Genomic DNA, 224,353 nt, shown 5'->3' with positions numbered 1-224,353 from the left:
GAGCCTGGGCAAGACCTTCGCAGGGATCATCAGGGTCAAATTCCAGGGCTGCTCTCTTCCACTGGGTGGCTATTCTGGGAAAGTAGCTTTCAGGCAGCCGCTGACAGATTGGCTACCACGGAGGCTGGAATCCGGAAAACTCAGAGCTGGCACAGGTAAGGGCAGGGAGAACAGCCCCAGGTAATAAAGGGTGCCCCTGAAACTCCGCTCTGACTGCACACAAACCCACTCACCTGTCTTGGTCCCAGCCCTTCAGGAAGCATCTCTGGGCACCTGGAGTACTGACTGTCTGGTTTGAGAGAGGAGGTCCTGGCTTCATGTGCTAACCGGGGGTGGATGGGCACAAGTTGGCGGGGCTGGTGGCATCTGGTGCAGCCGGCTAGCGTCCTGCCATCCAGGATGAAGAGCTCTTGGCAGCCAGATCTAGTTTCTGGTCCCTTCTGTTCTCTGGCCAGTCCAGCCCAAGTCAATAGCAAGCATGGAGCTCTCCGCACAGGCTGAATGTGAGGTCACAGGTGGCGCCAGAGGGGTGGGCCTGGGCATCCCAACTGCTGTTCAAGTTCAGTTGTGTGCTTCGGAGGTAGCCAATCGAGCCAAGCCTCGGGGAGCCACAGCAGAACAGAAGCACCAATGCCCGAGAGGAGAGCTGTGGGCACACGAGATCTTCCGATAACTAGAGTTTTCAAGTGCAAGGCAGGTGTTAAGATCTAAAGCCCCCACTTGGAAACCAGAACCCATTTCCCTAAGGAGTCAGTGAGGCAGGAAAAGGAGCCCAAAGAGAGGACCAGTCAGAACCCAGCCTTTTTCCTCGGGGTTACAGCCTTGCTCACCAAGTGGGTAGAAGGCGTGGTCTCTGACCTCAGGATTGCATCAGTCCTCAGGGCTACATTGAGCTTTGTGCAGCCCCACCTCAAAGGCAGTAGCTTTCTCAGGGCCTCAAGAGGAGCCCCCAACAGGCCAGGCCTTGCCCAAGGGTCCTGATGCACAGCAGTGGGGTGTGACTCTGGGTGGGTGGGTCCACCTGGAACCTGTCTCTCCTTCCTCCTTCTTCCTCCTCGTCCTCCCTCTCCCCCTCCTGACTCCTCCTCTGCCTTCCTCCCCAGCCAGTCCTAGGTCAGAAGCCTTAAGAAAATCCCCCAAGCACTGGCCAACTCCAGACCGCTCTGGCCCTTAGATCATCTGCTAGTCACTGGGCTAAGGCCCAAATGAATGGGAGAAAAATGCTTGGTGATTTCAGAAAACTGAACTGCAAGGGTACTCACAGTAAAATCTTCAGCAGGAGCCCTGCATGTCCTTGAATGCTGAAGGCAAGGACTTCAGAAGCAGAGCTAAAAGAGAAGTGTCTGCCTCCAATTTAGCAGACGAGAATCTTTTAGATTTACGTACAGAGTCCCATGATAAGTCATTTGGGATCCCCCAACATAGGAAGGCTCTTGTGGTTAGAGCTGGGTGAGTCAACGAAACAAACAAATGAGCTCGATGAGGTCAGCCTTTTGGAAAAGGAACAAAGAAAACTGCACCCGAGTGAGAAGCCGCTCATGATGCCAAGGCAGTGATCGCTGGAAGCCCAATCTGAGTTCTCGAGTCCAGGGGCTCTCAGTAGGGGTGAATCTGTCCCCCGGGGGACATCTGGCAACGTCTGGAGACCTTTTTGGTGGTCACAAGCAGAGGTGGAGATGCTACTGGTAACGAGTGGGTACAGGCCAGGCAAACTGATGCCATCTCACTGCACAGGACAGACCCACAGCAGAGAATGAACCGCCCCAAATATCAACAATGCTGGGACTGGGAAACAGTTCTAATACCACAAAAAAGACTTTCCTCTCTTCTTTAAAAGTCCTGGACAAACGGTCACCTTTAATCACTGGACATGTCCCCAACCCAGAGGGCCACCTGCTACCTGCTAGGCTAGGTGATCACGGATCAGTATCTTTGCAGGCAGCTCTACGTACAGACCCCAGCTTGGGCGAGCTGCCTGGCTGCCCCAGCCCAAGGGTCCCCATCCTCAGAACTGACTCCTACTGTGCAGCTGCAGAGACCTCCCAGTGAAGCCATGGAGAGGGAGTGGTGGCAGTCCTCCTGGTCACAGCACACAACCTCACCGGTGACAGGTGCTTCTCGGGCATCAACGACCTTTCACATACTTTGTCACGCCCAAATAAATAAGAGCCCTGCCCATTAAAGCAGTCTTTCTGCGTTCCTGACCTGCCTGGCCAGTGGGATACCCAGGAGCCACATGTCCAAGGGTGCAGAGGGATGGGGACCTCACAGGAAGGCAGGGGACCGAGGGAAGCTGGGAGCTGAGAAGCTCGAGCCCCTCACCCTGAGCTGAGTCCAGCCAGACTCCATCCTCTGCCTCTGCAGATAGCCTGAGGGTTGGGAGTACCTGAGTAGTAGTTACCAGTCACATGGTGAGCCTCCAGAGACTGGAGCTGGGCTGATCACCCGGCATCTGGGGGTGACCCTGGCTCTGAGCTGCAGACCCCGCAATCGAGGGTCTGGATATGAGTCCAGCAGAGACAGAGGCTCATCACACTCCTGGAGGTTTTTCTACCGCGATGCTCAGCCAACAGTCAATGGAAATCACCCTGAGGGCTGGGTGGGCGTGAAGGACCAAGCCCAGGCTGACAGTGGCCGCCTTCAGGGAGTAGGGGGCCCAACCCACTAACTTCATCTACCTCAGAACAGCTTGACTGTTTTTTTTAAAACGGTTTTTTAAAAAATTATTTTGAGGTGGACCATTTTTAAACTCTTTATTGAATCTGTTACAATTATCGCTTCTCTGTTTCAGTTTTTTGGCTAGGAGGCACGTGGGATCTTAGCTCCCAGACCAGGGATCAAACCTGTGCCCCCTGCATTGGCAGGCGAAGTCTTAACCACTGGACCCCGTCAGGGAAGTTCCTGAACTGTTTGACATTTTATGATCATTACTATTAATTTTATAATTTTAAAAGAACATGAAAAAAGATGATTGAGAGCTGAATATCTGGCGTCCAGGCCCTCTTTTGTGGGAACACACTTTGCCTGCTCAGGGCTCTCTGCATGGCCGTCTTGCAGGGACTCTGGACCCCGGGCGCCAGATCCCAGAGAGCTGCCCTGGCGAGACTCTGTGAAGACCACAGAGAAAGGGCAGAGGCAGTGAGCGAGGGCAGCTCTCTTCTGACAACTGCAGGGAAAAAAGACAGCCCAGCCAGGTCAGCAGCCTGGGTGGGAAGGAGGCTGAGGACACGACACCCCACGTCTCCTGCGACACTCCCTGAGCAGTTGACTGTCACCATGATGGTCTTTCAGACCAAGACGAGGCTCTGGATCCATTGCTCACCCCGAGGTCCACAATGTGGAGGAAAGCTGTGCTCGGTTAAAATGTGTCTCCCACACCCCATTCCACCCCTGCCCCCCTCACACCTCTAAGCTCAGTGTCTCTCCCCACCCAGTCTGCTCGCAACTGGAACAAGGCCCAGACTCCCTGAAATGCCATTTTGACCTTCATGCACCCCACTTCAGACCCACGGAACCCGAGATCTGGTTTTTCCAGGTCCAATCAGTTTCTGGTCTGGAGCCAGCACTGTCACCACCGTTCAGCCCCTCACTACTCTCCAACCCCCAGTTCTGGGGGTGAAAGCGCCTGCACAGCAAACCGCCGACAAAATGAAGACAGCCTACTGAATGGGAGAAAATGTTTGCAACTGATATAACCAATAAGGAGTTAATGGCCAAACTATATAAATAGCTCATTTAGCTAAAAAAAAAAACACATACAATTAAAAATGGGCAGAAGACATGAATAGATAACTTTTCTGAAGACACACAGATGGTCAACAGGCACATGAAAAGATGCCCCACATCTCTATCATCAGAGAAATACAAATCAAAACCACAGGCGAGAGATACCACCTCATACCTGTCAGAATGGCTATCAAAAAGATCACAGATAACAAATATTGATGAGGATGTGGAGAAAAAGGAACTCTTGCACACTGTTGGTGAGAATGCAAACTGGTGCAGCTATTATGGAAAACAGTATGAAGCTTCCTCAAAAGAGATAAAAATAAAACTATCATAAGATCAAGCAAGTCCACTCCTGGGTATATATACCCCCAAACCGAAAAACACTAATTCAAAAAAATACATGCGCCCCAATGTTCCTAGCAGCATCATTTGCAATAGCCAGGATACGGAAGCAACCCAAAAGTCCATCAACAGATGAACAGATAAAGAAGATGTGGTATATAAACATATAACGGAATACTACTCAGCCATAAGAAAGAATGCAATTTTTCCCATTTTGCAACAACACAAATGGACCTAGGGGGAATTATGCTTGGTGAAGGAAGTCAGACTGAGAAAGACAAATATTGTATGTCATCATTTACATGTGGAATCTAAAAAATAAGCAAATGAATATAACAAAAAAGAAGCAGACTCACAGATATAAATTAGTGGTTAACATTGGGGAGAAAGAAGGGGGAGGGGCAAGATGGGGGAGGGGACTAAGAGTTACAAATTACTATGTAAAAAAGTTACAGAGATATACAGCGCAGGGAATATAATCAGTATTTTACAATAACTTTAAATGGAGTATAATATATAAGAATTCTGAATCACTATATTGTATATCAGAAACTAACATAATATTGTACACCAACTGTACCTCAATAATAAAATTATTTAAAAACTAAAAAAAAAGAATATACAGGTGAGAAGGTAAACAGCACCAGTATTCCCAGTGAGTTAAAAGGAAAAGTCACTCGGATGCTATAGCAATGCTGCCCTATTGGTTTCCATAAGGAGGGAGCAGCTCCCTGAAGACCCAGTCTGGGATCTGGACTCTGGAAGTTAACTGGGGGTCTGGGTTTCAGTGGGGAGAGTGGAAGAGATACAGAAGCCAAGCAGACATTAATTCACTGCTCTGGGCAGTAAATTAATGGAGGAACCTACTCCTTGCCCCCCACCCCCGCGCCCAAAGAGAAGGCTCAGGATCGAGGTTGTTTATGAGGCCGGGCAGGAGAACTCAGTGAACCAACATGGTCAGACAGCTCACCCACCACACCACCTGTGTTTGCTCAGTGTGTCTGACTCTTTGCAACCCCATGGACAGGCTCCTCTGTCCACAGGATGTCCCAGACAGGAATACTGGAGTGGGTTTCCATTTCCTACTCCAGGGGATCTTCCCAACCCAGGGTTAGCTCTGTGCTGTGCTGTACTTAGCCACTCAGTTGTGTCTGACTCTTTGTGACCCAATGGACTGTAGCCTGCCAGGCTCCTCTGTCCATGGGGATTCTCCAGGCAAGAATACTGGAGTGGGTTGCCATGTCCTCCTCCCAACCCAGGATCAAATCCAGGTCTCCCACATTACAGGCAGATTCTTTACTCTTTGAGCCACTAGGGAAGCCAAGGATTAGCTCAAGGCTGGCCAAATAGGAATTATAAAGGAGGGATGTTTGTGGACCCCAGTCCATCCACTTTGCTCTTGTCCCCACATATTAATGGCTCACTTTTCACCTATGCCCCCAAACCATGCCTGATCCCTGATCCCTGAGTTAATAACCCTGTCGTTAGAAGAATCAGACATGCTGACAGGCAAACTGGCTGGCTGGGCAAGAAACTCAGCCCATTCAGGGGATTTCGCATCTGAGTATAGAATAAATTTGCTGTTTGGCTTAAGCCAAAAGAATGAAGCTCTAATTTGTAAATTTCAGCCACAAACCAGCTCTCTCAAGGAGACTGGGTCTTGGTGGCAGGCAGGGGGGAGAGTTCCCTGAGATTACACACCAGAACCTTCTGCTCACCCTTCTGCAGGCTCTCCTGCCTCCGTGCCTTACTGGCCAGCCTCTCTATCTTGGGCACCCTCTTTCCAGCTTCAGCAAACGACTTTACATGTCCTTCAAGTCTCAGTCAGCCCTCCTCTCCTGGGGGAGGCATGGTACCTGCCCTGGCTGTAGGCTCCCGCACCCACCCCAAGCATCGTCCATCAGCACCCTCAGCCTGCTCTCAGAGTCAGAGTTTGCATGCTCCACTTGTTAACGACCAGGCTGGGCTGCAGGTGCATTGGCTGTACATGAGGAGGCACGACACAGGTGACGCAGGAGATGGGAAAGTGGTTCAAGAACTTTAAGTGTAAGGAATTGTTTACACGTTAGATCCTCTGAGCGCACCTAATCAGCAAGTTAACGGTGATTTGGGCTCTTCACAAGTTTGTTAGTTTGGTGCCTGAAACCAGGAATGCTGCAGCCCAAAGGAACCACTCAGTCAGCCCAGGCAGGTGCACTGACCCAGACGGGTCAGAGGTAGCGGGTGGGAGGCTGGGGTGGTCCACTTAGCTGAGTGCTCAGACCAGACCTCAGGCATCCAGAAACGCCCCCGGGACTGTGAGAGAATATATTGCTGTTGTTTTAAGCCATCCAGTTTGTGGTCATTCGTTACAGCAGCCACAGGACACTCATATGTCCCTGGGGTCATCAGTGAACTCACTGCAACAGGAAGAGGGAGGGGGCCAGGGCTTGTGGTCGAGAAGAGGCCCCCGAGCAGCCTGAACTCCTGCCCTTCCTCAGGATGTACTGTCACCCCCAATACTGTGCACTTTCTGTTAATCAATACTTTCTTTGGATAAACCTAGTTACCCCAACTTTACAGCTAGCTGAAATTCAAAATCAAGTAAGTGATATGACTAATATTAAATGAAAGCAGTGAATCAAAGTTTTGTTTTCAAATGACACCCACGCCCTTATTCTGATTTTGGGGTGGGGGCAGGATTGTCCTTGAGATCCACTTATTAGCTCATTCTTTAATCTGCCTACAATGCGGGAGACTCGGGTTTGATCCCTGGGTTGGGAAGATCCCCTGGAGAAGGGAATGGCAACCCACTCCAGTATTCTTGCCTGGGGAATTCCATGGACAGAGGGGCCTGGCAGGCTACAGTCCATGGGGTCACAAAGAGTCGGATACCTGAGTGACTAACACTTTACACACAATGTAATCAGATATAGGGGGGTTTCGTGCCCCACAGTAATTTAGAAGCAGCCACTCAGACGGCAGGAAAAGGTTTGCTGAAACTGGATTCACTGGTGACACCAAGCAGAGACAAATGAGGGGTGCAGAGCAGAAGAAGTGGAGATGCTCCAAGACACACTCACCAACACTTAAAAAGAGCAAAGGGAGCACGGCTCCGGGCTCGGTGAAGACCTAGAGGGGTGGGAAGGGGTGGGGGTGAAAGAGAGGTTCAAGAGGGAGGGGATATGAGTACACATATAGCTGATTCACTTTGCTCTACAGCAGAAACTAATGCAACTTTGTAAAACAATTATACTCCAATTTAAAAAATGAATAAAAAATAAAAGAGCCAGGAGCCCTGAGGCTGGGGCCTTCAGGCCATGATTCCATACTACACAGCACAGCCTTGCATCTTCAGAGTGATGATCTGGCTAACAGAAGGTAAAATGGTATTTATTCTGCTTTAAGAAACATACTGTTCCCTTTGTCCGCCTGTCCCCACAGTGAACTCCAGGCTGGTCCCCCCGCCCACGTTCCCAGGCAGAGGGCATCCCACCCTCTCCTCTTGTTAACTCTGCCCTGGATTCAGCGAGGGGACTGGTGAAGAGCTGAGCACATGACCCAGAAGGGGCTCACCAAGCGAGCCAGGATCAGGGACACATAAATGGATGGATAAAGGAACAAGAAGAGATGGGTGAACTTCAGATTTTGATTAAATGTCTGAATTCCTCCCTGGGCTTGGCCCTTCTCTCTGCTGACTCTGCCTCAAACTCCCGCGGCTCCATTTCTCTTTTAGAAAATTCCTGGGACCATTTAACCATGGAAACAGCCATGACGATATGAATGGCCCAGAGGGCAGGTCCTCAAAATCCAGGGGGATCAGGAAAAAATGTCAGAAATGCTGCTAGTGTCCTAACTTAAAAAAAATTGTAAATAGCTGGCATGACAAGAAACTATGAGGACAAAAGGCCCACAAATAGAATTAGAAATGGTTGGGGGGACTTCCCTGGTGGTCCAGTGGCTAAGACTCCAAGTTCCCAATGCAGGGGGCTTCAGTTCAGTCCCTGGTTGGGAAACTAGTTTCCACATCCTGCAGCTAAAGATCCCACATGCCCCAACAAAGACCTGGGGCAGCCAAATAAATAAAATATGTACTTTTTAAAAAAGAAAGAAATGGTGGTGGACAGATCCCTCAGGGCCCATGAGGGTGGCTTCCTGGTGCTCAGGCCCTAATGCCATCTTCTCCCCTTGGGTGTGGACGGGACCTGGGACTTCTGATTGCGAGAAGAGGACTAAGGTGGTGGATCATGGATCTTAAAAGTGCCTTCACACCATCTGGGTTCTGGGATGCCCTGCAGTCTTTCCCACATTGTGGGGGTGGGGGAAGCAGCAGAGTGATCACAGCTGCAGACTGAGTCATGCTACCTGCACTCAAGCCATAACCACACTTGTGCCAGGGAGGTAAACCCTGCTAAGCCTCAGTTTCCCCATATGTAAAATGGGTACAACAGTAGCTTCCTCACAGCCTTGCTGTAAGGATTAAATAAGGTAATCTTTGAAAAGTGCTTCGCACAGCATCTGGCATGCAGTAAGCACTCAACAAATGTTTGCTATTGGTGCATTACTTATTCACCTCTGTTGTCCTGGCTGGACCGTAAAGTCCACGTGGGCAGCAATGGTCTGTCTTGCCTGCTGTGGCACATAGCCTTGAACATGGGGTGGATCACAGAGTACGTGTGAACCATGCCATCCTCTGTGAGGCAGGCAGGACGGGAATGTTTTTATTCCAAGAAAGTGAGTTGAGAGATGTTAAATTCTTGCCCCAAAGCACCGAGGAAATGGAGGGTAAAACAAGGGCCGTCTGGATCCCAAACAATGTTCTTTCTATTTCTCCACCGCCTTCAGCACGCCTTCTAACAAAGTTAATTTGACACATATTTAAGGATAAGTGCTAGCCTCTAGTACAGTAATTAGGCTTAAATGGAAACAATTCACATAAATGAACATAATTAGCACTGTGTGTACACACTCGAGTTTGCATTTCTGGAAGTGTTTGGGAGAAGGTGTGATTCTCTAGTAAAGAGGAGAGACTGAGAGGCTAGGAAGGGTTTGCTGTCCTTTTTTTTTTAAATTTGGTGTAGGAGGATGTGGCTGAGGAGTGGCATGAAGGGAAGTTTCTGAAGTATTCTGGGGTTAAATGGCTTTTGAGGGGATGGGACAGTCCTCAGTGTGGGGGCCAAGGTGGTGGTGGGGTTTCTGGAGACATATCAGGCCCCAAGGTGCAGGCTCGATCTGAAATATTACTCTGGGTCCGTCCTCCCTTCTCCCCTGCTAAAAATCTACCACAGCTGCCCGCTTACCCTAGCAGGGTCTCTCTACATCCCAGCCCACATTCCTCCACTGGCTCGGCCCCTGATCAGGGAGGTGGGCGTTAGTGGCAAGAAGACAGCCAGGTGGTCCCTAGGGGAAGGAAATTCAACACAGACCCCCAACCAGCTGTTTCTCTGCACATTATGAAAAAGTGTTTCTCTGCATCTCCAGGTTGGAGGCAAGGGCTTTGAATTTGCTTGGGGTTTGGGCAGGTAATTCTGGGAACCACCACTCGCCTTGCGGTGATCCCGGGGGAGGAACTGCTCTGTGGCTGATGTCATGGGCCAGGTTTAAACCTGCTTCACCCCATCACGGGTGGTGGGTTTCCTAATCAAAGGGGGTTACAACGGCAGTAGTCACCCACTTTCAAGTCTAGTTTAAATAATTTTGTTGTGAGATGATGTGACAACCTCAGAAAATGTTTTAACGTCAGGTTTAGGAATCAATTCGGCTCAAGTCAACTAACACCCCTCCTCCAGTGTGGACGTCCCTCCCCCACTACAGTCAGGCCAGCTCTTTCGCCTCTGGATGGAACCTCCCTTTCCTCCGCCCACTTTCCCATCTACTGAGTGTCGAAACTCCACTTTCCTCATAGGAAGCTGCGATCAGCCTGGGGCTGATCTGCCAAGTGGAGGATGGGCCAGTCCAGAGGAGGTGATGGCAATTGGGCAGGAGCTGCCCAGACTGGTGCTAAGCTGAGGCAGGGAGGCCGGTAGCAGTGACTCAGCATCACTGGCAGGAAGGGACAAGACGAGCATCAAATGACGGGGCAGTAGAGGTCAGGACTAGACTGGTTGACCATAGACGCCATTTATGGGAGCTGCTGGAGCTCGGTTACCGCTCCAGTGCGTGTGTGCTAAGTCGCTTCAGTCATGTCCAACTCTTTATGACTACGGACTGTAGCCCCCGGGGCTCCTCTGTCCATGGGATTTCCCAGGCAAGAATACTGGAGTGGGTTGCCACGCCCTTCTCCAAGGGATCTTCCCCACTCAGGGATCGAACCCTCATCTCTTACGTCTCCTGCACTGGCAGGTGGGTGCTTTACCACTAGCGCCACCTGGGAAGCCCATTACCACCTGCCCACAGCCAAGGATATAAAGGATATGGGAGCAGAGAGTATTCTTTCTGCATCCACCCAAGGCATTCTGCTCCACTTAAATCTCTGCAACACTAGTTAACAACAACAAAAAGGAAAGCAGCGATTTTGGGGAAGGGGAAGAAAGGGATATCTGCAATGCAAAAATCTAACAAACAAAAAACTTCAAAAACCTCACTACATTCTATCAGTGTAGAGGAAGTTTCTTCTGATTTAGTCAAAGATTAAACATGCTTGATACCTAACAGCCCCCACAGTGCCCTGCTGCATGGCTGATGTACATTATCTAATTGATTTTACACTGTGAAGTAGGTCCTAACACAAGCTCAGCTTTACAGATGAGGAACCAAAACCCAGGCAGGTTAAGCTGTATTTGCAGATTCACGCAGCCAATGACAGAGATGGGCCTGGCAGGCAAGTCCTTGACTAAAATGCCATGAGCTTCATGGACTTTGGGGTCCCAGGGGGAACTGAGGTGCCTTTGAAAGGAGAGAAAAGATCCATACTTGCTAATGGACTGCAGCATCTGGCAGCGTTTGCATGGCATCTACAGCCAGACCCTGAATGGGAGCGGACACCCAAGGTCAGCCATCCAAAGCTTTCACTCCTAAGGACTCTTTTGTCATTGAAACTGGGATTTAAAGTAGTTCTTACCAGTCCTCCTGACTAACACACACATCAGCCCTGGTGGTCGGACAGCCTAAAACAAAATGATGCCGATTCTGTGGGTGCTAGAGCCAGGACTCTCTTCCTCAGGGTGTCTCTGTATTCTTCCTGTGAGACACAGGCAACCCCGACAGCAAAGGCCACCACTGCAGACTCGGCAGGAACTGCTAGAGAGCTCTGGGGGAGCCTACACCCACACCACTCCCTAGGGACCTAAATTCCGAGGTCCTTGTCGCTTTTCAGCAATTAAAAAGGATGATCAGTGATTCCCTGGTGGCTCAGTGGTACAGAATCCCCGTGCCAGTGCAGGGGACACAGGTTCGATTCCTGGTCCAGGACGGTTCCACATGCTCCGGAGCAACTAAGCCTGTGCACCACCGCTACTGAGCCCACATCCTAGAGCCCGGGAGCTCCAAGTACTGAAGCCCAAGCATCCTAAAGCCTGTGTTTCACCACTGCAATGAGAAGCCAGAGCACAGCAACCAGAGAGTAGTCCCCACTCTGCGACCAGAGAAAGCACTCACGTAACAGCAAAGACCCAGGACAGCCAAAAAAAAAAACCAGGATCATAACAGATAACCAACAAGGACCTACCGCATAGCACAGGGAACTGTACTTAATGTTTTGTAATAACCTATAAGGGAAAAGAATCTGAAAATACATATATATATGTACAAATGAATCACTTTGCTGTACACTTGAAACTACCACAACACTGTAAATCAACTATACTTCAATCAAAATGAAACCAAAAAAAATATTGCCAAGATTGATATCAAAACAACAAAAATGAAGATCCTGATCTCCTCGACCTATCTACCCCACAGAGACCAGAGGATGTACTGTCAGGCACTGTACTGTGGCTGGGTGGCGGGAGGGGGCCTGGTTACCCAAGATCTGGCCAGGTGGAGGCCTGGGGACAGAGACAGGGCATGGGGACAGGCTCTCTGTCCTCCAGCCACCCTTGGGGGGCAAAGAGCTTCAGCCAATTCCACCCCACCCACCCCTTTCATAAGAACTCTCCACCCAGTCTAACTATGCCATAACTGCATCAGACTCCTAAATATGTCTCATGGATTCCTAATTTTGCTAATGCCATTCCCTTCAATTTACTTTTCCCTCTCCGCAGAATCCTGGCTGCTCTCCCAGGCTCAGATCATATCCCTTCCACTTCCACAGACTGCCTTGGTGTCTCCCCAGCCCTGTGAGTCCCATTTAAAATCCTGTTACATCCCCCGCTGGGCCTTTAGGTACTCAGCACTGCACAGCAGTCCTACGACATTTCATGTGTCTATCCACCCAACAAACATTTATCAAGCATGTGCCATATTGTTCTGTCACTTCCCTTGTCCATTCTCTCTCCATCTCCCAAGGTGACTCCTTTACCTGTTCTCAAGCTCTCCCCCAAGCCTCCCCAAACCCCCCTCAGCAACCTCACCCAGTCTCAAGGTATTAGGTAGTCACTAAGATTCCCCTACCCTAAACTCTCTCCTATGCTCCAGCTGCCAGCATCAATACCATCTCCACTCGGGTGTCTAACAGATGACCTACTGTAGCCAGATCAGAAGCTTGTAGCCTGTGCCTCCCAGTTCTCCCCGCCTCCATAAATGATTCACCCATCTGTGCAAGCCACAAACTTCAGTCATTTTCGTCTCTTTTTTCCCTGCCCATCCTCCCTTGTCCATCCAGCTACAGACTCAGTTGACTCTACCTTCAACAGCTATGGCCTCTATCCCCTCTGGGCTACAGGCCTCCTGCAGCCACTGTGGTCTCTAGCAGGACCAAGGAATTGCCTCTAGTAGGTACTCCCTAGCTGCCACTCCTGTGTATGTTCTCTACACAGCAGCCTGAGCCATTGTTTCAAAACATAAGATCATGATATTTGTAGCTCAAAACCCTCCAAAGGCTGGGGAACATCACCCTTTGGATTTCATTCTAAATTCTCAGCCCTGCCCAACTGAAACAGTTACCACTCACCTCCAGCCTCTCTGGCTTCCTTGTAAATTTCTCAAACGCACCTTTGCACTTGCTGACCCTCCCACCTAAAAAACGCTCCCCTCACTTCACTGACTTAACCTCACCCTCCCAGGGAAACAACACCCCTCCCAGCACTTCACCCTCCAACTCCTTCACAGCATTTATCATGACCTAACATTATTTGAAATATTTATTTTGTTCATTTATTGCCTCTTTCTTCCATCAGATCAGCTGCGCCACCAAAGCAAGGGTCTGCCTGTCTGGCTCATGGGGGTATTCTCAGTGTTAGATGATGCAGGCACACAGCAAGGATTCAATAATATTTGCTGAATGAGTGAATGAATGGGTGCTGACAAGTCATTTTCTTGTTGCCTACTTTTGACCTCCTCTAACCCGAGGCTTGAGCAGCCTCTAACCAGGGGCAGCATTTTGCACATGCTTTCATTTTCCTGTACCTGCTAGCCCAGGGCCCAGTTACAAGGGCAGGTTCAGGGCTGGGGAAGACCTGCTTGTACCATCAACGGTAAGTGCTGCCTGGCTTGCGGTGGAGAGAAGGACCCGAAGCCAGTCTAGGTTTAGCATCATTGATTTGTGATGGGTGCCAAGGGGTGGGGCGTAAAAGTGCAGTTCTTGGGGACACCCAGCCTGGTAACCAAGGGGTTCTTGGGGCCAGAGAAAGATGGATTGGCAGGTGGAGCAGGACTGCCCTGGCCAGTCCTCAAGGTTGGGAAGCTCAGGAAACAAGCCACTAACCCACAGGGCAGCTGATGCCAGTGGCCTCAGGGCACCAGCCAATGTCCCCATCAGCTCTCTGCTCTTGGATAGATCTTCAAGGGGAATAACAGGGAGTACAGGAGAACCCCCTCCTCCCTAGGCCTCCCATTTCAGCCACTGCCATACAGAGGCTCAGGGGAGCGGCCATTGTCGTGGAGGTCTCTCAGATCTGGGGACAGAGGCAGAACTGGCCCCACATACCTCACAGGGAGCCATTTTGCCTTCCTGACACGATTTCTGGCCACAAGAGCTCCACAGGCACTTATCCAGGACGCCCAGCCACTTCCTGCTGCAGGAGACCAGCGAGGGTGTATGGGGGCCTGGGGGCGCTAACGCCCTGGGCCTGTCTGCCCAGCACGCGGTCCCTTTGCTCCCTGTGCCCCAGCAGCACAGAAACCGTGAAGCACTGGCAGGTCCCCTATGAGGTGCCAGCCTCATCCACCTAAACTAAGGGTGGGCGTCCAAGCATGGCTCCTGTGCCTACCAGGAAGGTGAAATAACTACCGGAAGTGCCATCCTGACCCGGAAGTGCCATCCTGACCTGCGGCCCCAAGCCTGGACAGCGTTTCCACCAGCTGGGGGTGGGGTGGGGGTGGGGGTGGGGAGTAAGGAGAGACTGGGATGGGGAGGAGAAGGAAGACAACCCTCCGGACTGGAAGTTTGAAATCCTCTCTTTAAAACACAAACTGGCGGGCTGGACTTCTTATATAACACTCCTTTAGTGACTGAAGCACTTGTCACAACCACCTTGGGGACCTAGCTTCAATGTCCCCACTTTCAGGAAGTCAAGGTATTTGCTCAGATAGCACGTGGCTGAGCAGCGGCAGTAAAATCAGAATCCCCATTTCCACTCTTAGACCAGTGAGCCCTCCTGCACCCACGACGGAGACTGAGGAGGAGAAAAATAACCAGCCATGCAAAACCCAAAAAAAAAAAAAAAAATCCTTTCAAGATTATGAAATCAAAGAGCATTTTGTTGTTTCTTGGACGTTCTTCTTACTACTCTGAGGCCGCACAATTCAACAGACATCTCTTTATTGTTGTTAAAGTACTTGCTCTATCTCCTGCCTCTGTTACTAACTTTCACACCAACCGAGAACGCAAGCGTTTACCTGGGCTCCATCCTTGGACGGCGAACGGGTCGCGCAGGCTTCCGGCCTCCTCCTCCCTGGGGTTTGGTTCCAAGGCTCCCGCAAAATCTCGAAATCACCCCGGATCGGCGCGGCCACCAAGGGAAGCAGCCCGGCTCTGAACAAGCCCAGGCAAGCCCAGGCAGAGCCCGCTTCGCGGTCCTTCCTCCTGCGCGAACCACCCGGCCCCGGGGCGAGAGACGCGTCTCTCTGGCCCCAGATCCGTGGAGTCGTCTCTCTCCAGAGGACCGGGCGCTGGCCCTCTCCTCCACCTGAGAAGGAAAAGGGAGCAGGTAACGGCGCGGAGGGGCGGGTGGGGGCGGCGCCAGCCCTCAGGGAACGGGGCGGGAGCGCGGCAACCACCCGAGTCACGTCGGGGTGGGGTGTGCTCTAGGACAGAAGACCGGGGTGCCGCGGCGGGGCGCGCTGCCGGGGCACCGAGCGCGCTCCGCCGTGGAGCCGGTCGCCCACAGGCATCGGGTCCCGGCCCCTCCACCGCTGCCGCCTGCGGGGACTGGTGCGTCCTCTGCGACAGCGCGGACAGCGCGGCGCCCCTCGTCTCCTCCCGGGGCGCGCTCCCGGAGCCGACGACCGGACTCCACGGCCATCGCGACTCTTCCGGGAGCTTCTCGCCGCTCCGCGGCGGGACCGAAGCCCAGGCGGGCCGAGGGTGGCCTGTAAGAAAGCAAACGAAACCATGGGGCCCGCTCGCCGCAATGCCCAACCCGCGGGCCTCAACCCCAGGAAGAGGGAAGGAGAAACCGCGTCCCGAGCGCGGATGAGGGAGGTGTCCCAGGTCTGGACCTGTCGTGTCCGGGACATAGCCAGCCTAGAAAGCAGGGAAGGACCTAACAGCCCCGATTCGAGGAGCCGGGGAAGGACTTCTAGCGCCAGAATCAGACACCCGGCAGGGGCCACCGCCCGCCGGCGCCCCGCCCCCACTCACCGCGCCCCCAAGTTCCGGCGCTGCTTGCCGCCGAGGTGGCTCGGCTCGCGCGTTCAGGGGCGCAGAGGCGGGTGGTGGTCATCGCCGAGATGCGGCGCTGGAGCGTTGGGCGCGCCGGGCGGGACCGCGCGGGGGCAGGGTTCGGCTGAGCCGAGGGGCCAGGTGCAGCCCCCAGCATCTGCCTTACAGGTCCCCGGAGGCACAGATGCGGACGCGGCGAGGCGCCGGGCAGCCCGTGAGGTGGTGAGGTACGCGCCTCCCTTTCCTCGCGGTTTCTACACTGCCCTGCGCATGTCGCGGGACGCCCCTGGGGTTGATGGGGACACATGTGCAGCGGTGGCCCCGAAGACGCCCTTCTCAGTTGTGGGGAGGGGACTCCCCAGCCACCACCCTGCCTCCAGCCACCATAGATCCTACCCAATCCGACCAGGTTTGGACCTGGGACCCTTGGGAGACAAACTGCCCTGCGGCCCTCACGGCCTGGTATGAAGGGAAGAGGAGTTACCCAGGCCTCCCCCTGCAAGAGTTCTGCGCTCAGGGCTGTTGCTTCCTCCGAGGCAAACCCTCTTAGCAAACTCACACTTGGCGGTACTCTGCACGTGATGCACCGAGACCCTGCAGGAACTTGTTTCCTCCACAGGGACACAACTGAAGGACTAGGGTCTTCTTGGCCCCATGAGACACCTGCATCTTGCACTGGGAGAAGTTGGTCCTTGGCGGGAAGTGGCTGCTGCCCCAAGCATGTCATCACATGCACACTGCGGGGAGCAAGTGAGGCCAGCTGTGAGCTGACCCCATTTGACAGATGACAGTCCCTAGCTCACAGGGATGAGTCTGCATGGAGCCCACGTTCCCAGCCTTTTCCAAGGATTCTAGAAAAGTCCCAGAGAAGGAAAGAGCCGGTCAGAATGCCCAGATGCACTGGATAGCTACCTTTCCCCACATGGGCAGTGGGGCAGAGGACCATTTCCCACCCACCCTCCCCCCAGGGTGGCCATCACTGTACGGTAGCTTGAGTGGGGAAGGTCTTTGCAGATCCTCAAAGATTCAGGAGGATTTAATGAGGCCAAGGCTTCCCTTGTGGCTCAAACAGTAAAGAGTCTGTCTCCCATGCAGCAGACCCGTGTTTGATCCCTGGGTCGGAAAGATCCCCTGGAGAAGGGAATGGCAACCCACTCCAGTATCCTTGCCTGGAGAATCCCATGGACAGAGGAGCATGGTGGGCTATACGATCCATGGGGTCACAAAGACTGAGCAAGTAACACTTTCTTTTCAATGAGGTCAGTGGCTCTGGAGGTGGCACAGGCGACAGAAGGGAAAAGCTGGTTCTAATTCTGATTCTGTGTGTGACCTCGGGGAATAATAATAATAAAGCTAACTCACACTGAGTGCTCAGTGTGCCAGAAAGAAAGTAAGTGAAGTCGCTTAGTCTTGTCTGACTCTTTGTGACCCCATGGACTGTAGCCTTCCAGGCTCCTCCGTCTATGGGATTTTCCAGACAAGAAAATCCCATAGATGGATTGTCATTTCCTTCTCCAGGGGATGGCTTCCCTGGTGGCTCTGTCTGCCTGCAGTGCGGGAGACACTGTGTGCCAGGCATCAACCTAAATCCACCCTAGATAATAATCTCTTTCAATTCTCTACACAGTCCTGTGAGATACATACCAGTACTACCCCATTTCCAGGTGAGAAAGCTGAGGACCAGAAAGGTAAAACTTGGCCACCATCACGAGGGGGAGAATGAAGTGGAACCAGGACCCATATTCATTCCTTTCTGACTCCCAAGCCTCACTCCTTAAGCAGCTGCATCTGGCCTCAATTTGGCAAATTGCTTAGCCTCTCCACACCTTGGTGTTCTTGTGTGTACAGACAGCATCAGGCTCACGGTATGGACTCAATATGTGTTGGTGGAATGAATGAACGACCCCCACACCCCTCAAGGTGGTTGTAAAGACTGTAGTAAATGGAGTTGCTGCACACAGCAGGCACTTCATCAGCTTACCTAAGGAACCTCTGGAGCCCTGGGCCCAAGGAAGCTATAGTTCCCTGCTCCACACTTATGGACGTTTGGGAGCATTTCCAGCTGAGACCTCCACCCTCACTGGTCCTTTCTTCTCCCTTTCCTTTCAGAGCCACCGAAACGCCTTGACCTGGGCGGCTGACAGATGAAGGAGTACATTTGGGAGACTCCAGACTCCGGTAACTAGAGGACTTGAAATAAGATTTATATCCACTTTTCCATTCAGAGGCCAAACCACATTCAGGCCTCTTTTTTTCCCCCCTTAATCATGTTTGTGTAAGTGAGGACTGGTTTATAAAGGCATCTCCATATGTCAGTCTGTCTCACCAAGGGTGTTCAGCCCATCTGTATTTCCCCTAGAATTCATCCCATACCCAGATGCAGATGTACACACACCCCTGACTAGCAAGCAAGGGCACTATAGAGAAAGGGGGCTACAGAGGTAGCATGCACAAGCTTCAGTTCATGGCCCCCACCCAGACACAGCTTCAAAACAGTGCACTCGGGAGGCATTCATGTCTTGAATTTAACCACAGAAGCCCAAGAAGTCCTACTTCCGAATCAGCCTATGAGGTTGATCTTGTCCAAAAATGTGAATTTAAAAAAAAAAAAAAAAGGCTAGGGACTTCCCTGGTGGTCCAGTGGCTAAGACTCCATGCTGCCAGTGCTTAGGACCCAAGTTTAATCGCTGGTCAGGGAACTAGATCCCACATGCTGAAACCAAAGATCCTGCATGCCGCAACTAAGAACCGACAAAGCCAAATAAATAAATATTTTTAAAAATTAAATGTAAAAAAGGATAGTGATATCCTAGGATTACATCACACTGATGGTTGCACAATTTTGTGAATCTAGTCTCCCTCCATATCTAAGTGGGGGTCAGTTCCAGGGCCCTCTTAAGATCCTCAAATTTGAAGATGCTCATGGTAAAGAACCCGCCTACCAATGCAGGAGACCTAAGAGACTCAGGTTCGATCCCTGGGTTGGGAAGATTTCCTGGAGAAGGAAATGGCAACCCACTCCAATATTCTTGCTTAGACAATCCCATGAACAGAGGAGCCTGGCAGGCTATAGTCCATAGGGCCACAAATAGTCAGACATGACTGAAGTGACTCAGCACACACGCAAGTTCCTTACATAAAATAAGGTAATATTATATTTAAATATAACCTATGCACAGTCTACTGTATCCTTTAAATCATCTCTAGATCACTCATAACACCTGATGCAATATAAATACAATGTAAATAAGTATAGCATTGTGTCAGTCACTCAGTTGTTTCTGACTCTGGGTGATCCCAAGGACTGTAGCCTGCTAGGCTCCTCTGTTCATGGAATTCTCCAGGCAAGAATACTGGATTGGGTAGCCATTTAAGTTTAACGTAAATGATAGGTAAATAGTTGCTGGCCATTGGCAAATTCAAGTTTTGCGTTTTGAAACTTTCTGGAAATAGTTTAATTTTTTTCAGTCAACTGTCAGTGAAATTCATGCAACTGATATGGATACAGAACCCATGGATACAGAGGGGTGACTGTATACTGGAACCCACCAAACTGTACTTTTAAGTGGTGAAATTTACGGCATGTAAGTTATATCTCAGTAGAGGGAAAAAAGGGGGGCACCATTCTTCCTAGTGGCCCAAAATAAATGGCATGAACCCAGCAGGTTTCTGAAAGCCCCATAACTCTTTTTTTCTTTTTTTACTCCAGCACGCTTGATAAATGCTAACTCCCCTGACTCAGAAGATTCCTTGGTGGTCCAGTGGTTAAGACTTTGTGTTCCACTGCAGGGGTTGTGGGTTTGATACCTGGTTGGGGAGCTGTGATCCCGTATGCCACAGGAAACCATAAAAAGAAATAAATAAATTGGGCCAAGATACAAAAGAAAATCTAATCCTGGTGTAGGTAACACAAGGGAGTCGGGCATCCTGTGGCTGTTCTGCCTGGACCCTGGCAGGTACTGACAAGTCCAAAGCAGCCTGTCTTTTATGCCCTCGAAGACAGGACTGTGGTGACACGGGATCTGAGACTGGACCCTGCAGAAGAAAGGGGGCTTGGTGGTGGGGAGGACTTGCCTATTGCAACCCTGCGTCTGTGAATGACAGATGTTGCTGCCATATTGGTAAACAAGGATGCTGCAACTTTCAAGCCACCACATTACCAGCCACATAGACCATAAGCCCTGAGGGAACTCAGGATGGAGGCAGGAAGCATCCACTCCCCAGCTAGAAGTCAGCCGCTGCAGCCACCGCCAGGGGGTACCCTGAGGAGACTCAGGATGAGAAAACACGGTATTCTGGCCCAGAGAGCAGAGGGTATACCAAGGAATGACGTCAGCAAGCCCAGACTTTTGCAACTTTCCCATGCATAGACAAGCGCTAAATTCCTTAACTTGAAATGTCTGGTGTTCTTTAACAGTAAGGTGGCTCAGTGGTAAAGAATCCGACTGCCAGTGCATGAGACAAGGATTCGATCCTTGGGTTGGGAAGATCCCTGGAGGAAGGCATGGCAACCCACTCCAGTATTGCCTGGGGAATTCCATGGACAGAGGAGCCTGGAAGGCTACAGTCCATTGGGTCGCAAAAGAGTCGGACATGACTGAACAACTCAACAACAACAATAGCAGCAATATTTTGATGTTCTGACTACTTGGTCTTTGTTGCAGAAACTCCTTTGTATCCTGGCTCCTCGCTTGCCTCTTTGGAGCAGTCCCACAGGGCTATCTGAGAGGTTATGTCCTGGGCTTAAGTTCTTTAAAGATGTCCGCCAAATAAAACAAAACTCTCAGCTCTGAGGTCGTGCTTTTTTTTTTTCAGTTGATATATCGGAAAGTCATTTGGTGGGCCCATGGTGGATGGGCCAGTGTGGGGACCTATGTGTAACCTGTGGGGGTGCTCCAGGGAGCCTGCCTAGCCCTTGCAAAGCCCTTGTGTCAGCAAGCACACTCTTCAAAACCCCACTTCTGAATAAGGAAGCGCAACTTGACTTGTTGGGTTGGTGAAGAAATCTCCACTGAATTAAAAATAGCAAATAAATGTAAGAAGTCAAAATGCTGTACAAAGGGGAGAATTACTTTAAGTGTTTACTCATGGCTATGCTGACTGGGCATTTTAACTAAATACAGCTTTACGTTTCTCCAGCTCCTAAAGTTGCCCCGTGGCTTGTGCATCAAATTCACCTTTTTTTCTAATTGAGGACAGAGAGAGGTCTAATTATTCTTAGGAGATAGCCCTATGGAGCAGTTGATTGATTGATAGATCAAGCACTTTATTTCTTTTTTAGTTTTTTTTTTTGGCTGTGCTGCATGGCTTGCAGGATCTTAGTTTCCCCAACCAGGGATCGAACCTGGGCCTCCTGCAGTGGAAGCACAGAGTTCTACCCACTGGAAAGTGAAAGTGAAAGTCACTCAGTTGTGTCCGACTCTTTTGCAATCCCATGGACTTCATGGAATTCTCCAGGCCAGAATACTGGAGTGGGTAGCCTTTCCCTTCTCCAGAGAATCTTCCCAACCCAGGAATCAAACCGGGGTCTCCTGAATTGCAGGTGGATTCTTTACCAACTAAGCTATCAGGGAAGCCCCAACCTAACCACTGAACCGCCATGGAATTCCCAGAAGCATTTTATTTCTGATGTAGATAACTACCTTATTCTATTGATTAGAAAGGAAAACAAAAAAAAAAAAAAAAAGAAGAAGAAGAAAAAGAAAAGTCAACCCATGCCAGAAGGAAAAGTGGCTTGTCCTATAGAAGAGAGGGTCATCCTTGGAGGGTTGGTTGAACACAGTTCCATGCCTGGGCTTTGAGGTTGTTGAGTGGGGAATGTTATAGAAATGCCAAGGACATGGGGCTTCCCTGGAGGTCCAGGGGTTAAGATTCTGTGCTTCCAATTTAAAGGGCGTGGATTTGTTCCCTGATTGGGGAACTAAGATCCCACATGCTGCGAAGCATGGCCAGAAAAAAGAAAAAAATGCCAAGGACAGGTTAGGACCCCCATGAAATGGGACAGATGTTAAAGAGATACAGTAATTGGTGGAATGAGCCACCCACCTAAAGTAAGTCTACCCCCAAAGGAATGCTGAAGTCAACGAGAGAGCTGGAAAGCCTCCCAGATCCTAGAATATATAGACATTCCAACATAGGACCATGGGGATGACGCTTATGAATGATGCCTCAGGCCCCTGTACTTACTGGAACCCCTTCTCTGGCCGGCCACACCAACACCCGTCCTCAACCCTTTGGGCGGATGTTACCAACTTCTGTATTTGCAGCCATCACCCCTTTCCCCTTAGTTTGTCAGGTTAGCATCACCTCTATCTCTCTATAAATAGAAAGAATGCTTAGCACAGCCTTCAGAAAATCATGTGTAGCAAGCATCTTGAAGAGATAAAGGTCACTCACAGGACATCTTTGCTGGAGCTGGGTCTCCTTCCCTGGTAGGAACGCCTTGGGAGAGCAGCTGCTTTGGGCCTCCAGGGAGCTGGGGAAGCCAAGAAGCAAAGCAGTTGTGAAAACCAATGCAATTCCAGCACCTGGTGTGCAGGGAGGTGGCCTGCAGGTGCCTGGCAGGCTGTTCAGTCTCCTTCACCAGCCTTCTCTCCAAAAAGGGACTTTGCTGGGAGGGACTTCTCCTTCGAGTTAAGGCATTGCATTCCTCAGGAGATGCCTGAGAGAGCGTGTACCTTCCAGAGACCCGTGGGCACTGGTGTCCGCAACAGAATCTATTAGTACAGACATCCAGAGGGGAAGATAGAGATGGGCAGATGCAACCGAATGTGGTGCTCAGGCCGCTAGGCTGAGCACAAGTGCTAAGCGGAGGCTTAGTGACCTGGAGTCCCTCGGAGCTTCCAAGGTAGCCTGGGAGACCTGTGGGGTGAAGGCCAGAGGGGAGGGAGCATCAGAGACAATCTGGACCCATTTTCAGATTTTTATCCGCCCTATCTTACTCCTCCTGTTTTGAAGAAAAACCTAATTTGTACTTTTCTTTAAAAACCACTTATGTCTGGTCCACTCCCTGTTATCAAATAAGCACATTTATCACACAGACGGAAGCCTGGTATCTCTGAGAACTTGAACGGACTGTTTACAAAACTGGGGCTGCAGGACAAGGTGACCTTCAGATCACAAAAGGGCAGTGCTTTGCGTGCGGTGGGGCCAGTCAGAGGACATGAGGCATCCAGGCCAATGCCGCGTCTAAGGCAACCTGGGAGTTTACAGGATGGAGAGATGTCAAGACAGGATTAGAAAAATGCATTTTAAACATTTAAAATTTAATGCTCTTAGATGTAAGTCATACAGAGAAAGACAAATGTCCTATAATATCACTCATATGAAGAATCTGATAAAAAATGATATGAATGAACTTATAAAACAGACTCACAGATTTCAAAAACAATCTTGTCACCGAAGGGGAAAGGTAGGGGGGAATAAATTGGGAGCTTGGGATTGACACACACACACTGCTATATATAAAATAGATAATGATATTCTGTGATAACGTATATGTGAAAAGAATGAAAATATGTATGTGTGTGCATGTGTGCTAAGTCGCTTCAGTCACGTCTGACTCTTTATGACCCTGTGGACTGTAGCCCACCAGACTCCTCTGTCCATGGAATTTTCCAGGCAAGAGTACTGGAGTGGGTTGCCATGCCTTTCCATCCCCTTTCCTCCAGGGCATCTTCCACACCCAGGGATCAAACACACGTCTCTACATCTCCTGCATTGGCAGGTGTCTTTTTACCACTAGTGTCACAAGAGAAGCCCTGAATATATGACAGTGAAAGAGAAAGTGTTAGTCTCTCAGTCATGTCCAACTCTTTGCAACCCCATGGATTATAGCCCGTCAGGCTCCTCTGTCCATGGGATTCTCCAGGCAAGAATACTGGAGTGGTAGTCATTCCCTTCTCCAGGGGATCTTTCCAACTCAGGGATCGAACCTGGGTCTCCATCATTGTAGGTGGACTCTTCACCGTCTAAGCCATCAGGGAAGCCTGAATGTGTATAACCAAATCATTATGCTGTACACCTAAAACTAATACAACACTGCAAATGATTATGTGAAAGTGCAAGTCGCTCAGTCGTGTCCGACTCATTGCGACCTCATGGAATATACAGTCCATGGAATTGTCCAGGCCAGAATACTGGAGCGGGTAGCCTTTCCCTTCTCCAAGGGATCTTCCCAACCCAGGTATCGAACCCAGGCCTCCCACATTGCCAGTGAATTCTTTACCAGCTGAGCCACAAGGCAAGCCCAAGAAAACTGGAGTGGGTAGCCTATCCCTTCTCCAGTGGATCTTCCCAACCCAGGAATTGAACCAGGGTCTCCTGCATTGCAGGTGGATTCTTTACCAACTGAGCTATGAGGGAAACCCTGTAAATGAATTATACTCCAATAAAATTAAAAAAATAATACAGTAAAGTCAAATGCTTTCAACACACACACAACTCAAATATAAGAGAATTGCACTGTATACTAGAAATTATTTTTAAAAATCTAAGCATCTTTTTTGAACATGGAGCCGAGGCCAGATGTCTCAGCCCCAGCAGACAGACCCTGGAGCAAGTTGCCCCAAGAAAATAAGTGACAGGTATTGACGAGGCACTGCAGCAGGCATCTGAGCCCCAGGACAGGACAGGTCAACTTCTAGGCACACTTATAAACTCAAGTGACCTGGCACACTGGCAAGATGTCTGAGTGCCCACTCTTGACCAGGCTTGACTCAAGGAAGAAGGAGCAAAGGGTAGACCTGGAACCATTAGGTGTCACTGAGAAGTGACCCTGTCCCTCAGTGCCCTGCCACCCTATTGTCATACACTGAAATGCTCTTGATTTTTTTAACTGAAGTATACTTGATTTCCAATGTTTCAGCATTGGATTTCCAAATTTCAGCCAAGTGATTCGGTTATACACATATATATTCTTTTTCAGATTCTTTTCCATTATAGGGCTTTCCTGGTGGCTCAGCTGGTAAAGAATCCACCTGCAATGTGGGAGACCTGGGTTCTATCCCTGGGTTGGGAAGATCCCCTGGAGAAGGGAAAGGCTACCCACTCCAGTATTCTGGCCTGGAGAATTCCAGTCCATGGGATCACAAAGTGTTGGACATGACTTTCACTTTCACTTTTCATTATAGGTTATTACAAGATATTGAATATTGTTCCCTGTGCTATACAGTAGGTCCTTGTGGTTTATCTGTTTTTTATATAGGAGTGTATCTGTTAATCCCAAATTCCTAATTTATCCCTCCCCCCTAAATTCTATTGACTTTTTAAAAAATATTTCCCAAAGAGCCTCAGAACCAGCATTTCACTTATTTACTTATCTATTTATTGGCTGAGCGGCACGTGGATCTTAGTTCCCCAACCAGGGATTGATCTTTCTCCCTGCATTGGAAGTGTAGAGTCTTAACCACTGGACCACCAGGAAAGTCCCTCTATTGATTTTTTTTAATGGCAAGTATCAGGGGACTTCCTTGGTGATCCAGGGGTTAAGAATTCGCCTTGCAATTCAAGGGGTGCAGGTTTGATCCCTGGTCGAGGAACTAAGATCCCACAAGCCTCGGAGCAACTAAGCCCTCTTATGTTAACCACTGAAGGCCTCGTGCCCTGGATCCCGCACAACACAACTAGTCTAAGCGCCCCAGCGAAGGATCCTGCACGAGGCCAACAGAGATGCTGTGTGCCCCAACTAAGACTCCATGCTGCCAAATAAGTAAATATTTAAAAATAAGTAAGCAAAGGCAAGGATCATACCCTCTGTTGTGTGTACCTACTCACAGCTCAGATTTTCATGTCAGTGGATGCTTGTTGGGTTGAACCAAATTATCAAAGAATTCTTTGGGAGAAATAATTTATACCACTAGAGTAAAAAAGTTATGTGTTGTCTACTGGTCCTATTTGAGATGCCCCCAGTCACATTTCTTGGTTAAATTTCTCCACTTCTGTCAAGTTTACCTGCACCTAACCAGGGGTCTGGCAGCTCCCTTGCTCTGCAGCAGTTACATTGACAGGCCCATGCAGTGAGCTAATGACACAGTCTTACACCCACCCCAAACTGGAGAACCAAGAACTCCAGAACCCCTGGGCAGGATAGCATGCCATCTAAAAGCATATTTTACCACAGAGAGCAAAGGTCATCTCATGACACAAGAAAATGAGCTGTCTTTTAGATAATTGCAGTAATTCACCTCTGAGTAGCTGAAGGTTATTAGCAAGAAAAATTTTAGTCTCAAGGGTGTTCAGGTTGGTCTTCCTCACAACTGCAAATCAGCATTAAACAAGTGGGACCACTGGGGGAAACAGGGAACTCACTGGGCGTGAGATGATGAGCTGAGATGCCGAATAGAAATCCCCAAACAAGGACAGAAAGACAGACCATCGGGGGGAGATCAGTGGGGAAAAAATGAGGCCAAACCCAGTGGTTGATTCACGTGGACTCCGGTCTGGGTTTGCTACTGTCCTTCTGTAACATTCCTCAAACAAGAGGTGGGCATAAGGACCCACCTGAAATCCCAGGGTGGGCTGAACCTCCTGCACATGGACCAGCATGCCCAGTGCAGAGTTGCTGGTGGTCCAGCCATCTGTCCTTTGCCACCCTGTTCAAGGATGGCCAGGTCTCCCTGCGAATTTTGTGAGATTTCCTCAGATAACAGAGGCACAAATGACTCATTAAGCCTACTCTAAGAACTGTGAACAAAGAAAACCACAGCATACCCCTCTGTATTGAATTCCCCAAGACCTTTCTAAGAAGCCAAATGAAATGTGGGAGGACCCAGGAGATGACACACATCCTGAATGGCAGGGAAATTTCTAGGTAAACTTTCTGTTTTATTGGTCAAAACATAATCCTGAAAAACTTCTGCCTGAATGCATGCTGCTGCTAAGTTGCTTCAGTCGTGTCTGACTCTGTGCGACCCCATAGATGGCAGCCCACCAGGCTCCTCTGTCCCTGGGATTCTCCAGGCAGGAATACTGGAGTGGGTTGCCATTTCCTTCTCTGGCCTGAATGCATGGGACCAAATAAAAACTCATATCCCCATTTCCCCAAACCGCCAGGACCGCAGTGAGAGGCTGGGTTTTCTTCCTGAGTCCTGGGCTGCCCTCTGCTGGAGGAAGTCTGAGCTACAGAATTAATAACTGAACTGGTAGCCACCAGGCTTCAGTGGCCCCAAATTCCCAGAACTCCAAAGAGAAACAACTAGAAAAGAAGTCCTACATTTTCTCCCCTGGACACTTTGCCCAGTGAGAGCTGTAAACCAGAGGTGCTGCAAACCTGCTCAAAAGCAACATTCAGTTCCCAGAACAACACTGCCTGATGTCCAGTAAGTTTTGCTCATGGTCTTTAGAACCTGAGATCAGTGTCACCTCCAGGTCCCCAATTTACTTACCTTGTCCTGTTTCACTGGAGTCAGGGTGCTCGATGGGTCCAGCGCTGATGACTTTGTCCTTGTTTGACGTGCTGGTTGAAACACATCCCAGGGACTCACAGACGTGCCCTTGTGCTTCCTGTCTCCTTTGGGCAAGTCAGTTAACCTCTCGGCTTCACGATCCTTGTCTCTGAGCTTGGGCTGCCATCAGATGACTTCAAAGTATCTTTCATGTGTGGGGCTAAAGTTCGCATGCATAAGAGGACAGGTAGCTTCTGATCCTTAACCAGATCTGCTGAGAATGGGCACAGCAGAGAAACCGCTGACTCTGCATTGGGGGAAAAGCAAAAGTGGTCAGTGGAGAAAGCACCTTGAGCCAAGATCTGGCCCTGGGACCCCATGATCCCAGCAACACCTTGGAGCCTCTTCCTGTCCTCTCCACCTGCCCCCCCAATCCCCCCCACCCCCGTCTTCGGAACCAGTTGGGCACCACCAGTGTCCCATTTCCAGCTGAAATCCAAGCCCACCACTGGCTCTCATGGCCCTCACCTTTGCCTTACACCTCAGTTCCTGGAGGAGGCCCGGGGACTCGGCTGGCCAGTTGGCTCTGCCTGGAGGGTACAGGCAATCCCTTGGAGAGCTACCTGCCCCTGCGTCCTTGGCAGGAATACTGGCAGCCGCAGCACTGCGCCTGTCCCAGACTGAGCAGGAAGGCTTCTGGTGTCAGTTCTGGGGCAGCCTCCAGCTGGTGCAGGCCCTCAGACTGATGACATCAGCAGGGAGCAGGGTCTGCAGGCCCCTCGACCCTGGCCATCTCCCCCTCGACCCCTGACATCTCCCCCTCCTCTTCCTCTTCTGCCATCTCCTCCTCCTCCCAGCGCAATGCAGGCTTCAAGGGCAGTCTCCAAGGTGGAGACGCTCAAGTGAGCCATGGGAGGGAGCGGCCCCCAGCACCCAGGCTCTCCCTGCAGAAGTCCAGGGCCCAGGACAGTCAGAGGCATCAGTCTCCGAACTGTCTCAGCCCCAGAAGAGCAGGCAGCGTGACATCACTTCCCATCTTGCCAGGAGACAGGTCCCAGGGGACGAGTTGGGCAGCATTTTCATGCCCCTGGTATAAACGAAGACCTGCACGGGAGGCTTCTATTCTGAGCAGAAAGTGCTGCCCAGACCCCCTGGGGAACTTCTCTGTCCCCGGGTCCCTGACTCCTGCCCCCTCAACCCTCACTTCATCCAGGAGGGTCCACAGCGGTCAGACACCACCCATACCTGCTGGTTCAGCTTCCCTCTGCAGGGGAGCTGGACTCCCTCCTCATCCAACTTTAACCTTCTTCAACTAACTCCATGACACTGGGAATAAAAAACCTTTCTCCCATCACCTTTGTGCCTCAGTCCGTCTCCATGGGCTTTCCCAGACATCCTGAGTGGAGCATTCAAGGATATGGTCCGAGAAGGTTCCTCTGCCATCACCCAAGAGGATGCCGGAGTTGAGAATCCCTTCTTACCCCCCAGCTGGAAAGGCAGCCTCACTTTCCAGACCGGTGTCCACGATTCAGAGCAGGAGGTCCAAAGCCAGGGCCCAAACACAGCATCCCTGGGCTCGTCTGAAAGCCTTCACCCTCCCAGCCCTACCGAGGTGCCACACAGTCTTGTTCTTCTATGGAGGTTTCCGCAAATCGCGCCCCACACTTGGTGGCTGCTCCGTACAGAAGCAGGTGAAAATGATCCATCCAAGGATTCACGAAGACAGTCGCTGGTACCAGACCCCGGCTTGTCATCCTTCCCAGCCGGGGAGGAAGGCTGCCTCCGGCTCCAGCCCTCAACTCCGAGGAAGTCGAGTCGTGCAGAAAAGGTTGTATAAATAAAGCCCGAGACTCACTCACTGCACCAATCAGAGGCCGGGTGCTGTCTCGGCGCTGGCTGCGCGCAGCCGCCGGGAGGTGGCCGTCGGGACGAGAGCGCGGCAGAGGCGCGCCGCCCGCCAGCCCGGAGCAGTGGTGCAGGGCCTCTGCGCCGCCCGCTGCTGCAGCCCCGGCGGCGGCCAGCACTGCTGACTTGGCCCCGGGCGGCGGGGAGGGTGGGGGAGGGCCTGCAGCGGCTTGGGTCCCCACCGCCCCTGCGCAAGGAGACCCGGAGAACCAGCAACGCGGGCTCCGCGGGCCAAGGCCGGGGCAGGTGATGGCGGGGGGAGAGAAGAGGGCGAGGGAAGCCCTGAGTCAGCACTGGTGCATCGCGAGCCGCCGGGGAGCCTGGGACCGAGACGCACACCACCCTCCCGGCCCCTCCAGGCACCCTTCCCCCCATACCCCCGCCTCCACCACCTAACTTAGGGACCAGCTCTGGCTTTACTGTTTCCCCGCAACAATTACAGGGCCGGGATGCGCCTGTTGTAAGTGGTCTGGGAGGTGGAAAGAGAATTCTTTTTAAAGATCAGCCCAGTCCCATGGCACATCCTGGAAGTTGTCCACCGGCAGGGAGGGGGAGAGTTGCTTCCTGTTCCCACCCTCCTGCAGCCCCTGGGCTAGTGGGTTTGACAGTGGGGGAGATGGAGGCAGGGTGGTGGTCCTCACCAACGGCACTGATTTTCTTCCTGCAGAAACTGGTCCCTGGCTGTCCAGCGAGTGAGGCCAGCTTTCTCCATACCAGCTCCTCAGCAGCTGGCTTCCCCATCCTACTTCCTGAGAGATGAGGGCCTCCGGGGGCCTGCCAGGGCTAAGACCCTGCACACCTGTCCATCCCAGAGGCTCTCAGTGTCACTTTGCTTACTTCTTCCCCAACTGCCTCGGTTCAGTCGTTTCGGCCCTGACTGCACCCACGTGAGGGAAGAAGAGCTCTCACCATGAGAAGCTTGTAGAAACCCCTCATTTCATCTTGTATTGGCAGCACATGTCATTTGTTTTCCAAGCCCCAGTTATGTGCGTGGCTCTTGGGTCATCTGCTCCCCTCAGGGCACATTTGTGAAGTTCCTGCCTCACCTGACCTCCCCTTTGGGAACCAAAGACCAGTGGACATGGGTGGGATGCTGAGATCAACAGTGGCATTTTCTCTGTAGCTATGGAGGGGTGGCCTTCTTCTTGGCTAATTCCAGATACAAAGGAATTAATTCCAGATGTAAAGGATGCTTGTTTTTTAATCCAGGCAGGGGAGGGAGGCACTGAGTTGAAGAGGAGTTTGCCTGGGGCATGCCAACTCTAGTCTCTTGCTTCGCAGGGTGGGAAGGCCACTGACACCTCTATGACACTGATGAGGGAAAAATTCATCAAGGTTTGTTCAAACAGCACATCCTAGCAGCTTTCTGGGCTGTGGGGGGGGTGGGGGGGTGGGGACGCAAGTTCTGCCTGATGCACCAGTGAGGCTCCAGGGTCAGCCCCACATGATGCTGATCATCAAAGACCCTAGTGTGTGGGACCCCTGTGGCTCATCTGGGTGCCCCCAGGCTCGAAGTCTTTCACATCCAAGGATGTTAGTCTGGAAAAATTAAGTAGCTGTATATCTCAGAGGGTTCTGCAAGCCCACACTACAGATTTATGAGCCGAGGTCAAAGATGGTGTTAAATATACAGGAAATGTATAAAAATGGTTGGAGCAAGACAGAGGGACGGGGGTATTGAAAGTGAAGAAGTATCAAGATGCCCCTAATTTGGGAGGGGGAGCTGTTTTCACCTACAGAAGGCTTTTCCAGTCTAGGCAATTATATAGTCTAAGACCCTACAAAATGTTTGTCTATGAGCCCAAATTTCCCCAAAGGCTTATGGAGGGTTTGATGGGACCACCTCTCACATCCTGAAGAGCTATGGCTGGTACAGCCGCTGCCACAGTACAGGCAGGATTTTCTAAAGATGAGCCCCCAACTCTGACACCCAGCAACCCAAGGAGGTCATGGCACATGGCCAGCCTTAGCCTATTGCTGCTTCAGGGACTTGCCTGGATACTTTATATTTGAGAGGTTTCCTGCACCTTGTTAGAGCAGATTTATTGCCAGACTTAAAGTTATTTTTGTTTGTTTGTAAAAAGATACCTTTTTGCTTTGGGAAGAACCACATAGGAGCTCAGCCTGTCTAGTACCCAGGACCACCTAGGCACATTGGCCCTGCGTGACATCACCCCCAGTGCAGACCTGGATCCAGGCACTCCATGTCCCAGAATGCCATGCCAGCAGTGCCAGCCTTGGCACTCCTCCAACCGGCACCTACTGAGGCAGCAACTGCCTTTGGGGTGGCCTTTCAGCCAGACAGGGAGGAGTCTGGTCCTGGAGACAGAGCTCAGACACCTTGGGCTCCTTGTGTATCTCCCCAGAAAGAGCTGCTGCCCCAAGAGTGCTTTAAGCTGCTCTTGTGCAGTCCCCCTCCTCATTTAAATGAGGTTTCTAGGACCCCCACAACTGCCTGGCACCCTGTGCATCAATCACCATTCAACACTACTACCAGTAACACATCCTTTCTTAAATGCTGCAACCTTGGCCCTGCGGTCGCAAATCATCGTTTGAGTTTCCCACCAAAGCTCATCTCAACAAACCCACAAGAAGAAAACCTCCATCCCCAATGAACAAGGCAGCGAAAGCTGCTTCTGTGTTCCCAGGGTTCAAGCCAGGCTGCAAAGATCACAATAGAGATCAGACCAGAATTCTCCACACGGTTTAAAGAGCCAGTTAACCCGACACAAACGCACACACGCACGCAGGCACGCACGGAGGCAAGGACTAAGCTGAAACTCATCAGTGAGTCTGTGGGGTCTCCCCGTGTGCCCAAGCGTGTGGACCAACCCAGAGTCAGATCCTGAACGCACTTTGGATTTTGCCCAGGGCTGAGCGCTCCCCAGGCTGAGTTACCCAACGGGCTGACCCGAGAGTGGGAGTCCCTCTCTTTCCTCTTCCTTCTGCTGCCTCCTCCTGCCGCTGAGGTTCTGCAGTCACTTGAAGGAGAAAGATTTCGCAGTACGGCATTCTTAAAGCTGCAGTGTCCAAATTTTCCTTCAAACCCCAAGTGTCACAGACATCCACTCACTTACCGGGGTCCTTTGCAGAGGGTGGGTGGGCCAGGAGACATGGGATAGGAGGCTTGGAGAAGCCAGGCAGGTGGGAATCAGAGACTCAGACTCTAGCAAGGGTAAAGAGGAGAGGCAGACTGCACTGTGAGAGCCTCTGCAGTTAAACCAGGTTGCTGGGACTGCAGCAGACTGCAATGGAGTAATTTTTTTTTTTTTAAATCACCAAACCCCCACCAAAAATTTCCCCACAAACTTATATTTATTGTAGCTGAATTAAAACGCAAGGTGCAAACATGAAACCAAATTAAGAAAGAAATCCGATTTTTTTTTAAAACAAGAATTCGCACCTCATTTAACAATTGTTTTGGAAAAATCTACTCTTGTGAGCAACTGACTCAGCTTTCCTTACACAGAAAGCCATGCGGCGAAAGACCTGGATGAACTTCATGGAGCCAGAGTTTCCTCAAAGTGCAGGGAGAGGGTTTCAGCTTTTTAGAAAAGAAAGTTTTTTTAAACCCCCAAGGAAAGGGGATTGTTCTGCCTGGCCATCTAGGGAGTGGGGTGAAATGAACTGATCTAGCATCCAGAAACCCACACACCCCTCCCAGAAAGTTACCTCTCTCTCCTCTGCTCAGCGGCTGCCGGCTGCTGTCCTGCCAGGATGCCGGCAAGTTGCAGACTGCTGCTGGGGAGGCAGGACCCAAAATAAGAAGTGTCAGCTGGGTCCCTGCACCGAAATGATGCCAGGAGTCAACGCTGCAGGCGCGGGGATGGTCTCTCCCCTTTTCCCTCCCCGACCCGGCTTTAATTTAAACCCCTGACACTGCAAGATGCCTGCTTCTACAGAGTCACATCTCCAAAAAGCCTCCTCATCACAAGGTCCAAGGCTTTTGCTCCACCTTCTGCGTTTGTTCACCTGAAGATGATTTTCTGGCAAAAAAAAAGAAGAAGAAGACAGGGACTGCAGAATCCTTAATTCTTTCCTTCTTGGGACTACATTTTGGAGGAGGTGTGACTTGTTTAGAAGTTTGAGAATCGCAGCCTGATGCCCAGGAAGAAGCAGAAGCAGTGAGTGACAAGCCCGCTTTGCTTCAGGCGAAAGTCTACACCGTCACTTTACCCAAAAAAGGGACAGAGGTAGACCTAGGGTGAAAAATATAGGAAAATTCCTCTCTGTCTGCTGGCAAATTTTCAACAGTTTGGGAAATCTCTATTTTTGCTTTCCTTCAAGAAAATCCCATTTTATAAATTAGCAGGCACCTAAAATGTAAAAGATACAAAAGTGTAAATTTTGTCCTGCCACGTCTGGGATTCTTGAAGTTTTTGCTCCTACCTCCGTGCAAGTTAATATTTAAAATGGAGATGGAGATTTAATTGGGAAAATTCCAGGAGCAAGAAGCCCTTTAAATGCAGATATGTTTAAAACAGCACATCCTAACATAATCCACAAGAGATAAAGCAGAAGAGTAAACTGAGAAGGAGAGCAGGGTGGGGGGTGAAAAAGGAATTCCCAGATTTTGCATTTAACGCAAACTCAGAGTCTGAGAAAGGTCAATTAAGGAGAAAGGCTGGGGGACGGGAGGGGAACAGAGATTCTAAATAAATTGGTCAGAAGGACCGACTGCATCAATTTCACATACACTTCATTACCAAAGTAAAGCCTGGTGTGTAACTGGTTTCTAAAGAGACCCCGAGGGAAGGCTCTGCAGCCGGCATTCTGCCCAGGGACACACAGGGCCACACTGCTGCAGTGCACCAGCCACGCCGTGTGCACCACATCCGCGGCTGCCCTCACCCACCTTCCTGGCTCTCGGGTTTTGGCAGAGACGCGTAGGGCTGTGCACCATGGGCTATGCTGGCAGACAGAGCCAAGGACCTGCCACCGTCAGGCTAGGGGCCCCCTCCACGGTGCAGCCCTGGTTGTGGCAGGGGGTGGCCACAGACTCATGGAGGGTCCCAGTGGAAGGGACCCCAGAGAGCAGGCAGCCCCATGCCCCCATTTCACAGACGGGTAATCCTGAGACCCAGGAAATGGTAGGACCTCTCCCAAGGTCACCTGGCCAATGAGAGGCAGAGCCAGGGTTAGAATTGGGGTCCTCCCATCCTTTGTCCTGTGAGTTTCTCACCCTATTTGCCATTTCCCCTGCCCTGTAGAGGAGCCCTGTTCCTCTGCCCCTTCCTCACGTGACCTTGAGGATCACCTCTCTGTTCTGTGGTCAGTCTCCCCTCCCTAGATGGTATGCAGACTTAGGCCAAGGAGTTTCAACTCTCTGGAAGCGGGAAAATTCCCAAGTCATTTTCTCACTTTCAGAGGCAAGACCATACTTAAGGCCTAGGAACCAAAGCGAGGGTTTTTTCAGTCTTCTCCAATTTTGAGACCTACAGGGCCATCTGTGTCGTTCTAGGGCTACTGAAACAAAGTGCCACACATTCGGTGGCTTCAAACAACAGACACTGATCGTGTTGTAGTTCTGGAGGCCAGAAGTCTAAAATCAAGATGTCAGCAGGGCAGTTCCCTCTGGAGAATTCATTCCATGCATCTCTCCTGGCTTCTGCTGGTTACTGGTGATGCTGGCCCTTCCTTGCTCAGTTCAGTTCAATTCAGTCACTCAGTTGTGTCCAGCTCTTTGCAGCCCCATGTACTGCAGCACGCCGGGCTTCCCTGTCCATCACCAACTCCTAGAGCTTCCTCAAACTAACGTCCATCCAGTTGGTGATGCCATCCAACCATCTCATCCTCTGTCATCCCCTTCTCCTGCCTTCAATCTTTCCCAGCATCAGGGTCTTTTCCTTGTAGATTCATCACTCCAACCCCTGCCTCTGTCTTTGAGTGGCATCTCCTCCATGTAACTTCTTCCCTTCTTGTTTGTCTCTTCTCTTATAGGGACACATGTTATTGGAATTAGGCCCCATTCTAATCCAACATCATCTTGTCTTGAGATCCTTAATTACATCTTCAAAGACACTTTGCTCCTGTAAGGTCAACTGCAGAGGTTCTACATCTTTCAGGGGGGAAGGGCCATGCTCCACCGCTCTGCACTGTCCGCTGAAAATTTTCATATGAGACCCAACAGCAATGGAATATCACAGCGCTGATCCCACCCCAATCGCTTGAGGAGCCATAACACAGAGCCTTTTGGTTATAAGGCATCAATAAGAAGTTATGAGAAGTTAATCATGCCATTTGCAGCAACGTGGGTGGACCTAGAGATTATCCTACTAAGTCAATAAGAGGAAGACAAATATCATGTCCTATCTCTTGTGTGTGAAATCTGAAAAACAGGATACAAATGAACTTATTTACAAAATAGACTTTGAAAACAAACTTATGGTTACCAAAGAGGAAGGGAGGGATGGATAAATTAGGAATCTGAGGTTAACATATGCACACTATTATTTATAAAATAGATAACCAACCAAGGAGCTATTGTATGGCACAGGGAACTATATTTAGTATGCTGTTATAACCTATATGGGAAAAGAATATGAAAAAGATTGGATAGGTGTATATGTATAACTGAATCACTGCGCTATACACCTGAAACTGACCACAATATTTTAAATCAAGTATGCTGCAATATATATAAAAATTAAATTAAGGGACTTCCCTGACAGTCAAGTGGTTAACAATCCGCCTTCGGATGCAAGAGGTGCGGGTTCAACCCCTGGTGAGGGAGCTAAGATCCCACATGACTTACCAAAAAACCAAAACATAAAACAGAAACAATATTGTAACAAGTTCAATAAAGACTTTAAAAATGGCCCGCATCAAAACATTTTTTAATTAAATTCTTGAAAAAAGAAGCTAAAAACTATGTGTACAGAATGTTTGGCCTCTAAGTGTCAATTTGGTTAATTTTTTCAACAACCCTCTGCAGCAGGTACTGTCATTATCACCCCATTTTGTGTGCTGTGCTAAGTCGCTTAGTTGTGTCTGAGTCTTTGTGACCCTATGGACCATAGTCCACCAGGCTCCTCTGTGCATGGGATTCTCCAGGCAAGAATACTGGAGTGGGTTGCCATTCCCTTCTCCAGGGCATCTTCCCAACCCCGGGATTGATCACCCTATTTCACTATGAGGCAAACTAAGGCACAAAGAGGTTCAGGTCACACAAGCTACTGAGCAGCAGGATGGAGACCATCTGGCTCAGAACTCTTACTCTTGATCACACTTCTGCTCCCTTGTGCTGGGGTTACAGATACTCTTCTCTCTCTCGGCTCGACATCAATGATTTTCTGTCTAGTCTGCATCTCCAGTTGGTTTCTTTTACAGATATTTTCTGGGCATGTTTGGATGTGTGCTCTGTGCTGGTCCATCTTCCGGTCAATGTCTTTTGTCATCCCTACACCCCTATAGTCAAAGCTGTGTTTTTTCCAAAAGTCATGTATGGATGTGAGAGTTGGACTGTGAAGAAGGCTGAGCAGCACCAAAGAAATAACGCTTTCAAACTGTGGTGCTGGAGAAGACTCTTGAGGATCCCTTGGACAACAAGGAGACCAAACCAGTCAATCTTAAAGGAAATCAACTCTGAATATTCATTGGAAGGACTGATGCTGAAGCTGAAGCTCTAATACTTTGGCCACCTGATGTGGAGAGCTGACTCATTGGAAAAGACCTTAGTACTGGGAAAGATTGAGGGCAGGAGAAGGGGGTGACAGAGGATGAGACCGGTTGGATGGCATCACCAGTTGGATGGCTCAATGAACATGCGTTTGAGCAAACTCCAGGAGATGGTGAAGGACAGGGAAACCTGGCGTGCTGCAGTCCATGAGGTGGCAAAGAGGCAGACACGACTGAGCCATAACAACAACCAGGAACACCTCTGCAGCCTTTAGACACACTGGAGGGACTCAGGAACATTAACTATGTGGATAAGCCCAAGGGGTCATCCTAAGAATGGAATGCACATCTAAAATTGTCACTCCTGATTAACAAAACATCTGTCAGGTCAGTAATTAACACGAAACAAGCATCCACTTTCAAATCAACAAGAAAGAAGAAACTTGGTAAGAACAGTGGTCTTTGGGAGCTGCCAACACTGTGGGTCCTCGCGTTGGGTCTTCTTTCTCAGGCTGTTTTAGTTAATTTGGTGAGCCTTTCCCTTTCTTCTAGAGTTCTAACCCCCGTTAGATTTCTTCTCAGCCCTTAAGTCCTCATAGCTTTGGCTATGACTTATACCTTGAGAAATAACTGGGGCTGTCTAGTTCCTCTTTGGGCTTCCTACACTGGCATGGAGCGGTTTGCATGCACAGGGGTAAAAGCAAATACAGTTCCAGTTTTTTTCACTGGCTGCCTTACGTGGGGTTAATATGCAACAGTCCCACTGTCTCTTACGTGTTCAGTAGCAGTAATAGAAGTCTAGGTTCCAAATACTGCTAAATACATTAGGTTCTAAAATATTACTCTAGATCATATCTTCCCCTTCTTTTTTTTATAAATACAATTTTATTTGTATTTAATTTATTTATTTTGTCTGCACTAAGACAGTTCCCCAACTAGGGATCAAACCCATGCCCGCTGCACAGAGTCTTAACCACTGGACCGCCAGGGAGGTCCCCAATCTTTCCCTTTTAAGGAGAAGGCAGAACCCTTGAAGGCCCAGAGCTGCCTGGAGATAAACTCTAGATGGCCATCTGACTCAGGAGATTCTCTGCCTCTTACATCATAAAAAGTCCCTTGACCTTTACATAGCAGAGCATCTGGGTTGGAACTAGAGAACATTGTAGAGTGCATCACAGTGGCTTTTCTTTCCGGATGAGTAAAGCTTTCTGTGATGACTTCCATGTGCTTGGCCTTTTATCTATCAACACAAAACCACCATCACCAGGGAGGGGTCCAAGAGGGTGGCTTTCGTGTTCAGCGGAAGACGAAGTCTTTGCCTGCCTTGAATTTCCTACAGCTTTGATAGCTGCACTGAGCGCAGCTTGTTCTGCTCTGAGCAATGCCACGTGAGGGCACAGGGAGGGCAGAGTCAAGTGCGTTTTACGATTAGGAAGAACACTTCCACCCTACACGGTCACACTGTTCCCTCCTCCTGCTTCTTCACGGTCAGCTGGGGAACAGCAGTCTCCTACCCTCTTGATCTGCCTCTGAGTCTATTTAAACAAAACCATAAATGCTCAAATATCAGATCTGCCAGCTTACATACGCATTTTGTAGGTTTTCTCAGTTGTTTCTTTAAAAACTCTTGGTTGAGGGACTTCCTTGGTGGTCCAGTGGTTAAAACTCCGTGCTCCTGCTGCAGGGAGTGAGAGTTCCATTCCTGGTTGGGGAACTAAGATCCCACATGGCCAAAAAAAAAAAAAAAAAGTGTTGATTGAGCACCTACTATGTGCAGGGTGGTGGAGAGAAACACATTTTGTCAACACTGGGCTGAAGGCGAGCTTGCGCTCCATAGGTCATTAATGTATCTTTGCTGAGGCATCAGAGGTTCACAGCTTGAGCTGAGATTCTTCCCCAAGATGTCTGTGTTAACTGCCAAGTGATGATGGGGGCATCTTCAGGCCCTGGCTGCCTGATGACACATAGTTCCAGTGTAAGGAAGCCTACCTGGGATCCTTGAAATGGTCACTTCAGCCATGAACATCTTTCACTGTGTCCATGGGATCTGCCTCTTTTGGCCTGTGCCCGAATGTCTCCTTTTCGGAGTCACTCTCTTCTTCAAAACAGCACACCAGCACCACCTCCTCACTCTATTCCCTGCCTTGTGAGCAGGTATATCAGCACTTGACATTGTCCACTTGTTTGTTAGTATCTGTCTCCCCGTGCTGGGAGGCCACCTCCCCCAAAGCAGAGAGGTTGGCTCTTTGGCTCACGGCTGTGTCCCCAGCACGAAGGACAGAGCCTGGCAGGCAGGAGAGACTCCCTGTATTTTTGTAAATGAATGAATAGACGAGCAAACACACCCCCTTTCTTTTCTATTTGCACCCAGTGGATTCTTCAATTTCGGGCAAACCTATAATCACCACCACATTGTGTTGTTCAGTCGCTAAGTTGACTCTTTGCAACCCAATCAACTGCAGCACGCCAGGCTTCCCTGTCCTTCAATATCTCCTGGTGCTTGCTCAAACTCATGTTCATTGAGTTGGTGATACCATTCAGCCATCTCATCCTCTGCTTCCCCCTTCTCCTCCTTTTCTTAGTTTTTCCCTGCATCAGGGTCTTTTCCAATGAGTCGGCTCTTTGCATCAAGTGGCCAAAGTATTGGAGCTTCAGCTTCAGCATCAGTCCTTCCGATGAATATTCAGGACTGATTTCCTTTAGGATGGACTGGTTTGATCTCCTTGCAGTCCAAGGACTCTCAAGAGTCTTCTCCAGCATCACAGTTTGAAAGCATCAATTCTTTGGCACTCAGCCTTCTTTATGGTCCAACATTCACCATCTGTACATGACCACTGGAAAAACTATAACTTTGACTCTATGGACCTTTGTCGGCACCTGGGGACTTCTAATTTTCCCTCATCAGTGAAACCTGGTTTTCCCCAAGCCCATAGGATGGCTCTGCACATCATGGCTCATGGAAGTTACGGCTGTCCTTCCTGGAGACACAGGCCAGGAGGAAGGGCTAGCAGAGCTGGCCATCTCTCTATGATCGTACACCTCCTTGGATCTGCCTTCTCATCCTAAAATGAATTGCAAACACCGTAGCAAGGCCCAGGAGGTTGTGAAGTCCAGCCTGGACCCTTGCCTCCAGCCTCCTTTCTCCTCTTGGCTTACCTCTCTCTCCTGCTCAACCCAGCAGCCCCCAGCCTCCTTGTGGTCTTTCTGGAAATCCCCCTGATGGCTCTTCTTCAAGTGTCAGCCCAGCTCCCCTCTTTGAACAGCCTCTTCTGATGGGCTCCCTGGAGCAGCTCTCAGCTCCATGATTCCTCCCAGTCAGTCACCTCAGCCTGGTGTCTGTCACCATCTGTGATTCTCCGGTACATTTGTTCTCTCGGGAGAATGACAGCGTTCATCCCTGATTCTCTGTGCAGGAAAAATTCCTGGGTCAATACCACCACCGATGTCGACATCAAGAACATCCATTGAATCAAGGGCTGCATGACTGCTCCAGGCGCTTGGTGCCATGTTCCTACAGACTTCTGTTTCCACACCTGTCTGAATCTGCCAAGGCCACCTTAACAGAAGACCACAGACTGAGTGGCTTGCACAACAGCAATGTGTTCCCTCAGTTCTGGAGGCTGGAAGTCCAAGATCCAGGTGTAGGCAGGGTTGATTTCTCCCGAGGTCTTTCTCCTTGGTGCTGGGTCCTCACTTGGTCTTCCCTCTGTGTCTGTGCTTTTGTTTTTTTTTTTGATTCTGACAACTTTTAAAGATTTTATTGCTGCTGCTGCTGCTGCTAAGTCGCTTCAGTCATGTCCGACTCTGTGCGACCCCATAGACAGCAGCCCATCAGGCTGCCCCCTCCCTGGGATTCTCTAGGCAAGAACACTGGAGTGGGTTGCCATTTCCTTCTCCAATGCATGAAAGTGAAAAGTGAAAGTGAAGTCGCTCAGTTGTATCTGACTCCCAGCGACCCCATGGACTGCAGCCCACCAGGCTCCTCCGTCCATGGGATTTTCCAGGCAAGAGTACTGGAGTGGGGTGCCATTGCTTGTCACAATACTGCTTCTGCTGCTTATTTCTGGTTTTTTGGCTGAGAGGTACGTGGGATGTTATCTCCGCATCCGGGGATCAAACCCATTCCCCCTGCACGGCAAGGTGAAGTTTTAACCACTGGACCACCAGGGAAGTCCCCTGTGCCTGTGTTCTAATCTGTTAAGGACACCAGTCAGATCGGGTCAGGGACCCCTAAAGACTTCACGTTAATGTAGTTGCCTCTTTAGAGACCCCGTCTCTAAGTACAGTCACACTCTGAGGTTCTGTGGGTTGGGATATCAGCATACAAATCTGGTGGGGGACACCTAGCAGCACATAGGCTATGCACTCGAACCACCCCCTGCCCCGGCCCTTGTCATCAGGTGCCCTCTGCGAGCTCTCCCACTCTCCTCTGACTTTGACCTTTGGCCCTAGTCTCGCTCCCACCCCTCCTCTCGGTGACCTTAGCATCCCTGTTGCTCATGTTTTACTCATAGAAGGTTTCTCCTCAGATCCTGTTTCTCAGGCTTGGTTATCCGGTTGCTCAGCCCACCACACAGCAATTACTCCATTTGCTGAGTGCTTACTCAGGGCTGGGTGCTGCCCCAGCACTGCCCACGTTTAAGCCTCACAGGAGGCGGCTCTGGCTACCCCCAGTATTACAGGCAGGAACCAAGCTCACACAGGTCAAATGAGCTGCCCCAGGTCATGGAATTGAAAGTGAGGGGACCTGGAGTGGGACCCAGACTTCCAGCTCCGTGTTCCAAATGCCGTGTTTGCCCACAGATTTCCAGAGCACATCATCCACGGGGAGAGGGGCTGAGACAGGCAGACTCACTTAGAGAGCAAAAGACAGGGTGATCGATAAGAAATGGGAACATTAGAAAGAGCAGAATGAGAATAAAAAGCATGGGACTTCCATGGTGGTTCAGTGGTTAAGACTCTGCTCCCAAAGCAGGGGACCTGGGGTTCAATCCCTGGTCAGGGAACTAGATGTCACACACCTCAACTAAGAGTTCAAATGCCACAGCGAAAAAAAAAAAAAAAATAACAGAACGAAAACAAAAAAAGATTCTTCATGCCACAATGAAGACCTGGTGCAGCCGAATAACTAACTAAATAAAAATATTTTAAAAAGGAATAAAAAGTGTGGCAATCTGGGTCTATTTCCACAATGCCTAAGAGCCTTCCACACCTCAGTAGGTCCCAGTGCATCACCATATACCTCATCATAGGTTAGGTAACAGCATGAAAAGAGCCTGTTCAGTTAGGACTGGCAGAGTCAGCAAATAAAAATACAGAACTCTCAATTAAATTTGAACTTCAGATGAACAGCTAACTATTTTTTAGTATAAGTATGTCCCATGTAATATTTGGGGCATGCTTTTACTCAAAATCTATTTCTTGCTTATCTGAAATTCAAGTTGATTTGGTGTTCTGTATTTTATCTCCCAACTTTGTTTACTACATACACTACATGCTTGATTTTAAAAAGGAAGAGGGTACACAATGTATCCTAGAGGGATTTCCTTCCAAAATGGATAAAATAAAATGATGGGTACTTAAGTGATTCTTCTTTATAACAGATGTCACAGATAAGACTTGTGTAAATGATGGAAGCCATAAATAAAGACTTAAAATAGAGTTTTATTTCTCTTTCATATAAGAAATTCCAGGTGTCAAAGGTCTACAGTGTCAGCTAGAGTCTGGATTTTTCCCACCTTTCTCTTCTGCCATTCTTGGCACCTGAATTTCAGTCTTACTGTCACCTCATGAGCCAAGAGAGTTGCTGGAGCCCTAGCCATTACATCAGCATTCCAGGAAAGAAGCAAGGAGCAGGCGGAGGAAGAATATGAAAAAAGCGTATGCCAACTGTCTATCCCCCTTTTCATAAATTCTACTTGGCAACTTCTACTTGTATCTCATTGGCTAGAACATAATCACATGGCCATATTTAGCAGCAAGAGAAGCTTGTAAATGTGTTAATAATTACATACATTGCCACATGGTAAAAAATTAAGGATTTGTTAGTAGAAGAAGGGGAGAATGGATATTAGGTAGGCAGGTAGACCATAAAACACTATATCCTCTTTCCTTACATATTAGGGCACCTGGCCTTTCTGTAGAAGGACTTTAAGGGCCTACTTTTGAAAAATATAGGCAATTTTAACATGACTGATATCTTGCTTTATAGACTTTACTCATTATAATTCTAAGCCACCAAGGTTTACAATTTAATATAATAGAAGAGTAATAAAATAAAGCAGCAGATTGATCTTTTTATATCTCAAATCTAATTAAAAAGAATTTTTAAAGTAGAAGAGCAAATTCCTTGAAGAATAAATTCCAGGTCTCTCTGGATCTCCCCACTTTATCCTTAGATTATGATTCAGTTCAGGCTTTGCCCAGATAGATCCTACTATGCCCGGCATAGTGCAGGCCCAAGGGATAAAAGGAGGGGGGAATGTTGCCCATCAATGGGTTACTTGCTCATGGAGGTTACATATGTGAATGAAATGGTCTGAGATGGTGCCTGGGTTCCTTCCTGGTTGGATTATATGGGGAAATTACTCACATTCCTGACAAAACTCATACAGTGGGGCAGAATTCTGGTCTACTGATACTCCAGGTAGGCTGTAAAGATCTTCATTATCTACTGGAGTTCTTCCTAGTGACTCACGTTTGGGAGCAATTTTCTTTTCCTCTTTTTAAATAATAATTTTATTTATTATTTTTTGGCTGTGTTGGGTCTTTGTGGCTGCTGAAGCTTTTCCCTAGTTGCGGCAAGTGGGGGCTACTCCTCATCACTGTGCTGTCTTCTCATTGCAGTAGCTCTCTTGTTGCAGAGCACAGGCTCTAGCTAGAGCATTTGGGCTTCAGTAGTTGTGGCTCCTGGGCTCTAGAGCACAGGTTCAGTGGTTGTGGTACACGGGCTTAGTTGCTCTTCAGCTCGAATCCTCCCGAATCAGGGGTCAAATCTGCGTGGATTGGCACGTGGATTCTTCACCAGTGAGCCACCTGGGAAGCCCCTGGGGCAATTTTCTGTCTCCTGAAATCACTGTGATTTGCATGAGTCTCTTGAATTCTGCTGAGAATATTTCCCCTTTTAGATTTAGTAGGAAGCAAAGCTCTTAAAAGATGGGTGAGGGGTAGGGAAGAAATCTCTGCTTTGCCCTCAGTCATTAAAAAAGTGTGTATTGAGATGTTCAAAAGGGACTCACGGGCTTGATTTCAACCACGGGTCCAGCCCTGAGAGGCCAGAATTCCCAACTCCAGGGGGTGCAAATATGCAAAGGAGAGGTCAAGCGACTGCTTTGCATCCATCAGCTCAACAACTACTTGGAGGAGACAAAAGATTGCAGCACTTTTGAGATCAGAGAAGAAAACTTGTCAGTGGTCGGTGTCCTGCGAGTATCGCCCCCACGTGGAGGATCGGGGAATTGCTTCCTCTTATCTCCAGCTGGCTGAAGGAATCTTTATGGAGACAACTCAGGGGACAACACAAGTACCCTAGTTGTTGTTTTTTTTTCAGTTGCTCAGTCGTGTCCGACTCTTTGCGACCCCATGGACTGCAGCACTGCAGGCTTCCCTTCACTATATCCAGGTGCTTGCTCAAACTCATGTCTATCAAGTCGGTGATGCCATCCAATCATCTCTTCCTCTGTCGTCCGCTTCTCCTCCTGCCTTCAATCTTTCCCAGAATCAGAGTCTTTTCCAATGAGTCAGCTCTTCAAATCAGGTAGCCAAAGTACTGGAGCTTCAGCTTCAGCATCAGTCCTTCCAATGAATATTCAGGGTTGATTTCCTTTAGGATTGATTGGTTTGATCTCCTAGATGTCCCAGGGACTCTCAAGAATCTTCTCCAGCACCATAGTTCAAAAGCATCAATTCTTCAGTGTTCAGTCTTCTTTATGGTCCAACTCTCACATCCGTACATGACTACTGGAAAAACCATAGCTTTGACTAGACACACCTTTGTTGGCAAAGGTCCCCCACCTGACTCCCAAGTCCAGGTGCAACTCCCATCTGAGAAATCTAAAGGTGGGGAGGAGGCACCTGACTAAAGCACCCCCTGGTGGTGACATTCTTTCCTTGAGAGCCAGTGCAAGGTGGGAGCTTCTGGGGACCACTGTGCATCTGGGAGAGTCTTAGATCCTCCCAAGGGATCACCTGGGGGGAAAAGAGACCTCAGAGGGACAGGTCTGATCTCCGGGGACTGAGGATGGAATTACAAATAACAAAACACCAGCCAGAGAAGGTGTTTTCACAGTAGTCAAAAAGAACAGCAGGTGTCACCTCTTCCCTGTTGAAATCTCCAAAGACTCTCCAAAGTGCCTGGTCGGAGAAGCTTTGATTATTCGCTGAGCCCAGCAAGCAGCTATGCCAGCACCCAGACCTCCCAGTCCAGGTAAACCTTGTCTGTCACCTTCTCATGTCTTCTTCCTGCAGTTTTGGAGCAGGCAGAGATCCCAGCTAGCAATTGCAGGGCTGCCCAAGTGGGAAAACAGGAACTGGGCATGGGAAGATGCTGTACCTTGGAAGGACTGATGCTGAACCTGAGCTCCAATACCTTGGACACCTGGTATGAAGAGCTGACTCATTGGAGAAGACCCTGATGCTGGGAAAGAGTGAAGGCAGGAGGAGAAGGGGATGACAGAGGATGAGATGGTTGGATGGTATCACCAAATTGATGGACATAAGTTTGAGCAAGCTCCAGGAGATAGTGAAGGACAGGGAAGCCTGGCATGCTGCAGTCCATGGGGTCGAAAAGAGTCAGACACGATTTAGCAACTGAACAACAGGACGTTTAAAATCCTGGCTGGAGAGAAAGGCTGGGCAAGTCAGATTTCTATTTCAGATTTCATCCAAAGGTGGAGGAAACATTCCAGCAGATTTGAATCGACAGAAAGGTGAGATGAAGTTTTGTCTTTTGCATCCAATGAGCCCTACTTGTTCAATGCAACTTTTGCTACACGCAAAAGCTTTAAAAATATCCCAGGGTTAATCTCCTAGTTGCCAGAAAGCACAATAAGCAGTGCATTAATTAGGGCTCCATTTAACACTTCCTGTCTCACCTCTAAATACTTGTTTATGTGGCACTGGTTCTTCTAACAGCTGCCTCATTCGTGCTGTATTTGTAATTCGGATTTTCTTTAAGTACCTGGGAGCCATGCTCTAACATTACCCAACTTTCTGGAACTTAATACAGATAAACTCATTTGGGGTCTCATCCATCTGGCACTTAATTCTAGAGGAATTAGGAGGATGTTATTAGCGTGTTACCCAATTGTATGGGGGCTTCCCACTTGGCTCAGTGGTAAAGAATTCTCCTGTCAACGCAGGAGAGGCAGGTTCAACGGCTCTCTGGGTCAGGACAATCCCCTGGAGGAGGAAAGGCAACCTATTCCACTACTCTTGCCTGAAAAATTCCAAGGACAGAGGAACCTGACTGGCTACAGTCCATGGGGTTGCAAAGAGTCGGACTGGACTGAGGGACTGGGCACACACACACCCCATTGCATGGGCTCTGAGAACAAAGTATTTCAGATACCTTGGCATATGTTTGAGTTTCATTTGCCTTCTATTTGGTAACAAGGACTCACATACTCAACATTCTCCCAAATTGGACTAATGATCAAAATGAAGTGTCTGATTTTAGCTAACACATAATGGACCTTTACAATAAGATTGCAATCGGACAGTTGAGGAGGTGTTGAAAGGGATACAGAAGTAAGAGAGAAGATCTGGGCCCTTGGAGAGGCTTTTGCTGTGTGAACATCGGCTACGATCCCAGCTCCGACAAGTGTCAGCCTTGGGGATAAACTTCTGTGTGTCTAGCACTCCCCGTACAAAGATCAAAAAGGATGACCGGGACTTCTCTGGTACAGTGAAGAATCCACCTGCCAATGCTGGGGACACAGGTTCCATCCTTGGTCCAGAAGGATTCGATGTGCCTCAGAGTAGCTGAACCTGAGTGCCCAAACCACTGAAGCTTGCAAAAAGAGAGGCCACCGCAATGAGAAGCCCAGGCACTGCAGCAAAGAGTAGCCCCCACTTGTAACTAGAAAAATCCTGTGCACAGCAACAAAGACCCAATGCCACCAAAAATACATTTTAAAAAGGATGACCAGCTTGTCCTAATCCTAGGACACAGGGGAGCCAGGTAGGCAGGGTATCACAGCCTAACCAACACCACACAAGTTAGACACTTCTTGGATCTTCATCCACAGGAGGCCGCCCCAATGTGATCTTTTTTTTTTTTTTTTCTTTTTGTGATTTTTAAAGTTGTGAAAAGTATACACAACATAGGATTTCCCAGGTGGCACTAGTGGTAAAGAACCAGCCTGCCAATGCAGGGGACATAAGAGATGCAGGTTCGGTCCTTGGGTGGAGAAGATCCCCTGGAGGAGGGCATGGCAACCCACTCCAGTATACTGGCTTGGAGAATCCCATGGACAGAGGAGCCTGCCGGGTCCCTAGGGTCCCACAAGAGTTAGACAGGACTGAGCGACTTTCACTTTCACTTAGTGGGTATGAAGTGGTGTCTCATTGTGGTTTGACTTGACTTTCTCTAGTGACTAATGATGTTGAGCATCTTTTTATGTGCTTTTTGGTCATTTGTAGATCTCCTTTAGAAAAATGTCTATTTAAATCCTTTGCCCATTTTTCAACTGGGTTGCTTGGTTTCCTTGTTGTTGAGTTGAGAGAGTTCTTTATATATTCTAAATATTATAAATATTTTCTCCTATTGTGTGGATTGTCTTTTCACTCACTAGTGTCCTCTGATGCACAATCAGGTAGGATTTTTTACATATATTAAAAAAAAAAGTTTGATCAGACAAAGATCTGCCAGCTGGCAGCTATGTTGCTGTGGGTTTAGTCACTAAGTCATGTCTGACTCTTTGTGACCCCATGGACTGTAGCCCACCAGGCATCTATGTAATATTAATTATTCACTTATTTAACTAACAAGTATGTATTAAGGAGGACTTCCCCAGTGGCTCAGCAGTAATGAATCTGCCTGCAGTGCAGGAGCCAAAGGAGATTCGAGTTCAATCCCTGGGTCCAGAAGATTCCCTGGAGGAGGGGATAGCAACCCATGCCAGTATTCTTGCCTGGAGAAACCCATGGACAGAACTGCCTGGCGGGCTACCGTCCATAAGGTTGCAAAGAGTCAGACATGACTGAAGTGACTTCACACGTATGCATGTAATAAAGAGAGCCTTGTTCTGGGGTTTATATTTACAAGATATAGTAGCCACTGGGCAGCTCCTCATTAAAGTATTTATAGCCTAGTTGACAAGACACTTCCCAGAGGCTGGAAAACAACAATGAATGTTTGCAGGTGACATATGATCATTTCAAACGTGTAAATTCCACTCGGATGTGATGGGAGTGCTCCTGCAGCAAGGGAGGGTGGTCAGGGAAAGCCACACAACTTCACATCACTTGCTTGGAGGCACACAATCACATTTCTCAACAGCAGTCAATATTTCCATGCTCACAGTGGGTGATGGGTGACATGTAAACTAGCAAGAACTTGGGAACATTAACCTTAGGTGTTACAACATCCCCAGCTTAGTCCCTAGCCAGGTCAAGATGATTATATTCTGGGGCTAGAGCTTCTTTGTAGCTTTGCAATAGATATAAATACACCACCAGTCCCTCCTTTCATGGAGGCTACACCATCAAAATTGCAGAAACATTTTTTATTGCGTGCCTATTTTATGTAATTTTATTGTTGTTTAGTCGCTAAGTTGTGTCCAATTCTTGGCCACCCCATGGACGTAGCCCTCCAGGCTCCTCTGACCATGGGATTTCCTAGGCAAGAATACTGGAATGGGTTGCCATTTCCTTCTCTAGGGGATCTTCCCAACCCAGGGACTGAACCCGAGTCTCCTGCATTGGCAGGCGGATTCTTCACCACTGAGTCATCAAGGAAGCCTGTTTTTATGTCACGAGTGCTCTCTTTTCTTATTTGGTTAGATCATTTTAAAAAAAATTTATTTTTAGTTGAAGAATGATTACAATATTGTGTTGATTTCTGCCACAGAGCAGCATGAATCAGCCATAGGTATACATATGTCCCCTCCATCTTGAACCTCCTTCCCACCTCCCACCCCATCCTACCCCTCTAGGTTGTCACAGAGCCCCGGTTCAGTTCCCTGAGTCACACAGTAAATTCCCATGGTTATCTATTTCACATTTGTTAGTGTATATGCTTCCATGCATGCGCTCTTTTCTTAGCCTTAATTTTAAAATAATAATAAAAGTTATTTACGGTTATATACCACTGAATTTAACAGAAGTAGATCTTACAAAACAAAAAAGTTAAAAGGCCATTATTTATACAATCAAAAGAGCATATATTTTTAAAAGCCTTCATCTTAAATTTTTATGAAGAGATTTTCTAAGGCAGATAAGTATACTTTGCCTTAAAACGCAGATTAGTATACCTTGCCTTAAGTGACAAAAATGTTGCTGAAAAACAACATATAATTCAGATACAATATTCCCCTCATGCGCAATATCTGAGTCATATGTTGTTTTTCAGTAACATTTGTTACTTAAGGCAAGGCATATTCTTATTTCAGGGAGCCTAATGCCACTGATTTGAAACTGTCCCTACTTGTAGCCTGGCTCCCCTATGAGAGTTTAAGCTCCTTGAAGGTAGCCGTGTCTCCTGAGCCTTCAGAGACTTGCTTGAGAATGAGGGGACCCAATTGCCTAAGCCAAGGGGTCCCCAACTCCCAGGCCATGAACTGGTACCAGTTCATGAGCTGTTAGGACCTGGGCCGCACAGCAGGAGGAGGTGAGCTGGCCAAGCTTCATCTGTCTTTACAGCCACTCCCCACTGCTTACTTGCCGCCTGAGCTCCGCCTCCTGTCAGATCAGTGGCAGCATTAGAGTCTCAAGGGAGCTTGAACCCTACTGCGCGTGAATCATCCTGAAACCATCCCCTCTCCCAGCTCCCAGTCCGTGGGAAAATTGTCTTCCACGAGACCAGTCCTTGGTTCTAAAAACGTTGGGGACCAGTGGCTTTAATCCAAACAGCCAGACAACATCCTTGATTCTTCCTCCTTCATCACCTACATCTAAAAACATCAGCTAATCCCATCAATTTCCTCTCCTCGCCAGAGCCTCTCCCCACAGAATACAGGTGTCCCTTGGGTGTCAACCATGTGTTTCTGATCCCTTGATGTCTGGGGCCTTGCTGACTGTGGAGGGACTGCCCCTCCCAAGGCTGGCCAGTTCCTAGATATAGTGATTCACTCTGGAGTGTGCCTTTCATATGCGAACAAATTGATCTAATCCCTAAGCTCCAACCTCCTTCTCCATCAGGCTCTCACACCCTGGGCCACTATCGACCTGCCCCCATTACCCTGGACCAACGACAGACAAGTAGGGGGCAGCCTCTACGCCCCAGAGCCTGCTGATACTCTTCAAACTGGCCAGTCCTAAGCCTACTGACCCTGTCTCACCCACGCCTTCCCATGGCAACCACTATTGAGGCTCTTGTACACATTTTCCCTCACTCCCTCTGTCCCCTGGCTGACCCTGGTGCATCCTCATGACCCTGCATGGGTGGCAGGGCATGCCCACTCTTCTTGGGTACTGCAACTGACTACCTTCTCAGCAGCAGTTCTCTTTTGATTTGTTTGCCTTGCTGTATCTGAACAGTAATTGCATCTACATTTTAATCCATCCTGGAGTTGTGGCCCTAGGCTGTCTGGACTCTATAGTAACCCCCACCTATTCAATATGCTTCTCCTCCAGGCCTGCAGCCGTGAACCCGGCGACTTTCCGAAATGAAAACTGATTTTGTCAGTTCTCTTATTTAAAATTCCCCAGGGGCCTCCACTGCAAATTAGAATAAAACCCACGTTCCTTCCCATGGCCTAGAAGGCCTCTCGTGTCCCAGCTTCTACAACCTGTTCTCAGGCCTCCCCCTGCTTCGTGCTCTAGCCACACTGGCCTCCTTTCAGAGACGCCAAGCTATTTCCTGCCCCGGGGCCTTTGTACGTGCTGTTCTCTCTGCCTGGAACACTCTTCTCGGTTTTGTGCAACTGGCCTTTTTCCCTCTAGTCTCAGTCCAATGTCACCCCTGGAGAGGCCTTCCTTAACCATACAGTCAGACATCCTATTCCATTATTCTGTTTTATTTTCTTCATCACAATTGTGATTCTGTAATTATTCTTTTGGGCTTCCCAGGTGGAGCTAGTGGTGAAGAGCCTGCCTGCTGATGCAGGAGATGTAAGAGATGCAGGTTCAATCCCTGGGTTGGGAAGATCCCCTGGAGAAGGGTATGGTAATTCACTCCAGTATTCTTGCTTGGAGAATCCCATGGACGGAGAAGCCTGGCGGGCTACAGTCCATGGAGTCGCACAGAGTCCGACACAACTGAGAGACTAAGCTCAACATAGCACAATTATTCTTTTGGGATTCCTAGGCAGCGCTAGTGGTAGAGAGCCTGCCTGCCAATGCAGGGGACACAAGAGACACAGGTTCTATCCCAGGGTTGGGAAGATCCTTTGGAGAAGCATATGGCAACCCACCCCAGTATTCTTGCCTAGAGAATCCCATGGACAGAGGAGCTTGGCAGGCTACAGTCCCAGGGGTCACACAGAGTCAGACATGACTGAAGTGACTGAGAATGCACACAATTATTCTTTCACTGGTTAATCTTCTGTCTCCCCACCACACACCCCGACTTGGAGTAGAATACAAGCTCCTTGAGAACAGGAGCCTTGTTCATGGCTAGGTTCCCCGAGCCTAGACAGCCTGGCATGTTGTATTGGATGCATGAATGAACAGGGGGTACCTTACCTGTGTGTCCAGGACTGGAGAGGGGAGTGGAAGGGGCTGAGGGGTGAGCAATTGTCCCCTGATATGACCCTGCAGCCACTTGGGAGCTGCTGGTTCATCAGAGGCTCCCAGCTCCTGGCTCCAGACCAGGCCACTGCAGAGTCAGGGCTGGGAAAGGCAGACAGCATCTGCTTCCTGGAGAAGCCAACCGGAAGCTGGCCTCTGTCTCGTGAGGTTCTGCTGACCATCACATTTCCCCAGCAAGGGTGCCTTGTCCTTCCGCAGACCCCAGGTTCATCTGTCGCCCGCTCCAGAGGCTTGGCTGTCCCCAGGCTGCAGCTTCATTTGGCTCGAAGGATCTCATGCGGCTTTTGCTGCTGCAGAGATGTCTGGGGTGGCTGCCAACACTTTTATCTTTTCATTTCATCTGCCAGCCAAGAGCTTTTTCCTGCTCTTGCCTCTTGAAGCTTAAGGCAAGGAATGCTGACCTTGAGTACAGGTGCTTCTCGATTCGTCACTCAAGGTTCCCTGCCCTGGTTCACATTCAAGCCAGCTGCTTCCCAATCTTCTCTCTTCCTTTCCCTTGGCCTCCCTGTTCCCTGGCAGCCCTGAAACAAACTTTGGGAATTTTTTTTCTCCCTGAGATCTGGGTTTAGGCAGTAGGAGCCCTGCTAGTATGCCCCCTTGAGTTCCCTCGTGTCCTAATGGTTAGGATTTGGTGCTGTTATTGCCTGGCCTGGTTGCGTGGCTGGGATCCTGCCAGCTGTGCCACATGGCATGACTAAAGTTAACAAAACAAAAAGACTCAGCTTAGTTTGCCCTCTTCACTCAAGGGTACCAAGGCACCTCTTTAGACTCTGGCCACGTGGCCGCTGGGAGAAAATATTGCCAGGGTCACAGCCAAGTGCAGAGTGAAGGGGACTCCAACCCCTAAACATGGGGCTCTGATTCCCCACCTTCACCACATTCATCTGACGAACATGTTTTAAGGATCTGCTGCTTGCCAGGCATTGGTCCGCTGGAGTCTCGCTTACTGGACTGGGGAGGGACTTGGATCATGTCCATATTGTAGAGCAATCCAAGAAGATGTGTTTGGAACCCATCATATGACAGTTCAGCAAAGCATTCTGGGACAGCTGGATAGCCACATGCCAAGGGATAAAGTTGGACCTCCTTCCTCTCACATCATCTACAAAAATTGACCAAAAATGAATCAAAAGCCTAAATGTACAAGCTAAAACAAACTTTAGAAGAACATGCAAGCATACATTTTCATGGTATTGGACTAGGCAAAGCCTTCTTAGATATGATTCCAGAAGCACAAGCAACAAACCAAAAAAAAAAAAAAAATAGATAAGCTGGACATCAGAATAAAAAAAATTCTCATGCTACAAAAGACATCATCAGGAAAGTGAAAATATAACCCACAGAATTGGAGAAAATTTTTGCAAATCTGGTAAGGGGCTTGTGTTGAGCATATATAAAGAATTCTAACAACTCAATGGTAAAAGAACCCACTTGAAAATGGGTGAAGAATATGACTAGATAGTTCTCTAATAAGATATGGCCAATAAGCATATGAAAAGATGCTCAATGTCATGTGAAAGTGAAAGTCGCTCAGTTGTGTCCGACTCTTTGTGGACCCCCATGGACTGTAGAGTCCATGGAATTCTCCAGGCCAGAATACTAGAGTCTGTTCCCTTCTCAAGGGGATCTTCCCAACCCTGGGATCAAACCCAGGTTTCCCACATTGCAGGCAGATTCTTTACCAGCTGAGCCACCAGGGAAGCCCAAAAGGCCACATATTATATGATTCCATTTATATGAAATATATAGTGTAGGAGAATCCACAGGTACAGAAAGTAGATTTGTGGTTCCCTAGGGCTGAGAGAATTGAGGGGAAGTAAAGACATTACTTTGCCAACAAAGGTTCATCTAGTCAAGGCTATGGTTTTTCCTGTGGTCATGTATGGATGTGAGAGTTGGACTGTGAAGAAGGCTGAGCGCCGAAGAATTGATGCTTTTGAACTGTGGTGTTGGAGAAGACTCTTGAGAGTTCCTTGGACTGCAAGGAGATCCAACCAGTCCATTCTGAAGGAGATCAGCCCTGGGATTTCTTTGGAAGGAATGATGCTAAAACTGAAACTCCAGTACTTTGGCCACCTCATACGAAGAGTTGACTCATTGGAAAAGACTCTGATGCTGGGAGGGATTGGGGGCAGGAGGAGAAGGAGACGACAGAGGATGAGATGGCTGGATGGCATCACTGACTCGATGGACATGAGTCTGAGTGAACTCCGGGAGTTGGTGATGGACAGGGAGGCCTGGCGTGCTTCGATTCATGGGGTCGCAAAGAGTCGGACACGACTGAGCAACTGATCTGATCTGAGGGAGTCAGTGCCAACAGGTACATCATTTCTTGTTGGGGTGATTAAAATGTTCTTAATTGATGTGGTGATGGGTGCACAACTCTGTGGCTATATTAAAAAACAATGAATTGTACACTTTAAATGGATGAATTGTGTAGCATGCGAATTATATAACACTAAAACTGTTACCAAAAAAATCATGTGATGAAAACCCTGGAAAATCAAGAGGGTTTGAGAATCTGTGAATTCATAATTTGTGGTAGGCAGAATTGTGACTCTCTAAAGCTGTCCAGGCCCCAGTGTGTGGAGTCTGTGGGTATGTCACCTTATATGGTGAAAAAAACTTTGCAGGTATGATTAAAGGTATGGACTCTGAGTTGAGGGAGATCATCCTGGTTTACACAAATGGGCCATCTAATCATATGAATCCTTAAAAGCAGAAGTCCAATCCCAGATCCATCAGAGAAATGAGCCTGACAGTAAGGATGAGAGATGCTAAGCACTTGACCTGCCATTGCTGGTTTTGAAGACTAAGGAAAGGGGTCATAAGCTAGGGAATGTGCTAGTCTTTAGAAGCTAGGAATGGTCCTCAGCTAACAGTCACCAAGGCAACAGGAATCTCAGTCCTAAAACCACAAGGATCTGATTTCTGCACCCAAATGAACAAGGAAAGGGCTCCTCATAAAAGGAATACAGCACTACAACTCTGGTTTTATCCCAGTGAGATCCACATCAGACTTCTGGCCTACAGGACTGTAAGATAATATATTTGGTTTAAGCCACTAAATGGTAGTCAATTGTTATGGCTGCAATAGAAAACCAACATGTAGCTGTTACTTCATGTAGACTTTAATAAGCCAATATTTAAAACAAGAAAAGAGTGCTAGTCATTCTCATGGCTGGGGAGGAAAAGGTATACTCGTGGCTGAAAATCCACAACACCTGTTCTTTCCTCCCTACCCCGTGCAAAGACCGAAGGAATAGAGCTCACTTAGTGACTGCTGCCCCAAAATAGCTTGCCTGGAAAATCCCATGGATGGAGGAGCCTGGTGGGCTGCAGTCCGTGGGGTCTTGAAGAGTCAGACACGACTGACTGACTTCACTTTCACTTTTCACTTTCATTCACTGGAGAAGGAAATGGCAACCCACTCAAGTGTTCTTGCCTGGAGAATCCCAGGGACAGCGGAGCCTGGTAGATTGCCATCTATGGGGTCGCACAGAGTTGGACATGATTGAAGCAACTTAGCAGCAGCAGCAGCCCCAATATAGAAACTATAACATGATTTTATTTCTAACTCCTCTGCCCTATCTGGTGAGTCATTCATCTCTCCAGGTCTCACTTTCCACATCTGGGAAGCAGGGCGAATTAACCCTGACTTCTGCCTACCCAACAGTTTAGAAAGAAAAAAAAACCAAAAAACAAAACTCAGCTTCAGAGCTCCAGGGCACTCGTTGGCAGACACAGTTTGGGTACAGGACACCCTCCCCTCCATGGGGCATCATTCCTTTATTCTGGCTTCCTTCAGAGCATTTTGGGCACACCTGGTTCCTCAGGATGTGGAGTACCTTGTCATGTGGCTTTGCAGCTGCTGTTAGCACAGAAGTGAGAGAAGCTTCAGGTATCCAAAGGTGCTGAAGCTCATCACAAAGTCCTATGGACAAAGTTTGAGATTTTTGGTTTGGGGGTAGCAATACTCTCACACCTTGTTGTTGTTCAGTCGCTAAGTCATGTCGGATTCTTTGTGACCCCATGGACTGCAGCATGCCAGGCTTCCCTGTCCTTCACTACCTCCTGGTGGTTGCTCAAACTCATGTCCATTGAGTTGGTGATCCCATCCAAACAAATCATCCTCTGTCACCCCCTTCTCCTCCTGCCCTCAATCTTTCTCAGCACCAGGGTCTTTTCCAGTGAGTTGGCTTTTTACATTAGGTGGCCAAAGTATTTAACATCAGATTCAGAATCAGTCCTTCCAATGAATATGTAAGGTTGATTTCCTTTAGGATTGCCTGGTTTGATCTCCTTGCTGTCCAAGGGATTCTCAAGTCTTCTCCAGCACTACAGTTCGAAAGCATCATGGGACCAAATTGTTTTCATGATGGAAATAAAGCAAAGTAATGGTTCAGATCAGACTAGGAAGAACAGAGTCAGGAGGAGACTGAGATAGGACTCCAAGACAGGGAGGAGGGCAGAGAAATGAAAACATCTCAACTATGTGTGGGTGTGGAAGTAATTCTCTCATTAGGGAGAAGTGCTGTGATGCTCTAGACTCACTTCATGTTACTCCCCTGATCCACGCCACTGACACCTATGTGGACACAAGCATTTTCTTAATAAGCTGCTTTTGGTGACTTGGCTTTGGGATGTTTTCATTTATTTAAAATTTTTAAATTTTATTTAATGAATGTATTTACTATTGGCTGTTCTGGGTCTTCACTGCTGCATGCAGGCTTTCTCTAGTTGCAGTGAGCAGGGTCTACTCCCTAGTTGCAGTGCTCAGGCTTTCCATTGCGGTGCCTTCTCTTGTTGCAGAGCTCAGGTTCTAGGTCATGTGGGCTCAGTTGCCCTGTTGCATGTGGGATCTTAGTTTCCCGATCAGGGATCAAACCCATGTCCCTTGCATTGACAGCTGGATTCTCAACCACTGGACCACCAGGGAAGCCCATGGAGTGTTTTTAAAGATGTTCTGGAGGTAACTGAAGATCACTCTCATGATGTCTGTACAGGGATCTGGGAAACATCCCCTCCGTTCATCTCTGTCTCTGGGCACCTGCCTTCTCCCATCTGTACCTCCTTTGGCTTGGGTTTATGTGGTATGTGAGTGCACAGTGCGCCCAGGGCCATGAACATGGGAAGAGCTCTTGACTGAGTCCTGGCATTGTACAATATAGTTTGGCTGGCCCCTGCCCCTAGACCCTACTAACCACTTCCAGCTGTGGAGGCAGTCTGGCGGGGACCTGGCTCCTTAACTCTCCCCGCAGTCCCCACCCAGCATGGCCAAGTCTTTGCTGACATCCAGCAGCTCCCTGCAGGCCCCCACATGGCCCCTGGCCCTGGTGGCAGTGGAGCCCAGCCCCTCTTGGCTCCCCAGCCTTCCTGGAACCCTCTTGCCTAATATCCTGTGTGGTAATCGTGCCTGTTGGCCCTCCTTAGTCCTGCTGGCCACTGCCAAGTTCCTTCTGCTAGTTCCTGACATTCCTACCTCTAGTGGAACCCTCATGAAATAAAAAGCTACTAAAAGTTTTTTCTTTCTGGTCAGAATGCCCCCTCTTAGGTGGTCCCACACTCCTCAGCATAGGTGACCAAGTAATCTCCTGTGTCTGGGATGGAAGAAAGGTGGGTCTGAAGAAGGGAAAGAGCTAAGATGCTCAGGAATGGGCATGGGATGGGGGAGCTATGTCTGGGAGGTGGTCCTGGGTGGTCGTGCATTAACTCAAGGTCACCCAGGGTCAGCTGAGAAGTAGGAAGAAGCAGCTGCTTTTTTGATGGCCATGGCCCCACTGGGGGCACTAGCAGCAGTGTAGAGCTGGGAGAAAAGTGATCACCAAGGTGAGGGTGAGGGTAGGCACCATGCGATCATGGCGAAGAATGGGGCAAAGGACTGGCATACCATCCACTGAGTGCTGAGAGGCAGCTCACAGGTCATCTCCTTTATCATCACCCCATCATCCTTCAGATAAGGCGTTCTTCCCATCCACTGTCTTGCTAATAAAGCCCCAGAGGTGAAGCTACCACTTGCTGAGCACTTATCACAGGTGGATGGCTTAGCGGTAAAGAATCCGCCTGAAATGCAGAAGCCGCAAAAGACACGGGTTCGATTCCTGGGTCAAGAAGATCCCCTGGAGGCAGGCATGGCAACCCAGTCCAGGGCTGCCAGTCCATTCTTGCCTGGAGAATCCCATGGACAGAGGAGCCTAGTGGGCTACAGTCTATAGGTTCCCAAAGAGTTGGACACGACTGAAGTGACTTCAAGGCTGTATATTGTCACCCAGCTTATTTAACTTATATGCAGAGTACATCATGAGAAACGCTGGGCTGGAAGAAGCACAAGCTGGAATCAAGATTGCTGAGAGAAATATCAATAACCTCAGATATGCAGATGACACCACCCTTATGGCAGAAAGTGAAGAGGAACTCAAAAGCCTCTTGAAGAAAGTTAAAGAGGAGAGTGAAAAAGTTGGCTTAAAGCTCAACATTCAGAAAACGAAGATCATGGCATCTGATCCCATCACTTCATGGGAAATAGATGGGGAAACAGTGGAAACAGTGTCAGACTTTATTTTGGGGGGCTCCAAAATCCCTGCAGATGGTGACTGCAGCCATGAAATTAAAAGATGCTTACTCCTTGGAAGGAAAGTTATGACTAACCTAGATGGCATATTAAAAAGCAGAGACATTACTTTGCCAACAAAGGTCCGTCTAGTCAAGGCTATGGTTTTTCCAGTGGTCATGTATGGATGTGAAAGTTGGACTGTGAAGAAACCTGAGCGCCGAAGAATTGATGCTTTTGAACTATGGTGTTGGAGAAGAATCTTGAGAGTCCCTTGGACTGCAAGGAGATCCAACCAGAACATCCTAAAGGAGATCAGCCCTGGGTGTTCTTTGGAAGGACTGATGCTAAAGCTGAAACTCCAGTACTTTGGCCACCTCATGCGAAAAGTTGACTCCTTGGAAAAGACTTTGATGCTGGGAGGGATTGGGGGCAGGAGGAGAAGGGGATGACAGAGGATGAGATGGCTGGATGGCATCACCGACTCGATGCACATGAGTTTGAGTGAACTCCGGGAGTTGGTGATGCACAGGGAGGCCTGGCATGCTGCGGTTCACTGGGTCGCAGAGTCGGACATGACTGAGCGACTGAACTGCACTTAACTGAAGTGACTTAGCACGCAGCACGCAGTGTCTTCAAGGTCACACGAGCATAGACAGAGATTTGAAGCTGTCTGGTGGAGACACGGCCATAGCCTGTTCTCCCACCCCTAATCACTTCTTCTGGAGATTAAAAATTGGGGGCACCACACCGCTCCTTCTACAGATGGAGAAATGCGAGGCCTAGGGAAGTCAAGTGATCAGTTCCAGGTCCCACGGCTTGTGCCAGAATCTGACGAGGAGCCAGCAACTCGGCTCCACAACACAACGACTTTCCTCGGCCCTCCCGTGTCCAGGAAGGCGGCCCGGCCCCTACGACGCACAAGAGATTGCAGAGACGCAGAAAAAGGCCCGCTCACTTTGCTCTTAAGACCAGCCCATCCACGCGAACCAGGGAAACATTTGAGAGGGGCCCGCCCGCTAACCCCTAACGACCCGAGCTAGGGGGCGTGGTCTCGCCTGCGCCTCCGCCTCCGCCGCCAACTCCTGCTCAGCCCCACCGTGCGCGCCCCTCGCCCGGTCCTGCTGCGCGCGGGCGCGCGCGTCCTAGGCCCGGGGGCGCCCCACTGCGCGCGCCCCTGGCCCGGCCCTACTGCGCGCGCGCGACCCACTGCGCGCGCGCCGAGGCCGCGGGGGTTTGACGCCCAGGCCCAGAGGGTCAGCCGCGCCTCCGGACACTGACGCGTCTCGGGTTGGGCCGGGACCGGGCGGTCGGGCTGGACTCGACCTCGCTCCCCCTCCCCCGCTCGCCGCCCCCGGCGTCGCTGGCGAAACCCGAGCGCGCGTTAGGCGCGGGGCCGCGTGACGCGCACCTGTCGGGGCTGGCCGCGCTGACGGAAGAGAATGCGCCGGGCCCCGACCTGGCCTGAGCCCGGCCAGCAGCACCGCACGGCACGCGCCGCCCCCGACGTTTCCCGGAGAAGCGGCCGGCTCTGACGGGCGTGATGAAGTAAGCTGCCTCCCCCGCTTTCTCTCCGGCTTCTTGGGCCGCAGGAGGAGTCTTTTACAGCCGGATGGCGGCTGCGCGCTCGCGCCCCTGCGAACCCGCAGGCCCCGGAGGCCAGCCCCGCGTCGCTGTAAAATCCTCGGGCGTTTGATTGGGAAGAGTCACCCCAGCCACCACCCACCCGCCCCAATTTCCTTCCCCGCGTTCCTTCCGCAAAATAAATTATTCACTTCCTGCTCCGCAGATGCCTTGGCGCGGCAGTGCTGCGTGGTGGCGGGTTGGCTGGAGGCAGCCAGGCCCCGTCGAGGCTGGTCCGGAGGGGCCAGCGGCGTCTCCTTTTCCTGGACTTTCTGGAATTCAGTTCAGTGAGAGGAGGAATTGGAGGCTCCCCCCCCCGCCCCACTTCCCTTGGGGATCTGCTTAATCTTTGGCACTAGAGCCTAGGTTTCCATCAGTGTTTCAAATGCATCCATCCAATGAATGGTTTTCCAGAAGCAGACCTGTCTGGGTCTTTGAAAATCAGCTCACTCAAATTTGAGTGTTTAAACGGAAGTGAGAACTTCTGGAGAAGTCATAACCTGAAATTCCTTGCCCACCCACCCCACTGTCCCCAGGCATGCCTGTGGCTCCTGAAGGGTAGTCAAAACAGGAAACCTTCAAAGACTGGTTGTATTTTAAACTATGTTGTACACTAATTGGGGCTTCCCAGGTGGCTCAGTGGTGATGAATCCGCCTGCCAGTGCGGGAGACACAGGGTTTGATCCCTGGGTGGGGAAGATCCCCTGAAGGTGGAAATGGCAACCCACTCCAGTATTCTTGCCTAGGAAGTCCCATGGACAGAGGAACTTGGTGGGCTACTGTCCATGGGGTCACAAAAGAGTCAAGACACATTAGTTAGTACATACTCTATAATGATGGATAGAGTGTTTGAGTTTAGGAGGCTAATCTTCTGGCAAGTTTTAGGAGCACCTCAGAGGAAAATGCTCAGTGTTTGGCATGAACAGAGCTCACTTTTAGGCAATGTTTTTTAATGTAACCCTTTCTTTGAAGTACATACCTGCTCAGCAGATAAACACTCCAGGCAGGCATTCAAGTTATTTTATTCGAAGACTAATAAAATTTACTATTGTGGGATGGTTTTAGGCTTGTGGGATGGTTTTAGGCTCTTTAAAGGGGAAACCGTCAAATCTGGGCAAAGGGAAACCAAGAGGCACCTTTGGTCATCTGTGGCCAATCCACTTCTCATTTTCTTAAAAAAATATTTATTTGACTGCATCAGGTCTTAGTTGAAGCATGCTGGATCTTTAGTCATGGCATGTGGGATCTAGTTCCCTGACCAGAGATGGAACTGTGGCCTTCTGCATTGGGAGTGTGGAGTCTTAGCCACTGGGCCACCAGGAAAGTCCCTACCCACTTCTCATTTTATTGATGGAATTTGAACAAGGCAAAATGTCATTGCTTGTTGCCAGATTTCACCATGGATTCTGCCAGTCCCTAACCCACAGGCAGAGCAGGAAGTCTGGTTTTGCTTTCTGTTGCCCTGAAATGGGAGCTGGGTGGCTCTTTGTCTAGGAGACCTTACCACCTTTACCTCCCAAAGTATTTTCACAGCCACCATCTGGGTTTTTTTTCTTTTGGCCAGACATTAAAACGAGGTGAATGCTCCCCATCTTGCAGCTGGAGAAAAGGCCCTGAATAGTTAGTGAAAGTCCCAGGGCTGAAGAGTTAGAGGATTACTCTATTGCTGTATTCTTTGGCCTGGATTATAAACCCCTTATGGGCTGGGGTGGAGACTTTTTTAACCATCTTAGGTTTATGCTGCTGTTGCTGCTTAGTTGCTAAGTCATGTCCAACTTATTGTGACCCCGTGGACTGTAGTTCACCAGGTTCCTCTGTCCATGGGATTTCCTAGGCAAGAATACTGGAGTGGGTTGCCATTTCCTTCTCCCGGGGATCTTCCTGACCCAGGGATTGAACCCACGTCTCCTGCACTGGCAGGCAGATTCTCTACTGCTGAGCCACCTGGGAAGCCCTCTCAGCTCGATAGCCCTTTGATTTTTCATCAGTATGACTGGAAGGTCATGAAGTTGTCAGTGAGCTGTTCCTTGGCATTTTTTCCTGCTGTGCGAAGTCATTTGGTTTCCCAGCAGTTCCAAGAGACAAGCAAGAAACGCCACTTTATTCATGATGCTCTTGGTTTAATAATGATAGTGGCTAACAGTTTTTGGACACTTACTATATGCCAAGCATTGTGCCAGGTGCTTTGTATGGATTGTCTACTTTTGTGCTTCTTATTGACTTGTTTTCCCACTCTGTGGTTGAGGTTGGTTAATTAGTTGTGTCCAACTCTGCAGTCCCATGGGCTACAGCATGCCAGGCTTCCCTGTCCTTTACCAACTACCAGAGCTTGATCAAACTCATGTCTGTCGAGTCAGTGATGCCATCCAACCATCTCATCCTCTGTCGTCCCCTTCTCCTCCTGCCTTCAGTCTTTCCCAGCATCAGGGCCTTTTCCAGTGAGTCAGTTCTTCACATCAGGTGGCCAGAGTATTGGAGCTTCAGCTTCAGCATCAGTCCTTCCAATTAATATTCAGGACTGATTTCCTTTAGGATTGACTGGGTTGATCTCCTTGCATTCCAAGGAACTCTCAAGAGTCTTCTGCAACACCACAGTTCAAAAGCATCAATTCTTTGGCGCTCAGCTTTCTTTATGGTCCAACTCACATCCATACATGACTACGGGAAAAACCATAGCTTTGACTAGACGGACCTTTGTTGGCAGAGTAATGTCTCTGCTTTTTAATATGATGTCTAGGTTGGTCATAGCTTTTCTTCCAAGGAACGAGCATCTTTTAATTTCATGGCTAAAGTGATTTTGGAGCCCAAGGAAATAGAGTCTGTCACTGTTTTCCATGGTTTCCCCATCTATTTGCAATGAAATGATGGGACCGGATGCCATGATCTTAGTTTTTTGAATGTTGAGTTTTAAGCCAGCTTCTTCACTCTCCTCTTTCACTTTCATCAAGAGGCTTTTCAATTCCTCTTTGCTTCTTGCCATAAGTGTGGTGTCATCTGCATATCTGAGGTTACTGATACTTCTCCCGGAAATCTTGATTCCAGCTTGTGCTTCATCCAGCCTGGCATTTCACGTGATGTCCTCTGCATATAAGTTAAATAAGCAGGGTGACCATATACAGCCTTGATGTACCCCTTTCCCAATTTGGAACCAGTCCATTGTTCCATGTCCATTTCTAACTGTCACTTCTTGACCTGCACACAGATTTCTCAGGAGGTAGGTAAGGTGGTCTGGTATTCCCATCTCTTGAAGAATTTTCCACTGTTGTGTTCCACATAGTTAATGGCTTTGGTGTAGTCATTAAAGCAGAAGTAGATGTTTTTCTGGAACTCTCTTTCTTTTTTGATGAACCAGCAGATGTTGGCAATTTGATCTCTGGTTCCTCTGCCTTTTCTAAATCCAGCTTGAACATCTGGAAGTTCTAGTTTCACGTACTGTTGAAGCCTGGCTTGGAGAATTTTGAGCATTACTTTACTAGCGTGTGAGATGAGTGCAGTTGTGCGGTAGCTTGAACATTCTTTGACATTGCCTTTCTTTGGGATTGGAATGAAAACTGACCTTTTCCAGTCCTGTGGCCAGTGCTGAGTTTCCCAAATTTGCAAGGATATTGAGTGCAGCACTTTCACAGCATCATCTTTTAGGATTTGAAATAGCTCAGCTGGAATTCCATCACCTCCACTAGCTTTGTTCATAGTGATGCTTTCTAAGGCCCACTTGACTGTGCATTCCAGGATGTCTGGCTCTGGATGGTGAGTGATCACACCATCATGGTTATCTGGGTCATAAAGATCTTTTTGTACAGTTCTTCTGTGTATTCTTGACATCTCTTCTTAATATCTAATGCTTCTGTTAGGTCCATACTGTTTCTGTCCTTTATCGTACCCATCTTTGCATGAAATGTTTCCTTGGTGTCTCTAATTTTCTTGAAGAGATCTCTAGTCTTTCCCATTCTGTTGTTTTCCTCTATTTTTTTGCATTGATCACTGAGGACGGCTTTCTTATTTCTCCTTGCTATTCTTTGGAACTCTGCATTCAGATAGGTATATCTTTCCTTTTCTACTTTGCCTTTAGTTTCTCTTCTCCCATGCCTCTCATGTGACTTGGGGAAGGGGGCCATGGCGCCAGGACACCTCTGCAGAAGTCTCCCATGACACAGACACGGCCACAATCTGAAACGAGACAGATATCTAGCAGCATAAGTGTTCCCCCTGTGGATGGCATCAGGCTTTGCCATGCATTAGTTCCTTTGGCCTAAGTATAACCTGTAGTTGAGGTTGGAAGAAGTTAAATAACTTATATAAGGTTACACAGCTACTAAATAGCTAATGGCAACCCACTCCAGTATTCTTGCCTGGAGAATCCCATGGAGGGAGGAGCCTGGTAGGCTACAGTCCATGGGGTCGCAAAGAGTCGGACACGACTGAGCGACTTCACTCACTCACATGTTGTCAGAAGTAAGGTGAGTGAATCACTGTTACAGTGGACATCAGGGCCAAGGGCATTTACAGCAGTTCATTGTCAGGGCAACCTGACCTCAGGAAGCAGAGCTGCTGACCAGCTTGGGTCACTTATGGGAGCATTTAGACCACTGTAATTCTAATCTTGGAAGGGAGCAGAATCTGTGTCCACTAAAACAGTGTTGTTATTGTTTTGTTTTTTTTAGTCTTTTTGGAAAATGTGTATTTATGTATTTATTTGACTACACTGGGTCTTAGCTGTGGCTCGCAGGATCTTCAGTCTTCATCTCAGCCTCCGAACTCTTGGTTGCAGCATGTGGGATCTAGTTTTCCTTCCAGGGGTGGAACCTGGGCCCCCTGCATTGGTACTGTGGAGTCTTAGCCACTCCACCATGGAAGTTCCTCTAAAACAGTGTTTTAAATTTGTCATTTGGGGTTGTAATCACACATTTTTTTTTCTTACCACATTGCAGCAGGTTTAATAGTGGCCCCCAAAGGTGTGCCCAGTTTATAACCCCAGAACCTGCAAAGGTGACTTGATTGGAAAAATGGTCTTTGCACACATAATTGTGGATGTTTAGATGAGATCACCCTGGGTGTAGGGTGGGCCCTTGTTCGTTTGTGTTCAGTCGTGTCTGACTCTTTTTGACTCCATGGACTGTAGCTTGCCAGGCTCCTCTGTCCGTAGAATTTTCCAGGCAAGACAGCTGGAGTGGGTTGGTTTCCTACTGCATGTCACACGTTTTAGAGGTAGGTGGGAAGGTGCCGGAAGCACACTGCCTGTATTCAAGTGCTGTCGCCTGTAAGCGCCTGACCCTCTGAGCTATTTATCTCTGTGCCCCTTAGTTTCCTGCTTCTCACTCTAGAAACTGGTATAGTGACAGTGCCCACCACGTGCTGCGCTGCGCTCAGTCACGTCCCACTCTTGGCGACCTTGTTCATGGACTGTAGTCCATCAGGCTCCTCTGTCTGTGGAATTTTCCAGGCAAGAATACTGGAGTGGGTTGCTGTTTCCTTCTCCAGGGAATCTTCCCAACCCAGGAATCGAACCCGCATCTCCTGTGTCTCCTGCCTTGGGAGGTGGATTCTTTACCACTGCACCGCCTGGGAAGCCACCTACCTCGTAAACTGTGGCAAGAATTAAATGCTGTGACACGTGTGAAGCTCTTAGCCCAGGATTTTGCATTTAGTTAAGTGCTCTATAAATATCTCTTTTATTATTCATAGTATCATTTCAGATAGTGAGCTGCTGCTAATGTGTGCTGTGTCACAGTGCTTGAAGTCGCCATTAGAGATTCATCATCCACACAGGCCGCCCATACAGAGTCAACAGTGGTCTTGGGCAAATGGGGTTTATTTGTTCATTTAGCAAATGTTTATTGCGTACCTTCTGTGGGCCAGGCCCCGCTTTTTTAAAAAATTAATTAACTGATTGATTTTGGCTGTGCTGTGTCTTCAGTGCTGGGCGAGGGCCTTCTGTTGTTGCCGAGCACGAGCTCTAGAGAGAGAGGGCCCAGGAGTTGTGGAGCACAGGCTTAGTTGCCCTGCAGGCGTGTGGAATCTTCCCAGATCAGAGATGGAATCCTGTGTCACCTGCTTTGGCAGGCAGATTCCTATCCACTGTCCCACTAGGGAAGCCCCAGGCCTTGTTTTGGATACTGGAGATAGGCAGTGAACAAAACAGAAAAACCCATGTCCTCATAGGGACTTACTTATAGGATCTTGAGGGGAGGGGTGATAGATGATAAAATAAATCTGCTTATCATATGTAGGTATGTACTATGGGGAGACATAAAGCAGGGGATGAGATGAGGGTTGGAGGTTTACAGTTTTACACAGAGTCAGCTGAGAAAGCCTCACTGAGGTGACATTTCAGTAAAGAATTGAAATTAGTGAGGGAGTGAGCCACGTGGACATCTGCAGGGAAAAGTAGGTCAGGCAGCGAGAACAGCAAGTACAAGGGCCCTGGGGCAGGAGGATGGATGGCTGGAGCCCAGAGAGGGACAGAGTGTAGGAGAAAAGATCAAAGAGGTAAGAGATGGAAGGCCAGAGTGTGTAGACCCTGCCGGCCACTGAACAGAAGGACGGGATCTGACCGATGCTGTAAACAGAGCACTCCGACTCCTGGGTTCAGGCAAAGATAGAAATGAGAGGCCAGGGAGGTGGCTTCACACAAAGGTGATGGTGGCTAGGACCAGAGTGGAGAGATGGAAGGCGGTGAGAATGGTGAGTAGCTGTATTCTAGGTAAATGTTGGTGATAGAAACCATAGGATTTGCTGTCAGATCGAATGCCCCAAGATCTCTGGCCTGAGCCCCTGGAAGAGGGGAGTTGCCATTTACTGAGGATGGGCGACCTGCGTTTGGAGCATTTGGGAGATAAGTCAATTTGTTTTGAACGTGGTACATCTTGTAGACATCCAGCTGTTGGTGTCACAGTCACAGTTGACTGTGTGAGACGGGAGTTTAGGGGGAGAAAGTCCAGACTAGAAATAGCAGCTTGGTGTACAGGCAGTTGTGTGTTGGTAGATGTTTAACAACCTCTGGAAGGGATGGCGGTTGGTGGCCAGGAGCCAGCTTGATAGCATTTGCCAACACCTGCCGCATAAATAAATGTTCCCACGCCAGCCAGTTTCAAGCACACCATTACAGAATATCTTCACCTTATAGATACCAGTCAATCCTAAAGGAAACCAACCCTGAATATTCATTGGAAGGACTGATGCTTAAGCTCCAATACTTTGGCTACCTGATGTGAAGAGCTGACTCTTTGGAAAAGACCCTGATGCTGGGAAAGATTGAAGGCAAAGGAAGAAGGGGGCAGCAGAGGATGAGATGGTTAGAGAGCGTCACTGACTCAATGGACATGAATTTGAGCAAACTACGAGAGAGAGTGGAGGACGGAACAGCCTAGTGTGCTGTAGTCCATAGGGTCGCAAAGAGCTGGGCACGACTTTGTGACTGAACAATGACAGATGCAATAGATTAAATAATGTCAAGAGCAGAGATAATAGTAATATGAAGTAAATCAATTAGGGAGTATTGAGTGTTTAATATCTTTGTTTTTTAATATAGCTTATTTGATTCTAAATTCGTGTAATTCAGTTTTAATAGGGGCCGTGTTTAACAACTGACTTGACAAATTCCTGAAAATCTAGGAATTGAATCTCTCATGCAGATATGTGATGGCTCTCACATACCATTTGAATTGTTGGGACCAAATATTGACCCCCTAGGTGATGGTAATAAGGATTCTATGTGTTCAGCGGGGGAAATGGTCTCAGAGCTGATCTTGGGGTTCTGTCCCCTGTCTAGCCCCAGGTCACAGTTGACGATGACGGGTTTGACTCGCCTCCACATGGGGGTGTCTGTGCAGAAGGCCCAGAGCACAGAGGGGAGTTGGGAAGCACACTGGAGCTGGTGAGTGGAGGGGGGACCAGCACATCCCTTTGTGCTTCAGCAAAAACTCCTCTTCACTTTGAACCTTTATTTCACTTCCACATGCTCTTGTAAAAAATACCAAGCTCATGAGCTGTGATTTGAAGAAAATTCCTCTTCCCCCTGCCTGGAAACAGAAGGCAGAGGTCAAAAGTGTGGATGTGGCACCAGGGAAGGGCACCAGGGAAGGGACAGAGTGCCAACAGTTGCTGGCGTCCACCTCCCGGCTCCTTTCTCCCGCCCCTTGCCTGCTGGGGCCAGAGGGTCAGAGCTGCTTCCTCCTGTGGTTTCCCAGAACCGGCTTTGCCATCCGAGGGCCCGCCCAGGCCAGGGCTGTGCTGAGACTGGTCCTGGGTGTGCCCCACGTCTGCCTCTCTTGCTTGGGAACCCCACTTCTGGCCCATACCCTGTGGCTGGCCACGTCCGTGCTCGCAGCTTTGGGGATGTTAGCAGAGCCGCACTTTAAAAGGTGAGTCTCCCAGGAGGCCCAGTAGGAACCCCTCACCCTGGAGCTGGGGGCAGCGAGAGGTGCCCTTGACTTTGGACGTGGGCCGGCCAGTCCCGACTCTTGGATGAACCTGTCACACCCTGGAAGAAGCCTCTGCCACACCTCACTTTGTAGCAAGGTGGGAGCTAGTGGTAAAGAACTCGCCTGCTTAAAGCAGGAGACGTAAGAGACGTGGGTTCGATCCCTGGGTTGGGAAGATCCCCTGGAGGAGGGCATGACAACCCACTCCAGTATTCTTGCCTGGAGAGTTCCATGGGCAGAGGAGCCTGGCAGGGTCTGGTCCATAGGGTCAAAAAGAGGTGGACACAACTGAAGTGACTTAGCACGCACGAACGTGCATGCTGCTGGCAAGTATTTGGAATAATAATTGTAAATGAGATCACATCCTCTACACACTGAAATTAGAGCTTCAGGGAGCTTGGTCTTTTAACTTCTGAGTGACTCTCAGTTATCAGTTCCATGCTTCCTACTTCAGTCCTGTATTTCCTGGCCTAAACTGCCTTCAGAAAGGTGATGGCCATCTCCTGTGTAATAGAGAGGTTATCTCCTTTCCTTGGAAAACAGTTTACTGGGAGGAAAGTGCTGTCAAGCTCCTCTAGCTGCCTCTCTTCACAGGTGGGGAAACTGCAGTTCCCAGCAAGGAACATGCAAGTTCAAGGTTACAAGGTGTTTAGATTCTTCTGTGTACTAATCACCACGTGTTCCAGTCCACAGTTGAATACACTGTCCTCCTGTCCTGGAGTGGCTCATACATCGCACTCATGGTTTTCTTATTTATTAATTAAACATAGATGCAGTTGATAGTAGGATTGGGCGTTGGAATGCCACTTCCGTGTTTTTTGGCCAAGTTCAAGTATATAATCTTAGGAGAGTATTTCTCAGCCCATTGCTCTCAGAGGAGGCAAGGAAGCAGGAGAAAGGTTTTCAGAAAATCCTTCAGAAGGAGAGGCTTACAGCCTGAGAGCGGTTTAGGCCACAGGTGGCCGTGGAGTCTCGATCCCTGTTACCTCTTCTCCAGGGGCTGGGAGCCTGGTCTTGACTTTGATGTAATTGGACTTCTGGGAGCCTGTTTATTCCTCTGTCGGGGCAACAGAGAGAACATCTGTATACCCGTATACCCTCCTTCTCAGGGGGTAAGGGCAAGCAGGGGGGTGTTACATAGACGTCTGGGCGTGTCCTGTACTGTCTGCAGGGCTGGGCTCTGGAGCTCCGGAGAGGAGGGGGCAGCACAGGTTTTCCTGCAGCTGCAGCAACCTGATGCCATGCTGGGCAGGGGCAGGGGGCACTGTACATAATTAACTTAGCATTTGCCTTTTGTTTTGTTGGGTTTGTGTGTGTGTATGTGTATGCATGCAGTGTGTATGTGCTCAGTCATGTCTGACTCTTTGCAACCCCATGGACTGTAGCCCACCAGGTTCCTCTGTCCATGAGATTTCCTAGGCAAGAATACTGGAGTCGGTTGCCATTTCCTCCTCCAGAAGATGTTCCCTACCCAGGGATCAAACTTGGGTCTCTTTCATTGGCAGTTGGATTCTTTACCACTGCGCCACCTGGGAAACCAATATATATATATACATTGGGCTTACTGGGTCTTCTGGAGAAGGGTATGGCAGCCTACTCCAGTATTCTTGCCTAGAGAATTCCGTGGACAGAGGAGCTGGCGAGCTACAGTCCATGGGGTCACACAGAGCCGGACAAGACTGAAGCGACTGAGCACGCACACAGGCACTGGGTCTTAGTTGTGACATGTGGGATCTAGTTCCCTGATCAGGGATCTAACCCAGGCCCCCTGCTTTGAGAGTGAGGAGTCTTAGCCACTGAATCACCAGGGAAGTCCCTAATTGCGCATTTGTATAGGGTTTTTGTCACTGGTATCATCTCACCTAGTCTTCGCAAACCTCCATTTAGTTTGGGGGGTGTTAGCCCGTTTGATAGGTGAGGACTGACGAGGTGACTTGATTGGACCACACAAAGCTCAGACATGGCCTTAAGCCCAGGTCCTCTGACTCAAAGGCCACCTTCCTCCACTTGATTGGACCACACAAAGCTCAGACATGGCCTTAAGCCCAGGTCCTCTGACTCAAAGGCCACCTTCCTCCATTCAACTTGGGGAGCCATTTCACACAGCGCCTGGGGCCTCGGGCTCTGGAACTGGACAGTGGACTTGGCCTGCTGTCTGCTCATCTGTGAAATGGGATCCTTGCAGGACTCCTTCCCAGCGCTGTGTGGAGGGAAGGTTGAGAATGTGCATTTACATCGTCTGGCACACACTGACTGCTAGGTAGATGTCAGGCATTATTAGTCTCGAGGTCATTAGTAACCAGGTTTTGCAGGGGGATGGGTCTATCACCAGCGTTCAAGGTGGCTTTGAAATGCCCATGTGTGCGCCTGCCCTGGGCCCACTGGGGTCAGAGGTTCACTGCCCTGGTGAAGGCAGTAGGAGGCAGAAATGTGCGTTTTGAGGGGACTTCCCTGTAGAATCTGCCTACAGTGCCAGAGACCCGGGTTTGATTCCTGGATCAGGGAAGATCCCCTGGAGGAGGGCATGGCAGCCCACTCCAGTATTCTTGCCTGGAGAATTCCATGGACAGAGGAGTGGCAGGCTACAGTCCATGGGGTTGCAAAGAGTCAGACATGATGGAAGCAACTTAACACACATAACACACATGCATTTTGAACAGCCCTGCAGCCGAATCATCCTGATGCTCCCATCTGACACTGGCCCTGACTCGGCTTCACCACTCAGCATTCCAGACCCTGCTTCTCACGGTGGGCTCTTGGCACTTTAGGCCCCATCTCCAGACCCTCTGCCCCAGAGTCTGCATTTTTGATAGAGTTCTCCAAGAGATTCATAAGCACACGTATAAGCACACTGAAGTTTGAGAAACACTGTTAAGGTTAAAAGACATGGTAATAAGAAAACCAAACATTCAGGACTGCTCCCCTCCTGACTCATTTAGGAAAGAGTTCCCTGGTTGTTTAGCAACCACAGAGTAAGCAGCCGTGTTGCAATAACTGATATTTCTGATGTGTATTTGTTTAAAGGAGGCTGGGGACGTAAGCAAGAGATAAGGCATCTAACCTGAGCTCTGGGAGCCCAGAGAGGGCTGGTCAGAGAGGACTGCAGCAGACTTCAGAGTCAGAACAGGGTTAAATGGAGGCCCGGGGGTCGGCTCAGGTTTTCTGCTGTCTCCTGGGGTGGGCGTAGCAGTGCTGGCCCTCAGAGCTCCCTCACCTGCCACAACAGGCCTGTCCAGACCTCTGGCTGCCCGTGTACGATCAGGAGCTCCGAGACACAGCTGCCAGCTGGCTGCTTCTCCTTTTCCAGGCTGTTACGTGGGCTTCAGATTTCTCTCTGCCTCTTTCCCGCACTGACCTTGCAGCTTTTCCTTCTCTCCAGACAGGGGTGGTTTGCCAGTTAAGAAGGAAGTGCTTGACGAGCGAGGGATCGGGATCGGAAAGCAGGCAAAGAAAGCTGAATGGCCCCTTGGTCCAAATTTGGGCACAAGTGCCTATAATGGACAGTGAAGAGGAGGCTGGGGGAGCCACACCTGTGGCCCCGTGGTCCTTCAGTTAGACCTCCCATGACAGGAAGCTCTGGTGCCTGTAGATTCTGGTGCAGATGCTGTTGCTGGGTCCTCATCTTGGTTTGGCCACTAACCGAGGCCATGTTGGAGATGAATCTCAAGAGAGGTGGGGAAAGAAGGAAAGGGCAGATTGAGGGGAGAGGTCTGATGTCAGAGTGGGGGCAGATCTGGTCCTTCAATATAGCAGATAGTGTTGGGGTGAGGGGATTTTCAGAATTCCTTCTGTCTCTTTAAAACTCAATTTCCCCATCTGTATAACTAGACCAGTGCCTCATTGTTGAAGACTGTGTTAACCGTTTATTGGGAGAACACCTGCCGTATAATTGTGCCAAGCCAGTTATCCTCGTTTCTTCTTCAGTCCTCCCACACCCCAGGCTGGGCCCCAGGCCCCTGGCCTAGGTCTGAGAGCCGTGTCACATTCTTCCCAATTCCTTCTGTCTTTCCTTCAAAGCACTGGCCTTGGCAGGGATTTGGAGAATGGGAGAGCCAGGGAGTAAGAATTGAACCTATCCAGCTCTACAGCCTCAGTCTGAGCAGAAGGCCAGAGAAAGCAAACCCTCTGGTGCATCAGTGACCGGTGTAGGGCCTCGCCTTTCCTGCATCTCAGCTGCTTCAGATGAGACTGAAAACTAGCCAATAAGTTAGACTAACCTCAGGGAGACCGTAGTGTGTAATTCCTGCCCATTAGCCCTGGAGCCAAGGAGCCAGATGCCTGCCCAGCTTCCCCCCCTTTCTCACCACAGGACTTTCACCTGCCTGAGCCTCAGCTTGTCTGTCTCTAGAAGTGGGGGACCGTGATAGTACTCCTTCACTGGTTCTTTTTTTCTGTAATATTTCTTTATTTGGCTGCGCTGGGTCCTAGTTGTGGCACATGCGATCTGCGATCTGCGTTACAGCGTGCAGGAGTTTTAGTTGCAGCATGTGACCTCTTAGTTGCAATGTGTGGGATCTGGTGCACTGATTAGTAATCGAACCTGGGCCTCCTGCAGTGGTAGCTCAGAGTCTTAGCCACTGGACCACCAGGGAAGTCCCCCCTCTACTGGTTCTTTGCAAGACTCTTGTCTGGATTCAGGGAAATCTGATGCACAGAAGTATTTAGCTCAGTGTTTGGCACATGCCAGCATTCAGTGTTTGCTGCTATTAACATACACTATAATGTATGCTAACCCATTCTAGTCCCATAATGATCGTTACCACTTATTTAGTGCTTAATAGGTGGTAGGCATTGTCCAAGACCTTCTCAGCAGTCAGTCATTTTCTCCTTTTAACAGCCCTCTGATGTAGGTACCATGAATACCCTCATTTCTGATGAGGAAACTGAGGTACAGAGAAGTTAAATAATTGTTCAAGGTCTCAGTTGGTTCCAGAATCCGAGTTTTTGATCACAGTGCTGCAGCAATGATTAGTGGTCATTTTGTGGACTTCCCTGGCAGTCTGTGGCTAAGACTCTGTGCTCCCAGTGCAAGGGGGATGGGTTCTGTCCCTGGTCAGGGAAGATCCTGCATGCCGAGTGGCCAAAAAACAAAAATGTTAGTGGTCATTTTGTGCTTGGAGCCCAATAGATATGGGAAGAGCCGACAGAGAAGTGACGGGGCAACGATGTCCCCCCATCTCCAGGTCGTCATCTAAGACCATGGCCTGCTGCTCTGACGACCCCGGCCACCCGTGTTAGTGGACGAGACTGGTGTTGGTCGTAGAGTGGACGGCTCAAGCACACGACCACGCTGGGGCCTCCCTGGGGGCTGCCGCTCCTGCACAGAACGGCCCCCCTCCAGCGAGTGGCGTTATCTCTGCTTACAGGGTAGGCTCCCGGCCCACTGGCTGCCTGGCACAGAAGCCAGGCTGTGAGGAGGGAGAGGGAAGCTGTGCAACTGAAACATTTTCTTGCGAAACAGGTGGCTGTTCTTGCCAGGCAGGAAATGTTTGATAACCTAGGAATGTGTTCCCCCGCAACATCGCAGCCACCAAGCCATGTCTGATCCTTCCTCGTTGCTTCTCTGTCTTTCCTAGGCGCCCAGGCGTCTGGAAGATGCTCATGGCGGCTATGTGCGTGGCCCTGCTCAGCGGCTTGCAAGCCCAGGATCTCCCCAGACAGGTCTCCATCATCCTGCTGGGAGCCACCGGGGACCTGGCCAGAAAGTACCTGTGGCAGGGCCTGTTCCATCTGTACTTGGAGGAGGTGGGGAAGGGCCACCATTTTCGCTTCCACGGGACTGCCCTGACGAGCACCGAGCAGGGCCAGGAGGTCATCGCCAAGGTCCTGGAGTCCCTGTCCTGCCCTGGGGATATGGCCTCGGGTCACTGTGCTGAACTAAAGGCTCAGTTCCAGCAGCTGAGTGAGTACCGCCGGCTGAAGACGCCCGAGGACTACCTGGCCCTGAGCAAGGACATTGAGGCCCAGGTTGAGCACGAAGGCCTCCGGGAGACCGGCCGAATTTTCTACCTCTCGGTGCCGCCCTTTGCCTACGTGGACATCGCCCGCAATATCAACAGCAGCTGCCGGCCAGGCCCCGGTGCCTGGCTGCGCGTCGTGCTCGAGAAACCCTTTGGCCATGACCTCCACTCCGCCCAACAGCTGGCCACAGAACTGGGGAGCTTTTTCCAGGAAGAGGAGATGTACCGGGTGGACCATTACCTGGGCAAGCAGGTGAGCCGCAGCCTGGAGCCTACAGGGTGAAGGGAGCTGGGGTAGGTAAGACGCCGTCCTCAGGGCAGCACCACTGACTGTGGAATTGGCCCCAAAGGCATTGTGAGATCTGGGCTCCCATGGTCATCTTGACTCTGGGCAGGAGGCGAGTGGCAACGGCAGGACTGCTTGGCCCTTGTCCATGCATCCTGTTCTTTTGTGTGTCATGGCTTCTGTTTCCCAGCCTGGCCCCGTGTTCTGTACTGAGGGGGCCCTGAGAGGGCCCGGCTTTTGGGTGGGCATGCTGTGAGAATTAGAATTAACCATGTTACTCCGCACCCATCTGCCTTTTCTCAATACCTTTTCCTTTCCGGGTTCTGTTTTGAGCCAGAAGCCTGGTAATGAGATCTTAAAACAGGATAGGGACTCTTTGAGTCCTTGCTTCTCATCCAGGCCCTGTGGTGAAGCAAGGGGCTGGCCTCCTGGGTGAGGCTGGTCAGCTGGCCAGTTCAATCTGAACAGACCCTCAGGGCCCCTCAGGACACCTCTTCCTGGAAACCAGAGCAGAAAACACACAAGCACGTGTGTTTTCTGGCCCTGACCAGGCCATGGGCCCAGGGCCACATGGGGGTCACCATGTTCCATGGGGGTTGGAGCTGCAGTGTTCCAAAGATAAGCCCTTAGACCAGTGCCTGTCCTGGTAGGTTTTCACTTGTTTAGGGGAAAATTAGGGAAAAAAAAATACTGGATGGTATTCAATTTGAAACTTTTCTTGCTCCATTTTTAGTGTTAAAATAACTTTCTTTATTAAAAATGGATGGTAACAGAAGATCAGTTCAGTTCAGTCTCTCAAGTCGTGTCTGACTCTTTGTGACCCCATGGACTGCAGCATGCCAGGCTTCCCTGTCCATCACCAACTCCCAGAGCTTGCTCAAACTCATGTCCATCAAGTTGGTGATGCCATCCAACCATCTCATCCTCTGTTGTCCCCTTCTCCTCCTGCCTTCAATCTTTCCCAGCATCAGGGTCTTTTCCAGTGAGTCAGTTCTTCCCATCAGGTGGCCAAAGTATTGGAGTTTCAGCTTCAGCATCAATCCTTCCAATGAATATTCAGGACTGATCTCCTTTAAGGTTGACTAATTGGATCTCCTTACAGTCCCAGGGACTCTCAAGAGGCTTCTCCAACACCACGGTTCAGAAGCATCAATAGAAGGTAGAGAATCTTAAATGTTTTCTTTCTTGGCAAAGAAAAAAAAAAAGGCTGCTAACCCTGTGGAGGTCACTGAGAGGTTCTCGAGTCCTTACTGGGCTGTGAAGGCCTGGCATCTGGGGACTGTTGCTCTTGAGAGTGTCTCCTCTGAGCGGGCTAGAGAGGTTGCGGGCCCTTCCGTGGGGTCGGGATTCCCTCTTGGTTCCAGGAGAAGCCCACAGCTCTGCAGTCTTCCTCCCTGGCAGGTAGTGGCCCAGATCCTGCCTTTCCGAGACCAGAACCGTGCAGCCCTGGACGGCCTCTGGAACCGGCACCACGTGGAGCGGGTGGAGATCGTCATGAAGGAGACACTGGACGCGGAAGGTGCGTGAGCGTCCCTGCCCTGCATCAGTGGTTTGGCATCGGCCCACAGGGCTGGAGGGCCTACCTGGCCCCTGCGTTGGGGCCAGTGCTGCGTGCGTGCACGCTCAGTCACTAAGTCGTGTCCAACTCTTTTGAGACCCCATGGACTGTAGCCCGCCAGGCTCCTCTGTCCATTAGATTTTCCAGGCAAGAATATTGGAGTGGGTTGCCATTTTCTCCTCCAGTGCTTGCTTAGAGAGAAGATTTTGCTGGTGTGCAGTCTCCTTTCAGAGCCTGTGTGTGCCCAGTTCTGTGCCATGCTATACCCCAGGGTGCCCGCAGGCAAGCCCCGGATGGTGACAGCTGCCCTAAGGGAGCATGTAGTTGGATTATGTAGACTTGGCCCAGGCACTGAAAACGCTGGCTGGCAGTAAACCCTGGGAGGTAAGCTGGCTTCCTTGCTGAGTGTGGTGGAGACCATCAGCGTGCAGGGCTCCCAGGCTTCTGCTTACAGCAGCGGCCCCCTCTGCTTTCATCTTGAGTGTCAACCACAGCAGCTGTGGCCCCTTGAGCCCTGGCTTTCTGTGACTCCCATCACATCTCATGAGCATTGGCTGTATGTGTTCAGAGCTTTGACTCTTTTTACCCCAATGATAAAAGCTAATTCTTACCGTGTCCTGAGGCCCTAGTAGCCAAATGGGAAGGGCGCTATTATTAGCCTCCACCTACGGATGAGGTTTGGTGATGAGCCCAAGGTCATGGCCGGATATGGTGTAGCCAGGTCCCGGTCCAGGCAGTCTGGCTCCGGCCCCGGGCTCTGCACCATTGCAGCCAGCTCATCCCCTAACTGCGTGCTGCAGCCCTAGGCCACTGTCCCACCCATTGGTGTGGGCCTGGGCAGAAAGGTGGGCCCCAGATCCCTTGGTCCTGGATGGGGCCCAGGAGGTCTGTGTCTCTTTTCCACTCTGTTCCTCCCCTCAGCATTCTCCCCTTTCCCCTTTGAAGTGTGTTTAGTGCTAGAAGCTCTCAGTGGGTGTGGGGGGGGGTTTCAGGGATGGGGACCCAGCTGCCTGCTGTCCCCTGATGCCTCATGGGTTCACCTGGGGATATATATCAGGACAGACTCCAGAATGAATATTGCAGGTGGTGCTGTCAGGGCCAGGTGGGAGGAACAGTGGGCTAGGGTACCAGACAGGAGCCAGCCTCCAGGGTCCCTGCCGTCCTGAAGAGGAGCTGGGCTTCTCTGTCTGGAACCTGTGTGAGAAAAAGTTGCCCTCCTCACTGCAGTGGGCCTTCATGGCTCTCCTCAAGCCTTCTGGATTTCCTCTCCTGTCCTCAGCAGGGACTCAGGCTGTGGGTTTCCTCCTGAGACCTGTGTGTGCCTCCTGTCCTGGTAGGAATGAGGGCTGGGCCGTGCCCTGGCTTCATCCGCAGAGAGATGACCTACAGATCTGGTGCCAAGCACCTGGCTGGGGGCGGGTGGGAGCCAGTCCCTCTCTGCCTGGATGTGACACTGGGTCTCCTCTCCTCCCCCATTTCTGGCAGCCCCTTCCCCAGTCCTACCCCGTGATGTCTGGAGTCACCAGTTGGTATTGTTGCTTCTTATTTTTTCCACCCTGCCACATCATTCTTCTCGGGGTTGTTCAATCACTAAGTCCTGTCTGACTCTTTTTGACCCCGTGGACTGCAGCACACGAGGCTTCCCTGTCCTTCACTATCTGCCAGAGTTAGTTCAAACTCATGTGCATTGAGTTGGTGATGCTGTTCAACCATCTCATCCTCTGTTATCCCCTTCTGCTCCTGCCTTCAATCTTTCCCAGCATCAGGGTCTTTTCCTATGAGTCATCTCTTCGCATCAGGTGGCCAAAGTGTTGGAACCATCCTTCTTGATATTTGATGTCATTTGTAGAATCTATATGAAGCCAGGAGCTGGGCAAAGGCCCTTCCTTGCAAAGGTACCTTTGAATGTCAGAGAAAGGAAAGCAGAAAGGAAGACAGAAAGGTAGGCCGAGGCCTGAGCAGATCTGTTAGCCGTGGCAAGCCCATGGCAGGGAGAATCTTGGGTTTGGCTGCTAGTATGACGGCTGAGGTTTAGAGCGGAGGGCGGCCCATGGCTCTGCCTTCAGGGCTGCTGTGTGGGACCAAAGCACTGTCCTGGTTGCCTTCAGGGTGTGGGTTCCAAGCAGTGGGTCTTATTTTTGCCAGCTCGAGTACATGCTGCTTCACTGGGCCCAGAGCAGGGCAGGCCTCGGGGACCCACCCATTGTGCAGGGCTCACAGCCAGGGCGGGGCTGGTTCAGACCGCTCTCCTTGTCAGAGGTGGCCAGTGGCACAGCAGCTGTCCAGGGTGCTGCATCTCCCTGGCCAGGTGCGCACACAGGCCTGACGGTGTAGGGTGGGGTGACTCCCTGCATCTGTGCTCATCCCTTCAGCTGTGGACCTGGGTCCTCGGGAACAGCCAGAACTGGGGGTTCTCTTCCCTTTGCCTCTGTTTCTGCCTTGCCCTCCCTCTCCTTCAGTCTTGTCTCTCTCCCTGGGCCTAGGGGACCCAGAAGGACACGCGCTCTCTGCATCCCAAGGGAGGGGCCTCGTGCAGCACTGGTCCTGTCTCTCCCCTCCTGATCTGCTTCAGGGCCCTGCCGGACTCAAGCTCAGGCTGGAGAGAGAGGACAGGAGCTGGGGACCCTGTAGTCACCCACCATGGCCAGTAACCCTGTGCCCAGCAGACCAGGGCCGTGCCTGTGCCTCCCCCTGGGGTTGGGGGTGGGAAGCCGCAGGAGGAAAGGCTGCCCGTCCTGCGGGAGGTCACAGCATCTTGCTGTCCCGTGAGCTCAGCCGGCGAGGTGCTGCAGTGAGGCCGAGTGAGGCCAGCAAGCATCCAGGCAGGAGTCCCAGCCCCAGGGTCTGGCCGTTAAGCAGAAGGGCAGAGTGTGGGGGCCTTTCTCCCCTCCCCCGCCCCCCTCACTCACTCCTGTGCCAGGAGGCCCTGGAGGGACCCTGCTCCTAGACTGTGGCCTAAGTGCTGGAAGGGAGGGGGCTACGGGCCAGGCCTGGTCCCAGACAGACCCTGAGTGGGGGCTTCTGAGCAGCACGGGGGTTTGGATGTCTCCTCTACCCCCCCGCCCCACTCCAACCCATCCCCTGGCTCCCTCGCTCCATGCCTCCCTCCCTGCTGTGAGAGCTTTTTTCTCCTCTCGTGCCGCAGCCTCTGGCCCAGAGGAGTTCGCTGCAGTCGAGGCTGCTGCAGAGACAGGAGAGGGGAATAAAGGAGGTGGGGGAGGGGAGCAGGAGGACCGCCCCAGCTCCTTCTCACCCTGTCTGGGCCACCCCTCTTGGAAGTCCTGTCCTGAGAGTCACCAGAAGCCCTGGCCAACCACTCCCTTGGGGGGGTCTCCCAAGGCAGCCCTCTGGGCCATCCAGGGAGTGACCATGTCTGGGCTACTAGCCCCTGTGTGGAAGTGACCCCTGCCCGCCCTCATCACAGCCATGGGGATGGGCTCTTCTGGAAGGGGGGCTGTCCTCATGGACTGAGGTGCAGCTGTCAGGCCTGGCTGCCGTCCCCCCACCTAGAAGTGCAGGGAGGGGGTCCCAGGTCTGTGGCACCCCAGAACCCAGGCTCTTAACCACTACGCCCTCAGCTTCAGTCTGTCCAAGCCCTCAGCAGTTGGCCTTCCTGTCGGGAGGTGCCCCAGGCATCTCTCTGCCACCCCTGTTCCCCTCTGGCTGGAAGGCTCTCCTTTTTTTTGGCAAGAGGAAGGAGGGAGCTTTCCTATGGACCGTGTGGCTGTCCCTGCTTCGGGGGGCTCCCTGTTCTGACATTGATCACCCTGAGGGTTGGAGTGACCATTCCATACCCCTCGCTGAGGCAGCCAGCATCTCCAGGTACACGACAGCTGCCCTGTCTCCTGGCCTGGTGTTTGGGGGGGCGGTGGAGGGGGTTGCTGGCAGCTTGCTCAGCAGGGCCAGTGCCCCTCCCGGCGTCCGCAAGGTGAGCCCAGAGCCGCTGCTGGGCCTCCAGCCTGTGGGCCTGCTCTGTCCTCGGCCCTCTCCCTGTTTTTATTCTTAGCGGTCCCAGAGCCTATTGGTAGAGATTGCAGCCAGCTTTTGTTTTTGTTTTTGCTTTGCTGGGAAAGCCCAAATCTCCCACTGAAGGGAGACAACCGGGAGGGGGTTCTGGTCTAAGATCTGAAGACTGCATGTTCAGCAGCATCTGCAGTGATGGCCACCCCTGTTGCCTCTCCCTTGGGATTGTTTTAAGGATTAAGTAAGATAATGTGCATGGAAATGCTCTACAAATGGAGACTGCTGTTCTCCTTCCAAGTGGGCTGGGGGGGGAAGCAGCAGCGTCTCTCCATCTCTCTGGGCACCAGGTGACTTGTAGGTGACTTGTGTTGGGTTATATAAAGATGGTAATTGATCTCCAATTCTCTCATGTCCATTTTCTCTCTCTCACACTTATATATGTACTTAAATTTCCGTGTATTGACAGCCTGCATAATGTATCCCTTTCAGTCTCTCTGTGTTTCTGTTCAGTCCTGTTTATATTACAGAATATGAGTCATTCTATTATTAGGCATGTTGTTTCCACTCTTTGCTGTTTTAAATAGTACTTTGTGAGCTTTAAAAAAAATTAAGGTATTCACACACCGTAAAATTTACCCTTTTTTAAAGTGTACTATTCAGTAGTTTTTAATATATTCACACAGTCATGCAACCATTATCTAATTATAGAACACTTATGAGCATTCTAAGAAGTATTTTATCTTTAAGTGTAATTCTGAAGTGGAATGACTAGCCCAGATGGGTCAACACGACCTTATGGCTGTTTTTACATCTTATTGGACTGTTTATCAGAAAATTCGCAACAGCTGCATTCGTCACTGGTGACATTCCTACACTCTGTCCACATCGGGCCCCCGTCTTCCCTGTTCCTGCTGTTCTGGTGGGTTTGCAGCTACTCTTCTGAGGGTACCTTGCATGGGGTGCTGCCCGGGAGATTGTGAAGGGGAACATGACCCAGGAGTAGAGTGATGAGTCTCCCATACCTGCAGTCTTGTAACTCGGATGAGTTCAGTGTTTGAACAGTTTAGGAGCCAAGTTGGTCTTTTCTCCCAGTTGTCCAGTCTGGTTGTGCTTTGTTCCAGAGGTCCCCAACCTCTGGGATCTAATGCCTGATGATCTGAGGTGGAGCTAATGTAATAATAATAGAAATAAAACACACAATAAATGTAATGTACTTTTAATCATTCTGAAACCATCTTCCCCCACCCCAGGTCCATGGAAAAATTGTCTTCCATGAAGCTGGTTGGTGGCCCTAGTGGTAAAGGACCCACCTGCCAATGCAGGAGATTTAAGGGATGGGGGTTTGATCCCTGGGTTGGGGAGATCCCTTGGAGTGGGGCACGGCAACCCATTCCAGGATTCTTGCCTGGCAAGTCCCAAGGACAGAGGAGCCTGGTGGGCTATAGTCCATAGGGTCACAAAGAGTCAGACACAACTGAAGCGACTTGGCATGCACATGCATGCTTTATTCTATCCTTGTTCACGTATTTTTAAAAATCAGTGTTTTTTTTGGTGTCGGTGGGTCTTCATTGCCGCGCTCCGGCTTTCTCTAGTGGTGAGCAGGGGCTGCTCTTGGTGGTGGTGGGTGGACTTCTTGTTGCAGTGGCTTCTCTTGTTGCGGAGCACAGGCTCTAGGACACGGAAGCTTAGCAGTGTGGCTCTTGGGCTTAGTTGTTCTTCGGCATGTGGGATCTTAGTTTCCCGACCAGGGACTGAACCCATGCCCCTGCATTGGCAGGTGGATTCTTATCCACTGTTCTTACCCACTGTACCACCAGGGAAGTCCCCCTTGTTCACATACCGGTGGGATTTTACCCCTCAATTTTCAACCTAGGAAAGATACTAGGAGTCATATGTGTCACTTTCAGGAAAAGTCAGTCCACAATAACTGGTGGTAACCAGAAAAAAATCACCTTGTTGGGTGCTGTCAGGAGGACCAGCCCCCACCTGGGCTTTACTGCCCTGCCTTTCCCCCATGAGGTGCCAGCCTTGGGCCTGATCACTCCACTTTAACTGGAAAGACAGCTCAGCAGGAAAGGATCCAAGTCCACAAATATATGGGCTGTGCTGAACACATGCTCACTCCCCCTCCCACCCCCAAGCTGGAAATTAAGGAATGAAGGAAGCTCTCTTTTACACAGCGGGTAGTAAACCTAAGAATGCCTCCTCTCCAGGAGTGAGAGCTGATAAAAATAGGAAAAGGGCCACTTAGGGATTTGCTGAGCTAATGACTAGTAAGCAGATAACAGGACTCTTTAAGACTCTGCTGTGTTCTCTCCATCAAAAATTCATCTGCTCTCAAAGCTTTAACTGTCCTCTTTACGCTCCTAAATCTCCTCCAATTCATTGATTCCAAGATACACGTTTTTACATATTCGAGCCTCTCTGAAGTTGGGTCTACCATGGATGGGGTGATAGAATTGAATTGGCAGCCTGTTTCCATCTTGTTGTTTCAGTCGCTTAGTTGTGTCCAACTCTTTGTGACCCCATGGATTGTAACTTGCCGGGTTCCTCTCTGTCCATGGGATTTCCCAGGCAAGAATACTGGAGTGGGTTGCCATTTCCTTCTCCAGGGGATCACTTGACTCAGGGATAGAACTCTTGTCTCTTGCATTGGCAGGCGGATTCTTTACCACTGAGCCACCTGGGAAGCTAAAACGTGAACTCCTTCAAGCCAGATCTTAGTTTCTGTCTCATTTTTGATTTGATGGAATTTAGTCTATCTCCAGCATTCATTGCCTTTCCAAGCCCTGGTCTTACATATATAATCTCCAGTTACCTCTGAGAGACTGATATTTTCACTGGATGTATATCACCATGTCAGACCCAGCAGATGTAGAACTTAAACCACCACTGCATTGTTCTCATGAAATACTGCCTGCCTTTTCTAATTTTTTTTTGGCCGTGGTGGGTCTTGGTTGCTGTGTGAGGCTTTCACTAGTTGCAGTGAGCAGGGGCTTTTCTTCATTGCGTGTGTAGGCTTCTCACCGTAGCGGCTTCTCTTTTTGCAGAGCGTGGGCTCTAAGAGCGAGCAGGCTTCGGTAGTTTCAGGGTGTGGGCTCTGTAGTTGAGACTCGTGGGCTACAGAGAGTAGGCTCAGGAGTTGTGGCACACGGACTTAGTTGCTCCACGGCATGTGGGATCTTCCTGGACCAGGGATCAAACCTGTGTCCCCTGGTGAATTCCTAACCACTGGGCCACCAGGAGAGCCCTCTATCTTCTTCATTTTCAAATAGTGGCTGTTCTCTGAGTTGTCAGTTGTCTCTGACAGACCTTCTCTTGCAGCCCCTGTGATAATAAAAATGCTAGCCAGTGTGTATCAGTGCCTTCTGCATGCCAGGTATTGCTCCACGCCCCATGCTCGTTGGTGTTCACAGCAGCCCCACAGAGCAGGCACTGCGGCCAGTCCTCTTTTATATGTGACGTAGAATCACTTGCCCGAGGTCACAGGGCTGAAAGAAGGCACAGCAGGTCCTTGAACCCACGCAGCCTGGTTGCAGAGACTGCAGACCATAACCCTGCACGGCCTTTCGTGGATCCAGCCAGTTGTCATGCAGTTCTCCCTCATCCTCTCAGTGTCTTTATGCTTCACTGTTTGCTGTAGCCCTCGTTACTTCCTTCAGTTGCAGCCAAAGCTGTTCATTGACTTCATTCCCACTGGTCCCCTCTCTGTTCATTTTGCAAATCGTAGATGGCTTAATCTTCTCACAGCACCTCTCTCAGGGTTCCACCTCTAATAAAAAAAGAGTTTTATTGAGAGATAATTCACATATCATTTGTTGTTGTCTAGCCTCTGAGTTGTGTCTGACTCCTTGCAACTCCATGGACGGTAGTCTACCAGGCTCCTCTGTCCATGGGATTCTCCAGGCAAGAATCCTGGAGCGGGTAGCTGTTTCCATCTCAGGGGATCTTCCCAACTCAGGGATCAAACCCAAGTCTTTTGCACTGGCAGGTGGATTCTCTACTGCTGAGCCCCCATCATATAATTCACTTACTTAAGGATAGAGTTCAGTGGGCTTTGGTATAGTCACAGAGCTGTGCATCCATCACTACAATCAGTTGTAGAACATTTTCATCAAAAGAAGCTCTGTATTCCCCCCCATCCCTGATTAGCTGCCACCCTCTGATTGCGCCCCTCGTCCTTCCAGCCCTGGAAACCATAAACTTACTCCCCATCTCTGTGGATTTGCCTATTCCAGACATTTCGTGTAAATAGGATGTACAGTATGTGAGTTTCTGGGTCTGGCTTCTCTCACTGAGCGTAATGTTCTCAAGGTTCATCCACACCTGTGTCAGTGCTTCATTTCTTTTTTTTTAATTAATTATTTTTAATGGGAGGATAATTGCTTTACAATATTGTGTTCATTTCTGCCATAGATCAACATGAATCAGTCACAAGTATACATATGTCCCCTCCCACTGCCACCCCATGCCAGCCCTCTAGGTCATCACAGAGCACCAGGTTGAACTCCCTCTGTTATACAGCAGATTCCCACTGGCTGTCTTTTTCACATAGGGTGATGTATATGTTTCAGTGCCACCCGCTTCATTTCTTTTTATTGCCAGATAACATTCTGCTGTGTGGATGGATTCACCACATTTTATTTATCCACTTATCAGTTGGTGGACATTTGAGTTCTTCTTTTTGGCTGTCATGAATAAGGCCGCTGTGAACATTTGTGTACAAGTTTTTTGAGAACATATGTTTTCTTTTCTCTCTTGTGTCCACCTGGGATTGGAGCTGCTGGATTGTGCAGTAACTCTGCTTAACTGGTGAGGACGAGGACTTTTAATAGCTCCTCAAGCCCCTCACCCTCCTTTCCAAAGCCCTTTCCATCTGTTCTCGATCTCTGCTCTTGCGAATCACAGACTGGCCGCTTCTGCCGGACTAGCCAGGCTCACCCCCATCCATCATCTGACCTGTGTGTCGGGACGTCCGCCCTCTTGCTTACGCTTCTCACCCCAACCAGGATGTGGCTCAGTGGCAGAGTCGGCCCCCCACAGTTCTTTGAGACGCACAGCAATTTAAAAAATCTGAATTATTTGTACACGTAAGATTGTACTTAATGATCCGGTTTTTCATGTCCTCTGTATAAATGACAAGGTTTGGTCACTGTGGGCCCACATACCTGTGAGGCACTCCCCGCCTGACTGCAGCCGAGGGACACGGCCCTGCCTTCTCCTCCTCACACCTTTCCTGGCCTGTGAGGTGCTGAGCCCCTGGCCCCTTGCGTCGACCCCCAACCCAACCAAAAAGCCCAGCTTGGTTTCCTGCTTCAGCCACCAGCCTCCACTTCTGAAAGCCACCAGAGCCCTGCTGCTCAGCCCATGCCAGGCACCCTGTTCTGCCGTGTGGCTGTTTGGGTGGGAAGTTACAGGGAGCCCGGAAGGTGGTGAGAGTGGCAGGCTCTGGGACCCGCTTTGTTGTGGTTTAGTCGCTAAGTTGTTTGTGACTCTTTGCGACCCCAGGGACATAGCCCACCAGGCTCCTCTGTCCATGGGATTTCCCAGGCAAGAATATTGGAGTGGCTTGCCATTTCCTGCTCCGGGGGAATCTTCCAGATCCAGGGATCGAACCTGTGTCTCCTCTATCTCCTGCATTGCAGGTGGATTCTTTATCGCTGAGCCACCAGGGAAGCCCCTGGGGCCAGCTGCCTAGGTTCCAATTTAATTTTTACCCCTTTCCCAGCTGTGCGACCTTGGGCAAGTCGCTTGACTTCTCTGAACCTCAATTTCCTTTCATTGTATTTATTTTTTACATATTGAAATATGTATTTGTTTGGTTGGCTGTGCCAGGTCTTCATTGTGGCAGGATCTTTAGTGCAGCATGTGAACTCTTAGTTGTGGCATTCGGGATCTAGTTCTCCAACCAGGGATCAAACCCGGGCCCCGTGCATTGGAGTGTAGAGTCTTAGCCACTGGACCACCAGGGAAGTTCCTCTTTACATTTTAAAATGAGGGTAATAGCAGGACCTCTGTACATGTTGTTACTGTGAGGGGTAAATGGACTGATATACATCCGCCGTTATTGCTATTATCTGTTATCTTTTTCTTGATGTCTTCTCAGTGATATTGTGAGGACTTTGGAGACCAGACCCCCGTGGCGCCAGGAGCTGAGCCTCGGTTTCCCAGCTGGGGGCATTTAGGGTAGTTCAGCGGCAACGGCCCGGCTGGTTGTCCTGTGTGTCCCAGGTTCTGCCTCCTTGACCAGAGCTGCGAACTCACGCTCCACTCCCGAGGACCAGACACCTTCCCAGGAGCCGACTGTGGGTCTCACTTCCTGCCCCATGACTCTGGCGCCACTGCCACGCCTGGCCTGTAGGGCTGAACTCAGGCCAGGTGGTCCCTGCTCACCGTCCAGCTGGCCCGAGGGCAGGTGGGCCAGGCAGGTCTGAACCAGGGGCCTTTTCTTTGTGTTGGTTTGAATTAAGTATTGATCAGATAAAAAAAGAATGATTACACAATGCCAGGTGGCACTAGTGGTGAAGAATCCACCTGCCAACACAGGAGATGCAAGAGACCCGGGTTCAAGCTCTGGGTCAGGAAGATCCCCTGGTGGAGGGCATGGCAACCCACTCCAGGATTCTTGCCTGGAGAATCCCATGGACAGAGGAGCCTGGTGGGCTACAGTCCATGGAATCACAAAGAGTCAGACATGACTGGGCAGGCACGTGCACACACACACACAATCTAGGTAACATATGCAGAACTATCACACACACACAATCTAGGTAACATATGCAGAACTATCATATAACAGATGCCAGTGAACTTGCCAACCTTGGGTCCCTCCCCTAGTCCCATCCCAGTTCCTCTTCTCCACATTCCAGGTTTTAGGTGGACTTGCCCTATGCTTCTTTATCATTTCTGTGTGGATCCAGTTGCCTGAAAACGTGCTGTTTAATTTTGAAGAGTCATCATGCTGTGTGTGTGTGTGTGTGTGTGTGTGTGTGTGTTGAGTCTTTCTGTCTCTTTAACCTGCATTCAGGATAATCTGCATGGATCTGTCTTCTAATAACTGACTTTTTTTCCCCCGACCTTTCGTAATCCGTATAACCTGTCTATGGAATTTCTTATTTCCCCTTGTATTTTTCACTGATTTTAAATTCTGTTTGTCCTGGTCGTATTATATTTTCAAAGCAGTTTATGTATTTATATTACATCATCAGCTTTATTTTTCTGAACATGGAACCTCCGAGGTGGATCCCTGGTGGTGTGTGTGTTCAGCTTCCCAACCACACAGTGTTCTGCGGAGTGACTGCAGCACTGTATCTGATGCTTGAGATGCTGCAGGGAGCAGGCAGATGCAGTCCTAACCTGATGGAGCATCAGGGTGGCAGGAAGAGTGAATAACAGGCAGCACCAAGTTAGTCAGGGGAAGCAGCCAAAGACAGGGCCCTCCAGGAGGGTAGGCCGAGAGTTTGGTAGAATCTTCTAGAAGCCAAGACCTGAAAGACGAGCAGAAGCTGCTGGGTGACAGAGCTGATCCCATGTTACAGGTGACGCGCTCAAACCTTCGATAAACAGCTGCTCTTCCGGTGGTGATGTCACCTTTTTCTGTACATAAGGCTGTGAATTGGCCCGAGTCTCGGCAAGTCAGCGGAATGTGAGCCGTGCCTTGTGAGGGGTTGTGGCGTTTGACCACTGGCTTGTATGTATTTGAGTCACTGGTAGTCAGAGGTGGTCCTGAGCCCTGGAGGAGGAAGTGTGACGTGTGTGGTTAACCAGCTCCTGACTGCTCACCCCAGCCCTGGGCCTCTGACTTCTTCCTCTCATGTAGACAGGGATGGTCATGGACCCGCCGTGCCAGACCCTGTGGGTGTAACAGGAGGGGTGCCTGGCGTCTCCACGCTGTGCCAGGCGCAGTGAGCACTGTTGTCACTGCCAAGCTCTGTGGTCGGTGTTCTTTCTATGGGTCACCTTCTTTTACCTTCTCGGTAACCCCATCCACTGGCCACCTGCCATTTCCACCTGTGTGTTTTAAGCTTAAATATACCTGGTTTCCCCTCCATCAACCCCTTCCTCTACCCAGTCCCCTCATCTCAGATAATGTCACCATGCCCGTCTTCTGCTCAGGCCTGAGCAGACACCTTCCCAGGAGCCAACTCCCCCCGCCACCGCCCCGAGTCCTTGAAGCTGGCTTTGGCTTCACCTTTTCACTGGTGCTCGCCCGCATGGGTCAGCTTGCATGCTAAGTTGCTTCAGTCATGTCCAACTCTTTGTGACCCCATGGGTCATAGCCCACCAGGCTCCTCTGTCCATGGGATTCTCCAGGCAAGAATACCGGAGTGCATAGCCATTTCCTTCTCCAGGGGATCTTCCCAACCCAGGGATGGAACCCGCATCTCTACATCTCCTGCATTGGCAGTCAGGTTCTTTACCTCTAGTGCCACATGGGTCAGCGGTTCCAGTCAGTTCTGACTCCAGAAGTGCCATCCGCCCTCTCCAGCTACTGCATCCCATCACTTTCGTCCAGGTCCCAGCATCAGCCCCCTCCAGGTCCCAGTATCACCTCCCCCCAGGTCCCAGCATCACCCCCCAGGTCCCAGCTTCACCTCCCCCAGGTCCCAGCATCACCCCCCACCTAGGTCCCAGCATCACCCCCCCAGGTCCCAGCATCACCACCCCCAGGTCCCAGCATCACCTCCCTCCGCCCCCGCCGCCTCCACCCCACCCCCGGCCTCTGGGCCGCCACGTGGTCTCCTGCGGTCGCCCCCACCACAGCAGGCCGGGGGGTGTGACTGTGCGGAGGTCTTGACATCTCCTGCTTCAGCCCCTGCACTGTTTCCCCTGAGCCTGGAGACAAAGCAGCCTTGGCCCCTCATCCTGCAAGCCCCGCCCTCCCAGCCTCGCCCTCCTGCTCCCCTTCTTCTGGCACCTGGCAGCCAAGCTCGACCAGCCTCAGGCTTTTCCTCTCTTAGCTCCCTTCGTCTTTGCCTGGCTTCTTGCAGGACTGCCCTTGCATGTCTCAGAGCGGACTCCTTATTACCCTCTGTCATGAACTCTGTCTATAATGTCTTTATTGGCTTTTCCTCTCTCCCATCTTCCCCCCCTCCCCCTGACTATAAGCCGAGGGCAAGGACCTGGCACCTTTGTGGGCTTGGTAGGGGGTGACAGTGAGCCCCCTTTGATGGCAGGATGAGGAGCAGAGACTTGAAAGTCAGGTGACTCACCCAGGGTCACGCACCAGCAGGCTGCCCAGGCCCTCACGGCGATGCCTAGCTTCCCGGGACCAGAGCCTTCCCCAGGCAGAGGCCTGGAGAGGCCCACGGGGTCTGACACCTCCTGGTGGGGTAGGTCTCATTGGCTCAGGGCCACCCGCCCCCTTCCTGCCCTGTTCTGCTCTGGCACTTCAGACTAGGGAGTGTGGCTGTGGGCACAGGAAGCACAGGCAGAGGTCAGCCACGTGCCTGGTCCTTATGACTCCTCCCGCACCCCGCCCCCGCCAGGCCGCACCAGCTTCTACGAGGAGTACGGCGTCATCCGAGACGTCCTGCAGAACCACCTGACGGAGGTCCTCACACTGGTGGCCATGGAGCTGCCCGTCAATGTCAGCAGCCCAGAGTCCGTGCTGCAGCACAAGCTCCAGGCCTTCCAGGCGCTGCGGAGCCTGCAGAGGCACAGTGCTGTGCTGGGCCAGTATCAGGCCTACAGCGGGCAGGTGCGCAGGGAGCTGCAGAAGCCAGACAGCTTCCACAGCCTGACGCCAACCTTCGCAGGTGGGCCCCCAGGACTGGGCACGGGCTGCTGGGCCGCCCCCCCATCCCCAGGTGGAAGCAGTCCTCCCAACACAGACCCCTTCAGGGTGGGTCGGGAGGGGCTGGAAGTGGGATTTTACCAAAGTGCTTGGAGGCGAGTGAGAGATGCCCCTGCCTCCCTGGCCTTCTGCCAGCCTAAAGCAGCAGGTCACCTGCTGGCTCCCTCTGGACAGAGGGACAGACACCTCAGTGGTGATCTCTGTTCAGTCCATGGATGTTTCCAGGGCTCGCCCAGCTGGGCTCAGACCTGGCTCTGCCCTGGAGGAGCTTATCCAGCCCCCAGAGAGGCTGCAGGCCGGGGACACACCTGGCTGGCACGCAGCACGCCAAGCAGGCAGGTGCCCACTGGGGCACTTGCACAGGCTCAGAGCTTTCTGGGGATGGCCGGCTCCCTAACACTGACATCACAACCCCCAGCACCAGAGCAGCAGCTGCTGGTCGGGCGCTGATCACGTGCCAGCACTGTATGCACGTCATCTCATTTAATCCTCCCGTGCAAACACATCAGGGAGGTGTCGGTGTCATCCTCACTTAAAGGTGAACAGCTGTGAGGCTCCGCGAGGTTGCTAGAAACTTGCCCAAGGTCACGCAGAGATAGGCCGTGGGAAAACCAGGTTTGCAGCTCAGTCTGGAGGGCGCTCTGCGTCTGACTCTCACCGCCACGGCCCCCTGCAGGCCTCCTCAGCTGCACAGCGGTTCCCTGCAAGCCTGTAGCTGAGATGCCTGGCTCCCCCTCTCCTTCCCCTGCACCCCCCATATCTGACAGCCTCAGCACATCCTCAGTGCTCTACAGACAGGAAGGAAGCACCTTTCCCTAGGAATACCTCCCCCCACCCCCATTTAGCATCAGTGCCACCTTGCAACCCCACCCCTGCTCCATGAGACTTCTCGCAGAATCTCCCAATTGGAGCCCCTCAGCCTAGCTCCCCTTAGGGGACAATGGCGCTGAGAGGCCCCTCAAGGGCGATGGGTGTCTGAGGTGGCCCATGAGGCTGCTTTTTGAGCATCGACTGGGAAGAGAAGATAATAGAAGAGGTGAGAGGTGTGGGTGAGGCTAGCATAGCAAGGCCAGAGGTTCCCAGAGGAGAAATCAGAGAAAAGGAGGGTGGCCAGCAGGAACGAAAGAGGGGAAGGTGAGCCAGCCGGGAGGTCCCGGGTCCTGTGCTGGAGCGTCACCCCTGCGGTCCCCCTGTCACCCACCCCAGGCATCCTCGTTCACATAGACAACCTCCGCTGGGAGGGTGTCCCGTTCATCCTGATGTCGGGCAAAGCCTTGGACGAGAGAGTGAGCTACGTGCGGATCTTGTTCAAGAACCAGGCGTTCTGCGTCCAGAGCGAGAAGCATTGGGTCGCTGCCCAGAGCCGCTGCCTGCCCCGGCAGATCATCTTCTACATCGGCCATGGCGAGCTGGGCAGCCCTGCCGTGCTGGTCAGCAGGAACCTCTTCCAGCCGGCCCTGCCCTCCGCCAGCTGGAAGGAAGTGGAGGGCCGGCCCGGGCTGCACCTCTTCGGTCTCCCACTCTCTGATTACTATGCCTACAGCCCTGTGCGGGAGCAGGACGCCTACTCCTTGCTCATCTCTCACATCTTCCACTGCCGGAAGGACTCCTTTGTCACCACGGAGAACCTGCTGGCCTCCTGGGTCTTCTGGACGCCCTTGCTGGACAGCCTGGCCCACGAGGTCCCACGCTTCTACCCAGGAGGAGCAGAGAACGGACAGCTGTTGGACTTTGAGTTCAGCGGCGGCCACCTGTCCTTCTCCCAGCCACTGCCGGAGCAGCTGGTGCCGGGGCCGGACTCTGCTCCGCTGCCCAGTGACTTCCAGGTCCTCAGGGCCAAGTACCGAGAGAGCCCGCTGATCTCGGCCTGGCCCGAGGAGCTGATCGCCAGGCTGGCGGGTGACATCGAGGCCGCTGCTGTGCGGGCTGTGCGGCGCTTTGGCAAGTTCCACCTGGCTCTCTCGGGTGGCTCGAGCCCGGTGGCCCTGTTCCAGCAGCTGGCCACAGGGCACTACAGCTTCCCCTGGGCCCACACGCACCTGTGGCTGGTGGACGAGCGCTGCGTGCCTCTCTGGGACCCCGAGTCCAACTTCCAGGGCCTGCAGACGCACCTGCTGCAGCACGTGCGGGTCCCCCACTACAACGTCCACCCCATGCCCGTGCACCGGCGCCAGCGGCTCTGTGCCGAGGAGGACCAGGGCGCCCAGGCCTATGCCGAGGAGATCTCCGCCCTTGTGACCAACGGCAGCTTCGACCTGGTGCTGCTGGGCATGGGAACTGACGGGCACACGGCCTCCCTCTTCCCGCAGTCGCCCGCCGGCCTGGACGGCGAGCAGCTGGTAGTGCTGACCACGAGCCCCTCCAGCCCGCACCGGCGCATGAGCCTCAGCCTGCCCCTCATCAACCGTGCCCGGAAGGTGGCCGTGCTGGTCATGGGCAGGATGAAGCGTGAAATTGCCATGCTGGTCAGCCGCGTGGGCCGTGACCCCAAGAAGTGGCCCATCTCGGGTGTCCTGCCGGACTCTGGCCAGCTCGTGTGGTACATGGATTATGATGCGTTTCTGGGGTGATGGAACCTTGGCCCTTTGCTCACCCCCGTGCTTCCCTTCATTCGCCCTCTCTCTACCCTCTCAGTCCTGCCCCCTGCCCATGCGTGCCTTCCTCTCTGGAATCTGACACCTCAGGGTCAGGCCCTCAGCAGGGAAGGACAAGACCCCGTCCCAATCCTGTGACAGTCCCCGTCTAGTGGTGGCGGGTCCCCATGGAACAAGGAAGAGATGGCAGCTCTGCTCTCGAAGATCCAAGTCGGGAGAAATGTCCACTTTAAGAAAAAACCTGCAGCAGTTACATGTGGGCATCCACCAGCGCAAACAGGACCGTCTGAAAGCTCCCCGCCAGAGCAGGAGTGCAGTCGGGGGGTGGTTAACCAGGAGGTACCTGTGGGCCAGGAGCCTTGGACTGCCTCCAGCAGAAAAGCAGTGTGTGGATGCTGGAGCCTAGGTGCCCACCTGGAGCCACGAGTGCCTGCTAGGACCTGCCGCTTCCTCCTCCGTCCTTTTTTTCTCCAGCCTCCAGCTCAGCCTGCTGTCCTGTCCCCTCCAGGGCCACCTCCACCTGCTCTGCATCTCAGGTCCCGTCTTCCTAGACCTCCACCAGGGAGGTCTTCCCACCCACTCTGCTTCTTTGCTGTCCCTCAGACACCCTAGCAACAAACTCTAGGATGTGGAACGGATCCAGGAATCTTGCGACTGTGCTGTGGGGCTCCTTTTCTCAGTAGGTGGACTTTACCAATGACAGGAGGCACAGGTTCCCCGGCTCCATCAGGGAGGAGCCCTGCTCCAGGCATGTGCCGCTGTCTCCAGCCTCGGCCCCGCTGGAGCCTGTCTTGTGGGGGGCGGGCGCCGATAGCGTGGACCTGCCACCACAGCCAGACAGCTGTGCGTGAAACACTGAAACACACTGGACAGAGTTGGTCAGACCATTCCTGGGATCCACACTGAAGAAGATTGTTTTGTCTCAGGGGACTTCCCCAGTGAGTGTTTCTGCTCTCAGCGTCCCCTCTTGTTTTACCTGAAAAGATCCAGTTAAATCTTTCTCTTTTGGTAACATCTGGGGGGAGTGAGATGTGATATCAGGGCACCCAGACCATCCAGGGGCTCTGACCCTCACCCAGCTGGAGCCAGGCCTCCCTGGCAGGGCGGCTGCAGCCCACGTCAGCAGTGGCAGTCCACCGCCGTCCCAGGGCCTTCGCTGGTTGTCAGTGCCGAGAAAGGGCAACTGCTGCCCACCCTCTCACACTACCTCGTGGAGGCAATGGCCTCTTGTGTGCCAGCCCCTCCTGCCACCGCTCACCTCACCACTAACACAACACTGAGGACTTGGGGGAGGCGGTCCTGGTCAAGCTTCTCATTTAGAGTAAACGGGTGCTCCTGAGAAGCCCTGGGCCAATAACAGCTGTTTCTCTGAAACCCCCAAGTGGTGGGAGGAATCTACAAAATTCTTTTATAAAAAAGTGAAAATTCTCAAAACGCTTAATTTCAGCTTTCTGCAGAGCCCAAGTTACATCAGTGAAGGATAAAGCAGGGTTTTGTGTGGAACAGCTTCCCCATCTTATAGGCACAGTTTGTATCAGATCAGGCAGATACAAAGTGTCAAGGTCACACCAAGGGCTTTCCTGGACAAGAAGGAGCATCATGAAATGTGTCTTTCAACTTTTGATTGTTTGCACTTTCTTCAAGGCCGTTTACACTTCTTCAAGAATTTACAAGAATTCTTGCTTTGGAGATGTTTGCCCGTGAGGTGGGCGCTGGCCGGGGGCTCTGCACATAAAGGTACCCATTAACATTTGGCTTCCCCCAGCCTCCAAAGACCCCATCCAGACAGGACATCAGTATTAATGCCCAGAAGACTCACCTTGGCCGATCAGAGCACATTTCCCAGGTGGGAAAGTTTCCTCCCTTTCTGAAAATCAGCGTTTTTAGCTTTGAGGCTTCTGATGGGAGTGGACTTTGGGAGTGGACACGTTGCTGCAGGTGTCACATCTGGCCACATGGGGGCGCCCTCAGACCACCCCTACAAAGATGCTCATCTCTCCCCGCCCCAGGCTCCTGAGCCTCCCTGGATCTGTAGCACTGAGGACCCCCCTTTCCCTCCCCCTCCCCGATCTGTTCCTTAGGAACTTCTTCTGTGAGAAAGAAAGGGACCTGCTCGTGCCCAAGTGTCACTGCAGGATAAGGGGCCAGCAAACTTCTGATGTCACCATTTCTGAGTAACAGCGAGTTACCACGGGCCTGAGCCAGGCATGTCCTGTTCTGAGAGGAGCACCTTGCCTCAAAATGCACCTTCATCTTTGGAGAACATGTGTAGGGGCCAGGCGGGGGCAGGAAGTGCAAGGGTTTCCTTCCCAGAATCAAGTGCTCTGGGTTTTTTTTGTTGTTGTTGTTGTTTTTTAATTGGGGTACAGTTGCTTTATAATGTTAGTTTCTGCTGTATGACAAAATGAATCAGCTCTTTGTACACACATATCCCCTCCCTCTTGTGCTGCTTCCCTGGTGGCTCGGTGGTAAAGAATCCACCAGTCAATATGGGAGATGTGGGTTCGATACCTGGGTCAGGAAGATCTTCTGGAGAAGGAAATGGCAACCCACTCCAGTATTCTTGCCTGGAGAATTCCATGGACAGGGAGCCTGGCAGGCTACGGTCCATGGGGTTGCAGAGAGCATGCACGCATGCGCCTCCCTCTTGAACCTCCCTCACAGCTCCCCGCCCCCCCACCCCCACCCCACCATCCCACCATCTAGGAAGCGCTGTCATAAAGTTACACCAGCGTAGTCCACTGGGAGCCCTTTGTCATATTCCTGCTTCCTCCAGCTCCCCTTCCCCTTTTCTCTCTCCTATCCTGTGCTGGTGGTTTTCAGACTTTCTGGGTCATGATCCACAGCAAGAAACACACTTTACATCATGAGTCAGCGCTCAGACTCATGCATGAATCTGCATCTCAAGCAAAAGTTCCATAAATGAATTCTCATCCTGAGAATTCTGGATACCTTCTTTAAAAAAAAAAAATTTTTTTTTTAATACTGCTTATAATTCACTAAATCAAGCTGATCCATAGTTTGAAACACGCTGCTCTAATCTGACTTTACCCTGTTGTATAAACCGAGGTCCCAAGGGTTGGAAGGGAGCACGGACACCCAGCTCACACACGGGTGCTCATGAGCACTCTGGAACTGGTACCCAGGCTTCCTGTTCCTGCAGCTTCATGCATCAGGCTGGTCTCAGCTGATGCTGCTACAGCCTCTGTGGTGGGATGCTCACTGCTCCCATCACGAGGGAGGGGAGGAGTGGGTGATGGAAGACACATCAATCAGAGCCCCAGGGCTTCTGGAAGCGGCGATGATGTGTCCTATACAGAGGGGTGATGGGTTCTATACAGAGGGTGGCAGGCTCAGTACTAAACATTTTCTGCTGTATGGTCTTGTTTAATCTTTACAATAACCCCGTGAGGAGGTGGAGGGATCCTGATTGACCGATGATTTTGAAGTTGAAACTGGAGTTGTCTAATGACAACAGGCCAGTTCTAAATTGGATGTGGGCCGCAGAGTTGTAGACATGTGCTCCCAGCCATCCTGCGGTACCACCTCCTTCCCAGGGAGCCCAGCGCGGCTCCCAGAGTTTCCCAGACGGAGCCCAGGCAGCTGGAGTGGCCCTGCAGGCCTGTGAAAGGAGGCCAGCCCCTCCTCTTGGAGGCCGGCTCACATCCTCCTCTCCAAAGCAGGTTTATCACCAATTGCTGCAGGGAGAGATTTAGGGACTTTCCCAGCTGCTATAAGCTAGATTCTGATGTTGCTCCTGGAGCAAAGTTTCCTGCCAACCGCAAGTTAGGACAGTCCTGTCCTCCTGCCCCACTTCTCGTTCCTCTGCCGACAGTGCTTTCTTCCCAGTCCCGGGCCTCCTGGGGACCAGCACACCCCGGGCTCTGCCAGCGGGCGGGATTTCAGAACACTCCCGTGGGGGCTCTTGTTCCAGAGCTTGCAGGCCCAGTCTCCCCGGTCTGGGACCTTCCTCCTCCCCATTTGTGTAGAGAACCAGACAGTGTGGCTGAGAAGGGAGGGAGACGCTTCCGCAGAAACTTAAGGGGCGGTTTCCTACAAGTCAGTTTTCAGAAACAGATTTTTTTTTTCTTGACAAAAATACACACAGTCGTACAGAAGCAGCCTCTGCATCAGCTTTACCAGCTCTATTTTTATCTTAAGCAGACGGGGACCCACGGACCTCAGTCCACGCCGGGCAGTGTGTCTGTGTCTGAGAATGAACAAGCCACAGGAAAGGCCAGTGGTGACAGAAGAGTGAGGGGGCCGTGGTGGCAGTCCCCGAGCTTGGTGCCTGCCCGCCCCACAAAAGATAAACTCAGCGGGGCCGAGGCTTGAGAGGCGGCTGTGTCTCGCGGTGGCCGCCTGTGTGGCCCAGTAGGGGCCATCCGCGCCCCCTCTTATCGATTCGCTGAACTGAAGAGCATCCCTCTCCCAGCCCTCCCACCTCCCCTCTGGGAACCTCCCACTTCCCCTCAAGGCTGCAGCTGTGCCGTGGCAGTCGAGATTCCCATGAGGAAGAGGGTGGGTCCTCCAGCCTCATCCCTGTTTGGCAGCTAGTCTGTGCCCAGGGAGAGCATCAGGAGGGATCTGCAGTGAGGTCAGCTCTCAAGGAGGCCCCGAGTGTTTTGACTGAGGTCATGGATTCATTCCTCCAAGAACCTCACCTGTCTCCCCACTGTGCCCCACTGATGGGCCTGCATTGACCTATAGGCGTCAGCCTGCCAGTCCAGAGTCCATCTTCCCTTGCTCACTGGAGATTGGAGCTGGGCACCAGCGTGTCCTCTGTGGTCCTTTGCTGCACACTGTGTTTCCTCCACGTGAGATGAAAATCCCGCTTCCTGCTCTTCCTGCTCTAGAGGCCTTACCAGTGCCAGGCATCTTCACCAGAGGAAGCCCATGGGGACCCACACCAGCCTGTGTTCTTGGAAGATGTGCATCTTCCAGGGCATCCCGGGACCCCTGTCCAGAGGTTCAGGCTTCTGGCCTCTGGCTGTCAGCACTCCAGGTGGGGCCAGAGTAAGGAACTCTTAAGGATTCCTCAGCTCATTGCAAAGCAAGGTGCACACTCACGAACACTGTCAGCACAAGAGAAAAGTAGCCTGAGACTAGAGGAGGCACTTCTGACCTTACAGCGAGCTGGAGGAGTTGGGGGGAATGATCCCTTTGATGAACTGTCCTCTCCAGCCAACTTTCAGGAGCCCATCTCTTTTGTAAAGCAGACGCCAGTGCTGTAACTGCATGGGACCCATAGATGGGGAGGGGCGGAGATCTCAATTAAGTATGCTGCTTTTATTCTTGGTGGTTCTTTATTCGTGATAGTCTTTCCCTTGCTCTCAGGTGTTCTAAAGGAAATCTCTGCATCTTTTCTGTCCCTCTGGCATGGGAAGGGATAAATACATTTCCATTCACTGAAAGTCACATGGAATATGGTTGAGCGACTGGTAGCTTTAGAAACAGAAGTGTAAACAGAACTACGTATGTTCATCAGTTTGGGTCCTTAGCTGTACCCCACGGACGTCTAGAAAGGTCGTTATAAGTGGTGTGAGGTACTTGCGTATAAGAGGAAGGACCCTGGAGAAGCTGGTAGTCAAGGCTGAAGGTGCATCTCTGAGACACGACCTGCACAGTCTGCCCCACCCCTCCTTGGTTTGGAAGGACGGGGTGAGAGCAGGCATCACGGGGCCTCCGCCGGCTCCAACAGCCACCGCTTCCCGAGCCCGAGTGAAGGTTTCCAGACTTCTTGGTGCTGTGTTTAGCAGCTGTTGCCAGGAAGAGCCCTGGATGGGGCTCCCCCTGGATGGGGGGTGTGGGCTCTGAAATCATGGTGTGTTGCAATCTGGGTTATGTCCATGCATTCTGTCCCGTGCAGAGAAACAGAAATCCAAACAGGATTTCTGTTGGGAGGGAAGAGAGACAAGCAAGCTGTTAGGTTGGAGGGACTGTCTGTTCCCCCAGGTGGTGGAAGACCATGACCATGACCCCCCCTCTGCCCCCCCACCCCCCACCCCGGCCAATGGCGTGAACATGCCACACCTTTCTGCAGAAAGAGCAACTGCTCCTGGCTTTTATGGAAACACTGGACACTTAACGATGCCTCTGACAATGAGACATATTCAGATCAGAGTTTTTAAAATGCCTTTTTTGTATGTCAAATGTACCATCTATTTTTTAAACAATAAAATTGTTTCCCCCAAATCCCTGCCCTTTATTTTTTCTGGGAGACGGAGTGTGATGGGCCGTGTGTGTGCTCAGAGGGGGTATGGCGAGGCAGACCCAGTTACCCCGCACCTATCACAGGTGGATCTGAGCAGCCAGCCAGTCCCCACTTGCCTGAGGGTCCCTTGGGCTCCTGGGAGAGACAGTGAGGGGCAAGACAACTGGGTTTCCTAAGTTCATAAGCAGCCTGAGGGACGTCATCTTCCCATCAGCCTACCTGGCGGATCACTCTTGGAGCAGGCCTCGCCTGGAGGGCATTCACTGTGATGTCTGAGGTGGGTGTCGGTCGGGGCACCTTTGGAAGCATCAGTATTTTGGTAAAATAATGCATACTCATTATAAGTGAATTCATACATTGCCAAAAAGTACACAAATGAATGTTAAATCACTGCAGTCCAGTCCCCTCCACTGCAGAAGTGTTAGCAGAGCAATATTAGCAGAGGTGACCCGAAGCTCACGTCCTCACTGAGCCTCTGCTCCTCGTGTTCTTGACCCTTCCATCTGCCCTTTATTTGGGAGGTCCACTGTCCACCCCTCTTCAAGTTCCTCTTTCTCGTCCGCGTCCTCTTCACTAGCAGACTTCTCAGTAGCCTTCCAGTCACTTCTAGCCCCACATTCTGTTAGAAGTGGTCTCCAAGGTCACCTCTGATCCACTGGACACAGCCACACCTCAAGGTGGCTGCCACACACTGCTAAGAGTCCACTTCCACAGCATTGGCCACCACAGCCCGGGCAGGAGACCTCATTTCACTGACGGTCAAGAGGTAACTGTCGTCAAGACCTGTCGGCTACCACCAAATCGGGGGGCCAGGACAGAGTCTGGGGTCGGGGGACCTGGCTGGGGTTGGGGGACCTGGCTTTCACTGCTGTCTCCTCATCTTCCTTGATTCTCTTTGTGATTGTCATTACTGCTGCTGCTGCTAAGTCGCTGCAGTCGTGTCTGACTCTGTGCAACCCCACAGATGGCAGCCCACCAGGATCCCCCGTCCCTCATTACTGGGGGGACCCCAAAGCTGAGGTCTGTCCCCATTCTCACTTCCAATCGAGAGGGGAGGCACATTGGAAAAACTGAATTTTCTCATTTGGATTTTCATTTATGTATAAAAAAGACACCATTAAGGGACTTCCCTGTGGGTCCAGGGGTTACGACTCCTTGCTTCCCACTGCAAGGGGCACAAATTCCATCCCTGGTCAGAGAACTAAGATCCTGCATGTTGCACAGCATGGCCAAAAAAGTGAAAAACAGGAAGTTGTCTGCAGTGCCTGCCACCCCACCTAGTAGTTTTCATGTTCAGCAACCTCCCTCTCTCAGGTAGATGCTCTATCTCTGTGTCACACGGTTTTGTAGCCTTTATTTTTTAGTTTACTTCATTGTGAGCCTTCTCCACGCATCCCCGTGGTCTTCAATCTTGGTTTCCACACAAGTGTGAGATCCACTGACGGGAAGCCTCCTGGAAGCATGTCCCCTCCTCTGCTGTTGAACATTTAAGTTATCTCTATTTTAACCCAGACTCCTTCGGTTGCAAGTGACAGAAACCCAACTCAAACTAGATCTGAAAGAAGGACATCCTGGCTCCACTCTTCGGAAGGGCCAGGGTGGGGCACATTCAGTGGGACCAAAGTCAGGGAAGTCAGCCAATGTCACCAGTAAGCCGTTAGGCTGCTCTTTCATTGGGGCTGCCAGATTTAGCAAATAGATCCACAGGACACCCAGGGAAGTTTGTGTTTCAGGTAAAGAACAAATAACCATTTTATTTTTAAAAATGTTTTTAATTGCTAGTTGACTGTTAAAGATTTTTTTTTTTAATATTTATTTGGCTGCATTGAGTCTTAGTTGTGACATGCAGAATCTAGTTCCTTGACCAGGAATCAAACCCAGGCTTCTTGCATTGGAGTGCAGAGTTGGGCCCCTGGACCACCAGGGAGGTCCCCGAGTGTCATTTTAGTAGCAGTATGTCCCAGGGAACATTTGGGATGGACTTAGACATTATTCTTGTTCACTTGAAATGCAGGTGGCTCAGCGGTAAAGAATCCACCTGCCAATGCAGGAGATGTGGGTGTGATCCTTGGGTCAGGACGATCCCCTGGAGAAGGAAATGGGAATCCATTCCTCTATTCTTGTGGGAAATCCCATGGACAGAGGAGCCTGGCAGGCCACAGTCCACGGGGTCGCAAAGAGTCAGACATGACTTAGCGACTAAACGCACGTGCACACAGGAAACGCAGATTTCCCAGGGTGTCCTGTGTTTCATCTGGCGACTCTACTGTGCATGGTGGCCTCGTTCCTGCCTTGATACATGACCTTTCCTGTGAGGGATCGTGGCTGCCAACAGTTCACAGCATCTCAGTGACCTGGGATGCCCAGGGGAGAGAGAACCTAGGGCTCATGGCTCTGCCTGGGACACCCTAGGGAGGACTTTATTGGGTCCAGCAAGGGTCACTGTGGTGTCAGCACCAGGAGGTGCCTGGAGGGCCCACTCACGTCCCTCCGCCTCATCGGAACACCCCGTAGATTCTTGGATATGAACAGTTGGGGTTTTCTCAATGTTTGTCAAGTGCTGTGCAATCGATGTAGCCTCTAGGCAAGGACTACACGCCCCTTTTTGGTAATTTCTGTGTGTGTGTGTGTGTGTGTGTGTGTGTGTGTATGTGGCTGCTCTGGTCTTTGTGGCAACGCGAGGGCTGTTCTTTAGTTGCAGCAAGCGAGGGCTACTCTCTAGTGGTGCTCGGGCTTCTCATTCCAGTGGCTTCTTTTGTTGCAGAGCACAGGCTGTAGAGCATGTGGGGTCAGTAGTTATGTCTCACAGACTTAGTTGCTTGGCAGCACGTGGGGTATTCCTGGATCAGGGATCGAACCTGTGTCCCCTGCTTGGGCAGGCAGATTCTTACCCCTGGTTGTGGTGGTGGTTGTTGTTTAGTTGCTAAGTCATGTTCAACTCTTTCGCAACCCCGTGAACTTTAGCCTGTGGGATTTCCCAAGCCAGAGTACTGGAGTGGGCTGCCATTTCCTTCTCCAGGGTATCTTCCTGACCCCAGGATCAAACCTGTGTCTCTTGCATTCGTAGGCAGATTCTTGACTGCTGAGCCACTGAGGAAGCCCCCTTAACCACTGACCATCAAATCCTGTGCTCCCCTGTCTAATCAGACCCCTGCCCCAAAGCCCCTGCTCATGGGAATTCAGGTAGCACCCAGCTCTGGACTGATCCCTGGATGAGGTTGGGTGGTGGGGGGTGGGGGTGGGGGGGCAGATGTCCATCCCTGGAGTGTTGTGATCAGCACGAGGATCTTTCCCAAAAGGAGAAACAGCTGCACCCAGACCCACGTGGCCCTCCACTCAAGCTGAAAGCACGTTGGAGAGCTTCAGACTTTTCACCTGGTGCTCCCCAGGCCTTAGAAATCAGGGCCGCCTAGTGAACAGAAATAACCACTTTAGCAGTTGTTATTCTGTGTTCTGGAGAGGGAACATCCACCCAAAAGTTTTTCTAATTATCAAGCTATTTCAGAAGCAAGTCATCCCCCAAGAAACCCAAGCCGAGGGTTGTGTTTACAACCAGTTTTGCAGGCCATCCGCTCCGCCGCCCACCTGTGTTCGGGAGCAAAGTTAGAAGGTGAGGCGAGAGGGCGTGTCCACGGGTGTCCCCTCACTCCTGAAAATAAACCTGACCAGAATGCTCTACTTGCCCCCCCACCCCCACAGCAAATGCTAAAATTACTCCTAGTGCCTCAAAAATTCCAGGGCCACCACAGCCTCCCCAGTCTTAGCCGTGGTTTGATTCCTTGCAAATATTATGACTTCATGGGCTGCCATGGAAGGTTTTCACAAAATCCTAAAAGGTGGAGTAGACACCAGAGACAGCAGAGGTGCAGTTGCCCAGCTCTTGAATTTTGTTTTTTATTATTAAAAGACACTTTTATTATTTTAAATTGAAGACAATCTCTGATATGTATGAGTTGTAACCACTCTTAGATAAGTGCTACAGAAAATATCCTGCATTAGAGCAGAGCTTATCAGTTCAGTTCAGTCGCTCAGTCGTGTCCGACTCTTTGCAACTCCATGAATCGAAGCACGCCAGGCCTCCCTGTCCATCACCAAATCCCGGAGTTTACCCAAACTCATGTCCATCGAGTCGGTGATGCCATCCAGCCATCTCATCCTCTGTCGTCCCCTTTTCCTCATGCCCCCAATCCCTCCCAGCATCAGAGTCTTTTCCAATGAGTCAACTCTTCACATGAGGTGGCCAAAGTACTGGAGTTTCAGTTTTAGCATCATTCCTTCCAAAGAAATCCCAGGGCTGATCTCCTTTAGGATGGACTGGTTGGATCTCCTTGCAGTCCAAGGGACTCTCAAGAGTCTTCTCCAACACCACAGTTCAAAAGCATCAATTTTTCCTCACTCAGCCTTCTTCACAGTCCAACTCTCACATCCGTACATGACCACAGGAAAAACCATAGCCTTGATTAGACGGACCTTTGTTGGCAAAGTAATGTCTCTGCTTTTGAATATGCTATCTAGGTTGGTCATAACTTTTCTTCCAAGGAGGAAGCGTCTTTTAATTTCATGGCTGCAGTCACCATCTGCGGTGATTTTGGAGCCCCAAAAAATAAAGTCTGACACTGTTTCCAGTGTTTCCACTGTTTCCCCCTCTATTTCCCATGAAGTGATGGGACCAGATGCCATGATCTTCGTTTTCTGAATGTTGAGCTTTAAGCCAACTTTTTCACTCTCCTCTTTCACTTTCATCAAGAGGCTTTTTAGTTCCTCTTCACTTTCTGCCATAAGGGTGGTGTCATCTGCATATCTGAGGTTATTGCTATTTCTCCCGGCAATCTTGATTCCAGCTTGTGAGCTTATGGTCTCTCTTTAACTTTCTTTACTATTTCTAAGCAGTTTTCGTTGTCCAAAGAGAACATTCATGAGTTCTTAATCAGTCATTTGCTGAGCACCTACTATGTGCAGCATTGTGCTACGTGAAGTGGACAAAAGTCAAGGAAGACCTGATCCTGGTTCCTATATGTGACAGTCAGGTTAGAGAGAGGAGACACATGCAATCGGCTTATAGATTCAGGCCAGTTCTTGAATCTGAGCTGCTGTCCAAGCTGGTTGAACTGAACAGATGAGCTATGAGTGGCTGCAGGTGCCATACGCTAGTCACCCTCGGCGGGACGGTCCCTGGGCTGGACCTCAGGCAACCCCGGAGGCAGTTTGGGGCCCAGGGCCCACTGCAGCCTCCCCTCTGAGGGTCGTGTCTGCATGGTCTGCCCGTGTCACAGCCTCTGCCCTGGGATGGCCTGGTGACTCATAAATAGGCTCCATTTTTCCTAAAAAGGGAGTCTTGTAGCCTGTCTCTTCTCTCCTCCACAGTGTCTAGTCCTCCTTGCCCCCTCCCTCTCCAGACCCCCAGAATCTACCCAGCAGCTCCCTGCAGGGATGCCCTCTGCCTGCTTCACCTGCACTCCAGGCTGGGACCTGGGGCCTCGTTCACTGCCTGGGAAGCAGCTGAACACAGCCTAGCAGGCGTGGGCACCAGGCTTTGCAACATCCTCTTTTATCTGTTTCAACATTTAGTTTTCAGTGTTGAGCCCTGGAGAGAGGAGGCCCGTGGCAGGCCCTGGCCTGAGGCCTGGGGTGCTGAGTGGGCTTAACACTATGGGGTTCACCTCCCTCTCCCTTTCTTCCCTCCCCCACCCCCCACCATGAGGAGGCCAGGCCCCCTCCCCAACCCCGGAGAGGTCCAGGGAGAGGAGGTGATACACGAAGGGTCTTCTGTTTGCCCACCTCTGCATCCTTCTCCACCCCCACCCTGGTCTGGGCCCCAGGAGGTTGCATGGACTGCATCTTATGCTCCCTAGGCCCCCCGGCTCCAGCTGGATCCATCAGTGGAACAGGAGCGACAGAGAAATTTATTACCCCAGCTGTGAAGGGTCCCCTGGGCTGGCCGTGTCCTTAAAGGAAGGTCACAGTGCTTGTGCAGCCAGACTCCCCGCGTCTCTCCCCCTTGAGGTTCTAGCGCTTGTTCCCTGGCACCAGCTCTTCAGGTCTAGGGATGGAGTCAGCCCTCCACCCGGTCCGAAAGCAGTACTGCCCCCTCGTAGACCCAGGTGTCTGTAAAGAGCCCCCTTTGCAGCTCTCCTCAAATTAGTCTTAGTTTGTGTGAGCTTGGACTGGGCTGGTGCCTGGACTGATACACTTTCCCTGGAATTTTCTACCTGGAGCTGGTGGAAAAGAGTGTTTTTCCTGTGACTCAGAGCTGTTGGTGTGTTTGCCTGGGGAGCAGGCAGCCAGGCCTCCTGTCTCAGAGAAAGAAGCCACTTAAACAAGAGGCACGGAGTTCCAAGCATCCCCGTCACCCCCAGGCTTGCTCCACCCGTGTCTTCCCAGTGTTGTGAACCAATCCATCCCACCTCTTTTTCCAACTTAAGATAATATGGATTGGATTTTTGTCAGCCGCTGCATTGTATAGTGGACAGATTATTCTAACACTACACTGGAAGTCTGATGAGAGACATGATGGAGACCATGGCAGAGCCAGGAGGGCTTCTTGGAGGAGGAGGTGCCGAGTTGAATCCTGAGGGTTAGTACAAGTTCAGATGCAGCAACCTGAATTGGGTTCGGGGGGGCCACACAGAGTCCTGTGCTGTCGAGGGTGACAGTCCAAGTGACCACTGTGGGCAGCAGAGGCAACAGAGGCCAGACCTTTGGGCCTTGAAGGCCAGCCAAGAAATGTGGACATTACCCCAGGTCGATCTCAGCTTTTCAGATTTCTCGAAAACGTCACTACACAGAGTTGGGAGAACTTGAACCACAGGACAAACAGCACCACCTCCTAGGACAAAATCTGCGCTCCAGGACTTGAAGGAAAATATTTTTATGCTAAAACAAATCTAGAGCAGAAAGTAAAATTCCATCCCTTCCCAATATAAAGCACGAGACTCCAAAGACATCTCATGGTGGTCAGGCTGATTTGGGGAGGAAATCTGGAGCATTATTTCTTGGAATAGTGGGGTCATCAAGGCAGCTTCTAACTGGAGAGGGGTCCAGCCAGGTCTGGCTGTGGTGTGAAGGCTCAGCGAGACCGGTATCACCCAAACCACCTGGCCCTGCAGTCATCCATCCATCATCCGTCATCCGTCCATTTATCCCACACACAACTCATCACTGTGGTGAATGCTGGGGACCCAGATGTGAACAAGGCAGGCAGGGTCCCCTCTTCCACACCAGCATGTGATCTGTCCTGTGATGGGCCCTCCCCAGTGGGCTTCCCTGGTGGCTCAGTGGTAAAGAATCTACCTGCCAATGCAGGAGACATGGGTTCGATCCCTGGATTGGGAAGATCCCCTGGAGGAAGAAATTGCAACCCACTTCAGTATTCTTGCTTGGAGAATCCCACGGACAGAGGAGTCTAGCAGGATACAGCCTATGGGGTCACAGAGTCAAACATGACTGAGCGCGCACACACATAACCTCCTCACTAGCCCAGCAAGGGTCAACTACTCATCTCCATGGCCTTGTAAACAGTTGGCGCCCTTTAAGTGCTTGTTGACTGAGTCAGTACTGCCTCAGGACGTTGCGTGAGGTTGTGTGGACCTGTGTTTTGGATCAGCAGAGAGGACTGGCTCCAAGAGGTCCCGGCTCCGACTCTGCCCACACAGCAGCTCCCCTCGGGAGGTGCTCCTGCCAAGAGTGATTTCCTTCAGGGCCCGAGGCCTGTCCAAACAGCAAGGGTGTGCAACGTAGCCTGTGGTATGGTTTCCGCCCCTCGGTAGTATGCTGGGAGCAAGTAGGCAGATCCTACCGTCCTGGGCCTCTCCAGGGTCCCCTGGGAAGAGACAGCACGCTATGGGCTTAAGGGTTGGGTTCTGGAGTCAGAAACATCTGGGTTCAGATCCCAGCCCTGATGCTCAGGGGCAGAGTGACAGCCCAGTTTTACCACTGTGAACTTCCGTCTCTTCTGCTGACTGGGAGACTCAACCCAGCTTTCAGGTGAGGAGGCCCTGAACCTGGGTTTCATGTGGTTTCCTGGGCCCTTCAGGAGAGACCCATGGCCAGAGGCACGGGCTCCAGCGAGAGCAGGCAGTGTGTCCCCCATCACACCCATTCATCACACAGTAGGGGTCACTCGGGTGCTGGGGCCTTCGTCTTACACAAAGTGGGCTCTCAAGTGCTGACCTGGGGCGGGAGCAGCAGGAGTTCACAAGAGGCGGCAGTTCTGGGGCTTTGGGGAACAGGCCAGGGGGCCAGGAAACACTCCACAAGTGGGGAGCCTCAAATTAGGTGTTGAGGAAACACTGCTGATGTCACACCCACCCACCATGTTTGCTGAGCACCTACTGTGTGCCAGGCACTGTGCGACGGGCTTCGGATGGGACGGAACCTTCCTCAGGGCTTCCCATCTGGTGGTGGAAGAGACGAGGCTCAGGCGATGGGAGAGCCTGGCCGGGTGCGGAGGTCAGGAAAGGCTGCTGTGGGTCTCGGCTCAGGCCCTCCCGTGTGCTGGCCTTGGTTTCATGGTCCACAAGCAGAGGGCACTGGAGCTGCCAGAACCCCAGAGGATGGTTCCTGTCGTGGTCCGTGCACAGGCTAGAAAAGAATTTCCAGACATGAGGCAGAATGAGAGGCGAACAGAGTTTATTAGAGTGGGAGACGCTGTTAGAACAGCAGGCCCGCTCAAGGGAGAGTCGAATCTTTTCACAGGCTAGTAGCCAAATTTTCAGAGCTTCAAGATAGAGAAATTCCTACTGGAATGGTGGCATTAAGTAATTGGTTAGGATGCTACAGGGTGGATATTTTACCTAATGTGGGATCAGGGAACTGGCTGGTTTAGATCTAGAGGCTCATGACAAGAGTTGCTATGGAGCTTGGTCAGTCCCAGAGATTTTTATCCTGTGACCTTGGTACAGGGCTTCACACCTGTGACCTTGGTATAGGGCACCACAGTTCTCTCTCGGGTCCTGGCAGCCCTGATGGGATGTGACTCCCAGGTCTCCCTCCCCAGGGGCCTACTGATGACCTGGAAGCCCCTTGGAAGTGCAGAATCTTCGAGAGTGTGGCTGGGGAGGCCGATTTACCAGCAAAGCTGTCCGTCCAGCAGTTAGTCCTTCCTCCTGCACTTGCCAACGTGCCCAGGCTTCAGCTCCACCTCCCGGGGATCAACCAGAACCTAGAAGCCCCTAAGGGGAGACGGATCTTCTCTCTTGGGTCTTAGCTGTCCTTCCCAGTTGCTCTGGGGGACAGAGGGGACCTCCACACATGCACAGGGCTTCCCAGATGGTTCAGCGGTAAAGAATCCACCTGCCAATGCAGGAAACACCAGTTCAATCCCTGGGTCGGAAAGATCCCCTGGAGAGAAAGTGAAAGTACCATAGCCTGCCAGGCTCCTCTGTGCGTGGAATTCTCCAGGCAAGAATATTGGAGTGGGTAACCATTCCCTTCTCCCCTGGAGTAGCAAATGCCAACCCACTCCAGTATTCTTGCCTGGAACATTCCACGGACAGAGGAGCATGGCAAGTTACAGTCCATGGGGCTGAAAAGAGTCGGACATGATGGAGCATGCGCTCACTCCACACAGGCACAAGTTACAGAGTCATTGGGGAACATTCTTGCAACTGTCCCTGTCGGGCAGAGAGAAACCACCACAGGTTGACAATCCCACATGTGGCTTCAGGCATCCGCAGCAGAGTCTCTCAGATACGGCTTCCAGACAGAGCTCAGCCCGCTCTTGGTACACGCCAGCTGCCTGGGTGGTCTGGTATCAGAATGAAATCCAGAGGCCAGAAGGAGCCTGGGTTCAAGTTGCCACCAATTTCCGGCAAGTTCCTTGTGGAGCTTCAGGCAAACCTACTGGCTGAGTAGGAAAAAAACAGACCCTTCACTTGAAACCAGATGTTAGCATCTGTCCAGGAAGCCTGGAGTGCTGCAGTCCATGGGGTCGGACACGACTGAGCGACTGAACTGAACTGAACTGCACCAGCCCAGGAAGCAGGTTCCCCCCACTTTCCCCCCTTCCTCCCCCCTCCAATCCTAACTTGCAGGCTGGGTCAGTCACCTCCCCGCCACATGGCAGACGAAGACCCTGTTCAGAGGAAGCAGCTTCTTAGCGGGCACCTAAAAATATTGACTTGGGTTTTTTTCTTTAAATAGAAAGGAAATTCAGCTCACTCCACCCCAGTCCTCCTCCTCCTGGGTAGTGAGTGGGCACCCTGGAGACCTCACCCAGACTCAGCTTCCCCGACACTGAGCAGCTATGGCGGTCTGGGAGATGGAGCGAGGCCAGGGTGGAGGACAGGGAGGGACTCGCCCACTCCTGAGGGCAGATTCCTGGGGCAGGGTGGGAGGGCCTGACATTTTAAAAAAACATTTATTTGCCTGCACCAAGTCTTAGTTTCTTTCGGCATGCAGTGTTTTTCGTTGCAGCATTCGAACCCTGAGTTGCGTCATGTGGGATCTAGTTTCCTGACCAAGGATGGAACCCACACCGCCTGAAATGGGAGCGTGGGGTCTTAGCCACTGGACCATCAGGAAAGTCACAGATCCAATGTCCAAAGCACCATAAGTCCAGAGGCTCTGGGCATCTCTGTGACCTAGAAATCACAGGATGAAGTCATAAACGACCCCTGATGCCCCGGGACACCTGGCTTACTGACCTGGTCTCCTTTAGATCCTCCAGGCACCTGGCGGCCGGGCAGGAGCTCTCCCTCTGGCTCAGACCCCGGGGCTCTATGCTCTGCCTGGGCCTGACAGCCCCGCTCCCATGTCTCGGTGGCTGGCTCAGGTGGGTCCTCAGCACATGGGGAAGAGCTGTCCCAGGGCCCCCTCCAGACAGGATACCTGTCTGGATTCTGAGCCACCATGGAACACTTGAGAGAGATGCTTGTGCTCAGACTGGACCGTCTCCAAGAGAGGAGTGAAGGGAGAACCATGTGTGGAGGAGTATGGCCCCCAGGTCAGAGCACAGATAGGTCTGGGTGAACACAGGAAGCTGGCCAGCGGGATGCCTTGGGGAGAGGGGACGGGGGATCCCTTCGTACCATTTGAAGCTCCTTTTTTGGACTCGATTTGTGTTTTAATCAAAATAGCGCACGCAAGTAGTTTTTAACATTTCAGAGTAAAGTAAAACAAGTAAAGCAAAATTCCCCAGCAATTTCCTGTCCCACCCCTCCCTACGCCCAGTTGCTATACCCAAGAGGTGGCTACTTACAATTCTTTTTTAGCTATTTCTTCTGATATTCATAGCTGTATTTCTCAACAGCTTGTTTATTTTTTCACTATGACATCATCCAAATGTAAGAAACCATATCGAATAATGGCTAAGATGCTGACTTTTGAGCCAGATTACTTGGGTTCAAATCTAGACTCTGCCACTTACTAGTAGCACAAGAATGAATAAGTTATTTATCTCATCATGCCTCAGATTTCTTATTATAATGTGGGATAGTAATACCTGTCCCATGGGGCTCATGTAAGGAGTAGATAATTTACACATGTACTTTGGGCCTGGCATGAAATAATCTCTCAATAAGTGTTGGCCGTCAACATCATTTATTATTAACATCCTTTTATGAGAGATAAAAATCCACACTCCTTCCAACTTCATAAGATAGTTACATCACTATGTTTTTATTTTTTTTAATTTTTGGCTGTGCTGGGTCTTCACGGCAGCACTCAGGCTTTATTTGCGGCACTTGGGAGCTTCTCTCTAGTTGTGGCATTTGGGCTTCTCTACTTGCAGCACGAGCACACAGGCTTGGGAGTTGTGGTGCACAGGCTTTGTTGTCCTGCGTCAGGTGGGATTTTAGTTCCCTGATCAGAGATCCAAGCCAAGTCCTCTGCATTGCTAGTAGATTCTTAACCATTGGATCACCAGGGGAGTCCCCACCATTTTGATTAAATAAACATTTATTGTGTTTATTGTAAGGACTTATCTGGTGGCTCCAATGGTAAAGAATCTGCCTGCAATGCAGGAGACCAGAGTTCGACCCCTGGATTGGGAAGATCCCCTGGAGAAGGAAATGGCAACCCACTGCAGTGTTCTTGCCTGGAGAATTCCATGAACAGCCTGGTGGGCTACAGTCTGTGGAGTCACAAAGAATCTGACATGACTGAGTGACTAAACACACATACATACACATACATCTAAATATCATTTATAGCCGAGCCACATAGTATACTATGATTAAATTTCTTTTCTGGTGTGTGTTTTGCTCTGTTTTTCCTGTGGTTAATTATTGCCTTGTCTTTTAATTTTCTATCACTAATTCTTCCCTCAAATCCCCGAGAAAACTGTGACTCCCCTCAACACAGGCATCCACCAGTCCCGCTTCTGGAGCCTTGTGGCCTCAGCTCCAACCCTGCCTGGTTACTCCCCGAACAAGAGTCCACCACGGGCAAGGGCCGTGAGAAGGAACACCCAGGTCCTGACTTCTAAATCTTCCTCTCCAGCAAGAGGAATCAGGGCTCCTTGGGAACATGGCTGTAGCAGGGCAAGTATAAAATGAGCCCGGAACAGCTCGCCGTGTAGGAAAGGACAGGCACCAACGGTGGCACGCAATTGTGGAATGGGTCTTTCTGCTCTGAAGGCCTTTATTGGGACGACTGGCAGAACTCGTAGGGTCTGAGGATTAGATATGTTCACATCCCAAAGTGAAGTTCCTGATTTGAAGGGATGTATTGTGCTTAGGTACGGGAGTAGCCTTGTTTTGGGGGATGTTGAGGGATCATGTCAGAACTCTCAAGTCATTCAATAATTTTAAATTATTATTTATTTTATTATTTTTGTTTGGCTGGGTCTTCATTGCTGCTTTCTCTTTGAGGGCTTTCTCTAGTTGGAGCAAGTGGAGGCTACTCTCCAGTTGAGGTGCATGGGCTTCTCACTGCAGTGGCTTCTCTTGCTGGGGCACAGGCTTCAGCGGTCGCAGCACATGGGCTCAATTGTGGTGCATGGGATTACAGCGCATGCTGCTGTTGCCCTGAAACATGTGGAATCTTCCTGGACCAGGGATTAAACCCGTGTCCCCTTCCTTGGCAGGCAGATTCTTATCCACTGTACCACCAGGGAAGTCCAAGGAAAAAAATTCTTTACATTGTTCTTGCAACTTTCCTGTGAGTTTCAGGTCACTGAAAAACAACAGCAAAATTATTAGTAAAAGTAGAGAGTTGTTAGGGAAGGTCGTACCTTCTCTTTGCTATAGCAGCTCACAGATGATGCAGATGCTGCTAGTCTGGGTCCCTGAGTGAAGAGGAGGCAGGGCTTCCCTATATGTGAGATGAATTTGGAGTGTGGATGATAAGTCAAAACTCTGAGCTCTGGGGAACTGGTACCATCATAATCTCACCTATCTTGACCAGCTTGGAGGCTCTGCTCAAATATCTGCCATCCTTGGCTCCCCTTCACCTTTGAAAGAGAGGCTTAGAAAGTGGATGGAGAGACTTAACCTGACAGTCCAGAGGTTGGGAATCTGCCTCCCCATACAGGGGGCATGGGTTCGACCCCAGTCCAGGGAGACTCCACATGCCTTGGGCAACTAAGCCCTTTCTCCACAACTACTGGGCCCGTGCTCTAGAGCCCAAATGCCACAACGCAGCAAGAGAAGCCACCACTGCGATGAGAAGCCTGAGTAGGGGCATGGGAGGGTGGGAGTGGTGCTTATCCACGAGTGGAGTGCACTTGTTTGTTGAGGGCCCTCAACTGTGAGAATCTATAGGTCTTTGCTCTTGGACGGTTTAGTTTTTCCCAGAAAGATCCCTCTAGTTTCTCGTCTTTGGAGGAAAAGCTTGGTCGCCAGTGCCCTGGGAGCTGGTGAAAGAAGCAGTGTTTCCACTGTTACCAAACCAAGCTTGAGTTCACGCACCCACTCACAGTAAAGCCAGTCTACTGCTTCTGGGTTGTGGTGAAGGACAGTTCAGTGTTTATTGCAGGCACCAAGCAAGGAGTCTAGGCAGCTGGTGCATAAAAGGCCTGAATTCCCCAAAAGCTTTCAGGGAAAGGTTTTTTTAAGAAGACAGGACAGCGGAGCCTGGTGGGCTATAGTCCATGGGGTCACAAAGAGTTGGAGTGAGACTTCCTTGGTGGCACAGTGGATGAGAATCTGCCTGCCAATGAAGGGGTCACGAGTTTGGTCCCTGGTCCGGAAAGATTACACATGCCTCGGAGCAACTAAGCTGCCCACCTTAGAGCCTGTGCTCCACCACGAGAGAAGCCATGGCAATGAGAAGCCCGTGCACTGTGGTGGAGAGTAGCTCCCACTTGCCACAACTAGAGAAAGCTAGGGCAAAGCAATGAAGACCCAGAAAAAGATAGGGGAGGGGAGAGGGGTTGTGATCAGTTTGTGGACATTCTTCTGATTGGTTGTGATTGGTGAGTGGTGAGGTAAGTGGGAGTCAGCATCATTAACCTTCTGGTTCCAACCAGCCTGGGGTCTGCATGCTTATGGGCAGTATATAGTTATCTTCCACGTGCTGTGGGTTTTGCGTGTGCTTAGTTACTCAGTCCTGCCCAACTCTTTGCCACCCTTAGGACTGTAGCCCGCCAGGCTCCTCTGTCCATGGGATTTTTCAGGCAAGAATACAGGAATGGGTTGCCATTTTCTCCACCAGGGGATCTTCCTAGCCCAGGGACTGAAGCCAAGTCTTCTGGGTCTCCTGCATTGCAGGTGGATTCTTAACCTGCTGAGCTGTCGAGGAGGGCTTCCCTGGTGTCTCAGATGGTAAAGAATTTGCCTGCAGTGCAGGAGCCTGGGTTTGATCCCTGTGTTAGGAAGATCCCCTGGAGAAGGGAATGGCTTCCCACTCCAGTATTCTTGCCTGGAGAATTCCATGGACAGAGGAGCCTGGTGGGCTATAGTCCATGGGGGTCACAAAGAGTTGGACATGACTGAGTGACTTTTACTTTCACTTTCCATCAGGGAAGGTCATGGTGGGGATTTTAGTATCTGCAAAATAGCTCAAAGGTTCAGCTCAGTTCAGTTTAGCCACTCAGTCACGTCTGACTTTTTGCGACCCCATGCAGCACACCAGGCCTCCCTGTCCATCACCAACTCCTGGAGTTTACCCAAACTCATGTCCATTGAGTTGGTGATGCCATCCAACTATCTCATCCTCTGTCGTCCCCTTCTCTTCCTGCCTTCAATCTTTCCCAACATCAGGGTCTTTTCAAATGAGTCAGTTCTTTGCATCAGGTGGCCAAAGTATTGGAGTTTCAGTTTTAGCATCAGTCCTTCCAATGAATATCCAGGACTGATTTCCTTTAAGTTGGACTGGTTGGATCTCCTTGCTGTCCAAGGGACTCTCAAGAGTCTTCTCCAACACCACAGTTCAAAAGCATCAATTCTTCTGTGCTCAGCTTTCTTTATAGTCCAACTCTCACATCCATACATGACTACTGGAAAAACCATAGCTTCAACTAGATGGACCTTTGTTGGCAAAGTAATGTCTCTGCTTTTTTAATATGCTGTCTAGGTTGGTCATAACTTTTCTTCCAAGGAGCAAGCGTCTTTTAATTTCATGGCTGCAGTCACCATCTGCAGTGATTTTGGAGCCCCCCAAAATAAAGTCTGTCACTGTTTCCACTGTTTCCCCATCTATTTGCCATGAAGTGATGGGACCAGATGCCATGATCTTAGTTTTCTGAATGTTGAGTTTTAAGCCAACTTTTTCACTCCTATTTCACTTTCATCAAGAGGCTCTTCAGTTCTTTTTCCGCTTTCTGCCTTAAGGGTGGTGTCATCTGCGGTTACTGATATTTCTCTCGGCAGTCTTGATTCCAGCTTGTGCTTCGTCTAGCCCAGCGTTTCTCATGATGTACTGTGCATATGTTAAGTAAGCAGGGTGACAGTATACAGCCTTGACGTGCTCCTTTCCCGATTTAGAACCGGTCTGTTGTTTTACGTCCACTTCTAAGGGTTGCTTCTTGGCCTCCATACAGTTTCTCAGGAGGCAGGTCAGGGGGTCTGGTATTCCCATCTCCTTAAGAATTTGCCACAGTTTGTTGTGATCCACACAGTCAAAGGCTTTGGCATAGTCAATAAAGCAGATTTTTTTGGAACTCTTTTGCTTTTTTGATGTCAAAGGACATGGCTAAGCATATTATCTGTAGTCCTTGAGGAGCAACTAAAGGTCCCTGGCTTTGTTTAATGGCTCAACTATGATTATTTTACCTTGCTTGATTGTTTTCCTCCAATCTGATTCCCACTCAGCAGTGGAAGTGATATATGCAAAATGTGTATCGGAATAATTATCGTGCTCACAAGGCTCTAGGCAGTATGCCTTCTGCCTGTCCCTTCAGCCCACATGAATGCCCCCTCCCCCATCTCTCCTGGCTCCTCCAACTCCCTGCTGCAGCTCCTCCAAGTGTAAAGCTCCCACCTGCGTGAAGCATCGTCCCAGGGCCTCTCTGCCTGGATTTTCCTTCCTTGCCTGCTAGTCATCCTCTGCCTCTTCTCCAGCTCCCAGCTCTCATCCCATCCGACCCAATTCTGTCTTCCCGTTGCACGCTCTCCTATGTACCCCTTCCTCTGTAGACCTGTCACAGGAGTTATTTTCACTCTAACTTTACTTTGAGCTCCGCGCACTGTAGGCTCTTGCATCAGTCGGCTGTTGCTGCATAAAAAACCACCCTAAAACACAGTAGCTTCCAGCCACAAATCATCTGTTCTCACTCACATTTCTGCAGGATGGCTGGGGGCCAGTTGCTCCCACCAGGCTTGACTGGGTGACTTTGCTTTGGAATCTAAGGCTCCCTGATGTGGCTCAGAGCTCTGTTCTATGCGTTCATCCCAAGGAAGAAGGGGTAGTAGAGACTCTTGAGAAGCTCTCCTGATGATCACAGAGGTGCCAAGAAGTAGAGCCCAGCGGTGCAGGCTCATTCAGTCTGGTTGCACCACACACTGCTTACATCCCATTGGCCTAAACAAGTCTGAGTTCCAGGTCACGGGGTGGGGAAGGACCATCTCCAGCGGCTGGGGTAGAGGACAATAAGTATTTCTCTCCAGCAGTTTTCAGTCAGCATTTGCTTGAGCAAGATCAAGCATATGGGCATAAACAGATGCAGAATTCCAGGAGGGTCCTGCATGCTTTGCAAGTTTGACAGGCCCAGTGCTGGCCTTCAGGAAAGTGTCTGGGAGATTTAATGCAAAGGTCAACATTAAGATCCCATGGAAGAGCATAGAGATGCCCATCCAATTTCATCATGGCCGCAGAGGGAAATCCTGGGGTGGACTCTCTCCTCACTTCCCTAACCGCTCTAGTGATTTATCCTTTCATTACACCGACCCTGTAGATGCCCCACAGCCCACAGCCAGCCAGCGGTCAGCCCTGGGTGCCCTGCCCGAGAGAGCGTGCTGCCCTGCTGGCCACACCCAGCAGTGCCCTGCTTTCCCCCTTCTGCTCTCAATGACAGACGGTGTGTTCCCATGTCTGGAAGTTACCTCTCAGAACCTGTTCCCAGGGTCAGGCAGGAGGCTGACCGAAGCTTCCCTGCTCAGCCTGGAACTTCAGCTGGGCAGCCTTCTCTACTCACAGAATCCTCCTCCACGATCATACAATAGGTTTGGATACCTTAATTCTTTCTCTCTTTTAAAGTTTATTTGTTTACTTTTGGTTGTGCTGGGTCTCGGTTGCTGTCCAGGCTTTTTCTCCAGTTGCGGCGATTGGGGTCTACTCTCTCGTGAAGCACAGGCTCTTGGGCATGCAGGCTTCAGTAGTTTCGGTTCGTGGGCTCTGTAGCACAGGTTCAATGGTCGTGGTGCATGTGGTGCCTAGTTTCAGGCGCTCCATGGCACATGGGCATCCTCCCAGACCCGGGATTGAACCTGTGCCTCCTGCACTGTGAGAGAGATTCTTCACCACTGAGCCACCAAGGAAGCCCCTGGATACCTTAATTCTTTCTTCTTCCAACCTGCTCTCTCCTGGAGAGACATATTCAGGACATTGCCAATGAGCATACAGAACCAGCATCACCAATTCCCAGCCAGAAAGTGCCAGGCTTTGTGCAGAAAAGTGAAAGGACTGATGCTGTAAGGTCTTGGAGGCATTTTGCCAGCAGTGAGGCAGAATGGGAGCTGATTCATCTCTTTCTCCAAACTGGTCTCTTGTGGAATCAATGCTAAACCTTAAAAGCTCACAGCACAGAATGGGAGCTCACTCCCACTAAAATGCTTGCTTAATGAGTGTGGTAGTAGAGCCTCTAGCTGGAAGAATGGGTATCCAGAGATGAGCATGGAGTACAGAGGTCAAAGCTGAGTCCGGACTCATTTTCAAGGGGTCGACCAAACATGGCAAACTGCTGTGGGGGAACGGGAAGGAAATATGAGTCCCTGACTATCAGGGGTTTCTGCTCTGCCATTTGGGACGACGGGTGACCTTTCTAGAACCTTTTCATAGAGATTTAAAAATGTATATATTTGTTTGGTTGGTTGTACCAAATCTTAATCGGAGCACGTGAGCTCTTAACTGCGGCATGCGAACTCTTAGTTGCATCATCTGGGATCTAGCTCCCTGACCAGGGATCAAACCTGGGCCCCCTGAACTGCGAGCACGGAGTCTTAGCCACAGGACCACCAGAGAAGTCCCCTATGTAGAGTCTTAACGGTCGAACTGAGTCCACTTGAATACACGTTTGTTCCTAAAGAAAAATAGTCCACAGAGCAAATTTATATAAAACGACTCTTTCTTATCAGTTAGTCTCTGAAATGATCTCATTTACTGTTTATTTTCTGTCTCTCCCCCTCCCATGGAAATTCTCTGAGGTAAGGAGCCTGGTCCATTTTGTTCACTGCTCTCTCTCCAGCCTGCAGAATAGTGCTGTTCAATACTTATTCATTTGGTTCTTCAATATTTAGTAAAAGAATAAATACTTGGAGAGGTGCTTCACTTGTACTGGCATTTGACTATAATAGTGAAGATGTTCCCATGGGGGAAAAATACACTGAAAGACTATTGAAAATGTCCACGGGAGAGTCAAGATAGGCATCAAGGTCTCAGCCAGCTCACTTCCTGGCACTAAAAGTGTTTTTGAAGAACTTTTCAATAATTATTGTGACAAATCCAAGGTCATCTATTCATTTCTTCTCAAGGTCATAGGAACTCTCCTCAAGCCTGGTTGCTACCCAATATCTCATTTAAAGTAGCTGAGGACTTCCCTGGTGGTCCAGTGGTTAAGACTCCATGCTTCCAATGCAGAGGTCACAGGTTCGATTTCTGGTCAGAGAACTAATATCCCACATGCCACATGATGCAGCTAAAAAAATTAAAAAAAAAAAAATTAACCTGCGGAAACTTTGCTCAACATCACCCCTTTGTTCTGATGACCAGCAGTGTCTGATAGAGCTACACTGCAATATCACACTCTGACAGCAGGTGTCACTGTCTGCTAATTATGTGATCCGGAGTGAACCCCAGAAGAGTTAAAGAAGAGAATGTCTACCAAGTCCCAGGTGGCACAGTGGTAAAGAATCCACTTGCCAGTGCAGGAGACATGGGAGACTTGGGTTCGATTTCTGATCAGGAAGATCCCCTAGAGTAGGAAATGGCAACCCACTCCTGTATTCTTACCCAGGAAATCCTATGAGCAGAGCAGGGCAGGCTACATTTCACGGGGTCACAGAGAGCTGGACACGACTGACTGAGCAGGCCCGCACTAACTCATGAATGCTCTAAGATCAAAGTTCTGAAAGGTAAGGTCTACTCTACTTCAGTTTTACTTCATGACATCTCGTATTAAGGATGCAGAATGGGTCTAAATTCGAAAAATATGTTTCAGTTCTTTTTGTTCTGGTGGATCTTGTCACACTTTTGTGTTATGGATCCCATGATTTTCTAGAAAACTTATTTTTTTTTTATTGTCAATAATAGTATCTCTGACTCACTTTGTTGTACAGCATCAAGTAACACAACACTGAAAAACAATCATACTCCAATAATAAAGTAATAATATCTAAAATGTGTCTATTATCTTGACACTCCTCAAAACTTTCTGCATTTCATTTTAACACAATACCTTGCACATGTTGTGCTCAATTAATATTTGTGGCATGACTGCTACCCTTCCCCCACCACCAAATTCTGGGAAACATGTAGAACGATTCAACAGAGGAGGAAACTGGGTCCTAGAAAGATTAGGTAACTCGCCCAAGGTTACACAGCTGGTGAATGACAGTGCCTGCTGGAAGATTCTTGAGACTACAAGGAGATCAAACCAGTCAATCCTAAAGGAAATCCACTCTGAATATTCATTGGAAGGACTGATGCTGAAGTTGAAGCTCCAATACTTTGGTCACCTGATGGGAAGAGTCGACTCACTGGAAAAGACCCTGATGCTGGGAAAGATTGCCAGCAGGAGGAGAGGGTATCAGAGGATGAGATGGTAGATAGCATCACCAACTCAATGGACATGAGTTTGAGCAAGTTCTGGGAGATAGTGAAGGTCAGAGAAGCCTGGCGAGTTGCAGTCCATGGGATTGCAAAGAGTCGGACGTGACTTAGCTACTGAACAACAACAATCAAGACTACACAGTTGGTGAATGGCAGCTGGGGTCTGCATTACTTGTCTAATACCAACTCTCTCGTCCATTCCCTTCAAACACCAAAAGGGACTCAGAGACAATGGGAGCCCCAAGGAGGCGGGAGCTTGTGAAGGCAGCAGAAGTCTGCTCTAAAGGCTTGCAGTGTGTCTGAGATAGCTCTGGACAGACCTTTTATCATCACAGACAGCAGCTGAGAGACTTCTTTGGTAGTCCAGTGGTTAAGACTCCAAGCTTCCACTGCAAGGGGCATGGGTTCGATCCCTGGTCAGGGAACTAAGATCTGGCATGCTGTGTGGTGTGGCCACAAGAGAAAAAAAAAAAAAGAAAAAGCAGCCGACAGCTAATTTGTTATCTAACAATTTCTCCCCATAATTTTCCCAAAACAGAGAAGGGAACAAACTGTGTTTATGCAAGTGATGAAATGTAAGTGGAGGTGGAGGTGCAGTTGAGGGGGGAGATGACACCACCAGAAGCCCATCATGCCCCCTCCCTACTCACCCCCATGGAATGACAGATAAGTGGTTTAAGACTTGAGTCAGTCTTCTAATTCCTGGATGGTTATCTGCTGATGTCACAATATGTAACAACCCTGATACTGGGAAAGACTGAAGGCCAAGACAGACGGGGGCGGGAGAAGATGAGATGGTTAGATGGCATCACCGACTCAATGGACATGAATTTGAGCAGGTTCTGGGAGATAGTGGACGACAGGGAAGCCTGGCATGGTGCAGTCCAGGGGGCTCACAAAGAGTTGGACACGACTTAGGGACTGAACAATAACATGTATCTTTTTAACAAAACAATACTGTTCGTGCTGATAGGACGAGTATACACCCCTTTCATACAATCTGGACTCCACTATTGCTCAACACTGTTCCCAGTCACTGCGGGATGACCAGCTTCCCAGCATCGGTCTACCTGCCCACGTCGTGGAGGAGAGGAAGGCTCACTCCCCAGGGATTCCTCTGGGAAATTTAGGTCAGTGCGATCTCATTACCCACTGGATCAGAGCTGATATGTGGGAGTGCTGAGGCTGTCTTACCTGGAACAGTGTGTTTCAGGGTCCTCGTATCAAAGGTGGGGTCTCAGGTCCCAGATGGATGGACTGCCACTTGAATTATACCTTGGTCTGCCTCAGTCTAAATTTCCTAAAGGAAATCAACCCTGGATATTCACTGGAAGGGCTGATGCTGAAGCTGAAGCTCTAATACTTTGCCCACCTGATGCGAAGAACCCGCTTATTGGAAAAGACTCTGATGCTGGGAAAGATTGAAGGCAGAAGGAGAGGGGGGCAACAGAGGATGAGATGGTTGGATGGCACTGACTCAATGGACATGAGTTTGAGCAAACTCCGGGAGATGGTGAAGGACAGGGAAGCCTGGTGTGCTGCAGTCCATGGGGTCGCAGAGTTGGACATGACTTAATGATTGAAGAACAACAACAAAGTTGAACTCCAAGCTCTGCTACCACGAGGCCTTTCACCAGTTACTCCTGCTGATGCCGGAATCTTGGCCTCTGGGCAGTGGTGCCGAACTGAACCTCTGAAACAGAGTTTTGGGTGACATAGAAAAGAATACTTTTATTGCTTTGCCAGGCAAAGGAGGCCTCTGTGGGCTCCTGTCTTTGAAAACTGTGTGTCTCAACACTGGAGGATTTGATGAGGAGCTTTATAACAATAGTACAAGGGTGGGGTTGCTGGTAAGACTAGGCTGTGTGCAGGGCCTGCAGTCCTTTGATCTGCTCTCAGGTGATCTTTATTTTTAAAATTTTGGCCACACAGTCAGGCATGTGGGATCTTAGTTTCCCGACCAAGGATTGAACCCAAGTCCCCTACAGTGAAACAGAGGAGTCTTAACCTCTGGACTGCCAGGGAAGTCCACCAGGTAATCTTTGTGATGAACTTTGGTTTCTTCAGTCTGGCCTCAGGTGGTCCTCCCAAGGCATCGAGAATGCTGACATCTTCCATTTGTTGGGTTTCAAATCTATGTACTCAGTGTAGTCGGTCGTGTCCGCCTCTGTGCGACCCCATGGACTGCAGTCCACCAGGCTCCTCTGTCCATAGAAGTTTCAAGGCAAAATACTGGAGTGAGTTGCCAGTTCCTACTCCAGAGGATCTTCCCCAGCCAGGGATGGAACCTGAGTCTGTTGTGTCTCCTGCGTTGGCAGGCAGATTCTTTACCACTCGTGCCCCATCAAGGGTTTAAGATACTGTTAAGTGTGTCCCTTGAGGCAGAATGAGGACCCTACCCCAAGGCTGTTTCTTGGTTGTTCCTCCCTTGACTCTGCATCACCCCTCTTCCTGGATATGCAACTGCCTGAAACAGCCCTTTAGAACTCCCAGGAGGTGCTGGAGGCTGAACGGAAAGGCTCCCTGTGCCCAGGAACCCCTACAGGGTTCACTGCCTGATCTCTACAAGTCAGTAACAGTTCTGCCCTTATAGTTATGGTAAAGATGAAATTACTATGGAACCACATTTTTCTTAACAGCTTCTCCAATGTGAATCTTCCATGCCCTTCAGTGAACACTACACACTACTGGGGGTGGAGGAATGTAAAGAGATTTGATCTTTCAAAAGTTCTTTCTTTAAAATCTTCCCAGTTCTAGAGGGCAAGTGACTGCTCTGTTGGGAGTGGAGGAAAACTCCTTTGGTGGCTTGGAGCCAGCTGACACTTTTATATGGACAAGTCTTGGTGGGGTGGGGGTGGTGGGTACCCGCCTGGCACTCTTTCATTCATTCAACAAACATTCATGGGGAACCACCAGCTGTATGCTCAACGCCATCAAGAAGCTGGTGATGCCCTGGTACTGGCCCCTCAGGGTCTAGGAATCCCAAGACACCCTCCCTGGGTCCACCTAGATGGAAGTGCCTCAGTCGGGGAGGGGGGGGGGGCGGGGCTCCAGCAGGACTGGCAGTCCTTGGATTATCTGCTGGCCAATGAACTGCTCTCCTGTGCCCTAGACGTACAGAACTTTTAGTTTCTGATAATTTGAGATGAGGGTTTCCTAGGTGGCTCAGCAGAAAAGAATCCACATGCAATGCAACAGAAGTGGGTTCGATCCCTGGGTGGGAAGATCTCCAGGAGAAGGAAATGACCACCCATTCCAGTATTCTTGCCTGGAAAATCCCATGGACACAGGAGCCTGGTGGGCTATAGCCCAGGGGGTTACAAAGAGCCGGACAGGACTGAGCGACTAAACAAGCAAAGCCTTGCTGCCAGGGTTATTGAAATAACCCTGACCCTCCCAAGAGACCAAAAAAATTATTATTAGTAAGCCCCCCCCCCCCCCACCCCGCCCCTACGCTGACCCAGCACCGCTGCAGCCCTCCGGGTGTTGCAACCAAGGCCTCTTACCCAGCGGAGGCTGCCCAGCGTTTCCCAAAGACGCCTCCGGAGGGACCACAGCCTCGGCGCCGCCCGGAGCGCCCCGATGGCCTCCGGGTGGGGCGATGGCGCAGGCAGAGGAGGGGGGCGGCGGCAGAGGCGGTGGAATGACCGCCGGGCACGTGACATACCACCCGCCCCCCCCGCCCCAGCCGTGCACGCCGCCCCCCGCGCGGCCGCCTGAGCCCCAGCCGGGGGAGGGGCGAGGCAACAAGAAGAGGGGCGGGGCGGGGCGGGGCGGGGGCGGGCTGGTCCCGCCCCTAGCGCGTTCCTTTTTCACTTTAAAGCCTTTGGTTGCATTTTCTTCTGTGCACAGAAGTAGCGCGCTCGCGGCAGGCACCAGGCTCCAGCGCTGGCGCCGGGGCCGCGGGGAGGAGGCGACTTCGCTCCCTGCGGCGAGAAGCCTCCTCGGCCCCGGAGAGCGGGCGGCGGCGGCAGCCTCCCCGGAGCGGTAGGCAGGGCCGGGCGCGGGGACTGGGTGGGTGGGGGTCCCGGCCAGGCGCGTGCTGGAATCGCAGCACCTGGGGATCGAGTGGGCACCCGGGCGCGGGGCTGGGGTGGCGTCCCGCCTGGAGACCCGGTACGGGTGCGTGGGGAACCCTTCTCTCGGCACGGGTCCCAGGAGAGGGGCCCGGGGCGCCGCCCAGCGCTGCTGCGGCTGCTGCCCGTGCAGGCGCGGGCAGGTCGCACGGCCCCGGGCCCCACCTGCGGGGACGAGACGGGGTGGGAGTCCAGGCGGCCCCGGAGACCGTCGGACCCGGGATTGAGCCTTGGCGGCTGCAGACCTAGGAAGAAGCCCGGGACGCACGGCGGCCCCCGGCGACTTCTAGTTGCCCAGACGCCGGGCGGGGGGGGCTCGGGACCGTCCCTACGGCGGAGGCGGGGGCGCCGACCTGCCCCTTCCGCTCAGGGGCAGCGCCACCCCACTCCACGGAGTTACTGTCGCTTTTCCCGCCGGTGGGGGCCGGGATCCGCATCACGGCCCAACTAAGCACCATCGGGGGTCCCCAGCTCCGCCGGCGGCGCCTCCCCCGGGGAGCCCGCCGGGCGACACCCCGGGCGGCGCCGCCCTCCCCGCCGCCCCGGAGCCGCCGCGGCTGCTCGGGCAACCAGGGGAGAGCCGAGAGTTCTGTCGGGAAATCGATTAAAACAGAAAATCCAGAGCAGCCCGGGTCAGTCGGTGGTAGCTGTCCTGTTCAAGTTCAAGGCAGAGGCTCCCGGCAATGCTAACGGCCCCGCGGGGCGATGGCTTGGTATGCCGGGGAGGGACGGCGAATTGTGTGTGTGAGTATGGTGTGTGCTGAGTATGTGTCTTTGTGAGCCCGTCTGCGTGTGTGCGTGAATAAGTGTATGAATGTGTATGTGTGATGTGTTTGTGTGTGTGTGCCTGTGTGTCTCTGAGTGTGTGTTTGTGCGAGTTAGTGTGCCCCTCTGAGTGTGTGTGTGTGGTGAGTGTGTCTCTGTGAATGTGTGTGCATCTCTGAGTGCGTGTGTGTCTGTGTGGCTTGAGTGTGTGTGTGTGTGTGTGTGTGTGTGTGTGTGCCATCCATGGTAACCTGGCAGTGAGGATCGCTGGCTCCTGGATCCGCTTAACTCGCCTTTCCCTGCTTGGTTCTCAAAACAGGGCTGCCCTGAACCAGGGTACAGGGCAGGAGGGCAGGGCGCCTGGTACCAGCTGAGGAGGGTGCAGGCTCCTCCCTCCCTCTCTCTTTTTCTCTGAAAATGAACTGAACAGTTCGGGGGTGAGTTGGCAGGGGCCGCTTCCTGAGTGAGTAATATTTAATTAAATGCTCCAGCCAGTAGCATCAGAAACTGGTCATGAGTTGAGTTTTAACAGGTGTTGATGGTAAAAAAGCATCTCTGGTGACTAAAGCCTGGTGTCCTTGAAAGAATTCTCTCCTGGGTAGAACATTTAGGGGGGGCAAACCTGGAATCCTGGTTTGGGTGTGAGGACAGGAAGCAAGCTAGGGGGCGGGGCTGTCCCTCCCTTTTCTGATGAACCCATTCCTGACACCACCCCCTTCCCAGTGGCTCCCCCACTGGGAATCACAGAGCTGGGGAAGCCGTGTCTTATTAATACTTATGGGGCATTCATCTGGGCCGACCCTTCCTTTCCTGCAGAAGCCCAGAGAGGGTGGCTGGCTTACCCAGACTGCACAGCCAGAGCTTGTGGACCAAATCTCGGGAGCCCTAACTGTTACTGGTTGGTTACTGTCATTGGTTACTGTCGCTAGTGCTGAGATCATGGGCCAGGCACTTCGTGTCTCCCCAGATGTCAAGTGATGGGCTGGATCAGATCATTTCAGTTTTCTTGTTCTTTTACTGCTTTGTCTTCTGCAGAGCGAGCTTTACCCAGTAGATGGAGAGAGAGAGAGAGAGATGGGGTGGCATGGCCTAATGCAATAATAACTCTACAAACTTCCTTTCCTTTCCCAGTCTGGCTCCCACTAGGGAAGCAGAGAGAATAAAAACAGAGGCACATTGACCGCAGTGGCTCTGACAGTCACGAGCAGGGCAGGCCTGGCGTCAGAGAGGTTGGAGCTTTAGGGAGAATCAGTGGGTTCTGGGGCTTATTAGGGAGGAGTGGTTCTGCCCGGGGTCCCCGATGATGTCACTTTGGAGCTGGGAGAGGCTACTTTCATTGGGCTGCTCCAGCAAGTCTGAAACCACCCTTCAGTGGGCTCCCTTGGGTTGCCTGGTAAAACTCTGACATGGCCTGGGCAGTCATCTTCCTTTGAAGCAGGGGAGGAGGGTAGGTGTCCAGCTGGTGGAGGCCCACACTGCCTGCTGCTGAGCTGAGAATGATGGCTGCATGTTCCCTCAGGGCCATACCTTCTCCCACCTTCCCTCTCCTCCTGGGTGAGCAGAGACTTGCCTGCCTTGTATTTTCACATTTAGTAAAACCTCTGATTCATACAGTTTGTGAGCTGTGTTCACGAGCTTCGTCTGGGAATTTTGCAACAATTCCTCCCAAGAGCTAGGTTCTGGCTGTTGTTCATGATCGATTTATCTTTGTTCCTGAAAAGTTTGAGAATGAGCTTCTTAATCAGGACAGAAGCACAGGGTATGCCTCGATCCACCTAGGGATGCATAATCTCATCCTTCCTCCACAGGCCTGACTAATGAAATTCAGGCTTAAAAGGACCTTTATTTTGGACTTTCAGCTGAGTGCTCTCCTGTATCTCGGTTATCTGATAGCCTCCCTCCCACCTCCCCAATCTAAGAGTAAAAATTCTGCTCCAGTAGGTGCCAGACACTGTGCTGCTAAGTGCTTTATGGGTGAGATCTTGTCTGACACTGATGATGGTAAGAATAAGAATATTAAAGAGAAATAATGTTATCTGCTACTAGGCTCTGATCTGAGTCCTTGACACATTAACCCTTGTCTTTTTCCTAAGAACCCAGGGCAGCAAGTGGGTTCTTCCGCTGTCCACATGGCTTGGCCAAGGTTAGGATTTTGGCACCTAAGCCCTTAATCAGTACAGCCTCCCACCTCCATCACCGTAGCCTTTCCTTAAGGAAGCATGTGTTAATTTTTAAGTAAAAAATTGTTATGATTATGGAAAATTTCAAACATATACCCAAATTGAGAGAAATATAAGGTTCCCTCACCAGCTTCAAGTGTCAGCATGCACACACATGAATGTATATGCACATATGCACGCCCGCCCCCACCCACACATAAACACACATCACACACACGTACTGTTCCTGGCTTGTGTATGGCTCGGATGCTTAGTCGTGTCTGACTCTTTGGAACCCCATGGACTGTAACCCACCAGGCTCCTCTGTCCATGGGATTCTTCAGGCAAGAATACTGGAGTGGGTTGCCATTTCCTCCTTCAGGGGATCTTCCTGACCAAGGGTTTGAACCGGTATCTCTTGCATCTTCTGCATTGGCAGCAAATTCTTTACCACTGTGCTACCTGGGAAGCCCTTTCCTGGCTTGTTGGGAAACAAATCTTAGACGTAATGTCAGGTTACCTGTGAGTTCTTCCTAAGAAGCTGTTAGAGGAAGCATTAAGTGTCCAAGGGGCTTCCCAGGTGGCACTAGTGGTAAAGAATCCACCTGCCAATGCAGAAGACAGAAGAGACATGAGTTCAGTCTCTGGGTCGGGAAGATCCCCTGGAGGAGGGCATGGCAATCCACTCCAGTATTCTTGCCTGGACAATCCCACGGACAGAGGAGCATGGCAGGCAACGGTCCACAGAGTCACAGAGTCAGACACGACTGAAGTGACTTCATGCACGTAAATATCCAAGATGTGGACTTTGGAGGGCGAGCTGGGGTAAAGGTACTTTTCCAGACTTGGAGCTGAGGGTCCTTCCTGGCTGGGCCAAGGGGAGGGTGGCTCTAGAGAGGGATCTGTCCTGTTGCCACGCACCACCCGCTGCAACCCAAAAAACATTTGGGAAACTTCCTGCTGTTTTGTGTTTTAAAAGTTCTATTCCTTGCCCAACATAATGAAGAAGTGCGTCTGCTGGTTGGGAGACATAGCACACAGGCTCCCTGGGCCTCCGTTGGAGGAGCTGCCAAGGCACAACCCTAGCTGCGCCCCCCAACCAAGGCTGGGCCTGGGCAAGGCAGGCCTGGGCTTTCAGGCAGGGCTGGACAGCAGGAATGTGGAAGTGGTTGATCCACAAGTGCTGTGCCAGACCTAAGCCTGAGCTTAACCGTCTTGAATTCCCCTGTGGATGATGGTGGGCGTGAGAGCCTCGGCCGCCCTCGGGGTACCTCTGGAGGAGGAAGGAGGTGGTGGGTCATGCGGTCCCAAGGCTGTGGACGTGCGGGATGTCAATGCCACACTGAGTAGAAATCTAGGATCAACCTGGTGACACGGTCTTGACAGGTGCCCCAGCTGTGAACAGCCCTCGCTGGACAAGCTGCTTGTGGTCACACACAGCTGCCGGCTCTGCCCTCGGGGCCTCTGGTTGTTCAAAATGTTGCCTTGGGTTCCGTCACATCTGTTTCCTGCCGGGCGGATGGCAGTGACCACATTTTCAGGGTGAAATTGGCAGGTTTGGTGACTTGTTGGGCGTAGGGCATGAAGAAGTGGGAAGAGTTGCAGGTGTCTGTTGAGAGGTCAGAGTGGCTGGTGACCCTTTAGGGAGGGCTGGGGGCTAAGGAGACATGGGTGTGCCTTGAACCTGTCCCAGGTGGAGATGGTCTCTGCAGATATGTCCAGATGGCAGGTGGGCCTAGGGCCCAAGAGAGAGGTCTGGGCTGGAGACAGAAACTTTGGAACCTTCTTTTAAAGCGGGTTAGTGCCATCCCACAAGAGAGTGTTTGGCATGAGGTGAGGCATGCCTGGGGCATGGAACCCTCATTCCCAGCATTTCAGCTAGAACTGGGGAAGAGACCCTGGCACTAGCACCCTCAGCCTAGTGTTCCCACCTGGCTTGTGTGTCCTGGGAGAGTCCACCCCGACAAAGAGGGTGTGTGCTGGGGTCTCCACAGTTGGCACCTGGATGCCCAAAGGCCATCTGGAAAGACTTCTCTTGGCTTAAGGGTTTGATTTTTCTCTCTCTTATCTTAATCACGGTAAAATGTACATAACATCAAAATTATGTCTTAACCACCTTTAAAAGTTCTTTATTTGATTTTTGGCTGCACGGGGTCTTTGTTGCTGCCCGAGGGCCTTCTCTTGTTGTGGCGAGCGGGGCTGCTTGTGGTGCACAGGGCATCTCATTGCCCTGGCTTCTCTGGCAGAGCACAGGCTCCAGGTGCACAGGCTTCAATAGTTGTAGCACCTGGGCCCAGTAGTTGTGGCACACGGGCATAGCTGCTCTGTGGCATGTGGAATCCTCCCGGACCAGGGATCCAACTCGTATCCCCTTCCTTGGCAGGTGAACTCCCATCCACTGTATCACCAGGAGTCCACATCTTAACCATTTATAAGCGTACAGCTCGGTGGTATTAAGTACTTCACTTTGTTCTACCACCATCACCCCCTCCATCTCCAGAACTCTTTTCATCTTGTGAAACTGAAGCTCTATCCCCATTAAGCACTAGCTCCCCACCTCCCCTCTCCAGCCCCTGGCAACCACCATTCTACCTTCTGTCTCTGTGAATTAGACCACTCCAGGCCCATCAGATAACTGGAATTACATGTGCTTGTCCTGCTGTGACTGGCTTACTTTTCCTAGCATGATGTCTTCAGGGGTCATCTGTGCTGTAGCACGCGTCAGAATCTCCTTCCTTTTAGGGCTGAATAACATTCCATTGTATGCATGGACCATATCTTGCTTATCCATTCATGCGAGGCTGGACGCTCGGTCTCTGCTTTTTCATTGCTCTCCCTGAGAGTTATAGGCTCCCGGGAAGGAGCCCTCATCGTGGGCCTTAGGGGTCCCTGTGGGAATGCAGAGTAAGGGGGCTCTGATGGTGGGCTCTGGGGCTCCTGCCCCTCCCCAATGTGACTGGCCCAGCTTCACAGCTTGCTGTGCCCTCCAGCTGGTCAGAGGTAGATGAGGCTGCTCATGGGGTCATGCATGGACCTGGGAGCCAGGGTCACAGCCGGGGGGAGGGGCCCCAGGACTCAGGCTTCACTTGGCCGAGAGCTCCCAGACCTGCTGTTCGGGTGGGAGAAGCGGCCCCTCCAGCCCCATCCAGCCTCTCGTTCCCAGGGCAACATACACCTGGTTTCCCCTCCCTCACTCCCCTGGCACTGGAAGGTCTTTCCAGGAGCTCCTGGAGGTCCCCGTGCTAACTGCCCAGGCTCTCCAGGACCTTCTAGCTCATGTCCACTCACCATCCTGCTGCTTTGGCGCCGTGGCCCCCTCTCCGCCTACAGAGCACTCTCCCCCGCCCCCTTCCACCTGGACCACTGCTGCTGCCTCTTGGCCCTTTCTACCTTGTCTCCCCCACAGACCCCTCCCACCCCCACCCACAACCCCTCCTCACATCTCTCTTGGGCCACCCACCTCCTCATGCCGGCCCCCCTCGCCCCCTCCTAGCTTCAGTCACCAGCATCTGAATCCTGCTGACTACCCCCACCCCTTGGACTCTCGTCATAGGACCTGACTGCCAAGTTTTCAATTCCCAGATCGGCATCTTCCCCACGGCTCCGTGGACCATCAGGAACTCCAAAACAAGCCTCTTCTCGTGTGCTGTTATTGACCCACTTGTGTTCATTCTTTCATTCAAACTTTTGTTGAGCCCCTGTCGTGTGTGGCCAGTCTGCTGGGGCTGAGAATACAATGATGGAGTTGAGGGGGGTTCCTAGCTCTCCGGGTCCTATCTGTCGAGTGGGAGATGCAGGCTTGTCTCCCTGATGACCTACCCTGGGGCGTAGAGGGATACTGACAGAGAGAAGGTCGTCAGGAGGCAAGTGGGCCTTTCAGGTGGAAGGATGGCAGGTGTGGAAGGTGAGTGTGGGCCAGTGTGTGGCTGGAGTGGGGCTGAACGAGGGCAGAGAGGATGGAAAACACCAGGAGGTGAGTTTGTGGGGGAGAGGGGCCAGGATATTAGGAAACACTCCCACAGGGAGGGGGAGGACACCGGGGGATACTCCAATGGGGAGGGGAGGACACTGGAGGGTGTTCCCATGGGGAGGGGGGACTTTGGGGGCTGCTCACACCGGGAGGGGCAGAACCCAGTGGATGCACCTGGAGGATGGGCTCTCGTGTGGACTCTTCAAGGCAGTGACTGAGTGTTTCAGGGCAATGACTGGTTCTGTTGGCTGTCTCCACCTTCTTGGCCATGAGTCCCCACAGCAGGGTGGCTGAGTCCTGGGCCTCCATCGTGGTGGGGTACATGTTGCTTCCTGCTCCAGCTCATTACATTTTCACTAGGTAGCTTTGACTGTGGAGAGCCCTCTGGGCACCACAGAACTGGTGTGTGAGGCAGGGGAGAACCCATTCTCCTGGGGTATGCTTCTTACCCTCCAGCCCAGATGCAGAAGGGAGTGTGGGGGATGTGGGCGTAGGTGGGCAGGCAAGTTGGGCTTGGGGATGCTTGAACGCCAAGCTGGACAGTTTGGATGTGATGGAGTCACCATTGTAGGAAGAAGAACCACACACAGGAGATCAGGAGGAGAGCGGGCAGCGTGAATGCACGCACAGTGCTGGACTCAGAGCACTGCCACCCACAGCCACCTAATGGAGGTTGGCTTCTCTGGATGCTCTCCCAGGGGCTGTGTGTGGCCAAGTGGCTCAGCCTTCATAATGTCAGTGAGGCCTGTAGAATAGGTACGTGTTACCCCATTTTACAGATGAGGAAACTGAGACCAGTTCAGGGCTGCTGGGAGCTAGGAGCTGAACTGTGCAGCCTTGGCTCCCGGGTCTACACACTTAAATACCACGCTCTGCCACAGAGAAGGGGAGCAGTAGAAACAAGTGAGCTGTGAGACAGGCTAGAGGGTTACATGTCACCTGTGGCCTGGTGCATTGACTGATGGGGGCTGACAAGAATCAGAAGTGGCCCTAGGTTTGAGGGGAAATGATGCCCACCACACACACACACACATGTAAATGGGGTTGGTAGTTCTAACTCCAGGATGTGTCCATATGCTCTGTGATACTAGCTGATTATAGTTTTCTTTTTTTAATTGAGGTGAGGTCCACAAAACATAAAACTAACCATTTAAATTTCTTTTCTTTTGGCCGTACCATATGGCATGTGGAATCTTAATTCCTCGACCAGGGATCAAAACCGCACCCCCTGCGATGGAAATGTGGATGGAGTCCTAACCATTGGACCACCAGGGAAGTCCTCCAGATTACCCATTTTTAAAATGAGCAACTCAGTAACAATTAGTACACTCACAGTATTGTGCAACCAGCTTCATCTAGTTCCAGAACTTTTTCCCTCCAAAGAGAAAGCTTGTGCCCATTAAGCAGTCCCTTCCCGTGTCCCTCCCCCAGCCCCTGGCAAGCACAGTCTGCGTCCTGTCGCTATGGATTTGCCCATTCCGGATATTTCCTATACATGGAACCATCCACTCTGGGGCCTTTTGTGTCCGGCTTCTGGCTAATTACGTGGGGCACAGCAGATTGAAGTGTTTCCTAGAAGGAAGTTGGATTTCCCCTCCTGACTCGCTTGGGGGTCACTCGAAGGTAGAAACGAGCTTGTCTAAAACATCCACCTGGAAAATGCAGGAAACAGCAGACACCTGCCTTTGGCTCCTTTTCCATTGCCACCAAAGACCCAGACACTGTCCTCTTGCAGTCCGCGGACTTCTTCATTATTCTGAATTTTTTTCCAGTGATCTTTTAAAAGTGAGCACCTGCAGTCTCAGCTCCCTTCTTAAAGCCCTTCAACAGCCACTGTCACCGGTAGGGTGAGTCTCCAGAGCCGTGACACAGCCCTCAGGGCACGGCCTGGTCTGACCTCACTTTGCGGCCCTCCTGCCCCGCTCCTTCCCTCTCAAGCAGCAGTGTCGCCTGTATCTTTTGTGGACCAGCTCCAAGGCTGGGGGTGGTGGTCTCCCGGGGTGGGAACTTTTTCCAGGATTGGTCTCTGATAGTGTTGCAGTTTGGTGCCACTTTCGAATCCTGTTGACCCGTCTGGAAGCAGAGCTTTAGCTTCAGCCAGGTATTTTCTCTTCCCCTTTCCTCCCAGTTTTCTGAGACCTGACTGTTTTTGTCTCATCTGCGGTGTGACCGAGAGCTTCTGCCCTGCTCTGGGTCGGTGATGTCCTGACCAGTGTCCACGGGCAGTGGGGTCATCTGCTCTGTGTCCACCCTTGACTCAGTCAGCAGCCATGGTGCCATGACTGTGGGTAGGGAGACGATGTGTTGACAGGCCCAGAAGTGGGGACGGTGGCCTGGGGGGGACCTTGAGATGTCACCTGAGGGCACACTGGCCTGGTAGTCATAGGAGCCCTCTGACAACATTTCCCTGCCTTTTCCTCCCATTCTTGGACCAACACCTCCTTGAGGGTGTCTCGTTGCCCCTCTGCTCTGTGTACGACTCTGCCGGAAATGGTCTTAGCTTGCATCAAGCACCCCCGTGTGCCAGGCACCGTGCCTGCCGCCATAGATGGATTTCACAGCCTGTGAGTCAGGCATGACCTCCCTGTTCACAGAGGAGAAAAGTGAGCATCAGAGATGTCTTCTGAACCACAGAGGTGACATGGCTCTGTGGGTGATAGAGGGTTGGCCTGATCAACAGCTGTGTTCTTTCTGCTGTGCCTGCTGAGCACACTGCATCGTTTACTGGGCACTGTTTCCCAGACACCACGCTAGAGGGATGGGAAGCAGCTCTGGGCCCTCTGGGATCTGGGATCGAGCAGGTGGAGATGAGAGACGTGTGCTGGAGACACTAGTTAGCTGCCAGGTATGCTAGTGGGCCTGGTGGGGGGCTTCTGTGACTGTCTAGGGGGCCTTGCTCTAGACTGGGGGGTTTTCATGGTGGGCTGCAGTAGAGTGACCCTGAGGAGGGACAGGTTTCACAAGGAGGATCACGCCCACGGGCCAGCTGCCCTGTGGCAGGGAGCCCTGAACACCGGACTCAGGAGTTGTCAGCTCCCCCTATTGACCCCAAACATTGCTCCTGTGATGCCCGCACAAACTAGACATCTTGTCCCCGTTTGCTTTGTGGTCAGCACTCTGACCAGTACCTCTTGGAAGCATCACTTCAGCGCCCCAGTCCTTTTGCCTGGATGTGCTAGACACTCGGTGAGCAGATCATTTACTGTCTGCTTGGCGATCTGGCTGCAGGGCTGACGGACACTGGGGTTTCTGGCTGGGGTGGTGCCACTGCTCTGTGGCCCTGCACCTTCCCTCGGGTATAGGGGCTCCTGGGGAGACCCCTGGAGCTCCTGCACCTGCCATGGGAGGGCCACACAGGCAATGGGTCATGTTGTTGGACCTGCCTGTTGGGTTGATCCCAGGAAACCTCACACAACCCTGAGATTAAGTGCAGGACTCAGAGGGAGGCAATTTTTGTGGAGGGTGAGGGGCCCTGCCAAGTGCAGGATTGGGGGCACTTCAGTGGATTTCTGGGGGAGGGAGGGTTCTTGCTTGTCTGAGGGTCTCTCAATTTGGAGCTTTTAAGAAGCTCTAATGAGACCGTTGCCCTGCCTTTGTGAAGCTGGGCAGGATCATCTTAAGGGCAACACCAATGTGAACTGTTCTCATTACGTATAAATTATATATAAATGTCAGGGTCCCTTTAAAAAATCGTCCTCATCTTTGGAGAACTTTGATGTTCAAAAGATAGGGCTTTTCCCCACTTCCTTCCAGTTCCAGGCTGTGGGGCCAGTATGAGCTGTTTTGTATGTTTTGTCCCTTTGCCCCCCACCTCCTGCCTCAGGCCCTCCAGGTTCCCAGAGAGCGTATCTTCCACACCATTGTGTCACTCTCAGGGGTGTCTAGACAGCTCGGGATAAAGGGTTTTTTTGTTTAATCCTTCATCATCCAGCCAGTGTTCCCTGAATGCCGGCTCTGTCTCAGCTGCCATGGCCTGCACTGAGAGCTGCCCACACAGCTCCAACCCAAGAGGCGCATCCGAGCCAAGTCCTGAGCCATGACTGGGGTTTCTCTCTGCTCCCCTCCGCCCCCAGGGTGTCTCACCCCACTGAGGTTTTGGTTTGTAGTCAGTGTTTACATGTATTTTTTAAATGGAAAAATGTGAACACAAGCCAGAGCAGAGGCTGGTGTGGGGGAGCAGTCGCCAGCCAATCACTGGGCTCGACCGCACGCAGTGGACAGCTTCCTTTCTAGGCAGATTGGACTAAGGGATGCCCGTGAAGTTCCAGGAGGGTCAGGTGGGGCTCTTGTGCTTTGGAGGGTTGAAACTGTGTTCTTGTTTCCTAGGCAGCTCTGAGAAGGGGACGCTGGGCATCTCATGGGCGTCCCATGACCACCTGCTAAGGAAGGCTGGGCGGGGCTGTGTGGACCCCATCATCTCAGCCCCTGATTTCCTGCTGAGCCTCAGGGATGCCGCAGAGAGCAGCGGGAAGACAGGCCATTTGAATAGAGCACTTCAACATTTTTCTTGAGCAGGGTGGGGTTTTATACGAGGCTCAATTTAGGGGGAAACTTATTTTAGCTGCTGGAAATAATTTGGGGGTCTCCTCTCTTAGAGGCAGATTAGGGGTGGTCTTCTCCACCCTCTCCTGCCCCTGCCATTCCCCACAACATACTTCAGTAAACTCTTAGGAATAGATAAAGGTGAGGACCAGGATGAATTGCAGCACCCAAGATGGTTCTGCCTGAGATACTGAGTTCTCTGGTGTTTGGTGCAAGGTGTGATTTTAGCCACAGGAAGAGGGATTAAAAAAACAGAAGGTACAATCTGTTTGTAGGACATATATTAAGTTCACCTTAAAAATGCATTTCAGATACAGTAGATGCAGACAAATACAGTTTGATTCCACTTACACAAGGTACCTAGAGTAGTCAAATTCATAGTGAGAAAGTAGGATGGTCGATGCCAGAGGCAAGGCGAAAGGGGTTGGGGAGTTAGTGTTTGATGGGGACAGAGTTTTAATTTAGGAAGGTGAAAAATTCGGGAGATGATGATGGTGAGAATTGCATAACAATGTGAGTATACTTAGTGCCACTGAACTGTACAGTTAACTATGGTTAAAATAGTATTTTTATATCATGTGACTTTTGGTTGGTTGGTTGTTTAGTCCGACTCTTTGCAACTCCATGGACTATAGCCCGCCAGCCTCCTCTGTCCATGGGATTTCCCAGGCAAGAATACTGGAGTGGGTTGCCGTTTCCTTCTCAAGGGGATCTTCCCGACCCAGAGATTGAACCCGCATCCCCTGTATTATAGGCGGATTCTCTACCACTGAGCCACCAGGGAAACTTTTACCACAATAAAAAAATGTTTTTGTTTTTGTTTTTTTTTTTTCAAAATGCACCAGGAAGGTACATTTGGAACATCCACGGGGACTTTTCTCCTCGGGTTGAACCACACATAAGTCCTAGTCAGATGAAGTCACTGTGTTTAGACACAGCAGAAAAGTGGAGCTGGCTTCCCCTCCTTCCATCATGGGCACCCCTTGAGGACCAAGTTTTCCTTGGGTTACCTGTTTTCCCTGAATTTTTGTAAGACAGAGCAGGTAGTACCCACCTTTCTGGATACTGTAGCAGTGGGAGGCTCAGAGTGTAAACGGTCGGGGCTAGTGGATTCGCTTCTCTGAGGGTGGAAACTGGGGCAGGGGAACTGCAGTTTTGCCAAGTTCCATAAGTTTGCCAAGTCTCCTGGGTGCTGGTAGAGATGCAGGTGGATACAGTCATAGAGGTTTCTTAGGTGAGCCGCTCATGGGCTGAATTTTGAGGACTGGGTGATCTCAGCCCTTGCCCTCTCATAGAAGCAGGACGGTTTGGGGGAAGCACCTACTGACAGCTGCCCAGGTGGAGTCTGGGGCTATGGAGGATGCAAACGTGAGGGGATCAGCAACAGCCAGTGCCAGTTGTATAAATGGGACTGGAGGCTGTGTGTGTTCCTGGCGGACCTGCATACGAGGATCACCTTTTCCTTTTGGGTTTAGACCACTTTGCTTAATGTTTATTGAGCACCTGCTATATGCCGGGCACCATGCTTAGCCCTTTCCTGTGCATTAACTTATCCTGCTCCCAGGAGTCTTGAGTGTTGAGTGTGTGTGTATGTGTGTCGGCGGGGCGGAGGTGGGGGGCGGTAATTGTGCCCATTTCACAGATGGGAAAACTGAAGCACAGAAAAATGAAGTCATTTGCCTGGGACCACACACAGCCATGTTAGATACAGACCCAGCCTGTGGTCTGAATCACTGTTGCACACAGTGTCTGAGCCTGAGGAGGCACGTGATCTGGAGGAGGTGGGGAGTGGGTCTGGAAGCAACAGTCACTGGAGGAGACCGTAGCCAGGCAAAGGAGGGAGCCAAGCTGGGGAGGGGAGAAGGGGTTCATGTGATGCTGCAGTGTGGGATCGAGGTGGGTCCAACCTGGCCTTGCTGTGTCACCATGTTCAGCCCTTAGCAGTGGAGGCTGAATGTGCCAAGAGTCATTGGTGAGGCCGGGAAACGAGAGATCCTGAGTCTTGATTTTTTCCCTTCAGGAGGGACCCAGACAACTTGAAAATGTCCTCAGACTCCACTGGACAGTTTCAGCATCTCTGCTGAGCTGTTAGTAGGTCCAGCTGTGTCTGCTGACTCCTACCTCCCCTGTCCCTTAAATAAAATAGCCAGTCAGCTTGGATAGCTGGGGCTCCCCATCCTGTGAGCAGCCATCCTGGCACCGCCCCCCCAAAGGACCCTGCCTGGGTTTCCCTCGACAAGACTGGCACAAATGTCTTCTTACATTGTTGTGTTTTCCTCTGAGAAAAATCAGCCTTAAGCCTCAGATTTTAATCACCTTCTCGAAGGACACTTCCTGTGGATATTTTGAGTGACAAGTGGCTAAGGTCATGCTTCTAAGTAAAATTAGACTTTTAAACTAGGTCACCAACTCAGATGCCCCCAGGGGCCAGGAAGGAGGCACAAATGAAGCAGCCTGTGGAAGGCTATAGGGCAGGGTGAGGACTGTGGCAAAGCGGCATGCGGGTGTCCCATACGAGGGGGTGGCTGTCTTACCTGGAGATGTGGAGTCCAGGGAACTACAGCGTCTGCTTTTTTCTCTCCTAAGGGAGGCCAGGAATCTGGATTTTTTTTTAAGTAGACAAATAACTAAAAAAGCTTACAGGGTTTTTTGTTTGTTCTTAAAGAAACAACACAGAATAGAACGTCTGTGCCCTTTCTGTACAGATGAGAAGGGCAGGGCCAGGGAGCCTGGTGGAGTCACACAACTTGGGGCTTAAGGCGCTGGGACAAGACCTGTACCTGCTGGTACCTGGCCTGGCCCCATTTCCCCCTGGCGTGCCACATCCTGGATAAAGCAGCAGGGCTGGGAACCAGCTCAGTAAATTCCCCTGCACCAAGAGGTACACAGCCTTAAGACAATTGCATCCCTGCTCTCTTTTGCTCCCCTACAAAAGGTGTGTTTATGGCTGCCTCTCTGGCACCAGGCACAGAGAACTTCCTTTAGATTGACCCTGGGGATCTCTGGCACTGGCGGAGATCTGTTGTCCTCATTTTACAGATGAGGAAACTGAGACCTGCAAGTCCAGCTGACTTCACGGAGTGGGGATTTGAGCGTGAGCCTGACCCTGAGCCTCGGCTTGTAACCATCCCCCGTGTATAGCAGTGAGAAGGACATTTCACCCTTCACCTGGAGCCGGGGGACTCTCCCACAGATGGCAATGTGTTCTCAAGCTGACCCACCCCCCAGGGCATCCCCTGGACTTTGGGGAACCTGGTGTGGAGGTCGGTGCCACCCTGCTGCCCTCCTGGTTGGGAACCTCGAGAGCACAGTTGGCTCCACCCACGGAGGGACCACTCCTCGGCTCACAAGGTTGCTGACTAATTCTCTTTGCAAACGGTTCGGTTTCACATGCTTGAGTTTCCAGTAACTACGTGGGTGGATTTGTTTCATTTAAGGGCAAAACAAAACAAAACACGGAGGGGGTTTTCTTTCCCAAGAAGAGGACTCGCCAATTATGGGTTTACTGCGTGCGGCTCCGGGCATCATGGTGCCGGTCGGCAGCCAGCGGGGCCCCTTGCCAGGCGAGCTCCGAGGTGGGAATCGCTTAGTCATTACCCGCGGGGGCCAGGTGCGGGAGGTTGGGGAGGTGCAGCGGCCACTGGGTCCTGCAGAAGGAACAGGGGCCCTGTGCTCCTCCCCAGTCAGCCCTGTCCCCCAGGGCGGGGGCAGGGGACCCAGGGAAGGTGCCAGGTAAGTGAGATAGCCGGTTTTGCTTGCCATGGGGCTGGCTGCACCTCCCAAGGGACTGGGCCTGGGAAAGAAACACTGCCCAGCTGGCCAGGCCACCTGCTTCAGGTGAGTTGGAGATGGTGGTGTGCCTGGGGAACAGTAGATTTTGTTGGGGAAGGAGTGAGAGACAGCTCCCATGGGCAAGGGAGTATGTGTATGTGTCTGTCTGCCCCCACAGGCTTCACCAGGTGATGTCTGCATGCTGGTTTGGCGGGGGCACTGGCCAAGCCGAGCAGACTTAACCTTGATGTTGGGCCCTGAGGGTCCTGCCATGCTGGGCATGACCACTTTAGTTGCTGGATGATAAGGGGCCGTGGCTTGGGGCCAAGGGGCTGATTGATGGAGAGGGCCTCCAGGGGCTCAGGGAAGTTGCTATTTATCAACAGGTCTGGGGTTGTGTGATCTCAGAGGCCACGTGTTGCCTTGGCGCAAGTGCAGGCGCTTTGCTGGGTGGCATCTCTGGCCCAGGGTTTCATCCCTGGAGGATGGTGTGCATCTAGCCTGGCTTTTCTGGAGGATGGTGTGCATCTAGCCTGGGTTTGGGGGCTGGAGCAGTTATGAACCTGGCCTCGGAGTCAGATGGAGGTGGCCAGAGTCTTGCTGTAGTACTTCTTGCCTCTGTGACGTGGGCCTCAGTTTCCATCCATCAAATGGGGATGTCAGAGGACCCTGTGGATGGAATAAGTTGACATGGATGAGCTGCCAGTACTGTCCTTGTTGTAACTGAACTCTAAGGCCTGGGGTGGGGCGGGGCCTTACTGTTCATGCACCTTCCTTCTCTGAGGAGGGAACATGCCTTGGAATTTACAATCCTTAGTCCTGGCCTTTGAGAGCTTGCTTGGAAGGGAAGAAGGGCAAATATACTGATAACTCTGAAATAATATCATGTTAGACAGAGGGTAATAAAGGCAGTGAGAGGCAAGTAGAGTTCTGGAGGATTTTGATGAGGTTTAGAAAGTAAATCCAGGAAGGCTTCCTGGAGGAGGTGACACTGAAGCTAGACCTTAGGATATGTAGAAACTGGAGAGGGAGGAGGAAGAGAAGAAGGAAAGCGATCTTTCACTGGGCAGAGGGAATGTGCATATGCTTAAGCGCTCAGATGGTCCCCAGTGTTAATAAATACCATCATCAAAATCGGCAGGACTCCAGGGTTTTCAAAGATGTTTTTATAGATGTGGGAATTGACGCTCAAAGAAGCCAAGTCATTTGTCTGGGATCCAGGTTGGAAGGCAGAATTTAAACTCATTGCCTTGGCTTCCTGGGCCAAGAGGTGAAGTGTGTGTGTGTGTGTGTGTGTGCGCGCGTGCACATGTACGCCTGCATGGGCTGGAGAGTGTCAGGCCACCAGGTGGGAGAAAACAGTTTTGAAGCTGTGTGCAGCTGATTTCCTGTGGCAAGGGGGCCGATCTTTTTGAGCCCCCGCAGTTCTGTGGGCTTCTTGGGTGGATGCTTTTTATTCTCTGTTGACCTTCTGGCCTTGATCCGTGTGCTGGCTCTGGCCTGCCCTGGCCGCATAGACAGGAAATGAGGACCCAGGTGAAGACCTGAGGGGAGTCCCAACCTTGGTTTGGTTTTTGTGCCTGGGTTCTTCTGGAACTTCCCTGAGCCATGGGCCTTCCCTGGAGCTCCCGGACAGGCGTGAGGGTCTGACCAAGCTTCCCCTGGGAGCCAGGGGATGCTGTGGGCCACCGTGCCTCTGACAGCCAGGTGGGGACCAGAGGAAGCCGCCACCTTCCTCTCCCTTTCCGGGCAGATTGTTCTGGGCTGATGCTGCATGGGGAGGGCTTGCGCTTCCTGTGGCCTTCTGGGGGTGCAGGGTGAGGGGTGAAGATAGGTGTAAGCACCAAGAGTCCCATGATGCCCCTGGGTCCTTGGCCTGGGAGATGGCCACTCATGCCTCCCCTGTCTGGTCCCTCCAGGTCTGTGCCACCTAGACTGTCCATCCTCCCTGGCCCCTGCCTCCTTTTTACACTTCCTCCCCTGCAGTGTGGGCCCTGCCTGATGCGCAGCATCTCCAGGCATCGGTGGTACAGGAGGCAGAACATGATGTCCCTCTTTGTCCCTGAGGCCACCCCCGCCTCTAGTCTCAGGCTTTCAGCAGGCTGGGAAGACTGGGAGGTTTTGTTTTTAATATTTGTTTATTGATTATTTATTTATCTAGTTGCACTGGGTCTTAGTCGCAGCACACGGGATCTTTATTTGTGGCATGTGGGATCTTCGGTTCCCTGACCAGGGATCGAACCCTGGACCCCTTGTACTAGGGGTGTGGAGTCTTAGGCACTGGACCAACAGGGAAATCTCAGGACTGTGAGTTTTGATTCTGACTTTCGAACTGGATCCTGGGTAGATGACTTAGCCTCTTTGAGTCTCAGTTTCCATGTCTATAAAGTGGGTGTGAGGATCACCGCAAGGACTGAACTACGTGGTGCCTCGGAGAACTGCTCTTCTGTCATCTAGCAGTTCAGGCGGCTCGTCCAGGTCAGTGCCTCGGCGGGGCTCTGGACACAGTGGGGACCCTCGAGGATTCTCTGTCCGTGGTGGGGACAGTCATGTGAGCTGTAGACAGAACAGTGTGACTGGTGTGGTGCACAGCTCCGAGGAGGGCCCCCTAGCCCAGGAAGCCCACCTTGCTGGGTGCTGCGGTAGTGAGTCCTAGAGAGCAGGTGGGGCTGGGAGGTGGGAGCCGAGGGACTGCTGCGGAGAGGGCAACAAGCAGAAGCACCTTGTGGGCTACAGGCTGAGTGTGGACACGGCAGGCTGGCGACAGAGGCAGACGGGGCCACCCCAGCCACATGCTGTTGACCTTGACTGTGGGACAAGCCCCACCTACCCTCAGGGCACCCCGCAGTGGCTGTCCCTCTTCTGGGGCCTTGAAATGCAGGAGCCGGAGGGGAGGCTATCTGCAGGGATGGAGACAGTGCTGGGGCCCTGTTGCTCCACTCCCTGCTTGGGTGGAGGCTGGTCCCCTCTGGAGTTTAGGAAGAGATGGGGGATGCCTGAGGTTAGGCACTTGGGGAAATCCTGGCCTGTGCGGCTGATGGTGACTGGGGAGAAGACCTAACCATGGAGCAGTCCCAGGTGTCCTCTTGGATCAGAGGCAGGGGTCACAGGCTGGGAACGGACAGAGTGAAACTGAATTGCAATGGAAACAGGTGATGGATTTCTGTAGCTTTGATGTTCAGGCTCCTCCCACACAGGCGTGTCCGGTGTGGTTTTGGGTGGGCGGTGATGTTGGTAGGGTGGGGTTTCAAAGCACCATCCAGCCTGGTGTCTTGTCCTGGAGACAGGATAGCCCGCTTGACATGAGGTCCTGAGTCCACACCCACTGGTCCTGTGGCTGCCCCAGCTTCTGACTCCCCACTTCTCCCGTCTCCTGGATCTCGTGGGAGGACGCTGGCTGGACCTGGCCTTGAGTTGGCCACCTGTCTGCCCAGTCCTGGAGTCAGAGGTAGGACTCTCCTTCTCAGAAGGGCAGAGGGGGATTCACGCTCCAAACCCATTGGGTCAAGTGACTTCTATTGTGGCAGTGGGGCCACCTGCGTGGACAGGGTCAGAGTTCTCTGCCAAGCCCTCCAGATATCCAGGTTGGTGTCCGCGTCTCACTGTTTCTGGGTACCCTTCTCCCTCCTTTGGTTTGTCTTTGCCTCCCTCTTAAATTTACATAGCAGTTACCTCCTTCTATAAATATTTACTGAGCACCCACTATGTCATGGCCATTGTTCTAGGCAGGGAGGTTATAGCAGGAACAGGATAGATTGGAGGGTGATAATTAACCATTACCGTCTGTCAGGCCAGGACCACCCTCTGTGATTTGGGTGCATTTCTATCTTCAGGGTCCACTGGCAACGGCTCCTCCTCCTCCCCCACCCCCAGCTAGGTGGGTTCATTTCATGTCACGCTGGGAACTGGTGATATAGAACTGGGGCTGGCCCCTGTGCTCAGTACCTGGCTTGAGGGCTTGTAAGGAATCCAGGAGGTGCTGTGGAAGTCCTGGGGATGTGGTGTTAGTCACTGAAACCTCCTCCAGGGCGAGATCTTGGTTCTCTCTGGTCAGGTCCTGGTGTCTGCCTAGCACACCAGCTAGGACCAGGTCCGGGGTAGTGGGAAGAACTTGGAGGAATGAGTGAATGAATGAGCTAGCCAACCTCTTCACTGACTGTAGGAAAGTTAGCATCTTTGATCCAGTCCGCTCATATTCCATGGTTGGTTGTGGACTCTTGTCTCCATGAAGGTGGGGGCTCCATCTAACTAGTTCAGCAGCCAAGGTACTTAAGACCATACCTGGAACACGGTGGGGCTTGTTCAGCCAATTCTTTTTTAGCCATCACTTTATCTGGGCTGTAGAGGGTGCTGTAGGCACCCCCGAGTGGCTGCCCCCCAACTCCCGCTGATCATGTCCTTCCTTTCAATGTACCCTGGAGGGTGGGCTCCGTGTCTCTTGTTCTCTTGTGAGGACTTTTCATTACATCACTGGTGTTTTTGAAGCCCCATCTCCCATCATGGCTGGTTTTCAGGGAATGGAATTATAGGAAGCTATGGTGGTGAAAGACTGGTGTGACCTGGAGGAGTCACCCCTCAGGCTTTGGTGGAAAACCCTCCCCTCCTTTAAAAATAGGCCTCTTGCTTCTCCTCTGCTCCATCGCGTCTCAGTTCCTGAGTTTCTGCCCCCTCCCCAGGCCAAGGCAGTGGAACTGGCTGCAGTGTGGTTACAGGTACTGGATATGGTCCTATTTCCCTTTGAACCTGCTCCTTCTACACACACACACACACACACACACACACACACACACACACACACACACACACAGCTGACAGGTACTGGCTATGGTCCTATTTCCCTTTGAACCTTCTCCTTCTACACACACACACACACACACACACACACACACTCACACAGCTGATAAAAAGCTCTTAAACCTCCTCAGTTTAGTCTGCTGAGGCCTTGCAGACGGTAGGCCTTAAACATTTGCATTCCTTGGGCTTAGCCTATTCTCTGGAGTGTCGAGTTTCTGGGTTAGTGGTACGTGGAGGGTAAAGCCAGAAGTCTTGACAAAGAAAGTGTGTGTGTGTGTGTGTGTGTGTGTGTGTGTAGTGGAATTCCAAATATTCTGGATGGCGCAGAGTGGCCTTCAAGTGCCAGGGCCCTTTCTCAGGGGAGAGCAGGCCTGACCTGTCAGCCATCCCCTTGGTACCCTCAAGAGACGTGTTTCAGCAGTTTGCTTCTCAGACTTTTAGTGAACACTTAATGTTTAGCCAAAAATGGATAAGAGGGCTGTCACAGAAGCTCATGAACCGGGGCAGGAGACAGACACGGGCAACTAGCTGATGCTGTGTTTCATCACACGTATGGCGCATGCAGAGGAAAGTCCACCATTCTGTCATGAGCTGCCCATTGTCACTGTAACGAACTGTCACCTCCAGAACCAGCCCGATTTCAGTGATGTTAAGATGTGAATCACACTGAATCGTGATGGAGAAACCGTGACAGGATGGCCTAGCCAAGGGCATCACTGAGTTCATGGAGAGGTTCATTCAGCTTCAGCAGGTACCTCGGGGTGGGGGCAGTTTCTGGGCAGAGTAGGGCTAGGAATACAGCAGCAGCAGTGAGATCAATGCCAGTGGGCACCGCTGACCAACGTGTGGCCCTGTTCTGGGCCCTCACTGTTCATTTGTTCACCGCAGCCTCTTACCTTCGGGGGAGCAGCCGCAATAAGTCTGCTGTACAAGTGGCAAAGGTGGGCCCAGGTAACTCACAGCTGGGAATAGCATCAGGCAGGGGATTCCAGTGCCACTCTCCCTGAGCTCCCATCCCAGGAGGGTCTTTTTTATTCTTAAAAAATACTTATTTATTTATCTGGCTGTGCTGGGTCTTAGTTGCAGCCTACTAACTTTGAGTTGTGGCATGTGAGGTCTAGTTCCCTGACCAAGGATCGAACTCAGGCTCCCCTGGACCAGGGAAGTCCCTCTCTCTCTCTTTTTTTTTTAAATAGTCTTTGGACTTTTTCCAGATTAAATATCACTGATCATTTTAAAAATTCTATTCGAGTATAGTTGATTTACAATGTTGTGTTAGTTTCTGCTGTAGAGAAAAGTGAATCAGTTATACATATACATGTATCCACTCTTTTTTAGATTTCTTTTCATACAGATCATTACAGAGTGTTGAGTAGAGCTCCCTGTGCTATACAGTAGGTTCTCATTAGTTATCTATTTTATATATAGTAGTGTGTATATGTCAATCTCAATCTCCCTATTTATTCCTCTCCACCCGTTGAGGACAGCACACAGGACAGCACACAGGCCCCCGTCCTTCACTATCTCCCCAAGTCTGCTCAGATTTATGTACATTGAGTCAGTAATACCATCTAACCATCTCATCTTCTGCCACCCACTTCTTTTGCCTTCAGTCTTTCCTAGCATCAGGGTCTTTTCCAATGAGTCAGCTCTTCACATCAGGTAGCCAAAGTATTGGAGCTTCAGCATCATTCCTTCCAGTGAATATTCAGGGTTGGTTTCCTTCAGGATTGACTGGTTTGGTCTCCTTGCTGTCCAAAGGACTCTCGAGAGTCTTTTCCAGCATCACAGTTCGAAAGCATCAATTCTCTGGCGCTCAGCCTTCCTTATGGTCTCCAGGAGGTAGTTAAGGACAGAAGCCTGGTGTGCTGCAGTCCTTGGGGTTACTGAGTCAGACACAACTGAGCGACTGAACAGCAACAAACAACCCCCTGAGTGGCTCTTTATTAAAGACCCAAACCTCTGGGGCTTAGAGCCTGGTGCCTAGGCTCCTGCTTCTTTGTCTTGGACCCATCCCTGTAGCTTGTCTTGAGTGAGCGCTCCATATGTCCCAGGCCCTGGGGTGCATGTGCATCATCTACCCCTCAAGCCATCCTGGTGAGACAGAGGGTTATCGTCCTCATTTCACAGCTGGAGAAACTGAGGTCCAGAAGGTCTCAGGTCAGAGATGGGATTTGAAATCTGGGTTGGCAACTCCCAAGTCCTTGCCTGTCCCTCACTTTCACAAATTGTCAACCTATGCTCATTTGTTATTTTTTCCCAGTTTGTATCATGCCTTGACCTTTTGGCAAGTGGGATGTCAAAGCCCTGACTTGATGACTGAGTGAGAAGGGGCATCTGTGAGTAAGACCCAGGGTGGCAAGTGTTTCTCAGAACTTCGTGAGAAGTGGTATAATTCCTGGTGAGAGAGGTACTTATGGGCTCCTGGGCCGAATTCTAGAGAGGCCAGGACCGCCTCTGGTTCCCCTGAGGGTGAACATGGGCAGAGTCATTCAGAGGGTCAAGAGAGCCAGTGTGGCCAGGGTCCAGCCATCTGGTCCAGCCATGCCAGTGGTCAGCGGGAGGCCCCCGTGTGGAGGGGAGGGGAGCGCCGCGTTGGACGTTCAGACACCTCCAGCCCTCCCCCAGCCCCCTGTCCTTTGTTGTCTGGCTGCGTCAGACGTCTGGGTTTGCTGGGAGGTTCCTGAATGGGCCTTGGAAATAGGTCACTCCCTTCCCGTGCCGCCGGCGCTGACCCACATGTGACCTTCCCCGTGGTGACAGTGTCTGGCCGTCACTCTTTGATGCTGTCTGTGGAGGGGCAGTGAATGAGTGGGGGCAGGGAGGCCGCCCCTCCCCTCGCCGGCGGTCGAGGACTTTGCCGCCCAGCACCAGCGCCAGCGCCCGCCGGATGCGCCTGCCGGATGCGCCGGGCAGCGGCCCTCTTTCCCTTGGTCATATCGGACAGGGGAAATCCAACACTCCCGACCCTCTGTCTGAGCATCCGACCTTTTCCGCTCCATGAAGAGCCCTGGCTGGACCGGCAGCTTTGACTGGATGCCTGCTGAACCGGAGCCGAGGGGGCTGGCGGCTCCACTGGGCCCCTCCTCGGCCCCCAGCCCCTCTGCCTGGCTCGCGCACGCATGTGCGTTCTGCAGAGTTGCTGGGGTTTTTCTGTCTCTCCCCGTGGCTGGCCTGGGGAACCGTCCCTCAGAGATCGTGGTGGGTCTCAGATGAGCTTGCTGTGTGGCCCTGGGCACAAAGTTGACCCCGAAGATCTGCACTTCGGCATTGACCAATGTCTGGAGTCAGTACTGGACAGCACTTCCCCTCACCTGGGCCTGGAACCCTGTCTGCCACAGAGGGCTTAATTTGGGCTTAATTATTCGGCTTCATGGAACCCAGACATGCCCATTGCAGATACAGAACACCAGGTTCATCACCCTCCAAGGAGGCGGTGTCCTTCTCACACCTGGCTGCCCTGGATCGCTGGCACCAGATTCCTGGAAAGTGGCCTCTGCCAATCCTTAAGGCCTCCTGGGCCTCAGCGAAGACAGTGGACGCTGTCCACACCATTGACATCCCAATGCTGGGGCCCCCTGGTGACAAGCAGTACCTGTCTGCTGCGATGCTCGCACACCTCAGGGGTTGACTGTCGGGTCTCGGAATCACAGGATTTCAAAACCAGGGGGCTGGTTTGGGGCCTCTTCCCTCCCACCTCTCGGATCCTTCCTCCTCATGGATCCTTTCTCCCTGAGGCCAGTGGGAAATTCAGGAAATTCTTTCCTTCAGGAAGGAAGAATCAGGGTACAGACCCAAAGAGTGGGTGACGTGCAGGCTTGATGTACCATCTCCCCTTGGCTGCCTGAATCCCTCCTCGGGGTAGCCTGGTTGCTCCGTTCTATCAGTCCCTAGTTTTTTTTCCTAGGTTTTTTAGGCCATGTGATTTTTGTGTGCCAAAGCAGGGGACTGGATCCCTGCTGGGTAATCACATGTTCATGCTTTTCCGAGCTGGTTGGCGCATCTGATGCAGCTGGAACGGGCTCCAGATGGACCGTGCTGTGCCATGGACCCACTGCACGCTCAGCACCAGCACATTGTGGGGCTCTTTCCAGTTCCTGGCATTGGTGAATTGTGGCCTGATTAGCTTCATCACATTTGCCAGCCTCCTTTGTGGCAGGTTCCACTGCGATTCTGTGGCTCAGATGGTCCTCTGGGAGGTTTCAGTGGGGAATGGCCCTTGCTGTCTTCTGTGGTGTGTCTAGGTGCCTGGTCTTGGAAGGGTCAGCTTGGAAGGGCTTGGATCCTGGACACTGTGTACCCAGCAAGGAGGCCAGCTCGGCTGGGGATGGGCAAAGTCAAGACAAAGGCCCAGTTGTGCCCTCGGAGAAAACCCAAACCTGGGTTTCCCTGCAGCCGAAACTGCCAGTGCCCGGCCCACCTCATTCCCATAAAGGGAACTTTGTGTGTGGCTCCTGGCGGCAGAGGCAGCCAGCATCGCCCGGCGCCCAGACGCTCCCTGGGAATGGGCGTGACCGCCTCGGAGCCACAAGTCGCTGCAATGATAACTCCTGTGACCCTTGACCTCTTAGAGCCGACATTGGGCCAGATGATGTCCAGACAGTCCCTGTGTTGGGGACAACGAGTCTGTTCTCCGTGTCTGTAGGCCAGCCTTGTTGGGACCAGACCAGACACATTCTTTCTTGGAAAACCTAGTGGGTGGGGGGCTGCCAGGACAGGACTATGATAGGAGGCACCTCGTGAGCCAGTCTGTGCCAGTGGGCGGCAGGGGGCCGTGGGATCCCTGTCTGGAAGCCAGCTCCTCCCTTGCCCCCCACCGGCTGCTGCCCCCTGAATAGAGGGCTTGTGTAGACACTTGACGCTGGGGCCCCAGGGCTCAGGGTGCAGTATGTGGCCGAACTGCTGCTGCTGCTCCTGGGATTTCCAGGAAAGAACAGCCAGTGCAGGAGAGAAGTGGTCCAGGCTGCCATGTCTCTGGGTACCAGTCAGCCGGGCCCACTGAGGATGGTTTGGGCTGTGTAGGAGTGGGCTATTGGGGTATTTGGGAACTGAGTTTTCAAGAAATGAGGGGTCTGCACATTAGTTGTGGGGAGATTCCAGAGCAGGTCGAGGGCAGACATACGGATGCCTGACCTTCTTTAAGAAAGTGGTGAAAGACAGGGAAGCCTGGTGTGCTGCAGTCCATAGGGTCACAGAGTCAGACATGACTGGATGACTGAACAACAATGCACGCGAGGGTTTGAGCCTTTCCTTGAGGGGCCTCTGTGCCCGGTACATAGTGGCACTTGGTAACCTTGCCGAGGTGACCTGTGTGTCTAATGGATGCCCCCCAGGTGGTTTCAATCTGGGAAGCCGCACAATCAAATGAGCGTTTGAGAAGGCAGAGCCTGGGCCGGGCTGGGGGCTGGTTGGGAGGGGGCGTGCGGCCAGGGCCTTGGGCAGACTCAGGACAGAGCCTGGGCCCCCACCCCCCCGCCCCCAGGGCTGGGGTGGGGAGCCCCCTCCCACTCCTGTTTCCTCCTGGGGCAGCCTGTCACGCTGGCCCCCACGCCCCTCTCCATACGAGGCCGTCTGGACAAGTTTGGGTGGTGGAGCTGGATCCTATCATTAGCTTTGCCCCCAGCATCCTCTCAGCCCTCTTCTTATCCGGAGAGCTGTTTTGTTCACTTCCCTCTTTTAGCTGCCGGCTAATGTTTGTGGCGGATGAGCAGGGTGTGTTTCTAAAAGCAGCCGGCTGCCCGGTGAGGCCGCCTTTTCACTTGGGTGGCCCGGCTTCCTGGGCTGGCATAAAACTCCCTGCGGTTGAATTTTTTTTGCTCCTTAAAAATTCAAGGGAAGATACATTCAGGTCCCCTCATCCGCCCTGACTCATCCCGGGAGCAGAAATGATGCTTCAGGGGGCCTGGGGTCTGTGAGGTCAGAGTAACCCACCCACTCCACCCTGCACCTTGCCTGCTCCCACGAGTGTGGCTGGGTCAGCAGCAGCTTTGGAGCCATCTGGTGGAATGCTCTCCATGGGGCTGAATTTGCTCTGCCCTGACTTTGGTTGGTTGGGTCTTTGGTGCTCATGAGATTTCTTGGCTAACGAAGCATCACCGCTCAGTCACCCAAAGTGCCTGTAAGAAAGTCAGTGGGTGGGGTCCAAATGGCCCCTGAGCAGTGGCTAAGAAGGTGAGATGCCACGTTGCTCCTCTGCGGTGGCTGCCTGCCTCCGGCCCAGTGTTTCCTGCTGGGCGGGCTGGCCTGGGAGGATGGGAATGAGGGTTGGGAGGCCCAGCCCTGGAACTGGGGGTTGAGTCTGAGGACCCCAAAGCTGCCGTGCCCACAGGCTCTCCTGCAACTGCGGTGCCCACCTTCCAGAAAGGGGCCACAGGGCAAGGTCACCCTTTGCTCCACCCGCCCCCACCTCCCCAGCCCCGCAGCCAGCCGTCTTCCCTCCCACTCGCCTGGCGGTGGTAACCCCCGGCCGGCTGTTCGGAAGGGGCTTTCCTCTTTACTGCAGTTTAGTCTGCGTTGGTTTAATTTGAAAGACTTGTTGCCTCTGAGTCAAAACATAAAAATCTCCTTGGATGTGCTGTGGTGTTCATTGCCTTGGGAGCCACTGGCGCCATCTCTGGGGGGGTCCCTAATCCTTCCCTTCCTGCCGCAGCCAGGTGGGCGAGGCTCCTGGGTCTTTAGATCCCAGGCCTCCACCTCCCTTCCTCCCACCTCCATGCATCTTCTGGGGCAGAAGCTCAGGGCTAGGTGTCAGGATGACTCCCCATCCTTATCGGATGTCGCTGGCTGTGGACCAGCCCAGCCCCCTTTGTTGGGAATTCCCTGGCAGACCAGTGGTTTGGACTCTGCACTCTCACTGCCGAGGGCCTGAGTTCAAGCCCCGGTCGGGGAACTAAGATCCCTGCATGGCCAAAAATAAAAAAGGGAAACAACAAATACAGAGAAAGCAGCGCCCCTGTGTCCACATGCTGAACATGTAGAGGGTACCAGGGAGCTCCATGAGCTAGCTGCCTCCAGAGTGGCTGTTTCTAAGATGGTCTGCAGGGTTATGGGTAGAAATTAGTAGCTTTGTTTTTACTTTTATCATCTCTTGTTGAATATCTGGGGGTTTTTGGTGTGTGTTTCATAATGTATGTCATCTATTGATACAGAAGTATGTGAGTATAATATGTGCCCAATATATGTCTTCGGGGAGATACCTGCTTTAAAGCTAGCAAACGGGGTGCATAACCAAAAGAAGGCTGATTCATTCTGCTGTAAATGAGCTCTGGTTTGTGAAGGGAGGGGGCATCACTGGGGTCCAGGGAGGGCTGTGCTGGGGCATTTGCGGGTGCGGGGCACAGAGGGTGTGGCTGTGGGGTGGGCAGACTGTAGGCTCTTGGGTCCTTCCTGGTTTTTGGTCACTGTGTGTTATTCAGGTACACACGGAGGCCTGGGCCTGCTACAACAGGCTCTTGGAGGAGTTTGTGGGAGAAGTTTGGCTCCTGTAGACACTATGATAGACACCATTTCTTTTATTTTTTAATTATTTGTTCAAGTTACTAGTTAACTTGGCTGTACCAGATATTATTTGCAGCATGCGGGGTCGTCAGTTTTCATTGCGGTAAATGGGGTCTTAAGTTGTGGTGTGCAGGATCTAGTTCTCGACCAGGGATTGCGGCCAGACCCCTTGCACTGGGGGAGCAGCGTCTTAGCCACTGGACCACCAGGAAAGTCCTGGTGGATACCACTTCTTAAGTCCTAGATAAAGGGTTCCTAAACTCTTAAGGGCCAGAGTGTAAAATTTAGGCCTGTTGGAACTACTTGACTCTGCTGTTACAGCAGGTGAGTGGGAATGCCAGAGGCAATGTGTAAACCAAAAGGAGTGGCTGCGTGCCAATAAAACTTTATTTACAAAACCAGGCAGTGGGCCAGATTGGCCCATGGAGTCATTGTTTGTCAAACTCTCGTCTAGATTAAGAGGAGAGACCCAATGGAGGCTCAGAACCAGCCAAGATTACCCACCAAAAAGCACGCACGCCTCTGACCTTGCTCCACTGGACCCACCCTCAGGAGACTTGGGGGCAGGGTGTGGCCCAGCAGAGAGTCAGTGGAGCAGTAAGCAGCCCCTAACATCCCACTGGAGAGCACTCAGCTGGCAGCACGCTTTCACACCTTCTTTAGAGCCAGAGAAGTGTGGCCTTGGGAGGAGGCAGAGCCCTGCCCATCCTAGAATCGAGATGCAGCAGAGCCAAGAGAGATTTGGAGGCCCTCCAAGCTGGAGTCCCTAGGGATGTGGAGGGGAAAAGTGTGGAAAGAACATCCCCTTCTCTTCCAGGGTGGGAACCACTAGAGTTGAAACCTGCCAAGCTGGACTTCACCTGCAGGACTTCTCAGAGCCTTGAAGATGCTGATGGGTTTTCTGATTCTCTTGGAGGGAATATAATATTTCCCCAGACTTAGAAACAGTTTTTCAGGATCTGTCCAGATCACTTTAGAGAAGAGCTGCTTTCCTTCAACCCTCCGTTTTATAGACCTAACGGAAACCTAATGTCCAGAGAGGCTGAATGTCTTGCTCCAGGTGACACAGGAGGCTGGTGACAGTGTTGGAACGGGTGCTGACTTCCTACTCAGCCACCTTCTTCCTGGCGTGGCCTTACCCTGACCTGAAGTCACAGGTATGGGTGTCCCAGGTTGCGCTTCTGGCCACAAGAAGATGATGTTGTCCCAAGGATGCACTATATTCTTCCATCCGAAGCCCGCTCTGTCTCTGGGTTTCTTAATCTTGCACTGTTGACTTTATGGGCAGATTCATTTTGTAGCAGGCCTCCACCCATGACATGTCACCCCAGCTGTGACCACGAAAAATGTCCCCAGACCTGGCCAAATGTCCCGTGGGGGTAAAACCACTCTGGTTAAGATGCACTGAGCCAACATGTGTGGAGCCTACATTTGCTGGAGTTGTTATAAATGTTAGAAAGATTTGTGGGAGTGCAGGAGAGTTCTCAGGGCTGGGGTGGGGGTGGGGGGTGGATTGGGCAGTGGGGGAAGTGTCCCAGGCAAGTTGCTGGAAGAGTCCTGAGTGTGTAAAGCAAGATGAGGGAACAAGAGGTGGTTCAGTTCTGCATTAGGGTCAGGTGAAGACAAAAGTGAGATCCCAAATGGATGGAGGGTGCGTGCCCTATGGTCAGTGGACTTCATTGCAGCACTGGAGGGGAATGACCCTGCACGCAGCGAGTATTCTGGAAAGGTGATGAGGCTGGTGGAGGGGACAGATGAGGGGGTGCAAAAGACAGTGGGCTGGAGATTGTTTCAGGAGGTGAGCCTGACAGCCAATCGGAAGTCAGCTGGAGTCCAGGCGACCTCTTGGACCTCGGCCTTGGAGGACAATGGGCTTGGGTGCAAATGTGTGCGATGGGAGGTGTGTGGAGAACATTCTGTGGGTAGTATCACCTACAGACTTTATTCTCGAAACTTTGATGTTCTGAAGCTTTTAGAGTTTTTTTGGGGGGGGGCCTGATGCCTTAGAGTCCAGGGAGGAAAATTGATCCAGATGACGGACAGCTGGTTCAGAATAGTCTGGGAACAGGTGTGCAGAGAGAAGGAGAAACCTGACAGGCTGAGTGGGCCTTGAACCACCGTTTGGGGTACACAAGGTATCCTATCTCACTAAAGGTTTTAATCAGCTCCTGGGTATCTGCATTAGGGCACCAGTCACACAGGGAGGGCTTGTTTCAAAGCCTGACAGGACGGACTTCCCTGGTGGTCCAGTAGCTAAGACTCTTCCCTCCCAATGCAGGGGGGCCTGCGTTTGATCCCTGGTCACAGAGCTGGAGCCCACATGCCACAACTAAGACCTGGTGCAGCCAGACTGAAAAAAAAAAAGGTCTAATGATTATGGAAAGGAAAGGGACTGTGCCCATGGGCGCAGGTGTTTAAGGTGATGGAGAACGTGCAGAGGGCTCTGGAGGGTCTGCCTGGTTCTGTAGTGACAGCCTTCCAGGTGAGTGGACCGTGTGGAGTAGCATGGACACGTGTGTGAGCCAGACTGGGGGAAGGGAGCAGCTGGAGGAAGGAGGGAATGTTCCTAGAGAAAGCAGTTCTGTGGCAAAGTGGGCTGAGGTCAGTGTGGGAGCAGCCTTTGGTGCCCGTCTCAGATGTTTGTCCTTGTGATCGTGGGTGGTCTAAGCAGAACGCTAGAGACAAGGTGACTCAAACAGCAGACAGTTCTGGAGGCTGAGAAGTCCCAGGTCAGGGAGCTGGTAGCGCTGGTGTCTGGCGAGAGCCGTCTTCCTGGTTTGCAGACAGCTCTCTTGTTGTGTGCTCATGTGGCAGAGAAGAAGATCATCCCTCTCCTGTGTCTTTCATAAAGGCACTAATTATATTCACAAGGGCTCCACCCTCATGATCTAATCACCTCTCAGAGAACCAACTCCTAAAACCATCACTTGAGGGGTTAGGGTTTCTACATATGAGTTTTGGGGGGACACATTCAGTCCATAACATCTTTTTTCATTCTTTATTCCTTTTTCATTTAAATTGAAGTATAGCTGGTTTACAATGTTGTGTTAGTTTTGAGGTGTAGAACAAAGTGACTCAGATGTAGCCATATATCTGAAAGAACACACTATTCTTTCTTAGGGCTTCCTAGGTGTTGCTAGTGGTAAAGAATCTGCCTGCCAATACAGGAAATGCAGGTTTGATCCCTGGGTGGGGAAGATCCCCTGGAGTAGAAAATGGCAACCCACTACAGTATTCTTACCTGGAAAATTCCGTGGACAGAGGAGCCTGGCAGGCCACAGTCCATGGGATCCCAAAGAGTTGGACACGACTGAGCACACACGCACACACACACAATTCTTTCTTGAATTCTTTTCCACTATAAGTCACTACAAGGTGTTGAGTATAATTCCCTGTGCTATAAATAGGTCTTTGTTTACATATTTTGTATAGTAGTGTGTATCTGTTGATCCAAACTCCTAATTTTCCCCCAACTCTTGATAACCATAAATTTGTTTTCCATGTCTGTGAATCTGTTTCTGTTTTATAAATAAGGTCACTTGTATCATTTTTTAAGATCCCACATATAAGTGATATCATATGGTATTTGTCTTTGTCTGACTCGCTTCACTTAGTATAATCTCTGGGTTCATCCATGTTGCTACAAATGGCATTGTTTCATTCTTTTTATGGCTGAGTAATGTTCCACTGTATTTATGTACCACATTTTCTTCGTCCATTCCTCTGTCAATGGGCCTCAGTTTCCTTGTCATAGCTATTGTGAATAATACTGCTGTGAACGTTGGGTTGCATGTGTCTTTTCAAGTCATGCTCTAGCATGACAACATCTGAACCATTTTTATGTGTATAGGTCAGTAGTGTTAAGTACTTTCACAGTGTTGGGCAATTATCACCAGCATCTAGCTCCCTAACTCTTTTCATCTTGCAAAATTGAAACTGTCTCCATTAAAGAAACAAACAACTCCCTATGTCCCGCTCCCTCAGCCTTGGTCATCTGCCATCCTACTTCTTGTCTTTATGAATTTGAGGTATTCTTGTTACCTCATGCAAGTGGAATCACACAGTATATGCCTTTTCGTGACTGGCTTATTTCACTTATCATAATGTTCTCAAGGTTCATCCATGTTGTAGCCCGTGATAGGAATTCCTCCTTTTTTAAGGTCAAATGGATCTCCACGTTTCGTTCATCCAGTCATTGGTGATGGACACTTGTGTTGCTTCCACCTTTTGCCTATTGTGAATAATGCTGCTGTGAATATCTAGGTGTACGATATCTGTTTGAGACCTTGCTTTCAATTCTTTTGGGTCTATACCCAGAAATGAAATGTTTTAGGAACCTCCATACTGTTTTCCATAGTGGCCGCACTGCTTTACGTCTCCACCAATAGTACACAAGGGTTCCAATTTCTCCACATCCTTGCCAACATCCCTTCTTTTCTAATTCTTTTAACCTAAACCTTTTATGGAAGGATAAGACACCCTGAGTAACTCATACCTACCTTCCTGCCCAGGCATATATGTATGTTTCTTTGGGGACACCATTCTTTGTGTTTTTAAAAAATATTTGGCTACACCAGGTCTTAGGGCGAGCGGGATCTTTAGTTGTAGCATGCGAACTCTTAGTTGCAGCATGTAGGACCTAGTTCCCTGACCCGGGATCGAACCCAGGCCCCCTGCATTCGGAGCATGGAGTCTTAGCCACTGGACCATCAGAAAATCAGGGGACACCACTGATTAAAATGGGCTTTCCTTTCATAGTCTACCCTGTTGTCCTCACTGAACGCATGTGGAGATGCCCCCAGGCTTCAGTGTGGTTCTACCTTGTTCTTTTAATTGCTGTGTGATGAATGGTTCATGGTATAGATGTGACAGAGTTGTCCACCTGCCACCTGATCAGTTGAACATGATGGCAACACTCAATTTAGACTGGCAGAAAATGGCAGAGCCTCTGTAATAAGCACCTGTGTAGATGTCCTCTGTCCAGGTGCTTTTATTCTTGTGGCCCACGCTCCAGGAGCAGCATGGCTGGCTAAGCCCTCAGCTCATCTCCCCAAAGCTGCGAGGTTCAGAGTCGACGAGCCACACTGGTGCACAACTTCCTCCCCTGCCCATCGGTAGGAGGTGCCATCTCTCTACTGACTGTGTAGAAATCTGGGGCAGGGGGTGCAAGGTGATGGATCACTTCTTAGTACTTAATTTTTTGTTTCCCTGTTTACCAAACAGGTCAGGTTTTTTGTTTTTGTTTTTTGCTTATCACTTGCATTTAGTTTTTGTTCCTGAGTTGCTTCATCAGGTCCTCTGGCCATTTGACCATTATGCAGTAAAAGGACCAGAAGCAAATGTGACAGGCTGTTGACAGTGGTTCATTTTAGGTGCTGAAAATATGTGTCTCTTTTGTACACGTTTGAGTTACATATTTTCAAAATGAAAAAAAAAAAAAAAAAGACTAATATCTAAATGAGAGTGTTTTAGGAAGATCCGACGGGGTCAGAGAGGTGTTGTGGGCAGGGAGACCAATTTTGGAGACTCCTACACTAACTTTGCAGGTGATGATGACTTGAACCATGAGAGTGGGCGACAGATTTGGGCAACTCTGGGGGGTGGGATTTCTACCATTTGATGATAATGTGGAAAGCCAAGAAGAGGAGGAATCCAGGAAGATGAGGGGTTTGAATCTGGGTGACTGACCAGGAGAAGGACAGAACTTGGCAGAGATGTAGAGGGTGGGAGGGGGCCATGTTTGAGTCTGGCAGGGAGCTGTGTGGGATGCAGGGCAGGGTTGCTGTAAGAGTCATGCTGTTCAATGATGCCGTCGCCATAAGGGTGATGTGTCAATTTCAAGGGGAGATGCTCCCTGGAGCCGTGAGAGCAGAGAAGCCCACAGAGAGAGGAACATCTGTGATTAAGGAGAGGAGGAAAAACTGGCGAAGGAGCTGGGTGGGAGCCTTGCAGAACAGGGAGCACACTGTCACAGAAATCAGTATTTCAAGGTCAAGGTCACAGTCAGGGTTTTCAAATGCAGTTGCAAGGTAGATGCTTTTTCAGGCCATTCAATGTATTAATCAGGAGGTCCTAATGTGGAAGAGCACGTTCCCTGAAGTGTCTGGGGCCTGAAGTCAGCTTGCTGGTTTCTGCAGCCTGAGTGCACAGAGGGTGACCGAGGTCACAGGAAGTGTGGGTGGCTGCAGGAGAAGAGCCCTGGCACCCAGCTCTGTGCCATTCTGGTTTGGTTTCAATGGTGCTTCACCCATGAGTGTGGACTGAGCCGCCCTTGGGGGCTGTGCTGGGCACCTGCCACCCCAGGTGTCCCAGGGTCCTCGGGGGAGTCCGCCAGAAGCTGCCTTCCTCTTGAGAATCTCAAGTATCTCCGTGTGTGCTATTCAGCGTCTGTTCCCGAGCAGCCTCAAGGGACCAAGGGAGACATGAGTCATTTCCTGGATAGCAACCTGTCCCAGCTTCTTAGCCGTTTGAGGCCTGGCCTTTCCTTTTTAAGTCCACCTCTGTTTCCCGCCAGTGCTGCCTCCTCATGAGGTTTGTGAGGCACCTGCAGTGAGAAACAGCATATGAACACCCCCACGGGTATTCAAGTCCTCCTTATTCCAAATGAAAAATAAGAGAGATTGGCCAGGGGGTTCTAAGGAACCCAGTAGCCAAGTAAATGGTGGCATTCTGTCTCTGCCGACTTTCCAGCATGACTTCTGGGACAACAGCTCTGTGTGTGGACAGCCTTGGCCATCGGTTGGCTTAGAGATGCAGATGAGGCGGGTCCAGGGGTGGTGGTCAAACACCTTAGCTTTGTCCAGCACATGTTCCCGTAGCGTCAGAATAAAGGGACCCACTCCCCTTTTCATCACTTTTTGTGTCTCACATTTTTTTCCTTCCTTATTTTCATATAAAATGAAGCACTTTTTAAATTGTGGTAGAGTGTACATAAAATTTACCATTTTAACCATTTTTAGATTTTGTTTGTTTGTTTGTAGATTTTTTAAAATTGAAGGATGATTGCTTTACAATTTTGGTTTGATTTCTGCCATACATCAACATGAATCAGTCATAAGTGTATATATGTCCCCTTCCTCTCGAACCTCCTTCTCACCTCTCACCCTTTCCCACCCCTCTAGATTGTTAGAGAGCCCCCGTTTGAGTTCCCTGAGTCATACAGCAAGTTTCCATTGGCTATCTATTTTATATATGGTAGTGTATATGCTTCTATGCTTCCCTCGTAGCTCACTGGGTAAAGAATCTGCCTGCAGTGCAGGACACCCGGCTTCAATCCCTGGGTTGGCAAGATCCCCTGGAGAAGGAAATGGCAACCCACTCCAGTATTCTTCCTAGAGAATCCCACAGACAGAGGAGCCTGGCCTCTCCTGGGGTTGCAAGAGTCAGACACAACTTAGCGACTAAACCATCACCATGCTTCCACACTACTCCATTTTAACCATTTTTAAATGGTGGTGGCATTCAGTGCACTGTTGTACAACCATCACCATCATCCACCTTTGTAACTGGCTTTCTTCTCTTCGCATCATGTCCTCAAGGTGTGTCCACTTTGCAGTGTGTATCAAAATTTCCTTCCTTCCTTTTCTTGGCCACCCCTTGAGGTTTGTGGGATCTTAGTTCCCTGTCCAGGGATCAAACTTGCATCCCCTGCATTGCAAAGTGGGATTCTTAACCACTGGACTACCAGGGAAGTCCCCCTTTTGCACTTTAAAAGAAGGTTATGGTTCTCTGGTTCTGTGGTCAGTGGCTGGAAGATGATCTTCAGAGTTAAGATCTGCTTACCCAAATGTCATGTAGCAATAAGACCCCGATGCTGGGAAAGATAGAAGGCAGGAGAAGGGGATGACAGAGGATGAGATGGTTGGATGGCATCACCGACTCAATGGACATGAGTTTGAGCAAACTCCGGGAGATGGTGAAGGACAGGGAGGCCTGGTGTGCTGCAGTCCATGGGGTCGCAAAGAGTCAGACACGACTGAGTGACTGAACAACAACAGTAGTAATTATAGCCACCACCGAAACCCTGAATACACGTGTAAACGTCAGGTATTGTCTGAGCACCTACTACGTTCTGGGAACTTTTTGGCCTCTTCAGGTATACTTATTATCCTCTTTGCAGATTAGGTATTTATCATCTCATTTTTTCAGGTGAAAAATTATGGTTGCTTTCTCATGGTGTTGATTTAAAGCGATATTTCTCAGAATGTAAACACACCCAAGCTTTCTGTTTATGTAAAAGAAATGTTCTAATTCTTTCTTCCTGGTTCTTCACCTGCCTCCCCCGAAGTACTTATGGAACGTCTGCACCCACAGCTCTTTTCGTTAAGCTATGCAAGGGCAGCTGCTCTGTGGAAAGAGGGGATGTCACTTCTCTGTTCCCAGTATTTTCTGGTTCTATCCGGAAATCCAGTGGGGTGCTGGCTGAACTTAGGAGCAGGCTTTCTTTTTAAAAATTAATTATATTTATGTATTTTTGGCTGTGCTGGGTCTTTGTGCTTTGTGGGCTTTTCTCTAGTTGCGGCGAGCTGGGGCTGCTCTCTAGTGGCAGTGCTCAGTCTTATTGCAGTGACTTCTTTTGTTGCAAAGCATGGACTCTTCTGGTGCAAGGACTTCAGTAGTTGTGGCACATGAGCTCCCGGGCTCTAAAGCACAGGCTCAGTAGTTGTGCCACACGGACTTAGTTGCTCCAAGGCAGGTGGGATCTTCCTGGACCAGGGATCAAACCCATGCCCCCTGCATTGGCAGGCAGATTCTTAACCACTGGTGTGTGCTTAGTTGCTCAGTCATGTCCGACTCGTTGCGACCCCATGGACTATAGCCCGCCAGGCTCCTCTGTCCATGGGATTCTCCAGGCAAGAATACTGGAGTGGGTTGCCATGCCCTCCTCAAGGGGATCTTCCCAACCCACGGATGGAACCCAGGTCTCCCACATTGCAGGCAGATTCTTTACTGTCTGAGCCACGGGGGAAGCCCAAGCATACTGGAATGGGTAGCCTATCCCTTCTCCAGGGGATCTTCCCAACCACTGAACCACCAGGGAGGTCCCGGGCTTTCTGATCTGTTGCCTTCCATCTGGCGCCTGTGCCTGAGTCCAGACTCCTCGTCATGACATTCAAGGTCTTTGTCATCCGGACTATGTTCCCCGCCCCTCTCTCTCCCTCTCTCCAGTTACTGCTCAAAATTCCCAAATGCCATTCTAATCTCCTGACCACCCTTTGGGTCCCAAATACACCTCCTCACTTCTGTTTGTGACGGGGGAAGGGTTCTCTCACAGCAAGGGTGGTGTCTGTCTGCTTCTTCCCTCAGCTCACCCTTGCTACTAAAATCCCAGCCTTGGTCAGAACCCCTCAAAGGGGATGTCCCCGAGAGTCCCACCCCACCTCCACCCCCACCTATCTCAGCAACCCCCGAGGTTGAGCATCCTGCTTCTACTGAAGCTCTTTGAAGACATCATCTCTGCTGGGAAGCAGTGGGTACCAGGCAGTTTGCTGGCCTGTCTCCTCCCCACCACTCCCACCAGGCTCTGCCTTGTGGGACAGACCATCAAATTTACCAAATGGATCGTTAGTGGTAAGAGAAGAGCAGGGCTGTGTTAAGAAGCTCTTTACTTTTTCCTGATGGCTTAAATTTTCCTTCACCATGTGAGGAGAAAGACTACAGGAGAATGCCAGTTTGTGGATATTTAAACAGAAAGCGGCACTGAGTGACCTCTTCCCTAGCCAACCAGGCTCCTGGTGGGTACAGCAGCCATGTGTGCCATGCCCAGGTCCTCAAAGGGAGGCAGGAATGTGTTGAGGTGGGGATGCCAAGTGGGGGTCTGGTATCTTAGCCCAGGGATGCTTGGCCCCTTCTCTTCCCTGTCTGGGATCAAAGTCAAACCTGGATGTCTGGAAGAAACTTCATCAACTCAAGTGAGAGGTGGAGGGGTCTTTCTGAGAGTTTCTATCCAGTTGTCCCAGAAATGCTCCATTTCAGTTCTCAGCATCTCAGAGCCACGTCTGAGACTCTAACCCCAGTGTTAACTCCCACCACTCAGCAGTCCCTGAATAACAGCTCTATGCCTCTGGGGCTGGTGAGGGTGGGGACTGGCCCCTGGGTCCCTCTGAGAGACTAGGCCGGGCAGCAGGGTGACCAGGTACTCCGGTGAGCCAGGTCTTTACCTCCAAATGTGCTGATTTGATTTTTTAGGAAGCAGGGCCTCCTCATGGTGCTCAGCCTGTCCGGTGAAGCTGCCACTGCTGCTGCTGTCACCACTGTCGGTCCCCCTTCCGCTTCCAAAGCACAGCCCAGGCTGGTCCTTGGACCTGCAGGAGCCCAGGCTCCCTCCCTGGGGCCACTGGCTGAGCTGGTCAGTGAGGTTGCTGACTTGCTTTAGCTTCAAGACCTCCCTGGTTTGGAGACAGGACACTCTCTTTGGGAGGGGCCAGGGTGAGGCTGGAGGTGGGCAGAGGTGCACCCCAACCTCCCACCCTGCCCCGCTCCTCTGGGTGCCTTACCGGAGAAGTGTCCCCCACTGAGTACCATGGGGGAGGGGGGTGCAGCTCCCACTCAGAGCCTGAGCCCGCCCTCCTGATGGGGACCCTGGGCCAACACGAGTCTGCTGAGGCTGTGGGGCCTCCACCCTCCTGCTTCCCATTCCTATGCTTCCTTTCCAGCTTCTTTCTCTGTTTGTCTCTCTGTCTCTTTCTCTGCTTTCTCTCTGAGTCTCTATGTCTCCGTCTGTCTCTGTCTCTATGTCTCTCTCTTTCTCTGCTCTCTCTCTGCGTCTCTCTGTCTCTGTCTGTCTCTGTCTCTATGTCTCTCTCTTTCTCTGCTCTCTCTCTGCGTCTCTCTGTCTCTGTCTGTCTCTGTCTCTATGTCTCTCTCTGCTCTCTGTCTGAGTCTCTACCCCTCATTTTCTCTCTGTGTCTTTGTCTCTCTGAGTCTCTATGTCTCCGTCTGTCTCTGTCTCTATGTCTCTCTCTTTCTCTGCTCTCTCTCTGCGTCTCTCTGTCTCCGTCTGTCTCTGTCTCTATGTCTCTCTCTTTCTCTGCTCTCTCTCTGAGTCTCTGTCTGAGTCTCTACCTCTCGTTTTCTCCCTGTGTCTTTGTCTCTCTGAGTCTCTGTGTCTCTGTCTGTCTCTGTCTCTATGTCTCTCTCTTTCTCTGCTCTCTGTCTGTCTCTGTGTCTCTACCCCTCATTTTCTCTTTGTGTCTTTGTCTCTCTGAGTCTCTCTGTCTCTGTCTGTCTCTGTCTCTATGTCTCTCTTTCTCTGCTCTCTGTCTGAGTCTCTGTCTGTGTCTCTGCCTCTCATTTTCTCTCTGTGTCTTTGTCTCTCACTCTCTGTCTCTTTGTGTCTCTGTCTCTGTCCTTGTTTCTCCATTTCTCTCTCTCTGTGTCTCTGTCTCTCTTTTTGCTTCTCTGTTTCTCTCTGTCTCTCCAAATCTCTGTCCCCTAGGAGGTCCGTAAAGCCAAAGCAGGCTCTTCTCTCTTGAGACCATTGTGGCTTCTACAGGATGGGAGAACTGACCAGTGTCCTCTGCAGGGTGGGGTAGGGGAATTCAAGAGGGTGAGACAGGCCCTGTTTGTCTGGGGTTTGGACCTACGGCCACGTTCCCCATCTGAGGTCAGCCATCTGGCCCCAGAAAGGTGCCACACATTCACTGTGAGGGAGCAGGGGGAGAGGGAGGCTTGAAACCAGTGCTTGGAGGACGTGGAGGATCCGCGGTGGGGGCGGAGGAAACCTTCCTGCACGTGCCCCCACCTTGGGGGACCTGGAGATGGGGCTGGGTGTCACTCAGCCCTCCCCCTCTCCACTGTGGGCTCCCCACGGTTTCTGCTTATGGGTCTGGGGTCACAACCAAAACCCCGGGCTCCAGGATGTCTTCTAAGAGGAGGTATGTGACTGGCTGAAGGTCCCAGATCTGCTGACAGGCAACAGTTGGGGATCAGTGCCTGGGCTGTACCTGAAGCACCCCCCTGCCTCGCTGGGTACAGTCCTTGGGGGGTGGCCATGGCCCAGGCACTATCCTGGCAGATGGTCCACCAGCCCCGGCTGGAACCTGGCAAACGAGCTCTTAACTCTTCGCTGGTAAGTTTCTGTTAGTTTCATGACAAGTTGCTTGGGGACAAGAGAGCTGGTTGTTGCTAGAAGGGGATCTAGGAAGGGGGATGAGGTGAGTCTGCCCCTGCAGGCTGGCCAGGATTCTGGAACGTGCTTTGGGCACTGAAGTGGCACACTGCCCACCTGGGACTGTGTGCCCCGCTTCCTCTGAGGCTCCAGCCTTGCTCTGCCGGGGGTCCCTGCGCCAGGTGGAGAGAGGGTCCCTGGGTCTTGAGGAGGATGCAGCAGCAGCAGGAGGGAGGGAATGGGTTACAAACCAGCCTTCCCTTGGGCCAGCAGCCTCCCTTCTGGAGGGCTTTTAAAAACTGGCCGATTACCTTGTAATTGTTCCCAGCAGTGAGGAGCCAGTCCAGTGTTTGTTTTGCCTTCTGTGTTCTCCCAGCCAGCGGTAACCAAGGGCCGCTTCCCCTTGGTGACGGTGGAGCTCACTCTGGCCAGGGCTGATCCAGCCGAGCGAGGGAGGCCTGGGGACCCGCAGGGCCCGGCCACTGGCAGGGAGGCTCCCTGCTCCTGGGGCACCAGCGAGCTGCCTGCACTCTGCTTCCGTCTCCCCCGGCCCGGGGATCGAGGGCTTCCCTCCTGGAGCTCCCCCATCTCTGGGCACTGGCCCGAAACATTCCAGAACTCCGCCAATCCTCCGGTAGGTGTCCGGGAGACCGTGAGGCCAATACTTGCAGGCAGGCCGTGTGGGAGTGGGTCCTGGCCAGGGTTGTGGACCTGGGCCAGGGTGCTGCTAGGGGCCAGGGATGACCTTCATTCTAGATTCCGGCAGGATCCAGGGTCCTGAGCTAGTTCTGGGGGAGGTTTTTGCAGGGAGATGGAGACCTGCTGTGAAACAGCCCAGGTCGTGGAGGCCAGCCAGGGACAGCTCCGTGGCCGAGAGGACCAGGATTGATCTCGGATGGCCCGGATTCTGGTCGGGTGGGGTTGTTTGAAGTGAAAGCAAGGGCTGCAGGTGTGGCTGCAAGAAAGCATGAGGCTCCTGGAGGCTGCGGGCTGGCTTGGCTAGTCGGGGAATCGGGGCTATCTGGAGGAGCAGAGAGAGCTGGGGCACAGAGGAGGGCCTGGAAGAGGTGTTGCCACCGCCTTGGGCTTCCCAAGACCCCAGTTGACCAAGGGCTTCTAGAACGTCTGGGGCTAAGGAATCCATAGCCTGTTCTGTGTGCCCTTCGCCCTTGTGGGTCTGGCGAGGACGGGGCCCTGCCAGGCTCTGCCTGTGACTTCTGTTAAACTTGTCGGCTTCTAGATTTGTTTTCTTGGGAGTCCGTTATGTTTCAGGACTGGCTTCCTGGAACGGGCTGGACGAGCCTCTGTTTTCTTTATTTCTGATGTGTTTCCTGCCAGCCTCTGCCTTGAGGACCCAGGCCCAGCCCCCACCCACCTGGGCACACGGATCACCTGTGATACGGCTGCTCAGAGGCAGGGGCCAGGCCCAAGACTCTGCATTTCCAACCAGCTCCCAGGCGATGCCTCAGCGGCAGACCCATGGGCTCCCCGGGAGGGGTCGGGGGGTGGGGGGCGTGACCAGATGCAGGGCACTTGGGGTGACTGGCTCCCTCACTGCTAAAAGGATCACTTCCCAAGGAAGGAATCATCCGGCTCCATGTGCAGGATCTTAGGTAGGTCTGGTTTTCCATTTGGGGGCCTGGAGAAGAAGTGCTGTCAGTCAAGATCGGGGTACCTGGGGGGTGGGCAGGGCACAGCACCTCTGCCCTGGTGCTCTGCCCAAGCACCTCTGTCTGACTTTCACAAGGATTTCTTCTACCAACCCAGCTGCCGATACTATTTAACCTCAGTGATTCATTGAAGTGCTTTTCAAGGGAAGGCGTGCTACAGAAACGTGGGTCCCAGAGGCTTGTTTTGTTGGCAGGTCTTGCTGCCTCAGCAGAAAAGAGGTGCTTTTGATATGGGAACGGAAACTTGGGACAGCCTTAGAAACACGCAGTGTGTTGGGTGGGAGGGGACCATGGTCCTCCTCTGTTACAGGATGGCGCTGCCCCGGGGCTGGCTGCCCCAGCTGGGCGCCAGGGAGGGGTCCCCACACCTGGGTCTGTGGTCTTGTGCCCCCATAGTTGTGACGAGGCTGCCTTCCTTGACACTGAGGTGTGGGGGACACGTCCCCCGCTCCCCGTGTTGCCTGTGAAGGTGACATGCTGCTGCTATGATTTTATGGAAGGTCCAGCTTGCAGGGGAAATAGCTTTCTGAGCGTGTTCTGTCTGGAGTCACAGTGCAGCCCTGCAGAGGCGAGCGCATGAAACGGGCGTGTGCAGCCCTCACTTCTGCTAGGTACCGAGGCCCTGGTCCAGCTCCATTGGCCCTTCCTGGGCTCGCTTAATTCTGAAGTATGGCTGACAAGCTTGCTGGGCAAAACCAGTGCCTCCATCTGGCTTCTTCCTCCCTCTGCCCCGATTGCCATCCTGGATCAGCCCATTAAATGGTTATTGGACCAATTTCCCTTTTTTCCATTTCCTCTTTCCTCCTTTTGTATCTTCAAATGTGATAAGCGGACCAGATTCACCCCAGTTCCAAGTTGCTTTCCCAAGAAACTTCTCCAGACGTGTCTGTCCTGGCCCTCTGGCCCCAGAGAGCACAGAGGCACGGCAGACCCACCACCACTGCCGGAACCGGCACATTGTCGGGGGAGCGGCACGGGGATGAGATGGGGGCAGACAAAACCATGGCTGACTTTGAGCGGCCTCAGCTTCAGCATCACCTGGGAGCTTCCAGTGGAGACCTCTCTGTCACCATTAGTGAGCTTGACATGGTGAGAGGCGGCCACAGAGCTGGGTCGTGGACACCCCAAGGCAGCTGTTCTCTGGGAGAGTACTGATTTTGCAGTGGAGGATGGGTGTCAGGATTCGCATGGCTGCATTCCACCCCTGGGGAGGAGATGCCTCCTCAAGAAGCCCTCCCTGCCTCCCTCCCTCTCTCCCTCCCTCCCTCCTTCTCCTCAGACCATTAAACTACACATACATGGCCACTGTGGCTCTTTATTAAGTGCTGAGCTTTTTTAAGTGTTGGCATTCCCATTTAATCCCTAAAGCAAATCAGTAGGGTTGAACAGTCATCATCCCCATGTCAACAGATGAGGAACTTGAGGCTCAGAGAGGTTGGAGCACTTGTCCAAGGTTGCCCAGCTTGTGGAGCTGAAATTTAAACCCAGGCAGCCCGACTTCAGATTGCAGCCTTCTCCATCTTTGTCTGTTGTAGTCTTCTCCCTTTTTCCTTGATCCACCCTGTTTTAGTTCCAAGAAGTCTTCAGTAGAAGCCTCAGAGCTACCCAGATGAGGATGCCAAGGGGCTGTGCTGGGCCCGGCCTTTGGGGTCATTACGGCCCGCCTTCATTGGGGTCATTACGGCCCGCCTTCATTGGGGTCCTCACAGCCCACCTACACTGGGGTCGTCACGGCCCACCTTCATTGGGGTCATTATGGCTAACCTACCTTTTGCATGTTCAAGAATGGGATTTTCCCCCCAATATATCCAGTATCACCAACTCAGTGGACCTGAATTTGGACAAGCTCCAGGAGATAGTGGAGGACAGGGAGCCTGGCATACTGCAGTCCATGCTACAAAGAGTCAGACACAACTTAGTGACTGAATTTCAACAATGTATCTAATATTGATAGCGTTTTTTAATTTATTTTAAAATATCTTTATTTATTTGGCTGCACTAGGTCTTAGTTGTGGCATGCAGGATCTTTAGATGAGGTTGCAAACTCTCAGTTGCAGCGTGTGGGATCTAGTTCCCTGACCAGGGATCAAACCCTGACCCCCTGCATTGGAAGCATGGAGTCAGCCACCGGATCACTGGGAAATCCCTGATACAGTTTAGACATACCTACCAAACTCACAAGAGACTGATGTATAAACCTGAGGCAGGCCACTCAGGTCGCATTAATGTTTGCCTCCGAGAGGAGCAAATGGGAGACACCGAACCAGAGCTCAGGGAAACTGACAAGTGGCCCTCATGATTCGTGCCTCAAGTTTTGTAGCCTGATATCCCTGTTAGGCCAGGAGTAGACTGAACAAGAGCTGGAGTCATGGGCCTTGGATTAGACCACTGGGTCACTGGGCTCTGCATCTGTGTCTTCACTCACCACCACCTTTAAAGCTTAAGCAGCCTTTTGCTTAGACAAGGTATGATATGATGTCTCCTAGGGGGTTATGGGCTTCCCAGGTGGCGCTAGTGATAAAAAGTGAAGTGAAAGTCGCTCAGTTGTGTCCAACTCTTTGCGACCCCATGGACTATTCAGTCCATGGAATTCTCCAGGCCAGAATACTGAAGTAGGTAGCCATTCTCTTCTCCAGGGGATCTTCCCAACCCAGAGATTGAACCCAGGTCTCCCGCATTGCAGGCAGATTCTTCACCAGCTGGGCCACCAGGGGAACTCTAGTGGTAAAGAATCCGCCTGCTAACATAGGAGACATAAGAGATGCAGTTTCAGTCCCTGAGTCAGGCAGATCCCCTGGAGGAGGGCATGACAACCCACTCCAGTGTTCTTTTTTTTTAATTTATTAATTTATTTTAATTGGAGACTAATTACTTTACAATATAGTGGTGGTTTTTGCCATACATTGACATGAATCAGCCATGGGTGTACATGTGTCCCCCATCCCGAACCCCCCCTCTCACCTACCTCCCCATCCCATCCCTCAGGGTTGTCCCAGTGTACCGGCTTTGAGTGCCCTGTTTCATGCATTGAACTTGGATTGGTGATCATTTCACATATGGTAATATACATGTTTCAGTGCTATTCTCTCAAATCATCCCACCCTTGCCTTCTTCCACAGAGTCCAAAAGTTTGTTCTTTATAGCTGTGTCTCTTTTGCTGTCTCGCATATAGGGTCATCATTACTATCTTTCTAAATTCCATATATATGTGTTAATATACCATATTCGTGTTTTTCTTTCTGACTTGCTTCACTCTGTATAATAGGCTCCAGTTTCATCCACCTCATTAGAACTGATTCAAATGTATTCTTTTTAATGGCTGAGTAATACTCCATTGTGTATATGTACCACAGCTTTCTTATCCATTCATCTGCTGATGGACATCTAGGTTGCTTCCATGTCCTGGCTATTATAAACAGTGCTGCGATGAACATTGGGGTACATGTGTCTCTTTCAATTCTGGTTTCTTCGATGTGTACTCCCAGCAATGGGATTGCTGGGTCGTATGGCAGTTCTAGTACCAGTATTTTAAGGAATCTCCACACTGTTCTCCATAGTGGCTGTACTAGTTTGCATTCCCACCAACATTGTAAGAGGGTTCTCTTTTCTCCACACCCTCTCCAGCATTTATTGCTTGTAGACTTTTGGATAGCAGCAATTCTGACTGGTGTGAAATGGTACCTCATTGTGGTTTTGATTTACTTTTCTCTGATAATGAGTGATGTTGAGCATCTTTTCATGTGTTTGTTACCCATCTATGTCTTCTCTGGAGAAATGTCTGTTTAGTTCTTTGGCCCATTTTTTGATTGGATCATTTATTTTTCTGGTATTAAGCTACACGAGCTGCTTGTATATTTTTGAGATTAATTCTTTGTCAGTTGCTTGATTCACTATTATTTTCTCCCATTCTGAAGGCTGTCTTTTCACCTTGCTCATAGTTTCCTTCATTGTGCAAAAGCTTTTAAGTTTAATTAGGTCCCATTTGTTTATTTTTGCTTTTATTTCCATTACTCTGGGAGTTGGGTCATAGAGGATCTTGCTGTGATTTATGTCAGAGCCACTCCAGTATTCTTGCCTGGAGAATCCCATGGACAGAGGAGCCTGGTGGGCTACGGTTCATAGGGTCACAAAGAGTCGGACACAACTGAAGTGACTTAGTGTGCATGCACTCACGTGGGGTTATATCTAGTTCAGGTTACACTCTGGATCCTACCACTTCCACCACTCCCCCATCCAAGCTGCGTCCTTGCATTGAGTTCCTAGCTGGTCTCTGGCTACCAACAGCCTCTTCTCAAAACAGCAGCCAAGAGAGACTTGGTTAGAAGGGAAGTCAGATTGTGTTCTCTGCATGCACAAAGCCCTCTGCTTGTTTCTCATGACACTGAAGACAAAATCTGAAGTTCTTCCTTGTGACCCTCAAGACCTGGTGTGCCTGCCCTCTGCACACCTTGCACCACCTCCCTCCACAGCCTCTTCCTCCTCCTGTTCTGGCCACACCACATCTCTGTTGTTCCCCTGACCTGCCACACATGCTCAGACCTCAGGGCCTGTGCACATCCTGTTCCTTCTGCCCAGGACACCCTTCCCTTTGAATACTCACATGCTTTTCTCCTTTGCTTCCTCCAGGTCTCTGTCCATGTATCACTGTGTCAGAGAAGTCTTTCCTCACCACCTTCCCCCATCCCTTTCTCTGTCCTTGCTACTCTGCTTCATTTTTCTTTGATACTTATTACCTGGCCCCATGCTAGATATGAATTGGGGCAAACTCCAGGAGATGGTGAGGGACAGGGAGGCATGGTGAGCTGCTGTCCATGGGGTTACAGAGAGTTGGACACGACTTGGTGACTGAACAACTACAACAGTGTTCATTCATTCAGTCAAGGCTTGTTTGTTTAGCACCTGCTTTGTTTCAGACAATGTTCTAGGCATGGGGCCTCCCATCTTGAACACAATAGATAAAAACCTGTGTCCCGAAGCTCACATTGACTGTTCAGAAGATTGTTACAATGGCTATGTCTCCCTCATCAGACTGTAAGCTCCTTGAGGGCAATGATTTCTACTTCTATAGTATGTATGTTGTTCAGTTGCTAAGTCATGTCTAACTCTTTTGCAACCCCCTAGACTATAGCCCACCAGGCTCCTCTGTCCATGGGATTTCTAGGCAAGAATATTGGAGTGGGTTGCCATTTCCTTCTCCAGGGGCTCTTTCCAATCCAGGGATTGAACCTGTGTATCCTGCATTGGCAGGGGGATTCTTTACCACTGAGCCATCAGGGAAGCCCTATAGTATGTATATGTATAATGTATATAGTAGGTGTCTAACAAATATTTTGGTAATGAATTCCAGCCCTAAAGCACCTAATTTGGACTTGGCTTTCCCAAATGCTCATTAGCTGAACATTTGCAGGCCACCCCTCAGTTTGGATCACTTCTGCAGTTGTCTGTCTTATAGGTTTCGTCAAGTTTTTCCAGCTTCCACCTGGGGAAGATGCTTTCTGGCAGAGTAGGTGGAACATTCTCTAGCTTTCCCAGGCGCCAGTTCCCAGTTTTGAATCATCCACTTTATTGAATTCCTTGGACTAAGGAACAAAGAAAGGGTCTCAGGAAGCTCACGCTTCCCTATGGGGGATTAGCAGGTGCTTGTGGGATGGGTGAGAAAGCAACTCAGGTATTTATGAGCACCTACTATACTTTGGCCACCTCATGCGAAGGGTTGACTCATTGGAAAAGACTCTGATGCTGGGAGGGATTGGGGGCAAGAGGAGAAGGGGACGACAGAGGATGAGATGGCTGGATGGCATCACTGACTCGATGGACGTGAGTCTGGGTGAACTCCGGGAGTTGGTGATGGACAGGGAGGCCTGGCATGCTGCGATTCATGGGGTTGCAAAGAGTCGGACATGACTGAGTGACTGATCTGATGTGATCTGATCTGACTGTATACATATATGGCTTCTCTGGTGGCTCAGTGATAAAGAATCTGCCTGCCAATGCCAGAGACATGGGTTCGATCCCTGGTCTGGGAAGATGCTCTGGAGAAGAAAATGGGAACCCACTCTAGTATTCTTGCCTGGAGAACCCCATGGACAGAGGAGCATGGCTGGCTATAGTCCATGCGGTCGCAAAGCGTCAGACAGGACTTAGTGACTGAATCAATCAAGTATATACGTATATAGGCCTAGAGCATGGCCCTTTGGGGCCCATTTTTCCGTGTTTACCAGGAGTGAATCTGGCCAAAAGGGGTTTGTGGGAGAAGGTAGCACCTGGCATGAGAAACTGAGGTCTCTCCAAGTCTGTGAGCTATGATCGGGAACACAGACACACGGGAACACAGAAACTCCACCCATGAGAACGGGTTTGCATGTGGCAGCAGGTCCAGTCACACTGTGCATTAGCCTGGGGCCTGTCTGGCCTGGACCAGCGCCCTGCGCTGTGGCATCATCATGGCTGGCAGGTGGGCACCAATGTCATCGATGGGGAGTGAGCAGGCGCTGAGTGGCCTTGTAACACAGTAGCCTTTGCCAGTTTGTAGTGGCCTCGGGGCGTTGAGCTGCTCCGGAAACAAGCCAGAACCTGGAACTCCGGGTGTTGTCTCTCCTCAACCTGCCTGCTTCCCAGAGTGGAGGATGTATGGATGCAGGGTCCGCGTGACCTCGGTTCTCGTACATCCTCCTCCTCCAGCCAGGGGCACATGTGTGTGTGTGTCGATTTGTCTCCTTCCCGCACCACATCACAGATGCAGGCACCAGAATGCAGGCACGCATTCTGGATTCCCCCAGAAAAACTCTGTCCACAGGTGCCGTCTCAAAGCAGTGGGGCTGCCAAACCACAGCTCTGAGCTCTTTCTTTCCTAGGAAAGGAAGGGGGTAGGGTGGGAAGTGGAGAACTCAGCTCTAGAAGGCTCTTTGCTGCTCACTATGAGGCTCTTTAGCCCTGTCTCCCTGTGTAACCCTGGCTGAGGGGCCTGGTTCTGCCCACCGGGTCTCCACAAGCTCTGGGTTCATCTCTGCTCTGCGGCCCTTCCCACACCTACCTCCTGCCATGAGGATTTTGGAGAAGTGCACAGTTTTCATACATTTGTGTTTTTTCCTTTGTTGTGACATTCACATAACAGTAACCGTTTTCAAGAGGACAGTTCCACGGCATCCAGTACCTTCACGATGCTGTGCAGCCACCACCTCTGTCCAGTTGTAAAATGTTTCACCCACCCCCCACCCCCCATAAAAGAGACCCTGACCCCTTAGCCTTCACTCCCCATTCCCCACCCCCGGCCCCTGGCAACCACCAGGCTGCTTTCTGTCTCTATGGGTTTGCTGATTCCGGCTATCCCATAGACGTGGGAGCACCGCTGTGTGACCTTTTCGATCTGCCTTCTTTCCCAGCATGAAGGATTTGAGGTCCACCCACGCTATGGCAGGTGTCATATGGCAGTCCGTTTTTCCTGTGTATGGCTGAGTGATAGTCCATTATATATGTTTTCCGTTTGTTTGTGCCATCATGCACTGATGGACATTAGGATTCATCCATTTACGGTTTTGCAACACCCATAGGACAACAGTAAGGAACTCTGAAAGAAAGGGAAGCTCATAAACTCATCACTCTAAACATAGAAACAATTTTTGCTGCTTATTTTCATCTCTTTTCACACATGTGCCTGTATACTTCTTTCTAGACTTTACTAGTAGGGCAGATACAGTTGTGTCCTTCCTTCCACTTTAGATTGTTGTTCATTCACTAAGTCATGTCCAACTCTCTGTGACCTCATGGACTGCAGCACGCCAGGCTTCCCTGTCCTTCTCTCTGAGTTTGCTCAAACTCTTGTCCATTGAGTCAGTGGGTGATACCATCCAACCATCTCATCCTCTGTCACCTCCTTCTTCTCTTGCCCTCAATCTTCCCAGCATCAGGGTCTTTTCCAATGAGTCGGGTCTTTGCATCAGGTGGCCAAATTATTGGAGCTTCAACTTCAGCATCAGTCCTTCCAATGAATACTCAGGGTTGATTTCCTTTAAGATTGACTGGCTTGATCTCCTTGCTGTCCAAGGGACTCTCAAGAGCCTTCTCCAACACCACAGTTCAAAAGCATCAATTCTTGGACGCTCAGCCTTCTTTATGGTCCCACTCTCGCATCCGTACATGACTACTGGAAAACCCATAGCTTTGACTACATGGACCTTTGCTGGCAAAGTGATGCCTATGCTTTTTAATACACTGTCTAGGTTGGTCACGGCTTTTGTCCCAGGGAGCAAGTATCATTTAGTTTCGTGGCTGCAGTCACTTAAGATAGCAGACCTTTTCCCTTGCCCCTCGTACAGTGATCCTTTCAGCTAGCATCTTGGACAGCTGTGTCCATCTCCATAGATTTGCCAGCTGGGGAGACCCCTTCCTGCCTCCTCGCCTCATCCCTCATGTGACCAGCTGGCACCATGGGAATCTGGTGCCCGGACCCTCGTGCTTGCCTGGAAGTTCAGGATGAATGCATTTGCCACCTGTGAGCCTGCTGTGGTCTCCCTTGTGGAGTTATCAGTGCAGGTGTTCAGGTCTTTCCAGGCTGACAAGATTGGAGGAGGAAGGCCAATAGCCTACAAGAGGAAGTTTCTGCAGGCCATTGTATCTTTAAAGGATATTTAAGTCCCTTTTTTTCACCAACTGGCCTGTGAGGCCCAGGGATTTGCCTCTTCCTTGGCATCCTGTTGTGAAATCCTCTGTGAAATCTCATCCAGGGAACCATGATTAGGTTGCAGTAGGAGACGCACTGCCCCATTCCTTTTAGAATCTTGCCCAAGTTCATTGGCTGTGGTCCATTCAAGGTCCAGTGGACAAACCTTCAGCCCAGTGAGTGCAGAAACTTGTGAGTGCCTTCAGACCCCACAGTTCCAACAGCAGGAAGCCTGATGGTAGGTTACTTTCACATTGGATTTTCTTCTTCTAAAAATAGACAGTGGGGTGGGAGGTTCTGAGGTCCAAGATTTTGAGGGGAATGAGAGGAAAGGTGGCCGTGAACTAAATGGGAAGGCACACAAGAATTCCCTGGCAGTCCAGTAAGTAGGACTCCTTCCAATGCTTCCTTTGCAGGGGGCATGAGTTTGATCCTTGGTTAGGGAACTAAGATCCCACAGTCATGTGACACAGCTAAAAAAAGAAAAGTTACCAAAATTGTGATAATGGAATATTACATAGCTACTAAAGCATAAAGTTGATGTAGGCTGGAGCTAATATATTATGACTTAGAAAAAGCAACTTGGGTGTAGTGTGTGTGGTGTGATCCTTTGCTGTGAGTGGACAGTCCCTGCATCTGTGCTAGAGTAGGAGGGTGATATTTTATTTCTCTGTGAGCATGGATTTCTTATGAGAATGGACCTGCCTGGTAGCTCAACTAGTAAAGAATCTGCCTGAGATGCAGGACACCCTGGTTCAGTTCCTGGGACAGGAAGATGCCCTGGAAAAGGGATAGGCTACCCACTCCAGAATTCTTGGGCTTCCCTGGTGGCTCAGATGGTAAAGAATCTGCCTCCAGTGTGGGAGACCTGGTTTCGATCCTTGGGTTGGGAAGACCTCCTGGAGAAGGAACGACTACCCACTCCAGTATTCTGGCCTGGAGAATTCCATGGACAGAGGAGCCTGGCAGGCTACAGTCCATGGGATTACAAAGAGTCCAACATGACTGAGCGACTTTCAAAAAAAAAGAGCATATATAACATTTGAAATATTTCAAATCAGGACAGAACAAGAAATTTTAAAAAATAGTAGTCTTCAGTCCAAGCTTGTCAGTTCTCAATGTGGATTTGAGATTCCAAAATCTTGAGCTGTAATTCCTTTAAACTAGCAGTGTCCTAATCCCTGGAGGGCTCATTAGAATGCCAACCCCACCCCCAGCATGCCTGATTCAGATTAGGGTGGGGCCCAAGCATTTGCTGTCTCTAAGGATGACACTGATCTATTGATCAGGGACCCTGCTTTGAGAACCACTCCTTCGAACCTCTGGCTTCCCTGGTGGCTCAGAGTCTGCCTGCAATGAAGGAAATGTGAGTTCATTCCCTGGGTCAGGAAGATCCCCAGAGAAGGGAATGGCAACACAATCTAGTATTCTTGCCAGGAGAACTCCATGGACAGAAGAGCCTGGTGGGGTACAGTCCATGGGCTCACAAAAGAGTCGGACACAACTTAGCGACTAAAGAACAGCCTTGTTAAAGGGAGGTGGGAGAAGGCAGGGAGTGGCAGGTATTAAACACCTACCGTGTACCCCCAGTGCTATGTGAAGTGCTTCAGCTATGCCGAATGCCACTCTTCCCCCTCCTTTTACACCCTAGGTGGTTTGAGAGCATCACCTGAGCCTACAGGTGGGATAAACAAACACAGGCCCCTCTAGCTCTCTCAGCAGCCAACCCCTCGAATCTCTGGGAACTGATTCCTCTCACAGCCTCACATCTCTCCTTGGCCTCCCTCCTGCTTATTCCTCCTGGAGGGACATGGGGTGACCTATGGGGCCACTCTCAGAGGTTACCTTTCCCAGTTGGCACGTCCCATTGGAAGAGGCCAGAGTGTCACCTGCTCGCACTCAGGTCTCTAGGCCCTAAAGCCTGGACGTGGTCAGGCTTCGCTCTGGGGGTCCCCATGCAGGCGAGTGGAGTTGTCCCAGGCCTCCTCACAGGCCACACAGAGCTGGAGTGAACAGGTGAGCGTGTGTGCTGCAGGCGGCCAGTGCAGAGAAGACCCTTGTTTCCCTGGGGAGCCTTGTCCCAGCACTCATCCAGGGAAAGGCGAACCCCACTTCTCTTGAGGCTGGAGTGCACTCCCTGGGACCAACAGTCCACCGAGGTTTCTGGGCTTCTGCCACCATCCAGGGTGGGGCGAGGAGGGACCTGCATCCCTGAGCCTTCCCCCTTGGGCACCCATGGGCTCTCCCCTGGGAAGTGGCTGTGACACTGTCCTCCATGCTCCCTTCCTGCCCTCTTCCCACAGACACCCCTCCCCCGTCCAGTTCCTGCATGGCCCGGGTAGACCCAGTGTGATGGACCTCCCAGCCTGAGTGACGTGGGGAGTCCACTAGCCTTCCTCCTCACTGGGCATCTGCTGCTGTCTCAGAAAGCTTTCTGGAAGATCACCGTGTGTCATTGTCACTCAGCTCCCTCCCAGGAGCAGAGCTGCTCATGTGAACGGAGCCGTTGTCATCATAACCTCAACTCGGCTGCAGCCGTGACTTTTTTTTTTTCATGATTTTTAGTCTCTGAATGAATGTGAATGCTGTTTCCCAGAGGCCAGGCTCAACTGATTCGAGCCCTTTCTGAAAGTGCCATGAGTAATCTGGGTCCTTCCGTAGGTGTTTACGGCAGGTGCATCTTTTGGTCTTTTGAGGTCAGAGGCTAGAGCTCCAGCCCGTGTGGGATTTTTCTCTCCAGAACCACTCATCAGAACTTTCCAGAAAGCTCCAATCCTTTTTGTTGATTCTGGGGGCAGATGCTGACTTTTCTAGCCCTGCTTGAGCAAGAAGACAGCTTTCATGTATCTTCCTGGGTGTCTCTCCTCAAGGCTATAGGTGCACAGAGTAGAGGTGGTAATGGCCACATAACATGGCTTTTGTCCTGTGGTTGGTGGCATGTTGGCCCAGGCTCTGTGGTCAGGCTTGCACGGAGCACACCCTCCCTGGGTGCTCCCACCACCAAAGCGTGAGCCCCTACTCACGAAGCACAAATCCCCAGTTTTGTGCTCTCTGCCACGCAGCCCAGCTGCAGAAGCTGTGTCCTGATCTAATAGCCCATTGCTCAGGCCTGCTTCTCTTGCAAAATCCTCGGCTGCAGCCAGCGCTGTGTGAGGCGGGGAGGCGGAGGGAGGGAGCTTATTTGATCTGCAGGTGAAAGGAGGCTTTATAAATAGGTCACCTTGTTCCACATCCTGAATTTTATTCTTTCCCCATCACGTGTTGAAACAATGGTTTTACTGTTCTGGGGGCAGTCGGACGCACTGAGGGGGAACTGAGCTGAAAGCTGGGTTGGGTGTTCGCTTGCCAGGCCACAGCGACCGCCTCTGTGTATCCCCTGCCTCCCCACGCCGTCCCATCCATTTGTCACCTATCACCTTGGACGTGTCTCCAACAGAGGGTATTGCTCGCTCAACAAACATTTTTTGTCTTTAACAACAAAACAAAAGGGTAATTTTTAGCATTTCCAATTGATCCGAAAGTGCTGTTTTGGAAGGCGGAACTGCGGAGCTGCTGATTTAATTGAAGGGACAGTGTTGCATTCCCAGCAGGTGCTGAGGGCGCTGTCCCAGCTGAGTCAAGGTTGGTGGTCTTGCCCCTCTCCAGCCTCTGCCCCCTAGAGGTCCTCCTTCCTCATCCTGGCCTTGGCAGAACACAGAGCCCCGTATAGCCACCATGGCTGGGTTTCCCATCTGAGGATGGCGCAGGTCTTTTCTTGTTCGGAGCCCACGGAAACAGATTATTGTTTTTCAGTCCCTCAGTCGTGTCTGACTCTTTGCAACCCCATGGACTGCAGCATGCCAGGCTTCCCTGTCCTTCAGTATCTCCCGGAGTTTGTTCAAACTCATGTCTGTTGAGTCAGTGATGCCTTCCGACTGTCTCATTCTCTGTTGCCCCTTCTCCTCCCGCCTTCAATCTTTCCCAGCTTCAAGGTCTTTTCCAGTGAGTCAGCTCTTCACACCAGGTGGTCAAAGTATTGAAGCTTCAGCTTCAGCATCAGTCCTTCCAATGAATATTCAGAGTTGATTTCCTTTAGGATTAACAAATAGCTACCCCATTTTTGCTGGGAAAAAATAAAATTTGAGATGTAAAAGCAGTGCAATTAGAAGTCTTGGGAAAACTTATTGTAGAAATACTGTCCTCTTTTGGGGGGATGGCTCCAGAGCTGTAACTGGGAATTCTTGTCCTGTATTTTAAATGCCCTGCTGTCTCCTTCATGTATATCTTCCTGTGTAAATTAAGTATTTATCCTCTGTTTGCTTTATAAGAAGTGACACATGTGGAAAGACTTTAGGAGTTGCTTTGAGAACAATTTTCTGTTGTGAATGTAGTGTGTTAAATCAGTGTATGTCCACCTTTTTATTCTGTTTTTGTGTGCTTAAACATCCTTTTCATTGCAAAACAGAATACATGCATTAAATTTTTTTTCAATTCAAAGAGTCCTTAAAGTTAATGCATCCCACCCCCCACTCTCCAGTATTAACTGTTGTGACAGTTTTGGTGTTTATTCTTCTAGACCTTTCTCTATGCCTATTAAAAATTCTGTTCTTACAAACGCCAGTTCGTGCTCTGCATGTTGTTCTCCAATTTGTTTTTTAAAATATAACAGTGTCATGTTACATGTCACGTTAAGTCAGCACATCTGAGGGGCCACCTCCTTCTCTCCACAGCTGCTGGAGTTCATGGTGCAGTGGGCATCTTTGCCCACATGTCCGTGTGCAGGGCTGCAGGGTTTTACAGACAAGACCCCTGGAAGCGTGGTCAGTGGGTGATTGCAGCATGTTTTACACCTTACTGGAGACTGTCACGTGGCACCTATATGACGAGAAGCATGTCCCAGTGGAGTCTGTCTGTCTGGGATACATGCCCACACCTGTACACAAACAGCCTTTCCCCCACATCTTCCCCTGTTCCTTGTGCATCCCACAAGGCTCGCTGGTCCCTCCATCAGCGATAGAAGCTTGTCGGCATTACTTTCCTCTTGCATAGTGAAAACCGTGGGTGTATGTGTTCTCAACCATGTGTGCCCAGGAGACAGATATCAGTGTGCCCTTCCCTCCCGCTTCAGAGAGGATTGCTGCCTTAGATCAGCAAAGGCTGAGTACCCTTCCTCCGGCCCAGGTCTTGGACTCCCAGACAGTGGGCTTCAGAGGTGCTTCTGACTCCTCCCCACTCACTGGGGGTCACTGTCCAGCTCTGGGCTTCCTTCCCGGCACGTCCTCCAATTCTAGATCTGGTTCCCCTGCCCTCTGAGAGCAGAGAGCCCACTGGAGGAGCCCAAGAAGCTGGAGGGAAGGTGCTGTGTGAGGCTTTGGTCTTCCTCTCGGTGGAGAGCTGTGGCCCCCAGCAAATCCTCTCTGAAGCCAGGCTTTGGGATAGGAGTGCTGTTCCCCAGACCCTAAGCCAAGAGCACGTAATTGGCTGCTGGTGGTGACAGTGGGAGGGGTTCATCCACTTAGCGCTGGGGGTCCACCTGGAATTCCATTGTGAATGGGCAGCTCTGGTGGGTTCTTAGAGTCCCGGGCCACCCCATCCCAGGAAAGACACTATGTGGAAGGCTCTTGCCCATTAGAGGGTCCGAGACACATCCCTTTTCACGGTGAACCATGAGCTGACTTTTGTCCCAGCATGATGGGTGTGGCATCCGGTGGGAGGGGTGTGTTCATGGTAGGTGGAAAACGTCCAAGCCAGTCAACCACAGGGCTTTGAAGATGTCCCTCCCCTCTGTTCCAGAGCTTCTTTTTTAATGTTTATTTTTAATTTTTTAAATATTTATTTATTTGGCTGTGTCAGGTCTTTGTTGCAGCACTTGGGATCTTTAGTTGTGGCATGTGGGATCTTAGTTCCCTGACCAGGGATCGAACCCCAGCTCCCTGCATAGGGAGTGTGGGGTCCTAGTCACTGGACCACCAGGGAAGTCCCTATCTCAGAAGTTTTTATCTCATTCCCTCTCCTGAAAGTAAATGCAGACTCCATGAGGCCTTGCCAGGCTTCTAGTGTGACGTGTGTGTGTGTGTGTGTGTGTGTGTGTGTGTGTGTATGCACCCGTGTTTGTGAGAGCTGTATCCCTCTGTGTCCCTCCTCGGGGGAAAGCGAGTCCATCTGCAGTACCAGTGTGAATCACAGTGTCCCTGTCCTGTGACTGTGACTGCCCACTACTCCTGCTTCCCTTCTCCTCCCACCCCCCCACTCCCACCCCAATACCCCCCAGGGTATGAGAGGAGATGGAACCCTCACAACCACGTGCTCTGCTCTGATCCTGGGGACGGGCTTTCCTCTTTGACACCCATCTTACAGAAGAGCAAACTGAGGCTCAGAAAAGCGTCGGATGAGTCTCAGGCAGAGGGCTGAAGATGAGAAGCCGCAGGAGCAGGGCTGGCAGAGGAATGATGCAGAGTCTGGAGGCTAGGATGGGAAGGAGCCTGGGGGGAGCACCCTGGCAGGCCATAGTCCCCAAAAAGAGGGCTAGTGGGTCCCTGCGGCCCCCAAAAAAGAGGGCTAGTGGGTCCCTGCGGCCACATTTGAAAGTAGACAGGAGATGGAGAGCAGGCAGTTGGCTGATTCGGACAGACAGCTGACCAGCTGCTGAGAGGTTACACTGTCTTTTCTGACCCCTCATTCTGGGGCTGGACTGACCTTGCTGCCACACGATTCCTCCCAGCAAACATCTCGTGCTTTCCTGCTGCCCTGATCCGTGTGTGGGGTTGGCCGACTACCTCCTGGTCTGCTCTTGTAAATAAAGTTTTATTGGAACTCAGCCAGGCTTCTTTATTTATGTGATGTCTGTGGCTGCTCTCAGGCGACAAGGCAGAGCTGAGGAGTTGCACAGAGACTCTTGGGCCCACAAAACCTAAAGCATTTACCAGCTCCCCCTTGACAGAGAGTTTGCTGATCCTGGTCCAGCTGTGTTGTGGTTCAATCACTTAGTCATGTCCGACTCTTTGCGGCCCCATTGACTGCAGCACTCCAGGCTTCCCTGGTCTTTACCATCTCCCGGAGCTTGCTCAAACTCATGTCCATCGAGTCAGTGATACCATCCAACCATCTCATCCTCTGTCATCCCCTTCTCCTCCTGCCTTTAGTCTTTCCCAGCGTCAAGGTCTTTTCTAGTCATTCAGCTCTTTGCATCAGATGGCCAGAGTATTGGAGCTTCAGCTTTGACATCAGTCCTTCCAATGAATATTCAGGGTTGATTTCCTTTAGGACTGACTGGTTTGATCCAGCTACAGTAGGGGTTACGTGTGTGCACAGGCCCAGATGTACTAGCCCACGAGCTCTCTCTGTCCCTCTCTCCCCCTCTCCCCCCACCACCCTATCAGCCCTTCCCTCCTTCCATCTCTGACTTGACCTCAACCTCCTTGCTATGGTCCTTCTCCATTCCCACTCATTTCTCCCCAAATATTTTAAATTAATGTGTTGGAAGGACTTTCCCACCACCACCCTTCCTTCCCACCTGCCCAGGTCTCCTCTCCCCCTACCCCATCCCTAGCCTCCCCCTCACTCTCTCCATCTGCTCTCATGGGTGGTGTGGGGTGGGATCTTTGACCCCATGAGATTCAGGGAGAGAGGTTCTTCCTGCTCTGAGGCTTGAGCCAGCTGACAAGAGGGTGATAGCCTGGAGGGTGAGAGGAATGACCTACTCGCTGAGATAAGGGGGTCCAAGCACTCCCACATGGGCATTTGCCAAGAGCCTGCCTCCCAGGACCCCTGGCCGCCTTGAGGATGGGGCATCTCTGGAGATCTTGTCCCAGCTGATGAGAAGAAAACAGTTCCAGATCGGAAGCCAATCTCACTGCAGATCCCTCCTGTCCTCCTGGTCCTGTGGGTCCCTGGGTGCCCAGTGGGGAGGCCAGTGGTCCCAGGTTGCCAGATCTTCGGCAGCCAGTCCCTGCCCTCATCCCCTGGCAGACGCTTCATCTTGTACCTTGGAGGGAAAATGACACGCTAACTGCAGCCCCACACTGGGCTCCCTTGTGTTGTCCTTGTCCCAGGCACCATCGTGCTCCTGGGAACAAGTGACCCTGTGATGCTTCTCCAGCAGCCAGGCACCCATGGCCTCTTGCCCAGCTCCTCTGTGTCCTCATTTACTCCTGTTTATGTAGCCAGGAGTCTGCCTGCTGCCTTGTCTGGCCAGTCCTGGGAGAGCATGAGAGCGTTCATGCTCAGTCATGTCCGACTCTTTGTGACCCCATTGACCGTAGCCCACCAGGCTCCTCCGTCCATGGGATTCTCCAGGCAAGAATACTGGAGTGGGTTTCCATGTCTTCCTCCAGGGGATCTTCCCTACCCATGGATTGAACCCATGTCTCTTGCATCTCCTGCACTGGCAGGTGGATTCTTTACCACTGAGTCACCTGGGAAGCCAGTCCTCGGAGCCTGTCCCCCAAACTAGGCAGCCAAGAGGCCCTCCCATGGGCCAGGGGAGTGGGAGGTAGTGGTTGTGATGGCAGGAAGCACCTTCTCTCTTGAGTGAGGCTCAGGAAATGGGGACTGGAGTGGCGGGGGTGACCAGAGTCCTATCTGTCCCACATTTCAGCCCCTCCTCCCAGTGCTGCCCACAGAGAGGACAGACAGTGGACTCTCCCCTCCGGCCTGTGGCTCTGATCTCCCTTAAAGGACACAGGGATGGTGTAGCCTGGGTGGAAATGAGTCGTCTTGGAGTCGGACTTCTTTCCCAGATGGGCTGTGGGGACTGGAGGAGCCAAACACTAGACACCAGTTGAAGAATGTGGGTGGGAGAGGATGGCTGTCTAAACGTGGGTCCAGAACCACTCAGGGGTGGTAGTGAGAGCCCTGTGCCCACCTGATTCTGGGCCAGCTGGGGGGGGGGGCGTTGATGTGCCCCCTGGAGCCACTGAGCCAGGAGTTTTATGCCCACCCTGGGGTTCCCTTCCCTAGTGTGAACTGGTGGTACATCCTCGGAGGTGGCTGTGCTGGAAGAGAGAGGAGGGACTGGGAATCAGCACCTCAAACGGTTTCTGCTGCCATGCAGGGATTCACCTGCCCTCCAAACAGCAGGTGCTGGGAGTAAGCCTCCCATTGCTTTGACCAGAGGAGACGCCCACTGCCCTGAGCTGACCTTGTGATCAGGCCAACTTGGCCTTCTGCCCTGAGAAACAGTGATGAATTCGCAAGCCTCAGGCTGGACACCTGACACAGTTGGGCGTAACACCTGCCCCCAAGGCCACCTCTCCACACAGACTTCCAGGTGCACGGCCCCCTCCTTTATGCTAACCTAGCTGCAGGGGCAGAGGGAATGTCACTCGGTGCAGAGGCTCCGGTCTGCCCGGAATCAGATGTGATGGGAGGGACATGCCTGTGTGATGTATGAACCTAGTGGATTTCTCCCCTTCTCTCTGCACCCCCAGCTCACCTCCTATTTCTCCTCCCACCCACTAGGCAGCACCGGATGCTCCACATCACCTAGCAGCCTCCCTCAGGAGTGCCATCCCGGCCTGATTGAAAACTGGAGAAGTGGCCCCGCCATTGATGAGTTTGTCTTGGGAGTTGGTGACCAGGTGAAACGGGAGGCCGACATGGGGCAGAAGGTCACTGGAGGGATCAAGACGGTGGACATGAGGGACCCCACGTACCGGCCCTTGAAGCAGGAGCTCCAGGGTCTGGACTATTGCAAGCCCACCCGCCTGGACCTGCTGCTGGACATGCCTCCCGTGTCCTATGACGTCCAGCTACTCCACTCTTGGAACAATAATGACCGCTCACTCAACGTCTTCGTGAAAGAGGACGATAAGCTCATCTTCCACCGGCATCCGGTGGCCCAGAGCACGGACGCCATCAGGGGCAAAGTCGGGTACACGCGTGGGCTGCACGTATGGCAGATCACGTGGGCCATGAGGCAGCGGGGCACCCACGCCGTGGTGGGGGTGGCAACGGCAGACGCCCCCCTGCACTCCGTGGGGTACACAACACTCGTTGGGAATAACCACGAGTCTTGGGGCTGGGACTTGGGGCGCAACCGGCTCTACCACGACGGCAAAAACCAGCCAAGCAAGACGTACCCGGCCTTTCTGGAGCCGGACGAGACGTTCATTGTCCCCGACTCCTTCCTAGTGGCCCTGGATATGGACGACGGGACCCTGAGCTTCATTGTGGATGGACAGTACATGGGAGTAGCTTTTCGGGGACTCAAGGGCAAAAAACTGTATCCTGTAGTGAGTGCTGTCTGGGGCCACTGTGAGATCCGCATGCGCTACTTGAATGGACTCGACCGTAAGTGTCCTTGGCTCTGTTTTTGGTGGTGGTGTCCCTGGCCTCCCTGTGCCCTGCTGGTCCTGGCTGGGCCCAGCTAAAAGTCTACAGTTGTTGCATTTAAATGTCTTTAAGTAGACACCCCAACTTTCAGATCCTCAGACTCTTGCCTTGCCTCAGATTAGATGAGATTTCTAGCTAGAGTCTGCAGATTACATGGCAGCCCCTCATGGCTGGATGGTGGATGGATGGATGGATGGATGGATAGATAGTTGAATGAGTGAGTGACTAAAGGAGTGAATGGATGAATGGAGGGGTGGACAGATGGACGGATGGATGGATGAATAAGTAACGGAGTAGATGGGTGGGTGGGTGGATGGTTGAATGAATGAAAGGGTCAGTGGATGGATGGTTGAATGGATGAAAGGATCAGTGGATGGATGGTTGAATGGATGAAAGGGTCAGTGGATGGATGGTTGAATGAATGAAAGGGTCAGTGGATGGATGGTTGAATGAATGAAAGGGTCAGTGGATGGATGGTTGAATGAATGAAAGGGTCAGTGGATGGATGGTCTTTGACAGATGTGGTCTGTTTCTGGTTGACCTGCCTCCAGGTTTGATCTGCAGTTGATCACCTTCTAGCACAGTAACCATCGTATTATTGAGCTGGGCTTTGCGTCCTGGGGGTACTAGGGCTGCCCACATAGTGAAAGCCAGTGACCTCTCATTCATTCGACAGCAGATATCCCCTGTACTCCATGGGGTACAGATGTTTCTCTTTGGAACCCTCCGCTGCCCATCTTTCCCTTGCTGCTCCTGGCAGGCTCTGACAGGGTGAGGGCAGTGAGCCCACAGCCAGGTGGGGTGTCCCCCTCACCTGTGTAGCCCAGCACTGTAGGTCCTCCTGGTACTGCTGGCAGGTGTGTATCCAGCAGGTAACCTCCCTGAGGAAGTCACTCAGACCCGGTCTAGGGAACCAGCAGGGCAAGTTCTGTGAGTCCCTCTCTCCACAAATCAGGCTAGAAGGTTCACAGCCACATCTACCCTGTGCAGGGATGGGCAGGGATTGGGAGCCCGGGACCCAGGGTCTCAGGGGAACCTGGCCTGTAGTCCTGCTTATCTCTTCCTAGTAGAGAGTGACTACAGCCCCAGGGAGTTCAGTGCCATCCCCCCGTTTTTGTAATATTTATTTATTTGGCTGCACTGAGTCTTAGTTGTGGCATGTGGCGTCTTCGATCTTCATTGCAGCATATGGAATCTCTAGTTGCAGCATGCGAACTCTTAGTCGCAGCATGTGGGATCTAGTTCCCTGACCAGGGATTGAACCCGACCTCCAAGCATTAGGAGCTCAGGGTCTTAGCCACTGGACCACAGGGAAGTCCTTTAATGCCTGCTCTGTGCAGACAGAGGAGTGAACTGTTGGGTCCAGGCTTCTGAGACTTGGTCTTTCCAAGAACGGGTCAGCCCTGGCCCCTCTGGAAACAGGTCCATCAGTGCTGATGCCGGGAGTGCACAGTTTTACTGCTTACATGCCCAGCTCTGGGACAGAAGGCAGACCTTAGAGCGGCCGGGAGGGGCCTGTTCCCCCATGGCGAATCAGGGCGTGCACGAACAGAACTGTTCCCCTGCTGAGTCAGGACAAGGCTCGGCGGTGGTTCTGCCAAAGCAGTCCTGGAGGCCCAGATGGGTGTGATCGGTCAATGCCCTGTCAGCTCTGCATTAGATGGGAGGTCAGATGTCTTTGCAATTTTTCTTGTTTGGGAAACTTAAAGGGATGGAGGCAGAGGGCATGTGTTATGAGAAGGCCACCCCTGAGCTGGACCCCGGGGTGGAGGGGGGAGACTGGAAGTGCCCAGAGGCTTAAGTCCCCTCCACACTCTTGGTGTCTGATGAGGATGCTCCTCTGTCCCCACAATAACGCCAGGCAGTGCCAGGGCCCCATTGGCTTCTAGCCTTCTACTCTCCTAATCAGACATGAATGGGCCCCACTCTGCACTGCTGGCTGGCTTAGGAGGATCCGGGTGGGAAAACCTGTGAGGGTAAGGCAGCAACCCCAACCTCTGCAGGGTGTTTGATCTTATGTCCTAGAAGGGTCACTTTGGCTGCTGTGTAGAAATGGATGGTAGGGGCACGAGGGGCCACCAGGAGGCCAGGGAGGAGCCCTGATGGTTGTCCAGAGGAAAGGTGCGGGTGGGGACGAGGGCCAGGGTGGGCACCGTGGACGTGGGGAAGTGACATTTGTGATGCTCACTCAGCATGTCACAGTGACTCTGCAGGTCTGGAGACAGGACAGTGGTCAGTGGAGATGGAGCTGAAAGCTCTAACCCTGGATGAGGTCACCAAGGAAAGGAAGGAGGAGAAGGCTGAGGCCCAGCCCTGGGGCGAGTCATTGTTTAGGGTGGATGATGAGGAAGGAAAAGTGGAGTAGCAGAGGCTGGGGGGAGGAGTAGTGTTCTGGACACCAAATGAAAAAAGGACTTCAAGAAGGACAAAGTCATGCCAAGTCAAGTACACTCAGCCAAGTCAAGTATACTCAAGACTTGTCCATCAGCTTTGGCGGTGAGGCGATGGCTGGTGACCCTGACGAGGGTCATCTGGATAGGGTGGGTTCAAAAGCCTGAGGAAGGGGCTGGTGTAGAGAGGAGGGGGTGTGGTTATTTCCTGGGGCCACAGGAAAAAATGACTGCCAACTGGGAGGCTTAAAGTAACAGAAATGGTGTTTCATCTCAGTTCAGGAGGCCAGGTATCTGAAACTAAGGTGTGGGCAGGGCAGTTCCTTCTCAGGGCTCTGAGAGTCTGTCCTGTCCCAGCACGCCTTGGTTTGTGGACACATCACTCAGTCTCTGCCTCCGTGGTCATGTGGCCTGCTCTGGTTGTGACCTCTTATAAGGACAGGGCTCATTCGACTCCAGTATGTGTGAGTGCTCAGTCACTCAGTCATGTCCGACTATTTGTGACTTTATGGACCGTAGGAGCCCACCAGGCTCCTCTGTCCATGGGATTTTCCAGGCAAGAATACTGCGGTGGGTTGCCATGCCCTCCTCCAGGGTATCTTTCCGACCTAGGGATAGAACCCGAGTCTCCTGTGGCTCCTGCATTGCAGGCGGATTCTTTACCGCTGAGCCACCAGGGAAGCCTTATTCCAATGTGACCTCATGTTAACCAGTTACATCTCCAAAGACCCTGTTTCCAGCAGGGTCATATTCTGAGGTTTTCAGATGGACTTGAATTTGGTGGGAGGGGTGCTGTCCCACCCACAGTTCCTTCCCCTCCCTGGGCTGCTGCCTTCGGGGGAAGAAGAGGCAGTTAGAGACAGAGCCCAGAGTATCTGTCAGGTGAGGTCAAAGGGCACCCAAGTCCTCTGCCCAGGAGGGTTTGCTTTACTCCCCAAGGCAGCTGAGGAAGAAGGGATGTCAGAGTCCACCCAGGGAACAGGGCATGACAGGCAGAAGCCCTGGCCAAGTCTGACCAGATACATATTCTTGGTGTCAGGCCTGGACTGGGCTCTGCAGTCTTCGAGCAATCTTCTTACTGCTCCCTGGGTCGTCTGGAAAGTCCACTCCCTCCTTCTCCACCCAGTCCCACTTCACCCAGCTGCCCGGTGCTGACCTCAGCAGGGAGCAGCTGTTTGCAGAGCGGGTCAGCCAGAGTTGTCAGAGTCCTGTTCACCCCTTCCCCCACCTCACCCCACCCTGGGTACTGCAGTGGGCATTTTGTCCTCCCAGTCTGCCTTCCCCCGAACGCCAGGTGGACCCTCCCCGGAAGAATCCCTGCCCCAGTGCCGGGACCCTGGGCTGAGCTGGCCTGGACAGGGCCAGAGCAAAGGCTGTGTGTCCTTGTGTGACCTCCACCACTGTCCAACCACCTCTGATCACAGACCACTTGTTCTGACTCTTCCTTGGGGCTCAAGGTCTCCGGGGCTGAGGCTGCAACCAGAGGGGCTGCTGTGTCATCTTGCTCTTTTCTGGGAAGAAGGGGCAGCAATGGCCATTGGAGGGGGAGACAGGGCCCAGTTTGGCTCCTAGGCCTGCCCACCCCACTCCCTGGAGAATCAGAAGGAAAGGCCTATTTTTTTTTTAAGCTGTGCTGTGTCTTCATTGCTGTGAGGGCTTTCTCCAGTTGCAGTGAGCAGGGGCTACTCTCTAGGTTCGGTGCTTGGGCTTTTCATTGTGATGGTTTCTCTTGTTGCAGAACACGGGTTCTAGGGCACTGTGGGCTTCAGTAGTTGCGACTCTAGAGCACAGGCTCAATAGCTGTGCTGCACAGGCTCAATAGCTGTGCTGCACAGGCTTAGTGTCTCTGCGGGATGTGGGATCTTCCTGAATTAGGGATCAAACCCGTGTCTCCTGCACTGGCAGGTGGATTCTTTACCACTTAGCCCAGGCTTTTTTTTTTTTTTAATATTTATTTGTTTGGCTGCACCGGGTCTTAGTTGTGGCCTGTGAGATCTAGCTCCCTGACTAGGAATTGAACCTGGGCCCCCTGCACTGGGAGCATGGAGTCTTAGCCAGTGGACCACAGAGAAGTCCCAGGAAAGGCCTATTTTCAAGCAGCAGACCAGCTGTCATTCAAAGGAGAGTCCTCCTGCACCTCTCCCCCCAGCTTTTAATGGCACCTCCCATTAAGGAGGTTCAGCATTTTCAAATTCTCCTTTTTCTGGTTCCCAGGACCTGGGAGCTGTGAAGGTGGTGGGTGGAAACGTCTCTGAACTGGGCACTTCCTGACTTGAGACGTACATCCATGACCTCACAGACCCAAAGTCCATTCACCGCCCGTGGACTGGACACAGAACCAGGCTCTGGGGTTGCGGGTGAGCATCTCTTGGAGAAGTAGGAGGTGACCCTGGCTGTGCATGTTCAAATCGTCTACCAGGTGGTTGCTCGTCGTGGAGATGTGGATGTGGGCACGTGGCCTTGTCCAGTTCCTTGTCCTTCTGCCCCCGTAAATAGCGCCAGCTTCACTTCCTGATTCCTGAGCCATACTCCATGCGGATGGAGCCGGATACAGACCCTACAGCCCCACACTCCCCACCCTGGGTAAAAGGACTGAGGGCGGGAAGGCCTTCTGGGTCCTGGTAGTGACCAACCAGAATCTGTGGGACAGATGTTTTTCCTGGCATGATGTCCACATCCATCTCTGGAGCCTTGCACTCGGTCTCTGCAATCAGACCAGGACCCCGGGCATTATAGTCTTGCCTCCTGCAAAATTGGCAATGGGTGGGGTGAGGATGACCTGCTGTTTAGAAACATTTCTTCCTGAGGGTGTTGATGAGCTGATTTGATACCCATTTAGCCAAGAGGTGAGGATGGGAACTCCCTCTCAGCCCTTCCCACGGCCCAGCAGGCTCTCCATCATAGTCAGTGGCTTTTGAAGCTTTCCCAAGTGTCTTCAGACATGAGGGGAAGCCCCTCTGGGGCTGAGCCACATCCTTGAATGAGGCAGTGCTGGAGGAGGATGGAGGAGAGTTTCTGAGTGGAGGCATGCGTGCTCAGTTGATTAGTCATGTCTGATTCTTTGCAACCCCATGAACCGTAGCCCACCAGGCTCCTCTGTTCTTGGGATTCTCCAGGCAAGAATACTAGAGAGGGTTGCCATTTCCTTCTCCAGGCGACCTTCCTGACCCTGGGATTGAAGCTGTGTCTCCAACATCTCTTGCATTGGCAGGTGGATTCTTTACCACTGCGCCTCCTGGGAAGCCCTCTGAGTGGAGGAGAGGAGCCCAATTCCCCACTCAGAGGCTCAGAGGACCACTCGCTCCTCATCCTGGCATTGCTGGACTTCAGGCTCAGCCAATGGGACTCTGGGGAGCGTCTGGTCCAGACCCCTCGTCTTCCATCTGGGGAAGCTGAGGCCTGTGGGAAGGGAGCCATTTGCTCGAGGTCAGGCTGCTATGCAGGTGAAGGTGAGGGGCTGGGGTTGGGGTCCCCGAGGCAGGTCCAGTGAAGGAGACCAGGTCTCTGCAGGCCAGCAGGTGGGATGATTCCATCCCGACCCACCAGGAGTCTGTGGGATCCTTGACCCGAACATATGGAACATCATTTAGTTAATCCTTCCTCCAGGAAAGGCCCCGTTTCAAAGCTTTCCATGAAAAACATCTACCACTTCCATCCTGTCTCCTGGGCTTCCCTGGTGGCTCAGACAGTAAAGAATCTGCCTACAATGTGGGAGACCTGGGTTCACTTCCTGAGTTGGGAAGATCCCCTGGAGGAGGGCATGGCTACCCACTCCAGTATTCTTGCCTGGAGAATTCCATGGACGGAGGAGCCTGGCAGGGTGGCTGCATGGGGTCTCAAAGAGTCAGACATGACTGAGCAAATGACACTATTAGGACTATCCTGTCTCCTGGGACTGCCCAGGGGAGATAAAGAGCCATTGTCTGTCTTCTTTTAAAGCCTGGAATTTCATAAATGCCCTGTCAAGCCTAAGATGTATTCTTTTTTTAAATAACAGCTTTACTGTGATATAATTCACATGCCATGCAATTCACCCATTAAATTGCACCGTGTGGTGACCTCTAGCTCACTAACAGCTGTGTAGCCTCTGGTGTGGTTCATCTTAGAACACTTTCATCATCACCAAAGGGAACCCCTACTCAGTCATTCCCTATTTCCCCAAAAACCACCAGCCTTAGGATTTGGTCTTCAGTCACTGAATTTTTATTTATTTATTTATATTTTGGGCCACACAGTGCGCGGTTTGCCGGATCTTAGTTCCCTGACCAGAGAAGGCAATGGCACCCCACTCCAGTACTCTTGCCTGGAAAATCCCATGGATGGAGGAGCCTGGTAGGCTGTAGTCCATGGGGTCGCTAGGAGTTGGACACGACTGAGCGACTTCACTTTCACTTTTCACTTTCATGCATTGGAGAAGGAAATGGCAACCCACTCCAGTGTTCTTGCCTGGAGAATCCCAGGGACGGAGAGCCTGGTAGGCTGCCGTCTATGGGGTCGCACAGAGTCAGATACGACTGAAGCGACTTAGCAGCAGCAGCAGCAGTTCCCTGACCAGGGATTGATCCCAAGCCCTCGGCAGCATAAGCACCAAGTCTTAACCACTAGTATGTGACATATGTGAAAGTCACAGTTGTGTCCAGCTCTTTGTGACCCCATGGATTATACAGTCCATGGAATTCTCCAGGCCAGCATACTGGAGTGGGTAGCCTTTCTCTTCTCCAGGGGATCTTCCCAACCTGGGGATCAAACCCAGATCTCCTACACTGCTGGCAGATTCTTTACCAGCTGAGCCACCAGGGAAGCCCAAAAATACTGGAGTGGGTAGCCTATCCCTTCTCCAGCGGATCTTCCCGGCCCAGGAATTGAACTGGACCACCAGGGAATTCCCAATGACTGAATTTTTAAATATTCTTTTTAATATTCTGAGACACACTGGTGAATATTAAAGAACTTTTGTCGCTTTTTAATTGGTGGAATGGGATCTCAAGGGAAATGCTGGGGGTTTTCTCAGTTTTTCGGTTTGACCTTTTGTTTTGTTCACAAGGAGGTTTGGGGAGACTGTGGACAAGGTCACAGATCCACTCACTTCAGCTCTTTGTGTGTCCAGGACCCCATGGCGGGGAGGGACCCCGAGCCATTCATCTGTGCTCACCTGTACCTGGCTTCATGGGTGAGAGCAAGGAGTCAGCCATGGGGGTCAGGAGAGCAAGGAGTCAGGCATGGGGGGAGAGGAGATGAGCAGAGCCCACGACAACTCAGCAGCCTCTGGGGCCTTGGAGGGCATGACTTTCTGGTTCCTTCTGGAGCAGAGGGTTTATCTGAGACGCAGGCTGTGTGGAGCCTGTCTTGCAGGAAGCTAGGTCTTAGGCCCTCCCAGGGACACGAGGGCAGAGGTGCCCTTGCAGGCTGCTACCAGAAGGCCCTTGGGATCCAGGTTCCTGATGCAGCTCTACCATGAACTGGGCCCCGACTGCAGGGGTTTGGACCCCAGCCTGTAATCCTGGCGCTTCTTCAGCCCCCTCTGCACCTGAGTGCCCTCAGCTGTAAAATGGAGAGGAGAACCGTCCCTGTGAGCAGTCAGGTTAACATAGAATGATTCTCCTCCTGAAAGACCAAGTGGGGTCTGAGACTGGATATATGCAGGGGAGAGTCCATGAAGAGGGCCTCTAGTTCAGTGGCTTAGAGCTAACCCTGATCCTAACCCTTGCTCCTTGTCCTGCCAGTGGTGTGGCCCTGGGCTAGTTATTTGGACTCTATCCCTCAGTTTCCTCATCAATAAAATGGGGATGATGATCATGGTATGTGATTATTAGATCATTCATAACAGACCATCATGGGGATTAAATGAGGGCTTACAAGGGGGCCTGGCCCAGTGAGTTTTCTGTGTTAGCAATTAATAACTCATTTAAAATGTAAAATGAGACAGAAATCAAACCAATATTGTAAAGCAATAATCAATCAATTAAAAATAAATAATTTTTTTTAAAAAAAGGTAAAATGAGGGGAGCCTTTGGTGGTCCAGAGGTTAGGACCCCGCGCTTTCATTACCGAGGGTCCAGGTTCCATCCCCGGTTGGAGAACTAAGATCCCATAGGCCACACTGCATGGCCAGAAAAAAAAAGTAAAAGGAGTTCATTTGTAGTCATCTGGGTATGAAAACTAGTATCCAGACTTCCATGGTGGTCCAGTGGCAAAGAGTCCGAGTCCCCAATGCACAGGGCCTGAGTCTGATCAACCAAGACCCTGTGCAGCCAAATCAATAGATCAATAAACATTTTTTTTTAAAAAACGTCGGGTATCAGTAAGTGATGCTGTTGCTGCTGTTGTTGGTGTTTGCTCTCAAACCACCCAGAGCCATTCTAACAGGCGTCCTCTCTCTCCTCCTATCCGCAGCGGAGCCCTTACCACTCATGGATCTCTGCCGTCGCTCGGTGCGCCTGGCCCTGGGGAAGGGGCGCCTGGGTGAGATCCACGCGCTGCCACTGCCCGCCTCCCTCAAGGCCTACCTCCTCTACCAGTGATGCTCCGCCTGGGACCGCCAGCACAACCACCCCCCCGGTGCCAACTCACTGAGCCACCACAGCGCCACGAGCCTTGGACCGGCGTCCGAGGCGTGGGAGGAAGTCCCGACTTCCTTTTCATCCTCCCTGGCTGCCCAGCCGGACACAGACGGCTTTGGATACGGGCCCTTCTGCTCCCCTTCTGGACCTTGGCAGAAGTCCCCCGCATGCCATATCACAGCCCCTCCTTGGAAAAAACACAGAGGATAAACTGCTGCCCTGAGCTCTTACCTACTCTTGGGGTGGCCTGGGTGCTCCCCACACCTGCCGGGACCCCCCGGTGCCGAGAACAGATCCCAGGGGTGCGAAGAGGTGCTTAGATGAGGGCCAGCACCCGCCCAGCAGGGCAGCCGCAGCGGACGAAGCTCAGGATGTCAGAAGCTCACCATGGCCACCGAGGCAGAAACCAAAATGGGACCTGCCCTAGGCACATGAGCACCCAGCATCAGTCCTGGCTGCCGGAGCCTCCAAACCCTGTATTTATTCTTTTAACAGTAACAAAAGCCATTTATTTATTCCATTTAGAAAGGACACTTTGTTCGGGTCACTTCTCTCTGGAGTGTTCTGTTGCTTTGCTTCCACCTGCCCCTTCCTGGGATGTGTGTGCCTCACTGGCCCTTTCGCTGGGTCATGTTTGTGATGTGTCCCCATGTGGGCACAGGGGGACCTCTGTGTGGGCCCCTCGATCTACAGTTTCCAGGGGGCTCTGCTCCTGAGTGCCCGAGCGGGCCCCTGAAAGGGCACCTCACGTGCAATAATGAGTGTCTTAGGGACCTGTCTGCAAGGGCGGTGGCAGCTCCCCGCGTCCCCCCAGATAGCCACTTGTCACTCAGGCTCATCCATTTTTGCACGTGGTTTTATTTTTTTAGTCTTCTGTGGGGTTTTTTGGTGTGGGTTTGGTTTCATTTTCGCTTTCCTACCTGAGATTTGCCACACGAATACACGGAAGCTCTGGCTTCCCCTGTCGAGAACCTGCCGAAACAAGACGGGGGATGAGTGGGTCTGAGAGGCCAGGGGCAGGGCAGGCGGGGGGGGAGACCAGAGCAGAGTTGTGTGTCCTCGAAGCCAGTGCCTGTCTCCGCTTGGTGCCCCTGTCCGGGCTCTGGGCTGAAGTGGAATAGCCTCGGTTCATCACAGTGCCCCAGAGCCGTGGGGTAGGGCAGGGTGGGGTGGGGCGGGCAGCCTGCAGTGGGGGGGAAGCACCCTCCCTTGCACAACTCCCCCACGTAGCAGACCCCAGCACCTGCCACCAAGTCACCTTTTCTTATGTCTTGAAGTCCACCCTCTTAGAATCTGCCTTCTGTTCATTTCTGTACAGGTACAATAGATGACTTTATTTGTTTAAAATGTTTAATATATATGCATATATATTTGTCCGTAAAAAATATGTTTTAAACAGCTGCTGTAGGGTACCTTTTAAAAAAAAAAGTCTTCCAGTGGAGTATATTTTTTAAAGCACAAAATTGGTGCCAAGACTGGGTGAGGAATGTAAATGTCCCCTTGCTATTCGGAGGTTTGTTTTTCCCCCAGTGGGTGGGAGGAACCAAACCTGAGACGTTTAAAGACTGTCCTCGCTCCTGTTTCAGGGTGGGCCATGTTCTGATGAATGTTACACATGAGAGGGTCTCATTAGACAGATCTCAGCCTTATCGCCTTGACCCAGTCGTCTCCCACAGACGCTGGACAAACCCCCGGGCTCCTTGTTGTCTCTCTGCACCCCTGACACCCCAGCTCCCCGAACCTCAGTCCCATCTGTCTTTCCTCTCAGCCCAGAGCCTTGTGGCCTGTACAGTTTTGAAACTCCTGTTCTATTTTATGATGGTTGATAATAGTCAGTAACCTAATAAAGGAAAGTTTATTAAAATACAAAGGCGCTTTGGAGTCCCTCTTTGAGCTCTGTGCTGTGCTGTGCCTAGTCGCTTCAGTCGTGTCCGACCCTTTGCGACCCCATGGACTGTATCCTGCCAGGCTCCCCTGTCCATGGGATTCTCCAGATGAGAATACTGGAGTGGGTTTTCATGCCCTCCTCCAGGGGATCTTCCCAAACTTTGATCTTTAGGGGAAGGGAAAGGGCATGACGAACCCCTCCCGGGTCCATGGTTTCCAACAACAGATAATGGGGTGACCCCCCAGAGCCCTTGGAGGAGGGTGGAGTGTCAACAGGGGTCCCAGATGGAGGAAGAGAATCCCAGAGGGATGATCCTAGAACATCCCCATCCTTTTCAGAAGTTCTTGAGCCTGTAGCTCAGAATTAGGGACTCGCTGAGCTAGTAGAAAGGATTCTGCACATCAGCAAGGACCCTTGGCTCATTGTTGAGTTGACTGTTGGCTTTTCAGAGTCCAAGCACTGGGCACTCAGCTAAGGGAGCTGGTCCTTCACCCATCTTTACATCCCCAATGCCAAGCACACAGGAAGGCTGAATGAGCCCATTCTGCTAGCTGCTCCCCACTCCACACCCCAGCGGAGAAGATAGGAAGTTCTGGCTTAGACGACTGGTGACTGATAAAGTGAAGAGTCAAGAAGTTTACTAGATACAACCACACATCATGACTAGTTTCCAAAGAATTAACAAGAGTGCATTCTGCTCCCTGCGTGTGTACGTGTGTGCTCAGTCACTCAGTCGTGTCCAACTCTTGGCGACCCCATGGACTGTAGCCTGCCAGGCTCCTCTGTCCATGGGGATTCCCAGGCAAGAATACTGGAGTGGGTTGCCATTTCTCCTCCAGGGGATCTTCCCAACCCAGGGATCAAACTCGTGTCTCCTGCGTCTCCTGCATTGGCAGGCGGATTCTTTACCACTGAGCCCCCTGGGAAGCCCTCAGCTCCCTGTGGGCACTTTTCATTCTAAAGGCATGTTGGGATCTGCTGGTACTGGGCAAACTGCCCTGGTCTGAGGCCCAAGACCCCTGGGACCAAGGGCCCCTGTTGCTTTCTCTGAGAACCTCCTGGCCAGCTTTCCTGAGACCACTTGCATCAGACCCAGCTGAGGGGCGTTAGTTAAGATGCTCATCTCTGGACCCTGCCTGAGATGGACAGAATGGACATTTCTGGGACCAGGTCCAGGGATGCGTGACTCCCTCCACCTCCCCAGGTGACCTTCTGTGAGAGTTTGGAGACCACTGGTGGTGACTAGGTCAACTCTATTCCTGGGAAAGTTGCAGGGTAAAGGGAAATCCTTTCAGTGTGTGGCTGGGTTGGACCAGCAAGGAGCACATGGCCTCCTGAATCAGACCTGGGTTCCAGTGTTTCTCTGACCCTCATGAGCTGTGTGATCCTGGTGAGCCTCTGCAAAGTTGCGTCACCATGGTCCCCGTCTCTGAGGAGGGTAGCAAGAGTGACAGAAGTCTTTAATTTTTTTAAAAAACATATTTAAAAAAAGTATTTATTTTTGTTTGCACTAGGTCTGTGTTGCTGTGCGTGGGCTTTCTCTAGCAGCAGTGATCAGGGGCTACTCTAGTTGTGATGCATGGGCTTCTCATGGCAGTGGCTTCTCTCGTTGCAGAGCACGGGCTCTAGGCACAGGGGCTTCAGCAGTTGCTTCACGTGGGCTCAGTGGTTGTGGAGCAAGGGCTTTGCTGCCCTACAGCGTGTGGAATCTTCCTGGACCAGGAATTGAACCTGTGTCCCTTGCATCCGCAGGCGGATTCCTAACCACTGTACCACCAGGGAATTCCTGTGACATAAGGCTCTAGAACAGAGCCAGACATATCAGCAAGTGTGTAAACACATGCTTTCATAGCTCTTGCACCTCTGGAGAATGACAGTTCCCAGATTGGAACTGGTCTCTGAGAATGGACCAAACATTTCTCATCCAACTTCCTGAGAGATATGCTTTCTTCCCAGGTAAAGTTCAAAGATCAAGGTGGGCGTTGGGAGAAGGGACCCCTAGATGCCTTCCCCAGATGCAGTTGGAGGAAAGGGTTGGGCTGAACTTATTTTTAGGTTGGAGTTCATGTCTGGGTTGCCACTCCAACTTGCTTAGAAGGAGATGGCAGCAGGAGGAGAAGGGTCAGGGAGTGGAGAGGGGATGGGGGTGGGTGGCAGACACAGAGGGAAAATAAGGGCCTTTGTGTTACCGAGAGACTTCTGGGGAGCAGGGTTTCGTGTTGAAGGGAGCGGTCTTAATAAAACCATGGTGCAGACTGGCCCATGTGGTTGTAATTAATACCCTGCCTTCAGGCAGGTAGCAGGCTCTCGGGCTTGGCCATAGATGGGAAGAGCCCCCTCCTCCCTCCACCGTCCATCTTCTGCACATGACTCCCCACCCGCCCTCCATCCTGCTCCTCCTCGGCGGCGAGATGAGGAATGTGGATTTACTGAACCATAAAGTATGCTGGGGGAGCTGGGGAGGGGGCCGAAGACAGAGCAATTAGTTCATGCTCCAGTCCAGACACCCAAACATGGTTGGAGGCCAGCTGCAAGGAATATTTGAAATAAATGAGCTGCCTGGGGCCAGGAGTTTGCTGTGTTTTCTGTGCGGGGCCATGGCAACCAAGGAGGAAATCATGAGCTAGGGATTGGACTCTAGAATCAACAAATGATGTCCTGGCTGAGCAAGACCGGAGGAAGCCGCTCAGGGCTCTCCGAGGGCTTCTCGGGGTTCAGCTGCCGACGGGCAGGACTGCTCGAGTGTACTCCTGGTGGAATCGGTGGATTCCTGTCCCAGCTTCAGCCCTCTCTGCCGTCCATGGGGTTCTGCTCTTACTTTTTCTTTCTTTCAAGAAAAGAGAAAGCTGACACCTCCCTGGAACCTTTCTTCCTAGTCTGGAGAACAGCTGCTGGTCTGATAATGCTATTCCTGGGCCGAAGGGATGTTCCCACTAGGAAAGCCGAGGCCAAGAGCAGCTGGCAGCATAGAAGGTGGCATTGACCTTGCTCTGGGGTCTGTCTTTTCACCCAGCTCAGCAGAAGCCTCCTCTGTGACCGCTTTGAAGGTACAAAAGGCAAAGGCCCCATGAATCCCTTCCCTGACTCTTCTGAAGTAGACCTCACAACCATCCCTAAGAATGTGTCTTATAGAAGCATAGGAATAACAGGACCTAGTCTAGGACCCTTAACTTGAAGTTCAAATACCTCCTGTTTCTGAATCATCTGGTGACCTCGAGGCAAAAGCAAAACCTCAGAAATTTTGATGCCACAGGTGGGATCTGGGAATCTGCCTCTTGGAACACCTGTAGCTGATTGGGAGACATTGTCCTCTGAGACCCATGCGGACCCTGCTCTGGCCCTCTTTTCCTTCAGAGACCTGCAAGGAGCTGTGATCTAGAGGAGCTTGGTGAGCACTAGAGTGGAAGGTTCCATGGGAATCAGCTCCACCTACTCTGAAGTGCAAGCAACAGCCCCAGAGAGCTGGGGCTGCAAAGCCAGCATCCTGCCCGGGCACAGAGGTGCTTGTCTTGGAGGAGTGAACAGGATGGGTCCAAGGGGAAACCTCAGGCCTGAACTTAGGCTTCGCCTGTGAAACCAGCCCTGTGAAAGCTGAGCCAGGAGCTGACAGGCGCCATGACCCAAGCACCCCCCATCAGGGCCGGTCACTCCACAGATGCTCTCGGCTACTTCCCACGACCTTGGTGCCCACCCAGGACCACATGCCCCCATCTCCTCATGGCATAAGGAGCAGGCATTCCACTCTCCCTCACACCTGCACCCCGAGGCCCCACCTGTTGAAAGATTTTCAACCCAAGCCCATTTATGAAGTATCTTCCCGATTATTTCTGTTAAGCAAAGCAGCCATCAGGCTGCTGATAGCTTCAGGTAGAGCCAACTTCAGGCTCCAAGTAGAGAACCTCACCTTCCCGCTGGTCCATGTGTTGACAGGGGAAGGGCCCAGACTCCAGAGCCCAGGATTGATGCCCAGCTCTCCTCCTCACCGCCTGTAGGGCAACAAGAGCCCCAGGAGCCTTGCTATCTCCATCTATGAAGTAATAGCCATACTTTCCTGCTGAGGAGGTCCACTGAGACACTGTGCGCTTAGGGCAGGGTACATGAGGGTAGCCGGTACCAGGCATTCCTGCCTCACCACTTTCCAACTGGCTCTTTTTAAAAATTAAGCTGAGGACTTCTCTGGAAGTCCAGTGGTTAGGAATCCACCTATCAATGTAGGGGACACAGGTTCAATGCCTGGTCTGGGAAGACCCACATGCCTCAGAGCAACTAAGCCTGTTGTTGTTGTTCAATTACTCAGTCGTGTCCGACTCTTTTTGACCCTGTGGACTGCAGCATGCCAGGCTTCCCTGTATTTCGCCATCTCCCAGAGCTTGCTCAAACTCATGTCCATCGAGTTGGTGATGCCATCCAACCATTTCGTCCTCTGTCATCCCTTTCTCCTCCTGCCTTTAATCTTTCCCAGTATCAGGATCTTTTCTAATGAGTCAGCTCTTTGCATCCAAAGTATTGGAGATTCAGCTTCAGCGTCAGTCTTTCCAATGAATGTTCAAGCCCATGCCCCACAGCTATTGAACCTGTGCTCTAGAGCCCGGGCCACAACTGCTGAAGCCCATATGCCTAGAACCTGTTCTGCAGTAAGAGAACCCACTGCTATGAGAAGCTTGTGCACCACAGCTAGAGAGTAGCCCTGCTCACTGCAACTAGAGAAAAACTCACGCAGCAACGAGGACCCATCACTGCCAAAATAAATAAATAAATGATTTTTTTAAGTAGGTTTGTAAAAACTTAAAGCACTGCCCAGCGCACAGTAAGTGATCAATAAAAGCCACCGATGTGATTATTTGCACACTGCCAGGGGTGTGAGAGACCCTTGTCTTGGCCCAGAGACCCTTGTCTGGGCTCCAGTGGCACAGACACTAAGGCACTAAGACTAAGGAGACTTTCCCTGGAGGGCATTGTGCAAGGCAGTTCGCTGGGCCTGCGAGCTTCTTTCCTTCTGGATGGAAATGAGGTCACTTTTCTAAAAATCAGTCTCATTGTCAGGGCGGCAGAGTACCCAGCAGTTAAGAGCAGCATGGTCCGGCTCAGTCTGTCTGACCCCCAGTCTCCACAGTTTTCATTTCTGGTTTCTGCCACAGTGAGCTACCAGACCCTGGGTGGTTTCAAACAGCACGTGTTTATTGTCTTACTGTTCTGGAAGTCAGAAGTCCAAACTTCAGGTGGGGACAGAGCCCTGCTCCCTCTAGAGGCTCTCGTGGAGGGAAATCCTTTCTGCCTCTTCCAGCTTCTGGTGGCTTGAGCCTTTCCTGGCTGATGACCACATCCCTGCAACTCTGCCCCCGTCATCAAGTGGCCTTCTCCCCGTGTGTCTCCATGTCTGTATTATAAGGACAATTGTCACTGAATTATCCAGGATCCTTAATGCAATGGCACCTAAGACCCTTTTTCCAAGTAAGGTCACACTGACAGTTTCCAGGGTTGGAACAAAGACCTGTCTTTCTAAGGGCCATTATTCAACTCTCTACACACATCCCTAGAATGGAGTTCATAAGATACCCACTTATGCCCATAAGAATATACACAGGATGCCCATAAGGATTTATGAAACAAACAATAAAAGTGGGAAACATAGCCCAGTGCCAGACTGGGCTAGGTGTGGTGGGTGCTGCCGCAAGGTGAGAATTCCCAGAGTTATCAGCTACAGCCCCACGGCCCTCCTGCCCCAGCCCTGATGCCCTATCCCATAAGAGCAGGTTGGCTGTGGAACTGATAGATAGTGGGCACCTAGGCTGAGCATGGAAGCCCCGAGGCCAGGCTCAGGCCAGAATGTGGAGAGAACTCGTAATTCGACCATGGACAGAGGACGCGGCCCCCTCTCTCTGGGTTTCCCTCTGATCAGCTCCGGTGAGCCGGTGGTGTGGTCTGGAAAGTTATGGGCTTTGTTCAGGTGTCATCAGAAACTGAGGCCGGGCCAGGAAGCCCCAGTGCGCCATGCCCTGTGGACTCTCACTGCCCACCTCCCCATCTTTCTCTGGACAGAGGGAGGCACTCCCACCCTGCAGCCTCTGCAGCCACACAAGGAAATGGAATGCGAACCCTGGGCTATTTAAAGAGCACAAGAGCCGGGGGCGCGGCTGGGACCCGGCCAGGCAGGGAGCCTCAGGTCAGCCCAGGGCTCCTCTTTGCACATGGCTTGATTTACGGGAGAGCCGCGAGCAGCTCCAACTTCAGACACAGAACTATTTGAAGCAGCTGCCAGATGTTGTGTCTGAGTTGGGTTTTTACAAGTTGCTTACTGGTTAGCAGCCTGCCTCCCGCCGGAGTTCATCTTGCCCCAGCGGGTTCGGGGCCCTGGCACCGGCCCACGATGGGCCTTTGTTCAGCGGGCCTGCTGCTCCCTCCCGCACAACCCAGGCCTGCTCTGCCTTAAGTGGAGCCAGGCTGGGAGCCTGATTCCCAGAGCATCCAACCTGGCTGGGGTGGCAGCATGGCCCTGACTTCAAGGTGTCTCAAAGGCACCAGAAGCTTGTGGAATGTTCCCCTGGGATGCTATTCAGTCTCTAAGTTGTGTCCGACTCTGCAAGACGCCATAGACTACAGCACGCCAGGCATTTACATCCTCCCCTGTATCCCGGAGTTTGCTCAAATTCATGTCCATTGAGTCCATGATTCTATCTAATCATCTCATCCTCTGTCACCTCTTTCTCCTTTTGCCTTCAGTCTTTCCCAGCATCAGAGTCTTTTTCAACAAGTTGGCTCTTCACATCAGGGGGCCAGAGTATTGGGGCTTCAGCTTCAGCATCAGTCCTTTCAGTGATAGGCAGGGTCTAAAACCAACCTTGAGACCCTATGGACAGCTCTACAATGAACACCCCTTGGAGCAGGCCTTGCCTGCCAGGGCTGTCCCCGGGAGGTATGGACCCAGACCTCACTCTTTCTTCCCAGCTCTTCCATCCTGGTCCCACTTTGGCCACCTGAAACCAGCCTCTTCAAATGGAGCATGAAAAACCACAGGGGCCCAGAGCTGAGACCACAGTTCATTTGGGGGTGGGGGGTGGTTCTGGAGGGTTCCCAAACCTCTGGAAATTCCAGTGAACCAAGGAAGTTCCAGGGAGGCACCAGTAAGACCAATCTTTGGATTGAGGCCACCGTGTCAGGTCAGAGGCCAACCTTGTCAAGTGCGCCAAGATGTCCCAATGTGAGACTATTGGGGTCCACAAAACTCGGGCTTGGGGCGTTGCTTCTCAGCCCCTCTCCGCTCCAAGGAGGCCTGTGGGGAGAGTCACATGACTCAAGTGTTCACTTCCTGAGGCCACTTGGAATGGCTGCTCAGAAGCTTGCTCTGGGACAGAGCAGGCAACCAGGGGAAAGGGTGGGGACAAGGGGCGGGGTGCTGAGGAGCCGGGAGGGAGGGAGGTTGTGCAATTATCTTGTTGCATGTGAAAGCACACTTGTGTCCATCCAGGAATCCCGAAGGCTGCCAAAGTGGACACAGTGTTCAGTCCACTCCTGAAAGTGCCAGCAATGTTTTGTCCACTGAGCAAGAGAACATCCACGGCTAGCGCTCGAATCTGGCTCTCCCTTAAATGAAATGCCTCTTGGGGCCGCGCTGGGAGGAGCTGGGTGGAGCGGGGGTGGGGGCAGCTCACTGGGCCCTGCGGGGGGCCTGCCTCCCCCTCTACAAGGGGAAGCCCCCCCAGACTGCTTGATCTAGCAGTCCTCAGGGACCCACCTCCGAACCACTTTTTCCCAGCCCTGCTTGCTTTTAACTTCTGAATCTTCCAGCGAACTTGAAAGAGAGATGGCAACCAGGGCACCTTCTCTCCAAGAGCCCAGGTTCCCTGTGGCAGAATTTAGGAAGTCCCCAGGCCCACCCCCTGCAGGATGAAGCCCACAACAGTCGAAAGAAGCGCAGAGACCCAGGCAAGGCGACGCAAAGGCTGGAATTTGGGGCTTAGATTTAGAATATCAATTACCAAGAAAATAAAGTCTGTTACTGCTTCCATTATTTCCCCATCTATTTGCCATGAAGTGATGGGACCGGATGCCATGATCTTAGTTTTTGAATGTTGAGTTTTAAGCCAGCTTTTTCACTCTCCTCTTTCACTTTCAGCAAGAGGCTCTTCAGTTCCTTTTCACTTTCTGCCATAAGGGTGGTGTCATCTGCATATCTGAGGTTATTGATATTTCTCCCAGCAATATTGATTTATTCCAGATTTTCTTGGGCTCCAAAATCACTGTGGACAGTGACTGCAGCCATGAAATTAAAAGATGCTTGCTCTTTGGAAGAAAAGCTATGACCAACCTAGACAGCATATTAAAAAGCAGATAGATTACTTTGTCAATAAAAGTCCGTCTAGTCAAAGCTATTGTTTTTCCAGTAGTCATGTATGGATGTGAGAGTTGGACCAAAAAAGACGGCTGAGCGCCAAAAATTGAAGCTTTTGAACTGTGGTGTTGGAGAAGACTCTTGAGAGTGCCTTGGACTGCAAGGAGATTAAATCCTTTAGGATTTCCTTTAGTCAATCCTAAAGGAAAGCAACCTTGAATATTCATTGGAAGGACCGATGCTGAAGCTGAAGCTCCAATACTTCGGCCACAAAGATTGAAGGCAGGAGGAAAAGGGGGTGACAGAGGATGAGATAGATGGCATCATGGACTCAATGGACATGAGTTTGAGCAAATTCCAGGAGATGGTGAAGGCCAGGGAAGCCTGGCGTGCTGCAGTCCACAGGGTTGTGAAGAATCAGACGTGACTTAACAACTGAACAACAACAAAAACTGGCTGGGTTCATGGTGCTGCAAAGATCAAATGAGCCCTCAGCGTGGGCAGAGCCTTGAGAAGCTGCAAAGCCCGAGCTAGCCCAAGATCTTTGTATCATATCTGTTTGTGAGAAAGTGAGAAAGATACGCATCTGACAGAAGCCTGCTGCTCCCAGAAAGCACCTGGCCGTCAGGTACTATGGCTCCTCCTTATGCAGCCAGGAGCCATCCCTAGAAGTTGGGGATCCCCTCTGAGTATCCCCCACCCCCAGTTTCCTAGAAGGGTTTCCTGCTCCCTCCTGTCCAGTTGGGGCCCCCAGCTCCGCACCATGTGTCTAATGAGCAGGCTTGTTGTAACAGGCTTGGGGTAGGCTGGGGATGTAGAAAAACCATTAAGGGACAGCACAGAGCAACAGCACACGTGAACATTGGGACACCTTTGTGTCATGCCAGTGCTCTCTTACCATGCAGTCCTCTCCCTGAGGTGCAATGTCTGCGCTCACCCCCATCTTACAGATGAGGACACTGAGGCACAGAGCAGCTGGCCACACTGCCCACACAGGGCTGGCAGGTTCAGTCGGGCTCCCATGCACATGTGCTTAGCTCCCACCCTGTACTCCCAGGACCTCAGGGGGTAAAGGGGACAGGGAGGACCCTTGCCTAGGGTGGGGACTGCTGGGGTCTGAGGTGGGCATGGCTGAGATGGGTGCCCTAGGTGGGACCTGGGGAAACACCATCCAGAACAGAGTGAGCAGCCTGTGAGTGGTTCCGAAAAAGGAGAAGGGGGTCCTGGGGAAGGTGGGGCGCCAGCTAGGGCTGAAGGGTGTGGACAGGCAGAGGGCAGGGAACTGGGGAGAGATGAAGCTGGTGGTGAGGATGATTGGGCGGGGTGCCCACCTCTCCCTCACGGGTGCCAGGTAACTTTGCAACTAAGGAAGTGGTAAGGTCAGATCACTGGGTTTATTGTTGTTCAGTCCCTAAATCGTGTCTAACTCTCTGCAGCTCCATGGACTACAGCATGCCAGGCTTCCTTATCCTTCACCACATCCCAGAGTTTGCTCAAACTCATGTCCATCGAGTCAGTGATGCCATCCAACCATCTCATCATCTGTCGCCCCCTTCTCCTCTTGCTCTCAATCTTTCCCAGCATCAGGGTCTTTTCCAAATGAGTCAGCTCTTCGCATCATGTGGCCAAAGTATTGGAGCTTCAGCTTCAGTATCAGCCCTTCCAATGAATATCCGGGGGGCCTCCAGCATTTTGCTCCAGGACACTCACCTGTGTTTTCACATCTGTTTTGGATCATGTCCCTCAGAAGCATCTTGAAGACAAGACCAGAGTTGCTGCCTTGCTGTAGTTTAGTCAGTCATCTCCAGCTCATTTGCAATCCCATTAACTGTAGCCCACCAGGCCCCTCTGTCCATGGGATTTCCCAGGCAAGAATACTGGAGTGGGTTGCCAGGGGATCGTCCCAACCTGGGGATCAAACCCATGTCTCATACACTGGCAGGTGAGTTCTTCACCCCGGAGCTGCCAGGAAAGCCCAGGATTGCTGCCTGGCGTGTTGGAAATGCTCAGAATGTATTTGTGAATTGATTCAGTGAATGAACGAATGGACGTGTGAGATGAGCTCCGGACACGTGTCTCCTTGATCAATCACTCTTCAAGTCCAGATAGCTGGGGTGACCAGCAGTGGTCTCTGTGCTGGGGGTGGGAGCCCCAGGAGATGGCAGCTGGGTGCTTGGCAGCCCTGGGGAGGCCGAGGTTTCTGCAGCTGCTTCAGAGGCCGGTCCTGAGCCTGGTGGTGGTCCTCTGTCCTCCCTTTCCCCCAAAGGAGAGACTCTGTAGCCCCCCACCTCCACCCCCCGGTGATCTCTGCCGAAGGGCACCAGCAGAACTGCGGGCTTCCCCTTGTTTTCTCTGAAAGCACCCCCAGGTCCAACACAAACAAGGACCACTGACCTCGCTGGGTTACCTTGGTCTTCCCGGCCCAGAGCTGTTCCCAGCTTATTTTTATGAGCTGTTTAATCTGCACGCTGTCTTCTGTTCTCAATAAATGGGGCTGCGCATTCCAGGATGGCCTCGAATGATAACACCAGCTGTCTAGACGGAGGCCAGCCCGCTGACACTGTCATAAATAAAAATAGCTTTGTCTTCCAGCCTCTCTCTGGAGCCTGGGGAGGGCTGAGCAGACTCCCTGCGGCTTGGCCGGGATGCAGTTCCCGTCACCCTGCCAGCCTCTGCCCCTGCCTCCAGACCCCAGGCCCACACCTGGCGGGCTGAGAAGCCCCCACTGCCTGTGGGAGGGAGGAAGGCAGCCAGGCACCCTTGGAGGGGCTCCCTGGGACCTGGGTGCTCTCCCCTCTCTGTGGGCTGGCTACTGGAGTAGCAGACACCCAGGCAGCCACTGGGGGTTTTAACCTTGGACTCCAAGGTCAGTGGATCTGGGTCTGGGCTGGAAGAGGCAACAGGCCCAAACCCAGAACCACTTGGGGTTAAACTGAGAGACAGGGCGCATCCTCCACCAAGCAGGGACCCCGAAATCAGCTAGGGTCCTGACTCTGCTCAGCATGAAAGTCACGGCACAAGGTCAGAATTTTACAGCCGCTCACCCGCTCCTTTGTCATCACTTGTCCCATATGTCACTTGTCCCTTCCGGCATTCGTTCACGTATTTGGTCTCTGCTTGTTCCTCAAACTCTGATTGAGGTCTGCCCTAAGGGACCCTTGAGAGCAGCAGGTAGGTGGAGGGGCCTTGGGGACACCCCCAAGCTCGGTGGGGATGGCCCAGCTGCATGTGTGTGTTCTGTGTGTGCCAAGAATATGCAGGGTGGATGTCCAGTCCAGTGTTGCTGTTGTTGTTGTTCAGTCACCCGGTCATGTCCAACCCTTTGCGACCTCGTGGACTGTGGCACGCCAGGCCTCCCTGTCCCACACCATTTCCCAAAGTTTGCCCAAGTTCATGTCCATTGCATCAGTGATGCTATCCAGCTATCTCACCCTCTAACACCCCCTTCTCCTTCTGCCCTCAATCTTTCCCAGCATCAGGGACTTTTCTAATGAGTCAGCTATTCACATCAGGTGGCCAAAATACTGGAGTTTCAGCTTCAGCATCAGTCCTTCCAATGAGTATTCAGGGTTGATTTTCCTTAAGATTGACTGGTTTCATCTCCTTGCTGTCCAAGAGACCCTCAGGAGTCTTCTCCAGCACCATAGTTTGAAGGCATCAATTCTTTGGCGCTCCGCCTTCTTTACGGTCCAGCTCACAACTTGTATGTGACCAGTGGGAAAGTCATAGCCTTGACTATATGGACCTTTGTCAGCAGAGTGATGTCTCTGCTTTTGAACACCCTGTCTAGGTTTGTCACAGCTTTCCTGCCAAGAAGCAAACGTCTTGGGGTTACCAAGACGTTTCATGGCTGCGGTTCTGATTTCATGGCTGCAGTTACCATCCTCAGTGACTTTAGAGCCCAAGAAGAGAAAATCTGTCACTCCTTCCACCTTTTCCCTTTTTATTTGCCATCAAGTAATGGGTCAGATTCCATGGTCTTAGTTTTTTTAGTATTCAGTTTTAAGCCAGCTCTTTCACTCTCCTCCTTCACCCTCATCAAGAAGCTTTTTAGTTCCTCTTCTCTTTCTCCCATTAGAGTGGTATCATCCACATACCTGAGGTTGTTGATGTTTCTCCCGCCTATCTTTATTCCAGTTTGTAACTCATCCAGCCTTGCATTTCTCATGATGTGCTCAGCATGTTGATTAAACAAACAGGGTGACATGCAGACAGCCCTGTCGTACTGCTTTCTCAATCTTGAACCAATTGGTTGTTCCACACAGGGTTCTAACTGTTGCTTCTTGACCTACATGCAGGTTTCTGAGGAGACAGGTAAGATGGTCTGGTATTCCCATCTCTTTAAGAGCTTCCCACAGTTTGTTATGATCCACACAGTCAAAAGCATTAGTGTAGTCAATGAAACAGAGGTAGATGTTTTTCTGGAATTCCCTAGCTTTCTCTATGATCCAGAGAATGTTGGCAATTTGATCTTTGGTTCCTCTTCCTTTTCTAAATCCAGCTTGGACATCTGGAAGTTCTTGGTTCACATAATGCTGAAGCCTAGCATGCAAGATTTTAAGCATGATCTTACTAGCATGGGAGATGAGTGCAATTGTCCAATGATTAGCACATTCTTTGGTACTACCCTTCTTGGGACTTGGGATGGGGATTGACCTTTTCCAGTCCTGTGGCCACTGCTGGGTCTTCCAGATTTGCTGACATATCGAATGCAACACCTTGATGGCGTCATCTTTAAGGTTTTGAATAGTTCTGGAATTCCATCACACCCACTAGTTTTATTAACAGCAGTGCTTCCTAAGGCCCACTTGACTTCACTGTCCAGCATGTCTGGCTCTGGGTGACTGGCCACACCACTGTAGCCATCCGGCTCACTTGGATCTTTTTTCATGTAGTTTTTTAGTGTATTCTTTCCATCTCTTCTTGATCTCTTCAGCATCTATAGGTCTCTACTGTTTATGTCCTGTACTGTGCCCATCTTTGGGCAAAATGTTCCCTGGTGGCCAGTGTAGGGGCCTCATAAAGAAGGGCTCATCTGGCCCCCCAAAGTCACAGGCCTGGATGCTCATACTTGCCCACGTGGTCTCATACAGGACACTGCATGTCTGCACTGCCAACTGCCCTCACAGGCCAGGCGCCCTTGTGCAGTACACAACCTCATCATCTAGATAAGGCAGGCCTGGGCCACCTCCCCTCTCTTCCTAGCCAGACTGAGTCTCTATAACAGAAAATCTAGCTCCTCCATGGTCAGCGGAGACTTTATTTGGGCCTCTGGTGTGCACTGGAGGAGCCCTGGGGGTCAGTGGGTGAGCAGAAGAAAGATTTACACAGAACTAAGAGGCAGGAACTTCTCTGGTGGTCCAGTGGTTGGGAGTCTGCCTGCCAATGCAGGGGAACACGGGTTCGACCTCTAGCCCAGGAAGATCCCACATACTGCACAGTAACTGAGTCCATGAGCTGCAACCACTGAAGCCCGTGTGCTCTAGGGCCCATTCTCTGCAGCAAGAGAAGCCATAGTAATGAAAGCTTGTGCATCACCACTAAAGAGAAGCCCCTGCTTGCCACAATTAGAGAAAGCCTGAACACCACAACCAAGATCCAGTGCAGAAAAAATAATAAATAAATAAATGCGGCTTCCCTGGTGGCTCAGACAGTAAAGCATCGGCCTGCAACGCAAGACATCCAGGTTTGACCCCTGGGTGGAAGATCCCTTGGAGAAGAGAATGGCTACCCACTCCAGTCTCCTTGCCTGGAGAAACACATGGACAGAGGAGCCTGGAGGGCTACAGTCCATGGGGTCACACAGAGTCAGAAATTGGAAAAGACCCTGACCCTGGGAAAGATTGAAGGCAAAAGGAGAAGGGGGCGGCAGAGAATGGGATGGTTAGATAGCATCATTGACTCAATGAACATGAATTTGAACAATCTCTGGGAGATGGTGAAGGACAGGGAAGTCTGGTGTGCTGCAGTCCATGGGGTCGCAGAGAGTCAGACACAACTCAGTGACTAAACAACAAATAAATAAACACGAGGCAGAAGCTTTGGGATGGACCCCGGCCTCAGAGAGCTGTGGGCTGGATTCACAAAGGACATGTGTCCAAGTGCCTGGCACACCCAGAGGACTCTTTCTGTGAATGGAGTAGAGCTTCTGCTTCCATTATGGGGGACCTAGGAACTAGATCTCGCCCTTCAGACTCCTATCCTGTGCTCCAGCCCGTCCAGGAAGCCAGGGTTTCCCCAGATGGGATTCGGCACACCCACACTCACTGGCTTCTCCAACACCGCCTCTGCAGCCACACCAGGTAGGGAAACTGAGGGTCAGAGGTAGAATGGGAGGGTCCCTCGCCATGAGCTTCATGCACCTGAGCCACCCCCAAGCCCCCAGAGCTGCAGCCAGGGGAGTGTGGGGGTCTTTCCTACATCAATTGGACCCGGCCTATCAGATCTAAATGGCATCTTTAGACCAGAATGTTCGGTGGGTGATTTCCGAGAGCATGCAGAGCAGCTCCACAACGAGGAGGGACCACCTTCCTTGTCCCTCTGGCTGCAGACAGGCCTCTCTGCCTGGACCCCCTCAGACCAAGGTGGCCCTGAAGACCTTCAGCAAAGAGACTGCACACTCCTGAGAGCTTTCTCCCTCCTCCCCTTCTCTCTCCCCTCACACCAACAGCGGGCACAGAACAAGGGGATTTCTGGCCCAAGCATTTGGTAGTAACACCACATTATAAGAGACAGTGAGATGCTTCCTGTGGCCCCAGGCCTCCGGTCACACAGACAGACTCCAACCCCTAGGGCCGGAGTCTCCTCACCTAACTGGGAGGCCACTCCACCCCCAGGCATCTTCCTTCCCCAGCTGCATGGAAGGACAGGGTCTGGGGAACTTGAAGGGAGGGACAAAGAAGGGGAGACTGGCTGCTCGTCCACCCCATGGGATGATTCTCATGCTTCCAGCTCGTTGAGGCCAGTTAAGCAGGAGGGAAGAGCAAAGGGAGAGATCACAGAGTCTGAGTGCACAGGCAGCCACTTTGTAAAACTGAAAGTGATTGAAAATCTGAGTCAAGGGCCAGGAAGGAGTGGTTTGACAGTGCACAGCTGGGAGGCAAGCGACTAGAGCAAAGTCAAACCACGACAGGCTGTTCAATGAACCAGCCTGGAAGCCTACGGCTTAGGCACCAGACCCCTGCAAGGCCCTCGAACATTCTACTTCAGCATAGGAAGCACTTCCAAGCTGTCTGTCATCATTTTACAGAGAAGGAAAGTGAGGCCCAGAAGGGAGTGGGGCAGGGGGGAAGGTTGGCTGAAAGCAAGATGCGCAGCTGGGAGGAGGCGGGGTCTGGGTTTGGATAAAGGCTGAAGCTCCAATACTTTGTCCACCTGATGTGAAGAACCAGCTCATTGGAAAAGACCCTGATGCTGGGAAAGACTGAGGACAGGAGGAGAAGGGGGCAATAGAGGATGAGATGGTTGGATGGCATCACCGATTCAATGGACCTGAGTTTGAGCAAACTCCAGGAGATGGTGAAAGACAGGGAAGCCTGGAGTGCTGCAGTCCATGGGGGTCACAAAGAGTCAGACAGGACTGGGCGACTGAACGATAACAACAATGGCAGCTCTGATTCCAGGCCACCTGGCCCCCCTCCTCCCCCTGTCCCCTGCTTCCCCATGTCACTCACTGCCTGGCACTGGGTCGGCAGAGATATGTTTATCCCATGCCCCTGTTGGAAAAAAGCAGAGCTGTGTCTGCCTAGCCCCTCACACTTCAGCCTCCCCACAATGAAGGCACCAGGGGTAGCAAGGACCACAGAGGATCAGCAGCCCAGGCTCTACGGGCCTCCCACCTGGCTGGGCACAGAGTGAACAGAAGGGACACAGAGGGGACAAGAAACACAGGTCCTGTGAGCAGCATGACAGCTCATCACAGGCCTGGAGATGCGACTCCGGCCCCAATGAGGACAGGGTGCTCATTGAACGTCAGCTGAGGCCCTGGGCAAACTCCTCTGGTCCAAAGTCCTGCTTGGTTCTCTCAAAAAAGGGAGTGGGCCACCTTTTTACAGCAAAGGAAACTGAGGCCCAGAGAGCAAAAGGCCAGCCCAAGATCACACAGCAAGGATGAGGCAGATGGAGTGCCGGCCTTCTCTTCCCACATCAGAGTCTTTGTGGGGCGCAGCTACAGTCTCTGGAGCCATAGAGACAGACTTTGAAGAAGCAGCTCCATCCCTCAGGAGGGTTTATGGTGTTGAAGTCCTGTCCATCTGCACCCCCTGCCCCTGACAGACTGCCCACCTCCTGCTCCCTAGATCTCTGGACTGGAAGGACCCTTGAGCTAAGGATGAAGGAGCCCCAGCCCCTCATCTGCCCGCCTTGCCCTCACTGCTGTGGATGACAGGTAAGACCTTGGCCCACCGAGTTCTACAAGCTGGAGGACATTGCAACTGCCCTTTCTAGAAGTCTCCATGGTACCCTGACTTCCCTTTGGGAGGAAGTGCCTATCCGGCACAAGACCCAGTCCACCAATGTCTCCCCTGGGGCTCCTGCGGGCTCTGTCGAGAAGAAAGCTCTCTCCCTGCTGAGGAACTAAAGCTGGAAGGATGAAAGCCAGCTTGGCCCTTCTCAGACAGAGTCGCTGAGGACAGAGCTAGCACCGGGGGATGCAGAGCCAAGAGATGGAAACAGGTAGATTCCACACCATCATTTGCACATCAGAGGCATCTCAGGCCAGGCCACTCCCAAGGGCGTCTCAGGCACATGAGTCCATAAATACTCTTTTTGCTGAAGCCAGCGAGAGCTGGGTTTCTATCATGGCAACGATAAGCATTAGAGCAGTCCAGGTGCTCAGGCCCTAACTCCTCCGCATCTTCACACCCTGAAGGATCCCTCCTGGAGGCAGAATTGGCTTTTCCTGGGACTGCAAGAAGATCCACCCAGTTCATCCTAAAGGAAATCAGTCCTGAATATTCACTGGAAGGACCGATGCTGAAGCTGAAACTCTAATACTTTGGCCACCTGATGCAAAGAGCTGACTCATTGGAAAAGACCCTGATGCTGGGAAAGATTGAAGGCAGGAGGAGAAGGGGATGACAGAGGATGAGATGGTTGGATAGCATCACCAACTCAATGGACATGAGTTTGAGCAAGCTCTGGGAGTTGGTGATGGACAGGGAGGCCTGGCGAGCTGCAGTCCATAGGGTTGCAAAGAGTCGGACACGACTGAGCAACTGAACTGAACTGGGATCCTGAGAGAAGGAGGATATTGCTTATGGCTGTGAAGCCCAGAGAAGCCCTAAAGCCCCACCTCTCAGTCTCAAGGCTTTGCATGAGTAACAGCCTCATGGAACTTGTTTCTTTATTCAAGTGGAAAATGAAAAGTCATAGTGTTAGTTGCTCAGTCATGCCAGACTCTTACAACCCCATGGACTGTAACCCGCCATGGAACTGTCCGTGGAATTCTCCAGACAAGAATACTGAAGTGGGTTTCCATTCCTTTCTGCAGGGGATCTTCCCCATCCCAGGGATTGAACCCAGGTCTCCCACATGTCAGGCAGATTCTTTATCATCTGAGCCACCAGGGAGTTATTATTAATATTATAGGACATCCCACCTGATCTCAAAAGGAGAGCTGTGGCTCAGGGGCATGGAGACAGAAGCCCCAGGGACCTCAATGGACCCCAGGTTGCCTGGGGGTGCAGGGAGTCCTGCTGCCCATGTCTGTGCTGATGATGATAACGTTGGCATCTGGGCACATTACTCCTTGTCTGTCATCACCTGGGCAACTGTGAGATTTTCCAGAGAGCCACCACATGCTTTCTTCCCCATGCCTCAGGCCCAAGTCTGTGGTTACAATCATCATGGAATAAAGCATCAGCAGAGGGTCTTCCTCTGCAGTAGGGTGTCCAGGAGGACTGAGATGGGGCCACCTGTGGAGGGGTATTCTCTGTTTCCTCCCAGTGATGGGTGGAGACATCTGAGTGGGGAGTACTCTGGTCATCACAGAAGCTCCAGAGTCAACTGACCAAGCAGTATAGTGCAATCTGTCATGATCACCCCCAACAAGTACTAAAGTGGCTGCAGTAAGGATGAGGCAGCACGTGGGCAGGGGGTGCTTCTCTCCCTGTGACTCCAGCCCTTTCTCTCCCACCTGAGGAAACCAACCTCAGAACAAAGAGCAAGAGATGACATCATTATAAGACTCTGAGTTGCAAGTGCCAGAATCTCACCTCGAATCAGGTTAAGCCAAACAGGGGCCCTAGTAGTTCTGAAACAGAAGAGAAGGGGGCAGGGCACAACCTTTAAAAGAATGGCATAGGATTTCCCTGGTGGTCCAGTGGTTGAGAATCTACCTGCCAATGCAGGGGACATAGGTTTGATCCTTGCTCTGGGAAGATTCCATGTGCAGTGGAACAACAAACCCATGCACCACAAGTACTGAGTCCACACTCTAAAGCCCATGCTCTGCAACAAGAGAAGCCACTGCAATGAGAAACCCACTCACTGCAACTAGAGACTAGCCCTTACTCACCTCAAGTAGTAAAAGCCTGCAACAATGAAAACCCAGCACAGCCAAAGAGAAGATATTAATAAATAAATTTTAAAAAAGAATGACATAGCCTAAGGACAAAACATAAACTGATTAGAACCAAATAGGCCCAAGGTGGTAGACAAGTTGACTTTCATTAGACCTTGAACCTCAGTTCAGTTCAGTTCAGTTCAGTCACTCAGTTGTATCCGACTCTTTGCAACCCCATGAATCGCAGCGCGCCAGGCCTCCCTGTCCATCACCAACTCCCGGAGATCACCCAAACTCTTGTCCATCGAGTCGGTGATGCCATCCAGCCATCTCATCCTCTGTTGGCCCCTTCTCCTCCTACCCCCAATCCCTCCCAGCATCAGGGTCTTTTCCAATGAGTCAACCCTTCACATGAGGTGGCCAAAGTATTGGAGTTTCAGTTTCAGCATCAGTCCTTCCAATGAACACTCAGGACTGATCTCCTTTAGGATGGACTGGTTGGATCTCCTTGCAGTCCAAGGGACTCTCAAGAGGCTTCTCCAACACCACAGTTCAAAAGCATCAATTCTTTGGCACTCAGCTTTCTTCACAGTCCAACTCTCACATCCATACATGACCACTGGGAAAACCATAGCCTTGACTAGATGGACCTTTTTTGGCAAAGTAACGTCTCTGTTTTTGAATATGCTATCTAGGTTGGTCATAACTTTCCTTCCAAGGAGGAAGCGTCTTTTAATTTCATGGCTGCAGTCACCATCTGCAGTGATTTTGGGGCCCAAAAAAATAAAGTCTGACACTGTTTCCAATGTTTCCCCATCTATTTCCCATGAAGTGATGGGACCGGATGCCATGATCTTCGTTTTCTGAATGTTGAGCTTTAAGCCAACTTTTTCACTCTCCTCTTTCACTTTCATCAAGAGGCTTTTCAGTTCCTCTTCACTTTCTGCCATAAGGGTGGTGTCATCTGCATATCTGAGGTTACTGATATTTCTCCCGGCAATCTTGATTCCAGCTTGTGCTTCCTCCAGCCCAGTGTTTCTCATGATGTACTCTGCATATAAGTTAAATAAGCAGGGTGACAATATACAACTTTGATGTACTCCTTACCCAATTTGGAACCAGTCTGTTGTTCCATGTCCAGTTCTAACTGTTGCTTCCTGACCTGCATATAGGTTTCTCAAGAGGCAGGTCAGGTGGTCTGGTATTCCCATCTCTTAAAGAATTTTCCACAGTTTATTGTAATCCACACAGTCAAAGGCTTTGGCATAGTCTATAAAGCAGAAATAGATGTTTTTCTGGAACTCTCTTGCTTTTTTGATGATCCAGCAGATGTTGGCAATTTGATCTCTGGTTCCTCTGCCTTTTCTAAAACCAGCTTGAACATCTGGAAGTTCACGGTTCACATATTGCTGAAGCCTGGCTTGGAGAATTTTGAGCATTACTTTACTAGCATGTGAGATGAGTGCAATTGTGCGGTAGTTTGAGCATTCTTTGGCATTGCCTTTCTTTGGGATTGGAATGAAAACTGACCTTTTCCAGTCCTGTGGCCACTGCTGAGTTTCCAAATTTGCTGGCATATTGAGTGCAGTACTTTCACAGCATCATCTTTCAGGATTTGAACCTCAGTATACACTCATTGTACACATCAGCAAGCTACATGGCACACCCACAGGCAGCATGACAGTTCCAAAGCCCACCATAAAGGTCCAAATGTTGGCAGTGGCCCAATTCCTGGAAATCCCCACCCCTTCCCCAAAATAGCTGGAATACGCCTCCCCCTCATTAGCCTATGAAATGACCAACCCCTATAAGAACGACAACCCCAGGGCATGCCCTGGTGCTCCTCTCACCTTCTGAGATAGCCCACACTCTGTCTGTGGAGTGTGTTTCTCTCCAAATAAGCCCACTTCTAACCTATCACTTTGTCTCTCACTGAATTCTTTCTGCAATGAAACGTTAAGAACCTGAGCTTCATTAAGTCCTGAGACCAGGGATGTGATCTGTTAAAAGACCACAGGTTCAAGTCCCGATCTGAGTTACACAGTTTCAGTTCATGTGTCAGCAAGTTCAGGATGGGGCTACTCGGGGCTTGACCTAGAGGTCAGGAGGCACCTGGGCCCCATCTCAGTTCTGGGTCCTGGATCGTTTGCATGGGCTCCATCTCAGGGTGGCCCTCCCCCCGCAGTGGCCGATGACTGCCAGCCCTCCCAGCTCCTGTTCATTCTCAGTGATTTTCTCTTCCCCACGGTTTCTTCGAAAGTTCCAGGATGGAGCCTTATTGACTCAGGCCACCTGTCCCGGGGCTGGAGAGATGCATCGTTGTGATGTTTTCATTTTCTGGTTACCTGTCCACTCAGGGGCTAGGGGCTGGGGTCAGTTCCACCCAACAGGGGGAGGGAAGGGAGGTTCCAAGAGGAAGGTCCAGGAGCTGCCACCGGGGATGGGGAAGGAGGGCCAGACAGGGCAGACCTCAAATGGCCTCTGTGTTAGTTCCCTGTGCTGCTCTAACAAACTGTCACAAAATGACCCGTGTGTGTGTTTGTGTGCGTGTGTTCAGTTGCTGAGTCATGACCAACTCTTTGCGACCCCATCGACTATAGTCCCCCAGGCTCCTGTGTCCATGCAATTCCCCAGGCAAGAATACTGGAGTGGGTTGCCATTTCCTACTCCAGGGGATCTTCCTGACCTAGGGATCGAACCCATGTATGCTGCATTGCAGGTAGATTCTTTACCACTCAGTTCAGTTCAGTCCAGTCACTCGGTCATGTCCAACTCTTTGTGACCCCATGGACTGCAGTGCACCAGGCTTCCCTGTCCATTACCAATTCCCAGAGCTTGCTCAAGCTCATGTCAATTGAGTTGGTGATGCCATTCAACCATCTCATCCTCTGTCGTCCCCTTCTCCTGCTAGCACCACCTAAAACAACACAAATGTATTATCTTACAGTCTGGAGGCCATAGTCCTAAAATCAAGGTATCAGCAGAGCTGACTTATGGAGGCTCCAAGGCAGAATTTGTTTCCTTGCCTTCTCCAATGCCTAGAGGCCGCCTGCATCCCTTGACTCATGGCTCCTTCCTCCAACTCCTCTTTCTCTCTGCTCTGGTTGCCATACAAAATAGCACTGCCGGGATGACTTGAACAATAGAAATCTATGTGTTACACTTCTGAAGGCCAGGAAGTCCTGGATCAAGGTGCTGGCTTAATTCCTAGTGAGAATTCTCTTCCTGCCTTAAAAATGGTCACCTCACTGTGGCCTCACATAGTCTTTCTTTAGAATATAAACACAAGTTGGGGATGGAGGTGAAGAGAAGAGTAAGAAGGAGGAAGAGGAGAAGAAGAAGAAAGAGGGACTCTTCCCTGGTGGTCCAGTGGCTATGACTCTGCTCCCAGTGCAGGGGGCTTGGATTTGATTCCTGGTCAGGGAACTAGCTCCCATATGCTGCAACTAAGATCCAGCACAGCCAAATAAAGTGAAGTCACTCAGTCGTGTCCGACTCTTTGTGATCCCATGGACTGTAGCCCACCAGGCTCCTCTGTCCATGGGATTTTCCAGGCAGGAATACTGGAGTGGGTTGTCATTTCCTTCTCCAGGGGATCTTCCTGACTCAGGGATAGAACCGGGGTCTCCCACATTATAGGCAGATGCTTTGCCATCTGAGCCACCAGGGAAGTCCAACAGCCAAATAAATAAATAAATATTTTTTAAAAAGGAAGAAGAAGAAGGGGAAGGGGAAGGAGGGCAGAGGGAGGAAGGGGAGGGGGAGAGAGGAAATGGGCAAGGGAAATAGGAGAAGGAGAGAGTGCAACCTCTCCAGTGTCTCGTCTTATAAAGACACTAATCCTGTCTAGTCAGGGCCCCATCCTTATGACCTTGTTTAATCTCAGTGAGTTTCTTAGATGCCCCATCTCCAACTATAGCCACACTGGAGTTGGGGGAGTTGTTAGGGATTAAATATGTGGATTCTTGGGGGATACAACATTTAGTTCATGACTGTCTCTCTCTTTCTGACCCTCGTGCCTCTCCTTTATAAGGACCTTGTGACCATGTGCGGCTCACCTGGATAATATAGGCTAATCTTGCATCTCAAGGTCTTTCATCACGTCTGTAAAGTGACTTTTGCCAGCAAACTCATATCATCACAGGTTCAGGGGATGCAGAAGCAGACATCTCTGGGCAGCCCTTATTCTACAGCCTCCCCTGCAAGGATTAGCCCTGTGTCCATCTTAACGCCAGTCTTAACTCTTACTAGTGACAAATTATTTGGTCCTGCGTCAAAGAACCATACAGCCTTTTAGATCCTGCAGTTGGAACCCTGTCCCTGACCTTTGATCTATGCAAATGGAACCTAGCTCTCAGTCCAGTGGCAGACAGAAAACCTTCTCCTGATCGGGAGGGGGCAGGGCAAAGCCGAGGCCCAATGCTGCTGAAAGCCCAGAGGACACTGGTACCTGGAGCATCACTGTCACCCATTGCCCCAGGAAGCCAACAGAAGGCACAGTGAGAGGGAAGGACCTGCTGGAAGGAGGGAGGGACTCAACTGCTCCCAAACTTTCTGACCCACCTACATGGACTCAGGAGAGAATTCCAGATCAGTAAAAGAGCATTAAGATTCCCCCAAAAGAAAAAGAAATGATACAAATGAACTTACAAAACAGAAAGAAACTCACAGACTTAGAGAACAAACTTATGGTTGCCAGGGGGAAGGATGGGGGGAAGGGATAGTTAGGGAGTTTGTGATGGACCATGGAGAGCAAGGAGACCAAACCAGTCAATCCTAAAGGAAATCAACCCTGAATACTCACTGGAAGGACTGATGCTGAAGCTGAAACTCCAATACTTTGGCCTCCTGATGCGAAGAGCTGACTCATTGGAAAAGACCCTGATGCTGGGAAAGATTGAGGGCAGGAGGAGAAGGGGACGACAGAGGATGAGATGGTTGGATGGCATCATCGACTCCATGCACACGAGTCTGAGAAAACTCCAGAAGACGATGAAGGACAGGGAAGCCTGGAGTGCTGCAGTCCACGGGGTCAAAAGAGTCGAACACAACTGAGTGACTCAACAGCAACAACAAATATTTTAAATGGATAACCAACAAGAACCTACTGTACAGCAAAGGGAACTCTGCTCAATATTATGTGGCAGCCTGGATAGGAGAGGAGTTTGGAAAATGAATACATGTATATGTATGGCTGAGCCCCTTCACTGTCCACCTGAAACTATCACAGCATTGCTTGCTAATTGGCTATACCCCAGTACAAAACAAAAAGTTTAAAAAACAAACAAACAAAAAAAGACTCCCCCAAAGTGAGTGATTTATGAGAGGAGAGGGCAATGGATACCAAAATGGTCACACTTCCCTAAGCTGGCACCTCCAGGACTGACTCCACACTCAGCAGTGTCCTGACAGCCTCCTCTCGGCCATTAGGACCCCAGCAGTGGTGTTTGTGGACAAGGCTCTGGGCCTGCAGAAGCATTCTGGTCTCAGCAAACCCCAGGAAGGGGAAGGACTCCCCAGTAGAGCACCCTGGCCAAGGCTGATGCCCTGGTGCTCTCTGCTACCCTCGGGGTCTCTCTGTAAAAGCCCAGCCCTGCCCCCCAAAATCCTGTCCAGCTGGACTCCAGGGGACTGAGGCCTCCATAGCTTAGGTCACCCTGCTCACACTGGGCCCTGAGGCTCCTGTCCTGGGGAGGAACAGGTCCCTCCAGGCTGGGGACTAGATGCGCTCCTGGACCTGGCAGGCTTCTCCCCTGGAATGGATTCCAGAGTCCAGAATCCTCTGCTCAGCCATCAGTGACCAGCAACTGAAGAGATTGAAAAGGACTCTTTGGTGAAGTCAGAGGCTGAGCAGCGCCCTTGTTTGGAGCGGACAAGCCCGGGCACTGCTCAGCTGGCACAGGGCCCCTGGCCAAGGCCGGCCAGCCACACCCTTGGACAAGCCAGGTTTTTCCTGAGTGGAAGCAGGGTTCAAATCCCATGTGCTCTGCAGGACCCAGGAGTCAGGCAGGCCATCCGGGTCCCGTAGGAAAGGTGGGGAATGCTGGCCGGCAGCCGGGGAGGGGATGGGAGAGGATGTGGAGACGCTTCCAGGCTGCTTCTCCACCCTCCTGAGTCACACGGGAACGTTTGAGACCAGAGGCAGGTGGCCGGGGCAGGGGAGGGGGGCAGGGGAGCTGCGGGGAATGGGAACCTTCTCACATTCCCTGCTAGGATCACCGTGGGGGTAGGAGGAGGGCGGTGTGGAGGGGGCAAGGGAAGCTGGGAAGAGGTGGAGAGTAGGGTCAGCTGCAGCTTCAGCCTCTTTGCTGCTTCCTCTCCTCCCCACCTCCCTCCTGGCCAGGGACGTGGCCCACCAAGACCTCATTCTCTGGACACACTGGCGGGCCCCACCCACAGGACAGGGGACTGGCCTCCCTACTCCCCTCGGATCCCAGGGCAGCCTGGACTCACATTCACCCCACCCCCGCTCTCTCCCACCCCCGTGGACTTCTCCTTCACTCTGCCCCAAACATCAAGCCAGGCAGGCCCTTGCAGGGCAGTAAACACCACTCTCATCTCTGTCTTGGCATCACGGCACAGATTCTTTCTAGTCCCCACTATGCCCCAACAGGGTCCCTCACAATTAGTAACAATAAGCAAGAGCTGCCTTCCATGACCCCAGAAGAGGTGACTAGGAATCAGCCTGGGTTCCCCCCACCAAGCCCCTGTCTGGGCTTTTAACAGGAGCCACCCTCAAGCCCCCTCCCTGGGAGGATCCCGCTGTCCCTGGGATCCACAGGCTGTTTCTGGGCACCGTCCTTGTTTGCCATTTGGTGCTTCGAGCAAGCAGGGCCCTGTTTTGCCAGCTGCCGGCTGGCAGCTTGGTCCATCCTGCAGCTGGAGGCCCAAGCGGGGAGCCCTGAGAAGCCCTTTGAAGTCCTGTCTGGGCTGACAGCCCTTCCCCGTGGCCTCCTACCAGGGGATCCCACTGCCTCTGGTGTGGACAAACACCCCCAGAGCTCCGAAAAGTGCAGCCATCTTTCCAGAAAACATGCAACCAGGCTGGGCCTGCTGGCAGCCGCTGCATGCAGTTCTTGGGGCTAGACCCATTGGGGCCGATGGCTCTCTGCAAACTGACATGGGCTTCGGGGTGCAAAGAGGAACCAGAAGACCTCAGAGTGCCGAGCTAAGCCCCACCCTGACCACCTCCTACACAGACAGGACTGAGGAGAACCTGGCGGGGTTGGGGGGGCAGTGTTTAGTGCCAGCTGCTGCCTTGTACCCGGGCCTAGAGGGCGGGCAGCGATGATTAGTCAGAGATTCCAAGTTGGGTCCGTGGCCAGCCCAATCATGGGGATCTTCTCCAAGTGAAAACCTCGGCCTGGGCTTGGATAGAAGTTGGCCTATGAGCTGGAAAGAGCCCGGTCCACCTGGCTGGAGATGTTGATGGCCCAGGCCATGCCAGCCTCCAGGGGTCTGGAGCAGGGAGGAGTTTGGCTTTGCTATCTCTGCCCCTGGAGGAGAGGGGTGGGTTCCTTCCTGCCAGGACACACAAGGGGTTTGGGGACCAGCAACTAAGCTTCCAGTTCAGCTGCCCACAAACATCCCTGAACACTGCTCTCTGCCAAGCCCCATGGATGGTGGTGAGATGTGGAAATAGACAAAAACAGTCCCTGTCTTAGAGGAATTCCCAGGAGACAGATAAATGGCATCACAGATGTACAAAAGCCCAGAGAAGCCACTGAGAACCACTGGAGAAGTGCCCCTGAGCTGAGCCTTGCACGATGGGGAGACTGGGTCAGCAGGAAGGGGTGAGGATGCCGAGAGTGGCCTCTGCAGGGGTGAGGGGGGGCCGGGGCTCATTTGTTCAGCCATCCTCTCCCAGTGCCCCCCACGTGCCAGGCCCTGGGAGGCGTGAGCCAGCGCATAGCCCCCTAATCCGAAGCCTCTGTCATCCGGAGGCTGGAGGCCACAGCTGCACCTGCCCGGCCGGTGGCCAGGGGAAGTGACTCGCCTCCCAGGCTCCTGCAGGCTGCATCTCGAGGGAGCCCACAGGAAAGAGTTTGCAAGTTTTATGGCCACTGAAGTCAGCTTGGGCCTGGGCTGGGTGCAGGCCAAGCCGGCCGGTTCTAATTAGAGGACTGGGCTCCTTGCAGTGGCCCTCGGGGCCGGGGGCGACGCCAGGTTTGCAGAACGGCCAGCACTGTTTTGTACTGGTATCTCCCAGCAACGGGGGCCACTCTGATGGTGGGGAGGCACCCTGGGAGCTGGTGAGAGCCGAGGCCAGCCTGTTGCACAGCCTGTGAGCAGCCAGGCCTGGCTGCCCTGGGCTGGAGCTGGGGCCTCCCACCCTTGCCAGCCCCTCGAGGGACTGAGCTTGGGGAGCACGGGTCCCTGTGGGGCTGAGGAACCACTGCCCTCTCCTACCCACGGTACCAGGGCCAGGACCCAAAAGGATGAGGGCAGAGCCTGGTACTGGCAATTACTTTATTGCCTTAGGTTGCCCTGAGCTAGCATTCTAATACCATGCCTGGCACATGCACGGTAGGTGCTCAAAATAATGAAGGACAATGGGAAGTGGGAGGGAGGTTCAAGAGGGAGGGGACATATGTATACCTATGGCTGACTCATGTTGATGTATGGCAGAAACCAACATCATATTGGAAAACAATTATCCTCCAGTTAGTGTGTTAGTGATAGTTCTCAGTTCAGTTGCTCAGTCGTGTCTGACTCTTTGCGACCCCATGGACTGCAGCAGCACTTTCCTGCACACCCCAGGAAAGCACGCCAGGCTTTCCTGCCATTACCAACTCCACCAGGTTCCTCTGTCCATGGGATTTCCCAAGCAAGAATACTGGAGTGGGTTGCTGTTTCCTTCTCCAGAGGATCTTCTCAACCCAGGGATCAAACCTGAGTCTTCTGTATTGGCAGGTGTTTTCTTTACTAATAAGGGAAGCCCAATCCTCCAATTAAAAATAAATTTTAAAAATTTTTAAAAGAAGCCAAAAAAATAATAATAATGAAGGACAAATAACTGGAACCCAGTGTCCAAACAATGCCTAGCACACAGTTGGTGCTCAAAAAATATACCCTGAATAGCCAAATCCAGTGGTTAGAACTTTGCCTGGCCTATGGCAGGAGCTCACTATGAAGGAAGCAATGAGATTTATCTTCAGCAGGATGCCATTGGCTAGAAGCAGGTACCCTGCTGTGCTTCTCTTTCCCCCCACCCCCACCCCACCCCCGCCCAGACCCTGCATCCCCAGTGCCCAAGCCGGAGGTTCCTGCCCCACTGCTGGGGGTGGGGGTGGGGGAGAGACGCCTGCAGGCAGCTGGTCAGACAGTGTGAGTCTGGCCTTTGAGTGCTATTCCCGGCAGTTCCTCTGATTCACAGCTGTCCCAGGAACAGTCATGGCTGTGTCAATAAATATTGGTGACTCTCAATGACCTCTCCGTCTCGCAGGGCTGTTTGGGCCTTCCTGCTCCAAAAACCCAGTCCAGGCCATTGTTATTCCAGCCAGTGTGTAACTCCTCTGGCTAGTGAGAGGGCCTCGGAGAATGAATGACCCTGCTGAGCTGATAATCCAGGAAGCATGTGCTGTGTCCCAGCTTTGCCTTTTCACATACCCACAGCTCCCCAGATCGCCTGGGAATTTGTGAACCTGGATGCAGACAGTTGGGCGAAGTTGGGACCCGAGGCAGAAAGATATTCAACTTTGATCCTGCTCTTCCCCCCGCACCCCTGCCTTGGGTGTTCCTTGTCTCCCTTCATGATCTGAATGGACAATATCATGTCACAGATGGACACCACACGGCTGGGCAGAGACAAGCTGCCCTTGTGGTTTTCAAGGTCCTCACTTTCCATGGTTTAGACTCAAGAGTTCAAATTTGCAGTATTTCCTCTATTGCACCCTCTTTACGGGGTACAGATTTTATCACAAAAGGACAACACAGTTATGAGCACAGGGGATTTCCTGTCATCTCCTAGATTCAACTTCAAAAAATATTTATTGCCTGCTACCTATATGCCTGGAACTCTGGGGAACACAACCAAACCCAAGACAGACTCAGCCCAGCCCTCAGAGAGCTAGCAAAGCAGATGGTTAAAGAAGCTACTGCTTAGAGAAGGATTAGGGCTTTGGTGGGCAAGCTCAGATGCTACCAGAGATCACGAAGACAAAAAGGGCCTGTGACCAGCCACCATGTGTAATTCTTGTTTGGATCCTGGATTAAAGCAAAATAAGGCTGGTCACTAATTTTAGGGACTATTGGGGAATGAAATTATGGATTGCATATTGGATCATATTCCTGCATCAAAGTTAAATGTTTGGGCATAAAAATGGAATTTGGGTCATGCAGGAGACTGATCTTGATCTTAGAAGGCCCTTGTTTAAATATTCAGTAGACGGGACTACCCTGCCAATGGTTAAGACTCTGAGCTCCCAATGCAGGGGGCCCAGGTTCCATCCCTAGTTAGGGAACTAGATTCCACAGGCCTCAAAGGAGATCATGTATGCTACAACTAAGACCTGGTATAGCCAAATAAATTTTATAAATAAATATTCAGGAGTGAGGGTCATTGTGTCTGTGATTGGCTTGAATATGTGGTTGTGATCGAGGAGTCATCACCTGCAGGCTGAGCAGGAATTAGCTGAGAAAAGTAGGGAGTAAGTACACAGGACTGGGGTTAGCCTGGCAGAGGCCAGCACTCAGGAGTGGCTGCAGGGAGAACACGTGGGAGGCAGGACATCCTAGGACGTGGCAGGCAGGAGGCAGCCAGAAGGCAGGACGAGGATGGTGGTGGTGGGTGTGGAGAGAAGCAGGGGTAACTGAGGTGGAATTGACAACGTACGGTGCTGTATTGTATGTGGGGAGAGGGGGTGTGGAAAGGTGGAGAGACCTCCTAGTTTCTGGCATGAGATCCAGGACAATGGAGGTACCACAGTCAGAGGCAGAGACCTGACTTGGAGAGAAGCAGATTTGGAGTGGGAGAAGGTCTGGGCTCGGATCAGACTTGTCAAGTTTGGGGCTTGTCAGTTCAGTTCAGTTGCTCAGTCGTGTCCAACTCTTTGTGACCCCACGGACTGCAGCACGCCAGGCTTCCCTGTCCATCACCAACTCTCAGAGCTTGCTCAAACTCATGTCAATCAAGTTGGTGATGCCATCCAACCATCTCATCCTCTGTTGCCCCCTTCTCCTCCTGCCCTCAGTCATTCCCAGCATCAAGGTCTTTTCCAATGAGTCAGTTCTTTGCATCAGGTGA

The 224,353-nt window shown here is 51.5% G+C and overlaps 2 protein-coding genes and 1 long non-coding RNA gene across 8 annotated transcripts; 2 read left to right on the top strand and 1 right to left on the bottom strand.

Annotated features, from left to right (window-relative positions):
• Positions 1 to 13,778: 13,778 nt before the first annotated feature.
• On the top strand, positions 13,779 to 20,763 carry LOC109570789 (uncharacterized). Its single transcript, XM_070767675.1, has 8 exons — positions 13,779 to 13,822; positions 14,144 to 14,286; positions 15,311 to 15,680; positions 16,139 to 16,197; positions 17,635 to 17,835; positions 18,080 to 18,148; positions 19,439 to 19,554; positions 19,680 to 20,763. Exons 1-4 carry the CDS (start codon positions 13,779 to 13,781, stop codon positions 16,194 to 16,196), a joined length of 615 nt encoding a protein of 204 aa, XP_070623776.1. The 3' UTR covers position 16,197; positions 17,635 to 17,835; positions 18,080 to 18,148; positions 19,439 to 19,554; positions 19,680 to 20,763.
• A 38,700-nt stretch (positions 20,764 to 59,463) lies between these two features.
• Positions 59,464 to 194,257, top strand: LOC109570359 (SPRY domain-containing SOCS box protein 1). Of its 6 annotated transcripts, none has more exons than XM_019976245.2 (5): positions 59,464 to 59,884; positions 73,956 to 74,592; positions 76,027 to 76,144; positions 89,635 to 89,904; positions 91,149 to 98,731. In XM_019976245.2, the coding sequence occupies exons 1-5, from the start codon at positions 59,880 to 59,882 to the stop codon at positions 92,510 to 92,512; spliced, it is 2,394 nt and encodes a 797-aa protein (XP_019831804.2). In that variant the 5' UTR covers positions 59,464 to 59,879; the 3' UTR covers positions 92,513 to 98,731. The 6 variants fall into 6 exon arrangements, with proteins under 6 accessions (XP_019831804.2, XP_070624368.1, XP_019831805.2 ...); XM_019976246.2 differs by lacking the exons at positions 59,464 to 59,884; positions 89,635 to 89,904; positions 91,149 to 98,731 and adding exons at positions 67,925 to 68,319; positions 182,565 to 183,395; positions 192,221 to 194,257; XM_019976244.2 differs by lacking the exon at positions 59,464 to 59,884 and adding an exon at positions 67,925 to 68,319.
• On the bottom strand, positions 111,482 to 122,802 carry LOC139176398 (uncharacterized). Its single transcript, XR_011560823.1, has 3 exons — positions 122,621 to 122,802; positions 120,309 to 120,807; positions 111,482 to 111,863 (listed from the first exon to the last, which is right to left on the bottom strand). It is a non-coding gene; the product is annotated as an uncharacterized lncRNA (long non-coding RNA).
• Positions 194,258 to 224,353: the final 30,096 nt, after the last annotated feature.

The sequence above is a fragment of the Bos indicus genome, chromosome 16 (genome assembly GCF_029378745.1).
Source record: "Bos indicus isolate NIAB-ARS_2022 breed Sahiwal x Tharparkar chromosome 16, NIAB-ARS_B.indTharparkar_mat_pri_1.0, whole genome shotgun sequence".
Taxonomy (NCBI): Eukaryota; Metazoa; Chordata; class Mammalia; order Artiodactyla; family Bovidae; genus Bos; species Bos indicus.
The sequence above is the reverse complement of the archived record's forward strand: the minus strand, read 5'-3'. Positions and strand labels throughout refer to the sequence as shown.

What these genes read in the sequence shown, in the direction of transcription:
- LOC109570789 (XM_070767675.1), top strand. Translation starts at nt 13,779, where the DNA reads ATGGATTGGCAGGTGGAGCAGGACTGCCCTGGCCAGTCCTCAAG. An exon ending in TGCCCTGGCCAGTCCTCAAG is followed by an intron (nt 13,823 to 14,143) that starts GTTGGGAAGCTC and finishes GCACTTATCCAG; the next exon opens with GACGCCCAGCCACTTCCTGC. An exon ending in AGGCGGGCCGAGGGTGGCCT is followed by an intron (nt 15,681 to 16,138) that starts GTAAGAAAGCAA and finishes TCTGCCTTACAG; the next exon opens with GTCCCCGGAGGCACAGATGC.
- LOC109570359 (XM_019976244.2), top strand. Translation starts at nt 67,940, where the DNA reads ATGAGCTGTGATTTGAAGAAAATTCCTCTTCCCCCTGCCTGGAAACAG. An exon ending in ACCATTACCTGGGCAAGCAG is followed by an intron (nt 74,593 to 76,026) that starts GTGAGCCGCAGC and finishes CCTCCCTGGCAG; the next exon opens with GTAGTGGCCCAGATCCTGCC. An exon ending in CCTGACGCCAACCTTCGCAG is followed by an intron (nt 89,905 to 91,148) that starts GTGGGCCCCCAG and finishes CACCCACCCCAG; the next exon opens with GCATCCTCGTTCACATAGAC.